Source organism: Lepisosteus platostomus, chromosome 17 (genome assembly GCF_059453375.1).
Source record: "Lepisosteus platostomus isolate fLepPlt1 chromosome 17, fLepPlt1.hap1, whole genome shotgun sequence".
Classification (NCBI taxonomy): Eukaryota; Metazoa; Chordata; class Actinopteri; order Semionotiformes; family Lepisosteidae; genus Lepisosteus; species Lepisosteus platostomus.
The window spans coordinates 17,753,481-18,041,838 of NC_142627.1; the positions used below are offsets into that span (position 1 = coordinate 17,753,481).

At 39.1% G+C, this 288,358-nt stretch overlaps 2 protein-coding genes and 1 long non-coding RNA gene across 6 annotated transcripts in view; 1 reads left to right on the plus strand and 2 right to left on the minus strand.

Moving 5' to 3' along the window:
• Positions 1-7,624: 7,624 nt before the first annotated feature.
• Positions 7,625-137,828, minus strand: LOC148646280 (protein kinase C epsilon type). Its single transcript, XM_088610212.1, has 15 exons — positions 136,697-137,828; positions 97,273-97,336; positions 61,567-61,732; positions 56,870-56,904; positions 56,467-56,555; positions 55,673-55,802; positions 54,929-55,071; positions 52,623-52,719; positions 52,085-52,293; positions 51,315-51,488; positions 30,357-30,511; positions 19,079-19,217; positions 18,558-18,746; positions 16,496-16,642; positions 7,625-13,278 (listed from the first exon to the last, which is right to left on the minus strand). Exons 1-15 carry the CDS (start codon positions 137,042-137,044, stop codon positions 13,132-13,134), a joined length of 2,232 nt encoding a protein of 743 aa, XP_088466338.1. The 5' UTR covers positions 137,045-137,828; the 3' UTR covers positions 7,625-13,131.
• srbd1 (S1 RNA binding domain 1) lies at positions 136,418-222,623 on the plus strand. Of its 4 annotated transcripts, none has more exons than XM_088610211.1 (21): positions 136,418-136,436; positions 142,290-142,363; positions 143,756-143,975; positions 145,210-145,542; positions 146,100-146,266; positions 146,428-146,545; positions 147,339-147,477; positions 148,424-148,520; positions 149,187-149,346; positions 153,381-153,484; positions 156,775-156,882; positions 157,780-157,937; positions 158,775-158,865; positions 159,198-159,305; positions 177,183-177,274; positions 186,098-186,180; positions 207,819-207,925; positions 209,127-209,303; positions 210,692-210,844; positions 219,146-219,330; positions 220,963-222,623. In XM_088610211.1, the coding sequence occupies exons 2-21, from the start codon at positions 142,290-142,292 to the stop codon at positions 221,253-221,255; spliced, it is 2,967 nt and encodes a 988-aa protein (XP_088466337.1). In that variant the 5' UTR covers positions 136,418-136,436; the 3' UTR covers positions 221,256-222,623. The 4 variants fall into 4 exon arrangements, with proteins under 4 accessions (XP_088466337.1, XP_088466336.1, XP_088466333.1 ...); XM_088610210.1 differs by lacking the exon at positions 136,418-136,436 and adding an exon at positions 136,572-136,591; XM_088610207.1 differs by lacking the exon at positions 136,418-136,436 and adding an exon at positions 137,934-138,079.
• A 64,160-nt stretch (positions 222,624-286,783) lies between these two features.
• LOC148646282 (uncharacterized) overlaps positions 286,784-288,358 on the minus strand; it is a 5,948-nt gene continuing 4,373 nt past the window's right edge. The window contains exon 3 of the long non-coding RNA XR_015927951.1: positions 286,784-287,748. This is a non-coding gene — a long non-coding RNA (uncharacterized LOC148646282). The remainder of the gene's footprint in view (positions 287,749-288,358) is intronic.

The following is a 288,358-nucleotide window of genomic DNA, read 5'->3' on the forward strand; positions in this document are numbered from 1 at the left end:
GGTATATACAGTACAGTATACATTATATACAGATTTTTTTTTATTGTGGTTGAGAGCATTTTTTACCAAAAAAAAAATAAAAACATGATTATTTCAATACAGGTACAGTATATAAATCATTGTACAGTGTGAAACAGTGAAGGCTCTTAACGATACCATTTTGAGAATTTGTCATACGTCTGCAATCATAATGTTTATCTATTTTTCATAGATTTAAATTATTTACCTACTGAACAAAAACATGCAAACATTTCAAATAATTGCTCAAATTAAATCAAATTTAAAAAGAGCAGTTTCCAGGCGGAAAGTGAGTGGTAAAGGTTTGAATCTTAACATCTTGGGACATATCATTTAGCTTTCGTCATCATTCATTATCATTATCGCATATTTATCAACTATCCAAAGATTTGTCCTAGGTCTTCTGAGAATTAACTTTGACTGCTCATAAACTCTTTAAAAACAACACCAAGCTAGTTATTGCTTTAATGGCAAAGTTTAGATTCTAATAAATTCAGTGGAATAATTAAGATACTTTATGCTAAAATTCAATGTTTAGTATTCTAATGTATTTCAACTACTTTACAAACATTGAGATATTTTTAAACCATAGTTGTGCTTTTGGATCTGAGTTCACCTAATTACGAACAACATTTACCTTCTGGGATTTTGTATTAAACTACATTCAATTACTATTTAATTATTCTAAAAATAATTTCTGCTTAATGTATATAATTTTTTCAAACACTAGTTACTTTTCACTACTTACAGTATATTTGAAATTATATTTACCCCAGTAAGATAATACTATATTTAATGTGATTAAATAACAATAAAATAATTTCGGCATTGGCCATTTTAGTTTAAAACCCACTATAAACAAAAACATTATGTGTTACACTCAATATGCCCATGGTTAGAAAAATGTTGATTATTGTACAGTAAAATAAGGGTAAAGGTTTTCACAATCATTTTTGACAACAGCAGATGTTAGATGTAATGATTCACTTAAGCACATTGCGTATTTTAACATTTTTGAAACTACGAATGATTTGGTTTCCAGGAATACGGTATACTGTACAAAACAGGGAAAACATATGTCTACTTCTGTTTGAAGGTTTGAAATGTTTTACTTATGCAGGCTTTAAAAACTTAAATCACATATGGAAAATACTGTTACAATTCCTCAGGAAGAACGCGTAAAATAAAACTCCCTTGTATTTTAGGAAATGAGCTGTAGCCAAACATTTGACAATACAGTAAGTTTACAAGCTTTTCATATAATACTGTATCATTATCATTGAAGATCAAATCAGCGTTAGGTCACTGAATTTAATTGCATTTATTGACTAGTGAAGGCATTACAGTTATACAAACTCAATTACGATTTCTATCCACAGACTTGGGAGTTTTATTTAAACCATCAGTTATGTTATTTCTGATCAACTGATTAACAACATCATTTTGAAAGACGTCAACATTACGTACACATTACTGTATGTACTGTACATTGCAGCTAACACAAATGGGTACGATATTTGGAATATGTTTATGTCACTGCCAGGGAGTCGCAAAACTGTTCATGACTAATGTAGGAACATCCATAGAAGATTCATTGTTTTTATATAAATCAGGCTAAATTTGTATAGTTGTCGTGTGGGGAGTTCTTAGCTGATAAAAAGGGCGAGAGAAGCTGTACCCTTCTATTCATACGATTAAATGATTCGCAGTAAAAGCCAAAAAAACGGTAATAAGGCTTAATGAAAGCTGAAAATGTGCACATGAACAACACAGATTGCCTTGACATATAGTAAAAACAGGGGTTTGAAAAATAAACTGTAAAAGTACATCATAAACGCATAACCTCTGTCATTTTATAAGTAAAGGAATAGGAGGCCGTGGTCACAGTATACTGTAGCCATCACATACTGTATGCTAGTTAAGCAAACTTTGCACAGGCCAGTCTGTTGCGCTTTCATTTTATCTGCAACAGTAGCTGTAGCTTGTAGTGCTCAGCTAATTGACAACAGTGCTGCTCTTTGGCTGCTTACTGCTTTTATCTAAAGCAGATGAAACAATTAATGTATGCCAAATAGATTTTCCTGGAAGCCTTGAATTTTATGCTCTCTGCGTGACGCCAAGTAAGTTGCGAATCTGGATGACACTCGTTAAATGTGCAACGTTACAGTAAATAGTCAATTTTGGCATTTGTTTTCACTCTGAAAGCACCGAGCTGTTAAGAAACCCGTCAGTCAACAGACCGAATGACTGAACTGGAATGCAACGTTAAAAAAAAACTTAATATGAGTTTCACAAAATGGGACTCATCGTAAAATAAAAACCTTTTACAGGAAACATTAGACAACAGTTTTGTTGTAAGATATCCCAAATGGGTAAAACAGTTACCTTTATGACATATTTATTATAAAAATAACGCTGTATTAATCCACAATTGGTCAAATAACTTTTAATATCGCACTTGTTAACGCCCGGTAACAGATTAATGGCCACTTTCTGCTGTGCTACGGAAACATTTTGTTTTTGTAACAATGGACTAATTAGCCCAATGACATACAGACAACCTTACCTTTCTTTCAGAGTGTTCATATTTCTTACCGCTTTCCTGTAACTGACAGGTTATGACCCTGCATGGAGTGAAAGACTGTAGGACACGAGGAGTCTCCTCCAGAAGGACTTCCATGTAATAGAAGGAGAAAATGCTGAAGCCAAGTTTAAATTATGTGAAATATAATAAAAATGTAATTAATCATAACAATACCTTAACATACAGTACATTAAGATACAGTAAATGATCACTGTCTAAGTCCTAGCTAGTATTACAGTACTGTATATTATCAACAAATTATTTAATTATGTAATTCTAATTTTTGTAATAAAATATAATGGACAATAATGCACTCTAAGGCATCATTTGTAGGCTTCATTCAGGATCAGGGATAGTCAATAAATCTGTACCTATAGTATCTTATGAATATGCAAGCTGAACATTCCCATAGTGTTACAGCGTGAACAGAAATTTGATAAGAATAAATGATTAAGCTAAGCTATTTAAAATTAAATTTAATTTCAAATCCGTCCTTTTCCACCTTAAAAAATGTGACATACTGGGTGCGAGGATGAGTTTTAGCTAATGTTATCCCCTCCAAAATCTTTCACAGCACACGTTTTCTTGGTTGTTTTTAGAGAAATACAGAGTTGCAATAGATCATGTACCAGTGATCTAGCTAGTCTAATGTATGTCCTATATTACAATTTCTATGTGAATATGAATGTATAGAATGTATATGTTCCACTGCATACTCTAATAATGGAGCATTTGAAAGAGCAGCTGATTTTAAATGGGAAACTTACAGAGCATGTATGGTTCATTTACATTACTCTAGCAAAATTCCTGATGATTCGTGGGACAAGAGGACACACACATTCCAAAATATATTTCTGGTGTAAACTCTTTTTTCTGGAACGTGTCCACTTTTTCTTTCACAGGCCAAGGTCGTACTGACCGAGTAAACAAGTGGGTGCATCCCAGTATATTTTGAAGTGCAGTGAAAATGCTACGGGTATCTACAACATGTCACTCCACAGCAGCTATGTCCCAGCACTGGCAGAATGGGTTGGGGTTGGAGCACATACAGTATAAGACTGCCACACATGCAATTACAAACCAGTTATGAAGCACACCATTTCAAGTGGTATTATATTAGTTTCATGTATAAGTTTCATTTATAATCAACAATTATAAATGAAACAAGATGATACTACCTTGAATATGAATTAAGGTTACTGTTTCTTCTCCAATACTGAATGTACCTCAGTCCTCTTAAAATATACTTTAAAAATGGGAAAACAAATGTACTGGTCAGTTATGTCGTTCCTGTTCATCTTAATTAGTTTGTATTAACCATTCATTACAAAATTGGACTGATTATTTATACAATTGTTTCAGACGTTGAAGTAGTTCATTTTTAGACAGAGGATTAAAAATCCTTTTTTGATTAAAAATCATTTCTGCCTTTTTAGAGAATTTAACTGGAATGTCAAATTTTACCCAAGACCACACTTACAACCATTTTTTTATAAAACTATATGACAAATATTTTAAAGTACTGAAGAGAGATTTATTTACAGGCTAAAGGTGTAAATCGGTTTAAATCTTGATTGCACAGACAACTATTAATTTCTTTGCAGGCTTGAGATAATCCATCTAGGTTTGTGTGAAGGACTAATGTCATCTGCGACAATTCCTACATCAGAGACATCAGGTAAATCAGAAGGCATTCTTGTTGGTTCAGAGTATGCATTAAAAACCTGGTGTTGTTTCTCTGAGCAAGTAATGCAAATATGTTTGCTGTTCTTTCATTTATAATTAACCTCAGCACTGTTCACTGGTACTGTATATATCTGAATTTGTCCTTGGCAGAATTGGCAGAAAAGAGAGGGGTAAGATTTACAGAAGAAGTAAGTATGATTCTAAATTTGGGGCTAGGTTTAGAGTCATTATTTTTGTTAGTTTTAGGTTTAAGGTGGGAAAAAGAGTTTGGATTAAGAAAAAGAACAGAGTCTGTGTTGGGGTTAAAGATGTGCTTAGTTTGGGGTAAGGGATAAAGATAGGATTTAGGGGTCAGATTTTAGAAATAGGATTGCTTTTGGAGAGTCATCATCCCTCTTTTGTGGATCATTTTGTCTGCAAGGACCCCTGTGTGAAAGTGAAAATCTCGAATGAGCACAAACTTTGGATTATTTGGATTTTTCCCTCTATCCAGCAGTACTATTTCTCAGCTTTGAACAGCTAATTTCATTAAAATTAAAATATAGGTCAGTATGTTCTTTCAAGATGTAAAGTCTTTTCAAGGTCATTTAGAACATGATCATTTTTCAGTGTATCTCAGATGTAATATCATAGCTTTAAATATACTGTAAGTGAAGTGAATATAACTGAAGTGAGAGGCATACAGTAAGTAATATTTGTATTAAATAAGTGTAAAATCCCTGTGGTGTTACCAGTGTGGAGTTTATGTTTTCCTGGTGTTTGTGTGGGTTAGCTCTCCCAGTCCAAAGATATACTGGGTAAGTTAATTGCCTTCTGGAAAATTGGCCCTGGTGTGAGTTTGTGTGCGTTTGTATCAGTGTGTGCCCTGTGATGGACTAATGACCATCCAGGCTGTGTTCTGCCTTGTTCCCATTGCTTGCCAGGATAGGCTTTGGCTCCCCTGCTAACCTGTATTAGATAAAGTGGTTAAAAATGGATGGGCATGTAAAAAAAAGGGATAATTGAACTGATATTACCTGCTTAATTGTTTTCCGCAATGGTATAATAAGCTTGCTGTTACTGTTCCTTAGCATATACTGTAGCTCTGTAGCAACAAGTGAACAAAACAAAAGCAATGTGAAAAAAAGTCATTCATGATTTTGATCATTCCGTGGCAACACCTTCAGTAGTCAGTGTGCTGTTAGGCAATAGCAAAGCAGTAATGTCCATGGGCCTCTTGGGGAAGAGGATGGGACTGCAGCCTACTGTAGGCTCCACTGGGGTTATAGTACAGTAGATGTCATTACTATACAGGACCCCTATCCCATTATACAGGTCTATTGGGAACTCAGACTGTAAGTATACTCTATAAAGCTTGGTGGTTACTTGTAAGTGTAATTTCTCTTCCTCTGTCTACTGTGTTTGTATTCTGATGTCCACAGAAGTATTACTCTGTGAAGGTTGTTGCTCAATTTTTTTTCCCTGAATAAAAGAATGCATGAATAGCAATCACAGTATGTATACTGTATATAGTATTTAATTTGCAAAGAAAGCATAGGCAGTAACAAAAACATCAGTGAAATTAAAAAATACAACAGAAAAAAAATTAAAAAAGGATAAAAAACAACTGAGCTGAGCAAAGGAATAGAAGACAGCCTGAGATTTATAATCATATTGTTTTATGTCTTGTAGTTCGCCTTTGCTTTGCATTCAGGTTCGACTGTTTCCCTGTATAACGCTACTCTGCAGGACACTGCTATTGTGTTCAGAGGAAGCCCCCCTGCAACCCCCACACAGGGCTCAGTCTGGCTGCTCCTGAAGATAGGAGTGGAAGAATGCGAATTGATATAGCAGACAGGATGCAATCAGGAAGGCCTGAGCACAGCCCTTGCCAACACTACACTAAAGACGAAGACAAAGTGCAACAGCCCTGTTCTTACCTGTCTCTTCACTTAGATCTTGATCTGTGGAGTTCTCATATTTATTTTTTTGAGTGTTTTGTTTTCTGTGTAGTACTACTAACTTGGATCAGAAGAAAACCTCTGGAAAAAAACAGATTCTAGCTATTTACAGTACGTAATGTGAGGTAAAGCCTCGCATGCTTTAGAATGGCGTTGGCAGAGCAGAGCAATACCGCTACAGAACCTGGCCTTTAGCCCCTTATCTTCTCAGCTTGTAGTCTGAACTGCAGTTTTCTTGGCAAATCTGCTTGCTTCAGAAGAGACAGCCCTTCTTGTATACAGTTTAAGTTTCTTGTCCTGGCTTACTACTGTGATGCGACTTTTGAAACTCCTCTAGCTAATATCTCATGGATGCTGCTCGTCTTTTCTGGGCTGTGGATGATAGAATCACTTTACAGTGTCATCAGGACCGCTCTTTGTTGCTCAGACATCTCAAAACTTATTCATGCTGCACTTGCCTATCCGATGACCCCCCTGTTTATACATTGGCTAGATGAAGCCCAAGAAGAACTTGTAAGAGTGCACCAGTAAGCAGGGGTGTTGAGTGCTGGAGAGGGGGGGAGAGTCAAGGGCAAGATGAAGGTTCATGGAAGAAGAGAGGACTAAGGGGATCATGGAAAATAGAGATAGAGGGGGCACAGGAAGAGGATGAAAAGAAAGGATGAAGAAGAGCAAGTTAAAGGTTTATTCCATGCTGAAAAAAGAAGAAAGGAAACACAACGTTTCAGCCGGGGAGCTTTTCGGGTGCGAGGAGGTCAGATTTTGATCATGATAGAGAGGCAGTTAAAAAGGACAGACTTGACAGGGCCAAGCACAGCAGCCTCTGGGAGGAAGGTCAAAGTCTGGCACTGATTTCTGCACAAAATAATTAACTGATTATATCAAAATTAGAGTTCTGTAAACGTTAACTATTAAGAGTCCCACAATGCTTTACTTACTTATCTAGCTACCCCTCATTTTCGGGGGGGGGGGGGGGGGGGGTGGAGGGGGTAGGGGCTGATTGTCTTCTACGAACCCAAAGGTGACACATAGAGTAAGACCAATGACCTCTGACCTGACCTCTCTGGCAGGTTGACTGGTGAAAAAGATGTACAGCTGTGTTCCTACTAAGCTTTTGGTGAGTCAGGATTTTGCAGCCCATGTGCAATTCAGAAGATTAAAGTTCTTCTGATAATATACAGTACACAAGCACTGCATTGTTTAGCTTCAGGTTACGGTTAAGGCCGCAGTGCAAGGTAGAGTGTAGCATTTAACCAGTAGTCTGGATTACAGTAGTCTCTAAGGGCAGGCTCCACACAAAGAGCACCAGAGCCTTCTCTTGTGCAGCTCCGTGATTGGGAGACTCTGCGATTGTGGAAATCTTTAAGTTTGGAAGGACACTATTATAACAACTTAATACTTTCGACATCATAGTATTTAATAGGTTCCAAAACAAACAATACACATTCACATCCTTTTGAATACAGTACATTTGGCACACAGTAAAATGCTTACAATGAAATAACACTAATGGATGGTTAGAAATTCAAAATACATCCATAAGGAAACATACTTCTGTACATACAAAGCTTCACAATACAGAAAATAAAATCAAAATTATATATATGTATACATTTAATATTCAGCCAGACACATTTTTGCACTTAATTTAAAGAGGTAATTTTTCAGCCTTTATTTACTCAGTTTTACGCCTCAATGACTCAACGACAGAGCATAATGTGTTTCCTATATAGAGTATTTTCCTTTTACAAATTTTAAAAATAAAATAGAAGCATAAAGATAACCAAGATACAATTTGGCATGACACATCATAATCGCTATGGAGGAAGGACGTTGTCATGTTGAAGAAGGCTGGAGTGTAACAATATGTTCATACAGTATATTACAAAACACACTGAAGACCTAATATGAAGCAACACAGACCAACTAAAGAAACTGTAAACCAAAACGAGCAAAACTGACAAACAAAACAATCAGAAGAGACTGGAACTGAAAGTTAGAAAAAAAAGAACAACTGTCCTCCTAAAAGCATATTTTGTGCTCTCCCATATAGAAATGACTGCACCGTCACTATGAAACAAGCATCAGTTGAGTCATTTTAATTATGAAGCCTGTTTTAATTTCTCCTTTTTTAATTCCTATACATTATGCACATACAGTATTCTACGCATAATGTCAAGAAATCAAAACGGAGCTTAAAAGTCTCGGTAATTTACACTTAATCAGTTTTTTGTTCAAGAAAACACATATACATTAATGCATGCAGGTGGAATGTATGGTCTCATGGTATGTATAGACTCACAATTTCCTACTGTTATCCAACAGGCCTCTTTTCTTTGATGGAAAGAGCTCACATTCACATGAACAAATCATGAATGTTTCGAAAGGTCACTTCAATATTGATCCTAGATTTAGACAGGCTGTCAAGAGCTCCTTCTGCAGAATTTTTAACCAGTTTTTTTAATGGTATCAGCTTTGTGAAATTATCTTTTAACATGACAATACACTTTGTTTAAATTCACAGATTGTTTCTTATCCTAGATATTTAAATTAACACATAGTTTTCCTTTCAGAGGTTTACTAAGGTCAATATACTGGTTAATGCTTCCCTACCACTGCAGTTTACAACATTGTGTTGATAGTGAGATGTACAGTACTTTGAATTCATGTAATTATAAATACCTCTAATAAAACCAAAAAATAATAATAATAATAAAAATAAAATAAAACCAAATTTTTTACCGAGCGACACAGAGTGCTTATTTTTTGTTGGGGTTCTCCTTTAATTACATTTAGATATGCCTTGATATAAAGAAATTACTTTGTCATGAAGTGGAAAAGCCAGAGTTAGAATTCATTAAACAATGACATAAGAAGTGGATGCTACATTTAGCTTTGGAAAAATTAAAACAGAAAATTTACTTTTGTGAACTTTCAGTTTCATAGGATTCACACCTAATCTGTCTATATGCAGCAGACAAAAAATATGAAATCTAAAATAATGGAAACCTATGATAATGATACGATGGAAGCTTACCTATAGAGTACATTTGAAATTCATTATTATCTGAAATCCCAATGACTACAAATTACATTGATGGTATATAGATTTTGAGGTTTACTGTCACATCATGTATGTAGATCCATGTATAAATCATCTATTAATTTTCCACACACCCTTAAGAAAATAAATCCATACAGTGTTAAATTTGTCTGAACTACAGCTACTATGCACTCTGAAGAAAAAAACATTTTGGATCACTTTCAATTATTACTGATCATCCCTTTACAGGACTGACATACTGTACTGTAGCATTTCAATTACTGCATTTGAACATTTACAGTATACAGGATAAAGCAAGCAAAAAAAAAAGTTGCCTGTTCTTCAACGAGGTAAAATTTCTGTTTCCTTCGTTTGTATTCTGTGCTGTTATCTCACTAAATCATATGTGTACCATGATCACTGTTTTCATTGTCTTTCTTAACATAAAAAATATCAAAATAACCCTATTTATATTCTGCTTTCTTTCATCTACTAAAATATCTCCATACTGTGTGCTTGTAGTATTAGATTTCTGTTTTTTGCTTTTTCTTAAAAGTTCACGTTTGAAGGACTCGGCAAGCAATGTACTGTAGAAATATGTTAGGGAAAAGTTTTTCACATTAAGAGCGAAATACAAAGGAGGGTTCCCTGGGAAATTACAGGGGTTAACCAATACCAAAACACGTGCCTTGTCTACACGCTGAGTAGCAGACTAATATTGTAGGACAGGAATTCTGTTATCTTACATAAATATTACCAACCACGTTATCAGGCCAAGTTCCCTGTTGTATCCGTTGTATTTGTAAAACCGATGACAGATTGATGATTCATTTTTATACAGTTTTTTTTAGTAAACTGAATGTGCAGCAGTGTATTTGTACTACGATAATTATTCATGTGAAGAGAACTCATTATGCAGTGTTAGCATGGAAAGAAGCTGGCGGACTTTCAAGCCTACAGTATCTAGTAGGTCCTTGGAGACAATGGGGAGTAAACAATCTCTGGCCTGTACCCCAGGCCATTCTGGATCCGTACAGTTTAAATACAGCCCTAGAATTCTGAGACTGCACTGTAGTGAGCGTATTGACGTGGTAAAAAAAAATAAAGTTGAGCTTATTATTTTAAATACATAATTCAAGACCTCTGTGCAAAGCACAAAACCACTTCTGCATTGGGAGCCCTTGACAGCCATAGATAGAAAGGAAGGATTGCACTGTTTCACACGCCTGGATCAGCTTATAGTCTTGTCTGGAGTGGTCTTGGGTTGAGCTGTAATCACCACACTTGTTTTCACAAGTACTGGTCAGTGGCAGCTTTCTCAGAGCTCTGCAACTACCACACCATCGCTGACGCACAAAAGATTTACACCAGAGGGCCTGCCAAGCTTTAGGTGATACGCATCGGAAAAACAAATCATGACAAAAAATAAAACAAGAACAAGAGAAGAAAAAAAAAATCTGACCAAAGAAGCAAATAAAAAAAAACTCAAAAATACACATACAGAGTATTGCACATGGACGTTATCTTTTTTTTTCCTCATAGACTAATACATTATATAATAGGCCTGACCATGCAGCACTTGATACCTCTATGTTCAAAGAACTTCACAGGCTTTGCAGCAAAGATTATATACAAAGTATCACCTGTACATAGGTGGCTCATTCTGCCACCCACAAGAGTGAGTCTTGCTGAGCAGCCTGAAATCTCTGGGTAGATTTTCGAGAACTGCTCAATAAGACAATCCAGTAAAATCATTTTAAAAAACAAACAGAAAAAACAGACAATGAAATAAACCAACTTCAAGGGGCAGTTGTCCACACAAGCACACACTCCCACACCCATCGCACACTTGCACACAAACAAACCATACAAGGAATATTTAGAAATTAACTACAATAACACTGTTAGTGTATCTACAGTTGGTAACAATTATTTTAATCAGTAACATTGTCCACAAACGTTACCCCAATACACAAAAGGCAAATCATTGTACTTTGCTATAATTGTCAGTTTTGCAAAAATTTTGATCTTCACACAACTCCTTCTGATTTCAATACTATCAAACTTTGATAGCTATGTTTACTTTTAGATCCACAGGAATGCAATTTTTAATTCTCAGTCAAATAACTATGACTGTCAATTTTGTTAGGGTGGTGCATTCCAAAAATGCAATAAATTCTTGTCTCTGATTTCTGGACAATGCAAAACTTTGCATTAAAGGATTTAAATAATAATTTACAAAACTAATAGTAATCTCAAGTGAAAGAGACCAGTAGTACTACCTCACGAATTTTACGTCTGTCAGAAAATAGGACACCAGCAATGCTCAAGTCAGAGAGAAGTGAACCAGAGAAGTTTCTCAGTGCAATACCGCAGAAGAATATTTAAATGTTAAAAGAAACAGCAGAGGCAAGGGAAATTAATTGCATTGCTGCTCATCACTAAATTTAGCCAGGTGCAGTTTCTATAGGATGCTTCTCTGTAGGATCAAGTGATGCAAATGGAGAAATACAGAAAAAATGGATTATTATTGTTTTTTGCTTCAATAATCTGGTTTTAAGGACATTCAGACACCCTTGTATTATTTTAAATACCCAAATAATGTCTTCTAAAACCCTCCCTTGCCTGGAGGCCTGAAGCCCTACTCAGCTAAGCTCAAGGGTGTTCAACTTTCACTTTCCATCACTAAAAAAGAGCCTACCCCCTTTTTGTTAGTTTTCATGCTTAAGGATATGTACCAAAGACAACATTCTAGACAGTTTGGTGTCATGTCTGTAAAAATCTTGAGGGTTTAAAAATGCCATTCTCATTCGATAGTTTGCATTGAGATTGTTATATATAAAAAAATAGACATAAAACACTCTTTCTTCTGAATAGCGAAAGAATACTGGCCCCATGACAAGATTTTATTTAAAGGGCAGCGTAAGCAATAGACGCTTTCATATAATTTGTGTACTGACAAAATTCTGCAGCAGGACGACGTCTGACAACAGACACCATTGGTAGTGTGCTAAACTGGTGATGGGTGCCTTCATGGTGTTGCCCAATGGGCATACATCTTCCTGTGAGAAACCTGGAAGAGCAGCTATAGGTGATAGAAACTGCCCAAACGTCTCCGTTACCTGCAGTCTACCCTTCCAAACCTACCCATCTACCTACTGAAAACTGCAATTCATGCTCACATTTTCCCCGATTCATATTTTAAAAAGGTATGCATTTTGTATTCTTTAAAATTATTTTAAAATATATTTACAGTGCCCCCGCCTCCCCTCCAAACTCCCAGCACCAACCCATATAAGGTGTAAGAAAAGAGCTGCTGATTACACAGCGGATGCTACAGATGACAACCTGCTAGGCTGGACAGATCAGCCTTGTGGGGAAATTGGGAGATGGGATGTCTGTGTAGCACAGCTGCCACCAGGGAGGACAAACAGTGCCAACCATGGGCCAGCAATGTTGCCTGGGTAGAGCTGCTTATTTAAAACAAGCCAGAGGGAGCAGGTAGCAGAGTACCACAGGTCAGGACGCTGGCTGGTTATCACACTCCTTGCTTTCAAGGAGGGACTGCTTCTGTGGTCATTTCTCTGCGACGGCCAGTTACGTCTGCCCAAAACTGAGCACGAAAAACAAAGAAACGAAGAAGAAGGTAAGATAAAGTGAAAATGAAAAAAAAAACAATGGAGTACTTCATTGTGGAGTATTGACAACCCCTTAATTAGCCCACTGAGCTGGGAGTGCAGCAGAGTGGGGTGACGGTCAGAGCAGAGACTAATACTTGACTGGTCGATCTTCGGGGCGTCCTCCTGGGGGCGCTCTGCGCTGGAATGGCGGGGCAGTTTGGGGATGGAGGGCGGGGCTGTTTAAGACAGGGGATCTTCCCCGAAGTACGAGAAGCCCTTGAACTCCTCCTGGTTGATCTGTTTAATGATGGCGTCCTCCACTGGCGTGAGAACGGGCTCTTCGCGCGTAAAGTCCTGGTCAAAATTGTTCACATCCCTTTTGGTTTTCTGCACAAAAAAAGCACAAAGAGACAGTAAAACATTTGTTCAATTGTTTTCTCTTACATTATTCTTCTCCACAACTTGACAAAATGGTGAAAAGTAACATGTACGTACAGTAGGGAAAAGTTGTTAAATCTTGGCCAATTTATCAGTTAAATAATTAAAATTGAGTACAAACATTTGCATGAATTCTTAGCATGGCAGGAAAACAACAGAACTCTCCCTTGAAGCTTCTGTGTTTCAAACTAGGAAGAGTAACCAAACAATACACATATTCCACATTCCTCACCTGAAACACACGATCTCATAATGGACACTGGTGTGAAAAGTTAAGCTTTTTTTCCAGGTCTTTTCTTCATATAGACATAAGTGCATCAATATTAAAGTGAATACATCCAAATCCAGTGGAGTTGTTCATTTTTTTACAATACTTCTGTGCATAATTTTCTGTCAGGAGCCCAAAGTCAAGCTGACACGCGTTTGAACAAGCGTCAAGGCTCAATGTAATGTGGCAGAGGTCGGCGGCGGTGCTGATGTACTGTATCGCCTCTGTTATGGGAAGAGAGGGAGGCAGAGCAATCCCACAGTCATTCACCCCGCGAGTGACAGCAGCAGAACACAATGCAGACCCCCAGCAGCTGGGGTGAAGACAGTCAGATTGTGACTCTCAACTCTAAGGACCACCCTAGCACAGGGGGGCAGGGAGCCAAAAACTAATGCCCACTTTCTGTATGCTGGGCACATTTAAATCCTTCCACTGCGGTATCCAAAACTTATCAGGAGGGTACAGACTACAACTAAGTAGAAAAACCTAGTTTAGCTCAAGATGTGCTTTTTAAAAATTGCTTTGCAACATTTTTTAATTGCATGCTAAGGTGAGAAGAAGCCATTGCTAAAAATTCAAACCTTCAAAATGTGATTTCTTTGTAGGTTCTGTTTTTAGGTTTCCTTTTGGGAGGCTCTGAGCTTCAAAGGTGGAGCTAATTAAAAAATGTTCTGTATTGGAAATGTGGCTTGAGCCAAACTCTTGCTCAATACTGTTTCTATTAGTGCTGATTTACCACAGCACTCTTTGTCCTGGACATTACCAAGTACTCCAAATACAATTATGTTTATTGTACAGTGCGGTCAATGCCATTTGTAATTGCTCTCCTGGATCTCTGTGTGTGCAGAGCTCCACTGTTATCTTTCCTATTTTGGTAATTAATATTCCTTTGAGCCACAGCCTGGCCCATCCTGGCAGATATACTGTAGCTCTTCCACCACTGCCGTTCATCTACACAAGCCCTGACTGAATATATTAATACGCAGTTATTTAAAACTAAAACACCTTTCTGTATAAACAAATATCAGTTATACTATTACCAATGCCCCCTTGGTAAAGGGGTATTGGACCGCATATGTAAGAAGACATCCCCCTTGAACCCAGGCTGAAACTGCCTCTATTTTTATAGCATTTTCTAATTACGTCTTCCATTTCAGGTTTGCAGAGGAGCTGGAGCCTATTCCAGCAGGCAAAGGGTGGAAGGCAGGATATACCCTGGATGGGAAGCCAGTCTATCACAGGGCACACACACTCATGCCAGGCCCAGTTTTCCCAGAAGCCAATTAACCTACCAGTATCTCTTTTGGAGCACCCGGAGGAAATGTGAACACAGGGTGAAAATACAAACTCCATGCAGACAGCACCCCAGGTCCAGAATTGAACCCGGTGCCCCAGCGCTGCGAGGCAGCAATGTGGACCACTGAATTAGTGGTTAACGTTAACGGATTAGTGCTGATTTCTTCAGCATTCTTTTCTCTGGAACACAGCCTTGGTTCTGAGGAACTGCTGTACTGCCAAAAAATGTTTTAAAAAGTACAGGGCACCTGTGGCTTTCCATAGATAGAGTTCTGGCCATCCGAGGGTTTCCAAGACATGTCAACACAGTGCAGAGAGAAGGGCAAATTTCTTTCCAAATTTAACGGAAAGTGTTGTATTCTGTTGATGTGGAGGTCTTGGCACATGAGCCTTGAACAGTTTTGTTTTGAACATGTTTGGTTCAGTACATTTAGCGTAACAAATTTACTGTGACTCACACATTTAAGTAAAAACAACATGTCTGGGTTGAAAGAGAGTAAATTTCCGTTTCTTCAGCTGATGAAGAAGCACTGCAATATGTAGCCAATATACTGTATATGTTGTCATTTTTGCATTATTCTTCTTTCCTTCTTTATGTACATACCTTACACTATCGTGATCACCTACTGACATTATAGTGGTAATGGTTTAAGATAAATCTGTATTTTGTAGTGCAAAAAGCAGCTTCTTAGCTTTATGGATGTGTAGAAAAGAACAAATTATATTACTGTTTAGAAAACACCTGGCAATAACAATTAGATTTGTTAGGATAATGTAATGGATTAGCCATTAAAACAACAGTTCAGACTGACTGCTCATCTACTGTAGTTTACATGTAGTTGACTCGTTGTGATTATATTTATTCGGATTTATATTCTGATCAATGTGAATTAAATATTTCTAAATGAAGAGCTTGATTTCTTCACACCCAAACTAAGATGTACTAATAATAGTCACACCTGTTATAATAGTAGAAAATACATAGGCTTTGAGCAGACTGTTAATATATTGAAACTCTTGATTGTATCTAAGACATCCAATGACCAACTAGCTAATATTTTAAGTATATTTCAGTCTTAACATACTGGATATAATTTTCTATATGAAAAATATATTAATACTACTAGTTCAAAATGACTAGTTTACCCATACAGTGAACCCCCTGTGAAACCTACAGGACTTCTGAATTTTCATTTACTGCACCGGAACAGCTTAAGACTTTGTGGATGAATACAAGGAAACAATCATGAACATGAAAGAGGAAATACTAAAATATTCAGTAGTTTAAGAACCGTTCATGATTTTTCATAACTTACCACTAAAAGGTCACTGAGAACACTCATTAATTCTGTAGCAGAAGCAGAAGGGTTAAGACCAGTTACTGATTTTTAAAGAATTACATAATGATTATTTGTTTTAGTTTGACGATGGCTTGTTTCACTTACACTAGTCTTCACAGGTGTGCCACCCTTCAGGACCGGACATGTTAACGAGCCTAAGAGCCTTACGGCTCTATTATGTTTTGCTTAGCACGGAATAAGAGCTCCTATTTAGCAAGGTGCTTTACCAGAGGCCCCGAAGGTGGAGCTGTACAGTACTTACAATTCGAGGTTTGAAAGGGGGCTTGATTTTCCTTTGTTCCAGCATGACCCAGTCGATTTCCTTAAAGAACGGGTGTTGCTTGATGGCTTCTTCACCACCCTGGGAGGCCACACATCCGAGGCGTTTACTGGGGCTCTTCGTCATGAACTGCAAAGCAGCACAGAGACAGAGTCCTGAGGTGAAACGATGTATGAGGCATATGAAAGAGGTGCAGGTGTGTGGTGTTGAAAAATTAACATACTGCAGAACTTCTCCTTACTGTTTTTAATTAAAACATTGCATGGCTGAGACAGAAGCCCACAACGCTGCCATTGTGTCACGAATTTCTGTTCTTCATAGGCTATACTGAGGTGCAGCAAGCTTTTATGGCTTTATTGCACAAAAGCTGTTTGGTAAACGTGGGCAAATGAAGTTACTATACAGTAGCTGGCTGCCTTGTCAACATGAACTTAAAAGCAAATATTAAACTTCATTTCTTCAATTGCAGTATATTCTGAATTACACCACCATTTACACAATTCTTTATAAATAAATGCAAAAAAAGATTTCCTTTTTCTACACAGAAATGGATGTTAAACAGTAACTGTATACAGCACCTTGCCTTCTGGCCCCCATAAGTCTTGTTTCCTATGTGTTACTTTTGTGTTCAAACTGATCTGACTGAGGGCCATTCTAGTTTCTGCTTTTCGGGGGACAGTGAATCTGTTTTGAGTTCTAACACTGTGCACAGCGAGCTGTGGATAAAACCCAGTCACAGGGTATTGCCTGGACAGCCCAGCCCAGCTCACAGAGGAGGACAGTACATGCCAGAAGCTGCCCAGGGCACACACGGCACTGTTCTCTTGTCCTCAGGTCACCTTGTTGCTCCGCAGCTCAAGTTTCAAGAAGCACAATGTGAGGAAACCAGTGGGTCCAGTCTGTACTCCCACGTTAACAGACTGAAAATAACCCTCTCCGACGCCTGTTGTTCTCCAGTCTTTCCTGTTCTTAAGCCTCTGGGCTAGTCCTGCAGGTCTGTATCTGTATCCAGGGGGGACAGCCCTGACTCCTCCTGTCCACCATGTGGCTGCACTTCATTCCTGTATGGCTCTAAGGGAGATGCACTATGGCCGCCCCCCCCCCCCTCAATTCCAGTCACTGGGGAATGAGTTCACATGCTGAGACTTGCGAGGTGTACTGGTGTACGGGTCACACAGGCCAACAACATGAAGCACTTAGTTATACTACAGACAAATTCAGTTAATAAACAATAAATATGGCCAAGCATTTGAAGTTGCATAAGATACACAATGTCCTTTCTTTTTTATAAACCGGATGCTAAGCTGGAGCAGGGATCTAAAAGAATTTTTCAAAGGCGGCCTGCGAGACTCTGACAACACAGTGACAGCTCGTCGTATTTCCCAAGACAAATGTCCGCTGTTACCCACAAGGATATGTGGAGGAAGGACCATTCAAAGTTAACTGAGGACGAGTTATGGAAAAAAAGGGCAAGAACTTAAAAAAAACAACACAACAAACGCATATAAGCAGGGCAGAGGGCACGTGCAAACACAGGCTCTCTGGACTTCACAAAGCAGCTAGGGAAGAAGAAACAGAAGGCCTGCAGAAGTGCACTGGTACAGGCTCATGATGTCTCTCTCAATGTCACAGCATAAAGCTTATGCAATCCCAAGCACCAGAGAACACAAACATTATGTTCTTTTCCCACAAGAAGTGTAATTTATCCCAGGCCCCCTCTTGCTATAACCGGTGGCACTGTGAACTCTCCCTGAACTCCCAATGCTGACTGCACTTAGCTAATCAGATCGCGATTATTAAGAACAAAGGTGGGGGGGTAGCAGGAGAGAGCAGTGGGGTGGAGGTGCAGAAAGGATGGAGGGGAGCAGAAGAGGAAATAAGGGCGAAATATGGCTAGAGAAGAGTGGAAAAGGGAGAGGGAGCCTAGGATGAAGTAGAAAGGGAGAATAAGGGAGGAGGAAATGAAGAGAGGAGAGAGAGGTGCAGGAGGTGTGCTGAGAGCTGAAAAACGCCGTCCGGGGAAGAGGCAGGAAAGTGCGCTGACCGCTTTGAGAATGCTGACAGCCTCCTTGCTCAGCCACACGGGGTACAGCACGTCGTCGTGCAGGATGGACTCAAACAGGTCGTCCTCGTTGTCGGCCTCGAAGGGGGGCTGTCCTGCCATCATCTCGTACATGAGCACCCCCAGAGCCCACCAGTCCACCGAGGGGCCGTACTCCAGCTCTTGCAAGATCTGGAACAGAGCAGAGGCAGGGATTTGAGGTCAGGGTACTAGTTATGCCGTAGAAACACTAGCTATCCAGCAGCACATTCAAACATGATGAGGGTTTACCGACTAAAGACAAAACCATGGTAAACTGTAAGAAAGCACAGCAAATGTAAGGTAAATGTATTGGCAATATGCAGCAAGATTACCGTGCAACTTCACTTCTGTAAATGAAAAGAACAAAGAGTGGTATTTTCACCAGTAAATCTTCTTTCACTCCACTTCTGAAATGAAGTCAATAAATGAAAAAAATAAGACCAGATACTCTTCAGTTAAGCCTGTGTTCTCCAGCTCAGTACCTCAGGGGCTATGTAGTCAGGGGTACCACAGAACGTCGTGGTTGTCACTCCATTAAGAATCCCCTCCTTACACATCCCAAAGTCAGCCAGCTTGCAGTGTCCCTCTGCATCCAAGAGGATGTTGTCCAGTTTCAAATCTCTGCCAGAAAAAAGGAAAAAGAATGACAAATTCCATTTATTTTGATGAGGCTCACCCACAGGGCCTATCTTTAAAACTAGACTCAAGTAATATTTTTAGAATTTAACTTTCTGATTTTTACAGATAGATTACAGTAGTATTACGTATTTTATCTTTTGATAGATGTACAACTTTTTTGCAGTTTATTCTTTGCTCTTTATTTTTGCCATCGGTTTTTCTCTCATTTTCAACCATTTGTTAACTGTTTATTTGAAGTTTGTGTGCCGTGAAAGTTGCTATACAATTAAAGTTAGTATTGTAGCATTAGCTAGTGAGACCATAGAGGACCTCTGTGCCGCAGTAAGAAAAGAAAAAAAACAAAGGCTGTACAAGCCATTACCTTTAATTTTTAACATCTGAAATATACTGTATAACTCTACTACTAGTCACCGTTATTTATTTAAATTTTGATTTTACTACAGACCACACAGCGGACTTCTTATTTAAAAAATAAACATTCAATCAGCATAATTGCCCATAATGTTTTTCTTTCCCACTTTAAAGAAACCCATCGCTTTTGTTGAATTTTGCAACCATTTCCCCAGGCAGTGGAGGGGAACGCCAACAGCAAGTTTGTACAGCGTCAAAGTGACAATTAAACTCTATCACCTTGTCGAGCAGGCACTGTCAGTGTGTCTACAAGCCCCGCAACTGTGAACTGCCATGTGCCAAACTGTATTGTTCTGCTGCACAGATTAACTGTTTCTGGGTTGTCTTGTGTGCTTCACCAGCTCTCAAAGGAAGACGGCCCAGCAATCTGAGCTGATATGCATGCTAAGACATTCTTAGCATTCAGCAAAGCTTCAGCCACAGTTCTGTGCTTTGCAGAAGTTCAGTAGTGGAAAGACCCATTATTTCCCAGAGGGTAGGGTATCACAGTAATAAAGGATCACTATTTACAGTGAGACCTGCCTTCCACTTCTGTAAACATTTGATTTTCATATTCTGTTTCATATTCTACTATGTCCCAACTATCCATTAATTTTCAGAGAGCAACTTAATCCCATTAAGAGTCATGGTATTGCAGAGCCCATCCCAGACGCTTGAGTGCGCAAGGTGGGATTACTTTCTGGTTGGGACACTCGTAAAACGGCACATATTTAGAGACACCAATTAACCCCACTGGCTTGTGTCTGAGAGGTGGTTCAGAACCAAGGGAGAACTGCAAATTCTACACTTTGACTCGAGTCTAAAACTGCCCCATGATCCAAACGCTGCAGCCATTCCACTGTGCCACAAATGTGTACAGTATACTAATGCTGAAATTACTATTTTCATCTTGCACTGCACCTGTAAAACAGTCAATCAAAACAGCCAGCTTCTTAAAGCCATCTATGAAGACTGCAGTATGAATTAAAATTGACCACTATGAAATTTATAGAATTTCTCTATTGAAACAAACTTCTTGTTCCATTCTTGTTTCTTGGAGGGGAGGAATATTATTAATACCTCAAGTTTCTTAGCTCCAGAAATCTTTCTTTGGCGTCACTGCTAGAAGGTGTTACTGCCTCTAAACCTACTGTACCACATCGTTACACAAGAGTCCAAAGACAAAATATGTAAACTCTTTCCTTTGTCAGTTCTAGCTCTGATTGCTTTTTATCAAAATGAAAACCAAATGCTCTACAGGGAGCAGCTGCTGGAAGATTTTATGAATGAGGAGAAGGAAGGGCATCAATAACTATCAACACTGTAATGTGACAGGCACTATTAAAACACGATTCGAAACAACATGCTCACGGGAGGACAAATTAAGATACCACATCAATGACTGATGCTGACCTATTGAAACAGGAACTGACACAACCGCTCTTTGCAAATAATGTTTGCAATTCCTTTGAAACTAAGGATATCCTAGTAATTTCTCACTTTGGCCCACAAGTATAAAAGAATGCAAGACAAACCCATAAAAGTATTCTGCACCTTTTTCTTGTACTATATTTAGATGCTATAGATTATTCAGCTTTTATTCAATCTGATGAGTAAATGGTTAACAAATGCTCATGTTCAGTGATGGCCTGGAGACCCATTCAGATTGTGGGATATTTTAGTGGTGGAATGTGAGTGAAGTATCTTACTCAACAGTACAGCAGCCTGCATCCTAAGCCTTGGAAATGTTTTCTGCACCCTAAATAACACTCTCTTTGCGATAAAAAGTTCAAAACTCAACCAAAATGTCTGACACTGCAGGACCTACATGTGAACTTAGCATGGAAGCCAAAAAGAAAAATGGAAGCAAAACATGGAAATTTGCTCTTCATACAAGAAGATTTATGTTTGAAGTACTCAGTCTCATAGCTATGATTTCTCAAAGAACATTTAGGTGAAGAAAGTAAAAAAATCCCTGATTACATACAGTATGACAGACAAAAAATAAAGTTTATAGCTTGTATATTTAAACATTTTATTTATTTTATTGCTTGGAATCTAAATGCAGTTCCACTGATTCTTTTCTGAAAACAACATTTTACACTGGTTTTCATTTGGCAAAGTTTGTTTCAGCATGCTGGAAAAGAATAGAATCAACAAAAACAACAATAAATTCCTACTGTAACAAACAAAACTCCTACATGGTATGTGACTTAAGTAACTGGCTTCCCCAAAATATGCATTTCAAACAGTGCCACTTGAATTGCCAAGATTAAATTCAGAGTTATTCCACACTTGAATTCCCCAGCTCAACCCGCATTAATAAAATACAAAATCAGCCAGAATCTGCAAACCACACAGGTCAAGGAAGGGTTATGAACTGTGTCACCGAGGTAGCCTGCGGCTGATTCCTTCTCAGTAGGCAACTTACACCTGCTGACCCAGCTGTGACCTGTCTTTCAGACTGACACATTCCTAGCATCAGGGCATGGAACTCCTGGTACTCAAATCTAACCTGAACTCCTCTTAGTCTGATAACGCTGTCAAACTAGTATTTAAAACACTATCAACAAAGTTTCATTCCAAATAATGAATCCCAACATTTGAAACAAGAACGGCATACAAATAAAAGTAATCTGATGTTGAGAGGTATTCAGTGGCAGAAGTGAAAGCCAAGAAGAGAGACTGTTCCCTCACCTCTTGATCTTTTTTTATCGAAACCATATGTAAACCCCATTTGAAGATAAGGCGCTCTGATGAAAGATGTCAGAGGGTGGTATGAAACCAGTCAGGTTGAGGTTTGATGGTTGATTGCCTGAAAAATGTCAACACCACTTTCCAGAAGCCATTCATTCAGAGGTGTGTTGATGTACAGTACGATCATTCAAGTTTCTGGGGGGGCTGGGGGGGGTCTGTTCTGTTTTCAAGGAAATCCAGAGAAGGACACAGCTTCTGTAAAATTTTACTAAATATACACATTCCCCTGAATAGGTATTTCTGTCCCTACACTTGGCAATTTAAAAAAAAAATCACATCAGGAGGCTGCTCTGTTTCTGAAGATGAACTGTTCATATAGCTATTATAACATCCAACCAGTCATCCATTTTCGAACTGCTTCCTCCAATAGGGTTGCTGGGGAGCTGGAGCCTATTCCAGCAAGCAACGGGCACTAGGCAAGACGCAAACTTGGAGAGGACGCCAGTCCATCGTGGGGCACACAAAGACACAGACATGCACACACTCACACAAGAGCCGTTTTTCCTAGAAGCCAATTAACCTGCCAGTATGTGTTTTAGGACAAATCCCAGATTTTACTTTGTTTTTTTCTCAGCAGCACATGTAAATGTGGATTTTATAAAGGGCATCATAAATACCAAAACAGTTCTTTGTGCAAGAAAATTAGTGTATTAATTCACTTTATTTGAAAAGCCTTCTGGCTCATTGTTATGGAGCTGTTTTCACATAAAATGTTTTAATTTGTTTTTGTTTTAAATTCTATGGACAATCTGACGATCCACCTCAAGTGACATTTCCTTTGCAGTACTTGTAATTTCATAGTTGGGGAACTCCTGTGGTTGATTGATCATGGTGAGGTTAAGAGTGATAGGAAAGATGTGTGAAGCTATTGTGTTTTCCTCAGGGAGTTGTCTTTTATTCAGCCCCTAGTCAAACCCAAGGGCAGATGAAGATTTCTCTTATTCTTTCTAAAGAATTGTGATACACAAGTCAGGTATCTTCTTCACCCTTTCGAATAATAGGCAATGTTGGTTACATTTTCCTCTGTCCATTCACTCACTTAATTCCATACCTTCTCCTGATGGCCACAAATCTACTGTAATCTCTCGATGTGGAGCTGAAAGGTTTTTACAATTTCTTCCTTGCTCCAATTTTTGTTATTCTGAAATTAAGGTTTCTGTTGACTGAAATTTCAGTTTCTTTGCCAGACAGATCCTGCTAATGGAATGAAAAAAATGAAAAAGGAACACTGACATGAGATACCTGAAGATACTCTTAATTTGTGATGCGTTGGAACAATATTTTAAAATTTTGACAAAACAGAATACATCGCATGTTTGTACAAAATAAGCGTACTTTTTTCTGTTGCAATGTTACAAGTGTAGTATGTACACTGCTATGCAGAAGTCTTAGATATTTAGCAATGTTCTATTCTACTCTAATTTTAGCCATTCTCATATATATTAACCTTTTAATCCTGAGGGAACCGTATTTTGCAGTACAGGGAATTGACTTTTAGCTTAATGAACATGCAGAGAGGAACAAAGTACATTAATGATGAGGTACAGGTGACATGGGTCAATTAGATATAAATTTTAAACTCATTGGATTTAGTACTACAACACTTCATATTTGTTGCCCATATTTAGTTAAATTTGAATTTTGTTGAGATCCATTTTTTATTCTAAATAATGCAATTTAAACACTGCTGAATGTATTAATAATGATAATGATGTTGTCATATTAGTGGAGGCTTAAGCAAACTGTTGGTGCTCATACAGTAGCAAACCTACAGTGTGACTCTTGATTGTGTCTGAAATATGTATGACTGCTGTCTTTTGCACAGCAGTGTAAAGCGTTCTTTGGGAAAAACATATACTGTACTGAATTTTGCAATGTAAAGAATGTGAGTTGCTTTCCTGCATATCTTTCTTTTAGAGAATCCCAGGCAGTGTTAAAAAGTAGTGTGGCTTAAAAACACACACCAGAGAAAAGGCCACACTAATCAGCCGTGATTGAAAGCATTTCCTGTGTTTCATATCAATCTGGAGTTATTTTTCCATTACGTATCCAGTGTAGTCCTCTCTGGATAGGGAGTTGCTTTGCAGAAACAAACTCTGTCAGAGGCAGTCTGCTGAGGTGCCCCATGCACTGCACACCTCACCTGCATCCATATGGCACTCTCCCATCAATTTATAGGGAATACAAAGCCTTATGAAATCTGTTCGATTAGGTTATGCCCTAATATAAGATTCCCTTCATATTCGTAATTCATTTCTTGTTGCTGAAAAGCAGAGGCAAAATGGATTTTATTAGCCAAAGGCAACTTTCAAAAAAGCAAACTTAAAATTCCTTTGATGAATCTGTCGCTACAGTCCATTGTGTCTGCCACAACACTTCAGCTAATTTTTTCTCCAAGTTGCAGCATACAGAACTAATTAAAGGTTTCATCAGCTCTCCCATTACTCAGTCTGATGAGTGGGGATAATTCCTGGACACTGTAACTATGTTTCAGTCGCCTGCAGAAAGGACCAACTTGAAAATGGGGAGTTTCTCCAACTTAAACCCAAGAGCTTAAATCACATCCATACAGTCTTTGTCACACAACATGTCAACAAAAAGGGCATGTTGGAAGCAGAACATTACCAACATACAAAATCCTATCATCTCTATACGAGCAGGCTGAGAGAGCATTAATGGAATCCATGTTCAACAGTGCATCCGCATGAGCATGATAGGTTGAATCTCACGAACAATAAGAAAATATGACATTCAGACGAGGTCGTGTCTAAGGAGTTAAGTTATGCTATCAGGTACTACTTGGTGTGAGCTTTGTCTTCTCATCAAGTGATTTTGCTCTGATGCTTATATTCACACTATAAGAGCAATCGCCCACCCTTTCAAAACACTGGAGTAAAGCTTCAACCAAAACAAAAAAGAATCAAAACAATAACATTTGCTTGTTTTAGTTTGCCATTCCTAATGAAGAATTCACATTTCAGGATCCATACTGCTATGGAAACTTCTCTGTTTTGGTTTAAGGTCCAACAACTTGAGTTTTGAAATATACTTTACATAAGGTTTCATTTGCAAGAGGTTCCCCTGTGATAAAGTGCAGGTTTATCTTTGGATAAAGTGAACCTTATCACATTAAAAACCTTTTACAAAAGAGGTCCATAGCTGAGAGTCTTATATCTATATTCATGAACTGTAAACAGAAATATAAAATAAATGTATCTAAATTTCTGTATGTTTTCAAATGAAAATGTAAAAGACAGCTTATAAAAGGTGATCATGGTGATCAACTCTCTTTTTCAGAAAAGTAAAACAGCAATTTTTAGTGTATTTGCTCATGCGTGAGAAGCAATGCTGAATTACACAGATTTTATTTTTGGGAATGAATTCACACCAAATACATGATATTTTCTGACTGACCTTTCAGTTCGCTCATTTAGAGATCTTCATCAGAAAACATGCTCAGATTATTAATTTGCTTAGCAGATGTCCTTTGCCATCTGTAAATGTCTTCTGTTACAAATATGTGATTAATATCGGTGTGGTGCGGTGGCTCTGTGGCTAAGCATCTGCGCATGTGGCTGGAAGGTTGCCAGTTTGTATCCCACGGCCGGCAGAGGAATCCTACTCCGTTGGGTCCCTGAGCAAGGTCCTTAACCCCATCTGCTCCAGGGGCGATGTATAAATGGCTGACCCTGCGCTCTGACCCCAGGCTTCTCTCCCTGTCTGCGTGTCTCATGGAGAGCAAGTTGGAGTATGCGAAAAGACAAATTCCTAATACAAGAAATTGTATATGGCCAATAAAGTGATCTGGAATAACATGCCACCATAAGAGAGAGCCTCTCATGCCAAGTCTAGTGGAACCATTACAGAGCAATGAAAAGATGCTTCCTCTTCTTATTCAGCCATGCCTAAAGATATTTATTTCTATAACTTAATTCTAAACAGGACAAGAGATCAGTTCAGGGCCAATACCTCTGAAACCAGGATTGGATGAATCTCGGAGGCCTAAGGGATTCCTGGAAAACAATCTTTGTGGAACATTCACAGCTGGCACTAGCTTCATTCTGCAGACAGTTACCTTTTGAATTCACAGTACCTTTTAATTGTTTGCCCTCGCATAGGGGTTGAAAGCTAATCTACACCATGACAAGCTTAAACACGCTCTCAGAACCGGATCGGATTGCCACTTTTTAAAAAAAAACCATACGAGGTGGGGGCTGAACATGGTGTTCTAAAAGCTGTTTTTGAAACTGGTATTTTGATTACAGGGTCACATAAAGGTAAGTTCATGAAGAGAAGATTGTCTCTATTACTTTTCAGCAGGCGTATACTGCATGTGCATATTAATACCGCCCTTGATTTTCTCCAAGGGAGATTAGTTGTCCACTATGACTAACTGAACCTTTAGCCATATTCCCAGTTTTCTCTTTCTCTCTCGTTTTTCCCTAGAATTGTCAGCAAAAGCAAAAATAATCATTTTAACGCGGAGAATCAACTCAGATTCCTAGTGTAGTAACTGACTTTGTAATTCTGCTAGAACATTATTCCTCATGTGAAACAATTTACTCTTTATCGGCAGCATTGATTACACAGGTTGTATTTGCCTGGTTTCACCTGGATATTCTCCCAAGCAAACAGCAAGACAATCTGGGGAAATCCATACTTGCAAAGTACAGAACAACACAGCAAGCCATAACCTTTTGAACGTTCAATAGCTCTTCCTGTGGAACGGTGCCTCACACAGCTCACAGCACCCTCTGCAAGGTCACAGTGCTATGCGAGTGTATGGTCAAGACCCAGCTGGTCCGCTGACCCCTCAGCTATAACAGTCACCACCTCTTTTGGAGAAGTATCATTCAGGCCACTGATATCTTGAGAATGGCCGATGAAAAAAATTCAGTAAGTCTTATACTGTTCATAGACTTCCAGGTACAAAAAAAAAATCTCCATAAAGAAAAATACAGCATATCAGAGTGAACAACCCTAAAAAAACTGAGTTTGACACTTTCCAACAGTGCTTCCTTGCCAGAATGATAAAGTATATATCGGGTATTGGTTACAACTATTGGTGTTTTTAATGCCTCTCCACACACACGGGCAGACTTCCAGTGCTGATGTTATTCAGTCTGCTCCGTGTCGTTCCATCACACTTGTAACACGCTAGGGTCTTCTCAATCTGCTCCTCAGTCTCCTTGTCCCCCTCCCTCCTTCAGGGAGAGACACTGTGCTGGGGAAACTGCCTGTTCCTCTTGTTTCAGGGTTCTCTTCAGTAGGAGTTCCAAGAATTTGCTTGGATCATGTAACGTGCTCTATCCCGTGTTTTTCCAGGTTCAGGCAGTCTCATAAGCAATTGTTTAAGGTTTTCTCAAAGGCTTTAGGTGGGGATAAAATAAACAAAGTACAAACAGCAGACATATCCGTCTGAGCGCAAAGGTTTTTTTTTGGGGGGTATTAATGAAAACACAATGATGGCAGGAGTTACTCTTAGTGGCCTATTTTCCGCAACATTTTTGCATCTTTCATATATATTTAACAACAGTGATCTTTGTCCAGACTTCAGTTTTTAGCGGGGAAAAAACAATTCTGTGCCAGAAAGTGTGAGAAATATAACACATACAGTATACAGAATGTTCAAATACAAATGACTCCAAGATAACCAGTTTATAAAATAGCATTTAAGAAACTACACACAAGAAAAGCTTTCATAGAAATATAAAAAATAGCCAATATTTTTTATTATATTCCCATTGGACTTTAGAAATGGCTGTTTTGTCTTTACATCGCAAGTCACAGCAAATATCTCCAATGAGAATGTGCAGGCAGACAGATTCCTCTGACCCACTCACTCGCTAAACCACTACCATTCTGGCATTTTACAAGCCCCGTGGCAACAAGTAGGCGAGTCAATGCTGATCACATCCATCAATGATGTCATTGTGAGACTGCACGCACCTGGGAAATCAGAGAGGTACCTCTGTTTTGCTGGGAGCCCCGGCTGGCTAAACCCAACCATAAACCTGGTTGCACCTAGCCAAGTCTGGGCTTCTCCACAAAGAATCCCCAGTCACAGTCAGCTATTGACATGGCCCTCAAAACCCAAAACATATGGATCTCAGTCTGTACTTGAAGTAAGCACTTTTACTTACAGGTAGTTCGAGGTGAGTCACTTGGGAGATTCTGAATATTTCGGCATACCAGAAGAAAGAGGAAGTCTATAATACTCCAACTTTCCTTCCCAGAAAATCAACAGGCTTGTTTCGATCTTTTTATTTATCTGCACAGGTGACTCAGAGGTAGAACATTAGCCTTTACAGCTGTTTCCACCCTCTATATCTGGGTCTAATTCGACATACAGTATAGTGTATGTAGTTAGACTGATGATGTTCATAGGTCTTTTGGGATCATCATTTTAATTCCTCAGAGGATTCTTGTTTACCAGAACACATGCTTAGTCTTCACAATTGCAAGTTAAATTAATAATGAAAAAAAATCTTAATTTTCTATCGAGGTATGTTATGTAAGGATTAAATGTTTCTTTTAATATGAGGATTGTAACTCTATGGAAACCATCACTTAGCCACAAAGAACATTTTTATGAGTATATGAGCTAATGTAATATGTCAATAAAAATATCTTATTTATATTAAGATATTGACCTTTCAGATTGATGGCTTGTAAGGATTATCTGTCGTTGATTATCAAATTAAACCTACCTAAAGCACATTGCTACTGTATCTAACTCAAAAAACAATGTACAACTGCATACTGAATGAAAAGTAACTAGAATTTGTGGTTCCTATGACAGTAAATACATTTTGAAGAGATTATCTTCTCAATAACACAAATTGTTTATATTTCAACTTTTTAATACATGGATTATACAACCTCTTTATGTACATCCTGCATTTCATGAGAACTTTAATACGCTGAGCAGGACTGTTTGGAATCACGACCTTCAGGGGATCAACAGCTAGTTTAAGTTTTAGGATTTATACAATGAAAGGAGATAAACAGAATGTGCTCACAGAACTGGGCTGTTGGATATGAAAATACTGTAAATTGTCAAACATACACATACAAACTTCTGCTGAGTGCATTCTAGGTTAGTTATGCAAACGCCAGAGAGTCTGTGTACCATCTCCCATGATGCAAAAGTTTCACAAACAGTGCCACTGAACTTCTAGGTCATATAGCATAAATACTAAACCTTTCCTCTCTTTTTATATTAAATTAGTTAGATACCTAAAAAATGAATCATAAATTGTACATGGTATAAAGGATTTAATTCAGGTGCTCCTGACTTTCAGACAAACTGTGGGATTTAACTGGATGCTAATAATGTTTAGATATTAATTCAGTGTCGCAACGTGTGTCTTAAAGTTCCAGCTTGTCTCCAGTGCAACTGAGAGTAGAGAAGATTGCATTTATTTTGGGTTTCAGTCAGATGGGCCTTCTTCAAGGGACCATGATTTAACGTCCATCAGCAAATAAGCTACTTCCTGTGAAGAGGCCAGCGAGGAAAGTGTGGACACACCAGGGCCCAGCTGGGTTTGCAAAGGAACCAGATACCTACTGTAAATGTAGACTTACACGAGGAGAGAAGGGGAAGGGTTGCCAAGCATTCTGGGTCACAGTACTACAAGAAGGAAGTGGAGGAAGGAGCTGAAGGATGCCATTAATCTGGGAGGAGATGAACACTAGGCAGCAAGCAGTCTGTGTCGAGGGAAACTGTATCCATTCAGTCCTCTCAAATTGGCACCCAGTACTGGCTACCTCCCCAAGGATCATTCATATGCAAACACCGTGCAAGACAGTCAGCCAAACTGAAACCAAAAAAACCCAAATGCCAGGAAAGCCCTGTGCAAGCAAACTGCAAAAAAAAGTCAACGTTACCCAAGGCCCCTGTTGCTAAGAGACAAAGAAGAGTTCCTGAGAGAGGTCTGGGTAGCCTCATCAGCTCCCGGACTGATGCCGTACCTGTAGATGACACCGTGCTGGTGGAGGAACATCAGCGCCGAGGTGACCTCAGCAGCGTAGAACCGGGAACGAGCCTCGTCAAACTTGCGAGAGCGCTGGATCTGGAACATCAGGTCCCCGCCGTTCACGTACTCCATGACAAAGAAGAGGCGGTCCTGCGACAGGGAGACAGGCAGGGACAGACGGAGCACGTCAGCGAGCACCTCTTTCTCACTCCGACCCTGTGGAGCTCTCTGGAGCGCAACGCACCTCAAAAGGACTCAGCCGAAACAGCTTCTTGCTTCATTTTGTCTCGTTTCAGCTGATTAAGTATAATACTTAGGTGCACAAATAAATTTCAGTAGTTCTTACTGCACCCTGCCTGGTGCCTCTTACAGTTTGGGTGGCTATTATCATTGTACTCTAACCTTCGTTTTGTGAATTTTTGTATTTTTTTGTTTTTTGTTCCGTTTTACAGTAACTCATATATTATATTACATTTTTTGACAGCAAGTAAAAAATAATAAATCATTGGATATCAAAGAAAAAAACATGGCTTTTACTAAAATAAATTACAATTCGGTCAGTCTTCATAGCATCTTTTGTTACAGCTACACAGTAATATATCAGTATACTCTAAAAACAAAGACAGACAACTCTTTTTTGGTATTAGTGAGGTTTGTCGAGAGCAAAAATCAAGTATCAGTATAAAGTATATAAAGTATAAGTTTTAGATTTCCAGGAGTTTAATGTATAAAACAAGCATTTTTACTTCTCTTAATAGTAATAGACACAGAGTTAAGAAATACAGGTTTACCAATGATTTGTAACTCTTAACAAACCAATAATTTGTAACATCTCAACTCTTTTCTTTTTTTCTTTTTACTTTTTTCATTTTAAATAACAATTCAACAAAACCTAATCTAAAAACAAAGAAAAAAAACTCTGGAAACAAATACATTTCACTAGGAAAAGGAAGGACGATCAAAATGTTTTCATATGGTAAGTTTTAATTGATAAGCGTTTAATGGTGTGTTTTAAGAGTGTGGTGACATCACAATCCCTAGAAAACAAGCTTCCATTTGACCCGTAGGAGTAAACATATACAGTAGAACTCATTGCAGGATATGCATTGGGCAATGCAGGGTGTGGGGGCTGTCTGACTTCTGGTTGAGTAAGGAAAGTTGTCACTGTTACAGTAAAGCTTTCATCATCCAGACTAATGAGGATCAAGCACTTCTAATTACAGCATTAACTTACAGTACATTTACAAATGAATCACTGCTGTACAATGGTTTGCTGGTGAAAACATCTTTCCTTAAAAAAATCCTATAAAGAACTATGGAATGCAACAGCAATAATGGATTCTAACTGCTGGCAGATAATGACAAAATAGGAGATTTAGCAAACGCTGCAGAACATGGGAAGGAAATTCCAAAACGTTTAATCTAAATTTGAGACTCGGCAAACACCTGTCAGACGGATATTTGTTTACATGTGCAGCTTGTTACATATAGTATTCTGTAGGTAACAACAACATACAGTGTACAGTGCCTCTTATTTTTAATTTTTGATTTATTGATATCCAGTTGAAACAGGTAGAAAATTAAAAACATTTTGATTTTGAAAAAAAAAGTCTTGTTGAGACACCGTCCTCAGCAATGATGATCTTCTGTGGGTTACTTCCTTTTTACCACCTTGTAGATTTATCTTTGTTGGATTTTAGTTAAAGGGATAATCAAAGGTGTAAATAACTCATGTTTTATGGAGTTGTTCATGACAAGTATGAATTTTCAGTTCAGTTTCATTGGGTCAGTGATCTAAGGGCACTGTAAGATTGCAAACAGTGAGATTAAGACATCATTCATGAACAAGAGAGCATACCATACACTATTAAAAGCTCATTTAGAATATTGCATTCACATTATAAAAATCTTATCGCTTCTTTCTAGTAAAGAACACAATGAGTAGATTATTAAAGGAACTGATTCAGAATTTTTAAAATCACTGACAAAGTCAACCCAATGAACTTCTTCAGAGTCAGAAGTGAAATGTGAAAAAATATATGATAAAGCATTTAAAACTTTTGAAACAAACAAAGGGCTGTAGGAGTCTGGAACACCACCATGCTGTTAAAGACCACGGTCATGTTAAAGCTGATAACCCCAGTATCTTCAAAGATATTCAGATTAGTTGGCTACTGATGACCAAATAAGCTAAACAGGCCACATGCCACTTCTCATTTGTGAATTGTCTTATGTTTCTAACTATTGAATCTGACAGGAAAATAATAAAAGTATATTATACTATCTGCTCTCATAGTGTAACTTATAAACAAAAGGGAGCTAGAATGGAGATATAATTTGTTGAATGCCCCAGTATGTAATTCAATGCATAGGAAACTGAAAAATCCTGAAAAGCCTACCAAGGTCACTTAGATGACTCCTTTTTAAGATCCTTAATTTTCAGAATCCAGCAGATTTGATCTGGATTAAACCTATAACCTTAAAAGGAGAATAAAGCAACTTAAACATCCACCTAAGGTATTGTGATGTTAGTCCTAACTACCACTGGCCATTTCTAAATGATCCGTAAGTACAGTATGTCTATCCTGGTGGAAGCCTTCTGCACACTTTAGGAGCTAGACACTGACCTTATGTCAAAAAAGTTTTGGAAGTCATTGTTTAGTTCACTGATTAATGTGTGTTCATGAGCTTGGAAACAGCATGAAAAGCCTTTCAGGCTTTCCAGGCTTTTGGTGGAAGTCCATGTTCAAGCACAGCTTCATTCATCTCGCCAGGTTTCCAAACTGCTGGAAAACAAAGAAGTTACCTCCCTTTATCTAAAGAGGGCAAGAGGAAGCCTGCTGGCAGACACTCAGTCCCCATCCAAAGAAGGGGTGCAACCCAATACAAACAGGCCTATGCTGGATATGAATTGGCAGGTTATCTGAGGGAAATTAATTTTTCTAAGGTGCAAAAAAAGAAAGATTTAATCTAATATGGCAGCAAAATGTAAAAAAAAAACTGACAAGAAAGATTACATGCTTATTCGGTGTTCTGCAGTTTTTAAAATGTTAGCTATGCAGTTTTTTTCCTCTATACATTTAATATGCATTCATTCAATTTGCTAAACGTTTATTCCACAGGCACTTGACAAAAGATGGAAAATAAACAATGCAAACCACAAACTACAAACAACAGCACGCCAATGTAAGGGAAGTTTGCTGTGCTTGGAAATAATTATTTAATAGGAATAGCTAATTAATTTGCTTCCCCTGAGGCTAATTAACATGCTTTTCAATACTGACTTTTTGGGAAAGAGAGGAAACAAGCGCAGATAACCTTAAACTAAGACGATGCCTATCGCTGCTGACACAGTTGAACATTTGGGTACATTTGTTTTTGTACAAGGAATGCAGCTTACATAAGTGTCCAAGAGTCTACCTCAACTTGTACTTTTTTTTTTCTGAAACCAAATTTAAACAGGATGCTTAAATAGTTTGTTTAAAAGTGCACAGAATTACAGGCAGTCCCACCCAATCAAAAGTGAATAAACATTTCCTGCTTCTAATTAGAAATGTCCAGATACTGTGCTCTGGGCCCAGCCTGCTAAAATGACTGAAGAAAGGCTCAGATTTGGAGATAGCACACCAAGGCTTGACACGTTCTGCTTCTTCTACTAATTCCAGCTTAAGGAACTGGCAGTTTAGACCTAGTTAAAGCCTTTCCGTTAAAATTGCTCTGACATCGTTCTTTTCTTATGGAAATGTACTGGTAAATAGTAAATAGAAATTTATTATTCTGTTTTTACACTCAGTCAAAAGGAAGCCCTACAGGTAACATTTGTTTTAAATCCAGAGTTTAAATTAACTCACTTAACACACTGAAAAATAATGAGCCAGCATGTGTACCAGAGAAAAACTTAATAACTGCCAGTGTTCAACGGTAAGATAGCCTACATTTCTCAACTGCGTGATTCCCATCCTATTTTTACTTCATACTATGGACTAAGAGCTCCAAATGACACTGTACTGTATGTACTGTACCTCACCTAAAGTAATTGCTGTTCTTTACTGCAAATGTCCTACACACAGTTCTCTGCCTTGAAAAAAAAATCTCTTTGTGAAGTTGATAACAGCAGGAAATAATTATAATTTGAGCACAGATTGTATTGTGTGTGGGACTGGAAGACAGTCAAGAATGTGTATCGTTAAATCCTAGAAGAACTCATTGGCCTTTCCCTGTACCACACAGAGGGCTCTCAATCTCTCCTGCCCTGTAATCTGGAAATGCCCTCTTCTCAGGCCAATCTCACAATAATGTATAGTCACCCTATAACTACGTGTTCACTGAGGCACTTTCAGACAGGAAAGGATTTTTTTACAATGTTTTCCAAGTATTTTTGTTTCTTGCCCACCCAATGTGGAGTCGCAAATGGTCTGGTTTTGTGTCTCGGCTCACGACTACAAACCTACAGCCACAAACGGGGAAAATGAGGAGGAGTGGCAGATTCCCCTTAGTCTCACATTTTACCATGACTCTTCGCGCACCACAATCTTGAATCAGGGCTTCATCACTGACTGAAGGAGAGGCATGTTCCTTGCCCTCCACATCTCATGCCTGGGCATTCACAGGGCTCAGAGATCCTTGACTGACTAATGCCAATCTTACCCTCCCTACCTCTACAAATGGCTGAGTGTTGCCTCTTGGGCAGTTTCTGTCACAGTAACGTCGTGAAATGAACTAGGCCCAAAACCGAGCCTTTAAAACTTAAGTAGGCAGGGCAGGATTTCACAAGTGCCTTTAAATGGAAAGACATTCATGTGTTAATTCAGCATTTAATGCCCATGTACAATAAATGTTTAATACTGATCAGCTGTCTTTTTAGTTTTGCTGAGCAATGCCATTCCATCTGTATTCTAAGCTCATCTTCCCATTAAGGGTTGCAGGAGAGCCAGAGCCTATCCCAACAGATGCAGGGCAGGGTACACCCTGGATGGGATGCCAGTGCATCATTGCTACTGAATTTTAAAATGATGTTTTTAAGCAACACGTGGGAAAAGTGTCCAATTTAAGTGTTAAAAACTCCTTCCTAACTTCTGCTGAACAGCCAGCAATATTGCCATCTACAGGCCATGTTGCCATGGAAACGTCATAGCTACACCAATCTATAGTCTACTTATAAAATACTTTCTCTTAAATTCAGTTTACACAAACTCATTTGACAGTATTTGAGAGACATGTTGAATCGTAAGTGCTCACATAAAAAAAACAAAGGTCTTCCCTTTAAACTCATTCCAAGTGTTGAAACTGGCAAAGGTGATCATATATAGAAAGAACTAAGGTGTATTTCACACTAAATAGAAACAATAAAGAATTCTGCTTCTGCAATGTCAACATATCCAGTCATATCCAATATGTTTAATAATTTTGTAAATCTTTAAGACAGTTTATAAAAGGCAGTAACAGGAAAGCTAAAATACTCAAACTTTTTTTTATTTTTTTCTCTTCTCAAAGAACGACAAATTGGGAAAACAGTAGTAATTGGGATACAAAACTGGAAACAAAGCAGCAACTAAACTGTGTCTGTACCTAACTGGCATTTAACATAAATAACAAATGTCCGTATTGCAGATATCAACCTTGTAATATACTCCCATCAACACTGAATTAAGTGAAATGAGAAATAGAATAGCTATAAAATGAGTCAATTCTAAGGATGTCCTGGGTTTACGAGATGTTACAGAAATATGAAAATCCAAGGACCCACAATTGAGCCACAATATCTTGGATTTAATTTCAGTTTGATTTCATGCCCTTTCTACATGGAGTTTGCTAGTTCAACCTGCGTTTGTGTGAATTTTCATGGGGTACGCCGATATCATCTTCTAATGACTTACTAGTTAGGTTTATCAGGGCCTAAATTGATTCTGTGTGTGAGTGTCCTCCAATAAACTAGTGTCCCACCCAGCTTACAGCCACACTCTCCTATCCCAGCCACGTACACTTTCCAAACAGGCTCCAGATAGCACAATAAACAGATAGCAGTTTAAAATTTGCATTAGTACAACAAGTATATCACGCACTCACTTATGTGATACAGTATGACTCTGAGCATGAATCACACAGAGGTGGAGCTGAACAAGCTTGCATTTCACCCCAAAACTCTCACCAGAAGATTTTTCTGCATTACAGTATTCATCAACAAAATTAAACTTCTTGCAAAAAAGAAAATTCTAAGCAACTTTGATGAAGTAGCCAAGTCTCAGAATAACAAAAAAGTCACAAGAATTAAATTAAGCCTTGATTCTGAGTCAAACTGACAGCTTAACAGCAGAGTGACGGTATATAGTGTACTGTAATTCACGTATGATCAGCAATACGCAGGTTTGCAAAACAACATTTCATCTTGGAGATCTGAATTTCACTTGTTTGACTGAACAACGGCCTTCTCTGATGTCCTTCTCTAATGCCCCCAGAGAAAAGTTTATGCGGCTTTTTTATGGAAATCTTTTTTTCAATATCACATTCATTTAATCTTACACTAGGTGTAAAATCTGCCTTGAACCAATCAAGACAAAAATCCTTTTTTGTTCAGACATTTTAAACGTCTGAATACTGTATGTTCAATGCCAATACGTGATTTGGTCTTTGCCAACATTCAAATTTAGTTTTTAAATGACAGAAGATGAAATATGTCATAAGGACAGTGTTGCTGTTTGATTTCTACAAGTGGATCCTCAGATGTATCCTGCCGCAAAAACTCCATACTTAGAAAGGAAACAAGGCAATAGGGCCGATTCTTTGGAGGTGTAGATGCTCCGTATCGCTCTTTGTGGTTGTACAAGACAAGACAGGCAGCTGTAGGAAACGTTTGTTTAGTCTCCAAAAAGGCAGCCCACGCTTATATAACAGATTATGTAAGTGACACAAATAGCCAGGCAGACACCCTAGGTATGATTGACCTTGAAGAGGGGTACCCCAAGACTTGCGCACTGAAAATATAGCTGAGCCCTGCTGCACAATCACAATATGCTCAACATTCATTTGGAAACACAAGGCAAGTTAGCAGCCAAAAGAAAATACTGATGTAAAGACATTGGCAGGAGGTGAGAGGGAATTAAGGCCATCCTGTTACACAGGATAAATCAATTCATTCATCAGCTGCAGAGTCCTGCATTTCACTAAATAAACGGCATGATTTATGACATGACTTTAAAGAACTGATTGCGCTTTCTTACTTTACAGCTAATATAATGAAAACAACCCTGTTTGTCTCTGTAAATGCTAAGGTTTGTTGGCTTCACCGCCACATGTTATTTTGTTATTTTGTTTAAACATCACTTACCAGAGTATCCTACCAATGGCTGCAGGGTTACAGTCAAACACCTGTTACCCAAGTGTAAATTGATTTCTTTTCATTTTGGTTGACATTAGATGCAAATATCGTGCTGGCAGCCGCCATTCTGCTGTTTCTTCTACTTTTTTAGAATTGATTCCACCCAAAGTGCTGAAATCTGGGAAAGCTGTGAAGATCAGAGGAGTGATAGAAAGTGCGGGGATGGGGGGGGCCTGGTTCAAACACTTTCATGCAGGAACATGAGTGGTGATTACAAGGAAACAGAAACTCTCTGACACAATATGATTTCAACAGCAGCACAGCCAGGTGGCACAAACACACACTCACAGAGGGGACAGAAATAGCCACGCACGAGCGCATGTGGTGAAACAATCAGAGAATCGTGAGCGAGAGAAAAATACAAATCTTTTGAAAATGCAGAGGTGGGGTTGGAGGAGTGGGGGTGGACTTCCAGGATACAGATATGCTTTCAGAACTTGGTATCTTAAGTCACACTTGCATCCGTTAAGAGTACTGCATCTAAAGATAGTGGGATATACGGCACACGGTCTATACACATTGCACAAACAACACACTACAAAAAGGCAACAATTTAAAGTAATGTACCATACTGAAGTGTGTTTCCAAGGGCATCACGCTAACCTCGAGTTTATGTCTGCTGATAAGGATACCATTAATTTGTGTAGGGCACCAGATGCTTTAAAGGCATTCCTAGGTCATGTCTGACCATGACCGCACCATGGACACTGACCCACGGCAAATAGCTGAAAAGTTATCTGAGGGCTTTACAGTGTGCTTCTATGAGCAACCATAACACAACACAACTCTCTGTTCTGACTACCAGTCCAGGGAACATCCAAATCCAGCCATCTGAGCGACTCTGTTGTGTCCCCTGTGTCATCATTACAATCTACTCCAGAGCTCTTACTGTTTTTAATTGCAGTTTTTAAAGGCAATAACAAAACAGTTAAAACCCATCAGTTAACTGAACTCAAAGGTACCAAAAGGCCTCTTGCTGAAGACAGCTTCATTATATACCCCTGATGGAAAAAACATAACAATAAAAACCCCATGATTTTGAAAACCACTACAGTAATAAAAGTCTATTAAGAGTCTATTAGAAAGGTTGACTATAAAAGGCAAGTATTTCAGGTTGCCATGGTTTCCTGGCCCTTTGACGTCATATTTTAGTGTTGACAACACCTTATTGGATACTCCCATTTTGTTGCTATGGAGTAACTGCTGGCTCCTAGTTAGTATTTACATATGAACAGAGCCAATAGCCCACATTCATCAAGTGCTCAAAAATGAATTGCATCAACAGTGGCATGCACAATAGATTGACCCCTAAAACAAAATCCACTTTCACGTTGTTTCTTATTTTCATTTCTAATTTCTGAAGTCAATACAATCATTAATTTATACAAATGCAGACCCAATTGGTAATCCTGACATTGGGAAACTGCTTGTGAAGCAACACAACACCTTCCAGAGCATTTGGATGTGAGATTTCAGGCATATTTCACAAAATCTGTATACTGCCAAAGTTAGCTTTCTCAGGTGGTGTGAATGCAGCCGTACATTTTCATTTATCAGACCTGATGACCCCCACAGTAACATTTGTCAGCTAACAGGAAATGGAAACTTAGACCTTTTAAGGCCTCATCCTTTGTCAAAAAGATTAGTTTTGAACAGCACTGGCTTATTGTCTATTTCATGAATGATAGTTGTAAAGGTTTGTGTCAAGTCAAATGGATCCTTGCAACTAAAGAGTTGTATTGACCTTTCTGTGCATACGACAAAACAAAATGACAGGTTAGCTACAGTAGCTTCTCCTACTTTAAACACAAACAGAAACTAAAAATATAAATCGTGCAAAACAAAAAACACATCAGACATGGCTCGTTTTGAAACAAGAAAATGAACACTTAGCGGAAATTGACTAAGCAGGAAGACAGAACATGCAGCACCTCCTGATCAAACCTAATTTCTTGAACTGCAAGAGGTGAGATCTCTCTGCACAAACTCTTTCACTTTACAAATTGCTTATTTGTGCTTCAGATTTGACCTTCTGGGTTTCTCAAAGAGTAACAGAGGTTATTGTTTACAACAGAAATGTCTGAGTGAAAATTGCAGAAGAACTGAAAAGAAAGGTGACAGAAGAAAAGGATTATTACCACCGTGGGCAGCAGCAGTAGACACGGTAACTGAAGCAGAGCTGTGTTTCAGAAAAGAGTGGTGTTAAGTTCTAAGGAGGAGGATGCTTGCAAGGGAGTAGCAATACATAACAGACTGAGAAGCTCTGAAGTGCCTGAGGGAGGATTAATGAGGGATTACCATTGACCCCCTCATGTACAGATTAGGTGTACACAGGTAGCTGGGTATAGCCATCGATCTCTGTCTGCTTTCTTATACCGTAGATCGAGGTTTCCAGGGCTACAAGATGAAAGATGAACCTGAAAGCCTATTTTCTTCGCTTACTTTGCTGGGAGCAACAGACAATAGGACAGCAGAGATCCCAAAGGACCCGGGTGAAGCTACACAGGGGTCCACTGAAATTACCCAGCTACACTGCCACTAAACACCACCACTGGCTCTGCATCTTCAAACAGATCAGTACACACGGCAGGTCTGGAAACCCAACCTCTCTGCCAGCAGGAACCACTATTCATAATGTCTCATGGGCTTCAAAGTGTTTTAATCTTGCATACACAGCCTTATGTACTGTGAATCCTTTTGATGTATAAAACAGATAGAATATACAAACTCACCTGGAATATTAATCCCAAAGCCAAACATTGTACAGTATATAGAAACCCCTGCAAACCCTCCATGGATCCAGAGGCCTCTACAAAACATATTTTTAAAGAGGACTTGACTTTTGTTGACTTTTGCGTCTTTAAAAGAAAGATATCGCATTGTACAATGGCACCAACTCAATGCTGTGGACCAGAAAGAAATCAAACAGCTACTGTACCTGCTGTGTTTTTACTGTGAGAAAGACAGAAAAAGAGAGAGGGGAAAGCATAGTTCTCCATCAGTTGACACGATTAAACAGTTTGTCCCTTCTTGCAACAGAAGACCCTTAGGACAGCTATTTCCAAACACACTGAGTGCTCAGTGGAATATTCCCACGTTCTCGTGCGCTGGGGTCAGCCAGTGATAACAGTGCTGTGAGCCTGATGCACCATGAGGGGCTCCCCAGCTCAGATCAGCGTGCAGTTGAATAGGGGAGATGTGGGCGGACTGCTCACACACTCTCCACCACAGACTGCAGCCCCCTTTTACCTACTGCAAACCGTAGTGTGAGCAAGAACATCAAATAAAAGCATATCCCTACATTATGCTCATACACGGCACATAAAAAGCAAACTGCCTTATTCAATAACTGTATGCAGAAAAAAGCACATTGGAGCAATGAAGTTTATTGCTCATAAAAATGGGACCATGGGGAACACATTACCATGGACAGCAACAGTACACATCTGAGAGCAATAACCTAACCAGTATCGTCAAGAAGATACATACAAGCTGGTCTAAACACAGATGGGCCACACTGATCTGATATGGCCCTCTGGCATGCACAATGCTATCCTTTTTATGTGAGTCCCACATTTCGCAGCTCTGTTGTTTGAACAGTTTTATGAATTGACCAAGTCATTAAAAGCACCATGTACAGCACATATATTTAAATGTACAGACAAACACAAATAAAATAATAAAAAAAAAGATCAGCCCTGTTCAGTCTTCGTTCACATTTTTCACACCAGCTACTCAAAACATATTTTCCTTAGATGGTCCACTCTGGATTACTGAAGGAATTAATTTGCATATTAAGGCTTAAATGATTCTGTGATGTGCTGTACTTCACTTATCACTCCACAACTTGTGAGGGGTTTCCTAAAAGCAAAAATCATTATTTTAGGTAAGGAGAAGGTGTTCTTGTCCAGATATGGGCAAAACATTAAACATAAAAGGATAACACTGCAATGAAGAAATTTGATCAAGTACAGCCTTACAAATTCAAGGCCTGTGTATCAAAGTTTCCCCCAGAATTAATTATATGGTTCTCTTCAGGTCTGTATATTTGTTTTTGTGAATATCACAACTCTAGAATGGGTAAAAATGAAACACACTATGACAATCAATACTCCTAAAAATGCACAAAAATACATTATTGTATTTCTGGGAAATGCTGGGAGAGTTAAGATATATAATGAGTTAAATGTTGCTCCTGCCATGCTAGTCTAGTCTGCCGGTATGAGGACAGCATGAAATAGTTTCCCCTGCAAATGTGACATTACAAGGACAACGCCAAAGCGGTGTAAGACACCGAGATGCCTGAGAGGCTTGCTCCATGACCATGATCTCAGGGCTCCACCCAGTAGACTACCATCCTGGCAGGCAGTGACTCCCCCGGTCTGGCTGTACTCTCACACCACAGGCCCCAGAAAGGTCAGCTGGACCCTAGCGCACTGCCCTGCCAACAAAAACACTGCCACCGCCCGCACAACAAAGTGCGACAACAATAAGATATTCTCCTACCTCCTAGCGTCCAGGAAGTGAAAGAAAAACATGTTTCAAGCAGCAGAGAGATGAAATGAAGCCCTTTAAGTCTGTTTGTTTTTTACTGCCCCCCTTTGCAGAAAGGGCAGGGGGGGGGGGGCAGAAATTCTGTTCAGTTTCCCGCTCACGTGCTGAAGAGCTCCTATGGGCCAGCTGTACAGGGACAGTTGACAAGAATCCCTCCTGTCAAAGACACTGCAAGCTCCAGCAGAATCCAGGAACAGAGTACAGTCTCCCTGCCTGCTCACAGAGGTGCCTCTCCGGTCCAGTATAGTTCTCCCAACTTTCTACTTTCTACATCATGATAATGTCTCTTTATAGACTAATGAGGCTAATGGCCCCTATGGCGCAGGTGCTGACACGCTTAGGAAGCCGTTAACCAGGGGCCTAACATAAGGAAAACGCCTTGCATTCCTCTATGCAAATGTTCTACATCTCCTCTTAAACATATAGCCCTCAGAACATTAAGATTAAACAACCGGTTTGGCTTCAAAACTAACTCCCCACCCCAGCCCGAGTTGAGTGACTGAGGAATAACAAACTCTGGTGACCCCTGCGGAAAAAAAAAAGGGTGGCTGAACACTCAGTTGACATTGCAGCCCCGTAGCGAGGCAGGTGCTGTGATGCTCTTGCACTCTGATCGCAGCACTGTTTCCAGGCAACATGGTGATGCAGAGTTCCGCACACCAGCCCGTCCAGTGCGAGAGGGACGTGAGGCACGTGGACTCTGGAGTCCAGCCCGCAAAGGACACTGACCATGGAGAACAGGCCGCTGCCCGACACGTCCCGTTCTTGACAGCGTTTTTGAACAGCACAAGTTTAACCTAGGAGAATATTAATACAAATCAAGATGTGGGTGGACAGTTGCAAATTAACAGCCAACAAGCAAACAATTCCTCCTGCTACAATCCTGGGTCAAAAAGAAAAGAAGAATTGAGACATACTGTATACTAGGGGCAAGCTCACAAGTGAATCGCTATCAGTCCGCCCCCGATCAGTAATCGTCGTGGCAATCTGGAGTCTATCCCAGAAGCACAAGGCTGAAGGGACTCCACACAGACAGATGCCCAAGGCTGCAATCGAACCCAGGACCCTGGCAGCTGTGAGGCGGTGACGCTAATTGCCACACCTCTGTGGCCCCCCCGAGAATCAATGTCAAAATAGACACTTACTGTGGCAGTGGCAGTTATCATAAACTAGAGGAAAGGAAAAAAATGATATCCTCGAGAAGTGCAGAAATTAGGCAAAAACAGGTGTATTTATTTATGAGCTTCTGTATGTTTGTAAAATGTTCTGGTTGGGCTGAGCTGCACAGTAACACACAATGTTGGAAAACTATTTTTTCGAGCCCTGCTTGTCTTTCTCTCCTCACAAAAGGCCCTTTGCCATCTGTTGAGGGTCTCCTAAGATCTGTGCTATATAACTCCAGTTAAGGACAGCCTCTTCCCTCCTCTTCTTCACGCACTGGAGAAACGAGTTTGTGAACCATGCTCTGTGTTTGTGATAATCCCCTTCCACTCAACCAGCCTGAGATATTTTGTTCTTGTTGTATAAGCATGCCTATAAGAAGTCCAAACAAGTCCTGAAACAGTTGTATAACATTATTTACATTTCTGGGATGTAATTAGAGTGATAAGGCTATGGCAACGATCCTAAGAGTGATTAAGGCCACATCATTGTGATGAAACTTCGGTTCATTAAAAGGGCAGGCTTTAGAAAGGTTTGCTTTCCATACACCATTTAACACCCCTGACATCAACCCCCTTGCAGTTTAGCTTTCATTTTCAAACTAATGCTTCAATTTGGGGAGCAAGATGTAATTTTAATGGTTGACAGACCTCAGGGTAGTACATGGTGCTACTCGTAAAGTAAGCAAGCCTGGATACAGAAATAAAATCTAACATCTTGTTTTAAATTAGGCATTCAAGGGACTTCAAATGGAGCAAGTGAACTGCAGGGATCATTGTGAGTTCAGTGTTTCTGTCTCTGTGTGCAGAAGCTGGATCTTCATTATTAGTTAAATAAGCTACTCTTTTTATTGCCTCTGTTCACTAAAAAGTTACAAACCTGTTAAATTGGTAGAGTCCTTCAGATAGTAGAAATTAAGATACTGTAGATTGATCAGATCATCAAGGTCTTTTCATAATGGCTTTTATATTCTCCTTAATGAAAAAAAAAACAAATTACTTGTAATTTCTTAAGATCTACTTTATTACAGTATGTTGTTATATTACGGTTTCACTGGCCAGTATCACCTTCTGAAGAGAAGCCAGATAATTCTAAACTGCTTCACACCTCATGTTTATAGCGGTGTATGCTACAGTATGTTCCACAACCTGAATAACTTGCTCTCAATTTGTCCGTAACCTGAGAGCACTAATCCTCATAAGGAGCAGTACTAAAAAATGTATGTCAACAGTGTGCCTGAAAGAGAATTTCTTCTCCTCTGGGAATTGTTCGAAGATTTATATTTTGCAAAGGTACAAAACAAATCATAAAAAGCTGTCTCTATTTGATGAGCACATGCCTCCTATTTGTTCCCCTTCAACTGAAGCAGTCCATAAAAAAAATGGACCACTCCGATAAAAAACACACCAACCCTCAGTAAGCAGACTCACAGTTACAGTTCACAGGTGTCATCTCTTTGCATCAATCTATAATGATCAAATTATAAATAATGGGTATGCACTTGACTATCAGAAACACCCAGTAGGGGTTCTCTGTCTGATTCAGATATGAATTAAACAATGAATATGTCATGCACAGAAACTGGAAAACAAACTACACATGATATATGCATTTGCCCGGGTAAAAATCAAAGACTGGCATGGATTCTGTGCAAATGCCACATTTCTTCTATAAGACACATAAAAGAATGCATCATCTTTTTAATTAAAGACACCCTTGCTCCCACTCACTTAGAATAGAACCTTCTTATATTTGGACTATATTACTCAATTCTGTGGCTGCGAGATTAGTCATGCAAAAATCAGGGCAAGCACTTTAGGTTTATGTTGTCTGAATCTGATTACCTTGGATCTTAAAAAAATTGCTCGATGAGGCTCTCGGATCAATAACCTACCACAGATTCAATGTGCAGGTGTGAACTTTCTTACATTCTTTGAAAAGCTCTGGTTTGGTGCTCTGAAACTGCCTATAGTATTTAAACGAGTGCTGTTAGTTATTGTTACAAAACTGCTTCTATACAAAGTTAAAAGAAAACAAGGCTTTGTCCACTATAGTATGGATGTGGGTAATCTTCTTGTCACATTGACAAATGTTTACCGATAGTGTTTTTACTATATGACACCCTCTGCTGCAGGAGGTGACCTGTGTGTTGAAAGTGCAGTGCTGGAATGTTCATTACTCTGGGCCTTCAGTGTCTGACACATGCCTCAAGGCATTTAATATCTGTTAGTGACAGTCCTGCATTGTAATTAGAGAATAGCCTGAAGTACAATTGAAGCGGTTGACTTTTCCGCCATTGTTCCACCAACAATCGCTGCAAGACTGCAGCCCTTTGCTGCAGAAAGAAGAACCAGGAAGCTGCTCAGTAATCTAGCTCAGGACTGACAAGTTTCTCTATTTTTAGAAGTTAAGTGACAATTATCATTCATACCGTAACATGTGGGTGACAGAAGGCAAGCAAACGCGATATGGAGGACTAGGCTGTGAAGTTGTGAGGCTTTATCTAAAGCATCAGACCAGTTTGTGTTTTCTTTTCTCTCTTGTCAAATGGTTTGGATTTATCATTGTGACTTATTTTCCAAAGGGTTACCTTAATCCTAAGAACCTGTGATCTTCTTTGAAATGTTTTCTAAGAACGTGCAATCTTCTCGGAAAACTTTCATCATTGTATGATATTTTTTAATGACAATTTTATTTTGTCTGGATTTATCACATTATTAGCAACATCGTGCTAATTTCCCCTTCTTTAGCCTCAGTGCAGTTAATTGTTTTTGTACAGCCCACTGAGGAGCTAGAATGACCATTAGGAAGAAGAGCAGAAAATTATTTTATACAAGTGAAACACCCAATTTATTTGTTATTCATATTTTTTTTCACCGACAACAGCTTAACCCACAATTATGATAAAGGATCACATACTTAAGTTCGTTGATTCAAAATATTTACTTGATCAGAAAATACACACCAGAGTCATCTTGTTGGCAAGGATTCAGGGCTTGCATAATTGGTATAACCTCTAAGGTTCATTTGCCTTTGTTCTATTTTTTTCCTTTAAATAAGCCTTCCATTTATACACACCAAATGATAAAAATCTAGCATACTTTTCTCTCAACTCTTTCTTATTTAGGTTTTTTTTCCCACTGGAAATTCTCAAAGAGAACTGTACACCAACATTACAGATGCCCACCCACCCGATCCCTCTCCCTCTCTCTCTGCCTTCCAGGACAAAATGTTCTGAGCGCTATTTAGGAAAATAAATAAATAAATAAATGGGGGGAAAAAAAGCGTAACACAACACTGTTACGATTGGTTTCAAGCCGGCGCAGTAAAATAAACAAGAACAGCTCTTTGCTCAGATCTCTCTCCACCAACACAGCTCCCCTGCACACTGGCACGACAGTTCCGGACCTCAAAGTCATCATTCACGGGACAGTGTGGCACCAAAATATTTTTATATCTTTCAGTTTCAGTGCCAGATCCTTTCCTGCTTGTCAACATCACCTCCGCCTAACGACAATAATTTTGTGCGCACACTGTAGAACAGCCTATCAATCATGACAATCATTCACAATCTACAGGGTCTGGTGTCCGGTGTTACTGAGGACTGGCTTATTTTTTAGGTGTTGTTTGCCAATCGGCTTTAACATTTTCAAACCTTTAGGATTTCCAGAAAAAACACAAATGTGCTTAGTTGTACTGTACATTCCTATCAATAACGCAAACTAAAGACTGAAGTGACTAATATAAATGAGGTGTGAGAAGCCTCTCAGATTGCATAACACAAATCTCCGGTTTCCATTAGGCCTGCTCCTTGACAAGCGCTGGGGAGATGACTGAGTGGCATTGAGGTGGAGGCGCAGTTCTGCGTCACCTGTTCTCCTCCGCTGCCACCTTTCTGCACTCCTTCACGGCAGGATGGCAATAAATGGAGCTCTGCACGCCTCGCACAGCCGCAAGCCTTTAAAGACAGCTTGACGGCTGCCGCGCTGTCCTTTGTTTTCAGGCTCAGCACAGAGCACGATCACACAAAACTACAGGGGTGTTTCTCAGCCTTTGAACAGACCAGTTATGAAACATGTAGCTCTCAACTGGTGTCAACTGATAACACACTTTGGGACTTTTTCCACTAAGCTTTCATCCTTCCAATGTGGAGATAATTTCTTCTGTGCCCAAGGACGGATTTTGTTAAGTGTGGCAGGGTACCCCCGGGGATAGACTGCAATGACCATGGGGCTGCCACTAGAGGCCGCCCTGCAGACGATACGTGTGAAAAGAGATCTTAACTGGGGTATATAATACTTCTGTTGACACTGACTGTTTAATTGAAATGTGAGGATTTTCATACTTGTATTTCTATTACCCGAAACCTGTTTTGTTAATTAAGCAAAAAGGCTAATAAAAAGCCTGAACATTTTGTTTACTTCAGTGCTGAATTGCTGTCTTCAAGAGAGCTTATTTTGTCATCCCACCGAATACCCATATACAAATGAGGAAGCTGCTGGTTGGAGAATAGGTCTTCTCACTACCCTACTATAATAGTGACAGGAGCCACTAGGCAGGGTGGGTATGAGTTGGCTTTCACAGCAAAATCACGACTCCTGGGACTGTGCAGTGATATCAGTGAGAAACATGGTTGCTCCACCAATCAGTGTGTACTTTCCTGCCCAGTGCCAAACGATGTACGTCTGAGACAGGTGGGCTAATTGGAGAAACATGTACACAGACCCCATTCAACCTGTTTTAGTACTAGACTTGAGTTTCAAATCGGCACCTCCCAGATACCTGACAATTCAAACTAAAAGGTAAGTACATCCTGATTATAATATGACCCGTTATGGTGTGGTACTGATTGTAACACAGAAAGGTCACAACTCCCTTGTCACACACAATGCAATTCAACTTGAATGTTCCAGAACAGCAGCACGAAGCAAGGCAGACACCTGAAACTGAAAATCTCTCACTTTTAAAATGAAATGTGATACTGTGAACAGAGTGAGAAAAAAGGTGAAACTTGAGCAGCATTTTCCAGAGGCACATCTTTCACACTCCACATTGCAAACTAAGATTTTTAACCAAAAGAGCTTATGTTAATGTGCTTATTTTAAAAACATGCTCATCATCTTTTAAGGCTAATGCAGCTACGATGCATCAAAAGTAACCGATTAAATATTTTTAGTAACTCTCTCTCCTTGCTAACAAAGCCACACACCGTATTTGCCAGTGTTGGTAAACGATGAGATTTAAGGCAGATTTAATTGAAATAGGAAGAAACATGCATTCGTCATCAGTTATCATTTTAAAAGGCGAGGCTCTTCGGCTTCCAGTCGAACTGCGACATCAGTCAGCGGGGGACAAGCTGAGAGTAATGGAAACTCAAAGGAAATGAAAGCAAACCCTTGTTTCATTGTTTTACATTTCTACATGTAAATGCATTTAACTTGAAACTTTCCTAGAAGTGCAAACAAACTGCCAGCATTACACAACAAGAACCAAACATTCTGAGAAGAGCGTACAAACCACCTTGGATTTTCTACGATAAAAATGGAGGATTTAATTGAAAGAGTAGAACTGGTGACTCTTTAAGATGCTAGAATGATCTGGATTCTGTGTACTGTAGACACATATATTCTAGTAATTGGACTTGTGGGTATTAAAATCAATTGCAAGCCCCAGTTAGCGTGCTTCTTACAGGCAGCACTGTTTCCTAGTACATCAGCTGGAGGAGAAGTGTCAGTCATCAGGGTCTCAGTGCAAGTAATGATACTGAAAATGTGGCCCCCTAGGACTCATTTCAGATCCCCAAAAAATGATTCAATTTTGACCACCTCCCCGATGGTAAACTGTGTAGCTGAACAAGAACATCTTGACTACACTGGTGAGAGCTGCCAGCACAGCAGTCTCTTCAGTTCTGAGGGTCATAATAAGCTGGGACTTTTTCTTAAATTTAGAATCACCAATTATTGTTGTGACACCAAGCAATGGGTAGAGTAATGAAGTTTAGGCTGTCTCCTCTGACCTGCTCAGCTTTGAGACACTCGTCTTTCAAAGGTCACAGATGTCACAGGAGGTTTAGTGCCACTCGGAGGAGATGAGTCCCTCACCAACAACAAGATGGATGACACAGGGATTACTGTGTCCAACTTAACCCATCCTCCCCTCAGCGACCCTCCGCCAACTGTGATGTAGACTGCAGTCAGCGAGTGACATGATCTGGGTTTGAAACTGGCTCTGGCAAGTGCCACTATCACTTGAGCCACTCGGGTACAACCTACAAAGTTTAACTGGTAGTTTGTTTCTCCCTCATTTTTCTCTGAAATCTGTTTTTTTCTCCTGTTTGAAAAACGTTAATCATACAACTCTTACTGTATGAGATCGATTAGCCTGATGCACCTGTGAGGGATCACTGCCACCATATTTCAGGTTCATACAGTGGCGACACCACCCAGAATAAACACACAGGGCAAAGCAATGGCTGGAAAACAAGAACTGAATTCAACATCATTAAACAAGCCTCATAAGCTTTAGAACTCTTTACTTTCCAATCTTAAAAATCTCTACTCTCTCAAAAATTATTCTGTCCTTGAAACACATTTATCCACTGAAATCATACTATTAAAGTACTGGCATAGCAACCATATCTATCAGGCCGACAAGCTGAATAAAAAGCCAAAGAAACAGCGAAAAAGCACCACTCTCACAAGTCTTTATTGCCACCTACTGGCAATTACTCATCCTTTTAAACTACTTCTTTCAGTGTTGTCTGAACAACAAAAACTAGGAGGTTTGTTTTTTTAAGGATTTAAAATTTCTAAGTGATTATTATTTTGCAGTGAAACTTGCTGCTACCTACAGTATCACAGGATCACCTACAGTATCACTCTGCAAAGACATGCAAATGTGCACATACCCCTGTATCATTTAGAATACCTACTGTATGACCTTGACTGCTGTACTATAATCTCATGTATGTACAGTGCAAAAAAGAAAGCACAGCAAAGGTATTCTTAGGTGTCTGGTAAGATATTATATTATTCAGCTTTTTGAGCTATTGCTGAGAGCGTGTTTATTTGTACAGGTAACAAATGACAAAACATTTCTCATTAAGAAAATGGTTGAGGCAGCATCTAAGCATCTTCTGCCACACAGTACAGTGAACAGTCTTCTAGCTCAGTCTATTGCTGATGATCAGTTTCTTCAACCATTTCAGTTTGTGTACCATAGACAGGCAATACAAATCAAATTAAACTGAATACTACAGTAGTTGTTTCAATTTTTTTTTGCTATGCAAATTATGCCATGTTTGTATTTTCAAAACCTTTGAAATGTAAAAGTGGTCAATGCAAAATTGTGTGTTAATGGCACTGTGCAACACCGAAGCAACTTCCCTTTGCCAGTCTGCATCATTTGGAAAATAAAGCATCCGTCTTAACGAATGAAGGCATGTGAGCAGACGGACTGAGTTTTTTGCTTCAAAATTATACTCTCTGCTGAGTGTGGAGGATTCAGATGAATTAGAAACTAAAAATAAAAAAGCACGTCTTAACTCAAATATATCTCCTGAATAATGTTAAGGAATCTGACTCACTTTGCTCTTTCTTAAAACCTCTCAAGGCCCCGAGAGCTACATGGAAGTAGAAACTGAACAAGCTAGACAGGCCGAATGCCATCTGCTGTTGTTAACGTTCTGTGTATTCTTATGTGACAGGCAGGACACAATGTGTGGAACTCCCATCTGCCAGGGACACAGACATCAAGGTGCAGCAAGAGCTGTCTCCGCACAGGGACAAGAGGTTAATGATCTCTGACAGGTTCTATCCGGGAGTGTCAGAAAGTGCTGCTCCTGCTTCCACGACGCATGCGTACCTTTGTCTGGAAGCAGCAGAAAAGCTGGGTCAGGTAAGGGTGTCTCCTCGCCAGGGCCAGGATCCTCTTTTCCGTCAGCGTGCAGTCGACATCATCGTCCTGAAGGATGACGTCTTTCTTCAGCACTTTCACAGCGTACACTTCGTCTGTACCTTTCAGCTCTGCCAGCATCACCTGGAGGAAGGCAGCATGCAGTGTCAGCACAGCCCCTCTGAGCTGCTCGGGACACCTGGGGCACAACTCTCACCTCTGCACAGCACCGTCAATCCAGCACCACTGAGCACCTCCATACAGCTAAAGGGAACACCGAATTATGACTATTTTCCTAGACAAGTTAGTGAGATCATGTATTTTACTCATCATACGCAGGGAAACTACCATTAACCATTGCTAATTCATTTAATCATTTCTACAATGGTTAAATTAACACAGCTTCTTTATTACTGCAAATACTTCTAGTATAGGAACAAGCAGGCATAAATCCTTGCAGAGAAGTAGGAAGAAAGATAGCCCAGCTCTCTGACTCTTGAGCCTTATTCAGGTGTCATTTTTCACATTTTTCTTTCTCTCACTTTTCAGGCTGGAAGTGACCTCATACCTCTGCTTCTAATAATGTACCATGTTTCTGATGCCTTTATCCAAGGAGATTTATACTCCAAATAATGACAGAACTCTTGAGGTTCGGAGCAAAACAATACAGTGTGTGGAGTGGGAAGACAAAAATTCCACAACAGCGGGTTACACACGTGTACAGATAAAGCTGGCGATACCTTGCCGAAGCTGCCCTTGCCCAGGACCTTAATGAAGATAAAGTCTTCCAGGCTCATCCTCTTGCTCTGGAGGGTCTTGACCTCTCCGTTCTCTCGGCCATCACACCCTCGGCCCTGGCTGTCTCCTGATGCCGAGGACGAGCTCTTGTGCTCCTCACCGCGGTGATCGAACGAGAGCGCTTTCCGGATGTTTTCAAGTTCTTTGATTTCTGAAAATAAAGAAAGAAAATGGACAGGTGATTGAAGGACAAAGCTAAAAGACCATCATATAGAAAAATCCTGCTATACCTGTTATATAATGTACTACACTCACAAATCAGCTCAACATTCTCAAACAGCTATCATCAGCTAAACAGGTTATTTTTTCCTGTTCGTTTTTGATATTAGCTTAGTGGAATAAACAAAAATAGCATAAATGTTCCTCATTTCTACAGACATGAAACACACAAGACTTTTTTTTATATTCATACAAAGTTTCATAGTAATTCTCCTGCACTGATCGGACAGACGGCGGTGTGCTTGTCCTGGTATGACGCACCCTGGTCGCAGGGGGAGGTGGGTGCAGATTTGGAGCGGTCCTCTTCTGTCTGAGGAGTTCCTGGGATGGACTGCTGCGAGTCGACTGCTGGATTCAACTGGAAGAACAAGAAACCTTATTCTCTCGTGCAACAGTAGACCTAACGGAGCAGGAAGCACATGTTGTTCAAGTAGCCCATGTTAAGTCTGCCCTACTCAGGCCATAAGGGGGCAATTGGCCTCCTCTCATTTGGAACCTCTCTATTCTTCCTTGAAGCAGCCTGATCTGTCTCTTATTTATTCTACTGTGGATGCCAGGAAAAGCACCATCGAAAAAGGTTCATCCAGTTAACAAAACTGTAATGCTACAGACTATTGCACTAAAGGACTCATTTTGAAAGTGTTCTCCAGTAGTCTGGAACATTGTGATTTTGCTGTTTGTGCATTCGGCTCAGGCTTCCTGGCCCCCTTGGTAAGTCAAATAGCCTTGCCATCAAATCCACTTGACACACATGAGACAGTTTTACATATTACTAAATCTCCTGCCACATGTAAGCCATGGGTGAGCTGAAGGCCTGCTGCACGTTCAAGTAATGCCTGCAAAGTGCTTGGAGTGTGGCTGCATTAAGTGTGAAGGAGCAACGCTTTAGGCTTCCAGTCCCCCCAATGTTGTATAAGAACTGGCGCATTAATTGCAGGGTATCAGGAATTAGTGAAAAACATTCTAAATGATCGGCTGCCTGAGTTGGATCAATTCAAATGAAAGTGTTTATTCACTAAAGACTTATTTTCTAATGTTTTCATGAGTGTTTTCATACTTAGTGCAACTGAGTCAAATTTGAAAGCAAATGATCCTTGTCAATAAAGCTCACGATTTATGAGGGGGATAACGGGTAACCAGCAGCACTGACTGTGCTCCGTGTATAACAGACTTTCTCATGGTGTCGCAGTGTGATGAGCTTGGGGCACAGGGCAGCGCAATGGCTGTGGGCTCCACTCTGGATTTATTTATCCTCCTAGTGACGCACAGTAATTGTCCTCGTTTTTATTTGGAATGAGGCTTACAGAGAGGAAGAGAGCGTGGGGCACCTGTCCAATCTCTCTTACTGAGAAAAGCCAGGCAACCAGACATGTCAGAGTGACTATTCCACTGATGTGAAACTGATCCTGTCCTGTTTTCCAATCTAAAAAGGAGATAACACAACCTCACTCCGATTATATAACTGAATTTTCATAACCGCTCGTGCTTTAATCAGAAGTAGCACTGGGATGGCTCTTTTCTCCTCATGATACATTATGTGCTTTTTTTTCTTGTAAATATCTTCTGCTGTAAAGGCCCATTTTACTCGTTGTTTTCTTCTTTCAAGTTTCATCGTGAGGGTTTCCAGCAGTGCCAGTCTTTCACAGCTCTGTCTCCCTGCTCTGAAGCGTGGCTCAGCATGACAGAGGACACGTACGGCGCCAGATGCAGCCCACTCTGCTCCTGAAGAGCCACCGTGTAGCAGGACTAACAGGTCACCTTGAAACCATCAATTTGTAAAGACCTGGAACACAGGCGCTTTGATCAATCCAGTAATCTCATTGGTTCAAGTCAGGCATTGTCTCTTTGAGACCTTCCGAGTGTTTTAATTTCACATTTCTAAGCTACTGAATTAAACAAATCATCTGCTTAAGTGGTCAAATCAAAATTGTTTCAGGCCACCTCACAAAACAAACATAAAACCTGCTTGACGCTGGGCCTCCAGCACAGAGGATTGGCAGCCCCCACCCTGCAGCAGTACTTCTGAGGTACACTGATCTACTGAGCCCCATTCCCCCAGCGTCACCTTGCACACCCGGAGTACTGAAGGTATTCAGATGCCTTGCTAAGGCTCTTCTAACATTAGGCAGAATGCTTTTGTGCACTGGGCCAACAAAGACCCATCATGAACTGACAGGATCATAGGTGGATATGTGGATAACAAACCTCTGACCAACGGCATAATGCTACTTTCCAATGTTGGGTCCACAATGGCATGATGGGAAAAATCATGCCTTTCATGATCTTCGATCAACATTTAGAAAACAATAGCGGGCTACCAAACACTAGATTTACAGTACAGTAAATAAAAAAACACAATGGCAGTCACGCAACTTTCAAAAATACTGAAAACCGGACTTGGGTCTGTAAAATACTAACATATCCTTCTGAAACGAGCATGAATTTTTCACAGATAAGATCTTGTGCAACAAGATCAGGCTGGTATTGATCCCAGTTTGGGATTCGCCTGTGTCTCTAAAAGCAGCACGTCAGACTTCAGCAGGACTTGACCTGGCCAGGTGACTTGCCTTTTTCCTTCTCTGGCCCCTGTTCGTGATCTTGTCTGGAGTGACTCCCAGGTCTGACAGCACCTTTGCAATTCCTCTAGCATCCACGCCGCAGTTTGGGGCCACATTTGTTTCACAGCGTCTATGTACATTCATCTTGCAAACTGCGAAGGAAAACAAATCGTTACTGTAAAAGAGGTGAAAACCATACTGCAATTTTATCCAATATGGGTGCCACCACGGTGAGACCAGGCTGACCCAGACTTCGCAAACCTTGCCAAACGTCAAAACGAATTTGAAACAGTAACAAATCAAGCATTTGTTGAAAAGACACAGCACCGAGGAAGAAAGAAGGCAAGCAAGAAAGAAGAAGCAAAATGGAGAAGGAAAAAAAAAACTGTTTTATTCTATTACACCAAACTGCCCATAATACCAGGCAGAAAATCCCAGCAGCAAAAAAGTCATACACACAAAAGCAAAGCCACTACTGCCATCTTGTGGCAAAAGAGTTGAGAAGGAAATGCCAGCTCCAGAGGCACTACATTTATGGTAATTTGTAAAGAAGTTTAACCAATATGCATTACACAAAGATTACAATACCGATATCCTGGCCAACTTTCAGAATGTATCATTTTCTAATACAGCTATGTAGGCCGGGTTCTACTGCACGATTTAATAGTCCTTTTTGGGTGATGATCAGAGCACTATAAAACAGTTCCAATGCTCTATCTAGAATGTTGAGAAAGTAGTGGAATATTGGCTCACCTTTACACTGAAGCCCTTGTCTTAGCAGACCCCAGAGCAGTGATCCGCAGTGGTCGCAGAATGTGGGGACTTTGTAGTTGTGAATGCTGAACTTGTGTGGCATGTTGACACTAAAGCGCTGAGACCCCACCTGCAAATAATCACAGATAATGAAGGTTTGGATACAGTATATGCCTATGTAAATACCATATATACATAAACACAGATAATGATTCAGCCTATTCCAACAACTATCGTGATAACTGTACACAGAAATGCAAAGCATCTATTGTTCTTGATCGACGAAGGCCTGGAGTTCACTGCCTCACCACAGTTTGTGTACACTTTTGCATAATGTTATAATTTTTTTGTGTTCAGACAGCACCCAAAATCTGCAACACTGCTTTCAGGGGAAAAAAAAAGCCATTAAAAATATATTTTTATTCTATCCTTTGTCAAACATCTCAAATTCTCCAGTTTCAGTCCAGAGGCAACTATGGCATTCCACTGAGTGTCACTTTCATGCACAGAATTACTGTACCTGCTCAAGCAGAGATAGTAAAAAACAAGTCAGACCTTTTTTGATAGCTTCTTTGCTTCAGATTAAAACAAAAGGTATTTATTACAATAAAAAGGATATAAACAAGAGTCACTAACTCTTATTACAATGATTTACATATTATGATGCCTAGCCTTACTAAATTCAGCTCTTGTACTCTTGGAAGTGTCTTCTGTGGCAATCTGAAATTCTAGGTGTTGGAGGTCTACTTTCTAACACACATTTCCCACAGTGCTGGAGAGAAGAGCTCCTTTACCTCATCTGGCGTAGCTTCCTGCTTCTTCAGGCCAGCACACTTAGTTATTATAAGCTCATGACATCGTTTATGGACTACACAGGTACACACTGGAGAAGAGACGAGACTCTGGTTAATGCACTGCACACACTTTGACGGAAACAGAGAAATAAAAATAAATGCTCATAACATTTCTACAAAGGCTCATGTTAACCTCTGTGGGTCTTCTTATGTTTTTTTTTAAGATCAGCTAGTTAAAAATAAACAAGTGGAGATATATGTTACGCAGATATGACATATTCATAAATAAAAATGTAATAAAACACTTAGAGAAATTATTTGAATGACAGTGGGATGTGTTTCTTATCTCTAATTTAAGGCAAAGTGTACAGCCATAGATTATAGGAGACCAGGTGTTACTCACCTTGACACTGGTAACCTTGTTTCCCTATTACTCCCCTGTGGAAAGACAAACAAGGCATATCAGAGAAACTGCCAGCAGTGTGGTGTAACAGCTGAAATTCTAAGCTGGTCTAGTTGACATTGGACAAGGACTGAAGGACCCAATTCTTCAGAAATTCACTACTGAATATGGGATTTTTTGCTGTCCTATAAATTTAGGTGAAACGGGCAAAGGGATTCCATTCTATTTGGAATTAGAAAACAGTTTTGCAAGAATGTCTAACACTTTAAAAAATCTTAATGCATTTGAAGACACAAGCTCACACAAAAGAATGCGGCTAGTTCTGAAAACTAGAAAAGGTATCTGACTACACTGTACACTGTTTTTACATTAAGAAAGTATAATCTAGTTGTACTTCTTCCTATAAGCAGAATTTCTTCAAATAAATGCCACCAAATGCGATTTAAGGGTATCTCGGTTTTCACCCAGCCTCACCAAATAGATGTTTTGCCTTCTGCTGGACCTGCAATCGAAAGGCACTTTGACTGCAACCTGACAGTGACTTGGGAGGGCTCTACACAGTGGGCTAGCAGGGTGGAAGAGAGAGCAGGGTTCTTGACTTCTGATCAGCAGGTCATGGGCTCAGATCCTGAATGGGATGCTGCTTTAGGGTCCTTGAACAAGCTACTTCAAGCAGATTGGTCCAATAAAACATGCAGCTGTCTTCACACGAGCCCACAAGAAGTCTGTCACCCACAGGACATTCCCAAAACACACGCAGGTATGTACCAGCTACTCCCCAGATGCAACTGTGGTGGTACATATACTTCAGTGGCAAGTTTAAAATGGGTCAACTGGTGTCCTAGATTCTTAGAGGAAGAGAAAGTCGGGATCCCAGTCCGAATGCCACCATCCAGCTCGACTCACTCTATCCCAGCAGAAAGGCAATTGTGAAGGTTTTTGCTTTCAGATCAGGGACGAATGTCACAGAGCAGAGACTAAATCCTTTATTGGAGTCTGGGATGTCAAATCTTTATTTGTAGTGCAATAGTTCACACATTTTGGTACGGTAGTTCTGATGGTCAGGCACGCTTTCCTGAGAAATGTGAAATGACAAAAGAGCCCAGCAGAGGGAGCCAAAAGGCAGATTTACAGAACAAAACGGTCTTGGAAATCAAGGATTTTTAGATAACATGGAATCATACTTTTATCTTTAAAAAGTCTGGCATAATTATCTCCAAGTACCGCTTGCTTATAATTTGGTGTTAATTAAAAGGGATTTTTTTGCAAGACAAAAATGGAAGAGCTGAACATCTATCCGTCCAATATTATCCAAGTAATATTGTTTTACGTGACATGCCATATTAAGTTATTGTTGCACAAAATTCCCAATTATAAAAAAAAAGATTCCCTCTTTCTGAAAACTTCCATCATAAATGATCACTTTATTTGAGCTTCAAAAACTAGAGAAATAGTTTATAAGTGAAATCACTTAGAGGCCTAATGCCATGACTGGCTCTATAGCAGCTTTCTTATGGCCATTAAAGGAATAAAGGTTTTCATCAATACTGGATATTAGGTTATTACTCTCTCCTCCACTCCAATGAAGGACATTGATTTCTTATCAATGTTTTGTATATAACAGCTTTCCCAATGCACCACAGAGCCGATCATTTCCCAGCAAGCACCACACTCTGAAAGGGCCAAGGGCTGCAAATACTGTATCTCTCAGCCACCACAACCAAATACAGCAACAGAAGAAAACACAGAAGCAGAAAACTAGAGGTAGAAGTACAAGAGAAAGATGGAGTGGAATAACAAAGAGGAGAAAATACTTTAAAAATGCAGTTTCCCATTAGCATGTTCCCGTGAGGGCTACTGCCAGTTATCAATAGATCCTGTGAAGGCTAAATGGTGTAAAGATCAGCCTGTGGAAAAACCATGTTGGAAAATCTGTTTTGCCATTAGCCTCGTGAGTGGAAGTTACAGCAGTCACATTCACAAGGACGATGGGCGAGACTATCTGACTCCCTTCTCTGACAGCACACAAAAAAGCTATTTGCTGTATTTTATTTATTGGGAATTCAGCTTTGGTGAATCAAGTTACAAATCCTGCTGCATCTCCTTGTTCATCAACTGCGATAAGAAGGAAAATGCACGATCTGGGGAATTTGTTCATTTGTACGAACTGATATTGAAACCATGGCTAATAATTAATGAAGTGACAATCCTGTAAAGTAGACTGCTTCCTTAAGTTTACCTTTCTTTGATGTTCGTCTGATGTCCATAGTGGTCAAAGCCAATTTAGCCTGGGCCAGTAAAACTCGTCTTTATTCGATGCCTAGCCTAAACACGAAAAAATGCACCACTGCAGCCCAAAAAGGATTTTCAGCTTAAGCAACCCATCTGAAACCCCTGAGCTCTGGGAGTTCTGCCACTGGCTTGATGACGTGAGGGTTGCGCGTGTCCCTTTCAGGAGTTTTGGTAGCAATGGAGAAAAGCAGCTTAAAACGCCTCTGTGAGCGAGGCTGCTGCCAGCATCTCTCTCGGTGCCCCAGTTCAGCTGTAAACATGTGGTCAAAAGCTGCAGCAGTGTCATCAGAGCAGAAGCAGCTAAGAAGCAGTGTATCGAATCATTTTAACAGACTTTAAATAAACAGCTATTGTTGCTGTGTCATTTCCAACCTCAAGCTTTTCCCAATATAGCCACAACAAACACAAAGGAGAGCCATCCGTAGCTAAACTACACCCCCCTTGCACTCCGCCCCTACCTCCCCACCTTCCTCCAGAATTTCCTTTAATGCTCTCCACAGAGAGGTCAGACCAGGACAGCTCTCCCACTCCCTTGCCTCAAACAGGTCTTTCACAACGATAACACACCCGCAAACACTTTGGCACTCCAGGAGCTAGATAACATCTTGACTTTATTGGGTTCTAGCAGAACAAAATTAGTTCTTAGAAACTGCACTGCACTGTTACAATTGCTGCCAATGTATGGAGACAGTTTGAGATAAAAATGAACTGCCCATCATACATCTGTTGATCCTTTTTGGGATTACAGGTCGGTTTTTACAGCAAATTTAATTCAGGAGATGTAACAGGGAGGTAATTTCCACAGATTTGTGGATTAAAAGTGCCAGCAATTGTCATTAACAAGATTACAATTACTGAACGTTTTCCTTTTAATTATGAGCAAGTGTTAGCAACACTTCTGACCAATCAAAGGGGCAACAAATACAGTAGTATGGTTGGACTCATAGTAAGACCCCACGATTAGTTTTGCCTGCAGTTAAGATACATCCTTCCAGGGAATCGTCAATTACTTCATTAAAATGACTATGTTTACAGCAATGGAGCAGGGATTTCAGCATGTCAATATCCACAATGATTTATCTTTGGCAAGCTACCCTTAAATATGCTGTGTACACTTTAGTCTTCAGTTCCTTTTTTTTCTGGAAGCACCTGCAAGACTAGTTATACATGGCCACCTGCTGGAAACGTTTATCTCTAGTGACTATATCCTGTTCACATTGCCCCCTCATAACACTCCTAGCAACCTACAGTACATCAATAGTCTAGCAACCACCTGGCAACATGACCTTCTAGAGTAGTAAGCAATTCTGTTCCTGGCAATATCCAATCGGTGCACTGATACATTTCCCATGACTATTACAGCTCTAGTGAATAACTGGTTACTTCAAAAAAGTTTAATTTTCAGGCCCAGCTAACTTATACTGTATGTACCGACATACCTAACATAATTATAAAGACTTTATAACACAAACAGAAAAAAATAGTTGCTATTCCTCCAGTGCAGCATTTTTTATATTTTCATGTGACATAATTCTTGAAATGTAACATTTCTCAGGTTAATGTTAATTTGTATCAAATGTGAGCTGTCAGTCTGTTGTGTAGTTTAACTGGTGAAAGATCTCACATATGATTTAAAAAGCTAAATGGTGCAAACTTAGGAAGAGATAAAGCAAGATAAGAATAAGAGACATTAAGTTGATATTTACATTACATGTTGCTTAGGAAGACAAACTTAATACTCAATTGTGAATTAGGAAATGGGAAGACATTTCCTCACTGTAGCAAACAGGTTAGGACACCGTACTCACATGCTTTAATTTACTAAACCAGGACAGACAAATGTGAGGGAAAAATACATAGTTTGTGCTGGTGTTTTATGAAAACAGTACAGCAGAATGTGACTGTTCCCTTGACATGCTCACAACAGAATGGGGCAGTAGGGGTTAGAGCTCTAGACTCCTGACTGGAAGGTCAGAGGTTCAAATTCCAGGCGAGATACTGCTGTTGAGTGAGGTGCTTCACCTGGACTGTTCCAGTAAAATACTCAGCACTACTGTATAGAGGGGTGCAAATGTAAATCGCTTTGGATGAAAGCACAAGCCAAATAACTATATATAGATACTTGACATCACTGCAGCAGATATCTCGCTATTTCAAGGAACAAACAGGGGTTTGTTTCTGACTAAAGGGACTCTACTATGATTTTACAGGCTGTCTGTTGTGTACGAAGTATGTCTGGCCAGGCAAATAACTAGGCACTGTCTTTCGGGCTGCTTTAGAGTGGAACTGAACTGGTTTGGGGGTGAGGACGGTGCCCTGAGCCGAGACCAGTGCGTGCTTCTGCTACGTCCGGCGAGGCTGGCAGCGGTGTGGGGGAGCATGTGGGCCGAACACAGCGCACTCACCAGATGAAGTCTCTGCAGTGAGAGCAGTACGTGGGCTGTCTCAGGTAGGTGGCCATGAACTTGTGCCCGTTGACCTGGTGGACCCGCCGCCGCACCGCGCCCTGCCGCTTCCTGGGCCGCATGCGCTCCCGGAACACGCGCTCCTCATTCTCACTGGACACCGAGGCTGCCGAGACAGACGCACACAGACACGTGTTAGCCCTCCATCTGGAGAACAGGCCCCCCCCCTCACTGGCGAGGCCTCTGAAAGTGAGCAGGACGACAGGGTGGAAACACTCCCGTGCGGTAGGGCTACATCCGGTACAGAAGAACAGTCTGATTTTGACTAGAACTTTAAAAGTAATATTTCTATTCTTATTATTAAGGACATAATTTGTCTTCAGAGACTTAACAGCACACTGATCCAGAGAATTCAGATTCAGTTCTGAGGCTGATATATTCAGGTGAAATATCTTCTAGAGTATCTGCCCACTTGCATTGTATAAAATGTATACTGTATGTATTCGCACATATTTCTTATACTGTAGCTAATCTGTTAATAGTAATACGCTCCACTAAGCCCTGAAATACTAAATTATGTAATGAATTATATAAGGAACCAGCAAATACAATGCCTTAGATCACACTGGCTCAGTCATGAGATTGTTTAATACCGGCCGGTCTTTCGGGTGGCCAGACAGTGCACAATAATGTGCATTTACAGTACAAGTAGGTCATGTCCCTACGCTATGGAGACAGAGTGCAGACTTCTACTGGGAATTAGGTCGCAGCACCAGGAGTAAAACACCACAGGACTGCCATGACAACCTCAGAACACGGTTTCCAAATGAAATGACATAAAGCAAAGGGCCGTCACGCTCGTCTGATCGCTGAGGCCTTTTGAAATGTGGAAGGAGATACAGTATATGCCTTCACCCACAGGACAGTGTTTCTCTCTTTTCAGCTGCCACAGAGCCAGTGACCATTCCCTGCTCACTGTAGTTTTCTGATATTGTATAAGATTACACAAAAGGCAGATTGGGATATGAAGATCCCTATGATCTGGGAAGTTATGGAAAAATCTAGAAACACAATACAGAAAAGTGTGGACACAAAAACTCCATTAACATTTGGTTAATTTCAGCTCGTTTTGGAAAGTTACCTGGAATATATTTAGAAGAAAAAGCGAGAAAATATCACACTGAAGCAAAAGGTTTTGAAATTTGTGCTACAGTAAACAGGGACAGCATGATATTTGTAGGCCTGGTTAGTACTGCTTCGAGTCCTGGGTTCGATTCTGTGCTGAGTTGGTTTGCTCTGTGGGGTTTGTCTATTCTGCCTGTGACTGCATGGGTTTTGTTTCAGGTGCCTCCGGTTTTCTTCTATATCTCAAAGATGTGCTGGAAGGCTATTTGATGAAAGATGAGATGCCCCAAAGAAAAGAGTTACTTGATTATTTTGAGCAATTACCTGCTTTCATGAAACAAACCTTAGAATAAATGATTTACTTAAAGATGAGAGGATCAACATAGTCCTTTTTAACAGGCCTTCCCAGAAGCATACTCTAACTCTCACTCCAGTGAGGAATACTGAATTTACTGAATTATTCATACAGATCAGATTTTGTCTCCTAAAATGTACTGTGATTATGCGCTCAAGTCTGCACAAAGCATTTTCAAAAAGGCTTCCAAGATGCAGAGAACTTGAACAGACTGTCTCCTGCTGAAATACCTTCCAACCCGGGCCAGAAGGTGGCGCTAATCCTGTGCAAGTGTTCTCCATAAAGCAAAGCACAGAGATGCTGCAGAGGAGCAAGTGAACTGAGTTTTTATATATCCTTCCAACCTCAAGCTAGCTGTTGGAGCGACTGAACAGGATTTCTAGAAGATAATACTTTGAAACAAATGTATTTATTGGGTTAAATTGGTGTTTTAAGTTTTGACAAGTCCTTTGGAACGTCCTGTTTACTCGTAATTATTTTGTTTGTTTTTAATGCAGCATTCCTTTGAACCAAAAAAAGAAATGTCCATTCATAGAAAAACAACACTTCAGCAGTTTTTCAACTAAACAAGACATTCAGTGACTTATAAAAGCGCATTGCTGCCATCAAGGAAAAAAATATTCCATGTGTATCTTGTAATTATGAGAACATTATCTCGTTATGACGAGACAACATGTTGTCTCGTTATTATGAGATACTGTAGTACATGATTGCATAATTACATTACAAACGATCTATCACATAATAATGAGGTAATTTACTATGTCGCAGTAACTCGATAAAGGACTATCTTGTAATAACAAAAATATACAATCTCATAATAAAGAGAGTTTTCACATAATTACAAGATACACATGAAACATTTTTTTTCTTGATAGCAGCAATTCTCTTCCGTAGTAACTCCCTCTTACGCAGTATTACTAGTGAAACGATGACACTGAACAAGACATAGTCTAGTCCGCTCTCTGATGTCTAGTAGCTACAGCCACCTGGCTACAGATGGTCCACCTGCTAAGAACTGGTACTGCAGTCTAAGATAACTGCATACATGTATCTGGCTTTAACTAGTCATAAGGCTGCTGTGTAGCTGGCATGTGCAATTACTAGATTCTATTTTTAATCACTTCTGGAACGAGGAAACTTTAAATCCACCTACTCTCTGTCCCCCTTTTAATTCCAGCAATATACAGTATAGTAAGGGGATCAATAGATTGACTTGGAACAGCTGTAACAAAAAGGGCATATTGGAAAACCGTCAGGACCATTACACATGTCAAATGTCATGGAAAAGGAAGGTCACAGCTCTTGTGGCATAAAGGGCAGAAGTCACAGAGGAACACCTGCTACCACCTTATATTGTCTCTGTGGAAACTGAAGATCACACTAGAACCATGTCACACATACTGTACCACCTCAGAGCCTGGATGGGATACTTCACAAGAACTTCAGGTGTAGAGCAAATAACTCATTTTCATAATTGCTATATAATAACGTGTGCAGTATATATTGTATAATAACCATCTCATACTTAATCAGCAGGGTTTATAGAACTCTATAAGTGCTTACTTACTGTGATTCCTTTGACTGAATACTTTTTAGTTTTTTCCTTTAGATGAGAAAGGTAACACCAGCAAGTTATTGTTCACCACTTATTGCTTTATCCTAATGGAAGGCAGGCACACACAATGGACTCTCTCTGAAATGGATGTGTGATCCTCTAGCTGCATTTCAAACCTTGTCTTGAATAGAAGAATGCCTCTAAAAGGTGGCCAGGAACACATGGTCGCAAAACCTAGAGGTGACAGATCGTACAGTATGTTTCTCAAGCATTACTGCAAACGACTTGAGCAAAAATGTCTTGGACTGCATTGAATTGAATCCTCACATCTCACATCCTCAGCTTCTCTACTAAGCACAGACTCACCAGGCGTCTGGAGATCTATAGCCCTAGTGGTTTTACACAGCTCAATCCTTTGTCATTGGGGTTACTATTATCAACATGTAAAGAATAAAGTCTTTATGCTTTTAAAGGCCTTTGCCTTTTCCTATTACACTGCAAAAAAGTAACTGAACTACATTGTGGAAAAATAGCTTGAGAGGGATCCTTCACCTTTGGCCTCTGGAATGATTTGCACAATCCCAGGCGGCTGGCGTGAGTACTGTAGCTCTCCACGACAGAGCCACCGCTGCCTGGAGATCTCGGACAGCATGCTGCTCCTGACCTGTGCTGCGAGCACTCTGTAGTGGTGTGGAAGAGCAGAGCGCTGGGCAGAAGCCGTTGCCTGTCCCTGATGCCCCCAGAAACCTCTCCCCCCAGTACAGTTCAAAGACAGTTGTACACACCTCCCTCCCCTGCTGCGCACAGGCCTTTAATCAGACCTGATTCTCTTCCAGCAATAACTGACAAATTTCCGAGGGATGTCCTGTGCTGTTTTGCCAATGGAAAAGCCTCCTCCTCTGTCGCTATCATTTGCAAGAGACACTCTAGGGAAAGACCGTTTCCTAATTAATCAAGAACATTCTCCCTGGTGTCTTTTGTCTCAGACAGGATTATACTGGGCTGGGTTTAATTTGAATATCTCTGTCATTCCCTGATTTCAGCTGGTAAAGAGCGAGCCACGAGCTTTCAATGTGAGATCCCGTTGATTCATCAACACAAGCTTCCTTCCCTGTGATCTTACTGTACGCTCACCCACCAGTGATCACAGCTTTGCTCTGTTATAAAGGAAACTTCTAACCATTTTTCAACTTGTTTGCCTTGAGCTGGAGATATCTAAGCCTATTCAGTCATACAATGGAAATTTAATACAGCAATGACAAGATTATATGATGTTACTGATATCAATAATATTATAGTTATTAACACAGCTGCTAAAGCTACTAAAACTATTATTATTACAATGGATATTATTACTATTATTATAACTAAAGTACTAGAGAAAACTGAGTGAGGATTAATTACTAACTGTTTTTGCCTGATGCTTTTATCCAAAACATCTCACTGTTTATAAAACATTGCACCCGTTTATAAAACATTGTTTAACTGGGGCAGTTTCTTGCTTTAATATCTTGCTCAAGGTAACAGCAACAGTATCTCACCTGGGATTTGAAACCACAATCTTCCCACACTACCTAACTAGCATGTACTGTACCAATGGCATTGGAGATTTTCACTGCAACATCATTGGAAACTAAATCTCTACAGCAAACTTCAGAATCAAAAAGCGACACAGACTTCAAAAGAGCTCACATATTGTATATATAAACATAAATAAAATCAAGACATTTTATATCAAACTTCTTTTATTCATAAAATAAAGGCGATATCAGCCAAGATCTACTGTACTTGTCCAATACCTTATGGTAAAACCTACCCTTGGTAAGGGTTATTTATATGTCTTTGCCTATGTTTCATGAATAAAATAGTTATTTTCAACAGGATATTACAACTGTGAAAATCAGACTGATACAATGTGTTATTGTATACAATTCTATTCCCAAAAGAACACATAAAACGTTTTGGAAGTCACACTCAGAGTTCTTTACCATCGTGACATTCCGATTCTGTTCTGTCTAGTGTCCAGGTGCCCCCTAGACATAGTAACACCCTGGGGTCTCAGGGGTGATAGAAACTTTTAAGCTAAACACTCACATCTAGAGCACCACCATGCCTTTAGAAGATCTACGCACCCGAAATGTCTTTCCAAAGTCTTTGTATAGGAAAGTACCACATAAAACTGATAAAAAAGACAGGAAGAAAAAGCACAAAGAGCGTCAGAATAAAACAAAAAAGAATCAGCATTTTTAAGAATTTACTGAAATCTGAGGTTCCAGAATAAGTCTTAAATAAGGCAGACTAACAGAGCTGAGATGTCAGCAGTCTAACTTGATGTGTTAAAGTTCATGTTCACAATGTACAGTAGCTCTGCAAGTGCACCATGGTAGAAGTCCAAACTGCCCTGCATTTCATTAACATTAACAGGAGTTAATCTATGTGAAAAGCAGGAACTTTCAAAGAAGAGCTCTCTTGAAATAAATCAGCATAAAAACCTCATGCACTTAAATGTATGTAACACACATACAAAGTGCACTGACTAAAAGAGCCATTAACTGAGAGATTTTTGCTTAGGTAGTAAGTTAATTTCCTCACTATGTAGTTAACTTAGTAACTCCTAGTTATCCTTTATTTACCAGATATTAATGTCCTTTTCTGTTTCTTTTGTGGACTTTACACTTATTTCAAAATCTCTCAAACTTGAGCTGTTACAAATTACATTTCTTCATCACAGCAACAGCTGGAGTAAGCACTTTATTTCGTGAACCACTGTGAAGTCTCTTTTTGCCACCAGGTGGAAGCCAAGTCAACTGGATTCCTGGCATGTTTACAACCCATCCTTCCCTGGGAGAGCACATGACTGGGGATCTGCCTATCCTCATACTGATGAAATTGTAGTGACTGTATTTAATTTGATTTGATTAAACATGACCTCTGGGGTAATCAAGCTCATGTCTTTCCTTTCAAATTTTCAGCCGATGCCTTCAAATGAGAAATTGCGGCCTGTTGCAAACACTGGCAATATTCAGCGTACAGTTAAGGTTTGCAACTGATCATTTTTTCTGCCAACAGAGAGACATTTTAAACAACAAAGGAAGAGCCTGGCTGACCAGGATTTTAAGCGGACTCTCCAAGCTGTAAAAAGACGCCAAGGGTCTTGGATTTCCATAGTGTGCAGTTTGTCTTCACGGGCCATTAGAATTTACCAGTACAGTGCTGGAGAGAAACTAGCACAAGTAAGAACAGTACAATGGAAGTGTAAAGACTTTCATGGAAATCTAGATGTCTAGGAACAACTCAACAGAGGGTAAACAGTTCACTGGAAACTACTGCATATGCAGAGAGATAAGTGTGATAAAAGAGAATTGTGATTACAGAGCACAAATATACAGTGTGTAGACACATGCTGTCTCTGTTCCTGTTAAGGACATGGGAGTTACTCACATGGTCATGACTGGAAAATTAAATTACGTAACACACACTCTCCACGTTTTCTCAGAATATCATACTGTAGTAGGTGAGTCATGAAAACGCGGGTCACTATAACCTTTACATAAAGCTTTTACAAGTGAGCGCAGAAAGAATGCTATAAAGTGTTCAACAACCTTATCATATAACATTTGCCCGCTGTTTTCACACTGATCTAACACAGAGGAAAACACACTTGCATTTTTCACAGGTTGCAACTCCCGAGTCCAGAGACTCAATCCTTCAGTCCTACATCACAGCAAACTGTATATTAGTACCCATGCAGTACCTGCAGCAACAAGCTGTGTGAGCTGTGTGTAACTGACATTTATACTACAGTTAGGCCTATACAGTTAGTCACAAAAGATCCAAAGTCCTGGCAATGTCTATGGTATTTGCATATGCCTATAGTTCCTCTTCATCAGCACTGGAGAGTCGCAATGCAGCAAAGCAGTCTGTGAGGTGTGGGGAGAGATTACCTCTCTGCAGGTCCCTGGTTTTAAAAAAGGCCATGCTGGCAAACAACACATCAGGAGTTCAGAGCTGCCTGACTTTGATTGCAACAATAGCGTCAATCCCACGCAGAAAACCTAACTGATACAATTGTTCAGGGTCATTCCACTGGAGGAGATGGAGGTTAATGAAATCTTCATGAGGAGGCCAGGAAGGGAGAGTGCTTCACTTTGCTTACTGACTTTCTGGTACAGTATAAAAAGCAAAGAACATAACGGTCTCTCTCTTGACAGTCTGGCAAAGCCAAGCTGAAGCCCCCACAGGGGTTGGGGGGAGGTCACGCCCAGTGAAACCCATGTCGAATAAATAAGCAGCTGCAGAAAAAACATGGCCACATCCGAAAGGTACCATTCATTGCACTCAGATTGATTAATTGATCAGTTGAGCAATCAATTAAAAACACGCTATGTCAGCCATGCTGCTGAACCAGAGCACTCTACATTCAGGTGTTGCTTCATGGATGTACAAATGTCCTTATTCTTACCCCTGAGTGCTACGTCATTACAATCTCCTGGCAACGAACTGTGGCTGCCTAGCAACAGCCGTAACCATACCTTTGAAGGAGGCTAATTTACACCAGTCAATGAAAATCTGCTCCTGCAGCTGGGATCGTGTAACATCACAGAGCCAGCAGTCTGTGATGCCATCGGTCCCTTTTTGTTTATCAACAGAACAGTCAGTGTGCATTCATTCACTGGAGAGCAATGGTTTAGCAACACCAAAAGTAGTAGTTCGTCAGTGCCAATTAGATCCATTAAAAAGCCAAATATTTTTTAGAGGTTTGAATTATCTATGTCCTGATCAAGTTATTAGAATACTACATAACACACAATCAACAAAGTTTAGACAAGCAAAAAACTTTGTACCTGTTTAATGTATACTTAACACAAGCAGAACACCTATTGTGATTTCTGATTGAAGCAATCCGTGCTATTTTGTCATCAAAACAGCAGGCTTCTTTCTTGACAAAAGTGACTCAAATCTCTCTACACTATTAGATTTTTTCCTGACACTGTAATTTTGTTCTGATATAATTCACACTGGGTGCTGTTATTAAGCCTAGATTAAGCCCTTAAATAGGAATACAGCAAATTCATTATTTAATCAATCGAAACTGTTTAAGCATTTTAAAAAAGCAAGAGCTGATGGGACAAAATAAAACGATGCATGTGAAAAATAAGAACTCCATCTGTGTAAGACAACATAAGAAACAGCTGATATTCCGTCAGGACTGAAGATTTTAAACTCTCACAGTCATTACAAGGTGCTGCACAAGCTGAAACAATCTCTCTGATGCTGTGAAGGGAGATGAAGGAGACAATAAAGAGTATGGAGGACACAAATACCTGCTGCACAGGAAATAAGGACATACAGTACAGGAAGCTGAGGGTTTAGGGTCATACTGTGGCAAGAAAAATGTGATTCCTTCAAGGCAGATAAACAACCAGAATTGTTTGACCAAGAAGGGAAAAACAAAGCTTTGTAGGGTCCAAAACCCCAAAATGACATCCCTTTAAATGTACAGGGCAGGAGGAGGTCAAGCTGAAGGCTCGGCTGAGTTAGGGGGAATCTCAGGGAACACGGCTGGAAATACAAACCAGATGCTGTGTGTTTTCCTGTGGCCGACCCGTGTCTGCGCAGTGTTAGAGGAGATGGGGGAGCCAGGCTGCTGGAGGGATGGCTGCACTCTTAATTGTCGCCAAATACAGTTTTTGCGCGGGCTTTGTTTTTCACAGGAAAAAAGTCCGAGACTGAATCAAAACCAACAGCAAATGTTTGGTAAATTCCCCAGAGGTCTTACATTTGCTTTCCAACTCTCTTTTGTTTTCCCAGTCTGAAATGAGCCATGTCTCTTCAGCTGCCCCTGCGCTGTGGCAGAGAGGGCTTCACTCCTTGCAAGCAGTGGATGGTTACGGCGCTGTTGGTGCCCACACAGGTCCTGCAGCCTGCAGCCTGCTCCGCTCCTGCGCTCATGCTGAGAGTGCAGGTCCTGCCCTCTTATCACATCTCTGCAGGGTTCACTGGACCAACAAGATTTTTCTTCACACTCTTGATTTCATTAGTTCCCCGCATTAAGAGCAGTTTTGCTTCACCTGTCTTAGTCACTACAGGTACTATTGGAAACCATCCTGGGTACATTTCAATATTTTGGCTTACTCTGTTTTAGAGTTGGTGGTGGAGCACAAGTTACAGGTAGTGTTATATGATGAGATTCACAGATGCAACACAGGTACCCAAGCTGAGAAAAGCAGTACCCCATCTCCCTGAGTAGTGTTCCGTAAAGCTTTTTGGAGAAACCTGAAACCTGATCTGCTTGGGAAAGTTTTTGAAAAAGCCCCTAAACTGAAGGCAATCATACAAATCTACATCCAGCAAAAAGCTACAACCTCACTCATACTCTGATTTTTGCAGAACCCATGGGGCAAAATAAAACAATATGCATGAAATGCATATGAAACATAAGAGCTCCATCTGTGTAAAACAACATTTTAAAACCTAATATTCAATCAGGAACTAGTTATTCTTACTCTGATGGTCATTATACGAAGGCTGCCAGCTCTGCATAAGCTGTAACAATCTCTCGGATGCTGTGACAGGACTGTGACAAGACCTGCTTAGGCTTCATTAAATAAACCATCTTGATCGTTTTTAATGCCCCTGTTACACTGAAGTGCCCTATGAAAGATCCAATCCAAGGTGGAAAGCTAAAGCTAATATAAAAATATGAAGCGCGTGAAATGAAATTAGTCTACCACCACCTGTTTTATCAGCCTTGGTCTATTGATTTATTATTTCCACCATCATCCGGTTGAAAGCACATTTCAATATTTAACCCCATGTTCACATACAATACATTTACTATCATTAGATTCAATTAAATTGCAGTGTTTAGTGTTTCCTGTGGTCTATTTGTTGTCCCATAGCTACCCCCTCCTCCTCCACCAGCTCCGTCAAGCCAGGGCAATTTACCATAGGGCCCAAAGCCCGTATAAACTGTCCCCTTAGAAAGAGTAAGTGCCTATGAATGCTCTACTCATTACCCTGAAACGAAGAAAAGCAATCAACTATGTATCGTTCTTACTGACAACAAAGGTATCCCAAGTCTTTACCAAATTCACACAGAGGTATTTTAAACAGTCTCACCACCAGAAATAGGCATCAATGCAGAAAGCCTGCTGTTATAATCAACATTACTGACAGATCAAGGTAACAAAGGAACCAGTAACACACAGAGAAGCAACAAGGTGCAAGATTTGTTTTGAAAGAGGTACGCCTGAGGTCTTGTAGCAGGAGGTACTACATATTGCTCTGTCTCAATGCGTGGACCTTCCTTAGGGCAGTCTGGGATTTAGACAGAAGCTAGGACCATCTGAAGCCTGTTCAAGGCCACCTCTGGTCAGAATTAATTAGCTGTTCTGTCTTGTCCATTTGCTTGTATCTCCTCAGACCTGGACCAGGACCACCAAAAAAGTGGCAAAAACTCGGGACAACAATTAAACTAAACCACCTCCACCACTGAAGATAACATCACTCCCGCCTCCGTGACATAACACTTGAATAAACTAGTGAATTATTCAGCTTTACATTCAGTACCACCCTGGTCACTATGTTAGTCTTTCCACTGCTGAGAGCAAATGAGAATCAGTTTTAATTTTCTGCCAATGCGCAAGTGATAGGTGGCACTTGAAAACCCAGTGATGATCCAGGAGCTGACAATAATATCAGGCGCTTTGAAACAGCAGACTTGTGCTGAAAGTTCAATAGGAAAGTGAGGCTGAACTGGGCCGTATCGATGGCACGGCTCGCTGGGAGAGAGCTGGTGAGAGATGCTCAGCTGCTCCAGGTGCAGCCAGGAAGCCTTGTTAGCGGCGGCATGAATGGCACTTCAGAGGCGTATCGGGCGCAATCATCAAGCACCATCCGCGGCTTTTCATACCACTTTCACTTGAAGGCCGTCAGGCAGGACCGGTACAAAAGCAATTGTAATTAAAACGATATTATTTTGCAGTCCAGTGTTTCCAAACGCAACTTGTGAGCAATGCTCAAATCAGATAATAGAATACTCTGACGTGCAAACTGACTCCCTGCTCAAGCGCTGAACTCTGCTGGGTCCAGTACGAACAGCAGCAATGAGGGTGAAGGGGGCAGTGGTTCTGCAACCTTTGAGATCACCCCCTCTGGCACTGCGTACGCCCCTGTTTCCCCAAGACCTGAGTCACAAAAATACCAGAGAGAAGAATCTAAAGAGGCATCAGGAGGGTGTAATGAGAAAAAAAAATACTTCTGAAATTTATTTAAAGTTTACACAGAGTGTTGGATATGTTACGAAAAATTAGGTATTATGTTATGGTTAATTTAGTACAATTTTCACAGCCTGCATAAGGTTAATGGCAAATAAGCAGTCTAGTTACTCCACTGAATATTTGAGAGCAATATTTTAAATTATAAGTGCATATGCTTAACTGTAAACCATTCCTAATTCATAAGGCACAACAAGAAGCAGGTCAAATCCAAAATGTAATGCAATTCTCTTCCTGCTGCTGGCTCAAAAAAAGCCTAAATGTAACTTTTTTACCACCCCTAATTAAGAGCAGTAATTAGGTAATTTAGTAATTCAGCTGTCAGTGATAATAAGCAGTTTTCGTAGTTATCATAATACTGGAATTTCCTTATTTTGATATTTAGTCATTAATTTTTTTAATAATTCATTTTATTGTTAGCAGTTTCCTTAACAGTTTTTAAGAAAACCCTTTTAAAAATGCGAGTTTTGCAAAACTCAGATTGTTAGTTTTCTTAATATATTAGTGGATGTCTTGAAGAAATATTATAAAATAAACTGAGAGAAAAAGAAATGGGCATTTTAAACAGGTCCAAATTTAGAATGTATTTAATATTTAATTTTTATAACCGTCATGTCCACATTGGAGATATTTAGCCCTGTGTGAACTAGACTTTAACACAAATGTGCAAAACAGAATAAATAGTTAAAGCTCAAAACACCACAGACTTTCCCAGCAAAATGCAAACTTTAAAAGACTCTTTTAGCATGTAGGGACAGTGATAGCACTTTTTGTTGCTGAATTTGGCATTGCTATTAAGCTATTGTTTGTTGTGGAATAACTGTAACTGTGCAGAACAGAAACATTTTTCTTTTTCACCCTAGAATACATTACACAGCCCACAGTTTGATATATTGTGGTATAGGGAATGTTGCACTCATTGTTTTCTTAGGATACTTGTATATTTGATAACTTACTAAAATACCAGATTGAAATTCTTGAACAATCATTATCATATACAGTATATATATATGACATAATGTAGAAATATCACATCCAAAGAATATCAAGCCTTATTTATTCCATGGAACAGTTGAAGGCTGATGCACTATCAACTGAAAGACTCCTGATGGTCACAACACAAAGTATCACCAAATAAAGATAAAAATGCACTTGAAAAGATCAAATAAGCCAGGCTAAAAACAGCAGCGTGGCTTGGAAAGCAGAATTAATTCCATTGTTTGGCCAGTACTGCACCCATGTTTCAGTTCGGTAGCTGACATTTCAGAATCTGCCTTTACCAATGTATTCTGGGATTTTCTGATATCCTAAACCAGAGACAATATTAAAAGGTCTGGTTATTCAGACAGTCAATATCAGTAATCAATGGCTATTCAGTGGGACAGAAAATTGCTTTATGTACTGTAGTACTTAAGGTCATGCACATAACTTAGAGCACAGAGAACAAAGACACAGCATCCCTACAGTATGGAGAAGAGAAAATCCATACCAATTTAATTAATCTGTCACTGTTTACACACAGCTGTCTGAATGGTTAAAGTTTAACCAGTTTTAACAGGTTATACTGTAATCTGACTTCACCTCCATTTCCTGCAGGATAAGGTCCAAAGACTAAAAGCAGAAACAAAAACCTGTCTAGATGAGAGCAGACGGCAGTGGAGAAACAATATCAAAACAAAAGATGTGAGTCTGGGCATTGAGAGACAACCAGAATTTTCTCCTCGAGAGTTGTAACTTACAGACTGCCTGGGTGGAGTGGGCGGTTTTATTATTTTATTTTTTTCTTGTTCATGCCAGCCTGCTTTTATGTACATTCATTGAGATGGTGGAGCCCTTTGGCATCCAACAAAAGTCTGTGTGAAAGGAAAAAAAATAACTTCTGAGGGATTTTCCATCTTGAAGAAAAGCAACTGTAGTGTCCATCTCCCAACTGGTGAGCTGAGAAGATTTATTCAGTATCTTCAGTGGCTGTGTGCTCCAGGGAACCACCACACCTGCCTCTATTCCCTTCCAGTACAGCATAGCCACCTACCTGGTCATTAGTGCAAGTGGTACTGACACCAACAGTTGTCTGGTCCATGCTGTCTGACATCTGAGATGCATAATCTGAGCTCAAGTAAAAGACTGTTAACTTCACTTTGACAAATTAAAAGACTTCAAGGAAAATAAAAGGACTGCCCTTGTGCAAAGGATTGCTCTAAGATGTGAAGCATGCCAAAAACTAAACTGACAAGTAATTCTTTCCAAGGGCTTTCCTAAACACTGTTTTTGACCACATAACTAGGGGCATCAGCAGGCTTTAATACTGTTTTTAATTAAGCCAGTTTTGCCGACAGTAATTTACCTTAAAGCCTCTGAACTAATTCAGATTGTTCAGGCATGCCCTTGGGTAGGATAAAACTGTATAGCAGCAGAACGAAAGACAGCCTTAGAGCGTTTTTTATTCCTTACTGCTCAAAGTAAACAGCATGCAGCATGGGTTATCTAACTAGCCATCTGCTAGAATGTTAACACTGCCAGGAGGCAGCATGGGAGGCTGCGTTCTCCCCAGAGAGAGAGTGGGTTCACAGCTGTGAGCCGCCCGCTCTTGCCAACCTGTAATAACACCAGACACAGCTCTGAAAGTGCTGACCCGCTCTTCCGCTGCTGGGATGACTGAAGAGATCTATGAAATGCAAACTCTTGGAAGATTCCGCTTTCGTGGTCCCAAACTCTCATTCTCTGCCCTGATCACTGATCATTATTCTCTGCTTGGGTTTATTATTATTCCCTGAGCTTGTGTTTGGATGATTGACACTAGTTTTCCCCCAAACTGTAGCACCCAGTTGTCTCAGCATCATTGGGACGGGGTTGGAACTAGTTTGGGGTCCCTCAGCTCCCCCTGCAAGTTCCCCGCCACTTGCAGGCTTGCAGTGACATCAGCAACCACCCCACCAGTCTCCACTGAAGCTCCTGTAAGTTGCTACAGAGCTGAACTGCTCAACCGGTAAGTGGATCAGCATTCATGCCCATGTGGATACAGGAGTCACTGCACTGAGCCGAAATGAAGAGACACAACGGACAATACTAAATCGGATGGGCATATATATCCAAGCCTCTATTTACAACTGGTTTCTTAATTTTCAAGATAACAAGGTGTGCGTTTCCTCACTTGTGTTTCACAGTTATGAAGGCAGACCCTTCAAAACCAAATGGAAGATGCCAGTCTCATAGTGAGAAATACCATCCTCATATTGAGAACTCTCTATAGCCTCTCACAACACAGTACCACAGTGCATCTACATTCTTAAGAGGTTTTACACAAATTATTTATTTTGTCTATTTACAGTATCTTAACTAACATACCAATGCAAATAGGATAATCACAGTGTTCTTTGTAGACTCAGTGCTCCATTTTGATAGAAATAAGTAATACTGGGTGATTTTGCTAGACCCCAGGAACAAATTAGAAGATTTTACAAATGGGGACATTTTACAGATTTTGACTAAAAGAAATTTTGTTTTCTGTTAACGAAGGTTTACCTTACAAAGAGTCTGCTGAACAAATTTTTAAATTGAGGGATGTGTGCTATACAAAATAATTGGTGATTATCTATTTAAATTTAAAAGAGAAACAAAAATATCTTGAAGATGTGTTGCCAGCATAGCAAATTTTAGCATAGTAAATTTTAGACTGGAATGCCCCCTGAGGAACTTCTAGTGCCTGAAGCACAGTGTCTGTGTAGTTAAGGAGAGGGCAGCTTTCCTACTCATTAGTTACATTCGTTTTTGGTTCTGTTGTTCATTCTTCAATTTATTTTAATTAAGTTTTCTCAATAGAGGACATATGGATCTGAAAATTAAATTCCTTTCATCCATGGGTGTTTCCAAAACCCACGAAAACGCTTTGCCCCCCCTCAAACAAAACCTAAACATCGAAGGTGACACACAAAGTTAAATAAATGACACCCTACGGAAATCTTCACACATGAACAAAAGAAAGAACGTGAGAAAACCTCTGCAAAACTGAATGTTCAGAGCAGGTGGCCTTGCTAAACCTTAACCTGACCTTCCTAAAAGAAGGTAAGGATGGTTTTGTTGTGTTAATCCGACGCTGGTAGCATTCACTTCGCAGGAAGTTCAAAGAAAGGAAGACAATTCATTTCTTGAAAGCCCTGCTAGTGATGCCCCTGTTCGTGCCACCCCACACACTGTACGTGGCTACCTCCGCGGGCCTTCACTGCCCCTCCCTCTCTCGCGCCTGTCCGCTGGGCAGAGAAACAGGAGCTTTTCCACTCAATCCCACGGCAGACTGTGAGGTCATCAGTTTGTTTCCATAGCTACAGGCAGCAGCATGTAAAATAACACCGCAATAAGATTTCTGAGAAAATTAAGTTATTGCCAGTTAATGTGTGCACTGTGAATTCAGGGAAGGCACTGGGTTAGCGCGAGCCGGGAGAGCAGATGGTGCAGAGTTCTGCCTTGTACATGGGAAAGGCTAAAAATACCGCTTTACTCAAACACCGCCTCTCCTTAGCATGTATACATGAATACATTTGCATAAAGAGTCAGAAACTACAGTGGTTCGTTTCAATCTGATGACTTGCAGAACAAGACAGAACTTGTGAATACGGATTGGTGCTGGGGTTGAAATGCAGGCTAAAGAAGAAACTGTTTTTGCAGGAAAAGAAAACAGCTGACAGAGCATAACCGATTATATTTTTTTCAAATGCATTATCTATACATGTGGTCTACCTCTAGACCTAAATGAGCTTCCCTTCTGACTGATGAAAGGAAATGCACTTTAGGCTTCAGAATGCAAAGTCCTCATAAATATCTAATGGTTTAGCTGCATTCTGTGTTCAAAGGTCCTTTGTGTTCCTAATACAAAAAGAGAACTTGGGCTGCTTTGTAGTTTCTTAGTAATTTCTGACTAGAAATCTTAAGCAGGCTTGCAAGCTAACAGCTTTGAGGTCTGCCGGTGACAAACTGTACAGCCCTGACATAATCTACTGGCTTACCTGCTATTTTCAGCCCCTGACCAGGGCAAGTTTAAATCACTAAACCCTAAGTCCACAGCCCACACACTCACATGACTGGAGAAACCTGTAAAATGCCTGGTCACCCACCTGCAGCATCGTATTCCTTTTACTAGCTCCTGCACACCTTTAGAAGGTGTCCATTACCAAATTAGTTTTCACACCAGATGGCAGTAGAAAAATTAAGCAACCCCAGCTGTATTGTAGATTTGCCAATGTCAATTAAATACCCCATAAAAGGAGGCTGGCGATGTGAAAAATGTGATCAGCCTTGATCCTCTTGCCTTGGGTAAAACTGCTTAAATGGTCACTTGCTTAAACTTTGCAATCACAGCTGCAAATCCCAAGTGTTAATATATCTGTTTTATTTGGTACAGTATTGAAAACTTTTTAGTGCTTAGCAATCTTACCAATGAAATGTTTTTAATACTTCTCTGTCATTTTTTCCTTTATTTGGGGTTAATTATAGTCACAGAATATATGTTATCTTAAATATTTCAGGTATTTGGATGAATAAAATAATGTGGTAGAGATCATTTTAAAATATTCAGGGATTGGGCAGTTTTACCAGCCAGTATCCAACTGATCAGTCCTGTCCAGGTCTTCAACAATCTCTGCAGACCAAATAAAAAGCTCACAAAAATAAATCAAATATATTAAAAAACAACTTAGTATCACAATGTTTCGAGATCAACATTAGATGACCTTCTGTGCCATGTTAGAGATCCTCTTAAACAGGGTCACTTAAAATCTGAACGTCTTTCAGACTGTGATAACCTCATGCCTAAGCTTCAGAATCTGCTAAAACCCCCCATTTCTTTACATGAGAACAGAGAGATCTCATAGCAGCACATTAGTCAGGAGGCCAAAGGGTATCTGCAGAGTGTTATCTGGCCGTTATCTAACCCTGGGACCCTGTGCAGCAGAAAGTGAGAAGCAGATGATGCTCACCCTGGGAAGGCAAGAATGCAAGAAGAAGAAAAAAAACCCTAATGACTTTGCTGCTGTATGAAAGCAAGCTTCACACACTGCTGACATCATGGCACCAGCTCCAGCTTTCCAGGCCCCAGGCTACAGAGACATGCTGCTTTTGACCGGCTTTATTAATCCGCAACATGCTGGCAGATGTATTGGACCCAGTTGACATCCATTACCTTGCATGGCTACTTGCACTGCCATCTGCAGCTGCAGGGCCTGGAAAACAACTTGCACCGATTTGCTCTCTGCTAGAACTGGTGCAAATTTCACATTACAAGGGCGCATTAAAAGATTAAATCAACTGCAAGAAATCAGTGCCCGTTGGATGGTGTAACAGCACGCACAATAAATCAACACATGCAGAAATACATTTGCAGCTGTGCCCTGATTATTTCAGGACACCGACTCCAACATCGATAGAATGTTTGCATGCAAGTCTCAACCATTCCCACTGGGGGAAATGTAAAAGCACACGCTGCAGATCTGAGGTCACTGTACTAAATGGAAATATCAAGCAATCCCAACCTGTAAAGGTTTTTTAAGCAAATGTCAAAGCCAGGTGGTGACCATGAAGACACTGTAAGTAGCAGTGATAAGCAAGTGCCAGTACAGTATATCACCAATTTAAAACATACAAGGAGGCAAAGTGTAGACTTGCTATACCTTTGAAAGGACCAAAAAGCATGAATACATCCATCCATTCTCTATCTGCTTTATCCAATACAAGGTTACAGGGGAGCCAGAGACTATCCTGACAAGCAATGGGTGCAAGGCAGGGTACACACTGATGGGAAGCCAGTCTATCGCAGGGCAGACAGACACAGACACACACTCATGACAGGGCCAATTTATCCAGAAGGCAGTTAATCTACCAGTATGTCACTGGACTGTAGGGAGGAAACCCACGCAAATATGGAGACAGCAAACAGACTCCATGAGGACAGAACCCCAGGAATTCAACTCAGGGCCCCAGAGCTAGACAGCAATGCTCAACACTGCACCACTGTGCCACACCAGCACTAACACATACTGTACTTTTTTCTTTGAATAAGTCAGAAGATAAAGAATTTGTGAATCATCGTTTTTTGAACATTTTCAAAAATATGCCTCTATAAAACAAATTCACTGGTGTGTTTATTTGAGGAAACAGAAAAAGTAGAGAGGAATCTAAAAAGGACTGTCAGAGTAACTACATTTGTAAAGATTTATTCTAGTAAAATATTATAGAAATGATTAGGGTGTCCAAGTACAATAAAAACTTACTGAAGCTCAGGGAATCCAGGTAAATGTGTGGTAATGGATGAGAAAGACATGGTGGATATGCAACATTACCGCCATGACCGTGAAAAACATTTACCCTGTGTATCCACAGACACTAGGTGGTGACACTACTCCTGCGGCACTGAGCACTAACGGTAAGTGACTTCAGCACACTTTTGTATTGCCTCCATCAGAAAAAACAATTCCATAAATGACTACTACCTCCGATATCCCTGAATATTAAATACTGAATTGAACAAGGTTAAAAGGGCCGTGGAAGAGGAAGAGGAGAAACCATTTGCCATGTCCCTTAGAGAGGCAGACAACCTTGCTAAGCAACTGAACGTGCTGTGGTGGGCTGCGGTTGGAGGCTAGCCTGGAAGCATGGGTGTCAGCTAAGACGGAGAGCAGCGGTGTTCCCCTCCTGCCCACTGGTGCACTTGACTGAAGGACCCCGGAGGAGGCAGGACGTCTGACCACCTCGCCGGCCGCCGCTCTGATAGAGTCGGAGAAAACCAGGGTGGTGCGGACAGCTCACTCCTCTTCCCAGAACTCAAGTATTCCCTACTGCTCCCTATGTACTACTCCCTTTCTAGGGAAAAAAACCCCAATACATTCCTAATTCTGTAACATCAAAAAGAAACAATCACCAAAGTGCCTTAAGCGAAGGTTCTGGAAAATGTACATGGTACTTTACAGCCTTGTTGTGAGGTTTTTTTTGGAAAAAAAGAAGGGTACACTTAGTGAGTAAGGCCCTGATACTTGAACTGGCGCCCACTTACAGGCTCAGAGCATAGTGTCATTGTATGGCAGCAGTACATGAGCAAACAGAAAGGAACTTATCTATAGACTTCCATTTAAAGTCATTACTTAAATGGCTATATGCCAGAGACAGACCTTTCATCTGATGACTGAAATAAATGGAATGACTTCACTGATCAATGCTGAGAGGACAGAAGCTTGTACACACTTTGTCTTTTGAGAAATTCGGTCAACATCCCAAAGGCCCCAAATTAGTTCCCATTTATTGCAGTATTAGACTCTTTGTAATTCACTATATAACATGACTTCAGTAATGAATTATTTTACTACTTTCCCTAAAATTATGTTAATTTTATGGTGGGCAAGAAAAAATTGATTAAATGTTAATTTACAACAGGAAAGAGTACTTCACCAAAAGAGGGAAAAAGTAAAGACTTTTTCAAAAGGAATTTGTGTAATGTATACTGCCTTCAACATGTACTGTTGCACTCTTCAGCGTCCAGAAAGCTCGTAGAACCATCATCTCAACTGGAATGGATAAGGAACTGTTGCTCTGGATAGACAGTGACCTATGACAAAGTGGTCAGGCTTATTTCCCACACTGACTGCCTTTCTCCTCTCCCCTCTGCCTCATGCTCACTCTCGGCCTTACATTGTCATTCTCCAGTCCCAAAAATTGTGCCTGCTGAGGCAGAGGCACACAATTCCTGTAGTATTTAACAGCATCAGCAAACCGGCTCTCGATATTAAAACATTAAATCAAGAAGCACCTACTGGCATTCAACTAAAAGGGAAACTGTTTTATAAAATATTTGTGCACAAGGAACAGGTGAAACTCAGATACTTTAAAGTGTGTGCACCAAATCCAGAAACTCTGAGCAAGGCTTGGTTAATTAGACTTTCCAAGTGGTTTTGCCAGTGAAGCTGCACACTGAGACCACAGATTGGGCCCTACAGTACAGGCGTTTCTGGTTCAGATAAGTCAAGTATAATTAGCTGTGAATGGGACTGCTAAGTGGTGGTGAGGTCCTGTCCCGCTGGGGCAGACTGGGTTGAGTTGACATGAGTTGGCTTGGCGCTGGAGTACTGTACTGTAGCTTGGCATCTGTGATCTAGCTGTTGCCAGTTAGAGAATTGTCACTCTTTTAATCAATGTTATAACTTATGCAAAGCACTGTATATCTGTGAAATGACAACAGTGAAGAAATATGAGCAGATTTATTTTTTCTCCTAATTCTGGAGAAGAACTTGTAGAGTTGAGCCACATGAATTATTTGAAATTAAAGGACAGATACTTTATATATAAATGATATCTGCATAAAACTACTGCTGTTGCACAACACTGTGACAATAAATGGTTTTAGTTACCTTCCCTTATAGAAGGCAAACATGTTTTTATGTGAGGAGCACCAGAGTAAAAGTCAAAATCGCCACAGATTCAAGTGAACTTTGTTTGATTTGTTAAAAGAAAGAGGAAATTTTACAGAAGGGAGTCTGGAGCACTGGAAGCAGTTGCCAAAGCAACATGACTGCCTCAGGATATTCTCCATCACTCTGGCAAGAACGGGAGTGTGTCCTTGATTACAAGATGGGCTTGGAGCAGGTCCAGTGGAGCTGCTCTATTAATCGTGGAGTGGAGCTGCTCTGCAGTATCGGAGCAGGCTGGAGGAAGAAGGTTTGGAGTTGGTGTTCTATTCTTGCATCTCCAGCCAGAGGGCGGATGAAAATAGCTCTATGCACAAATACAGTGCTGACTGTTTCTTCCACGGCCTATTTTAGGATACAGACCAGAGATTGATCACCCTTGATTACCAGGACAGTGTGCTAATTTACTCTGGACTGGAGGACCTGTGGTGTTGTACATCATACAGCCAGATCACTGTCCTCACCTGAGGATAACTGGCTAAATGAAGAACCTAAGCTGTGAGCAAAGAAATACTGATGAACTCCCAAGACTGCATTTATTTATCAGAAAAAAACAATACATCTTCTGTAACTCTGAATTACTATTTTACTTGCCTTTTATCTTGAGTCACAGGTGCTGGCCGTAGTGGGAATGTCATTCCATTTCATTGGACATCATTAGAGATCAGTACAAGGGCAGGAAAAAGAACTGCAAATTTTTGCCTGGAGAGATTGTGTACATAGTTTGCCGTATACTTATAAATGGTCCTGCCTATATATATGTTTTCCATTAAGATAAAACTGGAAACAACCTTCTCAGAGAGTTGGGCACTGAAAGGCTGCCTACCTTTTTGAGCCCTCCCATTGTCCCAGTAGTGTCAAACCTGTCAGTACGGAAGTTGACAGAATCACGAGATCACAGTCTGCTCTTCGTGAAAGGTTGTGAAGCTGACGAGCAGCTAACTTCCCCTTCGTTACTTTATTTTAAACTGAAATCACACCTCGACGCAACAAGGGTAGCTCACAAGCTGTTATTGCATTTGCAAGTGATGATTAGCGGCCTTTTGCAAACTATTTCTGCTCTTCTAGGATAGTAAGAAACACAAAACTTCCCGCAAAAATCTCAATCAGATTAAGCAAAAATGGATTTGCTCACAGAAGGAAAAATTAGCCAGATTCACACCATGAATTTCTGTGGAGACTCAGTACAGGAAGGATGAAAAAGAACTTAGCTCTACACAATAACCTTATCAAATTTTGTTTAAAGCTAAAGAGAACTTAAGGTACAGAAATCTTTTCTAGACAGTTGTTAATGCAGATTATGTTAAGGGATAATGTTGTTTATTCAAACAAATTTTGAATAAATGTGAACCTCTGGCTTCATAGTCAAAGTATTATTAGACACAAAGAAGGGGGAGCCTGGTCTTTTTCATCCCCTACTTGTTTTTTAACCTTTATTACTCACATTCAGGCATGGGAAAGCATCTGTATTCACAACTAATTAACAGTGCAGTCTCTTTTGATCACTGAGGTCTAGGGTCAGAAAGATACACAGAAGAGAATGGAGACAGGGTCCAACAGGCACATGAATATTTCTTCTTTTTTCATGTATTCAGCAAATAACCTGTGCTTGCCCACACTGTCTGCATGATATGAATGTAATTGATGTTCGTGAAGTGCATGGTCCTTTGAATTCCTTTTCCTTTTCAGATCACTTCATTACGTCGCTCATTGCACCCACTTGCACCAGCCATATCAGCTGCCCAGCTGGCACTGACAAGACATCAAAGCAGTGCCCATTCACAGACAGCAGCGGCGCGTGTTCCCTCCACATTCACATTCTAATGACTGCATCTCATTGCTTTTTTGAACAGCATATCTTTTGCTTGTCTGATTGAGCAGTATATATATATACTGTATATACTGAGAAGTATGTAAATCCCCAACAAAGGTCTTTCGGATCCAGTAGCATTTGTTATGTTTTAAGGCCTCTCGGGACATTTTATTATTTTACCTTCTTAGTTTAGGTTTTGCAGTACCTGGATGGATATTTTTCTGGTGCTTGAGAAAAGCCCAAGCAAGGAACTTAATTACTGTTCTCTTAAAGTAGCATTTCAAAAATGGAACCAAATTAACTGGTTGCAAGAGTGTACATGTTTCTTAAACATTATCCACAATAAAAGGCAATAGGGCCTTTTAAGAAAGTTTGAAAGAAGACAAAGCCTGTTATCAAACAGACTAATACAGGTTCAGTTCTTATGAACCAAAACTAAAAATAAACAGCTATTTTAATTTTGCTTCATACTGTATACACTAGAAAACAGCACAAAGACCTTGTCATCACTGTCATACATAATATGTACAGGAGCAGGTAAAGATTTATTTCATGCTGAAAGAAAAAAAAGAAACACAACGTTTCATACTGTATGTCGAGCCATCTTCAAGTGTGTGTTGCAGGAGGATAGCACCTTACAGTGTGAATAAAGACCATTGTGAAACAATACTCTTGGGAGTGGGTATTCTCATGCAGTTATGCAGACATGTGTCTGCACAGAACTTTTGACACCAGAGGTTTTAAACAGGTGCTCAGAATGGCAGACATGTACTAGTACTTGTCCATGTATATCAGATGACCTAATCCAATAGACATACACATGTATGGACATTTGCAAGTTGAACCTGTAAGTTCTACTGTTTACTGTCCAAAGGCATTCAATGCAGGACAAATAGTTCTCATGATTTCTGGAAGAGAATAACTGAAACTACAAACCAAATCCTTGTCAAAGCTAATCACTGACGCCATTACTAACTTTATTTAAAGTTTCAGCACAGGAACTTGTCCTACAGCTACGGTATGACATTTTTACCATCCTTACACTGGAGCCTTATGTAAGAGACGTAACGGATGTACACGTCACGAGTGCGAGGTGAGTTAATGTCACACAGCTGGCTGAGCAGCATGGCAGTAGTGTTGGGATTGGTCAGGCAGTGCTTTGACTCCAGGAGTAACAGAGATTACAGTCACCTCCTGGGTGCCTGCAGGCTTGCACTGGCCTCAGGGAAGGGTGTACAACTCCTCTAATAAGTGCTGAACCTCCTGTAGGTTCCTGTAAGGGTTTTAAAGTCTAATGAGAAAATGTTTTAAGGGAATCTGGATCGGAGGACCTAGTCTCCACTTCCTGATTCTCCCTGTGTGGGCTCAGTGATTGTTGCTGTGAGCCTTCTTTAGGCATTTGCCAATAAAATGATAAACTTTTTGACAGCACTGGAAGCCTGGTAAATACTACACTATACTAGTGTGGAAAGCTGAACTAACTAGCTCCATTACAACAATCTTGTACAGTTTCAGTCAGCCATTAGCACAGGGAATAGCTTTAGTGGCTTTAGTGCTTCAGCAAATATTCAGTCATGACCTCTCCATACAGTAGCCTTATTTCAGCTGGAAAAAGGGGCATTTTTCTTGCTTTGTTCTTCTTTCAGTTCCCCAGTGTTTTGGAGAAAAAGACAAATTTTGACCATATTAAAGTAAAAAAGAAAACAAATTTCCTGTATTTTCTTGGATGATGTCCTGCATTAGATAACCAGTAGAAAGAGCTCTAATGTAAAGGGCAGAGCAGGACTCTCAGCAGAAGCCATTCACTGACACTACACAGCACTCCGAGCTGTGGGAATGCAGAGCTGAACTGTTTACAGGAACAGGGAGCACCCCTTTGTTAGTGTCTGAGAGTGGAAGCTTGTCTACCGTGTGCATATGAGCATTTTTATCTACATCACGCAGTGTGACACAGCAGATGGCTCTCCTATACTAGGTGTTGTTGCCAAGGAGTAAAAAGGATGAAAGGGCAATCAATAAAATATACCCTTAAAAGAAAATTACTGCTGAAGCTACACCTACTGTAATATAAGCAGCACAGCACACCAAGATATGTTTATGGAAGGAATGATCATTCTAGGTCTGCAGAAGACAGGATTTCTTTTCATAAACAAGAGTCCTTGTGCTGCACTGCTGACACAGTTCATGGTGAACTTAATATAGAACTTACAATGACCTTATTTATCATCTCCTGCAACTTCACTACACAATTGCAATTAGGTCTCCTGCTTTTCTATAACACATGCTTGCTAAAATAAAGCGCACAGTTTGCTCCCTTGTACAGTACTGTTAGCGACGCACATCTGGATGAATTGCACTGGTTTTGTTTTTGCAGCTACAGTATCTGCCTGGCAGGCTGGCTAAACAAAATTCTGCATTTGTATTTAATGTTTTCTTCCTTGCTCTTTGAACTGTAGAATGGATCTACTTCTGCAGCACTTTTTAAGCCTCTCTAAATGTGCATCTGATATGCTACAACAATGTGGGACATTGTGTGCAAACAATAACACACAGGCACGCAATAATTGACCGTTTGTTGTAGCACAGAGACAACACAAATTAAATCTTGTGAGGCAAAGCTCAAAGGTCCGGACAATACACAGCAGGCGGTAATAGCACTGTAATCCCTCATTGCTGAGACAGCTAAGCTGAAGACGGAAATCTCCCCTTTTTTTCATTTCCCTTCAAAAACTTACTACTTCTTGCTCTGGTTTGTTAATTACCCTATCGTTAAATGGGTGCTTTAACATCGATTTGTGAGCAGTCAAGTGCTGGAGGTAGTCCAAGCATCATCTGTAATACAGACCAGTAAACACTGAGAAGAATACACTTTTGAGGTGGATCACTTTCATGCTCTCATCTTCAGTGTGTGACTGCTTAGTCCAGCTGCTGTTCCTTTTTAAAGTGCAGTGGTGATACGAGGGTCTCTGGATTTCTTAGAACAACACATTTGGAATTGCTGATGAATGCTGCACAAGAACATCTTCAGAAGCTAGAGTTCCTTCCGTAAAAAAAAAGAAAAAAAATTTTGACGTAAAATCTCACATAACCAGGGTCCTAAGATCATAGATAAAGTTGACTGAAAAGTAATTTTTGTTCAGCACATTTGTCTCACACTTGCAAATTCATTCTTAGACTGACAATAACGCCAAGATAAACATTAGCACCTTTAATGGAGTTTTCTCACTCCCAACCCCCACCAAGTCAAGAAAGTAATCTTTTTCATAATCCCCAAATGCATGTACAGTACCTTATTCTGTTTATCTGGTACTGAAAAGGCTCAATTATTGATCTCCAGGCTCTGTATAGACACTCATATTAACCTTTATATTGAGACATCTGTAGCATTTCATTACACAGCAACTACTGCTCTTTTATATACAGTAGTTATATGAGGTAAATAAAAAAAGCTATATGCTCATACAGATGAAAAAATAGTCCTATCTGTTCTTCTGAAGACAACTAACACTGCAGAGGATCTCTGCCAGTGTTCTATTGGCTGGTTCATGGACTACAAATCTTGCTGTGCATGAACCCACACTGAAAATAATCAAAACCCCTTCATCCTGAAGAATACAGAAAACACCCTTTCATTAATTAAAAATTAAGATGATTTTTATCTTTTGAAATATATTGAGACTAAGTGGGTCACCCACAGTACCTGATGGTCAAATAAGTCAGTGAGAATTCAATTCAGCATGTACAGTACAGGGCATCTGCCTGTCACTGCAACAGACTCCAAATCAATCTTTAACTGGCAGAGTTTTTCTAACAATAGTCTATTTCGGCCAGCATCATGACAAAAGGCCTTTAACCCTCCCTTCCTGTTTAACTACTGCGAGACTCAAGGTCTTCACAGCACAGTGAGAAAAAGCCTGCACTAGTAGGCCCAACGTACTGTAGGGAAGTCCGCATGTTATTTATAGAGACCTGGGGACAATACACTGTGCCACTCAGTGACAAAACAGATAGCACTCGTCTCCAGGGATTGAAAAAACGACCGCAGTAGATAGGCGCAGCAATTTCCTACACTACACAACGACATCACTTCAACCACACACCCAGGTATTACATTCAGATTTTGAAGCTGAATTGTGTTTTTTTAATGTTTCTTATTTTTCCCCTGAGTTAAGGAAGGACCCAAGACCTCCACCTCAGCAATGAACGCCAAGTCAGGTCTGTTCACTTAGGAGTTCATTTTACTGTTAGTCATGCTTCAGTATTTTTACAGATGAAATATGTGATTCACTAACATGTGGAAAAAAACAGTATACTTATGTATATATACAGTGCAGTATTTACAGTATGAACACAACATTACTGTTGTTCATTTAAATAATAATTTATACTTGTATATATACAATGTTTTTTTATTTACTGTTATAAAACTGTTTTACTTTAAAAGGCATTTAAATATGAAATAAAAGAGGTGAGGGATCAAAGGCTTGGAAACAATTTGCACTCTTTTTTCCACTTAATAAACAAATGGTTCATACTGTATATCTCCCTGATGTGTGCCACTAGGCGTCCTGGTCTGTAAGTAACACTAATGTGCTTTAGCACTGCAATGTATTTCCTGCACATAAACAAAGTTAATACTTGCACACATGGGCTTTGTGCTTTGGCATGGGCTGATGGAAAATCAACTAAAAACAACTGTTTGGATCAACTGGAGTACAGTGCAGTAGACAGGATCTGAACAGCAGTTTCATTAAGAAAAAAAGGGAAAAAAACACTTAAATAAATTAAAGCATCTTGTTGCTGTTCCGATTTAGAAATACTCATTGAATTAATTGAGCATAAAGGATTATTTTAAGATGGCAAAATATACAAAATAAAGCTAAAAATTCACATGATTTACAAATCCCAAGTACCACTTCAAACATACCATACAAACATACTGTACAGTATGTGTAATGTAATCATGAAAGGGCTGCACAGTGACACAGTTGGTTAGCATTGCTGCCTGGGGGCCTTGGGTATGTCCAAACCGGTAGGTTAAATAGTTGCAGAAAAACTTATACCTAGTGTGAGTGTGTGCATGTTTGCATCTGTTTCAGCTCTGTGATAGACTGGTGTCCTGTCCTGGGTTTTCCTCCCCTATCAGAAAATTGCTTATTCCTTGTCAGGGATACAACACCCCCGAATTGGCCCCCGAAGCACAGGATGCAAGGTAAGACTATAACCCCGGATAGGAAGAAGCCCCATCATAGGGTATACACACACACAGGACAAATGTACTGTAGATAGCGATTACCCTAGCCAGTAAGACTTTGGGAGGTGGGAGGTAACCACCCAGAGAGACACAGGGAGACACAGAGAGAACTTGCAAATGCACATAAAAGGTGTCCATGCACAATCAAACGCAGGGCCCAAGAGCATGCTGCCATGCCACCTTGCCACCTGCACACACCAGAGCCATTTGCAAATCATTTCGAAGCAGACCGTCCACTAACAAAACTCCTGATTGTCCCTTGAACTGCCTGGGTGTCATCTTGGGTGGAGCAGTGGCGCTGAGGCTAAGGATCTGTGCCTATGGCTGGCAGGTTGCCGGTTCAAATCCCATGTCCGGCAGATGTATCCTACTCTGTTGGGCCCCTGAGCAAGGCCCTTAATCCCAACTGCTCCAGGGGTGCTGTATAAATGGCTGACCCTGTGCTCTCACCCCAAGCTTCTCTCTCCCTGTCTGCATGCCTGTTTGTCTCATGTAGAGAAAGCTGGGGTATGTGAAAAGACAAATTCCTAATACAAGCAATTGTGTATGGCCAATACTATCTTATCTCTTATCTTGTTCTCAGTCTAGGTCTAGGATTAGACACCCCACCCAAATGCATCTGGACAATTACAAAATTACCAATCTGTAATAAGATTTTCATTAAGATTCAGTTACTTTCAGATGGTCTAGTGGTTAATATTGTACATGCCCTAGCCTAGTGTACAAAATTCCAATTTATTTTTTCCAGGGAATTGTAAAATACATTTACGTGAAGGAGGTGCTAAAGGTACAGCCCTCTTTCCCTCCTCCCCCCAGACTGAGTCTATCCAAGGTCTACAGCAATTTGCTTTAATGATTTAGAAGCTCAATTATCATACCATGTGTTCAACAGAGGCTGTAAACTTAGAAGATCTACTTTCCTAATCCATTTATGTCCACTCTGGCTTTCCATTACATTGGGTTGAGAGCCAATTTATGATTGTGCCTACTGTAGACACAGTCTGCTTTTAGTAAAAATCTCAGGGATGAATAGCCATTTGCTATAACTTTATCCATCACACAAGAGCCTGAATTCAATTTGCATGCTTTTATGGTGCTGTATATCTAGTATTCTCTTCTGATTGAAATAACTTGCAGCTGGGCATGATTCTACCAAAACAATATGTTCAATACATATGCAATGTAAGGAATAACATTATCAATGTTCTTGGAAGTTTTAGAAGTACTGTCATTAGGACGTATTCTCAACTCCAGATTTTAAGTGTGTCCTTTTGAACACTAGGATGAGGGAGAAGACGGCTGATTGTTCAGCTCCATATGCCTGCAGCCAACTATGAGCTCATTAAACCTCCATTTGACTGAAAATTTAAAACTAAATTAATGCCCAACCCAGACCTGAATTAAACTGGATAAGCCTATACTGCATCTTTAAGGAAAATCAATTCCAAATCATGCCTCTTTAAAGATCAACATAATATTAATACAAACTCTTAGAAATTCGATTCAGTAGCAGTCTACAGGAATGTCATTTAAATAATGCGAGTTTTTACTCCAGTGAAAAGAAGCTTCAACTGCATTTACTGAAAATACGTAAAGAGTTACATAAGCATACATAAACCGTCTTTTAAAACAAGAACCATCATAAAAGACAAAACCGAGAGGCCATTATAAAATGAAAATAATGATGCCACTGCAGAAGATACAAATATCGTCTTGAACAGTAGAAAATAACCTTTTACTGTTTCTTGTTAACAGCTCCCCCGCCACCCTGAACTGGATGAAGTGGTTGAAAAATGGATGGATGGATGGTTCTTGTTATTGTGCATCTTGACAGATTGGAAGTGTGCAAGCAGTGAGGCTGTGCCCTTTGGAATGTCCCCTGTGTGACACAGGCAGAGCTCTCTGCCTTGTGAGGGAGCCTGTAATGATTAGTGTCTCAATTCACAACTGAGGTTTCACCACAGACTCTGCACTCAGTACGCACCATTTACAAACCAAAACAGATAATCCATATGATTAGGGTTATTAATTCAGTGACGGGTGTGCTCAGCTCCCTGCTGCCCAGCCCTTTGGAGTAACGATGGCTTTGCCTGCTGAACCATTCCTCTGCCTGATCTGCCTGCAGGCAAAGAGCCTCTCCAGAACGAGCAAGACCAAATGGTTTTCGCAATGCTGCTTTTCATCACCAGGCCCTAATGTATTGCAAAATCTCACTCAAGCTCAAATTTGAAGGACAATGCCTCTAGCTTAATTAAAATAAACAAAATGCAAGGTCCCACTTAAAGTTTAGGAAAACACCTAACTCAGTACACTGTAGGTGTTTAATGTGTTGAAACAGGTTAGCATACTCCCAGAACATTTTTGATCCCCAGATGAATTTGCCTGGGAGCCCAACAGACATATTTTATGTTATCACAAGGTATGATGATAGGACAGGTCACTGGACCTCTCGGTGCGTGGCACTTTCATTCGGTACATTGTGAGAGACAGAGTCAAGTTGCAGCGTGAAAGCATGCAGCCTGAAGCAAAAGGCTTGGCAGTTTATTCCTTGCAGACAGAGAAGGGCTTTCCAGTAGGCTCCTGTTTCAGAACAGAAAAAGAGCTGTAACAATCAGCAACCCCTTCCTTTGTTTCCGTGCTGTACATCACCTCACCTAGGGCAGACTGAACTGTGGCGGAAGGACAGCAGCCTATCCACTGCAGGCCTGCAGACATGAATTAGGATTCATAGCTGATGGAAAGTCAACTGCCACCAACTAAAGGGAAACGTACCATTTGGTTGTATTTTATCAGTGCAGAGACTTTAGGAGTATATAGACTAATTAGGTCTCTACTTTTTTCTCTCTTTGGTTGGATCATCCTCCTCTGACAGTTATTAATCCTTCTGCCAAAAAAATGGCAATATCTTTCTGATATTACCAATTGTGATAGAGTAAATTGCTAAATCCACTAGTGTTGTATGTCATCCAATTCTATTTCAATCACCAGGCCTTCTGCTACTATACCACTACTGTAGGATAGGGCAGTGTTTTGGAGAGAACTATTTCTGATACAGTATTTGTACCTCTGAGATTCACAGTTATTAGCACTATGGCAGGCCTGGGGATTAACAAAACAAAATTGCAACTCTAACAGTTTAGGCACTGCTCCTGTTATTGGAATTTTTAATAAACACCTGTTACATTAAAAGTACAAGGTCAATGCATCAAAATTCAACCTTTTTTACAAACCAGATGAGAGATGATACCTTCTTTAAGTATAACGGGATGTATTTCCCTACTTGTTACAGCATTAGCTTAGTTTTATTCTGAGACAAAGCAGCTAATAAAACACTTAGAGAAATGCCACATGGGTTACAGTTTAAATTAAGGCTGTTGAGCTAAGTTACTGTAATATACAGTATGTGTATCACTTGTCGATAAAGGAAAACCAAAATAAATATTATTAAAGATTACTTCTTAGAATTGGTGCAATTCTGAAAAGAAATACAGTGAAGAGGGGATCCCTTATTTCATATCTTATGTGATATACAATACTATATAGACAATGTACTGTATATATACAAACTCACTCCTAATTCTGTTTTTGACACACACACAAATCAACAGTCCTTTAAAGGAGATAATCCTGCTATGAAATATGAGACTTAGTTGATGACATGCAAAACTGTTGATGTGCTTTATGTAGTCTGCATGTTCAAAAGAGAATTGCAAATCCTCATATCAAAGATGCCATTAAAGGCATACCTTTCTATGTGCAAAGTATGAGATGTCATTAAAGATATATTTAAAGTTTGAAGGCAGGGTCTTTAATAGCACTCAGAGAGACTTTCAGATATTTGCATCAAACAGAAACACCACATTAGATCTATTTTTGAGCCCAACCTGTAGGCATTAATTGTCACCTCCTGTGCAAGTGATTGCAAACCAATATTCTGTAATTATGGACACTGGTGGGATGTAAAAAAAGAGCCAGTGTGAACAATCGAAAATCGGACGTTTTATAGCGATTAGGATTTATTTAAAGCACAAAGAGAAAAGCCTGGGTTTTAATGTTTCAGCATTCAGCATGTTCAATCTTTGAGCTCTTTTCCCTGTGCCCACCGTATAAAAGGGCTTCAGCATGCGTTTGCGTGGTTTGTCACAGAAGAGTGAAAACACCCAGTTTTTGCCTGAGCATCAGCTTGTTGAAAAACATTATAAGCTATGACCAACATCCTATTTTTTCACATTTTATTTTTCAATTTAAGCATTATTTAAAATCATTAAAAACTGAATGTTTTCTAGTTAAAGCTCACAAAAGAAATTTGGAAATCTATGAAGCTTTTATAAATAGATCACTTTGAAGCAATAATATTTAGAGTAGGCAGTAGTCTGCAAAAGTTCCCTAAAGAGTGCACTGAACCCTGGTCCCTGTGCCTTCTGTTGGGGTCCCTGGGCTGGGGGTTTAACACACACTGCAGAGCTGGAGGCCTTGGCACAGCTACCCAGTTTTAGCCCCGCATGGCACTTCACTTCAGTCCTGAAACACAGTCGCCGTGCCAAAAGACAGCACGAGATAAGTCATGCTGCCCTTTCAAATTTCAAAGGAAACACTGTAGCTCAGCGGAGGGATGACACTTGTTTGGATACAGAGTCCTAAACAGCAAGTTGGTCTCGTGGTTCAAGGGAGATGACTGGTATCTTCAACCCACAAATTCACCTGAAGTTCACAAGATGATAAGAAGAAAAAAACTGGCAAATGACATTCTGATCTAACTGAGACAAACCCTTAAGTGAAAGGGTTCAACTGTATGCAACATCTATGCATGTTTTGCACAGGCAATTTTATTTGCATTTGCAAAACCAAGAAAAAGCTAAGTTAAATGCCCTTGGCTGGAAACCATCTCAGAATCATAGATGAGGTTTGTTTAGTAGCAAACCTGCACTTCTGAACAGTGTGCAGAAGAAGTGTCACTGTCAGTGGAGGGTCAAGGGCTTTTTGAGTTTGCATTTTATTTTTTTCATTAAAAAGAGGATGAGCCAGAATGAATGAAATACTGCGTGACACTGACAGATCTTCCATATACTGAATGTACTTGGATGGGCGAGGATACACACAAGACCTGATGCTGCAGGTAAGCGTTTCCCAAAAACTTCCAATCAAAAGTATTTTATGGCAGCTTTGATCTGTAGGCACTCCTGGTCACAGGAGCAGATTGTAAACAAGACACCTTGTCAAACCTGTACTACTCACGATTGCGTCAGAAATCAGCAACAGCTGGGGGTCCTTTTTCTTACAGGTTTTCCTCCTGCATTTTACAGAATCCTCTGAGGTTCTGCCTAAGGAAATGGTAACTGTTCGTTTCCTGCTCTACCCAACATTACATTACAAAAATTGACGATCCGCACTATAAATCTCCCATCTACCTTTTCTCTTTTCACATCTACCGTAGAAATGAAGGAGAGGACACCGTTCAGGGGATTCAGTGCGTACAGCGGAAGGAATTGTTCCCAGTAAAAAGGGAAGCTTTGGTGAAAGCTTCATTTAACTAGAAGAAATAAACACCACTAGGGCGAAGCTACCAGCTCAGGCACTGAAGAGTACGGCTCGAAGTAAGCAGGTAAGCAAAGGGTGTCTGAAATTCATGATTATATCTGAGCAACAGGGCAAATTATTAGAAGCCCCCACCACATAACATATTAGCACTCTGCAACCTGCAAGATCATTTCGAACAGGACGTGACATGAATATTCCTCAAGGGATTTGCCACCCAGTCCCATTCCATTCTTTCAGCAGGATGTGGTAATCGTGTGTAGGTTTCAGCTTTGCATTCCACTGGTTTTCATTCAGACTGAGATCAGGGGATCATTCTGGCCTGGGGAAGGATATGGAAGTCTGTCTCGTGCCCCTCAAGTGTGTCACAGCATTGCCTGTCACTGAGTGTCTTTTGCTGAAAGTGGAAGACCCTAATGCTTTGGACAGTGAGTATGTACTGTAACTCCAACAAGTAAGAAAAGCTATTTAAATGGAATACATACATTTTTATAAGGCATAGCTTACACTGCATGTGCTATTATATAGAAAAGAGGGGATGCTATTCTGCAATACGGAATGAGTTGGAGATAGAACAGGTAGAAGGCACCTGAGTTTCACACACCCAGCATTGTAAATGACAGGAGCTCCAGGAAGCAGCTTCTGAACTATAGCCAGTTAAGGAACTTGTGGTGCTGAAAGTAGGGCACCATGACCCACATTAAGTGTGTGTGAAATCAGGTCTGGTAGCAAAAGTCCTTGGTAATGAAATTCATTGGCTTGAGCCCTGAATAGCCCAACCAAGAAAAGAACTCCATGACTTTCAAGTGAATTATATAAACTATATGGAGGGCAGAAGCTTACTGACCCAGAATCCTCACACCTTGGTCAGCAGCATGGTTTCTGTTTTTTTTACAACGTGGGTATGTTATATCTTAACCTTATTTTTTGGGGGCACTTTATGACTTTGCTTTTTCTTTTTAAAAATTCTGTCTCCAAAATCCAAACCAGTTTAGTAAGTTCTGAATCTTAAGTTTAAAGAAAAGTAAAAAAAGCATTTCCAGGGCTATCTGATATTTCTCTGGAAAATGAGAGGAACTGAAATCACCTTTTATCTCATCACTTGAGTATGTGCTCACAGCTATGAGAAAGGTTAAGATGTGGTAATGGGATAGACCCAGCATTCCCAGGCTTGAATTTGTCTGAATGTACAGTATATGGGTGTTCACTCTGGTTCACAGACTAAGGGCCTGCTCTAACAACAATAGAATTTCACAGCACACTAACCCCCAACCCTCCGACCAAGTTGACACAATGCCCAGAGTGCAGAAAACAAACATAAAAACCCTCCTGAGACTCTGGCTTAGAATCAGTTAATTCCCTAGGACACTGAAGGCCCAGGATCTGGCACAACATACAGTACGAACCTCTATTAATCCCTTTTGAAACACTGATGAGCTGAAATTCAATCCAAATGTGTGATAATTTTGTAAAATATATAGTAATGCCATGCAAACTCAGGTTAAATCAATCAGACTCTAATCAGAATACAAAACCAGTCTGGAGCTAATCTATGGTGAATTTATACATAATTGATAAAAAAAACTGCTGCCACAATAACTGAAAGCCATTTTATAACACATTGACAATGTGAAGTGAGCCCAGATGTCCTCTGCATGGTTTGACAAGTGTGGGTTTCATACCATACATTTTCTCACGATTTCACACATCACAGGATCAAATTAAACATTAGAAAAATCTATTAAACAGGCAAAATGACATATAAGCAGTCACTGTCAATGGGGTTTTCATCAGGAAACTAAAACCATGGAAATGCAGTATGACCAAGCAGAGAGATCTACCAACACATAAGGCACGTTTATGCTGCCAGTTCTGTTCAGGATCAAATGAGTAAGTAACATTTAATCTTGCTCACAACTGGCAGTGTAAATGTGACTGTATCAGATCACAAGGTCCTCTGTACTTCATCTTGGTAGTCTGAATGTTTGCAGCATCAACAACCAACGTGCACTGTTTAGTGGAGTGGTCTATAAAACTTTTAGGTTTACTGCTATTACTCACGGGATAAATTAACTTAAATTAACCTTAATTTCATAACATTAAAATTGTTTACTGTGCAAAAGTACACCCATTTCTGCAAGTATTTTACAGTGGCATGACCTTAGAATGTAATCATGCGAGACTCTGCACTGAACAACTGTACATGCAACCCTCCGGGTGAAAAAATGTTGTTCTGGCTGAAGTAGCACAAAAATGTGAGAAGATCCTGAACATTGGATCCTGATCAGAAATGGCAACACCTATTACAATGTTCTCACTGCTCCAAACTGAGCACCGTTCTTACCTTCACTGGAGGATCCTGAAAGATCAATGATGACATACACTTTTCCTTCTGGCTCCAGGTCTATCTGCAATTTCAAAAAAGGAAAGAAGAGACATTTAAAAAGTCAGCATTACTAGGTCCTTAACTCTAAAAACTAGGGTGACGTGCATTTCAGACTCAGAACAGGCATGTCTTTACGCAGAGGGTTGTGGAAGTATTGAATATGCTACTCAGACATGTCGTTCAAGCGGATCCTCCATCTTCTTTCAAGACGAGGCTGGATGAGATCCATTGGCTCAATTAGCTAAAGACAAGCCAAATGAGACAGATGGGCTTCTCTCGTTTGTGACCATTTTTACGTTCTTAAAATGCTTAGAGAGCCAGTGAATGAAGGCTTCTGTTGGTTTCTCAGAATAACCATGCAAGATTCCCACACATTCCAGGCCTCATCCCTGAGTGTCACATGAAAACTATTGTGTAAGAGGGGAAATAGTAATGCTTTAAAGATTGTAAAGATGGGGATAAAAGCTTGGCCACTTGGTTTAAGATTGCCTGGACTGTCAGAATTGAAGGACAACGTGTTTTGCAAATTGGAAAGTGCTACTGCACGGTTTTCTGTTATATTGACTTCAGTCACACAAAAGGGTAAAGTTAAAAAAGGTTTTTAACCTACTTGGGGTGAAAGAAAGTTAGATAATTAATCCTGAATGATCTATTAAAATTGGATCTAAGATATTGAGGATGAAAATTCTAAGAAATAAAATGGATTAATAATGTTTGCTGAGCACAGCAGTGATTTATCTCTAAAAACAATTGTTGGAAAGATTAATAATTCCAGAACACTGTTTGGATTTGGCAGCATTACTCACATTTAAACAGAGGCCATTAACAGAGCTACTTCAACAAGAACAAAGTCTTATATCTGCATGGTATAACAGTTACATGGCATGTCATGGTTCTTGTCTGTTAATGTGCCAGGTATTTGTTGAGCAGGAAAGACCACCCCCATAGTTTCAGAGGTATAACTCAGCAACTCAGCAGGCTGTAAAAATCACCGTTCAGAGACCTTTATTAATTTAGCAAGTTCATTTCTTCACTTAAGGTCAAACGGACAGTTAAGGTACAAGATAGCTGCAAGACAGTGACAGTTGTGTTTCAAATGATCCCCAACTTCACCTCCTCAAGACACCAAAACAAAATTGCATTTAGAAAATGAAGGATTTTAGGAAGACCCATAAACCTTCTGGACTGTGGCTCTCCAGTTCCAGGGGCAGTCCTCTCTTTGCAGAGGATCACAGGATAAATCGAACAAGCCTTTAGAATGGCAGAAGCGACTTTGGAATGGCAAATGTAGAAAAGAAGGACAGCCTTAATCCCGTGGGCGAGAGATTTTGTTTTAGCCACATTCATGCCCGTGGAGCTACAGACAGCGAGCTGAAGTGTTTGCGTCTTTATTGAAGAGAGCCTGCTGTTCAGAGCCTCTGCCATTTCATTACACAGCAGCCTCCCGCAGCTTTATCTTATTCACACCCTGTGCTAAACTGTGCCACAGCTCACAGGCTCTGCGCTGGTACCAAGCACGCAAGGGCAGTTGGTCTTATGCTTCTTAGGCTTTGCACCTTCTGCATCCACCTGTACCATCAGCTAACAATGATAATTACCAAGCAGAAAGGCTACACGTCATACTGGAAAGAGAGAAAGGGGATCACATGCTGTTCTTTGAGCTCTTTAGTGCATAACCTTGCATTATCTATCAAAAGCTCAATCCATTCATTCAATACAGTCACATTCAGTGCTTAGATTGAATTACCAATTTTTAAATGTCTATGAGCTTGCAGATGCACTAGCTGATGTAGGTTTTTATTGGATTACCACACATGGCAAGGTATTTTGTCCCTACGTTTCTTTACAATAACAAGAATAAAAATGTTTCTTCAAAATCTTACTGTTTTCTCCTACTATATCCTGAGAGAGAATTTAAAACTGATTTGAATCTGATACCCGGGATGAGATCCTTGGATCAATTAGCTGGGCCAAATGCCTCACTCTCGATTGTAACCCTTCTTACTTATGTAACGGTTCACAACAGCCCACAGCTTCAAGCCTCCAAGAGGATTATCCCTCTTATGATATTCCCATCTCAGTGTTTAACATTGATAAGAGGGAAAGATTTAGAAACTTATTTATTATTCAGCATGTTTAAAATACTGTAAACCTGATTTTCTACAATGTATTTCATTGAAAATAATCTCAAGGTGAATGATTTTAAGTGTATGCACGATGACGTAATCTTACATACTGTTCACATGTTGACAGTTTACAGCCCAAAGATTTAATATAGGATCCATACAGAATATATAAACAAACACAGCAAAGAACCAATAAAAATAATCAGCAATTAGCAGTCCTATCTGAAGAAACCCCATGAAACATTTAATAGGAACTGCCATGTTGCTTATCACACTTTCCCTTTCTGGAATTAAAAATATATCTATCTCATCACTGTAACTACATATTGTGGGTGCAGAACAGAAATCATGACACTGTGGGAAGGCAGTGGGACTCATCTGTTTTATTACACTAAACAGATGAAAAGAGAATAGAGCTCACATATTCAGTATCTGTAACAAGAGAAACAGAAGCTTGTCTTCCACCTTCCAATGGGTGACCTGAAGCTTTGGACATGGTCTAGTTTATCCATCCTCGATCAGTAAGCTGCTCATCATACTGAGGGTTTTGCTCTCAAAATTATTGAAACACATGCAAGGAGGTAATGAGTGCAAATGAGTAAAAAATGGGACAGAATCTGTCACAGGGCAAAAGAGAAAAGGACAACCAAAAACAGGTCATCAAATCAAAGACAACAAGTCTTGGAGAGGTGGGAGAAAACAAAGCTCCCAGAGAAAACGCATGCAAGCAGAGTAAGACGTGCACATCTCTTAAAAGCAGAAGGGCAAGGCTGGAAATGAAACCATTATGTTGGAGCTGTGGGCAGCGATGTTAACTGCTTAGCTCATCCTCTCAGAAACCAGCTCAAATATGAAACTGGGAAATATACTGTACAGAGCCCGGTTATATTTAAATGAAAGGTCTCCAAAAATATGGAAATTATCTGTATTTTCTGACAACACTTCCTGCCAACACTGGACACGTCTGCCTTCTGCAGAAGCATTTGCATGACCACAAGGCACAGCTCCCTGATGCGTCTGTTCTATTTTGCACTTGGTGTTCAGCCGCATGTACATTGCCTCGGCGGCTAGCCTGCTCATTTTAATTTGGCAGGGCCCCGGGCAATGACATCCTCCTCTGTTGCCAGGCAGACGTCAGGCCAAGTGTTGGCAGCTCCATCACCTGTTCACCTGCAGATCTCTGGTCTGGGCATGGCCCCTCCATGGCTATAACCTGCAGGAAAGGGATGACAGCATGCAGAGAACAGATGAGGAAGCCCAGGAAAATGCCTGCTGGGATGTCGGCATGGGTGTTACAGGAGTGGGCAGGGGGACATTCTCTATGGCTGTGTATAAGAGAAGCTGGCATGAGCAGGGAGAAGTGGGGGCAGGCTGGCAAGGGAAAGAGAGGCAGATGCCACAAGCCCACACCTCACCAATCAGCCGCAGGCGAGACAGTGCCAGAGAGAATCCCTAAGATACACCTGTCATCAGACACAAGTGGGCGGATGGATTCTAAAACTGGCTGAGGAACATAATGAGAAATCAGCAACGCTGAATTTATAGTTATCTAAACCCAGCCATGTAATTTTCCATACTTTAAAGACTACCAAGAGATAACTGTAGCAGAGATTTTCATGTCACTTAAATATTTCGTTGCGATTGTTTGTTGCAATCTCACAAATACAACAGAAAAGGGAGATTTGTGACCTCCTTTGCTTCAACCCATACTTCGTCATGCCAAAGTAACTTCTTCAGCAAATGCAGCTGCTGAAAATATATCCTCCAGTTCACCAAGAATTGACTCAGGAAAGTAAATCTGTGGTTCGCAAGGGTAAGGGGATAGTTTTATCAACATCCTTCAAATATTTGTAGAATCTTCTTTTCAGTAAGGCAACAGTTAACTTACTCCAAACTATATAAAGTGATTGGTGAGGGGGGATTTAAGCCTGATTATTTATCAGTGTAGCTCCAGCAGACAAAGCCATTTGCCTTCAACATAGATCTCTGACGACCCGCACGCACACCCATATTGACATGTAGTCAAGTATAAAGTTGGTTCCGCAATTTAACTGCCATTTTTAGAGGGTCCAACACGAGTCTAACACCAGCTGTCACTGTCTCACAGCACAGCAGTCCCCAAGGAGTAACTGTGCTTTTTACAGCTCACACACACAGCATGGCATGCCCAGAGCCACAGCACCCCAAACACAGACTCAGGCACTTCTGAAGACATCTTTAACCTAAGGTGATGAAATGCTGACATCATTCACTGCACAGGCCTCAAAACTTGTCAGTCTCTCTCAACAAAGGAAAGACAACAGGCGGACTTTGGGGATGATGTTTCCCTGAATTAAAGACTGACAGTGGGAAACAGAGGTACAGTATTTTAAACATTACGATCTTTAACTGTGAAGCGCAGAACAAAGGCTCAACAAGTCATTTTCTAATCTGTCTAAATTAAAAGGCAAATAAAAATTAAATAAAAACAAGAATATGTAATTAAAAAAAACTGTTCAATTCCTTGAAACAGGTGGTTACAGCAAATTACCATCAATTCCTAACTTCAATGCAACCTGCAAATTCAGTGGAATTTCAGAAATATCCAATATCGGTACTGTACACATAAAGAAAATATATTTTTTTCAAAATTTGGCATGACTTATAGAAAACAGACACCACTTAGAATAATGACTAAAAGATTCTATTTTTCACTTTGATCATCAAAGTGTCCTCTCCCACAGTGTTGAAACACTTGATGACTGCCTCTTGAGATGAAATTTCATCTTCACCACCCCCATGCACAATGAATTGAATATGTTAATACATGTCCTGGACTCTGGAATGCTTTCCATTTAAGTGCATTTATGCAACTACTGTACTGAAATTTGCAAATAACAAAGAACAGAGACCAATGTGAAAGTACAACATCCCAACAGGTTTGTGCTTAGTTATTACGCAAAGAGGAAGATAGATAACTAATTTAGGATTTGCATTGTTCAGGAAAAATAACTATCAATCAATACTCTAGTAGTAGTTTGTTACCACTCAGGGGGTGACAAACCCGGTTTCTGGAAAACCATAACCCAGCAGATCTAAGTTGCTTTTATTGATTGACGGTTAAATCTGAGCCAGTACATCACAAATTACACAAAATAAAATACAAAAAGACACAATACAATTAAAAGCACAGTATTTTATAACCATAGCATTTGCACAAAGCAGAGAGCTGAACATTTCCAAGGACTTATAACAGAAAAGATGGAGAATGTTTAAAAGGAGATCTAATGCAATGAGTGAGATTAAAGAAATTCATAATCAAAACAATCAAAAAGAATCGTGTTTTAAAAGACATGTTGCAGCTTATGCCACAACCTTACCACTATAATATTTTCCTTATGTGATTAATGTACTGTAATTCTGACATACGATATAGCTTCATGTGTCATCATGCCACCCAACACTCGATCCTTTGGGATGAAAAGAACCCGATAATTGCAAGGATTTATAATCATTAATGCTATAGATGTTTTTACCCAAACTAACAGAGATGAGAGGGTCAGCTTTGCCTTAACAACTGTGGCAACATATTCGCTTACAATATTGGACAACCTTGGTTCTACAGTTCATCTTCTCTAAAGAGCACAGGATAAGAAAGCACAGTAAGATGTGAACAGTGATCGATGCCAGAGCTGGGATACGAACCAGCAAACTCCTGCTAAGGTCCCCTTTACCTTAATCATTTTACCACCTCGTCCAGCGTACCTGTCGTTCTACAGCTTAATAAAGGAAATGGCTGAATCTGCAGTCTGGCCTGTTGCTGTACAATAATGTGCTGCATGCGTCTGATCACAGATTACTAGATTAAAGGCCACAGTTCCGCTTCACAACACTGAGGCAGGAAGGTCTACTGACCCTTGAAAACAAGGTGATGATGTCACCGGGAATGGCGACAGAGAGGAGATGTGTTTTTAACCCACCACGCGGCACCCCCTCCTCCCCACCTCCCCTTTCCTGTGATGTCATGAGGTTCCATTCATGAACTGCCTTCAGGGCCACTCTGAGAGTCTCACAGGTGCAGCAGCCAACTAAATTTAGCAGGGGAAGGAAATGGGATGTGTGTGTACACACGCATTTATGTGTACGAGTGCATTTTTTATTTGAAACGCAGCTTGCATAATATGTGAGCTTTCCTCAGGAATGTGCACTGTGGGAATCAAGAGGTCTGAAACCTTGGTATCTTCCAATTCCATAATATCCATTAATTCACTGGGTGTTCCCTTTACCATCCACATCACAGTAGTGGTGACTAGCATCTTGCATACTGTAGATTATTGTTCGAAGCAGTAAAGTTGGAGGAACAATCACCAAATAAAGTAAACCTTCAGAAATCAGTATACTAGTTTGCTAGCATTTCTTATTTATTCTCAAGAAATAAATTAAAAATACCACCACCAGCACTGCCATTTGTACTGCACTGCAGATAGTAGCTGTGTTAGAGAAAACAGTTCCAAAGGTTTGCACCTGAAGAAAACTAAGTCTGGGTATTTATTCTGTTGGCATCTGACAACTTCCAGATCCCTTTCTATTAGTGAAGAAATGTCTTTTGGCTCCACTTGTTGACAACCTCCAGTCAACTAGTCTGCAGCATGGTTACAGTACAGCCTGTTTGTCAAGCATAAGCTCTTTCTCCACTTAACCCAGATTTATACAGGCTCTGATATATTTGCTTAGATTAAATGTGTTTCTTGGAATTACTTGCTGTTCCCTTTTTTATCACACACAAAAGAACCAGATACCCCTTTTCAAAAATGTCAGAAGACTACTTTTATAACGACTCTTTGTAGAATTCCTAAAACCGCACATTTCACAGTTAAAAGCCTAGCAAGCCGGGCAGAATAGTAGGAGTGATTAAGGTTTAAGAACAATAAACCTCCATTGTATTTAGAGGCTGGGTTGCAACTAGAATTTACTCTATAAATGTAATGCACAGAGTACAATGACCAAAGAAAGCTTCTTTAATAAACACAAAAGAAAAAGAACGTATTTTCAAAAGTGAATCCACATAGCAAAGTAAAGACCCTCTCCTCCTGCATACAAGGTAAGGCAAAATAGACACTGTGCTACTTAAAAGTGCAGAATCCTAAACAGGGAAGAAGTCATCACAGGCTGCAGAGACTCTTCACACAGCCACTGAAGTTACACCAGGGTGGCGAAGACTGAAGAGACTACTGTAGAAAGGTTTCACCCACAAAGTACTGCCAACATTTGCAGACCTTCCATTTTAGTGTAGGATGAAAATAATCTGTCATCTGATTCTGCCCAGACCCCTGGAAGCAAGTAGGATTATTAACATTGCGCAGAATGTAGGTTATAAGCGCTTTGTGGTACATTCTAGCAAACAAGCTATAAATATGTCCAGTGTGACCCAATTAAAAGTGAACCATGAAATGTGGAGTGAAGGTGTTGTATAAATATTTGGGATTACATTTACCAAATAGTATGCTGTACCTTTGACCTCAAACTGTAATCAGCTGGTCTTTAGAGTCCAAATGGTAGGACAATCTGAAACCACCTATACTCAGAAGCTTGGTTTGTTATGCATTACAAAGGGATTTATTTAAAGACCACTGGGGATTATTTCAAATGAACAAAGGGCAGTAAATAAGTACCAAGTTCATTTATGTAATGTACTTTCGACAAAATGACTTTGATTAACCTATTGCACTCTGGATCTAGAAGAGTACCAGAAGTTTTTCGTAGCCATCAATGTTAAAATCTGTCAGTCAGATGGTGAAGTACCATATCCATTAGGCAGAATGGGGTTCATAGAGTGACTAAAGCTTCTTTGCTTATGGTGTAATGAGATGGGGGAGTCCAATCCCTTTCCTTATGGAAATTATTTCTTTCAGCCTAAGTACTCTTCTTGGTAAGGTCAGAGGAAATAGGAGCGCATGACCAAAACCCATACAATCATATGGGGATGATATGCAAACTCCACACAGACAGGCACTCAAGACTAAAATAAAATCCAGAACCCTGGAGCTGAGTAATTAAGGTGTTCTAATTCTGCAAGCACCACCACCAGCATACTCAAGCCAAAGAATGAGAGCTGTCGGAAGTCGGAGAGATGTTGTAAGATAGAGTATCTTGCAACAGGACGAGCTGAGACCTGTTATGCTTATCACTTCACATACTGTAGTTCCACAAGATCATGGGAGCTTTTTTCCTGCTGGAAGCACATAGCCTCATAGATGAGCTGTATGCAAACTGAAGTACTTTTAAAGAAGAATCAGATCTGGGCTGACTAGTGAGGGGACAGTCCCCATTCTTGCCTGTGGGTTAGTTATGTTGATATACTAAATGTGTCACTCAGGTTACAATGTAAATTTCTCCAATATCACATGTTAAGTTCTCTCTCTTTTCTTTCTTCTGAAATTCAGAGAACCAAAGACAGAACTTACTTGCAGAAGTATTTATCTATTTTGAATCTATGTAAAACTGCAAATGTAAACTTAACGGTAATGATCTGTGTGAGCACACAAAACAGCAAGTGCTGGATATTATCAACAGTCACTCTTTTTTCTTTGAACAACTGTTAAAAGACAAATCACACCTTTGGATACAGAGCAGTACTGTGTAAATCAATTATTTTAAGTATTTTGTGGGTCTGTTTAGCATAATATAAAAATTTGCTAGCTGTTGCATAGAAACATAATATGGAATAATTAAAGAAAACAAGTTATGAGCTCAGAGTTATGAGCCGTCAGCAGATTCATGGAAATGAAATCATTCGGGTACTAGGAGATTAATCTGATCATCTGAAATGCCAAATCCCTCTTGACAAGACTAGGTGAGGGCATTAATATGAGTTAAAGGCCATCACTGAACATGAAGAGGTGGAAACACCCTTCAGTTTGATGCAAAAATAAAAAAGACTAAGACGCTATCAAGACATATTCTTCAAACGTTAAAAAATGAAACAGCTCATTCACTGGTGACTAGACTCCCATCCATTAGTCACTTTCACTATTACAGCACAGCCATGCTGTGTTACGTCATTTGTGTTCCCAGCAGAAACTAAACCACGTGGCCCCAATTCCACACTTACTGAGGAAGAAAGCAAGACTGCAGAGGCTGTACCACCAAATAAGGCCACCACCTGTTAGTTCATCCCTGGAATGAGCAGAAAAAAACTGTGTGTAAAGGATCTACGGACACTTTTGAGAGACACTGGACCTGGGATATTATCTCCAAAACATCTGGCAGCATAATCCCTTAACAACATGTTTATTCCAATCATACATGCAGAAACTGAGACATGTACAAGGATATTACTGCACAGCTGGCTCACTGCCCCCATTGTGTTTTATCTTTGTTGATAACGATAATCTGGAGCATGTTTTAGAAACCTTTATTTGAAAGAGCATTATTGCAGGTTATTTCTGGAATGCAAGGTATTTCAAAATTCCTCTCCGAACTTAGACCATCTTAAGAAAGTATGAATAGGCAAAGAGAAATCTCAGTTTTTCTTGAGTGGGGTTAAGGGAAAGCTCTTTGTCTAGAAATGTGTTGCAGTGAGATTTGCAACTGCAGAGGAAGAATGGCAAGGAAAAACCCCTCTGGACAGAACTTCAGTAGTGTGTTGATTAGTTCCTTCTAAACAGTTTTCAGGAACTTTTAATTTCCAATTAAACTGCAAATTGTGCTGTGCGATACAAACTATGCACAGAGACAGATTTGCTTCAAATTCTAACTGAAAGGTTGAAAAGTAATAAGCTTCATGTTTTCCAGGATAGGAGAATTACAAAACAAAAAGTGTGTTTTGCTAATCTAACGGAACACTTTGCTACCACGAGAAATGCAAATAAGGACATTTGCTTAACAAAACATCTGTGGTTGTAGAGTGTCTGGTGGCCAGGCAGCCCACAGAGTTCAATAGCTGCGGCAGCTACAGTATCTCGCAGCTCTGACTCCAAGTTGCATGCCGGAGCCGTCTCCTCTAGGCGGACAGATCCCAGCGAGTTAGAGAATGGCGTCAAAACAGTCTTCACTGCTCCACCCCTAAGCATGGGAATTCCCTGTCTCTGGGAAATTCAGGAATGCGATTCTAATCTGTCCTTTCAGCTCAGACCAATAAGAGAGAAAAAAGCTGTTTTTTCAGCCTGGTCTTTGCTTAAGGGTATACTATTCACATGCATCTCTTCTGTTGAGTTTGAAGGTTTGTAGCGCCTTTAGGGTAAGAAATGCAAGTCTGACATTCCACTGTTTTGAGTTCATATCAGTTTTTCTGTGGGATAACCAAAGAGTTTTGAATCCAGTTTGTTTTACAAAGTGTTGATTTTACACATTGTTGGCCTTGGGGGTGAAAAGACCACTACTACATATTATGTACAGTACAATACATATACACCTGTATACACACTGTTTCGAAAGAAACAATCACTGTAAGACTTTGGATGCTTTTAACTACACCTATAATTAAAGTAGAACTATTTGACTTAACATACAACCCTAAAAACAGTCTTTAGTTAAACACACAGAGACATGGTGTAAGGGCCCTTTTCTATATTGTACCCACAGCTTTCTACATTGATTTTGTTCCAAAACCTTGGTACAGTGCGACTCGACAGCTCACATATGACGCCAACAGATGACATTCAGAGACACGGGGTAGCTGTCATGAGCAGGGCTGCGTACCTCACCTCCACACTGCACAACATTCCCAGCACTGTGGGAGTGTCAATGTGAAGACAGGGAGCCGCAGTAAATGTACGAATCCCAATATGCCTGTCCTTGCCTGAACTAAAGGCTAAATTTTGGAGTTGAGAAATCTTCTCAACAAGCGCATAACCTACACGATATGCTGCTATCAGTGAAGAATTAGCAATAAGTAGACAGGCAACAATATTTCACAAGGAGTTTCCTTACCCTGCTTCTTACTACAGTATGTGCTTTGAAATCTGCATTTTTTTCCTGCTCTTCATGACCTCACTGTACTCAATTACTTAGAAACACGACAAGCACTGAAGCCAATGACTAATATAGAAAGCAAAAGTAAATGTGCAGTGTCTCATCCTAGGAAAAAACAAAACACAGGGTTGTTCCCAACAGAGTAGGATATGGTCTGTTGTAGCCTACTCGGTGCACCTACTCCTAAGTCTTTGCCACCCTCTGTTACCACAGCGATCTGTTTCGTCTGACAGGTTGGCTGACCCAGTAATCTCTGTGGCGAAAAGAAAGTGACCACCAGCCTCAACCTGAAGCTCCGCTATGTCTCAGTTACGACCACCAGAGCCCTGCCTGGCCAAAATAAAACCGCATTAGAGCCCCCCCCCCCCCCAAGAACAGAATGAGGGCTTTTTAAAAGACTTTATTTTTTCACATTTGGGCGTTTACTGAGGCTCCCATGCCCCTTTGGTAGTTTAATAGTATAAAAACGTAAAACAAAACAAGCCTCCTACACAATGAAACGACTGGGTAATTTAAAAGGTTTCATCCCTGCAGGCTCTGAGGGTTATCTAGGATTCCACAGAAAACAATGGCAGACTGTGGAACACTTAAAAAAATAAGAGCTTTGCTGAATGGGTCACCACAATTCCACCAAAACACACAATATAAAACTGTTCTATTAATGCCAATCCCTCTCGAGTCAGTTGCAGAAAAAGATTTTTATTATTAAGCCTTTATTATGGCCTTTACTGGAGTCTACCACAGTTGTAAAAGCCATTATAAGAGCTTACTAGAGCTAGTGAGCTTTTTGACTATACCTACATCAATCAGAAAACAAAATATTGCAGTGATATCACATGTTGAGTGGATTTCATTTTGGTGAGTTTTGTGCACTGCTGGTCTAGAGACTAAAACTATTTTATTTCTTAATCTGCAAATTGAACTGGATTTGACCCTGGGTCTGTCATAACAAGAAATATGAGAAGAATTCTTTAAAGCTGAGGAAAGTGTAAAAATGATCCTGAAATACATCATTATTATCACAAGGTGATAGGCTCTGAGTTTCGTAAATAAAAACAATTATAATGTAGTGTAATTAGTGCTCATACACTGCACTTGTAGCACAGTGCGAGATGTCTGCGAGATTTACGAAGCTAGAATACTAAATAAAGCAATGACAATGAAAAATATTACAGGGACAATTGAACTGTTCAAACCCCCTACAGACAGTAATACTGACGAATGCAGTGCCATCGTCCCCAGTAGGCCTCAGCTTTAATCTTGAGCACAAAGAGCAGACAAGAGTGCCAAGCTGTTTTTATTAAGAACAGTTGATGCATAATGGAGTCCTTTCATGAGGAAAAAGCAAAGAGTTTTTTTCTGAGTAAATGAATAGTCTGTTCTGTAAATATACCCAGAACTTCATTATTATGAATGTGGTGAAGCTACAAACCTCAAGGACTGGCACGCTTATCACCTGGAAGGACCTGCTCCTTCAAACGAGAAAGCTAAATTAGGGCTCTCGGACTCATGTCTCAAGTTATTTTTTTAAGAGGGGAAACTTCTATTATGACAAAAGCATGAAAATGTCAACATATCGCTCGAGTTGATTGGTTTAGCCCAATAAGATTAGACGCATTTCACTGCATTAGACATCCTGTGCCAGGTCCCTCAACAGAGGGAGTCCAGGCGGTCAGCTACGATGACAAGCATGGATGCTGGCCAGCACCCTGTACTGTTACTGCTGCGAAATATTACTATTCCTTAAAACTACTTAGCACTTTTCACTCCAAAGGATCCCAAATCGATTTATACCACCCCTAAAGTGTAGCCCTCACCTGTACCAGCAGCTACCCACCACAGCAGATCAGGGCAGAGGCTAGAAATCGCTTCACTTAAATTAAGGGAGAACTTTGGAAAGGCCAGACAATGGAAACCCAAAGTGGAATATAGCCAGGATACCACTGTTAATTACCCTACCCATGTGAACAGTGAACGTGGGATCTTTAATGACCAAGCAGTCAGGACCTCAATTTAATATTTCATGCAAATTCAGCAATGGAGGAACAGGACAAGATTAATTCCACACTGAAATGTAGAAAGACAAGGCACGGTGTTTTTGCTGTTAAACCTTCTTCAGGTGTTGACAAGCTAAAACATTGGCTCTTCTTCCTAAAACACTGTTTCTTTTTTTATGGGCTGCTGAGCCAGGACAAAATACAGTACCTTGCAAATATTTCAGAATGTTTGACCAATTTTAAAGTGTAGCATAAAAATACCGCCATAAAAAGCAGAAATGTATATAAATAAATGTTGAAGTTCTCTCTTTTAAAACATACTTCATTATATTCATTTCAAAAGGCATAGATATTTGGGCCAAAGCAGAGAGGAAATAATCATGGGATAATCTGTACCAAGGCACCAGATTTGCTTATGCAATACACAGCAGCAGCAAAAGAATTACTGTATGAGTGCAGGTTATATCCTACTGCCTGTACTGAACTCAAGACCTTGGAGTCTAACTAGGCTTTATTGCTATAAAGTCTATATAAAGAGGTATGCAGAGTAAAAGAGGGATGCAATGTGGCACTTAATCAGTAAGGTGTTGGTCAAGATTCACTCCATGATTTTGGATTGAACTAGCCTTTCCTGTTCCAAAAACTATTCCTAAAGAGCCAGCCAAGTGAAACCACAAACCACAAACTTAACAAATTAACCTGTTTGGTGTGAAGAGACCAAGAAAATAAACTCAATTATCTTGGAAAACAACATCACGCAGAGAGCATAATTTCCTTTGTAAAATATTTTTTAAGTAATTCAAAAAACAAAAACAGACGAAAGACATATTGTGTTCCTGATCTACATTAAATAAATATGCCAAAACTAACAACATTAAATGGGAGCCTGTTTCTACTGAATTGAAACTTAAAAATTACGCTTTGTAATACAGTACTGTGGCACTAAGGAAAAGAATATCTAACACAAAGCAGGGTGAAACCTGCTTTGGAACTTTCTGGGGTTTAACAGTATACTGAGCTTCATTATCAAAATACAGGTAATTAATTACTCTTGGACACAGTAACTGTTTAATTTGAGAAAAGGAATTAAAAGGCTCATAACTAATATGCCAGGAAAAGCCTATGCTAAGACCTTACAAGAGCTGGATAATTTAAACTGGAGTACATTGACACTTCAGATAAACTGCAGGGGAAAATAAAGCATCAGTCAGGCTTGCATTAAAACAGTCAATAAATCTTTTACCCCTGGCAAATAATACAGGAAGGCAAGAATTGCCTCCGACTTCTCATATCGACCATTGCTTTACATCATCAACCACCGCTCAAGTACAAAGTCACAAGCACAAAAACAAGGGCTGCTCACACAAACACTGCCCGAACAGTTAACGGTGAACAGTGAAACATATCAGGTACTGGGAATCTTAGTGTGAAGTGAATAGAAAGAGCTGGATGTTCTCTTTTGAAACTGGTGTCTTTCTTCTTTACGCTGCAATTAAAGAGTTTTTTTTCTAGTATGTGTTTGATGGTTTAGGGACTAAGAAACAGAGTCAAATATGCTTTATATCAATTGTCTGCTTATGACTCAGCAACTATCGCCTTCAACTATTGGGAGAAAATTCTAGCAAGACAAGACAATTGTCAAGTGCAGAGACTTTGAGTAATATGTAATATTTATGTGTTTCAATAAGAAGTTGTAAACAGGACAGATGTGCATAATTGTAAATATAAATCACTCAAGTTGAAAAACTAACACCTACAAAACTGCATGCAATACTTAACAAGTGTGGATTGGAAAGACAGGTGAATGTCTGTCAATTACCGACAGAGAGAGGTGTTTGCAGCTCTGCAGGTGCAAGCGTAATGCACCCTCGCACCTGGAGAAACGTTAAGGCTTGTACAGTCAAGGTAAAAATTTAGTTCAGTTTCTTAATTAAGCGTTCAGGTTTTTGGTTAAATTAGATCTTGCTGACCGCAATTAAATAAAACCTATTGCAACGGTAAATCAAGTAAGTTTGTTACACAGTAGGTTCATGGTGGGGACCCTACACTTTGTCTGCCATGGAGAAACTCAAAGAGCAAAAAAGAATTTCACGGTGTTAAAACCCTTGCCTCATAAAAACTGCATAAAAAGCCTCGTTACTGGAAAGATATTATGTATGCTCAACAAAGAACTGTGGAATATTTATCACCTCCACAAGATTTTAATTCTCAGCCCACACCTTTCGCACCACATGTGTGTGGTACAAAACTTGTCTTCCTTAAATGACAAGAGCATTTTAAATCACAGACAGCAAGTCCGATTATCCCACTCACTGCAAATAAGGCATTCAGAATGTTCAAAAGCTCCTTAACCAACAATGCAGAAGAGGAAGGGACGTGCCTATACAATCTACCCACAAGAGAGCTGCACAAAATGAGAAGGTGGATTTTTTTTTTTTAAAAAAAGCTCAAACAATCCACACTGAATCCCATGCAAACACGTCAGCCTTGAAATAATGTAGGTTTAAGAAGGCGGAGCTCAAGTGCTTTGTGGGAAAATCAAGAAAGCCAGGTAACGCAGAAATGCGTCTGAAAGGTTCAGCTCTGAAAAAGGTCAGATTCAAGACGATACCCTTTTCAAGTGTTCATGTTCCACTAATACTAGTAATAAAAGTTAGAAATGGAAGTGGAGCAATATCAGCTGCCAATAACAGCTGCAGATGTTAAGAGGGGAAAATAGTGATCTAAAACGCTATAAGAAAGGGTTGAAGTAAGCATGCGAAATCAGTAAAAATGGGTATCTTTCCTTGCTTTGATAAGATATCCCCAGAAACAGAATGCAAATTGTCAAAGTACAGGGATCTAAAGTGGGGGTTTCTTTTGGAAAACACTGATGTCACCGGACGATCAGGCAGTCATCTTCATAAGCTACTCAAAAAGGCTAGCCCAGCTTTCTTTCCGAGATTCGCCCTCATCCCTGTTAGGAATTAAGTTAATGGAATGCACAGAATGAGAGATTCTCAAGTACGACTTCCTCCCCTTCATTTGGAAACTTGTCTCAACTCATCAGAAGGCCTCCCACGGCCATCTGTCATCTGCAGCGCCTCTGTCTGAGCAGACAGCCCGTGTCTGTGAGTCACGGCTGCTCGCGGAGTCCGCTGTGCTGAAGCCTGTTCTCATCACTGCAGCTTGCAGGAGTGAGCAGGCACCCTGGGAAGGATAAGGTCGCATCACCCAGGTCTTTGGCGGAGTCCCGGCATGTGAAAGTGAAGCAAACAGGACGTGTCATGACCACAGCGCAAGGCCCGAGGCTTTTAAACATCACCCGTCGGATCAGTCTGCCATGCAAACAGCTCTGTTGAGCTCTGTCGTGTGATCACAAAGAGCTGAAGGTCTTTGACAACCAGCAGCACCCAGGAAACTCTGTCATGTTAGTTAGCTCTTTGCAATGTTTATTTTAGATGTAGTGTGTGCTATCTCCTATTTGAGTGTGAATCGGTCATGGGCTTCTGTCTGCACTCTCCTCAAGACACGAGGGTGTTTCAGGGACTCCTGTCAGCTGCATGAGAAACAGACAGGACAACCGGATCTTACGAGTTAGCACACAATGCAACAAGGTAAAACTGACAAAGACCTAAATACAGACAAAAACATACAATATGTCAATATGTCATCTACAACTTCTGCTAAATTGAGAAAAAAGATGCAGGTTAGGTTTCAATGCCTTAATGCACTTAGCCTTTGCTTTCAGATGTGCACGTCTAAAAAAAAACCCATGGCACTCTGAGGTTTGAGGATAACTTGTTTGTGCACTGGGGCCGTTTATACAAGCATAAGACTGTTTAGGCCAAACTGGGACTCTGGGACGCTTGGTTAAGAATGGAAAGGACTGGCACCTGCGCGAGCTGTCGCTGTAGAAAGAACCCAGACCACAGCACTGGAGAAACACTAAGGAAACAGCCAGGCCTGTCATTAGCAATGGCAGCAGCAGGCTCAACATTTGGATTCAATTCATTGCTGGCTCGCGTTTAGTGCTATCGTTTTTTTATCTTGCATTGGACAAGGCTGCTCCCAAAGTGGGGCTTTGTCAGTGGTACCAGGCACGTGGTAACAATTCGTGGCAGAATTACACAGTCTAATTATTGTGCTGTTGTTCAGCAAATATTTTAGCCTCGTTATGCCATTAATTTCTGACGCTTAACTCTCACATTAGACTTAATTACTGACCACGCTAGACAGCAACCACAGATAGCTCCCACTGTGTTTAACAATTTCATCAGAGCCGGCAGATTTATGTTAATTTAAAATATTCCCTGTGATATACCCAAAAGGAGCGCGTCGTTCCTTTGAGATTTTGGGAACTCAGTAGTCCTAATTTCAACGCCGCAGTATTGGACAGGGCTCTGGGCTTGTAGCTACAAGGCTACAAGTTCAAATCTCAGGTGACACACTGCTGTTGAACCCTAGAAATAAGTACTTGGCTCAAATTGCTCCAGTAAAATTCCCAGCTGTATAACTGGGAACAAATGTAAGTTGCTTTGGATAAATAGTAATGGTAAATAGTAACTTGATAATATACAATAGCTTATTCTGTTTCTTACGGGGGTTGAAGCTTTGCAAAGACCATACTGTCACAAATCCTGCTGCTCTTTATATTCACAAATGGACATAAGGCACTAGTTGATTGCAAATGTATTTTTTAGGTAAGAAAAAGAAGAATACTAGGCAACCTTAATTCCTTATGAATTCCTTTTCAAATTCCCTGCTTGTGTTCTCTCCAGGATAGAGTTGTGTCTGGCAGAAAGTTCTTAAAGAGTGCCAGCTCATCTCGGGAGTACAAAAAAACAAACATTGGGCAGCCAACCCTCTCCCGCCCTGCCTCTGTCCAGAGGGAAAACAGCACTCTCTGATCCACTGACCCAGAGGACCCAGACAGCAATCAGGCGCAGGGCAACCAGTCCTGAAATTGCACTGGTTTCCCTGTGTGGAGTTGGAACCCCTAGCGAAGAAGGCAGATCCACAAGAGGCCACTCTGAGCAATGGTGTAATCATCAAAGTGGATGCAACAATTTTCTCATCACTGAAACATGAAAAGATTCCTGCAAATTCTGTACTCCTTTCTGAAGCTTGATGGAAAAGCAGGTCCTTCAGTCAAGACAGGATTATATGCAAACATGTGGCTGTGAATACATGTAGAACCTGGCCTGCGATAAAATAAATGTTCTGCATTCCTACTGTAAGTGTACATAATGGCAAATAGTAAATATAAAACCAGTAAACCATAATAATAATTAATTAATTAGCATCTTACTTTCTAATGTATCAATCCACTGCTTAAATCTCCTATATAAAGCACTCCAGCCACATTTACAGTGATAAATCAATGCCAGCAACACAAAAGATTTCCCGGATCAGCCCCTCCCACTTCTAGTTCTGAACTGAAAATGAATCAGAGTATAACGCTGAAAATGATTACAGATAAATAACAAACAGGAATTCTAAACACTCTTCATGTGTAGTATACGGGCAACTGAGGTTTCCCACTCTGCAAAAGCACCTTGGGTTTGCACAACCTGGCCTCCCTCAAATTCTCCCTTAATTAAATCGGTGAAGCAAAGTCTCACTTTTCCCCCAGTGTGATGTGCAGAGGGGCACTGGTGCAAAATGGCTGCCACACATCACCTAGTTTTAGAGCTGCTCTTCAGTGGTGGATGAAGTGGGTCACCTCCTTTTTGCAAAGCACTTTCTGATCCTTTGGAATGAAAAACACCACATAATACATGTTTGTTTTTTTTGTTTTTATAAACTAAAACATAGCAAGTGATAGGAATTAATACAGGAAAACAAACATCACACAGAACACTTTTCCGAGTCACAAATACCAGGACATGCCTTCCTACTGTGTATTTATATCTCAAGAAACATAAGCCCAAGCCATTATTTCGTTATCTAGGGATAAAGAATGACCTGGAGAATGTCCATGCACAGCTTTCAGACAGGCACACAAAGACAGATAGACAGAGATAGATAGACACTTACACAGAGGTATTTCTTTTCTTAGATGTGTAATGAGATAGTGTTCCGTAAAAAGAATAAAAAAATGACTTCCAAAGCTGCCATTATTGCATTCCAGGGAAATTCAATTACAGCTCACTCTGTTTTGTTTCAATGTTTTTAAGAGCAGTTTAAGGGCAGGGTGATGCAATTGTTGAACAAGTCTAAAAACAGGTTAACTAGCTTAAGAGCTTGGTATTAAAAAAATAATACTTCAGACATCGAAGCCTAATTAATACCATTACGACACAGAGAGTTGGTAAAAAAAAACTTAATCTAAAAGCAAACTGTGCTTTTGCCACAAAATGCTTAATTTTTCTCATACTGATAATTATTTCTCAATGAAGCTGGGCATGTCAAATTGAATACACCATGTTCATGAGAGGAGAGGAGCATTACAAATTAATAACAACTGACATTTCAAGAGGCCTTTCTGGCTGTGGATCACATGAGCCAGACACAAACTGGAGTCATATGCTCTCAGTGACAAATGCCTCTCATCTTCAGTTTGTTAGTGAGCAGTTCCCCTTGGAAATGCACATTTTGTAGCTTAGTCACTCGCTCCATCCCTTCCTGCCGTCTGGTCACATTTACCTCAACAGGGGCTCCAAAACAGGCAGTACACTACAGCAGAAAACACCCTCAGGACTGTCATTTACCTGCTCCTTGTCCATTTTCAACACAATTTGCACTGGTGGTGCAACGATTGTAGCACATCTCTGCTTAGATTCTGAAATAAAAGCCAAAAAATGTGTGCTGGAGTGTTTGTGAAGCACATGGCAGCAAAATCTTTAACAGCCCCATTAATCTAAAGATGCAGACGGGCTTGATCCAAAGCAAAGAGAATTTATGCTTTGGCTTCCAACAGCCTGTCTTGGTTATCGGTGACACGAGCCACTGTCCAGCTGATGTGTTGTTAAAGAGAAAAGTAAAAAGAGCAGTGTGTCACACTGCACAGCTGAGCAATGCCCCTGCTATATGCCTATGCCTCTGTTCCACCTTCAAAATCAAAAGCAAAAGGCACTGACGGATTGACTGACTGCTCTTGCGTGTTAAGTTATTCACACACTTTCGAACATACTGCTGCCTCTAATGCCTCCCCAATGGCCTTCCCTGCACCATCTCGCCTCTGCTGTAGTGCATTTGACAATGACAAATTACAAGCCCCCGGCATCCAAAAGCTAATAGCATTTCCTCTTGTCATCCAACGGCCACGGACAGGAGCAGCATTCTGACGGCTTCACTCACTGCTGCAGTTTTGTGACCATATTAAAACAGAAGGAGCAAATGTGGGTCAGGTGTCTCAGCAAATAAATACACCGTCTGCATACTGTGCCATAGTGACCTCTTCACTTTGTGAATGGTGTTTTATTCAATACACTTTCTACTTGTTCGAAACTCACCGACATTGAGATCACAGATAGGCAACCATTCCACGGTGACATTTTTGCTTTCCCTGGTGGCATGTACAGTAGTTCACTGCATGTCACCTGTTAAAATGGCTGGAATGCACAGGGAGCATCACTGTTGATGCTATATCCAATTATTGTTTTCAAACCATAAGGCTTCACTAAATCAGTCCGGCACAGGTTCCTCTTAATAATCAATGTATTGAAGCTTACTGAATGTCAATTGTGGAAGTTATTATTTTTTAAAATGCAAAACACCAGTGGAAGAACAGAAACACTGCTAGTCATGAGAAAAAATTCTGTGACAATAAGGAAGGAGTTTGGAGAAACATCCACTCACCATTCACTAATGATTTGACAGCTCAGAATCAACTGCTGAGTGGATATGATTTGTGAATCAATTATTTACACAGTGCAGGCATCCTTCCAGTCCATGATGCACATGTTAGAAAGACTTCATTTTTCCCCAATAAGCTGCTGAAGCTTAACAATATCTTTGTCTTTAAACCAGTTTTAAAGATATTTGAAGGCACAATTTTTAACACCTATCTTTAAATGTTTCATGTCTCATAATAGCTCCAAGCCCAGAGTTTTGTATTTTTTTTTAGGTTTGAAACCCCAGAAGAACTGGAAATCTCTGGCTGGTTTGAACAACACTGCAGAAATTCTCATTAAGATTGTCCTTACTAGTATATACAGTACACCCCTAGCAAAACAATAACTGCTGGCTGGCCATGAAGTTTTACTCTGAAATGTGAGATTTTTCTATACCACTTAAAAAAGCCCGGTGTCGTCATGCTAGACACTGTAGAACAAATTGTAGAGCAAATCCAGGTCACTGCTTGACCTTTTAACCTTCTTGCTTAATGCAGACGTTTCAAGAAATAGACTACACATTTTTATATCATAAAAGAGAGAAGCAGATAAGCGCCTTTCTGCCTTTCTATGACTGAGCCCATCTCCATACAAACAGGGCTACAGATCTGAAGCATGTTGGACCCTGATTGCATTGTGACACTTTATCAACTGTGTTTTCATAAAGCTTTGCATTTTTTCATTTTTGGATTTTCTTTGCAGAGATTGCACAATAAAGATGCTGTTTCTGTTATCTTTACACCTGCATGTTTGTGTAGACATTCTAGGAAATCTCATTCTAAAAAGAAAAGCTCGGTAATATTTTTTTCCTTTCAAATTTACATTATAATCATTGAACACATATACACACAAATTACTTTTGATATATTGAAAGCGTTACTAATTTCCTGACACCACTTGCAGACAATGAGGGACAGAAATTCCCTAGAGCCTAAATAAACAAAGTATTTAAGAAAGAGGCACACCCAAACTTCTAGAACTCACAATTGCTACCCATGAAGCGAGTGTAAAACAGAGAGTAAGAAAGTGAATGCAGCAATTTACTGCAATATATAATGAACTCCAAAAAACAAGGAGAAAACAGCTCATCAAAAAGCACCTCCTCATTATCTGTTTCGGGAGCTAATGGGTGCTTCATTTCTCAAGAATGATACTACAGGTGTAATTCTATACAAAGCTTTAGAACGCTAATGCATATTTAATTTGTGCCGAGCTCTCCTGAATACCTGATGAGCAGGATATTTTATAACAGATATATAAGTCTGCCCCATTATAACACCACAATGCACTGATGCATTATTAAAACTGCTGCGGTAATGTGTTAATGCATCAGAGAGAGAGGCAGGGCTGTATGGAGCCTGCCTCCTAACAGGAGAAGGGGAAAGAGGAGTGGGGAGATACTGGTGGTGGTAGGGGGAGGTTGGGTCTGTCTTTTTCCCTGGGAAATAAACAAAGTGTTGAGAAGTGAAAACAGGAAGCAAAGCCCACCGTGTGACTGCCACTTTACTGAAACACACTGCTTGTATTTTTAGATACAAATGCAGCTTGCATCCTCCTGGCCTCTGAGATTTCACTGTCCTCTGACTGATGCACCATACCATACTGATAATTCGAATTCCTTGCATCTATATAGCATCCCACAGCTTGATCACTCTAGAAAAAATACTGTTACAACAGGATACCAAAGCACAGATCTAGAACAGCACAGGGAGAAAGCTTGCATTTTTCTTTTTACAGAGGTACAGTTTAAAACTTCCATGAGTGGATTCTTTACCATAAAAGTGAGCTTCATTTCAGTACAAACTCCAGGGTGTCCTCGTATGCTAAAAAACATTACTGATTTCTTTTAAATTATGGTTACAACCAATTTGCATTTTGTTGTTTAGTTATACAGATTAAACTATACCCCTTGGGAAAGTATTTTAAAAGTTACTCTTTGAAAGGAAACACCTGCTGAAGTACACACCAAACATGTTGTAATGTACAGTACATGGACCCATTTTATCTAAAGGTAACCAACATTTATTATATTGCTTATTTATTTCTGTGGCACTAGGCTTAATTTTCTGGACCAGAAGTGCTATCTGTATGGAGTTTGTATGTTCTTCCCATGTTCACATGGGTTTCCTCGGAGAGCTCCGGTTTTCTCCCACTGTCCAAAGACATACTGGTAGTTTACTTGACTTCTGGGAAAACTGACCCAGGTGTGCGTACGTGCGTAGGTATGCGTACGTGCGTGTTTTTGTCTGTGTGTTTGCCCTGCGATGGACTGGCGTCCCGTCCAGGGTGTATCTTGCCTTGTGCCTGTTGCTTGCTGAACAGTCTCAAGCTCCCCCATGACCCTGTATCGGATAAAGCAGTTAGAATATGGATGGATATATAATCGACTAACATCAGATGCCCAAATGCTTATATATGTTCATAGATTGCTACAAGTTAGTGCAAGAAAAGCTGTACCCATCACCATATCATCTGATCAAACAATAAACACAAGTGATCTGCTGACTTCCAAGAGAGCTATATAGTACATTGACAGGGGCATCATAGTTCCTGCAGTATGTGCTCCCAACAGAGAAAAATTATTAATTACTAATGTGGGACACAATCGGCGACAGGAGGTGCCATATGTGAAAGGCTTCGAGGAACAGCCAGCTCTCAGATGTCTGCTTTTTTGTTCACTTTCCCTACTAACATACGTCAGTGGCTCTGGGTGGCTATTGTTCACCAAGCCTTTGATACTGAAGAAAGTGATACTACGAGCTGAACCCTATACTGCTGGCCCATTTCTCTAGTTAGCACTGAGTACGAGCCAGCAGCCAGAAGCTTAAAAGTACAGAGGAAACAGACTGATCCTAATGATTGTCGCATCGCTTAAATGAAATCAAAGCCCTACGAAAAAAGTGCTGTATACGCTCTCGGACACTCTTTGATGAACCTCTGTCCAGTGAACTGGCACATGTCTGGAAAATAAAATAACAAAACCCAACCCTCGCATCACTGAAATTAAAGTGGAACCTAAGGGCAAATGTAGTCTCAAGCTACAAACTGAAATCCTTCTCACAATGGCTTCAAGAAACATTCTGGTCTTCAAACAACAGAACTGCATGAACATCAAGACGAGGAGTCTACATTCACATTACCTTTTGTAGAGCGCTTGTTTGCAGACTGTAGAAAAATTTAAATCCATACTCCTCAAAGTGCTATAATACAGAGTGCATAAAAAACAAAAGTACCAATGACTGTATGGAACAAACTGAACTCATGCTAACATTGTTTAGAAGGCACTCTACTGATGTACAGTATCACACATTGATCTGAAGGTACAGTCATAGATGTGTGTAGAAGTGTGAGCACACTTCAAGCAGGCGATAGGCAGACAGGCCTGGTGAGGGCGAGATTTCTGCAAGCTAGATCGGTCATGCTGAAGTCCAACAGCAGGTACAGGAGCCCTGTCAGTTTCCCTCTCCCACCGAGTGTGAAGAGCTGCTAACAGACTGTCAGGAGCTCTATCATCTATGTCGCATGTATGTGCCTTCATTCCCAGCCTGCTGAGACAGCTTTGTTAGTTTCCACATTAGAAAATACCTTTTTGCTAGGTTCCGTACAAGAAAAGAAAAAATAATGTATATAATATTAGTTTATATCTTACCATTTTCATTTTATCCAATTTGGAAATATGTTATTTGCCCTGCTCTCTAAGCGTCAGCTGAAAATGAATGCAGTATAAAAATAAAAATAAAAATTATGAAACATCTTCCACAACACAAAAGACATTAAAATCATTAAGAACTCATGCTTCAAATGTAAAGTGATACTTAAAAAAAAACTGGTGCACAATTTTTCTATTTACTTTGGTACTATTTTCAACTACCTACAGTATGTGCCCAAAGTTACACCCAGGAATAACCTACAACACGACAGTCATGCAAACTACCACTATCTGCAGTTTTGTTGCTCCTGCACTACAAAGTGCTATAGAGCTATAGATGCTCTGTAAGCTGCAGGGCCCATCAACAATAGGAAAGAACATGCAGCCCTGGCTACTGACAAGCTAGAACTTCCCATTGCACACACCCACCCTCACACCCACCCACACACAGGATAAAAGGCCAGGGCACATCTGTGCAGGCCAGACTCCTAGCCAAACCTTTTTTTTTCTCTTGTTTAATAAAGACAGACAAAGCTTCGCATCGCATGAAACAAGTGGCGGCCACACTGCATTTTCTTCACACGCGGAAAGCCTTCAGGTTTGCCTGCTTGTATTCTGCTCACATGAAACATCAAAGCGTTTACAACAAGGAGCTGCTTTTAGCGCACCAAGACACTTAAATTCTTTATGCACTACAAGGGCGCTAAGTTATAAAAAGAAAAACAAAAGCTGGCAGCCTGCAGTTGAAACAAAATGACACCATTTACAGTGATTTTTCTAGATGAGGATGACAGAAATTGTTTCAATCTATTCTAAAAAACTTCACACATTCAATTGCCCTCCTTGTGAATCTGTTACTACTTTTCCCTGTGAAACTTTATCTGTGTAAATGTGGAGTATTGAATTAATAACCTTCATACACTGGATAACTGCTCACCAAGTAGGTGTATCAGTGACATGCTTAGGTCCTGATTGATTGATTCTAGGAAATTCGACAGCTCTTGGTAAATATGAACTTTGTCTGTTACAGCTAGTTTTTAACCAAGGGTCAGGGGACACTAGGGGCTCATCAGGGACTGTCCAGAAGCAAGAGATGGATTCCTTGAAAAGGGCTCCTCCAGTCAGAAAAGGCTGAAAGATCCACTTGTCTTAACGTGAATCCCTTAATCTGTAACTGTTTGGCCACAGATCACCTGTAGCATTCATTTTGCACAATCTCATATGACATTCAGGCCCCTGCTCCTTAAAAGGAAAACAACTACGAACTTGATCAAATTCAGCAAGTCATGCATTTAACACAACAGTAAATTGCTACCTTTTGTTCTGTGAACATGTACTTTCACTTTCCACACATCTCAGATGGACAATGGGAATAAATCCCATCTCCTGGAGACTGAGAATGCTTAAAATGTCCCCAAAAGCAAAGGATCCCAAACTTGTCTTTTGCAAGAAGCCACATTCAAAAGTGCCCCCCCCCCAGTTCAAAAGGAGATTGAAAAGGCTGTAATGAATGATTATTAAACAGAAGACTATGATGCACCAGCTTTGACAACAGCGGCTTTCAGCTTTGAGAATTTCTCAAAGTCTGGCTGAGACTTTAATTCAAGGTTCACAGACAACAAGGGCACATAAATTCAGTAAAGAACCACTACAATCCTATTGTATTAAGACATTTTTTGGCATTACAATAATAACAAACATTTTAAGAAACATGAAGCAGACCAATCAAACATTTAAATAAAACAAGACATTTTCTTTAAAGAAAATAAACCATTGGGAGATTTAGATTTAGGAGGATGTTTTCAAACTTACTGAAGAACCTGCCACAATGCCTCTGAGCCAGAGGCCCAGTTTGGCAACCCTGACACCATGTACAGTACTGTCAAGACTATTATTAGTATGTTGAGTATTTGCTCCCTCCTACCTGTTCTCCTCCCTGGTATCTCTGTAGTGAAAAAGACCCCTGAAGCATTAGAAGGCTGTCTGCCACCACCTCAAGGCCCAGAAGTTTAGACAACCTTGAGATTCTCTGGTTCTACCCTGTATTTGTTATAATTGTCATTGTGTGTGTGTGTTTTTTCCCTATTGTACACTTATTACTTTGAATTCTTTGTTAATTACATTCCACTCTACAGAAAGTATGCAATGTTTTATGTAAAATTTTTACAGTCAGTAATTATACAACTAAACTATTTATTATAGTAGACGTACTAGCATTAGTACACGTTAGTCCATCCTCTCCATTTTGAAAGTTCAAACAATACATATGTTATTTTAGATAGCAGATTCAGTATTTGTATATACAGCATAGGAACAGAATGAAGGGAGAAATCTGTATACTGAAAAAAAAGCACTGCAGTACTAAGCTAACTGACAAACAGCTCCATAGACCAGCAGCAAACCTCTCTCACACAAAAGAGGCCTGTAATCATTTGACTCATGGGCCCTACATAGCTCCACCGGGGTAGGCTCCCCAGCCCCCTCCATCAGCTGCTCCGGGCACTGGTCTTCCTAGCCTCCCGCTGGAGACTCCCAGCACCTCTGCCAACTGTTTTTCAGGGAGCAGGGCTCTCTGTCTGTGATGTCAGCCTGCCAACCTCACCGTTCTCGGTGCCAGAGTTGGGGATGCAAAACAAGCCTGTCAGCATGTGTAAAGCAAAATGCCCATCTGATCTTGCTTTGATCCTGGGCTTTAACCTAAAAGCTGAACACTCCGTCATTAGGCACCAAACAAGGATCAACGCACTGAGTCATCTCAAAACAAAAACTGAACAGGACCTTAAAATAATTTTGCATTTATTAATAACCATTTTCTGTTCAATAATAGATAAGCAAATTACCTAAAAAGCTCTCCTTGTGCAGGTTCTCCAGATGGTTTTCAATCTAACAAGCATCAGAGAACTTTTTCTAAGAAGATTTTGATAGGAAGCACTGCATCCACCTTTCTACTTGGAAACACATTACATTTTATAGGAGGTATACTGTTCAGTCCTACTATTTCACTTTCAACTTCCATCATTTAAAATATGAATTCCCTCTATTTTTTCACATTTCATATTTTTTTCATTTTAGGTGTGTGTGTTCCTGGCACAGTCTCTTAAATAGTTAACAGCTGCCCATTAAGCAAAAGGAAACGGGCTCATGTTGGCCAACTTTCTGTTCAGTTTTAAACCTTAGGCCTCCGTTACATTGTTGGCAGGCCCAGCGAAAAGGCCGCACTCAAATATTTTCAGGATTAACAGATCAAAAAAAGTACTGTAAGTGCTTCAGTGTCAACAGGTGATGAGACTCAAAAAAGTTCCCTTTTGAACAGTCACGGAAGTGTTGATAAATCTAACAACGTGATTAAGCTGCAAAACAGAGATCCTGTGCTATCCTAACTGGGAGAGGTTATTGGTTAATGCCTCACTGTCCTTTTAGTTGTTTTGTTACAGAAACATAACCAGCAGAGGAGACAGCTGATATTCCCGGTTTCTGTACAATAACAATGTTAACAACAACAAAAATATTTTAGTATCTTGACCCAGAAATGGCAATTCTTCACACCCATTTATAAAATACAGAGTCATCGCACTTAGATCTGCAGCTTAATGAGTCACAAGCAGATCACAACAGAAACAGTTCATAGTCGTCTTAGACTTAGTCGTCAGTGCTAAGAGAACTGTGGGGAGGTAGACAAAACTATTCCAGGCCGCGTGCTCAACCTGCTCTGTAGGCAGATGATTTTGATAATCAGGGAAAACAGGCTACTGTGAGAATTTTTAAACCCCTGCCACTTTCTTCTTTCTGTTTTTGAGAAATATCTTACAGTTACCAAGATTAGAAAAGCATACACTTCTTTTTTTCCAAGGGAGAGCAGTTGTAGTGAACATCAACAGTATAGTACTGTGAGTGTTTTGACTACTCCACTCCAGCTGGTTTAACAAAGCATATACTGTAATCCGACAGATTTCAGCACCTTCCCTTCATGAACAAAAAGACAGCATTGAGGGTTAGGACACATTCCATAATTAGGATCCTTCAGCTTCTTTAAATACTGCTTCAAGGCATATGAACATTTTGTTGAAGATCATGATATCCACCCAAGCCTTTCTGTTATGTATGATAAATACAAATAGCTCACAGATTAAATTAAAAACTGAAGCAGAAGACACCACTACAAAGATTTTGAACATGAACGTCCTGAAAGCATGTGATAAATCCATTGGAACCATTGGCTCTTGGAACTGCAGCAATGTGATGAGGTCAATCGACAAGTAACAGTCACTGCATGAATGCGAGCTGTGTGTCTCTGGATGTTTTGTACTTTTAAACGTTCAGATATAGTGTACAAACGTGCGGAAGATGAAAGCCAAAAGCCGCTCATCTCAGTACTCTTCACTGATTGATTTGTTGGGGCATCTACTGCTCCACTGAAAACTGTCTACTGTGCAGTAACAAATCTCAAAGCAGTTTCATCTATTCAAAAAAGGGACAGAGGGGTGAGTTTGTTTCTAAGTGTTGCAAACGTACGTTAAGGTAAAGGATCATGAACAAAATCTTAGTTATTGTAATTATTTAAGCATTCCAGTTCTTTTTCATGTGTCTTGGGCTTGTGCTCTGACCATGATCCCCTCTCTTTAGTTTCCATGCTTTTGAACATCTCCACTTGGCTGCCAATTTTTGAAAATACCTGAACTGAACCTGAACCCTTTGGTTTTTCAGTGCTGGGCGAACTGACTGGAACCAAGCACATGAAAGACCAATCAAACATGTAGAAGTGCGGAGAACATTTAAACTTATGCATGGAAACGGTGCAAGGTAATCCAAATAGATCTGAAAAGAAAGGTTAGCCCTTTCAAGTACAGAAAAAGCATATTAAAGTGCACAAGATATGAAAAGAATTCTATTTCATTTATTTTAAGGAGATTACTACTAATAATATTACATCTTCCTAACATTTTCAGTACTGCAGTATATGTCATAAATCAAGTACCCAGTATTACATTCACATCATATAAACTCCAACTCTCTCCTTAGGGGCATGAAGAAAGTCTGCCAATTTAATGATTTGCATCTCAATTCAGAGAGAAACAGTTTCATTCTACTGAGCATGCTTTAAGCAGACTTTGACAGCACAAATCATTGGAGTGATAACACTTCCACAAAGAGTGCTTCACCTTTTGCCCCTTTTTGCAGAATTTCAATTAATGTGAAGGGCAATTTGGGCAGGACAAATAATACCTACTACAAAGGCTCTAAATCAGTGGATGACTTCTCCAGAGCTCGCTTCTCTGAGCAATCCGGAAAAGGGCCACAAGACAGGAAGATGAGTACAACAGGATACTAATTCAGGTGTACAAAACTGTCAGAATGATAAAGCCTCACATCTCTAATTAATACAACATTATGTTTACACTTTTGGCGGGCATAACAGTCTCCAGTCACCAATAAAGTACAGTCAGGAACACATTTAAGACAATTTCCATTTACTTAATTTCCAACTTTACTTAATTTGATTTGGAAAAACTGTAAAACAGTGTTAAAAAGGTTTACAATGAGAGAGTCAGCAGCACAAAAAAACAGCGTAGTTTCACAGTATTACCAAATTTAAAAGATCAGCAATGACAGCATGACAAAAAACACGCCAGGTGGTTTGCTCAGGGGTTAACATGAATCTGGCTGGAAGCAAACAAGAATCGTGAGGGTCAGATCTTGGACTTTTCCTGCTAGACTTGGGCACCATCAAAAAGGGACACTGCCTCCACTCTACATGGAGTGCAGCCCAGAGACAGTTATTACGCCAAACCTGGACGACACAGCAGAAATATTGAGGGATGTTAGACCTACTTCTGTAGAACGCATTTAGAGACACCAGCCGTACAAAAGAAGCCAACTGGATCTCCTCTGTCACCTCCTCAGTCTCGCCAGCTTTTCACTGAAAAAGACCTACAGCGAGACTTCCAGAGAAACCTGCTTGCCTCAGTCTGCTGCAAAACCTGCAGAAAGACTGCTTCCATGGGAACTTTTTGGCAATTCAGCTGCAACCTGAGAACAAAATGGATCAGACTGAATTACTCTTGGGGAATTTCTTCCCACTCCAGGAGTAGCTAATTTGCCTCCAGCGACCTGAAGAAACAGTTCTTTTTCACAGAATGAAATGTCCTCTCTAACTAGACAACCAGCTCCTTCTATCTCTGTTGCACATTGGACTTCATCTTCTAGCTTCTTATAACTAGTGATACAGTAAGGTGTAACATATGAGTTCTGAAATAAAAAATGAGATAATGAACACTGAAACCTGTCAGTGTAAAACCCACTATTATGTTCATCTCAGATCGCCTGACATTAAGCACAAGTTATCATAAGATACAATTAGTGCATTTTAATCACTTATGAATGTCCAAGACACCAGCTTTAATAATGCAAACAACACTGTACTTTTTAAAGCTCTCCAAGTAAAAGACTGGTGACTAATCAGATAGAAAAGTTTCTTCTAATATCTGCTAACCATCACCACAGAAGGCAACCAAGGGTCAACTGGCCCGTCTTTCACTTTGCTGTCACAAAACATGAAAAGGAAGAAAAAAAAAATATTCGCAGTCAACCTCTGAAAACTTACCAAAGTGTTACTGTGATGATCTTAATGGCTTTGCGGTTAGTGCTTTAGCGACTCGTTACAGTATCTGAAATGATCGGGTGGTTAAACATTGTTTTCAGCTTCCACCCACACTTTCCTGACCACTGCACTGGGCTGGCAGCAGAGAGGTGGTCCTTCCAGTGATGGTCCTGCACGGGAGAGTTCTCTCACTGCGTCACCGAGACCAGACCAGCCCCCATTCATGGCTTCAGAGTGACCCACTCTGCACACACAAACAACACCTGGACAGATTGAAGTACTCAGTGCAAAGGCTGCAGATCGCAAAGGCTACACTCAGAATGCTCGCCAGCACACATGTGTTTTGAGCTTTTGGAAAGCCTGGTTATGTTTATGTGCTGATTCAGCAATAATTTGGTCTGTCCTACTTCGAAGAGAGATTGCAAGGGAGATACACATCACCAGCTGTGTTTTTGAGACTTTACTCTTCTGCAACAATGCCTGCACGTGCCTATGAGAAAATGTAACACAGTGACAAGTCCACCTGCAGAGCCAGTGGTCATTTTACACATCACCAAATTCCTAGATAAGATCACTTTATTGGCCATATACAATTTCTTGCATTAGGAATTTGTCTTTTCACATACCCCAGCTTGCTCTCCATGAGACACACAGGCATACAGACAGGGAGAGAGAAGCATGGGGTCGGGGCGCAGGGTCAACCATTTATACGGCACCCCTGGAGCAGTTGGGGTTAAGGGCCTTGCTCAGGGGCCCAACGGAGCAGGATTCCTTTGCTGGCCGCAGGATTTGAACTGGCAACCTTCCAGGCACAGGCGCAGATGCTGAGCCACAGAGCCACCGCTTTGCCAGGGCCAGCAACCTTTTCAGTGAGTCAGAAGTGGCACTGGTTATTTATCAATTTGCTCTGCTCAAAAGACACATAATATATAAATGATATTTTTTCCTTGTGTAATTCTTTTGAAGCTCAAATTAACCTCTGTATAATTTGTTTCTCAATTGTATTACTTTTCAACATTTTTGTGCCACTCCTAACCATACCTCTGGGTCTGTGGGGAGTGCAGTAGTTTTCTCTACTCTAGGCCACTCACTGCATTCAGGGAAAATGTTTGGTATGATACTGAAGCTGCTACAGAGAATCTCATGTGGCTCAACATGTACTGTAAAGGGACTCATTCAGAGTGCAAGTTGAGACCTGTAGTCCAGTCAATGAGGTTCAGAACGTGGGATAGGTCAATCGCCGCATGAGGCCAAGAAGTGCAGCCAGTATTGAGCAGGCTTGAATTAGCCAGAGTGTCATCAGCACAACAGCACCAGGCATCTGTGAGTTTTCTGTGCTGACAGTGAGAGACATATCACTCCTCCAACAGGTGATCACGCTCCATTACAGAACTGTGGATTAAGACATTAAAAGACTCTGACAAGTGGAAAGGCTGGATATACAGTATGCATACAGTACAATGTCCTTATTCCCCTAGTGCAGTAGAAGTAAGCTGAGGCAATTGGCAACTGGTGATCCCAAACAGGGAGCGTGATCAATTAAAAAATAAAGTGGTGTTCTACATTGAGGTGTGGGGGAATGGGGAAAAAAGGCAAACACAACACATCCCAAAAGAACAAGACATACTGAAAGCCAACAAGCATGTTTTCAAATGTAATCAAAAGCTGGACTCTTGAGAAAAACACTGAAACACCTTGAATGGGCCAAACAAGCTTCTGGTCAGAGCCATCTACTCCATGAAAGAGCATCCCTATCAGAGTAGCTCTGACTGCAATCAATCCTCAGCTCCCTTCCCAGCAGTACACAGCGCCCAAGGACAGATATGGGGACGCCAGGAGCTGTGTTGATAGCTTGCCCTCATACTGCATGCCAATAAAACAGTTCAGGCTGGCAGCAAGCTGTCTGAGAAACTCTCTCATGAATGCACATAAATGGAATTGCTCCTGCGCAAGCACTTCTGTCATCAAAACCCTGCCTTCAGTGTTTATCGCCTAAGACCCTAAGGAATACTCTTGTGCTTCAGTGAAGTCAGGCTATTAGCAAAATATGCCTTCAATAAAGGAGAGTGGGGAGTAAAAGGACTTTAAGAGCAAGCAAAATCCTGCTTGGCTTCACGCGCATACTTAGGTTTTTAGAAATAGTGTTTTTTTCAATACTACATGTTACAACAAATTATGGATTTTCAAAAGTCATGAGAACTGGATGAGAACCCAAGTACTTAAATTTGCACACACAAAAGAATTTTCATACAGCAGCAATCCTGATCTCTGATGACCTGCTCATTGAGCACTATTGCTTGGGGAATGCCAGAGGATTCTCCATTCTTTAAGAGCAGATGGAATGACAGCGGAAAATTAGAGCCCTCTCTTAATAAAATGATCAGCTTTCACACAGGGATAATAAACGAGTGTCAGCACCATGCATCAATAAGCACCAGACACAAACACGGCAGTATCTGCTCGTTTGGCCTTGTGCATTTGAATGGGCCTGATGTAGATGCTCATGATATTTATAAGCAGAAATAATATGGAGGCAATGCAGAATAAACAGTTAACTCCTCTGTTTCAGACTGGGGAGCTTAATTAAACGTGACAGGGCAATGCAGAGGCTGACAAACTTACAGGTACAATTCAAACAGCAGAAGAGTGCAGGATGTTACAGCCCACAGATGTGGGCAAGAGCTTACTCTCTGGAAGACCACCTTGGCTGTTCTTATAGCAAAATAATGTACTCCTCCACACTCTGCAGCTACTTTGGTTTAATTGCCTGCGCATTTCATACAGTCTGTTGCTTCCAGTTTCTGTTTTCATTAAAAACAAACAAATAAGGGCAATGTCTTGTATTATAGAACTGCATTGCGCATAAGTACAATGGAAAGGTATTTTTGGGCAGGGTAAACAATCTAACTAAACCAAATGGATTCCCATGTAAAAATCAATATTTAAAAAGCAAATAGGCATTTTTCCTTTTAATTGCAAATCGGATGTAGCATTTTGTCTCTTACAACAATTTCCATCAATTAAATTCCACTCCCAGAATCTCCAGGGCAGTGAACTCCGGGGCAGTGCCACTCAGGTTTGAAATGGAATTTCAGATCCACACTGCTGTCGAGCACACACACAGATCTGCTTTTAAAGGGTGAGCTGTACTTGAAATTGGAAGTGCTTTTTTTCAAAGGATGTTTTTGGATTAATGTAGATTATATGTAGATCCTTGCACAGCATTTTTTTAAACCAGAAGGAGCAAAACAAAAAAATAATTCCTAAGAATGAAAAATAAGGTTGTGTCTTCTATTGTATCTCCACTCTGGCAATGCAAAGCATATCTTAATAGTGAACAACCTTTAAGAGCTAACTGATAGTAATTTAGAGTCAAAGCATCCATTCCTTTTCTTCCGTATGAGCTTCCTTGAGAGCGTGTAGAGACAGCACCAGTGAGTCATACCACACAAAGAAACAGTTCTCATGGGCTGGGCTACCGTACATTACACAACTCCTAACGATCAAAGAGATACAGTGATTGACAAAGGATGGTAGCATAAAGCCTGGACCTCAGCAATCACCCCTAACCACAGCAGGAAAAGTTGGTCTCCTGTTGGCTGAGTGTCAATTCCACAGTAAATGAGAAACTGAAAAATACTTATCCTGCAAGGGAAAATCAGGCCACTGTTTTTGAAAGCATCAGGCTATATCTCTACTTTAAGGATTCAAACCTGAAGAATTATTACTTACCCTAATTGCTTGCAAAACTGTCTTTCATGTTGTTGTTTTGTTTATCCACTCTTATATAACTTTGTATTAACCTGCTATGAAAGTGACATTCACAAGGAAAACTACAAAAAATAAAAAGCACCACCAACCAGCTGTTTAAAACGGCAATCTGTCAGTCCCCTGTACAATTAAGCAGCAAATGACTCTAGGCTATTTTTCCATAGCCAATAAAGCATCTGACATTTTAACTGTCTTACGTTAGTCATCAACAGGAGTGGCAGAAAGCTGCCGAGTGATTAAAGCTACTAGACTATGGAAAACATATGAAGATATAATCTCAGAGTACCAGCCTTTGCAATTCGGGCAACATTAAGTATTTCAAGGGAGTTTCTACTTTGAATGTGAGGGAGAAGTATCCTACAGAGCACACAGATTTCAGAAAGGAAGAGGTGAACATTGAAAGTCTTTTCCAAGTTTTATTTCTCTGCCGGGTTACCTGTTTTCAGAGTGGGTGTGCAGACAGGGAGGTAGCAGGCCTGGTGCAGATCCTGTCTTAAGGCTGGCCTACTTTTAGAGTAGGTTAATGACTAGTCAGAGGCTAATTCAGTAAAGCACAGGGAGACGCCAGGTGATACCTCAAGACAGACAGCAGTGCAATCAAAGAATGTCCACAGCATGTGTTTCTATCTCCTCTCTTTGTGTTAGAAATTAAGAGCAAAAATGAAATTGTAGTCAGCAGCCTTTTTGATACAAAATTTAATTCAAGTTCTATGAAAAAACACAACAACTATTGTAGAAAAAACATTAAAGCTTTACAAATATTAAAAAGTCAAATTTCTTATTTTTTCTTTTTTTTTTAATGTGCAGAAGCTTCAGTTCAGATAGCATCTGTCTTCAGGTTGTACTGCTGAAGATATGTTTTTGCAAGAATGGATCTGACTTTGCTGCCAAAACCGACAACTATTCCCAGGAAAGACAAAGCAGCAAAATGTCAACTAAGTTTGCCAATGGAAGTTCATACAGGAAAAAAAAGGGAAAGAAAGAATTCATTCTGGGCAGGCCAGAGACATGGTCCCAAGGCAACAGGCTAACACTTCAGTAACTGAATTAATTAGGTAAGATAGTGGAAATTGATAAGGGTTCAATCGCTGATGAAAATGAACTCAGATTAATACCACAAACAACAGCTAATGGCATTCTAAAATAAGACAAAATAGCAGAGATCAAGTGGATGGCATTAATTATTGAAAAAACTATTGCTGCAGAAAGAAAGGAATTGCATTTCATTCCAAAAATCAGTAATGTGGGTGTTACTTATACAGTTCAGATTCTCAATGCTGTTTCATAAATTGTTTTCTATGTTGTGTCATACACAGTAATAATGTTTACACTTCCAAGCAAATAATCTCATTAAGAAGGACTGTTACTCCTTCTAAAATTAAATCTTAAGTGCTGTACTTTACATTGCTCCATGGATTAAAAAATAAATAATTACCACCATAACTGATATTATCTATAACTGCCAGGAAGCAATTCTATAAATAACCTGTTCCATGTTCCTTACATCATCTAATTGATCAGGCTCATCCAAGTTACAGCAATTCCACGATATAAAGAAAGACAAATAAATGACAATCGCTGTCAGAGCAGCACTACAATTTCCAATAACCCTGAGTAATAAGAATCAGAAAAGGCCACTGCTGAATCACTTCACCATTACATAATGTCCATTTAAGGCTCCTTGGCAGCTGTGGCAGGAGTGTCTGCACTTAACGTTAGTGAAGCCACTCTGTACTGCACGGTTTTCTCTGAAGGAGCACAGCCTGACCATCCGGGCCCGAACTCCGCAAACCGACCCATCCCCTGGGGCGGTGGGGCTAAATTCTACTGCACGGTAATTCAGAATTAAGATCAGATTTTAATACAGCATTGGTATCTACACAAACGTGTTTCAAAACGTGGACATCTGACGGATAAAAACAACCAAGGAGAGGATGATGTGAGACCCCTGTGGACAGGGTATACTGGAACGCCGAACTCTCGCTTGCTTTGGTTGCAGTGACAGACAGGCGCCCCCCTGCCACTAGGAGTCGGAAAAGGTCTCCTTCTTCCGTGATTCCACCTGATGGGCCTGCTGTCAGCCTGCACAAGAGTGAGGTGTAATTAATCTGCATATGTCTCCTCTGCAAAAAAATGGAAATATGAATACTGCAGACACATGCCTAACAAACATATGAGGCCACTTTCAAAGCGATTTGCTCCAGCCCAATGCTTTATCCACATTTTTCGACCCTATACGACAGCTGGAAACCTTCCGAAACTACCTAAGCAAAAAGCAAAAGCTCGGTTTTATGAGGCAGCAAGGTGACATGGCTAATGTTGCTGCCTCGCAGTGCTTGAGTCCTTGGCTCAATTCTAGACTAAGGCAGCTTGTGTGTAGACTGCATATATTCTACCCTGGAGTTCTCTTCCAGGTGGACTATTTTCCTCCTACCTTCCAAAGACAAGCTGGCATGGTTAACTGGCATGTCTGAACTGGCTCCATGGGCGCACCCTGCAATGGTCATGTGGGGACTGTGTTAGACAAGGCAGATAGGCCCACTGATTCTCCACGTTGTGGCTTGGCACAGCGCGAGCGTGATAGCCTATCACGGGCTTCATACAAGATTCTGATTTTTATCATCTCGACACATTTTTCAGAACTAAAAAATTAAAACAAAAGTAATCCAAGCAAATTGAGAGTCAAGCTTTAGTTTTACAGCTCGGTAATAAATTCAGTCACCTTTCCTCTTGCATGGCAAGCAAGTGTTTATCACTGTCCCTCATTTCTAAAACTATCAAAACTAGTTTTTCCTGTCATCTTCAACCCAACACACATTGGGAACATGTTTCTGCACCTATTGTGACTACATAAGGCATTATCTGCAGTTGTCCAATAAACACTAGCAACCGTGACCTTGTTTCATAGATGCACCAGATAAGATTGTATTCCATACTGTATATTCAGATTGCTTTTGTTTCAATGCTTTCACTCAGACTGACACTTTTAACATAGTATCTTCCGCTGTGCTCATTTAAACAACAATCATTCCATTAGGATGGTGTAATGCACTCAGCCTGTCTGTAAGGCATAACGTTACGCTGTAACTATTTGTACCTTGGCTCAGGTCAGAGACCACACTATATGATTTATGGAATAGGCCCTAAATTTAATATGATGTCACCATTCCAATCAGAAGCTTTAAAATCAAACTTATCTGCATTAGTTGGGCATGAGCTTTTACATTACTTTGGGCAGTACTCAAGTGTTGTGAGCTAACACACAACCCTAAACAAGGCAGCACTCCCATTCTTCATTGTGTGCATTAGTTCAGTAGGCACTTTACTCAACCTATATTTTACTAATTGGTACTGTATGTCCATCCTATGTACAAAAGCAGATTCATATTTCATTTTTTCTCCGTATCATTATCAGTGTGTAAACATGCGTATAAAAGCGTGGTTTAGAGGCTGCTGCAGTAAATAACGTACTGTACTCCAAGGCCATCACATCTTATCTTGAAACGAACATTTCTGATACAGATTGGACACACTGATAACAAACGTTTAGTCGAAATGTTTAGTTCAGTGGAAATCTATCAAATCAAAACAATTATCCTCTTTGGATTAACTGTGATTTGGGGAGCAAATGCTAGAATGAATGAAATATTGAAAGGGATCTAAAACTTTTTTTTTTTTAGTATTCACCAGAACGACATGAATTCATCATCAGTCTTGCGGGGTGTTTGTGTACTTGGGAAACTTTGGGTTCTCCAGATCACGGTTGTATTAAGGTTCGGATGTGTTTCGGGACGTGTATGAGAGGCTACCCCAGCTGTGTACTGTACTGTATATCCATTTGGGTCTTTTCTATTGCCAAGGTCGTTACCCATTACGCAACTGTGAAAAGGGCCATTAGTTTGAAGGGGGCGGTCTGACAGTCAATTTGGCAGTTTTACGATCAGCATCAATACTTGGGTCTCTTGCTGTGAGATCAGAAGTATAATACCGCATGACTGCGTGGTGTCTGTTCTTACATAAGACGCCACAATTGCTGTGCGCTCAGACCAGTACGGTGATGTTCAAATTACATACTTCGGAGGACAGAATATTTATAATAAGCCTTCCAGCCAGTCGGGTGCAACGAAATTAGTGGCAAATATGTCGTTTAAAGAGAATAACAACGTTTCCAGGAAAGTGCCCTGAAAGACAAAATACTTTTGTGGATGAAAGGTGGGGCGCATTCCTGACAGTCAACTATTATTCTCAAACTGAGTGTTATGAGCAAATATAAAGTTAACAAAGACGAGCACGTCTTACAGTTGGTGGTGCCATGGCCATACACAGCAGGTTGATCACACGATTTACAGAACTACCCTGAGTTTCAGGTAGGAATTGAAGAGAAAAATACATGTAAATACAATGGTGTACGCTAAACAGTGAAGGAAGAATGTATCTCCAATCAAAAGCACTGAAACTTCGATAAAACATACCCAGTCCTCGAAGTGCCGGCTGCCGTTTTGCAGCAGGTCCTCAAACTGGATAATGCAGTTAGCCACAAAATCATCGTATCCAATAGGTGCATCGTGAAAGACGGCCAACTCGATTTTCCTGCCGTCTCGGACCTCGGTGACGAACTCGTCATTCCAGGCTGGGCTGTTGGTCTTCTGCTTGGTGGACGTCTGTCCCACTCGCGAATCGTCCACGTTCAAGGCTATATAGGTATCCAGAAGGAATGTCTGGGTCCTCGGTCCGACAGCGTGCCTCAGTGACCATGGAGTAGGCTTAAGGTCCAGAGCCTCACAGATCTTAATCTTCAATAACCCATTAAAAACCACCATGATGATGATGGTTTCACTATTCGATTGGAATTGGTTAGTTATTTTAAAGGATGCGTAATTCTTGCCAATTCAATGGGTGATAAATAATTAAATATATTTTAGTATCAGTTGCCTTCGCTGGAGAAGAAACAAATGAATGCAGTTTTTTTCCCTTTTGCTCGTGCGACACCCAGTGAATATGTATGAATCTTGCCTTGCATATAACGGAAAAACAGCAGTCCCGTTTCACTCTATCACACATACAAATCGGATGCAAAGCAGTGCTCCCAAAAACGGTCCTGTCGGGTCCTGTGTAAATTGTCTTGTTTTTTTCAACCGTTTTGGTTTCGCGTTGAAAACAAACATTTGGTAGCTGGGGGAAAAAAAGGGATTTCCTTCCTTCAGAACAGCGTGCTTTTGCTGTGGATCCTCCTGTGTTAAACACACAAACACAACAGAAAAAGAAATACTACCATGGAGCAAAACACCCAATCTCTTCTTTCACAGCCCTTGAGAAAAATAAACCAAAGCAGGAGCTCTTCAGCATCGCTTGGGGTCTAAAGTATTCGTTTTCCTCTTATCAGAGGGAGAGGAAAGGGATCCAGTTTGCTCACGGCACATTGGGACGTCTTTCTTGACCTCTGGCTGTGGATACCCTTTAAAAATTCATAGTAGCAGCCCCTGGTTTGTGGTTTTTCGGGTCTGTGTGCTTCTGCAGCTCTCAGGCTGCTCTCTTGCTGTTGCTGCTGTCGGTTTCCTGCAACCCACAGTACCTCCTTTTTTTTTCTATAACGCTAATGCAGGAAATGCGCAAAACACGTCAGTTTCTCAGAGCCGCGCCGAGCCTCTTCTGTACCAGATGGGGGAGTGCAGGCAAGCTGGAGCACAAGGGGACTGTCAAGCAGTCTGCGCTTCGCGACGGGGTCGGGATGGGATCCGGGATGTGAACGCGATTGAACAGGCTTTCATCCCCCACGAGCGGGGGAGTGGCGAGGCTGCGTTGCGTTGTGGAGCAGTGAGCGCTGAAAGCTTAACGCGTCTCACTCTGTCGGGATGGTGAGACGGCCGTGGGCTCTTGTAAACTCGAGAGGAATCGGGCACCTCTCTTGCTCCAAAATGCAATTGCGGATTTGTTGTTTGTTTTTGTTTTTTTTTGCGGTTACGGCACCAACAGCTACACAGACACGCTGCAAAACAACCCTTAAAGATTGCTAGCATCATTGTTAAAAGTAATATGCTATTGCAATCCACTTTTTGCGCTAGTGAAGTTTCCGGGCAAGAATAAGCATAGCTTCCTGTTCTTTTTTACAGAAATAACTGCTTAGAAAAAAAATAGAGATACGACGCCCAGTAAAGACACACGAGAAATATATTTTTTTAAAATTTCTTTTAATGACCTTTTCTTTGTAAACCCCCTTTCGGACATAACTGTGATGAAGAATACAGAATATACCGTACATTTTGAAAGAAATAAATCCAATCTGAATATTACGAGCAATTTAACTTGCGTATTATTAAATTGAACGAATCAGGAGTCCTTTCAAGTGCTCGGTTTGTTGTGTTTATTTATGATAGAATCCAGTTAGATTTTTTTTAAATAGTGTGTTTTACTATTGCAAAACTATTGGTTTACAGGTGGTACCTTAATACTGGATCATTTTTCGGGAGCGATAATCTTGCTCCTTAGCTGACATAACTCTTTTTCTAATGAATTAATATAATGAATCAAATTAAAAGAGGCAATGTATACGTTTCACATCTTTTTGCGTAAGAAATCCAAAATGTATCACCGTTTCCAGTACAGTATTTATTCTGGGGATCTAAATTGAGTTCTGGCGCCATCCTGTGTAGGTAGTCTGTCTTGTTAAAGAATAACTTGCGGTGTTCACAGACGGAGCAAGTGGAAATTTTCCCTTCGCGTAGTACCTGGTTGCATCAATAATATTTTATTTTCTTGTGCAAATGTTACCATGTATGTTCCTGCGTTTATTCTATAAAAGCAATATTTGTTTTAATAACAAACAGCAAATAGGTGTAATATGTGGTTATGTTCTATATATTTATTTAAGTTGTGTTTTTAAAACTTGTTTTACCCTGCGCGTAGTACCTGGGTGCATCAATCATATTTTATTTTCTTGTCCAAAAGTTACCATGTATGTTCTTGCGTTTATTCTATAAAAGCAATATTTGTTTTAAGAACAAACAGCAAATAGGTGTAACGTGGTTATGTTCTACATATTTAAGTTGTGTTTTTAAAACTTGTTTTACCAAAATATTTGTACTTTTTAGATTAATCTGTTATGGTGAATTATTTTATATTATTTCATTTCTGTGATGGCACCGTTATTTCTTACGGCCCACAGCTTCTTTTCCGTTATGAAAACATTTTAATCACCTTACCATCTCATCACTCATCATTTTCTGACGCCTCTACCTTCTGTGCTAATACCTGTACAGTATTTGTACAAAACATACATTAAATCCACGACCTAATATTACCATGTAATTCACATCTTTCAAGTTTTTAATGTCCATTAAATTGTTGTATTTAGATATTAAATACTGGAGCATTTGTAATGCCACCAAAATCTAACGTATTCTGTTTCACTTTCATTATTGATTTACAGTATAATATGATTAAATAAGTAGGTTTTAGCGGCAGGAGAAGTGAGTTTGAATCAAATCTTGTTTGATTAGACTAGTCTACGTATAGTTGGAAATCACTGTAAGTCTGCTAAAGCATCCGTTCAGAAGCGTAAAAAGTTTAACTAAGCTTAGTACAGCGCCCCTTTCATGTTAAAAAAACAATACATGCATGGATGGGAGATGATGTGAAAACTAAATTGCCAATCTAATCGTTTCTAATTGAAATTCAAGTTGCTGCTGTCATAATCATGGATTACCAAAATCAACGATCCTTTTCTTCGCAGCCGAAACGGATTGATTTGCCCCAAGTGTCCTGATCCAAATGATTTTTAAACACTCTTTTACAGTTTTACAGTTTCATTTTATACACCGTTTCTTTGTCACTCTTTGTGATGTTTCTTTTTCATGACTTTTTCTGCGGCAAAGGAAACTGCTTCTGGCCCTTTAAACGGAGAAGGGTCTCCCTTGGAGCGAACCATTCGAAAAACTGAGTTTCGGTTGATCTCTTTGGGAAAATCGTTTTTCTTCCGTCAACGGTGTCCGGAATTGTTCGTTAAAATGTGTCAAAATGCTTAAATACATTTAAAAAATACAAAGACAAATGTTTCACGGCACAGAGACATCGTGGTAAGATAGGTGAAGTTTAAGCTGAATACAGTTGGAAGAAACCCTTTCCTCTGTTTGCGGAAGGGGATGGCTGTCTGGCTCGGGTTTGAATGGTTTTCCGCGTGTAGATCGCTCTGTGTACTCTACCTAAACGGCGCATTGCTGGATTACAGTAAAAGTGAGTAAAATAGTATGCCCCTGGTATGGTTTTAATTAAGTTAACAGCCTGTTTATTCCACAAATGCCGATTATTTTGCACTGGAAAAGAAATCTGTCATGTCTATTAACTTTCCCCCCTCCCGTGAACGCCTTGAATTCGGACGCTGGATGTGCTCCGCTGCATTATCAACCCGCTGTCAGAAAACGTTTGGACGCTGTTGTGTTGCACGTTATAAATCTCAAGACTGGCGGGGTTAAGCGTACCGTTATTATTCCAGTACACAGCCCCGTATGCCACGTAGCCGGCTGGATTTATGTTTGCCCCTGACTTGAGGATGCTTATTTTGTTTATTTGAATGGGTAACCTCGCGTTCTTTCTTTAAACCCTCGGGGGCTATTACGCAGAGAGCTTTGAAGTGGTAAAAGCTGATCGGTCAATGAGTGCTTCATTGCAGCCTTCATGGTCTCAACGACTAGTGAAATGCACGTAGACGTGCTTTAAAACAAAGCCCGTAATGTAAACGACTAGAAGATAGCACAAACATTGCAGTCACTGCTGGGAGGATATTCGTCACAGCAGCATTGTACTGTAGAGTAGTAGTTATGACTCCGAACCTGGGTTCAGACCCAGTAAAGGGCACTGTAGTTGCATCTTTGAGAAAAGTATTTTGCCCAGATTGCTCCATTTAAAGGCCCTGTCTTAAAAAACGTTTAGTCCCGTTTTACGGGTCATTGTAAAATAGGCTTTGGTTTCAGTTCATTTATATGGCTAAATGCAAGTTTCTTTGCTACGCATGTTTATGGTAACCAGATGTTTAATGTATTGCTTATGCATCGATATTTGTTACAGCTCTTTAAATCTCTGTGTTCAAAGAATTGCGTATATAACTGCTCCAGGAATAAGGGGGCTTTACTACTTAAGCCATTTGTTACAATGCAGTTCAGATTGAAAGATCATGGCCATCAGGGGTAGTGGGGAGCTATCGGTTTGGAGATATCTCTGATCCTCACAGCTCTGACATGTTCCCTGTAACCGTCTGTCTTCTTCCCCTCTCGCCAATATAAATGTCTGGGCACTTTCTAAATGAGATGCAGTATAAAAAGTTGCTGGAAATACATGATGTCCTTTGGCGTGACACAACACCGTCCGAAGTAGCGTTGGCTGTGTGTTGTATTGGACATACAGTACTGTGTATTTACAGGTGATGCAGCGGGTCCGCTTGCTCTGGGCGGTTAAGAGAGCTGTGAACAAGAATGCTGAGCAGCGTAGGTGGCAATATGAGATGATGGAGCGATCAGGGAAGAGGGTGCAAGGGATATCTTTTAAAATGGGGAAGTTGTCACTGGTGGTCCTTGGAATTGAAAGGGTGTTAGAATGATAAGGAAACACCAACAGCATACAGTTGTGAGTCTGGGAATTCCTGTTGGCATAACCTTGTTCAGTGAAACCAAATTATGCCAAAACTCCACTTTGATGCTTTGGATGATAGTTGAAACCTTTACATTGTGGTTACGTTGTCATTTCTGTTAGCAACACAGTTTTCCAGTTTATGTGGTCTAGCCTACAGTCATGGCTCTGTGGGTGCCATGCTAGCAAGATAAGGCAATATAATTTGTGAAATGTTGCAAGGGGATCTGAACTTAAGTTGTCACTCGCTTGAGTCCTGCCTACCTTTTCATTTGAATCCCAGTCACTTCTTTGGTGCGCAGACTGATATGGAACAAATTCTTTTTGCATTTCATATGTACTAAACAGAATCATGAACACTCTAATCTGAATGATCCTCCTTAAATGAACTATGTACTGTATGAAAGTCTACTAAAAAAATAATTGATCTGTGCTTCTGGTTTACAGATGATGAGAAGAACTCGAGTGCAGGTTTGCAAAAAGCAAGGAGAAGATGATTTGGATGTGGGGGCTGATAACCTGTGAGTAAATATCATTGTTTTACAATGTGATTTTTCTAGCATTGAACTAGTTTATATCGATCTTAAGTCTCATCATAGTTTCAGGCTGGCGACGACATGCATGTGGTATGTGTGGATTAGTGAGTTTGAATTCAGTGTTGCAAAGCTTCTGCCATAAATTTCTGACTCACACAGTAAGTGCGTATACCTCCTAAAAAAGCATCTGAACAATTGAGATAATATCATACTCTCTAATACCTAGAAATACACTCTGCTTCCAGAACTGTTTGAGCTCCAGGCTAAGCTCCTTAAGTTTAATTTTTGTCATCATATCAGTGGTTAAAATGTTTTTATATAATAATAAAAAAATAGTATAACAAGAATAAATAATAACTACAATAATAGTATTTTGTAAGAGCAATTTTTTATTAACTGTAAACTTTATTTTGATTTTATCAACGTTATAAATACATTTATGCAAATGTTTCTTATTTACTGTTGTCTTTTTTAGTGCAGGCATTATACTAGGAAAAAAAACTGTAATATACTGGTAGCATTAATACCTATGCCTGGATTTTCATTTTTGTCATTATTTGGAAAAGAGCAGAAATGATTCTTCCACTCAACGGTGCGACTTTTCCCTGATACAGTAGTTCTTCTATCGTGCATTCTGCGGTCATCTGAAAACCATTTCATAACCTGAAGCAGCAATGTAGTTCTCATTTCAGCTCTCCACATGGCATTCTTGCATTCCTCTTGCAAGATGAATTAAAACAATACCTCATCACCCAGGGTATTTATTCTTCTCTTTTTTATTTTTAGCTCAAATTGTTAGCTCGGCCATCCTGCACTATAATTTTTGGTCTATAACAATCCACGAGGTCGTGACTTTATTTTTATCGTCCATCCAGTAAGCCTGGCAGGGGTCATGCAATCCTCGACCTTCTTGCAGATGCCAGGGCTTGCTTACACAAGCGCACGGGCACAGTTTTGGTGATACCAGTTAACCTAGCCAACATGTCTCTGGAATGCGGGAGAAAAAACTATGCCAATATAGGAGAACATGCAGACTCCGCACAGACAGTGTCCCAGCCAAGAACTGAACCCAGGACTCAACATCCAAAATTGTATTTATCCATTATAAAGACTATGCAAAACGTCTGAATAGCTATGCAGATGTACATTTTAATACATATCAAATATATTTAAAATACATTAACAGAAAAAGGCGACCAAATTATGTGAGATAGAAGTTCAGATCAATCAGCTGTGATCAGAATGAAACACCAGCAGCAGCCTTGTGCGGTGTAAGAACATCGCAATATATTATCCCCACTCAGCTAGTTTAAAACGGGTCTTTATCAGCTTAAAATCCAGTGATAGTCTGCTGTCTCTTTTATATTCTTACTGTAGCTCTTCGGAACCTGAAGAAGAGAGTGAAGAAGAAGAAGATGAATGGCAACCGCAGAGCAAGGCGAAAGAAAAGAAAGCGAAGCCTGCCGTGAAAAAGGCTTCCAAACCACGGGTGCCTAAACAGAAACCCCCCAGGAAGACAGCCGAGAAAAAGCAAAGAGCTCCAAGGACAAAAAAGCAGAATTTAGCCCTGGCTGAGGAGGTGAAAGTGAAAGAAGAGGTGGGAGAAAAAATCTGGAGTGAAATGAAAATGTATCAAGACACAATAAAAACTCTTACTAGAATGCAGATAAAAGACATTAAACAAAAGATGGGCTGAGCTACAGATGATGGGTTAATTTTGCTTTGTGGGTGTTCAGTGGCTCGCCATCTAGTCCGCCCTTTGAAGTGAACGAAATAGCTATGGAGTTTGAAAATGGTTCCTTCAGGAAACTGTAAAGAATCAGCAATAATTAGTGGTACTCCATAGCAAGTAGAATTAAAAGTTGTCATTTTTAAAAGTTTGTCAGGATTCACCTTTCTAAAGTGTCACAGAATTAGCCTCTGCTGCTGGTGTGAGTCTCAGTTGTTCGAGGTGTCTGATTTTAGCCAGAGGTATAATTGAGCTGCCTTCAAAGCTCTGGTAGTTTTGGGGGAGGAAAGGTGGCTGATGATGTCAGGGCATAGTGAACCAGCAATGATCATAATTCAGAAACATGTGCTCCTGAATAATTTAATAGAATGTGTAGTATTCTTTTTAAATGGTGGCTAAAAGTAAAAAACATTAAATTGTCCACTAGACGCCTGTTGGTTGCTGAGTAGTGTGGCGCCCTTTCTATATGTAGAGTTAGTCCTCTTACTTGCAGCTGCAACTCACAACTGGCAGCCCACTGAAGCTCAGCAGGTGTGAGCCTGGTCAGTACCTGGATGGGAGACCTGCTGGGAAAAACTAAGGCTGGTGCTGGAAGAGGTGTTAGTGGGGCCAGTAGGGGGCGCTCACCCCACAGTCTGTGTGGGTCCTAATGTCCCAGTATAGTGACGGGGTCACTATACTATAAAAAGGCATTGTCCTTTGGACTTCGTAAAACTGAGGTCCCAACTAAAAATCCCAGGGTGTTTCTCAAAAAGAGTAGGGGTGTTACCCTGTCGTCCTGGCCAAATTTCCCATTGGCCTTTACCAATCATGGCCTCCTAATAATCTCCATCTATGAATTGGCTTCATCACTCTGTTCTCCCCACTGAGAGCTGATGTGTGGGAAGTGTTCTGGTGCACTATGGCTGCCGTTGCATCATCCAGGTGGGGCTGCACATTGGTGGTGGTGGAAGGGAGTGTCCAGAAAAACGCTATATTCTTTAGAATTCTTACAGAATCCTGTAGCCTGATCACAGTTATCTAAACATCTGCTTACCCTGCAAAGCAGAGTTCTGCCCCTTTCGTCTGCAGCTGAGTTATGAATTCTCCTCCATTATTACAGAGGCTGTCATTCCCTGCGGCGGATGGGCTCTGCAATGACACCAAGCAGCTGGGGAGCACTGGGGACAGAGAGGATAAGACTACAGCAGGACAGGGGACGGAGCAGCAGGGAGAGCCAGTGCCCCCTTTGGGATATCCCTCAGAGGAGCCCTCCTCGAGTCACCACCTGCCCAGGATGAAGAAGGAGGAGCCGCCAGAGGAGGATTACACTTTCAACGAGCCCGCCGTGAAGAAGATCAAAACCAGCGACTGTCCTCAGGGAAAACCTGTAAAACATCCCGTTCAGAGAAAAGGCCAAGTGGAGGATCTGCAGATGAATTGGGATATAGTGAAGGTATGTTTATGATCTGATAAAGTTGTTTGCACTGTCCTGTAAAAGAATACACAGATTGCTAACACTCTGGTTATAGTTTTTCCATTGTCTAGATATCTATTATCTATTCTCCATTATGGGAAATAATGGTTTGAAATGAAAGGAGGTTATTTAATCCATCTACATCTGTTTGGAATGATTTGACTCAAGAGTCATCCAGGTGATTCTTGAAAGCAGACATGGTATCTGCTTCTACAACTTGATTGGGTAACATGTTCTATTTACAACCCCTTGCATAAAGAAGTGCTTCCTGATCTCAGTTTTAAATGCACATCCACTTTATGTTTATGTTTTAAGCAAAGGGGTACTTATTTTTTTAATCACATAGATTCAGTACCTTTTGTCTGTGTCCTGAAATATTCCATCTCTTAAAATGGAAGGCTTATTGCTAGAGTAATAGTTTTTCCATAAAACCTATGATTGAGGCAGTAAGGCTATGATTATGGCATTGTGAACTTGCAGCTGGCCCTTGAAAGAGACTGTTTGTTGAGATGCTGTGTTGTGCTTGCGGTGTACAGGTTCTCTCGGAGATGACTGTGGTGGAAGAATGGGTGTGTGCCAATATTGTGTCTCTCTTCAATGAAGAGAACACCATCCCCTTCATTGTCCGCTACAGGAAGGAGATGATCAACCACATGGATGCGGACGCAGTCAGAGATGTTCAGCTGGTTTTGGAGGAGCTGCGGTAAGCTATGACAGTCATGAGTTTCTTGAGGGTCTGGGCTGGGAATTATTTTGGGTAATTAAGAGAAACGTGCAGAACTGCAGGTGTTCTTTTGACAAAAATGTCCTAAATTAAAAAAAGAAATCTGACTAAAATCTTTCATTTTGCTTTTTTCTTTTAAGACACGTTGCAAAGAAAGCTCACTCTATCACACAGGCTCTGAAGAAGGAGGGAGTTCTAAGCAGCAGTCTGGAAGAAGTTGTGAGAAACTGTAAAACCACAGATGAGCTAGATCATGTGGTGAGTGAAGTGGCTCTGTTAAATGATCAACAGTCTTCATAAACCCTGACCATTCTGCAATCATAATGATCAATGCAGATTGCTGCACTAGAGGAAGAATATCCTTTTGCCAGATGAAAATAATATCCACACCTGTCCAAAAGTAAGATTTAGAATTTGGCATACTGTGAATCAAGGGGGTTGTTTTTGAGTCACTGTTCACAGTGTCTGTCTAGACAGGCATTTCCAGGTTAGCCTGATGACCAAAAAACTTCTGCCTTCCACAGTAGTCAGATTTGGCATGAAGCAGAATTTCCTAAAACAAAGAGAATTGCTCAAGGGGGTTATGAGCAATGATCAGTTTTAGTATGGCAGTAGGCCTATGTGCTGTCCACATCCAGCTTTCTCTTGCAAAAGTTACCGGTTCATTTTGCCATCTTATAGAATTAAAATATATCATATATGGGCTGTTGATAAGTGAACAAATCACTTTAGAAATTAAAATGTAAGCTTTTAATAGGTGTACATCATGCGTAGAATTGGGCAGTTTTTGAAAAGAAATATTTCTAAAAATTAGAATGCTATGGCACATAATGATTTAGCCATATCCGACTGTGTGGCTTCACCTATGGCATATCCAATATGAAGAGGCTCTATAGTTTGCAAGCTGTGGTATGCATTGTGGACACCACATAGACACATGCTGCTGTTTCACCGGTCAGCTGTTTCCAGGCTGTCTTCTGGTGAAAGTCTGTACACCTCTTTCCGCAGCTTGCATGGAGACTATCCCTTGTTATGTTTGTCGTTTAATTAGTATGCGCCTTACAAGAAAGGCAGTAAGCTGTCGAAGGCTCGGCGAGCAAGGGAGCTGGGCCTTGAGCCTGCAGTCATGACCCTCCTGCAAAACCCCCAAGCTCTGGATCTGCACAGCTGGGTCAAACCGCAGACTGAAGGTACTGCTCTGCATGCTTCTTCCTCATGGCAGCCTCAGTCTGAGCCCGTGCTTCAGACAGTGACCACAGTTTCCAAGCTGTCTTTTCCTTCTGAGAAAATAACACGAAAGTGTCACATAAATATTTCACAATTCTAGTTTTGGAGACCAAAGCATTTTAAGTTGATCCTGTTGTTAAAACTGTTCCTACCTTAAGAGGAGCTTCATTATTTGATGAACAGTTGCACACAAAACCACTTCTTATCTCAGACTGTTTCAGGTCATTTCACAATAATGTTTATATCATATACCATAAAAATACATTATAAATGATTGCTAAATCTATAAAAGATAAATCTATAGATAAATTGCTAAATTTGAAATTGAATTATTTCCAAACATTTATTATCTAAACTGTAGAGGGCAGTAGTGCACCTTAAATAACATTATGTACTTTTCATAATCTCTATGACAGGAACACGTTGTTTTTCTAGCAACAAAAAGCACACATCGTATTGAGAACTTTTTTGTATTAGGAAATAAAACAGTCATTAGTTATGGGAGGGAACAAGATTGTGTGAAGTTTATCCTGTTTTATAAATCCTGAATTAATCATGCTATTACATGAATATTCTTTAATACTCATGTTTGTTTCCATTACTCATATGAGGTAAGTGGTCTGTGCTACAGAGTTTTTGGCTCAGTAATAGTGGGATATTTATTATTGAACATTGTTATGGGTTATTTATTGTCATGCTTTATTTGAACCACAAATATAGTGAGAACGTGGGAAGCAGCTATGGAGCTAAACTGCTAAACTGTTGCTAATAGCTGGCAGTTAAGAAGCAGTTTACAACCAAACTGGAGAGAAACATCAGTGCTGTGCAAAGCATATTAGGGTTAACTCTTCTTCTTCCTTTCTGGTGGAGCACCCGGCATGTCCCAAGTATTCCTCTTTTGTTCTCCAGGTCTTTCCACATTAGCAGAAGTGGAGACAGGAGTGCAGCAGATCCTGGCAGATATGGTAGCGAAGGACAAGCAGACGCTGGAGTTCGTGCGGGGAGTGTACGTGTCCCGTTCCTCTGGGCCTCTCCGGCGTGGGGCTGGGCCACAGCGAGCTCAAGGAGGCCGCCACGTTCTGATGTTCAGGGACAATTAGCATGGTCTTTCAGGGGCCTGCAGTCCCGTAGGGTTTGTAGTGATGATAAGTGAGGGAAAATGGTTCTTCTGACCATTAAAGCAAAGACATCAATTGAGTAATCGAAAGGCAGGTTGGGATGAAATCAGTAGGAGGTGGCAGCATGCTGTGGAACTTGGCTGATCACCTCCACACAGTGATGAAAAACAGTGAGAAGGTGTTGGACCCCTTAACCCGTTCACTAATTGCTCAGTGTAAAAAATGGATGTCATTAAAATTAACTGTAGCCCGTGTCTGTGTAGTAGGATATAACCTTTACACTATATTGGCACCAAAAAAATAATAAAGCCTGAACCCAGTGGACTGAAACCCCACTCTCTTCGTATCAATCTGTACGTACAGTAAGAAATTAATATTTCTTTCCATTGCCTTTGTTGTAGGTGTTGCGTTACCAGCACTTTCCATTGCATATCCTTTTTTATGCAGCTAATGGTACAGTAACAGAATCCTGAAGACTACACAGTTCAATGTTAATTGCTTTTGCTTGGGTTAATTTGTGAAATTGTAAAAAGCTTCTTGGCTTTCCCTTGCAGATGTGATCAGAGCGCCATAACCATTCATTCGACTGTTTCGAAAGCGGCGCTGAAGGAGAAAGAGCAGAAGGACGCGACAGCGGGCAAGCCGAAAGACATCGACAAGTTCCAGCTGTACTGTGACTTCACAGCTAACGTCAAACGGGTTCAGCACCACCAGGTGAGCATGCCCCATGCTATTGATGGGAAAGGGCATTATATGAATATATGCTGTGTGCAGTAATAGTGTAGTGAGAAAAAAAGGGTTGGGATGCAGAATTCAGGGTGAATGTGTTCCTTATCCAAATATTTATATTCATACTATACTTATATTATAATCTCTGTTGAATCTTTTTATGTATGCATATATGTAAATATTATCTATTTGTGCACATACTGTAGCTACTGTAAGGATCGGAATAAATGCTAAACCATGGGTTTTAGAATTCCAGAGCTGCAAAATGCTGAATATTACAGCCTCTTAACACTTGTCCAGAATTGGTGTGGCAGATGAGGTTGAGAGTAAATGCTATAATCCGCTGTGTTTCTGTGAACTTTACAGAGGCTCCCCCATGTCAGGCTTAGTTAAATCTGCACCATCCACAGGGCCAAGAACTGTGCCATTGCTGGTACCTGTGCGTCTGTTTATAACAGCTTTATTACTCACAGTGGTGCTCATCCGCATGTCACAGTGGGTATGTCAGCACCAGGATAGTGCTGGAGACCATTAATCACAAGCATGTCCTGCAGTCATTGTAAGCCATTGTGTTTAACATATGTGACATGTCCGAATTAGCTAGTGATTGAATTAAGGGCTGTGATTGACACAGACTGCTCTGCAGTGACAGTGCTCATGGCCTGGAACATGCTGGAGCTTCAGACAACAAGCTGTGACACAGCTCCACAGATTCCTCACCGACTTAAGCATTTTATGTAAAATGGCTAATTCCATTATGCAGATCATCTCTTAGTTTTCATTTGCAGTGATTACAAGTGACTTAAACAAGTAAACATTGATTTCAGATATGTTTGTCAATGACAAATTGGTGTTTGTATGCATGCATATGTACAAGTACAAATTAATGTGATGTGTCTATATATTATTGCCTATCACACATTGTTCATCATAACCTTTAAAAAATATCTACCTACAAAGTTTTGATCAGTCTCTTTCACCTACAGTATGTGAACACACTTTAATATTTGTTTTTCTGCCCTTCAGTCTGGTCAGTTCCACCAGCATATTTGTACTGTAAGTGGCAGGAAGATTTAATTGTAAATGGTGATGGAGGGAGTGGGCAGCTCAAGGGGAAACCTGAACCTAATTAAAACTTTAATATTACTTATTAACATTTTAATACAAAACAATCATACAGACACTGCAAAAACCATAATGTGAAGAGCCAACGTTTGTAATCATCTTGCCGTAGCGGGTTACTGTATACAGTATCTTCAAGAAGTGTTCTTGTGGTTGAAGTAACATCCTGCATTAACAGAGGGACCATTATTCAATCAGCACACTGAGCGATGGGTATGATGCCCTACTTGCACACATGACAAACTGAGACTGACACCTGTGCATGTTATTCAGACTCAGGAAGTGCATTCTGTGATTGCGAGGCAGCACATGTTCCCCATTGTGTCTTGCTTGTGAAGAGCAATGAGTTCTGACAGACTGGGTTTGGAGGATCCAGCTGCTTTGATTGTTTGTTTACCTCTTTAAATTGTCTCCCGGTGAAATGTTTTCCTGATTCCTGGTTCTGATTTCTTACAGATGGCAGATGTTACATTATTTTATTTTATTATTATTAATTATTCTTTAACCTAGAAAAAATGTTTGTAGGAAATGTAACTTATAGTGTTTATTTTTCAAATACATTAAAAGCTGCTAGTTACTATGCAAAGGGGAATAAAAGGCTTTTGCATCTCTGTGTACTGAGTGCTCATTCAGCTGGACTGTTCAACTCTGGAAGCAAAACCTTTCACTCGGCACTGTCAGCCTGCTTGTTTTGGAGTGCAAAGAGTTGGATTTATTATTATTGCACTGCTTAGTTATGATGTGTTGTCAAAAGGGATTTTCATTTGATTTTTTTCTGGAAGATTTTGGCGATGTCAAGTTAATGATGGCTTGGAAATCGAGTTCAGGATTATTTATTTGTTTTTTTAGTTAATTTGCTAATGGAGAAGTGGATAAAGAAGTTGTTCTTTCTTTCTGGAGTAAAGCAATGTGTTGACCTTTACGTTGGAAAAAGTTACTCTCTTGTGAGCATTTCTCACAGGATCTCGGTGACTGAGTCTTGGCAGCGCTTAATAGTGTTTCGAAACACTGGTAACTTTATTAAAAAAAACAAAATGGTTCACTTTTAATGTAACTGACATTTCATCAGCTTTTTTTTTTGCTTTTCTGTGTGTATTAAGTATACTGTATATATTAAGTTAAATACCCACCATCAGAATTATCATCAAATACATTTTACGCCTAAACGCAAAGGAACAAAAGATTCCTTAAAAATCTAATCTGCTGCTAATGATTTTTTGGCATTCATGTCTATGTATGATCAGTGAAAGCAGTGCATTCAAGCACATGACATTACAGACATACATTCTTTTAATATCTTAAAAAAGGAAAAGCAGTAATTTTGTATTCAATGTGTTGATGCTTTCCACAAAGATCAAAAGATAGTTGCTTCTTTAAAATAGTAAATATGTGTTTGTGTTTGTCTTACAGTATTTACAGTTTTGTTCTCTTCTGCTTACTATAGTGCATATGCAAATTTAAATTCGTTATTTTTATTTGAAACAGAAAACAAAACTTACCTACCTATCTCCACAGACCTTTTTAAGTTTGTATCATTAATAGCTGCTTATCAGAGTCATTTACAGGACAGCCTCTGAATTAATTTATTTTCATCGTCAATAATATTAGTATGTATACAATTTCAAATATTTGACAAAATGTAAAGGGGCTATGCACAATTTAAAATGAAAAATTTGCTGAAAGCTAAACAAATCCTTGAATTCTAGTGTAGCGGCGAAATCCACTGCAATTGCCAAACAGATTTTGCGTATTTTGCAAATTAACCATGAAACAGTCACTGTAAAATTTAAGTTGCATAGCTTGCCAGTCAGAATAAATGAAAATTGTTTTGGCTTGCTCTCCGAATATTGAGAAGTGAAGTACTAACTATTGTTGTTGATTCTTGTCAGTGTTGTCACATTATGGTCTTTAGCTAGCTGCAAAAGGAAACAGAGGGGCTGAGAATGAAAATTGTAGCACCTGCGCTGGTTATACAGTGCAGAACATTTGTTTTTTTGGCAAAGAGACACTTTTCCTTTTGCGCTCCAAATTCATCAATATGAAAAGCAGGCGGAAGATAAGTTCAGGACAGTAGTTTTAGGGTTTTGTTTCTTTAGGTTGGTTGAGGTGTCTGCCGAGCTTTGAATGAATGCTTTTCTTGTCTGTTTCTGGTTTTCTCTGGCAGAGGTACCTCAATCTTTATGACCCATGCTTCTGTCTTTGAGGTTAGTCTTGTAATCTCGGACCAGCTGTACTGGTAGAGTGTTGTTCGTATCACGCACTGGAAAGAAAGCTGTCTTTTGTCTCCCAGTATTATGGGAACCAGGACAGCAAAATAATCCTGCTAGGCTGCCAAAGCAAACTAGCCTTTTCTTACTCCAACCTTCCTTAAAAACTCAGCAATGATGCCTTTTTAATGAAACCACAGGTAAAGTAATCCGGCCACTCATTTGATTTGATTACATTGATAAAATATTAATGCTCGTTGTGAAATGTCCAGTGCTAAAAGTATGGTTAATAAGCCTATAGAAAGGATAAAAAATGGAAGTTTAAAGTTAAATATTTTTCTCCAATTATGACAACCTAAGTTCTAAATGTAGAGATACAGAAAATTGTCAGCATTAATCTTAGCAAACTAAATTGAATTTAACCTAATGAATTAAACATTATTTGTTGGGTTGTGTGGGGGAGCTTGCCATTTTAGATTTAGCACATGGATTGATGTTTTTCTTCTAAAGGTTTCTTCAGAAAAGGTCAGAAACTTAAAACTATTTGCTTAACAGAACGTCACTTTCCTTAAATACTGCGTAATTTCGTACAGGACATCAAGCATGTGGTTACATGAGAGTAGACTTGAGAAGTTCATCTTTTGGGGATTTTGTGTGTCATCTGTCTGTGCCGTTTATGTTTGCACTCAGATTCTGGCCATTAACCGAGGGGAGAATCTGAAGATCCTGACAGTGAAGGTCAACATTCCTGACAGGGTGAAGAGTGAATTCTGCAGGTGGTGTGTCAACGTCAGGTCTGTATAGCATCCCCTTTCCTGTCATTGTGTTGAGGCAGGCTGTGAGTGAAGGCAGTCTCTGCTCACAGCGCTCAGCTGATTATCAGACTGTTTGCCCGTGTACAGCCCTTGCATTCTCACCCTATAGTTAATGAATGCCAGTTCAATAATCAAATCCTTTTTTAAAAAACTGGCTTATTTTCTTATCAATAATTAAAACTTGTATTGATAATAAAACTGCAGAACAAATCTGTGGACTGAGATAAGATATGGTTGCTTCTACTATACTCTGCTTCTTCTGTTTGTAAACAATAACATTTTCACTGGGAAAACTATAGTAACTTCATTTATTTCATCTTCTTAAGTCCAAGGGTCATACAATGACAGTTTTTCCCTCATGTGTCCCGATACATTTTCACTCCTTTCTAAAGCTTGGCTCTTGTGCAGGGTTGTCAGCCTGACATTTTATAAAATAAACTTCTATTTACAGTCTGCTGTAACCTGGAAACCACACCTAGATCAACATACATCCTTTGCAGAAAACAAATTCTGAACATTACCAACATGCATTCTTATTGACTTTGTAGTTTTTTTCATTTTTAGGCATAAAATGTATGCATACACCCACATTTGTTATTTTTATACATTTTTTGGTGGATAAACAAATATAAAAACATTATGGAACAAGAACTGTTAAACTGTAAAGAAATACAGTATCTGTTGAAAACATCAGTCCTCTAATTTTCTGTGCATAAGTGCATTATGTGTGCATAAGTAGTTATTTGTACTGATTTTGCTGTAAATACTGATTTTGCTATAGTTCACTTTTTACTTATTTTTAGGTCATTTTTTCAGAGGTGTTCAAATTTGCCATTTGAGCCTGTCTGGAAGATATATGGAACGGTATTGTCAAATGGTATCTGCTTTGAACACTAAGTTAAAGCATTAAAGTAATGTTTTTATTTTTATAATTGTAAAACATTAAAAAGTTTCATCTGTTAACATATACAGTAGCTTTTAAACTGCCATCAGATTATGCAGTGGTTATGAATGAAAATAGTGTACCTTATGTACTTCATGGAAAACAGTAGTCATTTATTGCCGTGGAAGGTCCAGGGAAAAACTACAGAATTTTGGTGATGCTGAAGAGTTTATGTGAATTTATGTAAATTATTAATGGCCAATGATTTAGAAAACACCATTCCATTTAGTTAAATAACCTTTCGAGATTTGTTTCAATGTTCATCCTAGCAGTTTACTAATAATGTAGTGTTCTGATATCTGAATGATAGAAAAAAACAGATATTACATGATAAGTGAAGCATGCTAATTAATATTTAGTTTGAATAAATCTACTTTTCTTGTTATTGTTGCCATGTGGTTAATTCCGGACACCCGACAGAGCTTGTGAAATTGAAGTGGGACTATAGAAATCACAATATGTAAAATAAGTTTTCTTAACACACAGGTACAGCATATTTGTGTATAAGTACTAAACATCATTAAAAATACAACAAATGCTGTTGGTTCTAATATTCATTTCTTTCATTTTTCATGGTTCTCAGTACATAAAATCTAAGTATTTTAGGTTATAGCAGTTGTTCTAATGTATAAAATGATCTGCTGTATAAAGAATCAGTTAATGTATTTAGAAAGATTTTATGATCACAATATAATAAACCGCTAAATCTAAGAAATATTTTAGATTCGCTTTTTCAGCGTGTCTTCTCAACTGTTAAAATTATTCTCCATAAGTCAGCAGACTTGCGCTGAAGACAGGAATTCTGTTTAGTGTTATCTGTCAAATCAAGTTATAAAAACATGCGTATATACATTTATTTTAATTCCTAAAGTAATATTTCACTTATTAATATGACAATATGTCATATTTTGGAAATCGCCTAAGTTTCTACTGCTCAAAATGTAATTTCTTTCTTGAGCTGTTTAAATAAATATGAAAAAGGGAATGTCGCAATAGACTTAACAGATAAAATCAAGTGACCTGACTGTGAAATTTGGATATCTGTTAACAACATTATATTTAAAAGGCCATTTGATTTTTTTTCTCCCTTATGTTTATGTTAAATGCAGTATTCTTATAATGTCTGAAAGTATTCAATTACTTAAAACAAAAAGCTGCATAAAATTGTTTTAATCAGGGATTTTTGCTTTGATTTAGTAGATTACAGATCCTACATATTGCAGAAAAAATAAAACCAGCCTCACATCACAGAGTTCCCCAAACTTCGTTTAATGGGTCTTCCAAAATATAACCAGAAAAGAGCTTTGCCGAGGCGAAAACGAAATGACACACTCGGCAGACTAAACCAGTTATCTGGGCTGACGAAATTACATAATGCATTTCGCGATCCCCAAAGCTGCTAAAAAATAAATTTAACTTTGCTTGCACGTTTTATCTCCTTGAAATAATTTTACCAGGAATAAAACATGCAGCTGCAGTTTTAGATAGTAATAATAGAATCAAATTCATTTTGTCTATTTACAGCTCATGGTAGTAAATTCATAGAAAAAAAACCTCTCAAAATTTAGTTGCAGTTTATATTGATTAATGATAACAGCAATGAAGCTCTTTAAGCTGAGCTGTCCAGTGTCTCACAGGTGAATGGACCATAGCTTACAGGAAAGGGCACGCAAAATTCGTTTCGAAGGGCATCAAAGTTCAGAATCAGAGTAATGTGTTGCTAAAATACAATTACCAAAACCATCTTCCCTGTTGTAGTACTCCCTATTTTTTATGTTAATATAAACTTTTGTTCCAGTAATTGATTAAACATGCAGATGTCTAAATTGCTCTTATAGAATGTACTGTATACCAAATGTAAGTCACTTGACACCTTAGAGGTCACCTGTGAAGGAGTCTTTGCCAGGGATATGTCTCTTTGTGGCTGTTTATTTTTTTGTTTTTAAAGAGTCAATTTGTGTGGTTTATTTTCTATCAAGGACCTTGTCATCAAAATGGTTTTATTAACACTACAAATCACGACATTGTCCATGACAAAAAAATGAAAAAGTTATTTTCAAAAAGTGAGTATATTCAGATTAATAGTAAAATATGCCTGAAATATTTTGAATTAAATATTGGGAAAATAGCTGTTATTCAAGTGGCTTATTCTTTTATTCTATTTTAGCAGTATTCAGTTATTCAGTGGAGGCTGAATATTTAAAGTTCATTTATTTGATTCTAAGCATTTTTTTACAATTTGAAGCAATTATTTTTCAGTACTACTCTCTTCTGACATCAATGTAATTTACATTTTTTTACGATTTGTTTCTCTTATGGGCTGAAGGTGGAGACCCAGTGGTTATGCGAGAGAGGAACACATGAAAATATTAAGAGATGCTGTAGAAGATTCCTACAAAAGACTCATTCTGCCTCTGTTGTGTAGAGGCTATAGGTCAGTTCTTGTTTGTTTCTTTCTTTCTCAAGGTTGAATGACTCAAAGTCAATTTCTTTTGCATTTTTTCATAGAAGAATGGGCTTTTATTATTCTTATTTTAAAAGTCTAATTCACTGAGCTGCTCTGCTGTCAAAAATGTTTTATTCTTTATTATAAACATTTATGGCAAAAACATGAAGATGAACTTCACTCTTTGTATGATTTCTGAAAACATTCCATTAAAAATATTAATTTAATTACATTACTTTTAACACTTCAAGTAATGTACAGATGATAAATCATTCAGTAATCCTTAAGTGACAACTAACTTCAGTTATCATTGAAGCATTTTGAACGTAACTTTCTTTGCTGACCAGCTTAGTAGAATTTGATTCCTGGGTCTAGCAGAGTGTTGTGTTTGGCATCTGTACCACTTCTCTCTACAAAGCATGTGCAGTCAGTTGGTTCGGGTAGGTACGTCTCTCAGGAGCAGGTATTGACACTTGTCCAGTGCCAGCAGCAAGAATAAGCACCTGTGACATTCAGTGTGGAATATTTATATAAAACAGAATACAGAGACAAGCGCAGTAAGTGCATACTGGGTGTTAATTAAAACTGCTCCTTGGCTTCACCTGTGCAAAACCACATTGGTATTAGACACAGTATCAAACTGCCCCTCAACTATGATTTGACAAGTCACAGCAGCAGTGAAAACTGATCAGATTTTGTCTCTTTTGTTCTGTATTTTTCCCTATCTGGCTGTGTCCTTTACCAAATGCTTCGTGGAGGTTTTTGTAATGACAAATATAGCCAACAAAAGAGGATTCACCTGCCAATGAATTTTGTTTCACGCTCTCTCGCCCTCTCAACCCCCTTCTATGTTTCCTTTCTCGCTCAATTTTCCCTCCCTCCAAGGTCCAGTCTGACTGTGAGCGCAGAGAAGGAATCCATCGCGATGTTTGTGAGGAACCTCCGTCAGAGGCTCTTGGTGTGCCCTGTGCGGGGAAGAGTCATCTTGGGCGTGGATCCTGGCTTCAGACATGGCTGCAAGTTGGCTGTCCTGTCACCAACAAGTACGCATGCTCTCGTTACCTGACACTCGTACATCGGGAGATCTCTGGTGGGCTGAAGGCCAGTGGAGTTCACCTCTTCTGTGTGTAGCTGCCGGCTTGGTGTAATGAAAATCTTCTGAGCTGCATGGTCTGTGGGGATGTGCTTGATCTCAGCGGCTCTCCAGCTGGACTAGAGAAGTGACTACGCACTAGTTTGAGGTGGGAACAGTAGAGGCACCTTTTCTACATCCTTAAAAGCTCAGTCATTAAAGCAGTGTAGTCATTCTTGTCAATGTCATTTGTCGCATTATTTTAGACTGATTATCAGAATAGGTTTAGGCAATCGTAGGTTTTCAAATCATAAATGATTCTTTATGTAAAGTAATTTATAGTGCTCCTGTTTTATAAGTGGAAGAATTAGTTTGGACTTATCTAAGGAAAAGTGTGTCCCAAAGTACGTTCTCAAGATCAGTGATGAAGTTGGCGGATGTGAAAAAGTAATACACCCCAGTGTGATCCTCTCGTGTCGAGCTTCAGAGCCTGTCCCCTGTGCTGGACGGCACAGAGGCGCCAGACTGCAGTAGGGTTCTCTTCACTGCCCAGACGGCTGTCAGCCAGTGTGCTGTTCCCTTGGAGCAATGTCAGACGCAACTGGGTTGTTTTCAGGATGCGAGAAGCTGCCACCAGGTTTACAGACAATGAACCACGTGCCTCCTGATAAGTTCGTGGTCTGCGTTTGTTGTCAGTTTTTGTCCTTTCAGACAAGCCACATGGGCAGCATCACTGCCACTACTGAGAAAATATTATAAAAATGTCAATTTTTCCCCACTGATTTTGAATTTATTTTGCCTTTTTTAGGCCAGATACTTCAGACAGATGTAGTGTATTTACACAGTGGAGGAGGATTTCGTGAAGCCGAGAAATTAAAACAACTGATGATAAAGCACAAGTAAAGAATTTTTGTGTCTCTTTTTCAAATGTATTAAAATTGTTCTAACAATAAGCTAAATAATAAATCCTTAAAGTAAGGTTCTTGTAAGTTAGATGGACTTTTAAAGCAACTGCATTTGTGATTTGGTTACATTTACACATTCACCACTTCCTTCCATGCATACAAACCTTCACAATGGTCAGTCACATACTGTAGTATTGGTACATCTGCATTTGTCTTAAATTCCATAGTCAATAGTCTTTGAATTGGCAGACTTCAAGGTCTATAACGTAAGACATCACACCATTTTATCATTTTAATTGGTATTTTCTGTCTTTTCCCAACTTCAGCTGTTACACTGTTGTTATTGGGAATGGCACTGCCTGCAGAGAAACGGAAGCATTCTTCGCTGATCTCATCTCAAAGAGGTTCTTTGAGCCCTTGGATGTCCATTACTGGTGAGACCTGTTGTTCTGTTCCTAGGAGCTTCTAGGAACATTATTCCTCTTCACCTCAATGAAAAACTCTATCACACGCTGCCAGCAACGGGAGGAAATGGGTTGCACCTGAGGCTGCTTTGTTGACACATTGTACTGGATTATCCAACATTGTTATTATTCCAGATCTAGGATCTTTAGCATTCCTTAGAAATGCCTGTGGTTACCAGCTGGACAGGACATCTTTGTTAATAGGGCCACCAGCGTAGACTCTACTGTATGTCCACCCCTTCAGTTCTTCCAGTAGGAGGCAGAGCAGTCAGGGAGCAGGAAGATGCAGTGTGGACTCAGTGATATGCCTTTCTGCATGTTGAAGAGCTGGACACAATGGGTTCAATAAAACTGAAGTCTGCTCCAGGCTCTTCTTGACAAAACAAATCACCAAACATTTCTCCTTCACCAAGAAATAAACATCTGGTTAGGTGGTTGATTGCGATGAGTTCATTTGGTGGTGTGCAACTGTTGCTGGCACCAATTGTGCAATGGGTGATACACAAAGTCCAGAGCGATTTAAACATTATCAAGAGACCTTTATTAATAAGATCTGTGGCTTTCAGGAAGGTAAGAAAACAGAATGCAGGAAGAATGGCGAAAGGAAATGGCAGCCATCAGGAATGTGTAATTCTTGTGGGTTTTAAATGCCATCTGGACCTTGTTTGACAGTCTCTAATTAAAAACAAATATTTCTTACTGTTCCTATAACCAATACAGCTTTATAAGCTTAAATCCAACTTAAATAACTGCAGGACTTTTATAGTTTCTCTTGTGGACCTGTGTTTATTGACTTAGGGTTAAGACTGGAGCAGAGCCCAGAAAAAGTCAAAAGTGGCCATAAGGTTTTCTGTTACAGATCGCCTTCATTGCCAGGGCCAGTAGAGATTCAGGTTGTTTTTGTTAGCTTTAGTGTATGCCATGCCAAGGATGCAGTAATTTTTAACTGGAGCAGATGTTCAATTTGAACAAGTGTATTGTTTTAATTGAATAGCCGAAATTAATCACGGGTTATGAAAGAATAGAATTTCTCCCGTCTTGAACATTTTCAGTAAGGTCTGAATTGAGAAGCCAGACACCAAGGTCATACCGCAGACCCCCTCTGCGACATCGAGAGAGAAGTGTCATTGTGGGCTTTGTTGTTTTGGAAGGGAGATCAAGGAATGCAGGACATAATTTAAATTACTCACATAATTGTTTAATGCAAAGCTATGTTCGGCAACAGGTCAATTTCCAGACATCAGTCTTTAACTTTGACTACTAAACCATCTCTTTTTTTGCTTAAGTAACATATAGAAATGTGAAGCTTTTCTGAAGTGGTCTCAAATGGCCTTCCCATATTTCTGCAAACTCTGCTTTTGAACTTTCCTGTGTGTCATCTTTCTCCTTTGTCCAGAACAGCTCAAAGGCGATAACGGTGGAGGGAATTTTCATTGTCCCAGATGTTCTTTGAATAACTAATTAGGATAGCTCTAAGTGCAGTTCTTTTTAACACGCAGGCTTTGTTGGATATTTATAACATGTAAGTGGAAAAAATAGCAACAAGAACTAAAAATATGACAATTTAGATCAGTCTTTACAGTTGCACAGGCTCTGGGAGATCGATGTGGGTTTGCCCCAATGACAACCAATGCTTTAATTTTTGGAATGTGTCCACAGCAGTTTGGAAACGGCTCCTAAATACAGTATGTGACAAAAGAACATCCCTGAAGGATGTGCTGTCTTTCACAGTCAAGCCGATGCTGCTGTTTCTGAAATGTGTCTGTTTAAAGGGTCACAGTTTAACATTTTGACGAACAGAATAATCTCAGATCCAATAGTCAGAGTAAAAAGTCTTTACTTGTGGATATAGCATTTCTTTTCAAAGATAATTAAATTTACACATTTTTGGAAAACATAAAATACTTTGCCAAGAATGTGCAAAGAAAAGTTGAGGAAGTGCAAAAATGTGCACATACAGTATGACTTTGGTCCTGCTCTCTGTTCTAACTTGTATTATGAAGCACTGTTTCCCATAAGGCTATGGTCCTAGGTGTGCTATTCTTTCATGCAATTTCAAAACCTTTTTAGTTGAAGATTGTTAACATTGCTAATTATCAGGAACCTTTATAGTATCAGTGCCGCAGCCTGAAACAGAAGAATTAAGCTAAGAACAGAAGTGTTCTGAATTTCCACCAGTTCCTTTAAAGAAATCTGTGTAACAGCGCAACAGGAAAGAGAAGGGGTAACCAGCTTCCCAGCAGTTTAGATTTTTTCATGATAAATGTTGACTTTATGTAACATGGAAAATTCTTTTTGTCTGAGGTTTTTTGTGTCCTCCCCCTCATGTACTTTTTTAGTGCTGAAGAAGCAGCTTCTCATCTGGTTTCTTGTTATTTCTTAATCGCAGGCACGGCTCTTTAATTTTTTTAATCTGAAAAAAAAAGTAAGGATTCCGAAAGCCTAAATGAAAGCACAGCTGATGCGTGCCGGCTTGAATTCATGTCCGAATGCGATTGTGAATTCTGTAACGCCCCTTCTTCTTGTCTCCTCATCTTCTCCTTCTGCCAGTGTTTTGGTGTTTTGAGGGGTCCTGGGATTCAGTAGGAGTTAAAAAATGAATAGCTGAAAAAGAAAAAAAGACGTCTGTGTATTGTGTACCCTCTGTGGTGGAAAGGGGGACCATCAGTGATTTGCGATGTTAAGTTGCACTAGTTAATTAAACCACAAGACTCATTTGGACCGTCTGTTATCTGTCTTCTTGCTGCTGAGCTTGAGAAATGCCTCTTTCCTGGCCTCTCTGATGTCACCCCCCAGCTCTGTTCTGACTTCTCTTCTGCTCGGCTGCACACTTGGCATGACAGGGGGCACAGGCGGGCTAGCGTTATTCTAATGAGCCCCCAGGACAGCCCCTTTCGGAAGTGGCAGGTCCTGTTTCGGAAGGAGAGTTCAGAGGAGCTCAGTTATGATTTATGGGGGAGGAGGAGGGGGGCAGCTTGCCTGTTGAGTGAGTGTTATTGATGCAGCACCACAATAGCATTAATCCCTGTTTTCATCAGGTACCTGCTTGATGTAATTCTAGATTTTGGCCTTTTCATTTTCCTTCTGTGCTTTTCCTTCCTTTTTTTATTATTAATGTGCCGTGAAAGAGGTACACGAAAGATGGGCAAGATCAAAGCCCCTTTTAAAGGTAAGTGGTTAATGTGAAATCCCCCTGGTATTAAAGACTGCCTGTCAGACCCTGTCAGCTAGTTCTCCAGTCTCTCTCTGAACAATACAGGTTGCTGTGCCCATGAAAAGTTGTCAGGCAGGTGTTCCTACTGCTCTGTGGTTTTTCAGAGATCAAATTAAAGAAGTGCATGCAATGTCCTACTTCACCCAGTTTGAGTTTTTCATTATGTCTTTCAAGCACGGGTAATTTCTTTTACATTATACTGCTCTGTGAATTGCTTTATATACAGTGGTAAATTGCTGTCCATCCCTAAATGTTTGCAAAGTGTTATCTATGATAATGAGTTTACATAACTGAAAATTGGTATCTTGAAAGAATACAGTACCAATATATTTGAAAAGATAACCACTTGCTGGTCTATACTTTTTTTAATCATCTCACAAGCATTGGATTTTCTAAATGAAAATAAAAGTTTCATTTACTACAATTTAATCAGTAGTAAATGGATATCTTTCAGAATTGTATTATTATACTAGAATTTTGGCAGTAGCAGTTCATAAACCATATGAAAACTAGTAGAATCATGCAGCAATTTCCTGAACAAAGACAACTGCAGTAAGGCTGTGAAAGTATTTAATCAGCGAAAGGCAGACACTAATTTTTCACTCTGTTTTTTTAATCATTCCACCTTATTTTCATGATGTTTTTTTTTTCATTTTTGTTTTATAGAAATCAAATTTCATTATAAATTTGAACTGAATGTGTGGCTTTCATTGTGCCGGTGTTAATCCGGGGCTGATAAAGTTTTTTTTTTTTGAAAGGAAAGAATTGGAACGCTATTTCTAAATGCCCTAATCTCTTCTGCTGTAGCGGTTTATCAGGAGGTAGTAACTGCGTGACGGTGATTATTGAGGTGCGATGAGATTGAGATATCTGCCGAGCAGTTTCCTTTCATTTTAAAGAGTCGTGTCGGCTGTCGGGGGGGAAGAAACCCTGTTCTGTTTCTGAGTAGTCAGGGCCTTTCTCCTGTGATTCTGTCCTGTGATGAGAAAAAGACTGTAATTAATGAAGCTTGTGGGAACCTTGACCCTTCAAGTGCAGACGTCCGATTCTCAATAATATAGTAAAAGAGCAGTGGCCAGGTTTTTATTACTGCTCATAATGAACAGAATGACAGTGGTTAGGTTAAAATGTAGATTCCTATTTATTTTTTTAACTGTATTGATTTATTATAGGCTGCTGTGGTGTTTGACACCAAAGCAGATCACACCAGTGATGACAGAAAACCAGGATTTCAGTTTTCCATCAGGAGCTTAAGAAGGGATTTTGCTTTTATTTATTTTTTTAAGTAAAGCATCTTTGCTTTCACTTTGTTATTCAGAGGAAGACTTCATTTAAATACTTTCTAATTACGTAAACGGACATGACTTCTACAGCACGATCAGTGTGGAATCAGAGGGGAAAGGCTGAAATAGTCTACACTGCAGTTCTCGTGGCACTTTTTTTGGTGTTTTTGCCCCTGAACTTCATTGCAAACAAGACCTTGGCCTCAATGAGTCTGATTAAATATGTGAGAGGAATAATTACAATTTGCTGGAGGACGTGATTCCACAATCCTGCTGTTTATTGATGTTGCATTTAATTAATAATTTATTTAAATTGCCAGGTTTCATTATCATTGTGGACAAATAAATTATTGTTTTCAAGGAGCCCTGGTTAATTGTTTTTTGAAGCTACAGAGTAGTAATTAGTTGAAAGAGGGCAAGGCGTAACTGCAGACATTCAGTGTGAGCTTTCTCATTGTGTGTAAACACAGGCTGTAATTTTAAATTTTCTGCTTAAACATGAATTCCTCCATTTCTTATCATTCATTCCTGTTTTCTTATGATCTTGAAATATTTATCTAAATTCAACCAAAATGGAAATGAACTAATTCATGTACTCAGATATACTGTTGTCCTTCTTTTTGAAATAATTATGTGTGCTTGAGGCTTCTACAAATGCATGCTAGTTCCGAGTTTTCTGTTTCAAGAAATAACATTAAAATAACATTGTTTTTTTCAACTGGTTTTATATTTACTTGAATTGGAATGTGGTCAATTTATATTCTTCAGTCAAAATTATTTTTATTTTTACTAGCAATTCCCAGCTCTAGTTTGGATTGTACAACTAATATTTCTTTTTTAAAATAAATTTGACTTACTCATACAGATTGTGCAATTGCTAACATAGCAAAGACAGCAGCACAGACAGCAGTGTACACTTGGATAGGAGAGTGACCTTCATTTCACTAAAACTTGCGCTACTTCAGACTTTTCTTGTTCAAATGCCTTTCTTGTGCTTATGTTTGCTGAAATGGTGCCTATCGTTCTTTGCAGATAACCAAAAACGAAATAAAATAGCTCTTGGGAGTTTGCATTCAATAAAATTATTTCAGGGACATCCTGTAAAAGGGGCAATTAACTTGACAGTAAGCCAACCCTACTGACAGAACTGACTTATAAAGGTCATGCTTTCTCTCCTGTACGTGCATCCCCACAGTAAAATAACAGCAATTTGGTTTGGAGCATTTGATATATTTGGAAACAGTTTGTGTGGAAGGAAAGATAAATTGTTGCAATTTCGACATTCCACATAAACATTGAATTAGAGTGCAGTTTTGTTTCAGGAGACAAGCGAACCATTAAATGTTGATTCTACTGTATACAATGGAAAGTGTGTTATTGAAAGAAGGATAATTTAGTTAGGAATGTTCCATCATTAAATGGTGTTTATTTAAAAAAATTGTATTTCATGGATGCATGTTATACACCAAGGATGTAAGGCCACATTTACCTTGTGGATGTGTTGTGTAGAACATTGAATGGCATGAGTTCACAGGTGGATGTGTTTATTGCCAGAACTTGTGGATAACAGGGAGAACCTTATAGCCACATTCCTCAGCTTTCATTGCAAAAAACTACTTGTATGGAGAGAGAAACTAAAATTGTGGTGTAACAGTGTTTAATAAATGTGAAATTTACAAAATCTCACTCACCGTTCATTGTGAGCTGAAATTATGTGCTATTAGCTGAGCTACACCATGGATTTCAAGTAAAAACTTAAGAATCCACCCCTGTCTCTGTCAGATCACATACAGTATCTGTACAGAGACAGGGGTACTGTAAATTGTACTAATTTGTACTGTATACCACATATGGCCACATATATGGCAAAACATTTGCCAAGCATGACATAAAATTGTCAAATATCAATTTGTTTATCTTTTGGTTGACATGAAGTTAGACTGGTTTGAATTAGAAAATTTGTAAATGTGTGTTCTATTCTGCTTTTTGACAGATTATGTTAGTAGTTTGATATTGTGCAGAACAATAAGCACTGTCACTGTATATATTTTTGCTTCTGGGATCTGTGTTGTTTTTTTAATGACATGTAACACGGTACATAGCAAGTAGAATAACAATTCCTGTCTGTGTTTTCCTACAGGTACAGTATATATCAGTAATTATTTTGGTTTGAATTCAACGTGTGTTGCATTGCTTAGTGAATCAGTAGAGTCATGGTTTTCTTCTGTCCATCTGTTTTTCATTCACTTATCTCTGTCAAAAATTATTGTTTTCAGGTGCATGTGAAGTAATTGATTTGCATGCTTCATGCAACACAGTACATTGCAGGTCTATAGTAGGATGGCCAAACGTTTTTAAAAATCACAGCACATGAAACGTTTGTGGTTGAAATGCATGGTGCAGAAACACAAGCTTGTGTGTGATGTCTTTCTAAGAACTTTTTCAGCACTGTATGAGAGCTACGTATACAACTCATTAACCTTATTGTTGTTGTTCCTACTGAACAGTGGCAAGGAGAACACAGAGAGAGTGATGCTGGTACATGTATGATTAAAGATTATGTGATCAAATCCAACATTAAAAAGGACAAAGCAGTCAGTGACAGTTTAAAAAGGCAGCCAGCAAGTTCCTGGCTTCTAAAAGGTTGAGAAACACTTCCTTATTTCCTCCCCTCATGATGTAGATGGTTTTGACTACATGACAGACTTAGCTGGACAGAAGAGATTTTTGCAAAGTAGTTTATACTTGGATTCATTTAGCTGTCAAACCTCATTGGTTTTTATGCATGAAACTTGAGTCCCACACAAAATTAGGTGCATTCTTGTGTGGTCAGAATGGGCTAAACCCAGTTGTTGTGTGTTCGGCTTTCAGCTCATTATCATAAATGTGCGTTTTTTGCATTTTGTTGTAAGTGAGTTGCCATCAGTGTTACTTCATGAGCCTGTGAACTGATGCCGCACAAGTACATTATTTTTCTTTGGGCATTTGTCATGATATCGTGTCCAGAACACTGAACCGTCACACTTGGCATTTTTGTTATCTGTCGGTTATGTTATAAAAAATGAACAGGCTTACTAATAACACTACAGTACTTTTTCACAAGGTGCTTTCATCCAGACTGGCCAGTCAACACTTATCAGTTGCAGGGTCACACAGTTGAAATGTTGTGATACAGGAGGGTTTCGACTAGCTGAGATCTGTATTTTTTATGGCTAAGCTTGCAGTGCAATCACAATGCGTTTACTGGAGACTTCAAGATATGCTGAAAATAGCCGCAGTCCCTAAATGTTTATGTTGTTCGCTGTCCACACCGTCCAAACCACGCAAGCACAATAAATTGGAATGATGTATTTTGCTTTGTGTGTCTTGGCGCACTTTTTCAAGGTCTTTGCAACATTGTTGTGAAAAAAAAACAAGCCATTAATATAAAAAACATACAAGTAAAAGCCACAATGGAATTGTCCTATTACTACCATTACTTTGTCTGAGGCTTTAATATGAAGAGACTTATACTTGTACACTTTCTATACAGCTGGGTATTATACAGGAACAATTCAGGTGAAGCACTTTGCTCAAGGGTGCGACAGCAATGTCCCACTGACTTGAACTCACAACCTTCCTAACCACTAGGGTCCTGGACTCTTGTCATTCCTCTTTCCTTTTTTATTGTTTCACTTGGGTTTCTCAGAACGTGTTAAAGCCGACAGCTCAGCTATGTTATGGCTGTGGCCTTCTGTTTGTGCTGAAATCTGCACCTTCATTTCTCGAGGCTATGGTAAAACTGCACCTGATGTCTTAACCTGACAGCGAATTAAATCTCCTTCTCAATGGCACGTGCATCTGTCGTAATAATTGTGATATGCTGGAGCCCTCACTTTCCAGGAAGCACAGATGAATGGGGACAAACCATTTCTTTTAGTTCTTGTAGGTACAGTATTTGAAGAACATGGAGAACCAACAACATGCTAGAGTACTTGTGCCAGGGGTTTTAACATTTTGTTTTGATGCTGGGCTTTGCAAACAGGTAATGAGGCCTTAGAAGAGCATTGAAAGAACTTGGAATATGAAAGTATGTGGGTGGTGTGCCCCCGGCTTGAGAGAGGGGCCAGAGGAGGAAAAGAGAAGTCAGGGAGGGCAATTAAGGCCATAAGTATATTTGAAAGGCAGATAAATGCAGTTGAAAGGGAGAAGGGTAATTAGTAAGCTACCCAGAGATAAGCCTGTAGCTACCACTGTGGTGAAGGTTACTTGACTGAGTCATGAAAGCCTTAAGTCTTGATAAAGGTACAAGAATCTATAATTCATTAGCCCTGTCCCCTGTAGAAACTGCTGAAGTAGAAGTCTTCCCATCATAAATGACAATTCGGTCACAGTAACTAAATGAATTAGACCTTGCCTTAATGCTCGCCTTTCTGTGTGCTCTGAAAGTGTATAAAATGATGCTGGCATTTAAACATGGTCCAGAGTTTCTTCGAACCCCAGAAATACCAGGAATTATCCGGATGAAATGTGTGGTTCTGATCAGGCTGTCAAGGCATATACAGTATACAAAGCCACCTTGATCTGAACTGACCAGAGATCTGGGCTATAGTTGTGTAGAAAAATGCAGGTCATTTCTTTGTCTTGTGTATGCACTGCCAGTGTTCTTGAGTTTAGCCCCACTGGTAGAGGATGTTTCTTTTTGACCACTTCCTAATATTAACTGTTTTTTGTTTAATTTCCTGTCATACAGTGAGCACACAGAAAGGCGAGCATTAAGGCAAGGTCTAATTCATTTAGTTACTGTGACCGAATTGTCATTTATGTTCTTGGCATGTTCTGTATATGGAATGTTGCTCTCATCAATATTTGTGACTTATGTTTTACATTTTTATGTTATAAAGTAAGCATTTCGAGAGGAGACTTTAAAGTTTTGCATCCTTATTCAAGCCACTTATTTAAAGTTTTAAGAATATTTTCCTTTACAATTTCAGAAAAAAATGTGTTTTGATTTAAGTATACCATCCATCACATATTGAATCAACAGGAGTATAATAATATTTTCCCCGTTTTCAAGACTTTCTTTTTGTTTCTTGTGATTTTGGATTGCAAGAAAAAGAAATCGCACAAAATATATCAGACCCTCAGTACTAATGCTAAGTAGATGAAAGAAAAACTCTTGGATGTCAAAAGAGGGGGGGGGGGAAACTTGAGTGGACCCCCCAAAATAAAATTAATTCCCGAAATATATTTTACAACAAAGGAGCCTTTAAGCGAGGCTGTTTTTCATTTAAACAAAACAGGCTAATGATGTTGTGCGAAGTTGGAGGCAGGCCAGTCTGTCTTTTTTTCTGCTTGCTGTCTCCCTGCCTTGTCTCTTGGCGTCTCGGCGTGGCTTGTTTTCCTTCTGGGTCCTGACGGGAGGCTGTGACAGTCGCGCGGTCCCGCGCGGCCACACACAGGTAGCTGTCAGAGCCAGGCAGTGGAAGTGCCACCTCAGTCCGCTGCACTCGCTGGTGACTTGGAATGTTCTTTTCTCCCGGGGCCATCTGCACAGTACCAGCTTTTGTTCCAATAACAACGTCTGGCACCAGATTGATGTAACAGGCTGTGAGGTTTGCTCTTTTCAGATATGCACTTTCATGGCAGCTAGAGTGTGGCTTTGACATGGCCACACGCTGATTTTGGCTTTCCTGCCTTCTAGCTGCACGTGTGAAGTTAAGGCTCTCTGACACCTGCCATTTGGACCCTTTTCTTGCTGAAAAATGTCATAATTTTCAGACAAGATGAAGACAGATATCTGATCGTTCTTTCCCTCATGAGGGTCCTAAGGTCGCAGTTTACAGCTGAGTGAGTAATGGGCTGCCCTGGCGGAGGAGCTTTGCAATCTGTTACATTAGCGCGGGACGAAGATAAGGACAACTTAACAAGGTTCAACAGGTCTGTATTCCGCGTGATGCTGCTGAAAAGCAGATTAGTTCACAGCTGACCTGTAGAGGCACATCTGCGTTGTTGGGCAGGCATGGAAAATCTTACAGAAGTGATGGCTAATACAGTAATTTGCTAAGTTCCCAGGAAGTCAAAGAGATTGAAATCAGACTGTTCAGAAGAAGCAGCATTTTTTTTTTGTTGTAAGCAGGCGCCTTCGCTTAATCTCAATATTAAAGCAATCAAAAGGGTTTTTTTTTTTGCCAGAGCAATTGTAGACTAGCAGGTTCTTTCTTACTTATCACTGTTTCCAGGATTGATAATTTTAATTAAGTAAAGCCTGACAACGAGTGCCTCTGCCTCCTCTTAATTAAAAGCCATTGAAAAATGTTCTTTTCATAGGATTGTGTTTGCATTTATTGCGGCTCGAAGATAGGTTTAAAATGTTGCTTCATGCCTTCTCAAATAGGCTGCGTTTCTTATCTGATACAGGAAACATGTAAGCTAGCGAAGAGCAAGGAAGGCTAACTTCAAAAAACAATAACGCGTCATTAATCTGAATGGTTACTGTCAAGATAACTATGTAATTAGGTCCAATCCTGATGTACAGTATATTCGCTGCATCAGTTATTAATAGGATTAAGATTTTTGCAGAGAGCCACGTGAAGATAACAGCAGTGCATTAGGTGTGAAGATTTCAGCACCTTGTTAATCCAACCTGTAAAATGCATAACATGCGGGCTGTATTATTATTTGCTGCTAAAAAATCTGTTCGTAATTTGACTACTGAGTCTAATGTCACTATTAAAGACAAGTAGCTTGTCGAGAGTAAAAATGTACAAAATAAATTATCTGATCTTAATTTACAGTCTATGTGATAAGGGATTTTTTTCTGTAGCTATATCAAGCCTGATTAAGCCAATACAGTAGTGTAACACTCGATAAAGGTCAATATTTGTACAGTGTGCATTTTCGTCCTGTTTAAAAGAATGGTGTTAATAGCCCCCCAGTTGTTTGCCCTGTGTAGATACCGTTTCATAGACTGTAAGGTCTGGCAGGCAGTCTGATCACAGACAGCATCGTATTTACTCCTAGTTTTATGTTACCTGTTCATAGCTTTGATTAACAGTACTGGGTGATCTAAAGGCACTGGCCTTCTAAAACTGTGCCATTGTGGTGCTAACAAAAGAGCGAGAACTTGTTTTCCGGGCAAAAACAGGACTGTAATGTGGATGAGCAGAGGGAAAAGCGATTGTTCCGGTTACCATGCTCCCTTTTTTTTTTTTGCATCCGAGTTTGTATCGCGTTACACAGCAAGAGTCTCATGAATAACAGAATAGGAATGTTTCAAGGAGGGGGTGGTGGTATTAGTGTTTGTGGCCCAGCTTTGCGATGTAAAGTGACCTCTTTGGAACTTCTCCCAAAACGAATACGGCATCAACAGCTCACATCCCGGCCGTCCTGGCAGCAAAGCCACTGGAAGTGCCTGATTGACTGTGACATTCCTGTGGGTGTTTCAGGGGGGGAACGGACTGGGATTGACGAGGCCTCGCAGTGTCCTGGTGATCCCTGTTAAAACCAATACCCAGCGAAAGTCAGATATTGCCGATTTGAGGTCTGTCTTCTTCGAGTCAACTGCAATTGCTTGGCAGTATTTAAATTCTGCTGAGGTGCAGGGGTCTATAAAGGGCATTTGGACAGGCAGTGCTGTTGGAGGTCATTCAGCTCGCCTAACTTCTCCTCCTTTTGAGTCTGGGACTCAAGCAGTAGGGTGAAATTTGAGATGGTCGTTGGGAATTGACAGGAACAATTGAATTGTAATCATGGGGTTAAGGCACAAAAAGCACAGCCAAAAGGAAGCAATGACAATTATGGTGTCTAAGCGATCAACCATACAGTCACCAGGATGCAAATGGTCATGATAGATATCTTGACACAGAAAGATTCTCAGTAATGTAGATCAGAGCTATGAGGGAAAAAAAAAAACTTTTTTTTGCTGTTGTCTATATCTAAAATGTTTTTAGGGTTTTTAGTAAACCTTTCTTATATATATATTTGCAAAAATATTGTACTGTAGATTTAATAAGTTGCTAATAAATATTAATTAAAATATTGTTCTATCGACAGATTTGACTGTGAGTGTCATCACATTGCACAAAGGGCAAAAGTACTAAAGTGTATAGATTTGTTACTGCTGTTATCCATAGCCTGTGTGTCAGCCTTACCCTGTATAAAAAAAAGGATTAGGTTACTTTTTACTTAGTTACATGTTCAGTTACCTAAAATTCTATAAATTCTGATTGCAAGTTGTCTTTATTGAAGGGGTCAGTACAAAAATAATACTCCTCCTCATCCTCATCACTAGCATTTTTCAATCCACTGCTAGATTAGGATCATCCTGAAATTCTTCTACTGCCTTATCCTCTTACAGTTTGCTCCTTTGAAATTTATTAACTAGCCTACATCTTTTCACCTTCCACTGTGGGGTTATTTTTTTTTTTCTACTTTTCATCATAATCATTGTAAGCATTTCCATTACAGTAAGAATGCTAAATCCATTGAAATGATGATACAAGTTTGCATTCACTGAGTTGGCCAGTTATATTTGGATCCTCCATTATTTGTGTACATGAAGTATTCCTGTCTTTGCTCTAAACCATCTGTTTCGTTTTATCTCTCTCCTTGTTATTCTGAGCATTCATCATTCTGTGCTGCCTGGGGTTGTTCCTGATACAGTTTTGAATCCAGGGATCAGGCTTTGTGGGCATATGTTAATACAGGCAGCACACATTGGTCAAAGTCTTTACTTTTAAGTAAAAAGGGGGGTTTCCCTTTTGGTGTCAAACATCGTTTTAGAAGCACCCCAGTTCAGTTTGTGCCCTTTTTTTCCCATTTTGAACAGCTGGTTTTCAGTTATCTTTCAGTCAATACCCTGACATAAATAATCTTATGATTTTATAGTATCATGTTTGAAAATGATAGGTGTTTTATGAATTCACTGAAGTGTATTCAGGCCAGAGAAAAGGCAGTCCACAGGGTTTCTCACTCCATCCAGCTGTTTGTATCAATTCAGCTTTGACCATAGGGTTTCTGCCCTGGAGTCAAGGCATATGTGATAATTAAAATTGACACAATATGGAGCTATGTTCCAGTTATTCCTGCCCTTCTCCCCCCATGGTATGAGGATCTCTCACCAAACAACATTCTTCCTTCTTCTCATTAAATAACCCTATAGGACATCATCTTAGAAAATGTAGTACATCTGCCCTATAAAGATAAATGTATTGTTGTAATTTTTACATGAATAAATCAGCATTTATTGCAGCATCTAGCAGAAGAGCATTTGAATGGTGTTTGTTGTGTCACAAGAAACAGAAATTTGACTTTAAAGTCGGCTGTAATTTTCATATGAAGTGATCTGGTCAAGAAACGGTTAAAAAAATGCATTTGACAACAGCGTGTGCGGATGTCGTTGCTCAGTGTGACTTTGGCCTGCATGCTGAATGTGAAGCTGTTCACAGCAACGCATCGACACCACCGTGCTTTTTCCTGCAGATTGCTTGCTGCCATATGTTCTTGTCTTAGCTGGGTGGAGAAAGAGTGTGTGCAGGTTGGGAGCCTTTGGCTTATAGAAGCAAAATGGGAGACGTCACCAAGTTCTCTGCTGACCTCGTCCCTTGCCAAAGACAAGGATGTCAGCTTGGTGGTCCCTTTCTGCTCACAGAGGGAACAAGATCTCCAAATCGGCCCAGGGCAAGGGAGCAGGGACACGCACCCAGCAGGCACTTTGTCGTTTTTGAAGTTTTAAGATGTCGTGCGCGTTTTTGGCAGCTCAGTGCCTTTGTCAGGGTCATTCCCCAACCACAAGAGGCATGATCTTATGTTCTCCAGCAAGCCTGAATCGCCTGGTGCCTGTGTTCTCCTTGCTGACTGTTAATTTGTTAGAATATCATATTAATCACCCAGCTTGCTGCTGTCTCATTTGACTAGCTGAAGGTCATGTGCCAAACTTCATTAATTGTCTTTCGTCTCAAGGCTTCCTCAGCTTGGCGTGCAGACCATCAAATACATTAAGCCTAGGAAGAGAGGAATAAGGCACTTGTCAATCAAGGAAGGAAAAACAATATTTAAAAATGAAATCCTTGTGAGAATACTTGTTTCTGTTGTACATTTCTGAGGACATATATCCCTAGTTAACAGGGTTATAGGGGATCGGTTGTTCATATGATGAATCTTCCTTCCAAAGTTGTGTAATCGGGTTGTGTAGTGACACAGAGCGATGACTGTGGAGCTGTCACAACTGAGGAAGGTGTTAATGCCTGCCTTTCACCTCAAAGTTCCAACTGGAAGTGAAAATGAGAAGAGAGATGCCCTGGGTAATTTATCTTGTACATTCACAAAGCAAATCAGGAATGCATTGTGTTTGCTTTTCAGATTTTATGTTCCCATGATCTATTTGTGAACTTTGATTAAAGTGAAGGTTAAATAGAAAATCGCTTTTCTTTTGAAATGGAAAAAAAGGAATACATTGAGACAGGCTCTTTAAGTTGAGAAGGACACGAAACAAAACATACGTGAGATGCAAGAGAAACAAAAGTTACCCCAGAAGCTAGTAAATCACAATTTCTGTGTGCGTCGTCAGGCTGGTCATAGAAAATGAAAATGTATTAATCTGCAAAGAGAAAAAAAAGGTTTCTTTCTTTTCTTCTGGCCTCTACCCTAGTTAACCAATCACGGTCTGCATTCTTAGCATTCTACTGCAATTCAATTGGCCATTTAAACCTGCATTTGCACAAAACCTACAAAACACAGGGAATTCAATTGATGCAAGAGTGAAAGACGGGCTTTAGTCCACCAAAATATTTTAAAATACATATCTTGCATAGCTGTATTCCTTTTATTTTTATTTTTTAATTATATGCATGTGCATATTCTTACAGGGATTACAGTGTATTCAAGGTTAAACTTGTTTCTCTGTGCAAAAAATCTCAAATAGCTCTATGATTGTTTTTTGTTTTTGAGCAATGGTAAGAGAATTACCCTAGGTGGCAGTATTGCAACATTGATAGTGGACATGCAGCATTTTTTCCACTTAATGCTCAGCCCCAACACTAGGTGTAGGTCTCAGCAGTTTTGTAGCTGTACTCTTTATAATGCAGTACTTCAAAGCTCCATTGGGAAGGTCAATTGTAGCTTTTTTTCTGTAAGAGACAAATGGTAGCCGTTAAGCATGATGCCAGGAGTGTCTTGCAGCTCAATAAATTAGTGTTTCTGGAAAAACAAATAACAAATGCACAGATTGAGCCCTTCATGTGACGTTGCTGGATTTATTCTCATTTAGATGAAAGAGGGTCATATTGTACAATCTGGTGAAAGTATTTGAAATATTAGAAGTAGGTTTGTATTGCCTTTGTAGACTCGATTAAGTCACAGGGAACTTGTACTGTATATAGATTTTAACAAATATTTGATCCCTTTCGTGTGTTACAATGACTCTAATACAGGCCAGCCCCAGATAACTGATGTTTCAAGTGTCACCTTATTTGCATCAATTTGCATAGATGGATTCCTGGAATCATAATAGTATTTTATTACCAGTGTATGGATTTTCTTCTATGTCAATAGGATTTGTATAACAACCACCAAGTGATAAAATGTTCCTGTCAAAGGTTGTTAGAACCCAAAATGGATCAAAGTTCTTAATTAAAATTAAAGAAGTTGTGCTGGATTCTGTTTGCCTGCAATAGGGTCTTCTTATGTATTAGAAACAAAACAGTATGACACCTGTTCAAGAACTGAACCTGCTTAGGATAGGTGGGGAGTAGGAATGTTAGGGTTCAGCAAAACCACTGTAGGGAAGAATAGACTCTGTAAATATTTAAGCTATCTTTCACCACTGAATGAGCTGGCCAATGATGAGAAGTTTAGTGCTCTAATAGGCCAAAATAAACTGTGTTTCAAATGACACACTTTCATAGTTATTTCCAGTAAATAAAAGATCCATTCATTATTAATAAACATTAATTTATTTTTAATAAGTGTGTAACTGTTGCCTTGGATTATATGCAGTTTACCTAATGCACTGTAACTCATCACCTTAATGTTTAAATTGGAACCACACTGCAGTGCTTAAGGTACTTAATGATCTAAGAATAGAGTTTCAGCAATGCATGGAAATAAATGCATAATAATACTGTGTTCCTTGATCATTTAGTAGAGTTAATAAAATGACTTCATTTAGCACTTACAGTAGCATGTGCATATCACTTACAGAAGAAAAACCAAGAGTTTATTTTGACTGTTAGCATTGATTGCCTCCTGTTTATGATAATAAAGAACCTGCCCGAAAGAATGGCTTTCTGCAAATAGAAGTGGGAAGTAGTGCATGCATGTCCATTGCTTTTGTCTCTGCTAGTCACTCTGTGTTATAAGGCCTGACAACATTTAGTGTGCAGAATCACAGTTCATGTTGAATAAAGTTAATTCCGTTGTGAGAATCTCTTCACTTCTAAGAATTGTTTCTTTGACAGACCAGTATTATGAAATGTATATTACATATAAATTCTGGTTGCTGTGCCAGCTGGAAAAATCAAGATAGCATTTGTACTTCGCACTTCTTTATTTTGGATGTGGATTTCTGTTTTCTGCAAATGGGAACAGTGGTCTGCCATTATATTTTGTTTATCCTGAAATTCATAATTCCCATGAAAAAGTTATCCCCCCCCTCCCCCCCGAGTTCTTCAATATTGCCATGAATAAATAACACAGAGCTTTCTGTGCAACTAATAGAAGACCTGCACTCAAAACAGATATGTGTTCTTATTACAGGGGAGCTCTGCTGCTCTGGTATGAATAGTCTTTTTGACGAAGGGGAAATCAGAAAGCATGAAAGAGGAAACAAGATGTTAACCTGTTCCAATAGCTTCTTATTATCCACTTGTGAAATGTGCAGTGTGTAATCTTACAAAAAGTGCTGGCCTGTTGTTGGATTCTCGGAGAGGACAAAAGAAGGCACTGATTCCTCTGGTGCAAATTGTGCCAATTAAAATGAAGGGGAAATTAAAAACAGAAAATAGTTCAAGTATGTTGTGTGTGTGTCTTAAATGGCTGATTATTGCATTACCTTAACATAACAAGCAACTCTGCTTTTTGGCAATTTAAAATGAGTGTTTTCCTGTTATTAGGCAGGAACACAAAAAAGCTCTATAAGCTTCAAATGTGATTTACTTTTTTAAAGAAAATGTAGTTTGCAGCAATTCATTTTAAATTAGTGTCCCTCAAAGACGTGTTTGCAGTTTATACTGTACATCCTTGCAATTCTTTCAGATGATTTTGTTTTCATAATGGGTTTAGGTCTTACTTTTCTTTTATTGCTGCATGAGTACAGATGCACTTACTGAGCTGCCATTGCCCTGCCTCAACCCTGGTCTCTGTTGTTCACAGCATTACCAATGAAGCTGGAGCCTCCATCTACAGTGTCAGCCAGGAGGCTGTTAAGGAAATGCCCAATCTGGACCCCAATCTGAGGAGTGCAGGTATGACTGTGAGTGCAGACACCTGATGTACAGTATCAATTCTGGGGCTTTCTTAGAAGAGAGTTATCTCACATGACTAAAATGAGTTTGTTTCTCTTGGGTTTACAAAAAACAAACAAATTACAAGAGACTTTAAATTTGTGAGTCAGGGGACTGGAAAAAAAAAGAACAGCTCAGTTGCCACTGCCCGTTTGTCCATCTTGCTTTGTTAGGGAATATTTGGCAGTTTGTGTTATGTCTGCATGCCTGAAAAGGACAGGTCTCGGGTTGCATTGTGGATATCCATTAGTGCAGTGACAACAGTGTCTGCTTCCCGCTGAGCTGACCCTTGCTGTGCTTGGAGAGATCGCTGCTGTGATGTGTTTCAAGGAATCAGTTATGAGGTTTTGAGTGTGTGTTGTCACACTGCCTGCAGATAATCCTCACTGTGCCTGGTGTCCTGTCGATGTGAAGGTGTTTGACAGCTTTGGAGGGGGTGGCCTTGTGCAGGAGAAGGGTGGCTGGCTCACCATACACATCACCAGCAGCTCCAGACTTCTTCTCAGCCATAGGCACTGCGGGCCACACCCCTTCCCAGGCCACCTCTCTCTCATCCCTGCTGGTGATGTCAGACATCTTAACACACAGGAAGTAAAAGACTTCTGAAACTAATGTCCTGATGTTTTAGTGCTCATGAACGCCTGAAAGCTGAACCTTCTGAAAAGCGATGCATACGAAGTAAGGTTTTACAGTGCCATATCAAACAGAGGGATTTATTTGTTACCCACTGCTGTATGTTTGCTGTGATGCCTTTCTTGAAATCTTGAAGCCAGTGGAGATACAGAGCTCTGGTGTCATCTTAAGGTATTGATGACCTCCAGACTGAGTATAGCTAGTATATTGAGTATTCCTTCAGCAATAGAAAGTGAAATGCTTTGTTGTTGATCTGACTTGTGTTGAGAAAACGACAGCACTTTAGCTGTGCCTTTGTGTTTCCCCAGTCGTGAGACTCATGGACCTCGCGATTAGAACAGAATCTCTACTGTTTGAATAGACTGAAAAGATCTGCTGCAAATATTAAGAGATTTTTCTATTTTGTAAATAGAATAGATGAGAATCGGGGAAATTTAACGTGGTAATATATTAATGAATAATCTTTTCGAGTTTTATGTTGTAGAACAAATCACGTTTTCATGCGAGGTTAAACTTTTTTTCTGAGGGTAAAGAAGGTGGATTCCTGCAAGAGCTTCCTTGATTACTTCTCGCCAGCTAAATAAAAAAGCAGTCCTTCCAGTCAATACAAAAGTCCCCAAGTAAAGTTCATTTGGTTTCCTCTTCTTTTTTAAATAACCTGCTCCCCTGTCTTGGAGACAGCTCTGATATGACAAATGAGACATGACGGAAGCCCTTTATGGATGTATTGATTGTCAACATTGGGTGGGCAACAGATTAGTGAATGACAGACAGCTGTTTGTGACAGGCAGCCAAAACGGTAACCTCTACAGAAGGAGTTGCTGGGAAAGAAAGGTCACACAGAACTGCTCTACCAGCTTTGTCAAGTCCCATCTGGCTGCTGTTATCCTTCAGGGCTTAGCTGACTGAAATGGCAGTTCACTACTTTATTACTGCGCAGAAACCTGGACCCAACATGCCGTCTCCCATGGATCTCAGACGCTTTCAGAAGTGGGAGCTCATCTTGCCATCAGAGTTGTACCCTGCAGGGCCCGTGTCCTTTGGAATTCCAGTGGGGCAGAACACCTGTCATTATGTTCTGATAAGAAGAAAGAGATGTACTGTACCTTTTTATTTTGTTCATCTTCCGGTCTTTTATAAAAGCAGACACCAACCTTCTGATGGTACCTTTAGGTGGCCTCCAGCATCAGCCCTGGCTTGAAAATCTGGACAGAGCTTCCTAGATGTTGAATGTTTGGTTTGAAAAGAGCACTGTTTCCTTTTAGCATACTTAAAAAGGTCAATGACTTTCCTCACCTGCTCGCACAAACACACTTTTTGGTATTTTGTTGCTCTTTGGTTTGCAAGAAGTGTCCCTAAAATATGAGTTTTTGCGAAAGTTTACGTTGCCTGTTATTTTTTTAGGAACAAGTAATGGTTTATTTCCATGCTGAAAAGAGAAGAAAAGAAACAATGTTTTGGCTGTGGAGACTTCTTCGGGTGTTATTTTTTTAGCTATCTGTGCAGGCTACTGCTGCTGTATCCTGACCTGCTCGTGGGAGACCGAGAACCTGTGTGCTCACTGCACTCCTCCAGTACACCCATCTGTCAGAGCCATTTCCCATTTCTCACCCTGCAAGCCTCATACTGCCTCACGTCTCTCTCTTGACAACACTGCAGCTGCCCAATTCGGCTCAGCAGATGCTTTTTAACAGCAATTTAAGGATCTCCTTCTCACCAACACAATTCTTCTCAACACCAGTGACACTTTGAGAAATGTGCACTGCTTTTGGGAAATCTTGGTCAGATTTAAGTAATAAAAATTCCCTAAGCTTGAACCAACAAGCTTCAACCATAGGATTCAACCTGAGATCCCAGCACCTTTACTGGTTGACCCCCTTATAGACCAAATTCTTTAAAGATCGGAACCTAGTTTAATATTGCGAAACAATTTGATCATGAGTTGTGTCAGTTCAAGTAAAGCTTCAAAGGAGTTTGGAAATATGGAGAAAATCATTTTTTTCAAAAGCTTTTGCAACTGAAGTGCTTTGAAATCTGTGCCAGGATGTTATTCTTGAAGAGACCATGTATGATCTCATACTGATTGTAGAGTGTGACTGGAAAGTCACACTAGAAAATACTCCAATATAACTTTCATTGCAACTTCCTTCTAGAATGAGAAAAATATGGTAGTGATAAATATTTAGTTTTGTTTTTCACCATGTTTTACATGGAATTTTTTGGAGTTGTATTGTTCTGTGATTGAACAAGGGGAAAAGTATATTTTCTGAAAAGTACATACCATAATAACTTTAGGTCCATCCATCAATCCTACATGAGAAAGCCATATTAGGAGGATTTTTTCTTTCTGCAATTAAGCAGAGATTCCTGGTTTTATGTCTTTCACAAATCTTTTTTAACCCAACCTCATTTTTGACATTTTTGGTGACTCTAATCACAGAAATAAGAGCTTGGGGAAGGAGTTAATATATTTTGTTGTGGAGACAGGAAGCTTTATAAGTTTGCGAAGTACCTATATTTCTTCCTTTTTATGTACAGTACACGTATCTTCCATTAATAGTGTTCCTTGTGTGGAATTCTTATTGAGTTATAAGTGTTAGTCTGACAGAAACCTCAATTCACCAACACCACTTTTTATTAAACCTGTGTAGCTTTATAGTTCCAAAGCAATATGCACTGGAGAAGCCCAGTGCTGTGGAAATTCCCACTTCAACCTGGCTGATATAAGTAAACACATTCCAGGTGACAGGAAGGTTTCCAAGTGAGAAACTGAAACAACGCTTGGCCTTTTCCTTCACAATAAGGACTTCTGTTATCCTGTGCTCTTGAAATAACATGCATTCTTGAAACTGTAGTCATGATACATGAGGATTCAAACTGGTGACACGCATATAAGGCTTTGGAGGCTCAGTCTTAAGACAAATGGGGCTACTGTGCTCAAGGCAGTATCTTCTGCCAAGGAGTTGAATTAGAGGTCAAAAGTATAGAGGTTCCTTGGCACTCAGGAAATCAGAACTGTTGGTCATCTAAGATAATTCCAAGATGAAACCTCTTTGAACATCTTTCTATTAAAATAGAAGTGTTTGCCAATTTTGTACAAGAGAGAATTATGGCTTTGAATGATTACTTATTAATGGATTACCACTTGTATGGCTAAAAGAAAGTAGTTTGACTGCATTTGTTTATCATTTCACAAATCTTCAGTGCTATTATATGTTTGTTGTATTCAAATTATTAATGTATTGTTGTTTGTGCAGGTAGCTCTCTGCGAAAGGCACTGCGTAGAATATTGATAAGCTGATTATTGTTCCTCATAGCAATTAAAATGACCACGATTCTGTGATAATCCAGTAAGCAAAACAAAATACCTAAAATATTACTGAGTCTGTCAGTGTGACATTAAAGCAAAGAAAATATTTCTGAATAATGAGTCCCAAATCGTAGTGTCTTTGGTATATCTTACTTTACTTTTTCTGTCACAAAAACATGAAAATATTATTCGTACTATTTGCCAGGCTCTTATGCTCTTATCCATGGCAAAGTGCAATATACCTGGACTTTCAGTGTAAATTGTATGTACAGTATAAGTAACAATCTGGCAGGTACAGTAAGTTAATAAAACAACCATAAGTCTACCACAAGATGAAAGAGCAATGCAAGTGCCTCACAAACAATTGCAATTCAGAAGGCAGTGGGCAGCTCATTCCACCACTGAGGGTTGAGGGTGGACAATGAACAAGCTCTGGAAATTGTTCTACAGACGGGGGGGGGGGCAGAAAGTATGTGAAGAGAGTCTAGAGAGACTCAAGATCACAAAACTAATACATCAAGTCAAGGAGGATATTACAGTACTTACATTTTGTGTATTATATATACTGTATTAGATAGCATTTTGAACTACTACGCCACCATCATCCAGGTGGATACTGCACATTGCTGGTGGTGGAGGGGAGTTCCAGTTATCTGTAAAGCGCTTTGAGTGGAGTGTCCAGAAAAGCGCTATATAAGTGTAAGTTGTTGTTGTTGTTATTACTTCACTGAAAATAACATTCTTGGAAGTTTTGAGTTTTACTGATACTGACCCCTAGTGGCAGAAGAGTAGCACTTAATGTTTTTGTTCTTGACCCATACAGTACGTTATTTTTTTATCAACCACAATTAATCACTAAGTTGTCAATCTGTAGACAGTCCTGCAGTTAGTCATTCTGTAAAGAGGTGGTTTGTAGACTGATTTTTAAAAAAATGATTTCTTATCCTGCTAGCATGCACTGTATTGAACCATCAGTCACTGACTGATAATCTCCTTTTGCAGAAGGCAGCTCAACGTAACATTCCAGAAGATAAAGAAGCTTTTTTTTTTTACTCAGCACATTCATATACAGTTCTGTGCTGATTTTACAACTGTTTCCAAGCTTATCAATCTTTTTAATACAAAGAAATTGGCAATATCCACCTCTATTTAGGGGATTTAACAGATTGCATTTCCCATTGTGAAACAAAGTATTTTCTTCTTCCAATTGTTTAAAATTTGGCAAAGAAGGGTGTTTCGCCAGAGTTTTTCTTTTTAGTCATTTCGGAATGAGAGGAGGTCATCTGGCCCATCTTGATCATTTGGTTGCTAATAGCTTATTGATCCAAGGATACCGTCCTACTGTTTCTTGAGAGCTTCAGCACCATGACTGAGCAACTTGTTCCTGATTCCCAGTGGCCACATAACTTTAAAAATAAAAGCAGATTTAGAAGTTTGTGAAACATTTGTGTAGTCTTAACGTCAGATTATCAAATGGAGAAATTGTAAAAAAATATACATATTTTTGTTTCCAGTCGGTGATAGGAGAAAAAAACGTATTTAAATGTTTTAAGAATTTCATAATTTGCTTTGTTTCTAACTCTGCATTAAAGCCTTAAATTGGAGGGCTAGTGAAATCACATGTTTCATCACCTCTTTCGCAGGTTTGTACAGTATATCACCTGTTTAGCAGCAAGTGTTGGGGGGGATGGGGAGTCACGTGGGACAGTCTGGAGTTATTTATGAACTCCTGTTTCTAGGATTATGTATTTCCCCTTTTTTGTTTCCTTTTGTAGTTGGGAGTGTCCCAAAATTTAATCCGAGCGTGCTGGTCTCAGGTGGTGGCTCTCGCTGTTGGGTAAAGGGACAAAATCCCAGCTATGCTTTTCCAGTGAAAGAGAGAGACTGTTGTGATTAAATAGGGTAAGGCACATGTTTCTAGACTCTTCCGCAGATGGCTGAATTATGACCTGCGAAGAATTCCAGTTACTTTATTAAATGCTTTTGCTGAGCATACTGCATTTCATCCGTTCAGATGAATAAAGGGGCGTGTGTGCAACTTGGGTAAATTTTTAAAATCTCATTCAGTTGGATATTTTCCAACTGCAAACATGTTTCTGAGCCGTTTTAGCACATTATTCTCACTTCAACAGAAATGGTTTAGCTTTCTTTGGGTTACTCTGCTAGTGACTTGAAGTGTTTGCAGTTGGGATAGAGTATGTTCAGTAAATGATACTACAAACGTTGTTGGAGCTCTGTCAAACAAGATCTGACTCTGTGAAAAGTTAACAACCTTTTTGATCAAATGTGTATTTAAGCCTCTTCTTTTAAATTTGAAGACTAAATAAATGACCGGGCACATGGGATGCAGGAACAGCCACATGGTAGCAAGGAACAAGCCACCACATGCAGAGGGGATTTTTGTCAGGGATTCTCTGGGAAATGAGAGGGTGCAATAATATTTAGACAGGGATGATATTTCATCCGACAGGGAATACAGAAGCTGGGAGGGTTCGAGGCAGTGTGTAAGCAGTCACTTGTTGCATTTTGCAGAAATAAACAAGCAGCGTTGAATGTCCCTGAGGGTTATGTTGGAGAGTAGGCTTGCAGGAAATACTAACCTCCAGTTTGTTCATTACCATTCTGGTATCACGTGTTTAGTCATTGACAGCTTCATAATCTCCTAGTGGATTTGGATAGAATACATCAGGTTGATTGAACTAGACAGAAACAGAATCACCCCGTCTGCCCTTAGTCTCTTATCAGAATTTCTAGTTTTTTTACCCCTTTATGCCTTGTCTTGTCCTGTCCCTGAAATGTAAAGAGTTCGGCATCCATCATGATTCAATCTAAAATGTTTTCTCTGAGTAGCAGCTCTCAGAAAAATAAGCATACTTTGATTGTTTGCCTTTGTGAAGCTGGGCTGTGTGGCCTTCTGTTCCGGTGATCTTCATAGAAGACACTGTAGTGTTGATTGTGTGCCTTTGTAGAACAGTTCTCCGGGTTACAGTATGTTACTATTAAACCAAATGCCTCCATTCAAATTATGACAAATTTGCGCATCCATCTTTGAAAAATTAGATGCTTATCTTTGGCGTATTGTCTTATCCACAATAATGTTTCTTTTTTTCCATGAGAAGAGTGGTGTCATTGTTTTGGCATTTTCACTTGGCACACTTTTAATGTAGGAATAATTCTAAGGTGCAATTATAAAATACGCAAAAGCTGATGATTCATTAGTTATAAATATAAACTTTCTGCCTCTGTCTAAGAAGTCAGAGTCTAAGGGGGAACAACATGTATCATCTTGAAGTAAAATGTGAAGATTAGTCACTGGAAAAAATTCATTAACATGTTTTTCAAGAAATAACCTGGAAGAAGCAGGTCAGAAGTTTAAATATAATGTGTGTATATATTGTCTGACTATGGATAGACATTGACAACTTCATCATAAACCAGTGCACCCGAAATGTAATGTGGTTTCAATTGAAGATCAATTATTGTAATCACATGAACTTTTTTTTATTTTCTGCCTTTTTACCAGGAAACATCTGCTGCCCTTAGATTTGAACCATTGATAATGCAATTGCAAAAATGAAGCTTATAAATACATAGAGGTACTGTATAGCACTGATGAAATTCTCTTCTTGTTGATGATCAGTGGCAGATTTAATTGAATTAAGATTTCATTAAGTACTGTTGAAGAAAATTAATTGCATTTTCCTTCCCAGTGCATGGGCCTGCTTTGGAAGTGTCTGTGCTTATGACTGGATTGGGCATTTTAAAATCTATTTGGGCATCAGCAGGGAAAAAGAAATTACCTGAGCCGTGTCATAACTCATCAAGAAAGGGTGTTCAGATGAGGTGAATTGGGGGGAAGGCTATGTATGAAAAAATCCCAGCTTTGCAGAGCTTTCTGCAGACACTGCAGTATTGACTAATTGAGGGCATATTAAATAATCAGACAAATGAAAAAGTAATTTGCATATCTTTAACAGTGTAATCAAGACTTACTTTATTAGAACAGTTATTAAACTCCTCTGTGGAGACAAGCTTGCGTCTTGTTCAGCAGCCTACGGGTTCAAGCTTTGGTCCTGAACATAAGAGTACGTTCTATCAGAGAGCCCCCTACTGAAATGTGGTTTGATGAAGTAACACTGTAAACAGTTTTTGTTTCATTTGAACATAGCTTCCAATTTTTCTGCTTAAGTTTTTGTTAACATTTATATGTAATTACATCCTGCACTTATGCAGTGATTTAAAAATAAATAAATTTAAGTATTCACCTGAAAAAGTCTGCACAGCTGAAAGTGTTGTTTTTTTGTATTTAGGTATAAAAGTAACCACTATTTGTTCCTTTGTAGCTCACATACAGTACATACAATACAGTTGCTGGCTCTATCAACTAGAAATTCGCACTTTAAGACTTATATTAATGTAACAATTAGTATAATTTTTACACATTGTGTTTATTAAAAAAAGTTTTCAGTTGATTTTTTTCTTTGCTAACCTGAAGAATAGTATTTTTGACAGCCTGCACCAATGTGGTAACGTTTTAGATTTCATTCAAAGCTCAAAAACCAACTTGCTTTTGTGAATTTTGAGTATTTATTCTTAATTGCTCCCCTTCTTCAGGTGTAAAAATCTCTCCCTTCCTGGTGTGAAATCTGCAAGATCTGAGATGTTAAATAAGTGCAGCAAGTGAGCACTGTTAATGCCACATTTGTCATGCAATTAACTTCCTGTCCCACCTGTTATGGCCTGTGTTTTTATTTCTCTAACCAACCAGAGAGCAGCCCCACAAAGTAAATACCTTTCTGCGGTCAAGTCTGTGACCACATTGTTTTCTCATTGTCTTGCAGTATCCATTGGAAGACGTGTTCAAGACCCATTAGCTGAGCTGGTGAAAATTGACCCTAAGCACATAGGAATTGGAACATACCAGGTAACAGCATGCATGCCAATTCAGTTTGTGCTGTCTTCCGCTTAACAGCAACATGTGCTTGAATGTATTGTGTGCTAATTCAATGGTTTCTCGTCTTTAAAGGCCTGGCCTTTTTAGCCTTGTTAGAAAATGTTTGGGCATTGCTCAAGGCCAGTAAATATTTAGAAAGGCTATTTTTTCCGTTGTCAAGATATTTTACATCAAGTAATCCTGACTGTTCAAAACAGCCACAGCCATTTTTGGAACATGTTCCACAGGTATCTCTTCTCGGTGTGTGTGTTTTTTTCTGTTGCTGTCTCTACGGCAGCCAATGCTAGTATAGGTTCTTAAACCTGTGATATAACCTCCAGGTCTTTCGTCACAACCTGTGTTGTCCCTTTTACTGCTCCCTGTCTGACTCCTGCACAGACACTTGCTGGCTCCAATCATCTTAAACTAACAGTTAAAAAAAATCAGCATTGTGAAGAAGAAGTATTGTCTTCAACTAGAAATAATAACGTCCATGAGTTTTGATGTCATTGTAAAACATTTATCTACATATATTGGAGCAACATTTATCAGCCTGTACAGTATGTATGTGCAGACCTTTTTCATATAATTGGCTTTCCTCAGATGCAAGTTACAACACAGCCTGGGATTTGACCAAGTGAGGAATATGCTTGGATACAACGGGAAAAAAATAAAAAAAATTACCGAGTTATGCCACTTCACAACAGAAAGCTGAGCCTGTAGAGCAACGAGAGTGGAATCAGTTTTGTTATTTGGCCTTTTCAACCAGCACTCCCTTTTAAGAGTGGATAGGAATGTTTTTTAAATGATATTTCCTTTATCCCCTGGAGGTGTTGTAGGAGCTCATAGGAAGTGTGTATGACCTGTTGTATCCCAGAGCAGCAAGCTGAGCTGAGTGTGAGAGAGCACTGTGGTACAGTAGAGCCCAGGAGAAGACAGGCCATGCCCTGACCTTCCCAGGCTGTGTCTCAGGTGGGGGCTCCATCCCTGCCATCAGCTGGCCTGTGAGGCACTTAAAAAGTTTGAAGGGAACTAGTCTTCTTTTTCTGGCGGGGGGGTTATTAGGGGGGCAGTCATTGCAAGTGCTATGTGTCATCCATAAATCCATACACAGAGGCTTCAACAGCAGGCCAAGTAAGAAAGCCCAAGCAGTTCAGTGGGAATTTCCATACAGTCACTTAACCTTTAAAGGGCAGCTCACTAAAAGAAACTCTTCCAACCCTGCTTATGAAACGCTAGCATTGACTCGTTTGTTGGCTGTGCTTCTTCTTTTGTTCCTTTATTTGTTTCTTTGCAAACGCCAACCTTTTCCTTTCGCACAGCAGAGCTGCAGTGTCGGGGCTTCAGTTGATCTCTCCTGCCAGTCAGGGGCCTTTCTGCCTCAGCTGTGGTGGTGATGTTGATCTCTTGAGGTCCCTCGCTGCAGCTCACACTCCCAGCACACTTATAAAAAGATCTTTCAACACATCGCTTAATTACAGGCTCCAAACGTCCATGTGGATTGCAGATCTGTGTGTGTTGATTGTTCCCACTCACTGCTAGTCTCAGACTCATCCACAGCCTTATTAGATAAGGCAGATAGCAGCGTCCCGAACCACACTGAAGAAACCCTCTGTCTGAACCGTGAACAGAAGCTGCTTTACAAGTTACAGTCATACAGTGTCCTGTAGGTATACTGATACATCTCATGTTTCTCTGTCAGGAATAAAGTGCCATGTTGATCAGAAAAAATAATGTTTAGATGTGGGTTTCATGGAATGGTTCAGGAAAGCTCTAATTTTTGTGAGTAAGTAAGTTGCAGGAAAAAACTGCAACAGCATTATAGCTCCAGAATAACTTCAAGAATACTTTATATCTAATACATTTATGTAAGAAAACTATGAAAAAGAAATTGAAAACGCTGGGCTTGAAGAAATGGAAAATGCACTTAAAAGATCTCTAATAAGAACTGAGTTTAGAATATTGTATACATTTTTGTCGCCACTTTACAAAAATGTAAATTGCTGTTCTGCAGTCAGTGCCAAGGCCCAGAGAAATGTCCACCATTGACAGGCTAAAAGAACTGAATCTTTTTCATCAAGAATAAACAAGTCAATGAGGGAACCTGAATCAAGTGTTCAAGATCTGCAAAGCTTTTGATAATCAACCCAATGGACTTCAGAATCAACAGTGAAACACCAAGCAGGTGGCAACTATGGATATGTGTATTTAAAATTGATTGGAAGTGTTTCTTCACTCAAAGCTAAGCTTTCCAGCCATGTTGTTGTAGCTTCTTTTAGGTAATGGTTAGATAAATAGCTTGAATCAATTAGCTACTAAAAAACATAAAGTTGGGCCAAATGCCACCCTCTCTTTTATAAATGTTCTTATTTCATCACTTCTATCTCTTTCTTGTGGATTTTTTAAAATCCTTCCTGATCTGCAGTTCAGCTGGTTGCCCAAACTTCTCTGACCTTTAATTCCTAATGTTTTACATATTCTTTGTCTTTTCCCTTTGTTTAATATTGAATCAGATTTCCAATACAGAATACAAGTTACTGAAATCAATTGCTATATTATAAGGAGGTTAAACACATCACTAATCCAGTGTTATGTTGTTTGTTTTTTCAACTGTACAGTATATAATAAGTAATTAATTTTCCTTGGAACAATTAATTAAATTACTATTCCCAGTAGCATCATTTATTGACATAGGACTTGGGGTAGTTTAATATTTTTCAACAGATTGCTGGCTTCAACTTTGGAAGACCTTCAGTCAAAATAAATGTAGATTATAGGATTGAATCCCTTTTATTGCTTTTACATGAGATGTTAAAAAAGGGGAAAAAATATTTTTATTCAATAACATACTGTTGTGATTGAGAATGCCTTGACAATTAACTAACAAACAAAAATATTTCAGTACCTTTTACTATGAGGAACTAAGAGCACAAAAAGGAGTATTAGCATTGAATGCTGTTAGAATTAAATAAGGAATTGAAGCTCTTGCTTTTCTGATCATAATGGGTGAATCAGAGAGTTAGTTGTGATTCAGATATGATGTAAGTTGGGCAGGATCGCATTTCCTTCTTTTAATTTATTGACTCTTTTAAACCTAACAGGCATTTTTTTTTCTGCTTTGTGGAAAAGCCTGCAATTTTCTGAATTTCCATGAAATGATCAGAAGTATTTCATGTTCTTAGTTTCAGAATAACAGAAATGAAAAGTTTATTTTCTATAATAGTTCATGAATGTTCAGTAACAACTAATAATTTTCAGTCATTATTGCAAGCAGGCTACACTCTGATCTGTGATTAAAAATATGTGGATCCTGGTCATGAAATGACCACAGCTCATATAATGGATGTGCTCCATTATAGATTTACAAAGAATTCTTCACTTAAGATCACAAACTGGAGATTTAACTGTCAGATATTCCTTACTGATTCATTTTTCTGAATACACATTTGCCATTTGTAAAACAAAAATAAGCATACAGTGGACTGACAGAATAAAATTAATACCTTTATCCATTAATCATTTGTTTGAGCTATTGGTGTAAGTGTGAAGAGACTTGCTCAATATTTCATAAGTGTTTGAGTGAGGATAAGATTGTGTTTCACAGTATCCCAGGATATTCATGGAATAATTCTTTCCAGGGAGATTAACGGGACAATAAAGTGGACATGCTATTAACATGCATTTTGTCCATTGTGAGATTTCCAGTATGTATATCTGTATGCTGCAAAATTGTCATTCTTTTAAGAAAAGTTTGTTTGAGGCTTACCAACTGAGTTTCCTATGTTTAACAGTTTGTGCTAACTTACTTTCCATTGTATTGTAAAACACAGAATGTAGTGAAAGAGTTCTGAGCTTTATAAAATATGACAACAGAGGTCGTTCTTACTGTTGCCTTATTCTCATATACACGACATTTGAAATAGTTATAATACATGTCTAATTTGTAAGATATAAGTTTGGAATTGCAATTTTTTTCTATCACATCAACGTGATGCTGAATAGCCAGATGTGTTTTTCATGTCTGGGCTCCCAGCTACAGTACAATCCCTGCATCTGTCTATGGGGGTGAATGAGGAAGTGTAGGCAGACTCCTCTGACCTGCCCACCTTCGGGTCCCTTGTCTTTGGACACCTCACAGACATCGCAGCCCTGTATGGTGGCTCAGTGCAGGTTGGCGAAGAGGTCAGTCCCTCCCCAACGGCAAACAGGAGGTCGCAGGGATTTTTTGTGCTGCCACTTGGTTACAGCTGGCTACAGGCATGACTCAACCTCGAACCTGTGACACCATAGAACACAGTCTGTGCTTAGGTTAGCACTTTATCGACTGATCCAGCTGGGAGCTCCCTCACCCTCCTCCCCTTAGAACACTTCAAGCACCTTAATTTGCTATATTCATCTTTTGTACCATCACTGTAAAACACTCGTCAAATTTCAAGTCCTAGAATTAACAATATGCAGACGGGAGCTGCATAGTGACCATCAATGACCAAAGGACTGGTTTGCCATTCACACAAAGGTGAAAGCAGTGTCCACCATGGTCAGTGTTTCACTCAGTGTGTCACTAAGGCACATTGAGTCAATTTAAAAGGAAACAAAGAAAATCCGAAACCTCCAAAAGAAAGACCTTGTATCTGTGGTGTATTTGAGGCCTTCCTCTCTTGTGTATCTGTGGCTCAGTGAATACCAGTCCCCACAGTTCAGAGGCTATTTTTTCAAGTCATCTAACTCAAACCAGATGTTTTCTCCTAGACCCAGAAGTGAGCTTCTGCCAAGCTTCTCTTCAGAGGTCAGAGTTCTGGGCTCTGGGCCCTGCTAGAATTCTTTCACAAATTGCTGTTCGGTGAGGTTTTAATCCTAATGGAAAGAATAATGTGCTTGTAAAATCTACAGTTATTAGAGTCTCAGTATTCGTATTATGGACTTCAAATGGCCATGAGTTCCTTTCCCATAAACAGGGAATGCGGATGAATACATTAGGTAATGGGTTTGGACATTGAGACCTTGTGTACAAGAACCCAATAGCAGTGGTTAACTCTTTCAGCTTTAACATTGTTTCTTACAATGGTGAGCCCTGTGTCAGGCTGCTGCCCTTATTTCCCGTGACATTAGATGTGTGGGATCCCTTTATTGCAAAAACAAAAGAGAAAAAATGCGGCTCACTCCGTTACTTTCTGTTCGACGTGCAAATGAATCCGTTCATCCTGCCGCATTCATTCTAGAAGATTCATTCTCTAGCCTTCATCATTTGGAGTGAGTTGAAGCGAATCAGCTATGATTACTTTGAAAACATGACCACGCCTAACAGGCCTGATGAAACCCCCTTCTGTTGCACTGATGCTTTGGAGGTACAGTATTTATTTGCTTTAACAAGAGAAACCCTCCTGTTTATTTGCTTTCTTAACATTCTGCCCGAAGGTCGGAATCAAGTTATGTCAGAAATTTTACATTTTTACGTTCCCTGCAGCATGTATTTCAGTCATAATGTCCATGTTAAGCTCTTGTTTGGTAATAAAGAAACACAACATCTGTAAGCCAGGGCATTTTGAAAAGCAATGTATGGCTGTACATGCAATTTACCAATACAATTAGTGAAGTCGCTTTTACTATTGTCGGTCATTCACTTTGCCTCTATCATACGGAGCAGAAAGTGTCCTCTCTCATTCTTAATCTGATATGCACAGTCTCTGGGTTCAGGGTGTTCACTGAGCTGTCAAGTCACTGCTTTCAGGAGTGTTTCTTCTCACAGTTGTTTTGAGAATCAAAGTGAAATTAATGGCTGAAACCCAAAAGGCATTTACAGCATTAACTAAAAATGTTTTGTTCTTGATGGGTTATAGATTTTGGGAAGAATGTACAATAATTTGTACATGAACTAGGTCCATTAGTGGAGCTTTGTTTGTGCTGTATATTAAATATCTTAAAACATTAGTACACTTACTATATATGAAGACATTTTCCAAATGTAATATTTGGTTATAATAATTTTAGGACATTAAGCACTTGATAGTAGCAAACAATAACAGCAATGCCACTATTAGGAAGACAACTGGACAGTTTGAGAGTGAGCTGTTCTGTGTTACTACACATTGATTGGCCAAGATAAGTAAAAAATAGCATTCTGTGGCCAGTGCAATATGCTGTGCTCAACATATCTTATAATTCATACAGCAGTGTAGGCTGATACATTTCAGCCTATAATTATAAGAAAAGGTTAAATAAATAAAGAAAACTTTATTTTAGCTTTCTGCAATAAATATTGGTAAATAATGTTTTTTTATGATAGGTGGTTCATCCTAGTATAGAGATAATTGATGTACCTTGATTTGTTTCAGTTATTGCATTATGGTTAGTTATGTTATAAACAAATGATTGCACATTATGTATTTTTTCATTTTTCTGTTCAACCTGCTTAATAATGACTCCCAGTTTAGTGCTAATTAATATGGCATAACTTTTGCTGTTCTTACTACTATGAACAATCCAGTTTGGACAAACATTTACAAAGTTTGATTAACGCTTTTTTCCTTCTTTACTAACGACATTCTTCACAACCTCATGTATTGCCTAATGTTTCAAATTTCTTTTTTTTGTAATTTTTATCTCAATTGTCCATTATTCAAGTGATTGTTCTAAACTGATATGTTCTAAAAAGTTTTAGTTTTGAAATTTTCACTTTGGGTGAAGACATCATGAAATTAAGTTCTGTAAAATTATTGATGTGAATTAAAATTGCCTTTGTTAAGAATACATTTATTTTCAACTCCTCACGGAACTCTGCAGTAGTGTAAAAGTAAACAAGATAATATTCTCTGTGCTCTGGGTATTTAGTTTAAAGTTCGTTTCATAGTTACATGTGGGTAACCCAAGTTCTAATGCATATTAATTAAGGAAGTGGTTCTTTAGTCAGCGACTGAGGACTCTCTGTTCTTATCTCCCTCTTTTCCCCATATGATTTTCATTCAGCCATATTCTAGGTGCTGGGCTTAATCCTATCAGACTGTGGTTTACAGTCCAGTGGATGTTGTTAAGGAGTAAAAGCCTCTTTAGAAGATAGGAATTAGGTAGGAGAAAAACCGGCCACTTGAGATCTTATTTAAGCAGCAGTTAGCAAAATACGAGGGATTCCTGGACTGATTTATCCAGCTGCAAGTAGAATAAGTGATACTCCAGGGATATTATTTACCCAGCTCCAGTGAAAACACAGCAGGATATTAAAGATCCCAAACTCTTAAAGCTTGCCATGATTATTGCTTATAAACATAATATATTTCCTTCTTATTTCAGAATGCTGCACTAGGCTGGCAGATTAGGTGTTCGTCTGTGAATCATAAAATAAAAAATTTCCAGTGAACACAGGTATTTGGTGTTCTTTTTTCTTATCGCACTGTTGTCCTGTGTTTTTTCCTATTTTAATGGTTTAGAAGTTAAGTATATTTTCAATGCTAAAACACAGTCTCTACCTATATGTGCATGGGTATTTTGAATATTGGAGTGCATACTGTACGTACTGTGGCTGTTCCAAATATAAAACACTCAGTTTATTTGCTTCTTCTTTTAAAACACATGTGCCTGCTTGCAACAATAACTCAAAAGAGACATCTTGTGGTTATGAGGAATTAAGTGCTTCCCCTGAGAGCTTTTAGTTTTATTGTTATAAATTTTGCACAGTGCTTATTCAGAAATAGGAACATGTATAAGAACCAATCAGCAGGTATTCCTGCTTGTTGGCATTGTTGTCTGCATCTTTCTACATGCTAATATTTTTATTAACATACATGTTAGGATATTCTGAATAGTGGGTTTACATGAATTAGTATTCCAACTGTAGTCCAAGTACACAGGCTGGATTCTGTGTCATGTACAGTATTTGAGATATTGCCATCTAGAATATTGTCAGAGGTACTCGGAACTCTCTTTTTACATGGCATTGAACACCTGTTCAGAATATATGTGGTTTTCCGAGTACAGCTGAAATCTCACTTGCAGGCTTGTAAGTAGTCTTAGTCTTCCAGGTCACAGGAATATATTTTCTCCTGTTCATAAAACAGAACCTGCCTTAGTCTTGCTGTCACTGACAATAAATATAACTGTATTCATCATAAAAAAAGATTTCAGTGCTTCAGGTTGCTGTAACTGTTATTATAAAGCTAGTCCATGCTCTGACAGTTCCTTCTAGACAGTTTCTGTGTAGCATAAGTGTTTGAAGCAAACATTAAAAGTGACAGTACATTTGGGAGGATAATAGAGTAAAGGTTCAGTGTTCTCTGTGGTTCCTTCCTGGATTGCATTATAGTCATTTTGTGTCCTGTCAATTTTAGTATGAAAAATTCCTTACATCACTTAATTTATTTCAATTGAGAAACCAAGTTAATTCTACAGCTAAGTGGTTCTCGTCAGGCAAGATGTCTGCTATGGACCCCCTGTGCTTGTCTCCAGAACATCCCAGCTGAATCAACCTCTACACCCTACCAAGGATGGAACTTTGCAGTCACTCTCTTCCAGAACCCCATCATTAGGTCACCTGAAAGAGAAGCAGAAAAAAATGCCACTTTTCTGACAGCATAACTCAGTACAAGGAAGTTTAGACTGAGAAGTCTTTCTTCTGAAACATTTTTTTATAACGCCTCATAGTGTTACGTAATTAATAGACACAGCACAGCAGGTTAGTGTCATTCAAAAAATGAACCTTTTGAAATAGTCTCACTGTGTCACAACTGTTTAAACAGTTGTCTAAGCAAGTCTGTCAAAACAGACTAAAAAGACTAAAACTTAACATTTTTAGAAAGTATATAAATTATCATATGTCTGCAGTTTTCTTTTTTCTTTTTTTTTTGTCGCTTATTTTCTTCGCAATGCTGAATCTTCGGTACAGATGCCCTTGTCCAGATGAAAGAGCGCAATCTGTTGGCCAAGAAGGTGGATACTTCAATGGTATTTTCTGTATTTTCAGGCTCAGACTTGCTTAATTTTTGCAGACTGAAAAAAAGATGGCTTGGAGGCGTTACAAGAATGGAATAGAATTAGCAAGTAGGAGGAAGGCGCTGGGCTTAACATGATTAAAACCGACAAGCACTTGAAGCCCCCTTTAAACACCTTGTGGAGATACAGGACTCCTTTTTTCTTATCATATATCAATATGGCAAGATTGTTTTTTCTTTCCATTAATTTACAGACTTTATTTTCCTTATATTTCTTATCCTGTATTCTGTAGACACTGAAAGCTTCATGTGATTAGTCATACTTGCCTTGGTTTTACCCTACTACACTTTTATGCTTTGGTGTGCAATACTTCTGTGTTTTTCATTGCATTAATAATAGGGCTGGAGGTAGATTTACAATACAAGATTAGTAAAAAAGCAAAGAAGGCAGGAAGTAAATGATGTGCTATGATGACACTGAAATGATCTCTTTATGAATGTTAATGACACCATTAAAGGACAATAGATGTGCACCTTTCATTGCTGTTATAGCACTACATCTGAGGGACAGTAAATCTACTGTACTGCCTCATCTGGTGTGCTTCTGGGGGCTGTGCAGCAGGGCAATTAACACGTCAGAGCACTGTGCACATTCCTGTTTTTAATTGGACTAGGAAAAAGAAGTGCTCATGATATAGGTTAATGCCCATTTTATCCCAAGAATTCCATGATTTGTGGTGTGGATGTGGTAATAAAGGTTAACTGTACACCTAGATCTAAAACTTCAAGCTAAATAAATGCCCATTTTCCTTCCCCATAGTTAATGATGGTTTTGATATTTAATATTCATAGTTTGGTGATGTTTGAAAATACAGGGTATGAAGAATCTTGAAACTCTATCCTTGCATTTGGATAATTAACCATAAATCACCATATCACTTGGTTAGATCTTTGTTTTTAGAGATCATTGGCCTAGACGCCAGTGAATTTTTATATTTAGGCTACATACAGAATGAAACAGCTCAGTTCAGACTATAGTTTCATTTTTCTTGAAGCTGACAGATGTTAGCGAGAAATACTAATACTCTCTTGGTTTGGTATGAAGCGAGTATAACCTCAGTGCTGAGACCCTTTTTAATGAACAGATTTGATTTATTTTGATTTTTATTTAATAGGTTTACAGTAGAGTGGTGAGCAGCCCGGTAGTGCAGTGGTTAACAACGCTGTCTCGCATATCCGGGGCCCTGGGTTCAATTCCTGGGGTGCTGTCTTTGTGGAGTTTGTATCTTCCATGCTGGACTGGCATCTCATCTAGGGTGTATCCTGCCTTGCCCTTGCACCCATTGACATTGCCAGGGAAGGCTCTGTATTGAATAAAGCAGTTAGAAAATGGATGGACAGTATAGTGTGAATTAACAGTTATTCTCTTTTTTATTATTTCTAGACATTATAGAACCCCAGGAGTTTTGTTATGAACAACTACAGCAAACCACAAGGACACATATTTTTGGTAGAAAAATTATGATATTTTATAATTTTTTAGACTTAAATAGTTGATGATAATTTTCTCATACTTGACTGAGTGCTGTATTATTTGTTTTTTAATCCTGTAGATCTAAAACTCCTGAGGGCTGTATGTGAATTACAGTACACAGTAGTAAAATGAGTGTTTCACCAAACCGAAAACTCCGAGCACTGATTTGCATTACTGGGGCTGGTGTACCGAGGAAATTCCAGTACATGACCTGATGAGTTCCGAATGCATTCCGGCAAGTGATCATTAGAAAATGAGCGGAATGCCTGCCCAGACCCATTAAAATGTACGAGATCGAGCAAGGGCCTCCCCCGACATAAACAGTGAGCCGTCAATTCACTGCAAAGCTGCAAACACATTCCTAGCTCTATTTATCTTAATAATCATAGCCACATTGATAGAAATCCAAGGGGAAAATCGGTGCGTTTGAGTAACAAAAGAAGACCTCGTGAGGCTACTCCTAATGGTTTATGGTTTACACTCACTCCAGCCTCGCCCAGAAAAGACTGCAGTGTCTATTTTTCTTTCAGCTCAGTTGTTTTTTTTCCATGTAAAAGACTTTTAGATTTTCCTGTGGATGGGAGCATTAAGTGGCTAAGAGTTTCATTCAGCATCTGACGGTTTAACGATTAAATTTATTCGCAGTTTTTCCAAGTCTTTCCAGTTACAGTATGTGGTTTATGATGTGATATCCTATAGTTGCTTCAAGCTACAGTAGGCGTACGGCTCTCTATTGAGTGGTACACACCAGCATACAGCTTGTTGAAAAGCAAAGCTAGTTCTGGTTTTGCGATAACAGGAACAAATTCCACTTTGATAGTTCAATCAGTGATGCTCCGTGTGTTCATGTGTGTTTACTGTAGACAGACTAAGGAGGACAGGCTTAAACTGTATGATCCAGACCGTCACTAGTGAATAGTGTTACCGTTATGACTTGGTATCATTCAACACTCCCGCAAATGGTTCTTTCAAGACATTATTTCCAATTTTCTCTTGTGTTTTGGGGCTTTAAAGTTTGCAAAACAGCAGTGTAAAGTTACAGAGAGTGTAAAGGGATCCCATTCAAACATCTTTTGTGTTTCCACTTTCACTGAAATGTTTTTCAAGCCTGCAGCTGGTTATTTCTGCAGGAGTTCCCTCTCACAGCCCAGCCCTGATTGACATCTTGAAATGGCAGCTTTTCATAAAAAGCTGTTAACTTGCAGAGTTTGGTTATGGAGCGGAGACAGACAGACTTTGTTCTGCTGCTGGGGCCATTCCAAATCAAACAGGACCCTGCACCTGAATTTAATAGTAGTACTCAATACAGAAGGGGATAGCATATTCCTGCACTGCCTGGTCTGCTGTGTTTACAGACTTAGCTAGGGTAAAATTTTCTCTGAGATCTTTCCTTTGGTTGTGATTACTTTAATTGGTTTTTGGTGTTTTGTCTTTCTCCTGCCATTCCCAATTAACATGCCATGGTTCAGCAGTCAGTCTCACTTACAGTGTCTGGCACAGGGCATTTTGGGGCAAACTTAAAATGTCAGGTGCTGGTAGATATGCTCCTTATTAAGTTTGCAGCGCAATTAAAAAGAGGAGACTTCATTTCCGTATGTTTGGAAAAACAAAAAGCACCAGAGAAGATTTCGTTTTTGTCATTCAGTTTTATTGGTGAAGCATTTCAGATAGCAATAAACCTTTCAAGCCCTGGATCCTGTTCTTACTTTAGAGGTGTTTCCGAAACGTTAAGATCGCCACCATATTCTTCTTTTCCTCTAAAAGATGCTTCTCTGAGCACTCACTTCTCACCACACAGCAGGTCATGTGGAGAAGTGAGAAATTACTTCCACTTGAATTAAGGGGGAACATCAGGATGCCTAATTGTGCTAGATCAGCGTGCAATTTTTCCAGGACAATAGGTTTAGTAACCCTGCTCTGAATGAACATTGCCATGAAATGGTCTGGCACTAAAAAAACAATTGACGAGGCTTCACCATTAAATGGGGATGTAATTTATTCATAAATACATGTATACATCCAGAATTGGACAACAGGTTTGTTTGGCGATGTTAGAATAGAATATTTTGTGGTCTCTTGTTTGATATTCATATACAGTAAAATATGAAGTTGGAGCTGAATGTTATCATAGTATTTTCAGCTTTGATTGCTTTCGTTTTCATGCTTTCATTATTTTATTATTTTTTATTCCACTGTATGCAGTTGTTTGTGATTTCTTGCAGACTCTGTGGGTTCAACTTATTTTGATTTCTGGATGTCTGTCCTACAGTATATAGGCTTGTGGAACTCAAGGTTCTTCTGATAATATGGAAGACATGGACATTCACAATGGTTTCCATCTCAGCTGATAATTCAGCTGGCATTTCTGTCCATCTTGCTTAAATGTTGGTCTTGTATGGAGTTCTTTTGTTTGGCCGCTTTCCTTTTTCAACATTTCCAGCGAAGTGTCGTGCATCTGACTCCTCATGGCATGAGGCTTCTTTGTCGTCTCCGGTGTTACACTTCTCAAAGCAATTATACATGACTTTTGAAACTGAACTTAAAAGAACTGAGACAGACTTGTTTCCTTTAGAAAACAAACTATTGGTCCTGACTTATAACTGTAAAGCAGTAATTTTGATTTCTTAAAGTAATGTAATAGTATTGTATCATGATATATCCTACAATTAGTATTATCATTGGAAAATTAAATAGCATTTATCAAAACAAGTCAAAGTGCACAAAACTGCATATATGTATCATATGCATGAAATATTATTTTCTTATGAACTGTCATTTCTCTACTTGAGACTTTATAGACAGAAAAGTACACAATCAATTATTTTCTAATGATCAAGCTATAAATATTTTCTAATTTCTTTAAACTATTAGGGAGAGGCTTAGGGCCTGATCAGTGTGTTCTTCTTTTTTTCTTGTTTTCCTTTAATCATCTTAAAGATTGTCCACACTATGAAAGATACATGAAGTAGGCTGGGTTTACGTGATGAATTAGCACACCCCAGTAAATTACCAAACTGCCTCAAGTGAAGTGACAGAACCGTGCAAGTTTTAAAAATAGTCCACACTTGATTGATGGAGAGTTAATGAACACGCATTCCTGCACTGAATTTGAACTTGCCCAAAGGGGACAGATTTAAGGTGTCCTCCTTATCATCTTACTTCACAACAGAGAGAAGCTTCACTTGATACTCTGAATGTGTTCTAAATGCGTGTACTAGTGAAGTTTTAAAATAAGCCATGGGGAAACAACATTTTTTGTTTAAAAAATGCTCCATTCAGTTATTGTATTGCACTACATACTGTAAGTATATTTAGTTCTTTTAAAATGCATTAAGCAATGGTTTGGGTTTTTTTTTAAGAAAAGGACTACTGGAAATGGTATGCAGAAAATACAAAAATGTTTTTAAGTGTTTTTCATTAACTTTGATGGAAGCAGCAAAGACAAATATCTTGTTCACTTGACAGATTTTTGACAAGCTTCACTTTACTGTGACATGGTTTCCATGAATAGCTTTTAGATTGTTTTTCTCCGTGTCAGCAGTGTGACACTGGTGTATTGGTGTGTTTTCACATCCACCACTGGGGGCAGTGTAAGGTTTTGTTTAAAATGTCTTCATTCAAAAAGCTTCACTGGGCCTGTTTCATTTGGCAATTTCTCTGTATGTTATCATATTTAAGACTCCTGTGAATTAGCATAAGAATAGACCAAAGTACTTGACACAGGGCCTTCTGATAGTCTGATACAGAGCTCCAGTTTGCCAAACATGACAGTTGAATCAATTAAAGGTAATATTAATGTTGCTCAAAAAGTTTGACATTGTATTTGCAGACTCAGAATTTCTGATCATAGGGTGGCTTTGTGTTCTAATTCAAGTAAAACTGTGTAATTCCGTCACATTGTTTTCAGTAACTGCTTATCCAGTACAGGGTCAAGGTGAATTTTTACAGAAGCCATTTAACCTACCGGTATGTCTTTAGACTGTGGGAGGAAACCGGAGCTTCTAGATGAAATCCATGCAAATCTGGAGAGAACATACAAACTCCACACAAATTGTACCCCAGGATTTGAACCCAGCGCTACAACAACGTGAAGCAACACTGCTAACCACTCTGCCACTTTAAAATGTTCTAATATGTTTATGCAATCGTAAACCTATGAAAATGTTTTTTCTTCTCTAAATATGTTTTACAGGTTCACCATGTAAAAAAGTTTGTTAAAAGCTACAGTCGATCACTATTGTTTTTAAATTATCGTCTTGGTGTGAACAAATGGACCCAGAATGACTGCAGACAAACTGATCTGTTTGTTTTATGCACACTAACACAATCAAAGAAAGACAGGTTTGGGAATAATAAACTACAAGAAATTATAATTAATGTTAATGAAAAGAAATTCTATTAGTATTTTTTAAGAAAACTAAACTTTAGCATTGTTTTTTAAATGAAAGTATAAGTATACAATACGTACAGTGCTATTACTGTCCCCTGCTACAATAAAACTGCCATCACTACTGTGAATAAAAAAGACCTAACTGTAAGGAAGTTGCAAGCACAAAGTGTGTACTTGTTCCTCTTTGGTGTCAGTAACACAATGGACATTTGCCGATATCCTGGCTTTGGAATTAGACAAACAGCCATGCCTGTTGCACAAAGTGTTCTGTTATTTCAAACGCTTCCTGTGCCTCTGTCAGTCTTCATTCTGTCATGGGTCACTCAGCACATGCTAACCCTGATGACTTCTCCTGGCTGTCACCTGTCAATCAAACCTACGATTGGCTGTCCTTGGGTGAGCAGGGAGAAGGGCTGTCTTTATGGAGCCTCTCAGCACCATGGCTGAGAACCTTACCACTGTCACCTTAATGTGCCCTCCAGCATGGGGTGAAGATTGAAGCAGATAAAAGGGAAAATTAACCCCAGGCAAAACCTGCAATTAGTGGCACTACAATAATTGGGAAAGAAAGAGATCAGCACTTTGTGTGAAGCTACCAAAAAAAAAAACGAGGTCCAGTGGAGCCCTGTGCGATAATGGACGTTTCGTTATGGGCTGCCTAGCCTCCATGAAACTGTCAGTGTGCTTTACTTTTTTCTTGTTAATCTTATTTATGTTCACTCCGTTTTTCGACTGCATTTCTAGATATATTGCAGATTGTCTGTACCATGTCACAGTGTAATGCACCTGTCCTCTTCTCTGTTGAGTCTGCTGGCTCAGTAGGATTCATAACTGAAAGTGAATCAGTTCAGTTGATCTTGGATGCCTGACCAGGATGCCCAGACCTCAAGTTCACTCTTACTGGAGTGCTAATTGTTAATTTACCAAGGGTGGCCCTGTCATAATTCTAACTTTCCAGCTCTCAAGCTCTGACACAGTATCAGGCTTTTCTGTCCAGTTGTCATTTTTTTTTTGCTTCTGTGTCTCTGCCATTACTTTCAGAATTATTTCATATTCTTATTACTACATTTAAATTAGAAATATATTCTATCCATCCCTTTTCTTACCACTTCTTCAAATTTGAATTCAGGGTTGCAGGGGAGCAGGTGTCTATCCCAAGGTGGAATGCAGGCTGCCCGGGGCTCCAGTCCATCGCAGGGCAGACAGACATACACACACTCATTCCAGGGACACCAGAAGCCAATTAATGTAACAGTATGTTTTTGGACTGTGGTAGGAAACTAGAGCACCCAGAGAAAGCACACACACATGGGAAGCACATACTGTACAGACTCCATGCATATACACCTCTGTTCTGGAATTGAACCAGGGGTCCCAGCACTGCGAGGCACCAGTGCTAACCACTGCATGGCCGTGCTGCCTGCAAATATCTTGATCTTTCAAAAAACAAAACATCATTTCTCATGACAGCATGATTCAGAACTCACTATCCTGATACAGTAAAGGTCTTTAGATGTGAATAGAATAGAAGTCCCTGATTTTTTTCCTTGTTGATTTACTATACTGTGTCTGATTTTTTCCATTAAGCATGATGAAGGCAGTTACAATAACTTTGCAGAGCAGGATGTTAAGAAAACATTTTGTCCAATTGCTGCTTTTTTTCTTCATTCTAAGGTGGAGAAAATTGCTATATACAAAATTATTCTGGAAATGCCAAGGAAAGAGAATAGTTGTAGATTTGTTTTCCAATTCTGTGTCTGTACAGTGGTGTCAGCCAGCTCTTCTCTCACCGAAAACTGGAAAAATGTGTTTGAGCTCCTTTGAAGCTCCTTTGTTATTACTGACACTGCGAGGGCAATGTGCTAACAGATTGTTATTAGTTTACAAGAACTATTTGTTCAGGGTCGATCATATTACAGTGTAAGCACAGGGAGTAATTTCCAAACCAAAACCCTCACAAAACAGGGACTTCTTTAGCCTTATGATCTCCCCTGAACACCTGGCCACTTGTGTTGCAAACATGTCCTCTCCTGAGATGATGTGTCTGTTCATCCCTGGCCAGCTACTGTCAATCGATCTATTCGTATTCATTATACAGAATATCTTCTACGCATAGTTTTCACTATGAAGCACTGTGTCTTGTACAGTATGTGTTAGACAATGAAATCTTTATTTCATTAATGTTTAGTGAAATCCTTGGAAGAATGGTTGTGCCACCTTCTGTCTATATGGACACATTCAAGAAAATTCAGTTTCTACTCAATTTATTGGGTTGGTTTTTCATGGCATTAAGATTAGTGCTTTCATACGGTAAACCTTTTTGATATCTGTATGTATCACAGATTGCTTTAGTGTAGGGGAGGGTTGATTTGCCTCATTCTCATGCCCAAGAGCCCCAGAATACCAGTGAGGCTGGGTGTAGCAGACAGATCCCACTGGGCACTTTCGGTTACATACTTGGGTGTATAGTACTGTATGTTGATATTGAGTAGATACAGTACAGTATAGTGCATTTTACCCACTTTTCAAAGCCACAATTTTGAGGTTTTCACTGTGATTCTTGGCACTGATGATCATGAGCACAGTAAGCCATTTGGGTTGATAGGTGCAGTGCATGTCTTCATCAGGCAGAGTGTCATTATGGCTTACTGTGCCCAGTGTTGGTCTTCTTAATTTTAATTCTCAGAATTGGAGCACTATACACTTTTACTTCAATTATTGTGCCCTGGAGAGCACCCAAATTAGGCAGTTTAGATTATAATACAGCAGCACATGTCAGATAACTATCTGCATGGATATTTTCAGGCTGTTAGGTTATACTCAGCAAGACTTTTAGGGTTTGGGGATGAAATTGGATCTCTTGTCTAAATGCACAAGATGCAGATCAATTTAAATTATTTGGAAATACATGGTTTGCGGCAAACCTGCATAGAAGGAAACACTTCTGCAAGCCCGAAATAAAGCATGCATGTTTTTGCAGTACAACAGAATAAGCTTAACTTGCTTTGATACCTCAGATCCTAACATTATATTCACTCAACACATGCTGCAATGTAAGCTTGGAGTGAGTGTACACTTCATGTCAGTAAATACAGAAACAAAATACTGCAGCCCATGGATGTAGGTCGGTTTGTTTGTGTAGTGATGACTGATAATGCTACCCTTGAAACCTGCTTGGGGCAGTTCCTCAGTACTTTATTATTTAGGTTAAACAAATCAAGGGATCTTAATGAGAAAAGAAAAATAATAAGAAGAAGCAATTCAAGGATAAGTTTGTATCGCAACAGAGAAACCACACTGTAAAATCCCCAGAGATCTTCAAACAGACAGCATTAAAGTGATGTCCCTTTTATCAGACTTCACAGGAAGATGCCTGTGCTCTAATAAAGTTGTAATTGAAAGGGATTTTCCACAATCAAGGAAAGGTTTAGAAGTTCAACTTTTAAACCTGGCGTTTCACCTGTAGCTATAATTCTTACCACAAGAGCAAGTTTAATTTGTTCCAGAGGTCAAAGAAAAGCCATTTAAACTGAAGTACAGTAGGTAACATAGGAATTCTAACTTAACCTACAGTATATCACTATCATGAAAGTATTTTTACTGCTTTATTTGAAGTGAGGTACTGTATATATCATATCCTTAATGGTCATGTTTGTCCTTTTATTATATTTAAAAAGAAACCCTGTATTATGTAAGGTTTTCATTGTAAAAAAGGTGGAAAGTTAACATGTTCATACTTTCGCTAGCAAACTAAAGTAAAATAAATGAACTACAGAATCATATGTTGCTGCTATGTGAAAATTGAATTTGACTTTATTCTGCACAGCCCTGTTATACAACAAAAACCTTTGTTTTTCCTAAATAAACTAATATGGCCACAGCTGATTCAAAACATCAGTCAACTGTTCAATCAAAATATTCAGATAAAGTTTAGAATAGGCATATGGATTTTCCAGGCTGACTTTAAGGCATTATTATAGTTTTATGCTCTTCTGAATAACCCTTCTTGTTCGGATGAGGTTGTTAGCCAATTTGTCTCTGGGATTTATATTTATCTAGCAGGGTGGCCTATAGTCCAAGCTCCTTGTTCCTTCCCTCCCTCTTATAAACAACCATTGGCACAGACTTGAGCATCGGAGGCATCCTGCAGAAAAAAGGATTTTTGAATTAGTCATATTAAATACCCTTCCAGTGATGGCAGAATGACTAACAGATGAAATTGCAGGTTGGCTGCAGCGAACAGATCAGATGGCAAGTTTTGTTTGTGTGTGGTTTGTGATTGAAGTTGCGGGGCAAACCAATCAAAGAGCCAGTGCCCTGAGCACTGTAAGAAGAACATTAAGGGAAGTCCTACTGCGCTGCCTTCTGAAATACATTTTTAATGAACTACCTTTAGCAATCAGATGGATGCGGGAACAAGTGTGATCTGGGGGCTGCAAACAAATTTGGGGCAGCATGCCTCCCTTTTTCCTGGTTTTATCACAGGGATGGCTCTAGGTGTTGCTTCTGTAGAGCAGCACACAATTTCCACTTCACAAGAAATTAAGTCGGCTTTTGTGAATGGAACGCCCGCTTCCTTAAATCATAAATCATGGAAAGAAGCGGATAGTGAGGGGATTTGCACACTTAAAGTGTGTTTGTACTTAAATCCAGGGTGGTTTAAATCACTGTTACAGTATTTCCATGTTGGTTGACTGGTAACAGCCAGTTGTGTTGGAAGTGGGATCAGAAAAAGGCCACCAGCCCCTCTGAGAATGATCTCATCTCTCGCTTCCTGTCCCCTCTCTTGCCCCTCTGTCTTCTCGGCGGCGTTCACGAAACCGATCCCCCTCGCTCGGCTCAGCCGTGTTACTGTAGGCTTCTCTGGCCTCCTCTGGTAACATGTTCCATATGGTTATTGGCCTTTGTGTGAAACAGTCGAAGACTAGTCAGAATTCCCTGTTTGCTCCTAATTTTGTAATTTTTGGATTTTATCCTGTAGTTTTTTTGTGAACCCTTCAAAAGTGTGAAAAGTTCGTCTGGATTAGCTTTATCAATTCCCCTTCTATAATTTAAAACCTCTGTGAGGTGACTTTGAAGTGTTCTTTTTCCTTTCCAATGAAAATAACCTTGACTTTCCTAACCTTTCCTCATGCTAGGAACACTGCAGAGACCCTGTATCATGTAGGCAGCCTTTCTCCTGATCATTGTCAAGGATCTTTAACATGTTGGAATTGTATATTAGTGATATAGCCCGGCCTCAGACCTGCCCCCCCAGACTCCTTATTCACCATCTTGTATTCTGATTAAACTCCACATCCTCAATTCATATCTGCGATGTGCCACATAACCCCATGGCTCAAGTCCTGAACATTAACACTAGAAGAATGTAAGTGTTTATGTTTAGTCTCATTTGTCTCTTGGCAGACAGTTGTACTATAGTCTTGTATGGCTCCGAAGACAGCCTCCTGACAAAGGTTGCGTGAGCCATTTTTATATTCTTTAGTTTATTAGTCCTGTTTTTTAACAGGTAATCACTCCAAGGTGTATAAATGTAAAAACATCCTGGGGTCCCTGGTTTGCGTTCCTGGCAGTGCTAAGGATTTCAAGACACACCACACATCTCACTTTGAGTGTTAACAATGGCGATGATCTGAACTACAAATGCATTTTTGGCAAGTGACAGTGGAGCTCACTGGTCCTGGGCCATTTACAGCCCCTCCCTGGAGCCCTATAAAGGCAGTGGTTTGCTCTGGTACTGAATGTTTCCACTCAGTAGATCCTGTTGACAATACATATTCAGAAAGAGCAGGAAATACCTGGCATTGTGGTGGGACTTTAATCTAGCAGGAGACGTTGTGTCACACTACTAGAATATTAAAGTACTATTTAAACTAAATTAATTTCGAAGTTAAGTGGTTTTGGGCGCCATTATGTTATATTGTGATAGTAGGAAGTGGCTATGTGCCACAATGGTTTTGTGATTGTGGTTCATTTCTAGGAGCATTTATTTTTAAGTTTACCTAATGTCAGGGAAATAATGTCGCTTTCTCTAGATATGTTATTGATATGTTAATTTCTTGCTTCCTACTCCAGTGGCAATGACAGCCTCCTTTGTAAGGTCAGCTAACAATCAGTACAGTAAAATGTGTGCTTTATGTTACAACTGCCTGACAGCCACAACTGCCACAGCCTTTGTCCTCAGTGCCTACTGACTGAGTCTGTGTATACAAGCTGATGTTACAGTCCAAATAGTTTAATCCAGCCACTATGCTTCTACCCAGACTGCCATCTAGTGTATCTTCAGCACATGAGCAGTTTGTGTGCTGTCAACATGAATAAAGGTGCCTGTGATCATGAATATGTTTTTAAAGTTGATGTAACAATATGCAAGTGTTTTCACTGTATAATAATACTGATAATGCCTTACATCTGTGTACAGTGTGTTTCATCCCAAATCTTTCATCCCTAACTTCATCCACCAAACAGATGCAGTTTATTTGATTAAATTAGTGTCATTTTCATTTTGAACCGGTTGTAGAGTTTAGGATCTCCAGTAGAAAAATGAATGGATTTTGTTTAAAAATCCATGGTGACTAAGTTAGAATGTTTTCTTTACTGTACACCCCAGAGCCCTCCAGTTGGACAGAGGAACTTGGCGGTCATACCTTTACGACAGAAATACATGAAACAGAAGTGTTTTGAAATCCGTGCTCTTCTGTTTTCCAAAACTGCAGCCTGGGACCGTAAGGAGATGTGTACAGCCTGCTGACGTGCTTTTCACCCTGTTGTTTCCTCCATTGTTCAGCATGATGTGTCGCAGACCTTGCTGAAAGCGGCGCTGGACAGTGTGGTGCAGGAGTGTGTGAGCTTTGTGGGCGTGGATATTAACATCTGCTCCGAAACCCTGATGAGGTAGGCGGAATACTTTCCAGGAGCAGTCATGGCATGGCAGCTGATCACAAACCCGCTGTGTTTAGTCTGCCACGCAGCTCAAGCTCAGCTCGGACGAAAGCGTCCTGTCTTTTACTGACAGCTACGCAAGGGTGACACGTCCAGACTGCGTCTCGCCCTCGTGTTGTTCGTCTCTGGTCAGCGGCTTCCCCAAGGATGTGGCGTGGCCTGCTGCAAGAGCTTCGGAACAATGACCTGTGTTTGGCTGCCCTGTAAAATGGCCTAAACCAATAACGCAAAATGTTGTTTAAGGTGCCGATGCGCAGCGCTGCGTTAACAATCTTGTATTTTTACTGCGCTTGGCCACTCTGAACCTTTTTATTTTTCTGTATTTGAAGCCCTACTGTAGTTGCAGGCTGTTTGCAGTCATGTGATTTGTTCACCTTAAAATTAAACATTTTTCCTTGCTTATGCTGTTTATATTATCTTATATGATTCTTTCATACCCTTTCTGAAGAAATATAATTAAAATGTATTTAAACATATCCTTTAGTCCTTGGGACTATTGTTCTCGCATATTGTTCTTGGCATTAAATTGGGGAAAAACAAATGATTCATAAATTACAGTTTATGAAAATATTAAGTGCACATTTCTCACCTCTTTAAAGTGTTCTTTGTCCAACAAGCCTGCCTTAATATCTGTTTTTTTTCACATCTGTCATTGTTTTTTGTTTATTCTAAAGATGATATAGACACCTACGATATAATTCCAATTATTTACAGTATGTTAAAATTAGACACATTTTGAGGAATCAAAAAAGACTTTAAATTATTCTGAAAAGCAGTATGAAATGAATAATTTGACCAGCTTTAAGAGATGAGGATGAAAAAAACTGAGATGGTGACAAGAACATCTAAAAAAAAATCCAGAAGAAAAAGTTCATTCTTGTCGGTGATACAAGTGTTTAAGTCTTATAGTCTCTTATAGCCACTGACTATGCTGATCACAATTAAAGCAATGTTGAGTAGTGCTGTAATAGGAGCACATTATTCAAATTATGCACAACAAACGAATAGCTGAAGTGATAATATGCATTTATGATGTCAACTGTTTGCATTTCATGCAAGATTGCAACCTGTGCCGACAGGGCTAGCATAGTCTCTCATTAAAGTGCGCCATGCGTGACATTATTATGCAGTAGCTCGTTTCCTCTCCTGATAGACATGTTGCAGGGCTCAACGCTGGCAGAGCAAAGAGCATCGCGGAGTGGAGGGAGAAGAATGGACCCTTTATAAACAGGGAGCAGCTGAAACAAGTCAAAGGCCTGGGTCCAAAGACCTTTCAGCAGTGTGCTGGCTTCATCAGGATAAACCCAGAAAATCTAAAGAACGTTCACAGGTACTGTAATTGTGAATTCGCCTTGTGATTGTGGTGATTGTATCCCTCTCGATAGGAAAGAACAAAGCCTGACTGTTTTTCAAATTCGTCTTTTTACAAAGTATGGTAGCCGTAAATCCTAAGCTGATGAAAAAATAAGTGAGTAGACAAGTGGTTTTCTTTGTTACTGTAAACCTACTTTTTTCTTGCGAGAAAATGTTTCTGGATTGTAAAGTGAATGTTTTATATTACTGATGTTTGTCTGTTCTTGGCGTTCCTGGTGTTCCATGTACTTAGCCCTGGACTAAGGGTCGTGAGGGCACTGCTTCTTCACCTTTGTGTCCTTTCCTCAGTGAGTCTTGGACTCACTGCTGTCTGAACATGGAATCTGACTTAATGATAATAGAGCATCACTGCATCAAATCTGTTAATTAACTGCCGGGGGTAGAAGCTGACAAAGACAATGTGAAAGGACTAATAAGAAGGGACACTAAAGGTGTGCATCTTTTTACGAACAGCTAAAGTCCCTGCTGTATAACCTTTGTGATTGCTTTTCTTTAATTGGATATTGTGTATTTACCTGTGTATTGACCTAGCATTAAGATGTTATGCCCCCACATAAGGCCAACATATAGAACCCATTTGTTGTTGTATTTTTATGATATCAGCCCTTGTTAGATTGCTTCTTGCTTGCACCAGGTGTGAGCTGAGGGAATAGTGAAGGGGTCTCAGAATTGTCTTTAATGCTTTGGAGGTTTAGAATGGGAGCAAAAGTGATTAGGAATACAGTAGAGGCCATTTAATGAGGTGTAAGTGGTGCTGTTAGAGTAAATAGGTGAAAATCACAGGAGAAACCTACAGAGAGCTAACCCCAGAAGGACGGCTGCAGAAACAAATAGCTAAACAATCTATCTCTTATTTAGAACCAGTAAACACAAACAAATTAGAGTCATTTTGATGTAATTTATTCTATAGTGGAGACTGGGCAAACATATTATGGTTCTGCAGTCCAATGAAGATCTGTGACAGAAGTAATCACCTTGGGTGTCCCTACTAAGGATGATCTCTCTCCTAGCTGGTGGGCAAATATCACAGTTGCTCAGTGAAAATGCAGAAATCACAATGAAAAGCCAGACTCATATTGTGCCTTGACTCTACAGAAGTCAGTAGCCTTTGCAAGGCAATAATTCAGTGCTGTGATTCTCTTCATATACTGTAGCTTAAATGTGTGTGCATGCGTCTCTAATACCAAGCACTAGTGCTACTTGATACCACCCCCTACGCACGTACTGTAGCCTGCTCTTGTTTTTGCATCGCCAAACACCTTTGGAAGTTCAAGTATCGGCCACAAGTGTACAGACCTTCTACCTCTTTAATTTGTCTAATTTGTGGTGGTTCCCTGACCGCAGTGATCAGGCCGGTGGTGCAATAGAGGGCCAGCAGGCAACCACAGCAGGCAAAACAGTGAAAAAGAAGAGCAAAGGACCAGGAAGCAGCAGTCCTCTGCCCAACCCCCTGGACCAGACCTGTATCCACCCTGAGTCCTACGACGTCACTCAAAGGTGAGCACCCACACCACCGATCTCTGCCCACCTCCCTCACACTCACCCGCATGGCTGCACCACCTGGTGCTCTTACTTCATTCCTTACTGAATAACTCGGGAAACCATTGAGTTGAAAGCTCTTTTTTTATTAGAGAAATGATTCTTCTGGGGATAGTTATCCAGAACAAGTATGAGCACAGGAAAGTGAAAAGGGAAAGACTAGATAGAGCAGGTCCTGTTTCCATTTTTAATGCCTGAGAGAAAAATGATCCTAAAACTCTGGATGGAGACTTTCAGGTGCTACAACATTTCTTTTTTTTACCCAGGAATAAAGCTCTTTGTGCACTAAGACAAAGGATAAAGAGCTAAAGCATCATATGTTTTAATTGCTAGGCGACTTAACTAAAGAAGACTTTAAGCACCAAATATTTGTGTCCGCCTTCAAAATAATAGTTTTATTTTAACATGCATGGAAAATAGAAAAATATGAATCAGGCCTGATATCACGTTAGTTCATTTATTTGATAAACTACTGTATTTTGTATAAATCAGAGAAAGTTTTATTATTTTCTCTTCTGCATGGACATTTATGTTGCCGAACTAAATGTTCAGGGATGTGCTTGGTTTGTGACTGTACTAGATTTCTGTAGCAATACTGTGTAGCCTTGGAGCTAAGCCCTAAAGCTTGTTGGAACCACTCTTCTAGTCTGCATGTGTAACCAACAAAAGTATATTTTGACAGTTTCAGCTGACATTCATGTTGAAGTTTGCACTCAAATGAACAAGGTCTTGATTTAGACTGAACTCCAGCAGATAGGATTCTGTAAGTGTCAGAGAGCACTGCTGATGCTACATCTGAAACCTGAACGCCTTTGGCTTCTAGTTCAAGGTAAACAATGTGTGCAGGCTACTTACAGCACTACACAGCTTGCATTAATCAGACAGGAAAATTGAAATGTGCGCTTTGGTTAGTAGCTGCACATTTAATTTGGCAAAATGCTTGTCCTTCTATCCCCCCTACTTAGATTAAACTTGTTTTTACTTTAAGACCTTCAGCTACCCTCTTTCCTAAAGTATTATTTCAGTTATTCAGTCTACAATTTCTCTTGGACCAGTTAAGAACTTTGCTGATTATATTCGCTGTTCTCTTCAGACTCTGGTCCTGCTGGCAGTAGAAGAAAGCAGGTTTCTATCAGGGGAACCTTTGTCTTGAGAATCCATGAGGAATTTGTTTATGTAAAGCGTATTTTGATATACACTGGAGATGGGAGGATGAATATCATTGAATATAGGTGGTTGACTGGAGACATTCTGTCATGAGCACTGTGCAATACTTAAACATTTCCATACAGATGTGGCCATATTTAATAAGAAATGAAAATAAGTTCAGTGTTGGTGGTGGGAAGAAAAGTGAAAATTTTTAAAAGAATAAGTCTTCTGTTTTAGAATTAAATGTACATCTATGAATATACTACATCAAAGCATCTCTCAAGTGTGATACTGTCACTTGAATAACTCATCTTGAAATCAGTGAAGTGCTGTAACTGAGCTGCTTGCTCTGTAATCTTTACCATCTCTCAAACAGTGAAAGACTCCTCATACAATAGCTAAACAAGCCTGCAAATGGTACAATACACTGAACTGCACACAAAGAGGATTCTCCACATTGAAGATCTCCACAAATTTCAACAGCACTTGCAGTTCTTTAGGAAATTAATAATCTGTTCTCTTCCTGAATCATGCCTTGTTTGGTGGGGTTTGTTTCTCAAGACAGCACACTGAATAAATATTGTCTCAGGCGTGTGATACATATTTTGGTGTGTGTGTTTGCATAGTGGGCACAGAGCGTGATGGGTGTCATGCTTCAAATTTTGTACACTTAGGGCAGGGGACTAATTAGTCTTGTATTTTTATAAGTAGCGTCATTGTGTTGCGTAACCCCAATAGCAGCTGACCAGCCGGTTTCAGACTCAGCAATCTCTTTCATCATTCTCACACTGAAACCCGATATTGGGAGCTCTCCACTGAAGAGGGACTGTAACACAAAACCCAGGATACCATATTTACCTCACCAAGGAGCCGGGAAATCCAGCCTTTCAGGCTGAATCCCCCTTCAGAGAGTACTTGTCTGCTGGGCCCAAACATTTCCTCCTCGTTTCTACAGCAGACCGACATTCTCCACTAATTACTACACACGTAGCTGATTTCTACACAGAAAGCGATTACTGGCTGTCAGGGGTTATTTGGTGTTAATAAGGACCACTTATGATACTGAGTGGTGGAATTATCTCACAGTAGTATCAGGCAGCCTGTCATTTCTGAAAAGTAGATTTTTTTTGCATCCTTTCTTATGTCTTTTTATTTGTTATTGCTACTGTGCATCTTTTGAAAGGTATATGTTTAATAGACTGCTTTGATCCGAGTTTTACTAGTTTTGTATATATTTTGAATTTTATATATAAGAAGCTTATAAATGCGGCCACCTACAGTGAATTTTTTGTAGACTATCTGGAGACTGCGATATATCGCCAAGAGTCTGGATTTAATGCCCAAGAGATAGACATTTTTGGTATTCTTAACAAACTGTGGGTCCACAATTTGTAATGTGAGTTAGACAGATTTAACAGGTTCCAGAACTGAGCTGTACAGAGGGATTGGATGGGGCCTCTCATTCAGAGAAAGGCTGAAATTAATGATCCAAACTGAGACATTTGAAGGATTGCTTTATAATGATGATGACAAGCTTGAAGGATTCCCAACAATCTGTAACCTATTTCTACAGCATGTACATACAAAACATAGGCCCCTCCCCTGCCTTGTAATGCCACAGTTAGCTGGGTGGAATACAAAAGAAATAAATGCAGCTGGCAATCTGAGCCATGTTATTGGAAATGTATTCTGCACATTTGTCTAAATTAAATAGACAATTGTGCAAGCTATAGTATGTATTTTTTTATTCATTCTCCAAGAGTCCATGAAAGAAGACATCTCTTCTGAGAAGAGCAGAGTCAGAATCCTCTTCTAATATTTTTATTTGTGTTCATCTTTTTATTCTATTTTATTTCCTTGCAATTCAGCGCTCACAGGAGAAAGTGCAGGAGGAGGTCATTTCTCACTGATATCACTGGTGCTTTGAGCAACCACCTTTATGGATTTAGCCACATCCATTGACTGGTCCAGAGCAACAGCAGTTTGGTCCTGATCAGTCCTCTTGTTACCAGTCAAGGCTCATATCAGGACAGATCTGGACAATAGGATTCACCCTGCGCTTTGACTGAGCATCTTTAGTAACTGAGCCACTCAGAAACTCAAAAATAATTGATATACAGTTAGTACCAAACCATTTTCATAATAAAATGATTACAATTGAATCAATTCTAAAGCAATAAAACAACCCAGATAATTGGAACATTGTATGAAAATATGAAAACAATACTTAAAAATAAAACATTGGATATTTTGAGGGGGGTCATGTACTGGGTGGAAAATATAATTCCAAATAATCCATTACCAGAAGCATTGTGCATCTTATATTTGTGTGGATGGGTAGTATTCTTAAATCAATTACACATTTTAGCCAGCAAAGCACATGCTAATGCTCAATTGTTTTGTTTTTGAGAGTGATTGTGTTGCATTATCATTAATTTCCATGGTGCCCTGTAGTGGGCTGTAATGGAGTATCGTGTTGCATTAATGTAATGAACCTGATACCCTGAGTTAAACTGTGTTGCTGGGAATGATTATATAAACACAGTGCAGAGATGCCCTCTGCATTGCAATCAGAAACAAGGGCAAAATGCTGTATTGTAGGTTGAGTAAGTTTTAGGTTTTTATATTATGTTCAAGAAAAGCCTCTTTAGGGTGTTTAATGTGGTATATTTCACTCTAGCAGATAGTTTCCTTTGACTTTAATATGCTGCTTATTTTTGCTCTTAGTGTCAATGTCACAGGTATCATCTCAGCTGTAAGTTTCAGGATGCACTGACTGAAATAGCTACATTGTAGATTTTTATTTTCCAGAAGATGTCAGTACATTTCAGCATCTTGTTCCATGTGTGAAAGCAACCAAATAACACATTGAATTGTCTTGTTTGGCCTGAAAGCCTTACAGTATGTTGTGTTTCTTACAACCCCCCAACATTTCAAAACTATGCACATGCTGCATATTGCAGCAAGGCAACATTATTGAAAACATCCATTAGTCGTTAGTGTGTGTCCTTCAGTCTGTGTCCTTGCCAGGAAAACAAAACTCTTTCACCTTTGGATTTTATTGCAATTGTGCTAACCAGTCGCAACTTCCACACACTCATTCTTCATTAGTGCCTTCCCAATATAGTAGTGTGTCTGCTAAAAGTGAGCTTCCTGTCAGGTATTCAGAAGGGAAATGCAAAGGTTGGACAATGCTGTGATTTTAATAAGGATTTGCAGGAAGCACTTTGGCCATTATACAGTAGGTGAACATCTTATGCATTGGTGAGTTAAGATGTCTGGAAATAATTTTTAGGCCCAGCTGAGATATGCTGCAGACATGGTTACCTCTAGTTTTAAGGCCAATGCATAATGGGGTTTTTTTTGTTTTCGTTTATAAAGTAAGTTCTGAAAAATATTTCAGTGAATGATACTTTAAACCAAAACAATACAGAGTGAAGGAATATGAGGAAATCGAGCTCTTTACTGAAAATGCAGTGGAGGAAATTTGAAATCAATTCAAAGATATTTCTGCTTCGGAAAGGTGTGTATATGCTTGGTTTCATTTAGTTTTTTGTGAAAATTAAAAGTATTCAGTAGCTTAAATGTGCTGTTAGTGAATGCTTTTCTATCTTGGATTTGATATTTTTGCTAAATTGAGGTTCCAAAAAACGAAATGCATTAAGACTTGAACTTCATCACGGCGCTTAAAAATAGTGAAAATCGATACAGTGCATCACCACTGACCTGAACTCTGCACGGCTGCCTATTGATTCCTTTGTTCACTAAGTGCCCTCCATCGCCTCACTTGTTTAAGTGAAAATGATACATTTGATATGTAACCAATATTTATTAGTAAAAAATAACCTAAAGGAATACAGAAATGTGCTTGAGAGGTCAAAAGTACTGTATTGAAAACAAGCAATTTGCTATATAAAGTTCCGCTTTCCAGAAGTGTCTCATAATGTATTTTTCTTGAATTTCTGACATTGCGCGGCATAACGACAAGTGTTCCCCAAGGAAAAAGATGATTCTGGAGATAGCTGTGCATTGGCTGCTTAGCATTTGGGTGTCTTCATGCTGACAACTTGATGTTTAAAAGCCAATGGAGAATATGGTGCACTACTACTAAAAGAGGCTACCGGCAGGTGCCAGTTTCAAATGCTAAAAATTAAAGCATGCAGCAATGGAAAAACTATTCCCATTACTTTCTTGTCCCAAAATTTTCAGTTCTTTAGTTTCGAGTGGGGAAACTTAGCAAAAACCTTTGAGCTAATAATCCTACCCTGCCGTAGAAGAACAACTTCAGTTTCCCAGTTGTTTATGTCCAAAGCAGATTTAGATTTAGTACTTTTCTGAACGAACCTCTGAAACCTTGCAGGGCATTTGTGTGAAGAATCACTCTTTATTGCATTGTCTCCTAGATTAAAATGAAGGCAGCTCCAAACAGAACTGGCTCCTGACAGCATGCCGCCCAGTACACACAATTAACAGTGTTCTGCGAAAACATATCCAGTTGGAGCTTTCAGTTTGTACACAGCTAGTTGTGCTTCTCTTCCGCGGCGGTGCCAGTACTGTGCTTTTCCAGGGTACTTGAGTCAGAGCATGTTGGAGTGAGCTCTGATAGGACCCCATTCGGGGCCGCTGCTGTTTCAGTAAAGGCCTGTGTTGTTCAGGACCGTAAGCCAGGAAGCGCTCTGTTCGCTGGGATTGCCAGATTCCATTTGCCGTGTCAGTCACAGAGCGGACAGCTGCTGCGTGTCGCTGGCGTCACTGTGCCATGGGCACTGGCGATCCATCATCGCTGCTGCTCAGCAGGCCCCCGGTCAACATTCCTCTCCGCTGCTGCAGGCCTGCTGGCACTTTAAACCTTGCTCGTCCAGATGGCAGGATGCTTAGCAAGCACTCCTCCTCAGGTGAGCACATTACTTTGTTCAGTTACTGAGCTATACATACAGTGCAGTCATTGCCAAGTGCTTGTGGGTTTTACATAAGATGTATATATCTATTGGCAATGGAGGCCTTTGTTAGAAGGAGAAAATGATATCTTCTCCCCAGAAAAGAAATACATGTTTAAGGGTAATTTCATTTCAGTTCAATATTAGGTCTAATTTTTCATACATTTCATACAAAATAAATACACTGTCACTGGTATCATAGCAAAGTATGCACTGTCAGGTCAGTTACAGGACCTACCTGCTACCTGCTCTGGCAGGATTCACATTTCTGAAAAGGTCTCCCCCATAACAGGACACAGCTGAGCTCTGAGTGGCAAAGTACGGAGATCTAAGGTTTGGTGTGTAATTTCTCTTAACACTCACACCACTGCATGCTCCCTCCAGCTCAGCACTGCTCACACCTGCTCATAACCCACTAGAGCATGCTATTAAAAACCCATTCATTAGAACTGCAGTTGTGTTATGCTTGCACTCTCCTGATCTCCAGCTCTAGTGATGATTATGGTGTCCTTGGGGAGTCCTGCTGATTGAGATCGTGGTGTGCTCTCCTAACCTAGTGTGTTTGCCTGATTGTAACTGATAACTTGAGTTATTAAGGGAGAGAGAACCCCGAAATTAAAGAACCTATTGTAAGAAGCTGCAAATATATACTGTACATAAGGAATATATTGTATGCATCTGTGTGTACAGTATTTGTGACAGCTAAAAATATATTTATACATGATATGGCATAATATTTTGGGAGTGTGGAACAATACTGCTCAGCTGTGTAGTCGAAGATTATACCTCAGCTTTTTTACTGCTGCATGAGTTCCTCAGATAAATTAGTTTCTAAAAACCAAAGTGTATATGGACCATACAGTCCTCTTAAAACTTTATGTTCATATGATATTTGTGAGGTTACCTTTTTCATAAATCCCAGTGATCTTACTCTACAAATGTTGAGTTAACATCATTGTGATTATAATAATTCATTCAAAGTTTTTATTACAATTAATTTGAACAGCTCAGCATAATAAGGACAAGTGTAGTGTTTTTCATCAATTCCAAAAACATTAAGAGTAGTGAAATACTATCTTCCATTAGAAAACACATACAGTATAAATGAGAATACGGTATGCCTGCATATTTTGTAAATGCTTCCAATCAGCCTTTGTTATTTAAGCATGCAAACATATTTACAAAAGGATTTGTACTCCCTGATTTCTGAATGACATCCTTCTGTTAGCAGAACACGTGCTGACAGTACCAGCAGGCAGGACATTTGTCTGAAATACCTTTGAGGGTTCAGCTGTCAATAGGGTAAATAAGTGTGGCTTTATCTATGTTAAAAGCAGGCTATCAATGGTCACTTAGTATTATCTAGGTACACAAAGCCTTTGTCCTCTGCAATAAAGGCAGGTATCATGATACTAAGAAAAGAAAACAGAAAGCTGCACACACACAGCCATCTCCATGTGCGTAATAAACTCTGAAGCGAATGTAGCTTCAATATACTTCAGAGGGGAAACCATTAACCTGCTTTAATGAAAAAGCCATATGCAACAGATGCAGAACAGACAGTGTGGTGTTGCATCTGCCAGTTCTAATGTGCACCTTGTCTCTTTTGGTTTCACCCAAAACATTTTTTTTATCCTTTTTAGAATTTTATGATTTTTTGAGATAAGGATAATAAATCTTAAACCTGCAGGGCAGACCTTTTGCAATGATAAAAAGGATAATGCTAATCTATATGTCATCCCCCTGTGGAACAAGTGTATGGATGTGTGAAAAAGGAAATCATTGACTGTTGTAACACATGTAGTGATGTCTTCTGCATGTTTATGTGGTTACCCCTGAAGATGCCTAAATTGCTGTTGGCAAAGACATCTTCGTACAGCCGTAACAGCACTGAATGTTCTACAGTGCATATCTGCAAAGATAAGATTATACGTTAAAGACATAAAAAGGAGAAAATAAAAATGAGTATTTGTTTTATGCAATGTAAACAGCATTGTGTGAAAATCATGAATGAAAACACTTCCACACATATTTGCCTGAGCCATACAGTATCTCCTTTTAAGATTTTGTATAGAGGGTCTCCAGTTTAAAGATACTGGTATGCCCAAGTTAAAGTATGCCTGCTGATCTATGTTTTGCATAATCCTAAGAGTTCTTTACTGTGTTCTGACAGGTTCCTGCAGATGATTGGTGGGCACATAGAGGAGATTGGTCAGGTAGCGATGCGCCAGAGGATTGAGGGTAGTGTTCAGAGGGATGGACTGGAGATTCTGGCACAGAAACTGAACACCACAGTGGGCACATTACAGATCATCATTGATGGACTCACACAGCCTCAGGGCTTTGACATCAGACAGGGTAAGATGCCCTTGTTTCATGCATGCGGTCTATACTATCAATGTCCTTCAGCAGCACTTGCCTCCTCTGAGCTGTTGAGGGGATGTGGTGTTCTCTTTTTCAGACAGAGCTTTTCATTTCAGGAACATTTGTGAAGCTTTATCTGCATGTGAATCACTGACACTTGGTTAAACAGTATTTCCAAAGAATGGAAATAAGAAGGGTTTAATTTATGGAAATGAATTATTTTATATAAAGGCTTAGCAACAGATGATAAATCAGTCCATCTTTTTAAAATAATTGTTCAGTCATAATGTAATATTATTGATGAATTCCCATTATATGAGCTCTTTATAACTATAATGAAATAAAGCCAGTCTCACTGTTATGCTCGAATTATAACAGGCAGTGATGGCAAGAAGTTTCCCACTTCTTCCTCAACTAAGAGAAAGTTGAAAATGTCTGATTTTCTTTACCTAATTAAGATAGCTACCTTTTGAAAACTGCAGGTTCACATTATGAAAATTGAGATGGAGGATCCTGTTTTCCCCAGTTGCAAACATTTAGATGACAACTATTCAGCATGTGCTCTCTAAACTGTAATTCCTCTCAGGCAAACAATGGTCACAAAAAAAATAGTGACTACCCATGCAGAAAAACAGGACAATCTGGTATGCAATGTGGTAAAGCTATATAGATCATCCACAATGGAGGTTTGCCAATAGGTTCATCAGAGGGATGTGTTCAGCTTGTTGGATTCTTGAAAAAAGTAATCCTTGTTTGGTTCCCAAAATGTGACACGGTCGGATGGCTATGTAGAAAGAGCACATATACTGTCGAAATCACTCTTCTGGAGGTTGCAACAAGCCTCAGGTGTTGTTCAGACTTCCCTTGTACACAAACAGCACCTTTCAAAAGAAAAGCCTTGATACTCTTTGAAAGAAAAGGTTAAAGACTTCAGTTCTGTTATTCTCTCTTTCCACTTTTAATATAATGTCAGAATTCCTGACTGTCAAGCGGCATTGAAACACTTCAGCACTGTGCAATGTCCTAGCACTTAATACACTATTTTATGTTTTCTGTAGTTTTATTGTTTTTTATGCTATTGGTATATGCACTCTTTGCATTTTGACCAGATGTGATTATAAGTCGTTTTGGTTAACAACAGATGAAAAATATATACAGTGTATGTAGCAAACAAAAATGTGTTCTGTATTGCATCACTTACCTAACAGTTTTAATATCCTTTTCAGCTGACGTGCAAGGGATACTATCTTGATTTTAAAGAAGGTTGTGTGTATTACATTTCATGTTACAAATCATTTTAGCTTCCTTGTGAGGTTTTGTTGTGAACTGACAGATCTAATGACAAATCCATTTTTCTGATTGAAATGCAATAAACGAAGCTCTAGTATGGGCACAGAGACAGGTCTTAGCTGAGCCTAAAGGGCCAATATTCCCCTCTTTTAATAAGCACAGGGAGATTTTGATTTAACTTCAGATCCTTCATGTTTTATGGTGCCCCAAAGCCATCTGTGAAAACCTTTATGTGTGAAACAGTTCTCAGAAGTGTAACCTGTGTCCTTTTCACCCATAGACAGTATTTTATATACTGTAAATAAAGCAATTCCTTTTTCATTACTTTTGTTGCAGACTTCGAGGAACCTGACTTCAAGCGTGGTATTGTTTCCATGAGCGATTTGAAAACTGGGACTGTGCTCACTGGGAAGGTGGAGAACACAACACTCTTTGGCGCATTTGTTGACATAGGGGTGGGAAGGTCTGGCCTGATCCACAAGAAGTACATCACTGAGAACAAGCTGCCTGCTGACAAGCGGCGCCGCAGCCTGGCTCTGGGCCCAGGCGAGAGGGTGGAAGTTCGTGTGCTCAATGTGGACATCCAGAGGGGCCGTATCGGACTAGACCTTATCCGTGTTTTGAGATAGGCCTTGGGTTCTTCTATTATTGTGTTTTTGCAAATATGCAGGCTTTAGTCAGTTGAGAGGGAGAATAATTGTTGGTTGGCTGGCCATGATTGCACAACTGCAGATTGAAGAGGGGACAGTGTTTTTGGACTTGTTGACTTAGAAGAGATTAGAATCCCATACATTTGAGTTGGAATGTCCACCGAAACTGTTTTGGGGAGCCAGGAATTTGTTATGTTGCTCCGTTTCTTTCTCATTTTATTATTTTAAAAAAGTGCTGCATTTCTTCTTTTTCAATAAAAATGACAGTTGTCATTTCATTTTGAGTCATCATGGTTTATGTTAGAAGATATCCTTCCATCTGGAAATACAAAAAACATATGATGTTTTATTTGAAAAGAAAACGCAGAACAAATTTCATACTTCATGTATTTAAATGAGAAAATACAAAAATGGTAACACCTATGTTATCAGTGTCTTCCTTTATTACAGCTTACAGCACCTGGTATTCCATCCCAGACAGTATTCCATCCAGGCCTGGTTAATACATGGAAGGGAGACTACCTTGGAAGACCGAGTGCTGTAAGCTTTTTAAAATCATTCTTCCACGTCAGAAATATCAACAGACTACATCCTGTTTTGTCACTAACTTGCTGAAAAGCTGGTCAACCCTCTCGTCTTCTCTCGAATTGATTACTGTAACTGTAATAATCCCCATCTCTGAATTGGCTTCATCACTCAGTTCTTCTCCCCACTGAGAGCTGATGTGTGGTGACCGCACTGGCACACTATGGTGGGGCTACATATTGGTGGTGGTGGAGGGGAGTCCCCATGCTATATAAGTGTAAGGAATTATTATTATTATTGTTATTTTAACTTACTGGTGTATATCTAAATCCACACTGAACATGTCCAGAATTCAGCAGCCAAACCTGACCAGGTCTTGTGCATTGGCTTCCTATCAGGTTTCGTGTCGACTTCAAAATCCTAATGCTGTAACTGTAAGGCTCTATATGGCTTGGCACCTTAGTTCCAGTCTGACCGTCTTGTCTCCCTGCCTCACTACCTTTGTTAATCTAGATACAGGCTCCTGTCTGTTCCCCAAGCCCATCTAGATACTATGGGTGACATGCCCTTCACCTGCTATGCCCCAAAAGTCTGTACGTCTGTCCCTTAGGACTAAAACATTCTTAAGAAGGACTTTTATGTACATCAGAATTAACTGATTCTGTTTGCCCCTTTGCTTTCCTATTGTATACCAAATCCATATTGTAATTGTATAATTCTGCTGTCTCATCTCATTGTGTGCTTTTTTACTGTAAAGCACTTTGAGAAGCCACTTTTTAAGGTGCTATATAAAGTAAAAGTTTATTATGTTTTTAACTACTACTCTTCCTCAGTGTCAGTGCTAAACTACATTGGCAAGAAAGAATGACTGAATACGTTTAGCAAACCAACCATAAAACAAGACGTTACTGCAGCAGAATGCATCCCAACATTAAAACTGCAGGACTTTTGGAACTGGAAAAGGAGAATAAAAAAGTAAATAACAGACATTCCCAAGTTGTCAAGATGTCTTGGGGCAGTAATATAATAGATGGCTCATCCCAGTAGGACTTTGCTGAGGTTATTTAGCGCGCTGCGCACAAGCACAAAGACAAAATTACCTAGAGTGCTGTAACTAAATTGCTGCCCAGTGGAAAAGGCAGGAGTGATTTCCATACCTGGTGTATATTGCTTTGTCTAACAAGCTGCCCCAGCTGAATTTTGAATTGTGGTGTCCCAGCAGACTTCCCCAGCTGCAAAGCTTGATTGACGGACTCTATGGGCAGATGCAGATGCCAGACTGCAATAACGTGGGGGCCTAGGGAAAACAGAAAGGCAATTATTGGAGGATAGTAATGCACTAATCAGGCAATTTCAAAATTAATCCCATATTCCCCTACTGTATTATGTCTTCTGTTTATATTTATTTAGTGAACCACTGCTAAAATAAAAAAAAATTCTTGCCTCCAGCTCATCCACAGCTCTCCGAGGGTGTTAATTTGTTGGGGGAGAAAACTGAATGTAGAGGGGAATTTTTTAGTCCTAAAAAATGAAGTTTTTTTAAAAGACAAAAAGGTAAGATGTGGAATAAACAGACCACCCTGCGATGGAGTGTTTTTTTAATTTGTTTGCTTTCTGTGTTTTTAACTCTTAACTAATGTTAATTTATTATTTCACTGTATATCCAACAAGAACAATCACTGGAGGAAACGTATCTGACTTTACTGTAGTTATACAGGAGCTGTACTTCAGATAAACTCCTTTGTACCTTTATTGCTTCATACACACAACTAAATAAATGTTGCTTTCTTTTCATTAGCTTTTTCCTGTCCCTCTGCTCTGTTGTTATTTGGAACTGTCCCATGCGTGTATCTCATGAATAAATGGTACCTGCTACAAACCTGGCAAGCCTTGGCACAAACTCCTGCCTATCTGATGCGATCGAAATGGTAAGACATCACAAAAGTCATTTAACACAGTCAGCTTTAGACCGACTCACCTTCGGACAATGCCATCAAAACCAGACTGAATGTAGCTGACTGTAAAGAGGATACGTTTTGGCGATCGCCAAACGAAATAAAAAAATCACTCGGCTTCAATCTGAAAATGTAATCGGTCTCTCTGCTGCGTTTTCACAAAGATGCTAAACCTTTTTCTATCCAGATCTTTATCATTATAAATGCAATTACCTTTAGATGTGTAGAAAGTGGTAGGTAGCGTTTGCCCGCCACAAATCAAGGCATTTGCTTTTGTTTTATTTCTCTGAGTAAAGCTGTGAATTATAGTATTGGACAGTATATGGCTTTTTCTGCTGTTGCTCATTATAAAATTATTTGGCAGCCAAATATCTTGCTTTTCAAGGGTTAAACTGAAGACAGTTAACATTGGACCTATATTAGGTTATTTATGTATAAGTTATTTATAATGAAGTATACAACTTCGTTATAAAGCAGCCTTATAATGTCAACACCTTAAAATCTGACAGTGTTCTCTATCTGTGTATTCGATACCTTAATATTTTTCTGGCTGTGCTTGAGCTATCTTCTATATCCCCACACTTCCACCTACCCCTCCAATTGTTCTACCTGCTTACCTGACTGAACTCTGTTCAATTCGATCTTCATGATAACCAATTGCAACATCTTCCTGTCACAAATACTGTCAGGAATTAGATGTGTACAGTAGTTCTCCCTAGGAATTGAATTATCTTAACTTTCAACACCATCTTTATTCTATCAGAATACCTGGTTCTTTTAAATCGGTCCCACTCTTGAGCAAATGTGTATTTTAAGCAGCTGACTCACTTAAAAAGAAGTGCCCCTCCCACCAAATTCATGCTGAATTTTTTCCTGATTGCATAGTTTTTTTCGTTACCTAAATTAGTGAAAGCCATATTGAGACATAATTTAAACAAATGTGCTGGCTGTGCAATGTCTTTGGTGCTGACTTGTAGACTGCTGGAGGGGAGCATAATAAATGAGTGGCTTGCATGCCCACACGGCACACGTTTCCATGTTAGACGATGTGATTGATTTTCAGAAACATTTGTTTCTGTAGTAAGTATGCCAGATTTGTTTTGGTAAGAGAAAAATACACATCTGTATGTATATACATAAGAAATACAACTGTTTTATTTACAGTCTGAATACTTGGGAATATTTGCTTCCTGGTTGACAGAAGAAAACGCTGGATTTGCTTGCCAATATAGTAGAATGCTGGTCTTTGTTAGGATGGAAAAGAAGAGCACTGTTTAAATCAAACCTTATAGGTTTTTGAGAGAGAAAATAGATTTAAAAAAAACTGATAAGATAAAAAAAAACATGGATGAAAAGCTGTCACTGTCGTGTAGCTGAGGAGTTATCTGAAGATTTTATATCTGACACCTACTCACTTTTATACTCACATCACAGCAAGTTCAATACAGTGTTGACAAATTCAACAGTATAACCTAATGTACTGAATGAATTCACTGAATTGTTTTTAATCATGCTAAGTATTTTTGTTTCTCACATTCTGTATATGTGACACCAAGGAGTATTTCCTTGTACAGACTTTTTAAAACAACTGTATTTTTGCATCCTTGTTTCAGTGGACATGATTACAAATGGTGAGCTATGCTTTTATACCAAGGATGTATGATTTTGCTGCATTAGCAGTTTTAAACAAAAGCTGTGCACAAGCTTTGCTCACTTCAACATGGCACATTCAACCACAACATCAACAAGGTTGTCAGTCCATCAGAATTGCAAGTAAATGTGTATGTGGAAAAGAATGTTTGCCAATCTTTGTTTAACGAGTTCTGTCCAGGACGGTAGAGTGAGCAGAACAGAGGGAGGGTGAACTGTGGAGGAGACAGGCATATGTGTAGCTGAAGACAAGCAAGAAAAAAAAAGACATGCACAGAAAACTTGGTGGGAGCACAAATTAGAAAGGGGACGGGTGCAGATTATGAAGATGCTCTACACCTCAGCAATGAACAGCTTCTGACCCACAGAAACACCACAGCAGAGTCACTTGTAGCTGCGTACCCAGGCAACGTGATCCCTGAGTAACAGGCCCGTCCGCTGGCTTTAGTTCAGTGTAAAATGAATCATGTGTTTAACAGCTTGAGTGCACACTCCAGGAGATCACTCTGCCCCAGACATGAGCACAAACCCACCTCCCAGCAGTACTTGCACCATGTCCCACGTCCGTCACATCCACAGTTATTATTCACGAACAATTTCTCTCATTCATTTTCCATCACTAGGGCCTGCTGTTCTTAAAGTCTCGTAGGTGAAAGCACTTGGCAGAAAAAGATCCCAACCTTAGCTGTCTTAAACAGGCAGATCGAAAGCACAGCAAAGTGGGATTGCATGAGGATTTGGAGTGTATCAGTGTAAGCAGATCTCTCTGGTAAGAGGTCCCATTAGTACGACACTGAAGATCTTGACTGGAAGTGGAGGCCATTTTGTATAAGGCGAGTTCTCTGGCTCAGTCAGTTTGTCGGATGTGGTGAACATTGTTCATCAAAACACTTCAGAAGGCCTCCTCCCATACAATGAATATTGCAGCACATAAAGGTACTTTGCCAGGCAGGAGTTGCTGCAGGGCTTTACCTTAATAGTCTGAACAAGTGTCAAGAGCTTTTTTAGTGCATTTTAACTTTAAATTAGTTGTCAATTTTGGTTGGCACCAATTTCAAAAAGCCACTTTAATAGGAGAATGAAAAATAAACCCCAACTTTTACAAGTGGCTGCCAAATTTCTGCAAAGATAAATAGACCCAGAGGAGCAGTAATCACTGTTTATCATTTTGTCAGGCCCGGTGACTTGAAAAGTAATAGCTCGTCCTTGTTTGGTGTCAGAAAAGAGCAATATAACTTGAACTTGTCAGGTGCGCTTCACACGGTTTTAATTTACATGTTGTGGCAGTGGTTATGGTTAGTAGGAACCGCGTTCGTGTAAAAAGGAGAGAGGAGATCCTTCTATATGGTTTGTGCTGTTTGATGGATAAGAGGATAATAAACGATGGGAGGTTAGAATTTTAAAAAGCCAGTTATCTGTCTGATGATGTGCTGTGAAAATTAACAGCTCTTGAATGATCTGACTAAGTGGTAGATATTAAAATAAAGTTGAAACAAGACTGTGTTGTGTCAAGGGAGCCTGAGGGAAAGTAAGGAGAATGAAACAGTGATTTCACGGATGTCCTTAGAGACAGGGCATTTGTTCTTTAGTAGGGAGAAAAAAAGCACTCTACAGATAATTAAAAAACTGATCTAAGATGTATGTTTCTGCTTGTTTAATGTCCATGAGCAGAGACAAGTAAAAGAGTTGAAGCAGAAAAGACCAGTTTTAGCCCTGAAGGCTCAAGACAGCAGCCCCAGTGCACTGCACAGTAATGGCCATGTAAGACCATCTAAAAATGCAGAAATTCTGTATCTAATATACCCCCCCCCCCCCCATGCACACACACACCATACCCACACAAATCTCCCCTATTCTCTTTTCCTCGTCTCTCTCTTCCCCCTACCCAGAGAGAATTTAGCTTGACAACACGCATATTTTAACTCCTCTCTGTAATGGAAGCAGTTTGGAATTGCCCCAGGGCAGGTAAGTAGGGTTTTCCACTGGAGAGCATCTTATTAACACAGCTTATAAAAATACAGATACACAAATTAAAAAATATTGACTGTACTCCATAAGCTGCTGATTACAGAGACATCAGGGAGAAGATTTACCTAACCGGCAGGATGATCTGAAATTCATTAACATCCATATAGGAGCGGTGCGTGGAGCATTTGTGTAACTTTATTATCATAACTGCATTTCTACCCTCTCTTTCCCTCTCCCCCTCTCCCTCTTGCTTGGGCCCTTGCCTCATTGGAGATAAGTGGATAATGGATTTAACCTGATTATGTGGAAAAAGTTATGGAGCTTACTGCCATCAGTGTGCCTTCACTGACAAAATATTTCTGCATTGTATATCTGATATAGGAGGTAACCTGCAAACGTAGAAAACAATAAAACAACAGATTATTATCTAGTTACATTAAGTGTTGAGCACAATTGGATCTTCCGTGCCTTGAGTACTAGAAATATTTACACAAAATAGGTCTGTGTCCTGTTTCTTTGAGATTTATTTTATATCAAAACGCTTTAGAAACTTGCTATATTTTCACCCATAATTACCAGTTAAGCAATTATTGAGCATGATGTATCTGTTGGATGCTCATTTCATTCACAGCTGGGATTTGATTCGCCATCTTTGCCCCCATAAACGCACTGCACCAAAAGCTGTCATATCATCCAGCAGCTTTCCAACACTTTTTAAGCTTGTGTTCATCACTGTAGCCAACGCAAACCAAATGGGTCTGCTACATTCTGAAATGTTGTGATATGCATTTATGATGGAGTTCATGCACCCTTTTTGCTGTCCTAGTTACTTTATGGGGATAAAATACCAACACATTTGGGATGTGAGACAGAAATGAACTTGTGATGTTTTCATGCACACATGAAAAGAATGCAGGTTTGCTAGTTGTTCTAATGTGGTTTAGGGATGTTGCATGCAGCAATCTTGCACCAATCTGGTAGGACTTACTGACAGGAAGCAGATTTAATCTTGTCAAACAACCCAGCCCCAACATTTTATTGAAAGAATATAAACTCTGACAACAATCATCAGATTATTAAGATCTTCTGGTATGTGATGAAAGAGCCTCTTCAATGATAACATCACCTGGCCATACAGTAGGGGTAGCAGGTGGACATGAGAAACTATGAAAGCTTAGCTGACAACTACGTAATGGGACCACACTGGTGACAGTAGCATACATACACTATACCATTAATGTCAATTTCCAGTGTTTGCCTCTGAAAGTAATCTCACCCTGCAGCTCAGTTTTTAATGCATTATTAAAGATTCTTCTTACATCTTTATCTCCATGTTCACCATTTTCTTATTGTAAAGTGGATGTATGGTATATTTAATTGATCTTCTGTGTACTTTTAAAATGCTTTTTAAGGTCTTCTACATGTTTACTATGTTAGCCACTGACTTATTTTAGACCTCATAATTGAACTTTTAAACTAATGGTTACAATGACACCACTTTCACCTTAAACCACCCAAGTCTTCAAACAAACAAGTTGACATATAAAAAAAATAATAGCAGTGCTTTGAAAACATAGGGAGTGTGCCAGAGCCCTGGCTATCTGAATGACCAGAGGAACAGAATTGTTGTCCCACCTGGAGGGGAGACACATTGATGTTTACCCCAGCTCTGGTGGTCTTGGAGCCCTGCGCTCAAGTCCTTCCAATATTTTTGTTCCCCTATCGCATCTGTTTTTTACACCTCAGGCCTCTTCCTGTCTCTGAGACACTCAGTAATATCTGAGATACCGGCGTCTAATTGTGAGTGACAGCTCGCGAGTCCTGGGAGGATTGTGTTTGCTTTTTTCTTTCCAGGCATTCCGATAGCGAGGGTTATTAAAAGACCTCTACAGAGGAGCTTTAACTACTTTAACAGCATAATCAGATATTCGTACACTTCCAGCTTGTTCAATAATACAAATGCCCCACTGTGCACATTCTCGGAAAAACACATTTCTTTCAACTTTAACCCACTCCTGTCCTGCCTGCTCAACTCTCCTCTGCGTCCAGGGCAGGCCTTTTAAAGAGACAGCACTGTCCAGCAAATACCTCCCCTTGCTTTTTGTGTAAGAAGGAGCTGTTTCCTCTGGGAAACAGAGGGGATTCTATAAGCTTTCCAGCATGTCTTACACTGACAAATGTGATAAGGACGACTTTCCCAAGGTATTAAGGATCTTGTGAAACAGACTGACACTTCATAAATCTCTTCCGTAAGTTGGACCAGAGAAACAGTCATCTTAATGATAAATACTGGGTTAAACTGTGTTGGTAGTGGTATTGTCTTACTGTATGCCTCCAAATTCCTAGGTTTGATTATGGACTCGAATCATGCTTTTGTAGTGGCACTGTATTTTCTTGTGTTTTTAGCCAAGTAACTGGTTTCCTCCCAAGTTGCAAGCAAGCTAACATTACTTGACTATCCAAACATGTCTCTTTCTCTCTCTGAAGGAGATGGGCACCTCATGGTCATGTGTCACCTCACACTCTTACAACATGATATAAAGTAAGAATAAGTAGTATACAGTAGTGTTACATTTTTAAGATGCAGCTGAGGCTTACAGAAAAGTTCAGATTTTACCTGAAAATTTGAATTTTTATTTAGTTTTAACTAAGTAATTTTATAAAATTATATTACAACCTTGCATTTTACTTTCTATGCCGGTCACTTAAGGTAAATATTATTAATTATAGTGACTGTTATTAATTATAGTGATTTTTTATTTTTTAGAACTGAACTCCAAGCATTTTATATAAGCCTATAACTAGCCTCAGGTGAGAGGCAGCAAGTTGCAACATATCCTTCAGCTGACATGAAAAATTGGAGGAGACTGTCTGAATAATTAACAGCAATTTAGGCAACTGCAAATCTAAACAATAAAATTTAATAATACCAAATTAACATCCACTCAGTATGGCATTTTCTAATGGATATACTGTTATAATCATATCCCATAGTGTCCCTGCTAAACTTGTATGTAGCACCTGGAGGCCTTGGAGACAGGCAATGTGTTTTGCTTCTTAATAGTATATGAAAGATGAATTGCAAATACATACCACAAGATCTTTATTCCCAGATGTGGAGTATGTATAGAAGAAGCTATGTACTGTACAGTTCTATTACTAGTGAAGTCTGCTCCAAATGTTCGTTTCATTTTCCTAATCCTCTCTGAGTGGGTAATGAGACCAATTTCATCAAATGTTTGCCAGTATGGGCTTTGCATTTTACACTGTTTTTTGTGACACTTGAAATTCTATTTTTAAGGCATAAAATAGATCTGTCCAAAGGAACCGTTTTTTAAAAATATATATTTTTAATGTTTTTTAAAATGTTTTAAAGATGTTTTTTTTAATTATTTCAATTTCAGCTGCAAAACAATATATTCTTTGCCTGTTGTTTTTGGACAGAATATTGATAAGCGACATGTCAATGAGTGTTGCAGAATTAAAAGTCATAGGGAACTCTATATGGCATATATAAAATATTAAGCCTGGTCACGCCATTAAGCGCTGGCGTTGCCCACCCTGAACCGGAGGCACAGTGGCACTTCTCCGGCATTCTGTGTGTTTCTGGGTGGTACTCTCGGAGTGCAGAGCTCTGCTGATTCTCAGGAACTGGCAACTGTCTTGTCAGAACTCTCAGTCTGGCGGTCCTGGCCTGGTATCAGGGTGACTCACTGAGGTTTGTTAATTGTGTGGAAATCACCTCCTTGGCATGGAAAGGATTCCCCTCTTAAACACTGCTAATCAAAGCTCTCTTCCTTTTTTTGAAAGCGCTTAATAACTACTGTGTTTATAATTAAAGAACTACTACATACAGAAATGCACGCACACACACTGTATGGATCTTGTTCCTGTAAAGCTTGAGTCTGGATTTTCCCACATTGAACCGCAAGGGAAGATAGTGTAGAAAATAAAGCAGAATGAATGAAGGGTAGTGTCATTAATATTTTGGTATTTAGCTTTGGCAAAAACATGTATTTGGAGAAACCAAAACCAAACACTTCTTCCAGGCCAAAAAAATCATGAGTTCCTTCACTCATTTGCCATAATCTGGGCGTAGCCAGAATTGCAGCTGGTTTTATGAAGATGCTTAACCATTGTTCACTTCCCCTGGAGGGGGCCTTTGCTTTAACCAGGTGCGTGGAGACCAAGAAGAAACAAAGCTGTAAGTGAATTTATGATGTTGGTTGAGATTATTCCATTATTAAGATAAAACCAATAAAATACAATGTCCACAACTTAGAATGCTCAAACACGGGCTCTGATTTAAGTAAGGTCTGTCAGTGCAGAACTAGCATATTTGTATGCACACTCTATAAAGCTTCTGCCACAAACATGCCTTCTTTTTCAGTGTGGGGAGTAACTGTGGCAGACCAGGGCAATTTACAAGGATGGTGGTGATGACAACAGTGCTCCAAGAGCTATGCCAGTGACATGAGCTATGCCAGTGCACAGAAACGCCCCAAGTGCACTGACTCATGACTGGCTAAGAGTGAGGTACTGATGGCATAAGGGCTGCCCTCCCAGGTCTTCCCCGTTGTCACAACAGCTCAGTCACTGCCTCGCTGAGCTCCCATGAAGTGTTTACATCCCATATTGATGTGTTACAGCCCCTAGCTAGCCCTAGGATGGTATTCAAGTGTGCAGTTGCTGACTGAGCAGGGGAAGGTAAGGGGTGGGGTGAGGGGGGTCAATTTCTTTCATGTTTCAGTAGTGAAAGAGGAAGGAAGAAGGCAGTCAATTTAACTGGAATACCACAGAGCCTTCAGCTAAGAGCCGACAAATGCATAGTAAGTGTTTTTCCTCAGAGAAGCAGTTAATTTTTGCTCAGGAAGGGGGAAAGATTTGCCTGTCAACAAGTGCAAACAATAATAGATATTATGGTCAACAACTGTGACCTGCAGTCCATGAGTCATGTACTGGCAGCCACAGCTGTCTTTCAGTTGTTATTTTTAATTGAAATCTTACAGACAATTTTCATTTAATAGGCTATCCTCTTGTTTTAACTTAAAGAAAGGCTCATGTTGTATGAAACCTAGTAGTTGTCTTGTCCTGTTAGTTATTTAAATGCATTTAGATGAATGATATTGAACAGCTCTTTCTGTTGAATAAGAATAAAGTTGGATCCACTCCTACGTATAAAGTACTATGGGAGCCTTTGTCTTAGTTTGCTGGTTTTCATTTTAGTGTTTTAGCATTTTAACTGGACCCTCAGTTTCTTAATTAAATCCTTAATATTGCCATTAACCAGAACTTTAATTGTTTTCTTCATTTCCTTAGACCAAGCAGAAAAATCCTTTTTAATATGAAAAAGTTTGGGTTTTTCTTTGTATTTGTACTGAAATAAAAGTAAAACAAAAAATATAAATGATTTTTATTGTTCTTTAATTACACCCATAAAGTTGAGGGCGTTGATACTCACATTGTAGAACAAATGCAATAAACTTAAAACTTAGTCCAAATAAGAAATAATATGTTTTGAATATTTAGTAGGCAGTGATATGTTTAGATATACATATTTACATTTATTTTATATAAACATTACATTAGTTGAATAATTTAATGTATTTAAATGATATCCATTGCAGACCTCAGGCCTTGCTACATGGATATGTCTCTTCTCTTTAGTGGACAATCTTGGACATTCATCCTGAGGCTCTGTCCCATGTGCTGTGGAGACCATGAGCAGCAGGCCTGTTACACTGCTTTTTGACAGCACTTTCAGATTATTATATCTGTTACTCCTCTTCCACGTTTTATGCTGACTTTTTCCTTCAGCCTTGCTTTCAGTGTCTTCCCTGCCTATCTCGGGACATTGCACTGTAGTACAGTATATTATTGGTGTCTCAGGCCCGGTACATTTTGATCTGTAAGAATCCATGTCATGTACACTGCAATGCCATTGAAGGCCTTTGTTTCTACTTGTGATACAGAATATTCTAAGCTTCCAAGTTTGATGTTGGATTGAGTAACTTGCAATGACCTCAGATACTTTTGTGTTAATGTACTGTACGGAATATTGAAATGGACTCTAGTGTATGTCAGAGTCTTTGGTTTTCTTATGATTCTTGTTTCACAACAATTTCACATTTTATTTTACATTGAAAACCCCCAAGAACAACAGGCAAAATATCCACATAAAACAAAACGAAAACATATGGACAACACCCTGCTGTGGTTGTCATCATTTTACTCTGGCTCTCCTGCTTCTTCACATGAGCTTCCTGACTTTGCTTCAGCCTCCACATCATTCGCCATCCTATGTCTGAATTGTCATCTGTTACCATGCTAAACAATCACTTCTAAAAAACCTATATGACATTTTTGGCACATAGGAAGAGAAAGGTACACACATCAAAAATGTAAAAATGAAATGTCCCTGGGTTACCTACAATGTCTACATGAGAGAACAGAAAGGAATATGTGATAGAATAACTGTACCCGTACCTACATGTTGGCATCAATCAGAAATACATTGCCCACTACAAATGGCAAAAGTCAATGTCTGGGTCTCAGGAGTTAAATCCTTAACTGAACTCGTAACTTTTTTAATTATTTGAATTTAGATCGATTGAATTGGAATTTTATGAAAATATCAAGAAGTCAGCTGGAACTAAAAACCAGCAGACATTGGTATCATGATGAACAGGATGGACTGGGGAGCCTTATTAATCTTTAAACAGAACTACTCTAATTAAAGGAAAGCAGAACAAAAACTATAACACAGCAGAAGAAGAAATTCAGATGGACAAAACACTACTATCTATGACACTGTTATCCACTTACGGTCAGGCTTGGAGGGTGGTGTTGATTTCAGATTGCCATTCCACTCTGGATTCTTAATGACTTTACTACAGTATATCTGAATCAATTGTTCAGTTGATTGCTCTATATTTCCACTGTTTCTAGTCTTTTTTCATCAAGGATTATAAATTACTTATAAAACAAGGTGACCTATAACCTTCCAGGACCAGAAGTGAACAGCTCAAGTCTAAACAACAGCTCAATTCGTCAGCTAAGTTGACCTTTTCCTCTTGGATAATTAGGCTACAAACAGGGATATTGGTGAAAATATTACACCACAGACCCAAAAACTGTGCTGTTCTACTGTCTATATACTGTATATCTGTGAAGCTGCAGCTTAAAACAGTCTAGTCAGATTTTTGTAGTTTGAGAAGTCCGACTATATCCACGGATATAGAACTCACATTGTTCATAACTGTCAAAAAGGTATAATTACATACAGAAATATATAGATTGAAAGAAAATAAATATATAATTAAGTTGTCCAAAGGAACAGGGAAATATATTCTAAAGCTTTCGGCTGCCATTTGTTCAGTTTTGTAAAAGAAGCCAAGCTTTTTTGCTGTGTGATTATTTAAAATTCCACAAGTCATAGGCCAAACAAAACACTGTAACATATCATAACTTTTAGAGTATGACATGCTCAAATACTGTAAAGCATTAATCTGGCTCCCACTAAAGTTTTTCAAATAACATGCTATTTAAAGAACTCAATACGAAGGGTGCTTGGTTAAAAATGCCAGGGGGTGCTGGAAGAAAGGCTGCGGACACCGATCATCTTACAAACGTTTACTTTGTACAAAGCGCAATTCGCACAATTTATATTTAGACTAACAAAACGCCGAGCCTTTTCTTTTCAAGTGATATATTTTATGTGGTACTGGGATGGATATATAGGTAACACGCACTGATGAGAGACTGAGGCTCTGTCCTCTGGCACAACCTTCAGGATCAAACAAACTGCTGCTGAAAGAGCAGCACTGTCTTTGAGAAGCACTATGTTTTTTTTGCTCCTTGTAATCATCTTAGCCCAGTGGCTCCTAATAATGTTTTCACTGTGCATGTCACTTTTATGTTTGCCTCTTTTCCAGGGGAGCACTGCCAGCACAGAATTTTGAAACAATATCAAACTCAAAAAATCTTATTTCACAGCTACACTTTTAGCATGTTCATAGCTGCAATACAACTCCCTAATGCAGAAATCAGAGACAGATCCTAAGAGACAAGTTTTACTTCTTATTGAATTACATGTAACGTATAAAGAGTTTGTTAGTCTTTATTACCTCACAGCAATATTCTATAAGCTTTCTAGTTGTCAATTATAAGGCATATATTAAACATGTCTCAAACTATAATAAGTTGTTTTCCAGCAATAAAGAATTAAGACTTGCCTTATAGTGTACACTTTAGATAAGGCGTGATCAACTTCATATAAAATGGTGATAACAAACTGTGATCGGTTTATAAAAATATTTTTTATAAAGTATTTCATTTTAGTACTGTCTATTAAAGTGTTTCACTGGTGCCATGTTTCAGTCTTGCATAACTGAAATGTTGTGCCATTGGACTTGAATAATAATACATCATGTTATATTTAGTTCGTATTTATATTTTTCACATACTGTAATTTCACAATAAGGAATACCTGTAGGAAACAAAAATCCAAATGAGTTACTCAATTAATGGAGTGATATTAAATGATAATAGGCTTTGAAAGTGATAATTTGTTGTGAAACGAGATCTTGTCTCTCACAGTTTTCCCCCTTAAGCACCCTTCAGTGTCGTCCTTGTCTCTCTCCTCGTTTTCCCCGGGCTAGCTCGAACTGTGGAGCAGATGAGAAAATCCTGCCGCAGAGTTCATTTCTGCCAAATTAGATGCAGTAATTCATCTCTCACCAAAATCAGTACCAGGGGCCAAATTGTCTGCAAAGCCCCAGTGATTTATGCCGGGTTTGCTTGAGACTCCGGTAGTTTGTGTTCTAGAGTTCACGTCACAATTTGTTTTTAATTGAAGAACTTTTAGAAGGTCCCCCTCTGATAATCTTTATAAAGCCTGAGATTTTTCAAAGCCTTGACACTTCAGCTAACAGCTGGTTCTTACATCATAGCCACCACATTAAGGAAATCGTTCCCTGTTAGTAGTGCCTTGTTGGTCAGTATAAATCGGTTGCTGAGACAAATTTGAGACCATTATATTAATTTGCCTGCATTACCTGTGGGCTTTCTATATCTGTGAAGTAATCTCACATCTGCAATGTATGATCTAAGACTCCAAATTACACTTCAGTTCAAATATGGTACTGTATACCTACTAGAGCTTGATTGAGGTTATTTTTAAAGCAAGATGATTACTTCTCATTCAGGTATTTATTGGTTGCTGCTGAAATTATGCCGCTTTTCTGTAACTAGTCATGCAGGTTACTGTTGTACAGTTTTAAGATTCAGATTTGTTTACTAACGTTTTTGACTGCAGACATCTCTCCAAGGTGACTCAAAAGGTTACAAAAAGTGAAACGGACTTAACTTTATAAACCGTACAGTATATAAGAAAATGCTCGTTTTAAATCAAGAATTAAACCACACAAAAAAAATACAAAATGTGCAGCAGAAAATACTTTGCAATCAGTACAGTATGTGCAATGAAAAGTAGCAGCAGCAGTTCAGAGGAGTTGTATGAAAGGGGGAAGGGGGTGGAAGATGTGGAGGTAAGTGAGGTAGCTGGGGAGTGAGAGGACTCAAGATCTTCTGGAGGTCAGAGACTTTGGGCAAAACCATCTGGCAAGAGAGAGAGGAATATGGGGGAGGCAGGGGAGGACTGAGGAGAGAGGAAAAGGTGGAGAAGAGTCTATAGGGGTTGTTGGAGAGATCACTTGATGATAGAATGGGAGCAAGAGCGTTTGGCAGGAGTGAGGACAAAATGGGAAGGAGGGGAGAGAACAGTAATTTCCCGGAACATAAAGGAGTCTGGACATTTTCCCTTCCTCTTAGCGGAAACACAGCCTTCACGAGACTGAGGAGGAGTGAAGAAAGCGGGTGGGGAGGTGAGAGGACTGAAAGAGACGAACATTAAGGAACCAAAAGAAAAGCAAATGTAGTTAACATAGTCAGGCAAAGTGGAGAGAAAGAATTGATTGGAGGAGTCAGGAAAAGAACTCGCAAAATGAAGGCAGAGGGAGAGAGTTTGGAGTTGGGAGGTTATGATGGAGGGAGACAGGGGAATTCTGTACCAGGGACAAGGAAATGAAGTGATGAGAAAAGGAGAGGGAATGACGAATGAGAGAGGGAAGGAGGAATAAGAGCAGTCCAATTGTCTTTTTTTTATGTTTCCTAATGATATGAGGCCTAGTTGAATTCATGTGAACTCTTTTTAGAATACATTTAATGACATCTCCTTTTGGGACGTTATAATACCAAATAATGAATACAAAACTATATACTTTAAATATATAAATAACAGACACAAATTGAGAATATGGACAAAAACCCAGCTCAGTGATATTCAAGCTAACATAAAATACTATTCAGTCTTATTTGTTGCCAAGTTATTTTGAGTAATTTTATTCAGTGAAAATATTGATTAATTTTTCTTAGATAAATAATAACAAATTGCTGTGAGCAGAAATTAGATCTATTTAATACAAACATATACAAAATTAAAATATATGCTGCACAGCCCAGGGGGAAAATATATACTGGGAATCACTGTATTTAACTTATGTTTACACTCGTTCTTTGAGAATTTGAGAATTTCCTTCACACAAATTTCTTTTAAACTCACTCTGTGTTTTTCCGTTTCTGTGAGAGACAGAAATGTGCGTCAGTGTGCAAGACCTTCACACAGTATTTTTCTACCAGTTTGTATTATTCCTCACCGCAATGTACAATAAGCACCACAACCGTCACAAGTCTACTAATATTTTATCCACACCACCTGCTTTTCTAGATGTTTTGCACTTGCTGCACTGTATAGTGCACGGGACAGGCTGTGGTACAGCGAGGAAGAGCTGTCAGCTGAGAAGGAGAGATAGTAAAGGAGGCTGAGACACAGTGAGTCCTCTTTACTCGTATCTGTTCTACACACAAATAGGTAATAACCTGAGTAGTCCATATTATAAAGAAAAGAATGCATGCAATAAAATGTCACTCTCCAAATTACTAATAATTCAAGACTTGAAATCATTTTTGTTGTATTATGTTTCTCCTAGAATGGAAGCATATGGCCACACAGGGTTAACACTCACTGTGTCTGCTGCCTGAATTATAGTTCAGAGCTCTGCTTGACACAAATGGCTTTGTATGAGATCTGGGTTACTTGCTGGAATTTCCTGTATTTCACCTAATCCTGCTACAGAGCAGTCCAACAGATACAACATTTAAACTGCTGGCAAGGAGCTGCAGTTTTATTCTGGATGGACTGTGATCCTAATTGAAACAGTATCCATGAAGGTGAAAAACAAATATAATATTAGCAAAGACATTTAATTTTACTTTGCTTATGCTTAGATGAGACTTAATTCAAACAATGGGTTTAAAACTAATTCCAGTGCACATCTTTGGTACTATGTGCTACTAATTCTATAATTGATTTAATTGTCACCAAATGAAACAAGTTGCATGCTTTCTGTATGAAACTAATGCAGTAGAACAGATTCAAAAGTTATGCATGCAATGTAGAATTAGCAGTCTCTTTAAAGGGTTCTGCTTTTAAATGTTGTGAAATGGCTAGAGCTATCTGATATATGTCTTTCAAGGGCCATAACCTTTCTGGGTTATGGTGTCTATTTCAAGCATATAGTCACTAGGAATTATACCAATTAATATTAATTAGAGGCTGTAACATAACAGGTTTCTCATTCAAATTATTTCATTATATAAAGTTAAATGTAAGCAGCCATGGAGAGATGTTTCACTGCTTTTAGATAAATACAGAAATACAGAGTTTCCATATAAAATGTTGCAAGTGGAATTCAGGTATTGAGATATGCAGGTACTGTATATGCACTGTGCTAGCATTCGTTAATGGAGAAGTGTTCATATATCAATGCCTGGTGTTCATCTCTCCAGGAGGTTTTCAAGATCTTCAGGAATCGCAAATTTATGTTTAAGAAGCTAGAATTTAGACAACAAGCTCCACCTACAAACAATAGTAATGGTGTCTTTGATAGAATGACAGACTGCTGATATGCAAAAATAAAGACCAACAGGTGTGTGCTGGTCAGAAACTGTGACAGAAGAAGAAGTGTTACTGTGTATTGGGGTACTAATATTCAGGCCAGGCATTCAGCTGCAACAGAGGACAAGAATTTTCTTCCACAGCTTGCAGCACGAGAGAAAATATATATTTTTTTTTATTTCCTGAAAAAAAATGTGTCCACTCTTATTCCCTTTCCCATTACTCTCATTGCCCAGTTTTTTAACTGGGCCAAATTTAAAGAAAATATACAGTTGTTCTGAGTTAAAATTTCAACGGAATCTGGTCTGTATTTCTGCACCACAGTTTCTAACCTCATATCGTAACCTTAAAGAGGTCGACAAATTGAATTACAGAGTATGTTATAACTAAATAAATCTTAAAGTACCAGTCATAGCAGCACTTATATGTGGCATTGTGTACATTGCAAAAGCCTCACAGCAAATGTTAAAATCTGGAGCTGGCATTGTAGTAGCGAGCCAAAATACAGTAACTTTATTTCAGTTTTATTTCAGTTAGTTTTTGCATATTAATCTTTTAATTTGTCTGCTTATATTTGAAAGAACAACATAGATTATAGTCCATGTACCTCTATTACTATCAAAATAACAACGTACAGTATAGAAGAGCATACTAAAACACTGATTTGTCATTTATTACTTTTTATGTATTTAACCATCTAACACAGTGAGCACAATATTACTAAACAGATCACTTTCTCCCATAGGGGGCACCATACATTATGAACCTTCACTCCTGTAGCGGTTAGGAGCACTTTGGAAAACGTTTAATGATAACATTGGCTCTCATTACTTTTTAAATTAACTTAAAGTACTCATGATTTTGAAAGATTATGCTTCTTGGCAATTTCTATACCAGTGCTGAGTTACAAAAGATTCCTGGGAAATGAAGAATCATTCATTGGAGTTGTAACCAGAGGACCTGGACTTCATGACAGATTTTGGAATAAACTATTTTTTCAAACTTTCTCAAAGATGATGTCATCAAAATGTTTTCTACCCATATGATTTAAGCTCCATTTCAAATAGATTTCTAGCTTCTTACACAGAAGTCAAACTTTAAAGTTTCAGTTGGACCCAAACCTTGTAACCAAGCCTATCCAAGTGAAACAGGTTCCTGGGAATATGTTGCTATTGACAGCAGTGGTAGGTTTCTTGTTTATCAAAGATGAACACCATCTTTGGTGCAGTTCTCAAATGGTTTCCTCTGTTCAAACAACCTGTGTTTCTGAAGCGCTGCAGCTTTGGAAAAACCATAGAGCGAGTCTAATATACACAATATAAAAAAGTTGATCAAATCTTACACATTGTCATCTGTCTTCTGCACTGCTGAGCTGAGATGTAACCTCTCACCAAGGCCTTCAATCACATCAAACTACCAAAACCCAATAATCTACCCACACTGTTGCTCAGGTGCACCCGGCAAAAATGCACCTGATACTGAAAGAGCAAGGCGGCAGTGTGAAGCTGGAAAGAGACAGTGACAATGGAACTCAATGTGAGTCACACTGTTCATCCTTAATGTAGCATATTATTCGGTTAGTTTGTTGAAGTTCTGATTTGTCTGATCTTTATTGCTGCATTTAAACAAAGGAACATCTTCCCACAGACGAAAGGGAAAAACGTTCATGTCCTTTAACTTTTTCTGTTAAACACTTCACAGAAAAAAAGAAAGATAATAATTTCACACGTTATTCATATTATTTTCCTTACAAGATAACTTCAAAATCCCAAAGACAGATGATGTGCACCGGTATGTGTTATTAGCAAAGAGAAAGTGAAATAGATGGAATGACTTTTTCCTGCCTTTGGCAAGCCAAGAACTGTGTGTAATTACCAGATGAGTGATCATATTATCCCAGTCCTGCTGAAGTACTACAGTATATCACTGTATGTTTCCATACAGCGGTACAATAGAACACAACCCTTTCTGTTTGTATACAGCATGGATCACATTTAAACTTCAAGTGCACCTTGAATATATCAAATTTTATATTGTTGCATCTTCTCCTTTTTACTTATGAATAGGACTGTAGTACTTTCCACAGACCTGAACAGAAATGAGACAGTAATGGAATCGTGTTCTGCCCTTAGGAATGTATGGTATACTGGCCGTAATTCTAATTCAAACTGCTGATTCTAGCAATAACTACAATAAATAACAGAAAATGAGTACTGCGCTCATCACTCCTTGCTCAAAACACTGCAAACAATGCCATGTAAATGGATATACCTTACACGATAAATTTGGCCAGTTTTTTTATGAGTGAACCTATAAAATTCAAGAGAAATGATTTATAAACTGTTCCTTTTTAGTGGTGCAAATCCATCTGAAATAACAATGGAGTCATAGTTCTGACTGTTTTATAGCACATTGTCATCAAGACTAATTTGAACCACAGGGTGTCATAACAGATATCTACAGTTTTCATCTTCGGAATCCACACAGAGAGACTTCTTAAACCTGGCATGAGGGACTGAATAAATTCTGTGTTGAAAAGAAATAATATAGGCCACAATGTGAGATGGTGAATAGTGCTCAGGGGGGCTACAATTGTCTCGCTCAAGTGTTCTGCTAAAAGAATCAGCCATCTGACTGCTCATTAGTTAGCTGTAAGTAATGAGAAATAGCTAGGGGCTGCTGCCTGCGCATACTGTATCGACATACTAAACATTTGCACAGTGGACGGCGTCTAACTGTGTCACCCTGTATTGAACAGCCCCACACATTCCACGCCACAGTAAAGTTAACACATGTGAAAATAATCATCTTAATTGCTGCCGTAGATGTACCATGAAATCGTTTCACAAAGAGAAATCTGACAATCTGACAATCTGACAGTGTCCTCAGTAATAGTGTTTACCTTGTGAAAAAAGTGGGATGTACCCAGAATTAAACATTTTCAGTCTTGATGGGGGCATCACAATCAACATGCAGTGTGTCTTTATACAGTATGTGCATTTTTTATCTTATACATGCATCACCAGTCACAATCATCATTGCTATTAGGGACCATGGAATTACAGTGATGTAAAAGTCTTCATTGATTTTATCTATTTAAGTTCCTTGGCCAGCTACATTACTGGCACATAATAAAAATGTTCTAAAAGCACTTATGAGAACTGTCATATGACATGACCATACCAATGTCTTCATTCGGCTTCCCTAACAGTGTTTTAATGAGCACTGACTTGCAAACAAAACATTGTAAATTTTTGAAAAGGTGAGTATGTATTTTTTTCATACTCAGACTGTTTCAAACTGTATTAGCTGAAAAACGTGACTTTCTTATCAACTCTGGTGTCTACAAATGGGTACGAGGTGAAAAAAGAAACTGTAAGAGTAAATATATCCTTTGAGGCAATCGAATTTGGAAAGGCCTGGGCTGTGGTAGGTTTATGGAAAACTACTTAAAACTAGCAGACTTGAAATTCCTGCCAGAATATGTACTGCGTCCAAAAGGAATTAATATCAGTATTAGAAAAAGTCAGTCCTGCCATGTGCAATTTAGGACAGAACTGATATAAATCAATCCCAGAACATCAATTTCCGCCCTGTCAGGAGAAGAAACTTGGAATGGCGAACACTCAGCCACTGAAACATCAGTTGGCCACTTAACTTCTGAGCCTTAGGATGGTGTTTAATAAACTAGATATCCTTTATGTTTTAAATTTTGTACTTGACTGTTTCAGTCATTGCATTTCCATTTTACTCCATAACAAAGATGCCCCTGAAACTTCAAAGCCAACTTTCTATCCAGTTCTGTCATCAGTGATATCATACAAGTGTTGCAAGTGATGGCATGTAAGTTGATCTCTTTATGCCATCTTAGCTTCTCAGATAGCTGCTATCTGAAAAACAGGAAAAGAATACCTTTTCAGAATCACTGTGCACATTAGCCCAGTGTCTTAGGTGTCCCTTACTTTTAACAAACAGACACTAATACAGGTGTTGCTAGTCTTGAATTAGTTAAACAAAGGAGATGAGGTGAAACAGCAGGGAGGGGGATAGCAGGCTTAGGGTTGGTGCTTCAATAAAGCTAATAATATTTTAATTGTTTCTATTTGTAATTTAGAATGATCCATCTGGACAGCTCTGTCTCAGGCTCCTGGCCAGCTTCTCTTTTATTAAATATATTCTCAGCACCAGTCGCCTGGGGGTGCCTTCCTGTCTGTATTATTAATATGACATAGGCCTGAGATTTCCAGTATCATATTTTCGGTTACTTTTCTCAGATCCTGTGCAACTGAACATAATCCTTCAGCAGGAAAAAGCATTTAAAAGTTATGGCATCAGCCCTCCCATTCAGAGACGTTTCGCTAAATTAAGGAATGTATGATGTCATGACCTACAGCGCACAACCTATTAGTGTCAGCAGGGTGAGAGTGAAGGGCAGATTTTGGTGCTGTCAGTTGTCCCTCCTCTGCCCATTACTGCTATAATGATCCCTTTGTAGACACTGTCAGAGGTGTCAGAGTGTAACTTTAGCTCCTGGGCTGGTGGGTAGGCAAGTCTCACAGCACTGTCTCTGTCTGAGGCCTTGTCTGTCTGTCTGTCCTCTTCTGTCTTGTACAAGACTGCTTCAGTGAGTTCAGATTGCAAACAGAATATGTAAAAAAATCATGATGATTTAAATGAAGTTTAAAAATAAAGCTTCGGCATTGCTAAACCCCAGGGTATCTACTGTATCAGTCAGAGTTCATTTCCTCAGCCTTTGAGCCTCTTCAGTATTTTAGTTTTTATTTGTAAAGATATATAAAATTATATTTTATTTATATATTTATTGATGACACTGCAAAAAGAATGACTAGAAAGGTAAGAAGAGAAGGAAGAAGAAGTTCAACCCTTATTGCTTTTAAGAAAATGTTGCCATTCTTTGCTACATATGTTGCCATTCTTTGCTATACAGTACAGTGCATAGATATAGGAGCAATGCGAACCTTTTTCTGCATATGCACCCTGCATTGTTTTCAAAGAGGGAGATGGTCTCTTCTTAAATACCCATATATAAGGGTGACAGAATTTCTTTTGCAAGGGGATATAGTGCTTTCACAATCAAGAACCATAAAAAAGCACAACACATTGGAATGCAAACAAAGCAAATACATTCCCTTAGGTAACTTTTCTGTTATGTGCATGTTTTTTTTCCCAAGTATTGGTGTGAATCTTAAAAAAATCACAAAATTGTGGGCTGCTCTGTGTGTTGGTCCAGCACTGGAGGTTGAAGCAAGAGTGAACAAGTGCAGACTGCTCTGGTGCCAGAAGAGTGGAGAGGAAATTGAAGAAGCTGTGCCCTGTGATCACCTGGGGCCTCCCTGGGTTTCTCAGAGCACTGCTCTGTCACTCAGTGTTTCCCAGGCCCTCCAGGTGAAAACAGGCCTGCAAGGCGTCCTCTTGCAGGCCGAAACCTGAAACTTCCTACTGCACAGGAGCAGGGTCGTTTTGTCAGTGTCTTGTCAGAATGGAATGGAAACATCGCTGTTTACAAAATTAACAAATGGTCTTTGAGTTAAATGGTAAGCCATTAACAGGCTGCTCTCTGTGTTTAACAAACGACCACCAGTTAGTCAGGAGTGGGACAGGTGGTTTAGTGGTTTAGTCTTATTCTTATTTGTGTCTGCTCTGGTACAGTACATCCTGGTGATCACCTCATTCGAAAGAGTGGTTTGTAGGGGGGAAATTATGATTGGTACTGTAATGCATACGGCTGACATTACAGGTTGGGCTGACCTGAGGCGGGAGTGGTGAGGGCGCATACCCACATGAACCCGAAAGCGCTACAGTATTTTACAATTGAATAGTGCTGGATACTGTATCTTGAGATTTTTAAAAAGTTAGACTTGCAAAGCAACACAATACCAGAATGCTCAATGCTCATTGTTATTTCATGCTGGCGAAAACCCAGATTTTGGTTTGAGCTGTATGCCTCACATTGAAAGCTGACTTTTCTTTCTTTTGCTGGGGTACTGTTAACACATTCGAAATCAAACGCATACTTTTGGACCCTTTGTATCTCACAAATGTTTTTGAAATGCCTTTTGAAATAAGTATTTCAACAGAGCAGTTAGCTCTGAATCATTATTTCAAGTTCTAGAAGTAACTAGATAGTCACAAAGGCTGCTCTGTGTGGAGGAAAGCGAATCATTGTAACTTATGAGAGGGCTTACAGTACATAAAAGTTAGACATAAACCATGCAGTATTCCCCTGATAGTTGCACTGTTAGCTGTATTTGTTTCTTACTCTCCATTACCAAATAAACACAGTTCACTGGGAATGAAAGATGTGTTTATTTTTTAAGAGATATAATCCTGCTCCATTATTTTCCACTGGTTTCCCAGTTACTGTATCTGGAGCCCAGGATACAAAAGCAACCACAGTTTGTAAGACTTTTATGGGAGAAAGGAGATCTGAGGTCTGAGATGGTACTCAAACGTTCATTCAATTGTTAAAGGATTTTGAACATTTGTCTTCATCAGGCCTTGTCCGCTGAAGTGGATTGTCCAAACGAACATTTGCTTGCCCACTGCAGATTTCCTGAGGTGTGGGGGAAAGCTGTATACAATTTAATGTCTGTGACAAGAAATAAACATCAAACAGGGCTTTCAAAATTAACAAGGATACTGAATAGTTTTGTGTTAAATTCATAATTCACAAGTGTAATGGTGTTTTGTTTGCAGCTGTAAAACCCTTGCTAATGAATTAACATAAAATAATTCACTTAATTTGCATTGTAGTCATGCTACCTGGATTTGATGCTTAATGTGTGAGAAAGTTGTACTTCACCTTCGGGGGCAATGTAATGCACTTTTCTTTGATTTAAAAGAAGTTCCAATACCAGGAATGTTCGTACAGCCATGGCTCTGTAGCATTTATTTCTAAAAACAACTTGACATGCGCTCATTCAGATAGCTTTTCTTTGTTTGCAGTGTCTTAGAGATTAAATGTAGAGCTTTTCTGGTGTGCCTTTGGAACAGTGTGTCGGATTGTTCCCCAATGCGACTGTAGTTTTGTTTTATTTTTGATTTCTTTAATCAGGGGCCTGTACGGATTGCACATGCACGTCAATCTGACAGCGACTAGACTGCGAGCCTGTCTCCTCTGTGATCCCTGCATGCCTCTGTCCGCCTCCTAGTATCCTGCATGGCTCTCAGGCATTCCTCATTTCCCCAAGAGGGAGCCATTAACAACCTACATACTTCCACTGTGCCGCTCCTCGGGCCTGGCCTGAAACCATCAGGGTCCACTCACTCAACACGTCTCCAAAGGAGCTTCTACCCACCCGGCACCTGAGGGAACTGGAAAAACAACTTCAGCCTTTGATAGCCAAAGAGCCAGTGACTGAACCGTTTATTCGTGCACGGTATTCAAATCAAGCTACTCTTAGAGAAGAAACCTCTGAGACTGCCTGTACAGCTTCAAGGGTCTGCAGCTACATAATATGTGTCTGCAATACTGCAGGCAGGAGAAGGCTTGGGGGATATATATTTAAGTCTAAATGGGACAAGCTTAACAGCACACCTTCATGTTAATAGCTGCACTGCCTAATCGCTACATTGTGCAATAGGTGATATTATAAATGTCAAATGAAATACTTTTACCTGACCTGGAGAGTGTATACACAATAGTACTGCTGGCAACCCTGGGAAATCACTGCAGGTATGTGTCAACAGACAGGAGCGCCACAGGCCAAAGAATTTGAGCTTAGTGATGGGAGAAGACACATTATAATTAGAAATACGACTTTTACCTGTAAGAGATTTGTGAGTGTTTAGACAAGACTGTTCCATGTTAGTGGGAAAAAAAGTGTTTAAACTAGAATATTGGATGTTGTAAATCCATCGTCTTGTCCTTCTTCACACCAACACACAAGAGTGAACAGCAGATGCTTTTAACACATTTGCATTGCACAAGCACGTTCAGGGATAAGTGTGTCTAGAGATTGGTAAAAGCACTATGGGGGTAGAGCACTATATGGGAGGGCGGCACACATGGATTCCAAAGCTTCACCTTCACACAATATCAACTAGCCTCAGCAGCTGTCCTAATTAATGAGTTGAGAAAACCCTCTGTAAATCCAAATTGCTGGGTTATGGAGATCACTAGGGCTGTCAGGGAAATTCAGATTTTGTGTGCTCCAAGATCATGCTGTCATTAACGTTGAAAGGAATAAAACAAAATGCATGCAAATTAATTAAATTATGACTACTCTGATATTCTCCATGCTGTTAAATGTGATTTGGCATAAGGCACCACAATATGGAGCGGTGATGTATAATAGTGCTCTGCCGGTGAATTCCCACTCCCATTTGTCTGCTTTTGCTGAGAGTTTTCCTGTTTTACTTTGCTCTCTCCCTACATCATGGTATCATTCTTGCATCCCACATATCATCATCACCCAATACTTCGGAAAGCTCAGTTGTCCTATTTTGTTCTCCCTTGACAATTAAAATGTGTTGAGGCATGACTCTCCTGGCAGTGCTTCTCAATAGCTTCAATGAACTTTCCTTGACACCTGTGCTAGCACGTAATGTCTGAGGTGCCTGCGCTCTCCCGTCATTTAACTCTCTCCTGTTCAGACTCGGCAAAAACTCACCTGAATCAAAATGAGCCAGAGTAATGATAGGAGCATGGGGAAAAGGGGAAATTTACTAAAGCACCGTTAAAGCAGACCTCACCTGAAAAGCTGTGCTGTAATGGTACCTGTGTAAGAAACCCCAAAAATAGGTTTTTAAATTTTACTTTTCAAAGTGCTTGTAGTATGTTAATCCTAAGGTTTACTGACCTTGAGATACAATTATAAATGTATTAAAAAAACAGCATTGGACGTTTATTAAAAAGAATTTCATTTACGTGTAGCACTCTATGCTATTAAATGAATGTTGCTATTAAAGCCTTTTAAAAAATCAACTTCAATGTGACTTAATTACTACCTCGGGAGTATCACATAAAAGTGCTTCATTCCTTCAAAGCAACAATCTTTCAAGATCTGAAAAACAGAGTCTAAAGAAACACATCTTATGCTATAAACATTTCCAGAGGCAAAGACACAAAATAATGATCAGATAATTCAGTGTAGAAAATTATTAGTGGAATGCTAATATAATTATTCAATTTTAGAGTTTGATACATTGTATACAATCCTGTTTTTTCTTATTTTTGGGAGATATTCTGGAATTCGTCTTAATTTTCAGAAGTCAGAGGAAGGCTGCCAAATGTCACAAGGCTCTGTATACTGAATACCTGCAATTGCTTTCCACAGCTCAGCATAATGAAAGCAACCTAATTTCATATTAAAGCTGAGAATGAAACAGTCAAGAAGTAGAAAACAATGACAACTGATTCTTCAGAATCACAACTGTAACAAGATAGCATAGTCAGTCACATAGTCATGACGTCTGCATTCAGAATGCAAATCTGCCAGCTGAAAGGCACCGATGACTGACATTGTTAGCTATACTGTGTCATAGAAGAGGTACAGCTCAGGCCAGTTGAGATGCAGACACACAGCATGGAATAAATAAACCATCCCTTCAAGCCTGACCTCTTATAATCTTGGGCTCAGTTCAGTATCTGGTCTCTTTTTCTCAGGTTACCAAATCCTGGAACAAGCCTTCCATATGAAGAAACACAATTTTACTCACAAACTTTAGCACCCAACAGTTAAAGAATGGAAATTACTTTTGTCATGTGCCCCTGAGGCCCTGCTTAATTCTCTTACCACAAAGCATAATTTCTTTTTTTTTTCCTTTTTGTCAACCCTGTAGAACAAAAACAACATGATTATCACATTACATGTACCTCTGACGTTTAACATTGATTTGGTATTAAGAACCACTTCAGGTTTTAGAGTTCTGGGCTTAACATTTTTGAGTATTGGGCAGATTAAGCAGGTCAATGAGGCACCACTGCAAGAGAGGCTGTAATAGTCACTTCTTTGCTTCTTATGGTCCCTTTTGAAAGACTGCCCCAGGGCCATGCCAGGTTTAAAACCAGTCTGTGACAGTTTCACTCAGTTTCCAGACTTGTCAGGCCATTTGACAGGCTGACAGTTCTCATGAAAAACGTAAACAAGTGGTTTAGAGTGTCAGGAAAGGAATGTCTAAAATGCTTTTTAATAATATTGCTGCTTTCCCTAGCAGATCACTAAGCGATGATTGGATTATTGAGGTGGCAAGTCTCAGCCGAGTCAAGAGTATGGAGAACTGTTTTGGAAGGGTACCAGAGGCACAGCCTGAGCACCTCACACCTGCACCGTTGTTGCTGTGTCAGAAGTGAGGAGAGCAATCGGAGACACACAGTAGAGCACAGCATTTCAGAAGGAGGGCAAGTAGATACAGATGTCTAGCAAAACACAAAAAGCTAATAGCTAATTGGATTGGGTTTGGTTTACTGAAAGTAATAATGTTTTTTATGTAACAGATATACTGTGAACATTAAAAAAATTAAGTGCTGACACTGAATAAAAGATTACAGATCTGTGGATAAATGAATGAAAGGTAATTATTTATACAGACACATAAAGAAGCTTTGAAGTGCTAAACTGTGCCTCCCTTCTAATGTAGATATCTGTGCCTTAACTAGGCCATTTTAAAATCTGTGCTTCAGTTGTTTGGCATAACGCTCAGCCACAGGTTTACATTCTGAGATTTATATGTCACGAAAAATCAACAGCTTGGGAACTTCTGCCTTGAAAATTCAGCTCAACCCAACACCCAAGCTGCCAAGCTCACAATATCCAAATCAAACATAAATTGCATTTGTTGAACTGCATGACCAAATCAGATTCTTTAGTTCAAGGCCAAAAATGAAAAACTTTGTATAACACATTTTTGAGAGGAAACATTTGTTTTGGATGTGTGTGAAATAGTTTTATTCAAGAAACTGAATCAAACATACTGTACCAGTAAGATTTTACACTCATTCTGAAAACATCATTGCCTCGGTATTGGAGCTTATTGTACATGCTGCCTTTGTCTTCATGTACCAGCCCAGTCTTTGGGGCTCTTATGTGTCTAGCATCAAGTGTGCAGTGCAGCAATACAACACATCCTCATCAGCCTTATATAATTAGCACACATGTCCCCCAGGATGGGTGCTGTCTGGATCAAATACTCTGGCAGAAGCAGACCCACTCCCCTGCCCAGCTTCAGAATGGGAAAACATGTTTCTCTCAATGGGATATGGGAACAGTACTGTGAATAAAGAATTAATAAAACAAAAACATCAAATATGGGTGTTATTTTTAATGCAGGACTTCAGGCAGAGGCACAGCCATGGATGTTTTCTCCAGAGTTTCTTTTTAAAACCTCCCAGCCAAGTTCTGTCTACCACAAACATTCAAGCTTTTTTTTTAGAATTTGCTTGGAATTTCCTTCCGGTGGCTCACTGAAGGTTTGGGTTTTCAGGTTAAGATCTTAACAGCCCCGCTCATGTGAGTGTTGGCAAGAAGTCGCCCATATTCACAGAGGAGGAAAGGGCAGAAAGGAAACCAAAGTGGACATCTACTCAGCGCAGTCCACACCAGAGTTCCCACTGAAAATCTACCAACCCACCGGCAATACCTCAGGTCAGAGGAAGTAAGAATGTTGCTCTAGAAGATGTTATGGCTTGGAAGTCTGTTTTTATTCCTAACATTGGTTAGCAAAAAGGTTAGCATTTTTTAAACATCCCACAAAATTCAACATCCTAAGCCAGATGGTAATTAAAACCAATATAACACCAGTTCCTTTGGTTAATGAACTACATGCCAATTGATATGGTAAATGCAAATGAACATAATCCCATCTGAAGTGAGACTTAGGAGGGACAGTAATTAATTAACTGTGGGTACTAACTGTAGGTGGTCCACACAGTGCCTTCATTTCCAGTGATGCAATCAATTAATTAGTCAAGCAATTTTAAATATTGACTGAAAACATTTTTTTCCTCTGATGGGACAGTTCTTCTTGGTTCTATGAGTTCTCTGAGAGTTCTGCCTGCTTTTGTGGATGCTCTTGTTTCTATTATACAACCCTCTCTGGACCCTTTGTTTCTGTGTAAGATATTTACGCTTGAATTCAAAATATATACACTCTCCACCTCAATATGTATCTCAAAATTAGTTTCAATGGCTTCACTTTTGATTTGGCTCATAATATAATCTGGACGTTTTCTTGCACCTGGGTTGTGCCATGAGTCTACTCACACTCCTCCTCAAATATTTCTTCAAACAAATGCAAAGCTTCTAAATATAGCAATGAGATGTCTAGTTTTGGAAAAATAAGGAGACCTCCTCTCATCAAGAGAAACGTTAAACCATAGACCTATCAGAGGTTTCCTCCAATTAGTGCTATTTTCCTACTTCATACAAAGACCCTTTAGCAGTGGTCAGTTATACTAACACGTCCCAATAGTACTTTTAGAAGTAGCAATTTTGATAGGACAAACTGTTATTAACAGCTTAGTTGTATGTAACGTTTGTGAATTTTATAGGAATTCTGTCTTGTGTTAAATAGGACTTCAGTCATAAGTTTTCTGCCTGCCTTGTTCCTAAGACTATAGTTGGCTACACGTAGGTTTTTATAGGCTCTGAAACAAAAATCACAATAAACACAGTAAAATCAAAATGTTTTCAGGCTGAATAACTCATTTAAAATGCACATGACAATAATAAAAACAATAAAAAGGGCTTCTTATGGGTTGTTTAGCATTGGAGACAATATCAAGACTGTGAATTTTAAGAAAGGTGAAGAAAGATGTTATCCCCTCTGGCAGATTAACTGAAAAGTGTCATGTGTATTACCCCAGCAGACCAGAGCTGCAGCCAAGAGGCTTCTGGGTAGGTATAGTATCTACTTTTTCACATGGCCACTTTATTAATGGAACAGGAGAGATGTGGTTGATAAGGATTCACCAGTTTAGGAGTGTTCTTCCCGTTAGAGAAGTCCTTGCCAGCCCATTAATATTTCATCATGAAGCAGTTTCCATACTTTGGCACAACATGGTGCAATATGTTTATCTTGTTGATCCTGGCAACAAGCTGTAAGATGAGCCTGGTCATTACGTTAATTTGGGGAGACGGAATGCTCTGTGAAAATTAGCATTCACATGTTTCTTCAGGACATTCTGTTTACTAACAAATGTCTCACCTCCTCAGCTCACAGGAAATGCTCAATGAAAGCAGAGGGGTGGGTAGAAAAGAGACTTGCTAGTCCCAGTACGGTCATATATGTTCATAAAAGTATACAAATTTAGCTTTGTAAAATTTACAGAAACATTTAGTACTATACAAATTGTATGCAAATTGGTAGATTATTATATACTACAAAATACTGTGACATTCTAAGACAGCAGGAGATGAGACAAAACCATAGACATGCAGTCTAATTAATTATGATGTGACGGGCAGCACTCTAAAAGGTACCAGGGAACATGTGAAAACAAGTATGAACAAAGTGAAATAAACAATAAATAATTTATACATGGTAAAGTTAAAAAATCTGATGTGCATTTTTGATCCAGTGACATAAACTCAATTGGCCTACAGCTACAAATAAGAAAATTGTACATCAAAGATAACACAGATCACAGATCAACTGTAACCTGTATAAGTGTATGCAACATACAAAATATTCCTTGTAATATTCAGAATAATGTTTTTTTCCATACTAACCTATCTGGCTATCCTCATTTTTGGTCTATGACACCATGCAACATGTCCTGTGAGTCTGAAACTTTGTAATGCATTTATGTTGATAACATTACCTTTCCAAATTCCCGAAGTTGCATATTTAATCATTCTAAATATTAAATCCAAATTGAAACTGTTTTAAATGTACAGAACTGACAGCATAATACTCTGAAAAGATGGGAATTATTTTGTTTTCTCTTTCAAAAGCAACCACCAACGGTTCAAAGACAGGACAGTAGATGAATTTATTACACGTCATTAAATTGTTAGCTGAGATAATTGTGTCATTAGCTTTGTTGGAAAAATGCTTAATGGAGCTCATTGAAATGTAAATGAGCATTTTTTTCCTGAATGTCTATCAAGGAGGATTGATCTTTACTTTGATAGGTTATCTTTATCTCACAATAAAATCATTTTAATAAGAAGAAAGTCAGTCTGAGAATACTGCCTTGAGGACATGACAGCTCAATGGAGAACAAAAGTTGCATTACATTAGTAACAGGATATGCCTGGAGCTCCCACTAGAAATCTGTACCTGCTCATCTCTCAGGGCAAGTGTCTCTTTTCCCATACATACCAGATCAGCACGATAAGAGCAGTACCTACTCTCTGTTTACAGGAAGCCATGGCTAAGAGAAATAATAATAATAACAAGATGAAGGAGAGAAGAAGAGTATTAGAAGTAGTGTTATTCATACAGGCCATAACATTAGGCAGCAAAAAATGTCCAAAAAGAGAAAAACCATTAGACGTTGTTAGTTCCCCAAATGGGAAAAATCATATTGTCTGTGTTTAGATGTTCCAGCAAGATTCAGTCCATATAAAATCTCTAGACTCACTTTCCCGATTTATTTTTCTCCATAAAATGAACATTCACTAATATTAACACTATTATTATTATGACGAATAGTGCGTTTCAGGGGCACTGCCTAGTGTGTAGGATTACTTTGTTTCCATGTGTAATTCTACAGTACACCTGAAGTAAGAGGCATTTACTGAGAATTTGTCTGTGGAAATTTTAGACATTGTTAAAATAATACATTTTGGTGCAGTGATCTCAAAGCAACTACTGCATACTTACAGTATAAGGTGTTACTATCAGCAAGATAACATTGTGTGTTGCTGTTCTCTGTCCTCTGTTATCACTCAGGCTTTATTGATGCATCGTGTAAGGGAATAACGATACAGTTCTATTTTAATGCTTCTCTCTGTGGATATCAAAGTACTCCTCAGATTATCAGAACACAGTGCAATGTGAGGTAAAACACATCTGCATTAGCAGTTCTCATATTTCTGTAGGCAAGATCTCCATGGGCATGACTTCATACCATAAATGATGCATTGTGCATGAAAAATTAAAAAATGTGAAATATTTCTCTAATTTGCATAATGTTTTCACAGTTATAAACAATAACATTCTTTTGGCTCGTTTTGCTCAAAAGGTTATTGATTCCAATACTAACCTTTCTGGGTGATCCAAGTGATAACCTTCACAGCACAATTAAGTTGTTGGATCCAAAGCCCTTCATGCTCTGCATAAACACAAACATAACTGTAGACTGCTGTCAATTTAATGATATTGCTTTATTAGTTAGTATTTGTAGATGTGTTTAATTACTTTGTAGGTTTCATCCATGTTTTAGTAATTTTCTTGTTAATGAATACATTTCAAATTCTATATTTAGATTTATGGGCATATCCATAAGTAAAGATCAAGGAAAAGGCTATTTTCAGTTTTCCTTCTTTTATTTTCTCTTGGAGGTGAAAGATGTCATGTGAAAGTGTTTATATCATCATATGATCACAGACGGGGCACAGTATATTCATGTCTTGTAAAACCTGACATGTCTTTCAAAAGCTAAACAGCTATTTGGCTGTTAGTTCTTTAATGAGCATGAAGTTTGAGTGATGTATTTCCAATGACTAGGAGCCACCTGCAATGGATACAAGCATGGAAAACATCAGTACATCCAAGGCAATATTTACTCAACACATGAATGAATAAATCCATGAATGAATGATTTTTTTCAGGGATGCCAGAGGATAAAAAGACTCCTTTAGTGTGAAGTAATACTTTTTTTCTGACTGGACCCCCCTCAGTTACCCTAAAGAGCAGAGCAGCTGGAAGGCATATGCATAGTGTTTACTGCAGCAATTCTTACACTTTCAGACAGAAGGAAATCCTGTGCAGTATTGGAAAGTGCAGGCAGCCGTCAGCAGGGAATAGGCTGTCTGTGCGTCTCTGTGAAATAGAAGCTGTGTGGACTGCTGTCCCTGCAGTGGGCGCTTCCTGCTAAACCTTTTCTTGGCAGGCGAAAGGTGTTCGTGCAGAGGGCCGCTGGGCCTTACAGGATACTCTCTCTCTGGCCGCACGTCGATGAGGTTGGTGGTGCTCGGCGGAGAGAGCTCTGAAACCCATCTCTGCTGCCCTGGCAACAGGACAATGGTCAGACCCTCCCACGCATGGATTTGTCTTCTCTCTTTCCAAGGTTCTGAAGAGTTTTGGGTTGCATATGTTTTTTTATTTGTTCGTAACCTGATACAGTACTTTACAAAGAGAACAATGCATGAAGGCCAAATTCTGCAGAGATTTAACATGAGTGTCTGCAGCCTGTTTGTGGTCCAGAGATACCACAATAAAATTAATTTATGGCAATGAAATAGATTGCTTATGATTGTGAAGCACTGTTTCATGAAAGGAAATCCCTCTGGAAACAATGGGGGGAAAAAACTGCACATGCATTTTTACTGATTGATTTAACCAATTTTTTGTTTGATGTTTTGAAGTACTGTATTTCAGAACTGTTTGCGAAACTATAGAACTGACTTAAGATTAACTTCAATCACAGCTTCTATCAATTTTATCAGATGTGTTTTGCCAGCTCCTTACTAGGTTCTAGTGATAAGCAGATGTTACTTCTAGGGGAGAAGATAACTCGAAGTCAGGGAAGCTACAGAGGAAACACCAGACTAATGTTTTCCATGTACTGGAAATTAACTTTGTGTTTTTTTTAGATCTGAAAAGGAAAACATGAAGGATGAGAGTATCTGAAAAAGATTTCTCGAAAGGCAGCAGACAACGTGTACATCACATTAACATGACCAAAAACCACTTCCCCCCCTCTCCAATCAGTGCAAATTTCAGCAGCTGCTGTCAAACCAACTAAGAACATGAAGTTTTCTTGCTACGGTGTTCACTCAGTGGCTCTCTGTGATTATGCAATGCTGCAAATTGTTTAATTCCGTGCAAAAAATCTAATAAGCACATCCCCCATGTGAAGAGAAATCTAATAGAAACAGCCTTCCTTATTAAAATTTGAATTGAAACAGCTTTTGTTCTAAACTTCTAAGCATGCTGCTTGATAGAGAATTTCCCCTTGCTGCTTTGATTCACAGTTCTGTGAGAGGAGGCTCTGCTCAGTCCTCTACACAAACCTACAGTGGAAGAGATCGTCACACCACTCCTGGAGCCTGAAACCTCTTATTCATCAACAGCTCATCATCTGCACGGTGGTTGTTGCATTCTCTGTGGTGGTCTGCCTAGATCTCCAATCTAAAAGGGATTAAAAATGAAAATTAACAGCATCTTAAGTTTTATCCCTTCCCATGAGATTTATAATTGTTTTTTTTTAAATGCAGGGCTTTCCTTTCTGCGGCTTGAGTGTCTGGTAAGATAAAAACTAGGAAACACTTTGTACATATTATTAATCCATTGCACTGGCTCCAAGTCTCTTTTTTAATCAGTTTTAAAATTCTTTGCTTAAAAAATGTTATTCCTTTCTAAATCATTTTTTGTTCAGAGACTCTTGAATGGTCCCAAAGGTAAGATATCTTAGTGATCTGGTCCCTCTTTAAAGAGACTCCATACCGAAGACTATCAGTGAATGTGATAATCACATTCTGATTCAGACTTATTTGTTTCAGCTGGCAATTAATATTAGATTTTAATTATATTAAATTGTAAAGTGCCTTGTGGTCAAATATGACTAAATATGACTAAAGAACTATATACAATTGTATTGTATTGATGTAGGCTCTCATTGGGTACTTTTCTATAGACTTACCACTTTCCTTCACAATAATATCTGTCATTAGATATAATTCAAGAATCTTTTAGAACACTTCTTACTGTATATCAATTGTAATCAGAATTCAGGTTAAAAAATATCAACACATTAGGATGTTACCAATCATGTCCAAAGACATTCAGAAGCTGCTGAGCAGCATTCCAGGTTTCTTGCTCCGTGAAAACACTATGCTTTGTTACGTATCATTTTAGATATCTCCCATCCACATGCGTTTTTCTAATTTAACCACACAATGCACAAAACAATGTAAAGTCACAGTGCACAGGCTACACATAATGTGCTTTTCATTAATGCTTGAAAATGAGCACATTTTTATTACATTAAATTAGAGACTGTCATATTTAGACAAACTCTTTTATAAAATATTTTGCACAGGATAATGGTATCTCAAGCAAGGTTTTAATAAAGTGTCATAATCGGCAAATCTGACATAATTCAACAAGACCTATTCCAATACAGTATGTTCCTATATGACTTCAGCTTTTAAATGCACAAATGCTATGGATTTAATTAAGTTAAGAAACTTTAGACCCCTACAGTACGTGATGATTTCAGTCAAAATGTAACTGTCCACAATTCCTATGAAAATATGCTGTAAAATAAACTAATTATTTTTAACTGATTGTAAAGTCATGGTTAATATTTTTATTTGCTTTTCAGGAATACTGAATAATTTCAGGAGTCTGGAAATTGACTTGACTTAATCTTAAAATGCTACAAAGATGGACAAAGCTCACATTGCATCTAGGTTCCGAGGACTATTTCCGAAGAAAATAGTCAATCCCCACTAATACTCTAGAAACGTTCTAGTTGAGTAAATCAGCCTTTACTCTGATAATTATCTATACCTACAGTTTATGATCTAAAGAGCCAAGCAAGGATCCTTCAGATTTCTATCTGTCATACCTAAATATATATCAGTGACTCCCTGTCAGGAACCCCACACAGGCATGCAAGTGCTCCCGCATTTCCACGAGCTCTACTCTCCCTAAACACCCATGCACAAATTAACTCCTCACTAATTAAACCCTCACACGTCTCTTTTTCCTCGCTCACTATTGAGGTTTCTTCTCTGAGCTCAATTCTCGTACTTTCCCAGCCTTTTTCCCCTAACGATTACTACTCTCCCGGCATTCGACACTTCGCTCACGTCCTCGACTACGACTTCGCCTCCCGTTTTGGTACTCCGCCTCCTCTGAACCTTCCTGGCTTTTGACCTCCAAGCTTTCATCCAAGACCACGTCTTCGTCCCTCGATTTGGCACCGAACCACATTTACCAGTATAGCCACGCACAGGGTCCTACCTTCCGTTGCCTGGTGCTACGTGACACTCCCTTAAGCAGTGATTTCAGAAATCCTTCTGCAGAAATTTAAACATGTGAAAGCCCTGCCCCAAAGGTGAGCTCGGAGAATATGAAAAAACAATCACACAAACAGTAGACTCTGTATCAATATGGCCCAGTTTTCATACATTGCATGGTTGGGCTAAGAGCATTTGGGGATTCTGGGATCTCACTTCTTCAGGGGTTGGATTGCCAGGGAATTGTCTTAAAATAACTCACAATTTATTGAGGTAATAAGGATATACACTCAAATGGTTGGATCTTTAAGATTTTATTCATAAAAACCTGAACAAACCTGGAACATATCTCTTCCCCCAGTTGCCCTCTAGTTGTTCAGCTGAAGACTGTCTCCAAAAGTGAAATGGGTTTAATGATGCCCAACAGAACACACTGCAGTTCTTCCATCAGAACCAAGAAGGTTGTTTTGGGAGACAGACAAATCTGACAATCAAAGATGGAACTTTCTTATTATTATTATTCCTGTCTCCTCTGCAGTTGAAGGAAAGATCTGTCATTCCACCTCTATCCTCCTTGGCACTAAAAACTGAACAAATCATGAATATAGATTATTTTTCAAAATGTCACTACAAAGTGTACATTCTGTAAAACGAAAAGGAAAATAAAAAAGATCTGTGCAGCACATTATGCAGGCTGGAGTGTCAAGGCTGATGTCTCACTCTCTTATTTACACAGGAAATCCATGCCCTAATGAACTCTACTGGCACACACTTGTTTTAGAAAATTGACTTTGGTCTCTGAGGCCGATCTGCTTCAAAGAGTACATTGATCCCCGCCCCTAAAAAAAGAGATATCATGGGCTTCCTAATTTGTTGATACGGAAGTAATTCAGTATGGGTTTAAGAGTAATCAGGTCTACATAGGATGTTAGGAATAGCCAATATGGAGAGATGAGCAGGTTACCATCTTTTCTGGACAACAGATCAGAGCCTGTAGCCAGTGTGGGACTCGTACTGTATGTCACTGCTCCCCAGTCAAAGGAAGAGGAAATTCAAAATTCACCTGTCAATCGCCAAAGTCACGCCTGAGTCATTCATGCAAGCACACAAACACACAACCAGCCTTATCCAAGCTGTGCCCTCTCAGCAACCCCTCCTCCATTCAAATCCTTTCACTTGTTCATGGGGGCCAACATGTTTTTAGCTAGCGAACTCCTTCCTCTTGTTCTTCCATCCAGGTGACAAAACCATTAAAAATTCACATAGCTCTATGATACTCACAAGTTATTTTAATATTTTATAGATTATTTTATTTTAAAAACCAAAACCACATTAGGCTGCAGAAGACCAAAGATACATTGTAAAAATACGGATCTATTTGCAAGTGTTCTCCTGACGGAATATTTACTACACTGAGATCTGCATCTACAGTATTTGCTTAGCAGGATTAAAATAAATCAAAGAATAACATATATTACGTAATTTCCCTTAACATTCATGGCAACGGTCCAGAACAGGAAGACGCAGAGCCCAGGAGTTTTGTGTTTCCGTCTTTGTTATCATGAAAAATAATGTTGATGTCATAGTTTTGTTTTCCACTCTGCCCCTTTCATTCCCTCTTTGACAGAGACATTGCCTGGAGAGCCGAAAGGAGCCCCACGCCCTACAGTGCACTAACCCTCCGTAACACCCACCCTCTCTGCCCCGAGGGAGGGGAAAAGCCTGGTCACCATTAGCACCAGCCTGACCACCCAAGGTGGGGCTATGATGGAAGCCACCTCCATCTGCTCCTCGGGCTGCACATAGGGTTATCACTCTCCAAGGGAAGAGCCACGGGCATGGGAGAGGAGCCCTGTGAATACCGATGAGAGCTCAAGGGCTTGCTTTGTGGAACAGAGTTGTGTTACACAGGAAGGGCGAGTTTAGCAGTGAATTTAGACTGCTGTTATGCAAGTAGTGGAAATATTTTGCTGGAACAGAAACAAAACATGGGGTGAAGAAGAGTAATTCTGAACTGTGTGATGCTCTCCATCTTTCAGGTGACAGCTGAGATATGGTGGAGAGAACTATCAGTGTTTAGCAGTGTTGCTCAGCAAAATAAATATCAGATGCATAGCAAGGGCTCTTCAGGAAAGAGCACAAATGGTAGAGCTCAGCTGTCATTACAGGAGACAGTCTCATCTGTCTCACCTTGCCCTGCCTCCTAGGCCCGCCTGCAGTATTGATGTCACTGCTGGGGCAGTCTCTTGCACTGCTGACCTCTCTCCCCATCTGTGTGCGAGATGAGGGCCAAGACAATCTCATTGTTTCATGCTTGCAACCTGGAGCTGGCAGTGAAAGCAACTGGCTTCTGATGATAACACTTATTTCTCACTGTAGCAGTTCTGAAGAAATCATGCTGTCGGATCCTGCTTGCAGCCTTCTGCTAGGAGATGCTGAATTCCAGTATCTCAGCTTAGCCTGCTCTCTGTTTGTGACTGTGAATGGCCAGAAGCACAAAAACAAATATCTCGGCAACGAGATTCAGGATTTACTGAAGTATACAAAATACTGAAGGATTTAATAAATTCAAGTGAAACTTCTATGTACGGTATGGAAGGGTATGTGTTTCAATATGCACATACAGTACCTCTCGCAAAATGCTTCTGTCGATGAAATAAGGGGCAGAAACATTCAAAAATCGTATTTGTTACTATTGCTGAAAATAAGATCTAATATGACCTCTGAAGTCTTCACACAAAATAAAACATCACTGTAAACATGTTATGTAGAAAATGTAAATTTACAGTTATGACAGCTGAATTGTGGGCTGAGTTTGTTTACCAGAAACACGCGTTTTTTTCCTAATTACTAATAACTAAGAGACAGAGTTCTCTTATTGCCTGATTTGCACAGAAATAACAATTGTTGTCATGGAAAATGTGGTAAATCCAAACTAGAAAACAGTACAGAAAAGAATATACACTGGGTGTATATCTTCTGAAAACATACTAGAACATGTTTGTCAACACATGGAAAGGTTAGTGTCTGTTTAGAAAAAATGAAAAAAATGGTGAAAAGGAAGTAAGAAAGTAAACCTAAAACAACTGGTTTCTGACTCTGACAGTCCAGTCCAGTGCTGGTTGAAAGTCCTCTCTTTGGTTTCTCCAATCTCTGAGCTCTCCAATGAACTGTGATACTACCTCCCTTTCAGCTGGTAGCAGGGAATAGTGGATGATTCAGATGAGATTCAGATTAGCCACAACTAATAGTTTTACTGCATATTCAAATCCTTTCCAACCTTTGCCATTGCTGATATTTAAATAACATACTGTAAAAGACTCCTCCAGCCCCAGCTTACTCCAATCTCCAGCGTGTTTATTAAAAAGTAAGCTCTGGAAATGTTTTCTCATGAAATATGCAATTGTGCCCAAGTCCAGCAGAAATGTCAAAGTTCAGTTCAGTTATCTGAATGCTTAACTGAAAATTCATTTATTATAAATGTACATATATTATGTTACATATTAAAAGTATACAGAATGAAAAAATACAGATATGTTTAATTAGAATTTTCGACACAGAAAAATCTCTTTAATTTGTTTTTAAAATAACACTTATAAACACTATATGACAATAACAGTAAAATGTTTCTCCTTCCCTCCAGCTCTACAGCCACATGGAAGACGCTCCAGAAAGGAAGGGGTGCAGACTGAAATGCAGGAAGCATGTGACTGCTGGGGTGCTTGCATCACCCCACTCTGGCAGTCATTTTATAAACATGGTATCAGACAACCGTATTAATATTCCACTGAAAATAGCATGGGGGTATCCCTCTAGCTAGTTACAGAGAGTCCAATCACCTCAACGTTAACACCTAATAATTATCACGATTTTAAAGTTATTAGCACAGGGCCTGAGATCCAATTTCTCACCAGTCGGGGGCCCTACAGATGGCTTCTCCACAAACAAGTGTCGCATAAAAATATCTTTGGACCAGATCCGTCTTCCCATTTAGCTCATTGCAGGGCCATGTGACTGCCAGGCAGATCTGGTTACCCTGACTGACGCTAAGTGATTTAAGTCCTGCCTGTATTTATATCTGCAGCAGCAGCATCACTTCTAAAAGGTCAAAGCGCTAAGTAAACACATCATCTCACAATATTCAAGAGAAATTTAGCACACGCTGCTCAAAAGAAGTTAAGGTTTTGGTATGTAACATTTGGAAAAAGGGTGTAATTTTGTAACCAAAATTACACCCTTAGTAGCTTCAATCAATGGCTCATTCTGTGCTCAGAGTATCTTTATTACCAATACAGGAGTTGTCACCCGAAATGAAGGAGTTATGTTACGTTCCTTAATTTGAGCAATCACAAATCACTTTGTGGGGCGTTCAGTATGCCTGCCATGGCCCAACAATGGCAGTTTACAGATGAAGACCACTATTCGACTGTCACCTGACTTGAGCTAGGAATTCTGCAGACTGAAGTAGCTAATGAGTGTGGGGTCACACTAAGAATTTAAGCAAACTCCGTAGAGGACATCAAGATACTGGAAGTAATTTGAAGGTATTGGAAGTAATGGCAGGTCCAGCAGTGGACAGATGCACCACCTGAACTGATGATCAGAACCAGTCACAACTGAGGGAAGTGTGTGCCCATGCAGATGACCTGTAATACGCTCTACCAACTGACTTTGTTACTCATCTGGAAAAGAAGTTCACAGTACAACTAATTTCTCATTTTTGCAGTGATTGTGTGCTCACATCCATGGGCTTCGAATCTGTTTGATGCTGAAACCCAGTTCACCTTGCAATGAATTAATGGCTGACAACACTAAGAACGGTCAACACTGTGCTGATGATTGGAAAGAGGGGGCATGACAGTTTTTGCAAACATATCTACCCTGAGAAAAACTGAAGTTGTTGCGATCAATGGCAATACTACAAGCCACTACTAACTGGGCAATGTCACAAAGACAATTATTCTCCCCCTCATCCAAAGCTACTGACTCCATTTGCTATTTCCGAATGACAACACACCCACTCCCAGTGCTCACATGGGCATAACTTGTCTGCAGGACATTGGAGGTCCTCACATGGATTGAGCTGCACTCTCTTCCAGCTCGAACCCAACTGAGTCCCTCCAGCATCGATTGGTTAGACATCACACTACCTGCAGTCAGCAACCATGTCTCCTCTGAGAACCATGAGATCTGCTTGCACAAGAGTAAGAAGCTTCGCCTCAGGATGGGATTTGTAAACTTGTAAATAGTGCATGACATTGATGTCAGACTGGTGGAGACATTACCTTATTATTATTATTGTACCTTACTATTACCTTATTATTTTATTGTGATATTGGCATTATAGATTTTTTCCATCATTGGGCATTTGTTGGAACGTTGACAAAACTACAGTTGTGGCTTCATGTGTGTTATTGGAGGAAATAAGGTAATGACGTCGTACATTTGTGTCAATGGTAATTACACATGGAAATACAGTGCAAAACAGTTTAATATCCCTAACATTTTGTGAGTAATACCCTATATGCTGAGGAGTCATCACTGTTCACAAGAAAGCAACTAATTTCTAACATGATACTTCATCCTTTCTGTTATGTTTTATTGTAAAGTTTCATTAAATGAGTGAAATGAAAGGTACTGTAGATCTAAGAATGGAAGAACCGCTAAATGGTACACAGTCTATTGTTCATGCTGTGCAATTGCTTGTTTTCTTGTAAAGATAATATTAGTGATATGAAGAGAAAACAAAAAATTAAATGTCCTCTGCTGTTTGGGTTACCAAAGCATTTTACATTAAAACTTCTAGAATTGAAGCTACAAAAATAAATATACAAGCCAAAATGAACTTGGCTGTATCCTGTGCACTTTGCAGGTCATGTACTGAAATACATAAGAGAGGTTTAACTTTATTTAAATTATAACTCTTTATCTCTTCTCAGGAATCTTTTGTTCTATGAAAGTCCACACAGTATTTATTTTCTCCTGTCAATTTCCTGGTACGTTCAAATGTTAGTCATTAGTGAGGGGTACAGTACCTAAATAAATACCTATTCAGTTCAGGAAAAATAACAAATTGAACTTGTGAACAAAATATTTTATTTCTAAACAGAATCTAAACTGCAACCAATTGAGTGCTTCATGCAAAAATACACCCCTGCCTTTCTTTATTTATAATGAAGAACAAGAACTACAGCAATATGTGAGCAATCACCTACTTTCAAACTAATTGGTACAATTCATCTCCAAACAGCAGAGATTTATTGATGCTATTATGTATATTTTCTAACATAAATCATGTACAATTTTTTGCTTCACGATTCAGTAGTTCCACATTTTTCCCCCTATCATTCTTCAAATTGCTTTCATATTTGTCAGGTTAAAGACATCAACATGAACCAGGGGTGAGGGGCAGGGAGTGCCAGCTGTCAGACAAATGTAACATTATTTGAGTGCACTGTCAGCTGTGAGGATTCCTGCAGATTAACCCGCAGCACTAATGACCAACTGTGAGAAGTCCACCGAGTCTGTGCTCTAACCAGAACATGGTCACTGCAAAAACCATTAGAATCAGCCAAACTAAAAACTGCAGATTCTTAAAATTTGGAGTACAGTATTAATAGCTTATTTTCTCTTGTTTGCTTTGTTCGGGGTTTAGACATTACATTTCGTGTAAGGTTATGTAAAAAAAAACCAGAGGCTCATTAGTATGGCAATAGGATTCTAGAGCATAAGGAACATGGATCTAGAAAGAGCAAGTACTGTACATTTTTAGTGTTCTTTAAACAAACAGCAATGGTAATGCATACAAACAGCATGTAAAATGGCATATTTATCTTTTCAGGAGGCTTTTGATAAAGGATGTATTCTGAAATTGCAGGTGATAGGATGTCAAGATTCCACAGGACTGAGAACAGGTTAAGGGATACAAAACAGAGAGCACCAATGATGGGGAAATGGTACAATTGAGGTGATGTAATTAGTGGAGCATGACAGGGATCTGTATCAAGACCACTGTTCTTTGTAATTTATATCAATGATCTAGATTCTGGTATGGTTAGTAAATTAGTCATATTTGTAAATGTACTAAAATAGGAGGATTAGCAAACACTGGAGCAGATGCAAAGGAAATTCCAAAAGACTGAGCAAATAATTGGTAGGTGACATTTAAAGTAAACAAAGCATTGCACGTTCCCCCTGTGTTCATCTGGGTTTCCTCCCTCAGTCCAAAAACATACTAGTAGGCTAATTGGCTTCTGGGAAAGCTGGCCCTAGATGACAGCACATGCATGTCTGAGTCTGTGTATCTGCCCTGTGATGGACGTGCCCCTGATGGCGTCCCGCCCAGGGCGTACCCTGCCTTGCGCTCATTGCTTGCCAGGATAGGCTTCGGCTCCCCCATGGCCTTGCATTTGAAGAAAAGGTTAGGAAATGGATTTATAGATGGAAAATATGATAATATCATCACTGTTTTATTAGAATTTACCTGCAAGTAGTCAAAAGGCAATTCATCCACCTTTGCACCTGCACCTGTCTAGTCAATGAGACTGAGAATATGGACTCAAGATGATGGAGAGAATGATGGAGTTCAAGATGAGAACACTAGAAATGGGTCCTGGCACACTTCAAGAGGAGAATTTCAGTAGTAATGCCTTATGTCATCCCGAGAATCCTAATATCAATATCAGTTTCAGTTTTGTCACATAAAACAACCTTTTAGCATTAAATACTGAAATAATTACCTGTCAAGATTAACAAACTACAGACACATTAGTAAGTTTTCTCTTACTTTGCAATTTTGTACTTCACTACGGGGGTTTTATTCCAAAGATAGTCTGGTTTCACTTACCTTTTTGTAATTGTAAATTCTATGATTTCATATTTTGTTTCTTCCAGTTCCTGAAGACATTTTCTTTTTCCCCAAATTAAAAATGAGAAGAAAGACAAGCTCTTGGCAAAATGGGCAAATATTTTGCGCCGGCTAGAAGCACCACATTGGTGAGGAACATACAAGGTTTCACAGACTATGCTAGTCATCCGATTGTTTTAATCCAATTCACTCTGCTCTAATCATAACACTACCAGTTCTCCAGACTGTTATGGTTTTCCTGCCAGTATGGATCTTTATCTATACTGATTCAGTAACATGCAAATAAAGAAAAGTCCTTCATACTCATCACCTTGCAAATAACCAATATCTGAACACGTTTCCTCACCAACTTTCTGACAAAATGACACTGTTAATGGATTCTTGTGAAAGGGTATACAACATTAGCACTGATACTTAATCACAGGAGAAAGAGAAGGTTTTCTGAAAATAGAAAAGCCCTCACGTCTGCGTACACTTACTTCCTCATACGACATAGCTCTCAGTCAGTTTGAATGCTGTGATTTCTTTAGGTTGTGTATTTCTCCTCAGACTGGGGTGTTAGGTGGCACAGAGAAGGACATGTTCTGGCGAGCAGTGAGGTCATCAAGAATTACAGAGCAGGACGTCAGCCATGTCAGAGCTGAATCTCTCAGGACAGCAAGCAGCTAGCAGGTGAAGTAATCTGAAAACATGAGGGGTCAGGGCCTGTGATGCCTTGATCTTTTATGGAGCATTAGCTATGGCAGGGATACAACTTATACTGAATCTGCTCTTAAGGGGTTCATTTCACATTTTACAAAGAGAACTCAGAAATGCACTCAGACAGGCATAAAACCTATGTCGATATCTTCAGCTTTTACAAGATCTGCCCTCTCCTGGCAGGTTGATTTGTGCTCTTGACGGGCTTTGAAGATCTGAGAGCTTCAGTTAAACAGGCATAAAGAAGGTACATGTCTTCCTGAACGCTGTGCGACATTTATGTGCTTTGAGGATAAATGTACATGCTTTTGGCTGACCTGGGCCAGAGGTCAGAGTGCGAGTTATCATTTCCCTTAAATATCTTTAAAGCTGCGTATGACGACTTTGTTGAATTTCATTAACGGGTTAAGCAGCCCAGATATCTCTGTTGTGCTTTTTATTAGTGACCCAGCTTGAATTTCACGAGCTGTCATTTATAAGGCAAAGGGAAAAATGGAATCCCTTTACTGGTCATGTGTACTGAAATCCAGACTTCAAATAACTGTTCAGGTCTGCTTTATAGTTTTACAACTGGTTTTAGAAAAAAAATAACACACACAAATATATCATTTTTTTAAATCGTTCTTTGCCAAAAATGTAAAGTTAAAAAAGTCACAGGGGTTAACAAACATAACAGTAAGAAAAGTACGCTGTGAACTCCACTTGTCGCAGAGAGCACAATACCACTGCTCCAGCAAACTGTTTACTACTGCTCTTGCTCACAATGAATGAAAGAAACGGAACATCAGGAAAGACCAATATGGAATAATATCAACATTTTTAGCTTGCAGGGATTTGTTCAAAGTCAGAATCACCGAGAACCTTCGCGGTCTTAATTCACAAGAGATCCCATTCACCCTGTGTTGCACAAACCTTCACACAGTGACATCTGCAACTTTGAATGCAGTCTGTCTGCTGATCGTGTCTTTTGGTGCCAACATCTTCTCGCAGCCTGAGTGAAGCATACGGCTGGCGAAAACATCAATACGACACAGCTTTTTATTCTGTTTGATCAGTGCGACCAAATAGATGCTGTTGATTTTTTTATGGCCGCTTTCTTCTTTTCAAGCCTGCCTCACGTGACAACAGATGTCTGAAATAATGTCCTCTCACTAGAGATCAGCAACGCTAATTTAATGCTCTCTGTGAGCACATACTGTAGCGGCTTGTTGACAGAGGTCTATAGTCAATGAGCAACATGGATGAGTAACTGTACATATAACAGTCCCTTCATTAAGTCACTTGTTCTTTTAATTGAACTTAAATAAAGAGCAACTTAAGGACAGATGGTTCTAATAGTGAGTGTTCACCACACATGAAAGAAACATTATTTCATCTCCAGCCTCACTAACCCTGGGTGTTATCAACAGAATTTGTTGCAAACCTACCTAATGCATTTGAGGTGGCGGAGGTTTATTTTTCTTTCAATAAAATAAATGGTTTTGTAATTAAATTTCTGCACCAGCTTCACTTAATGGCCATCCTGACAAGTGCTAATGTATAGCGAGACAGCAAGTTTGAGACGAAACATGCCGTTTTCTCAATCTGCAAGCAATTTTGCAGCAAGAGCAATCAAAATCTTATGCCAGTGAAACATTTTCATTAATCTGCTAACTTAATGCACCCTGCTCACTCAGCAGCATCAAGACACATTTCTTTTTTTTAAAAAACAAAAAATTCATGAAGTGAGCCGTTGTTTGAAACCATTTTGTGGTCTCTGGCAGTAGGGCCTATGGAAATTCGCTGACTTTAAGCCATGAAATGTTGCAGCTGTCTCGAAAGGGCCTGGCTGACTCCATGCTCCAGACCTTGGCTCCCAGTCAAACACAAAATCTGCCTCCTTTTTTTTCCCCACTCACTTCAATTCACTCTCAGATGGATCCATTCCCTGAAAACTGAGAGCAGCTATTACCTATCCGAGACTTCATTTCCATTTGTTCAAAATATAGCCCACGCTGGCAGAAATCGAATAAAGTGAGTTGCTCCAGTGCCGTGTTTACAGAACTTCCTAGACGGCAAAGCCAAACAAAAAAGCATTTCACCCATTACCTTAATTAAAAAAGCACCAAAGAGTTTAGATTAAAGATTAATGTAAGAATACTGATGCATGAAATGATAAACACTGTGCACTCGTTTATTTCATCCATCATCCTTGTTTTTGTCTTTAAAACTCTGGCGCATGTACGATTGTGTGTGGAGGAAGCAGGCAGCCACTAGAGGGATTGACTAATGTAATACACAGAAGCTCGCACAGCCACAAATGCATTCTTCACTAATAACAGGTTGATTATCAACAAGACAGTCCTTTAACACTTTGTGGTGTTCTGTCTTCTGTCACTCTTGAAAGTAGGGATTATTTACATACAAAATTTCACACCTCCAAAACAGAAAAGCCAAAGGCTTTTTCTTTTAGCAATACGCACTCTTAATAAGCTTGCTCTTTAAATAAACTGTTTGGCTTCATTTTAATTAGAGCCGGTTGTCCCTAAAATAACAGCTGCCTTAACCATTCCTAGGCATGGCGCAGATCCCCCTTCCTCCTGTACAAATTAATGACGTTCCCATATTAACGACACAAAAATAAAGACAGATGTTTGCAGCTGGGAAGGTTCTCCATACACAGCAGAGATGAATATCTGTTTTAAAATTTTCAGTAAAAATATATGGAGCTTACAACTGCCACCTGTAGTTTGTCCTGGCTTTGCCACTGTTTTTGCCTCTAGTCTGCTGCCACTAATTTGACACTGTATAATGCAAGAGGCAGACCTGACGCAATCCAAGCGAACAAACTGAATGAATTCATCTGTGTTCTTCCTTATCCGTCTGTCACAAACAGGATTTGTTTTTAATAGTTTTAATAAGGATCTTTTGGATCTTGCCTTTACAAGAATTTGAGAAGAAAACATACATTATAAATGTGTCTAAGGCTCAACCTGGATTCCATTGTTTTAAACATTAGATAAATACCTTTCTGTAGTAAATCAATATGAATTGTTTAAATTAAAAAACTGTAAATCACTATGAATTTCACTTTATAGACATATGTAAAACGCTATAAACTACGTTTATACGTTTTACTATATTTCTGTTTTCTATGTCCAGCACTTTTATTTGACAATCTCACACTTTAAGCTTTCTATTTATTTGATCTGTTCTATTTATCTCTTAATTTTCACTAAATGGATACTAAATCAAGTTCAGAACCATAGTATACTAAAGATATTTTAAAACGTTTAAAAAAACAAAGCTAAATGAATGTTGCTTGCAGATTAAAGGTAATTTTTTTTTTACATATATACTAAAACATAATTTACTAATATATTGTACATCACAACATATTTTATATTTCCTTTTTTACAAAAACAACTCATTTCACAGAAACAAATACATCTTGGTCGTTAATGTATCTTGGCATGGCCTGTTATATTTATGCATGGATGTCTGCCCAATTTAAAATCATGCAACAGTTAATTAAAAGTACAAGAAGTGTTAATTTTGACAAAATTTACAAGGTTCCAATAAAATTTGAAAAAATATACCTCAAGAAAAAAACGGTTGATTCAAAACTAAGTTCATTTGTTTAACTGATTTGCCAGGAGAAAGAACCAAGAAGAAACTCATTAATTAATAAAAGAGTCACAGCATCCTGGCTGTTCATTAACCAGGCAACAAATAGATTTTACAGTTTTCCACACAGTAATTACTGTACGGATTAGGCTACAGTATCTTTGACTAACTGAATGTGGTCTGTCAGGGTTAATACCTCCTTAGCTTAAATATTGGGCTTTGTATTTCCCAGTTTATACTAAGCAGTGATGATGAGACAGTAGTTTGTTGCTTTTATGTTTTCATGGACCATCAGATGAGTGATCTCCGTCTGGAATACTTGAGGCAAAATGTTGATTGAAGTGTGGCATGAGATGCTTTACAAAATTATGGGTCTGATTTGCACTAATTATTAACCTTCTTGAAAGACTTCACTGTTCCTAACGGTAATTTTTTGTGACTCACATGACGACGTCCATAGCGTTGTAGTGAAAGCAAATGGAATCAATTTATACCCCAAAACACAAGCTGTTTTGTATGACATATTGAATGTTTGCAACATAAACTTTGTTTATACACATCGAAGGTCAGGAAAAGTTTAGATATGTTTTTTGTAAATACAGAAAACCTATTTTTTCTCCTTTTGATGGATGGGCTGCCTGCTATTTAAAGTATAATTTCATTTGTCATGCAAAATGAACTAAAAAACTCTTTGAAATAAGCACTTTTTCAGAATACATTTTCAATGAAAAGCTGTCACCCCAGACTCTAACTGATTTTTGTAAAGTTAAAAACAAACATTAAATATGATATTAATAGATGTAAATGAGGTTTCTTTGAATGAATTCAAAACCTGTTACTTACACACGTACGCACATGTAAAACCAAAATAAGAGCTTATTGCGGTTTTACATCTTGGAGAAAAGAAAACACAAAGGAATTTCAGTGCCCATAATAAAGCTAGAATTTCTGTGAAACCAAGAATGTCTCATATAAACAGAAAATTACCAAAGATAAAATAAAACTATACTGTAAACAGTAAAATAAGATATGTAAAAGGCTAAATGCAATGGATCTATTTTTCTGAGCTTTGAAGAAAAACTTCAGTGAGAAGATTCAAAGAGTTCTTTGAAGACAAATGAAATTCATTTTTCTTTGTTGTAGCCATTAAGGTGGACTTTAATCTATTGTGATTTATGTATACTGTATATATTATATTATATTAAATGGGTAGTTAGCAACAAAATTGGAGATAAAAATGGAGTGAAAATAAGAATATAAGATGAGAGGAGGCCATTCAGCCTATCTAACATGTTTATTAGTTAGTAGCTGATTGGTAAAAGGATCTCATCCAGTCATTTCTTGAAAGAAGCTAAGGTAGGTATCGGCTTCAACAACATTGCTGGGAAGCTTGTCCCATGCTCCCGCAGCCCTTTGATTAGAGAAGTCCCCACTGTTCATGGTTTTAAATGCCCTTCAAAGTACTTTGCGCTTGTGTCCCATGGCTCAGGTTTCACCGCTCAATTTGAAGAAATCTGTTGGGTTGACTTTGTCAAGGCCTTTGAGGATTCTGGATACTTTTATTGAATATTTGAATACCTGCGTTGGATAGAGCGTGAACTCACCTAGGGACATATGGAGGCGGTGTGGACTGAAAGTTAGGATCAGTTTACTCTTCAGCCAGTTTCATAGACACGTGACTCTACTTTCTAGTGCCACTGTGTAGTATTTTCGCACAAAACGGTTTATGAATGAGAAGAATGTATTCAGACCCCAGAGGTTCAATCTGGAGCTGAGCCCTGATCTAGGGAACAGTCTGTTCTGGAAGGATCTTTAAGTATGCGAGTGGCAATACAAGTGAACATGCCCAGAATGCTCAGTTCTTAATGAAATCCTATCTCAGTCACCCATGTGGTGTCAGATCATCAGTGTCAGAAGGTTTTAGTTTGAGTGCCTTTCTGGAAGACATGTCAGGAAGATACCTAGACAGAGGTATGTCATGTTTAAAGACCAATGCAGCCAGCATTGTGTTGATGCACTGGTGATATACTGCACTTTAGTCATTTTGTTATAATTGCAACAGTGTGTTCCATTTCATATCAAAACCCACCACCACCACCATTGTCACCAACTCTCCTGCAAAGTTCACTGACAGGATCCTCATATCAGTGCAACACTGATGAGGAAACTGCACTCTTTATTCTGTAGAGTACAATGGCTGAGCCGTCCTCCAATTTTCAAACTGTCCCACTGTGTGCATAGCATAGGCACTCACAGGGAGTGGCTATTGTGCACTTTATCTTAGTATGTTGGGCTGTTTCATGGCCACTTTGCTCCAGTTATACACAGTATTGCCACCCATGTGTACTGTACCTTGAGGAACATTGTTCACAGCAAACGAATGTACCCCTAGACCTGAACTATCAATGTCTAAACTACAACCCACCTGCATATGACTGCCTTTATCAGACCTTTTAAAAATACTGATGATCATTTACCATAGTATTTTTAAAAGACATACTTTTTTGGAGCCCTGCACCTATTTTCTATTCAACAACACAAGTGTTCGCTTTTTTCAGCTTGATCCTGTCCTTGCAGTGATAAAACAGAACGTTTCTACAGTTGCATACAGTATATGCAGTTTTATTTGGTTTCCAAGTCAATCATTTATTTTTCTCTTTGGAAAATATTGAAAGATGAATTTTGCATAAATATAACTGATTGCTTTAAATTAAAGTACAATTTTGTTATTAAACCAGTAACAGATGACTTACACATTTCCCTTGGATACCCTGCTATCCCTTTATTCTCAGCTCATCTGCAACTAGTAGGATACGTTTATTTTTGGCAAAGAAGTGCCATTTATTGTACCTGCTTGAAATACCATTGCAGCACCTCAAGAACCATAAAAAGCCAAGTTCAACAGCATTTTAATGTGCCTTCTTGAAAACTTCCATCTGCTTCAAAATCTGTGTGAAACCTGTGCTTGGCATTTAGTGAAAATGTGCCTGAGTATTTTCATCACATTGGCACTGGTTCAATGCGTGTAAAGATGCACTGGTTTCGTTATGTTTTAAGAGAAAGCCAGGAACTTAATTCAACATTCTGCTGGCAGGCCTTGCTCTTGATTACTGCTAGGTAACTTAACAAAGGCATGCCAGTAAACATGCTATTTCTCCAAAACAAAGGTCAGGATCTCATAATGAAGGGTTACGTAGAAATCCAACAAGTGACCCATGGTTAAGAGAGCTTGAGATAGAGCTCAATTAGAGATGCCGGGAGGGTCTGCTATGCTACACCCAGCCAGTAATCTAACATAACTCATATTGTCCAAAAATGTTGCAATGTTGCAATGAAAGAAAACATTTTAATTTTATTTCTGATTCTCTGCTCATTAACAACATTTGGCATTCCTTTAGTTAGGAAAATTATTATATTAAAAACAACAATTCTTCAGTTTTTTTTCTAGATTTTCTGTTACTCAGGAGACTTGTCTGGGAATGCACTGTTTGTCCTGTATCACCAATTTTACTCACTATCGTTTGCTCACAAACTTGTATTCTGGGGAATCAGGTTTGTAAAATATAAAGTTAGGCCTTATTTCCAATCTCATTGCTGTATAGGAGAAAATGGAGCAAGGGAAATAAAATATTCCACTGCACTATTTTTCCAACCTTGTGGTTTTAAAAGGATAAAAAGTGTTTCCAGTGTTAGTGCAGTTAAAGGATTTTTGTGCAGCTTGCTTCTTAATTGATCCTCCATTAAGGCTTTATAGACACTGTATCCTCCGTCTCTGTGCTTTTATTGGTCTGTTTAGAATCATTAAAAAAAATCAAAGTTCCCTATTAAATCCTTATCATACTCCAGTGTTTTGATGCTCAGACTTAACCTAGAGTGAAATTCAGAACTGGAGTTTGTATTTACTGCCAATGACAGGATTATAAAATTGCACAGGTTATGTGTTTTGCACATGCGCTTAATAGCAAATGAACATGCTCATTTTATCAACTGCACACATCTAATCAAAACAAAACTGGAATAATGTCACTTATTAACATTGGGCATTGTAGGGTAGAAATTCCATATTTGCTAACCTTATTTAACTGACAAATGTACAATTGTGTCCTGATGGCAAATGAAAATGAATAATAGTAGCTTTCACATCAACAGCTCATACGTAATGTTATTTACTGTCTAAATAGCATACAGATAGGGTTGCTGATTTTTCTTAGTAGCACTGGCCACTGGGAGACCAAAATACTGAACGCAGCACTTGTATTTTATAACTGAGCAAAATTCTCAGTGTTTGTTATTAATTTAAAATGACTAAAATGACATGATTAAGGATCATAGCCTCTCAAAAACACTGATTTAAATTCATGCATGGAAAGCAAAGTACTGTATATGACCACGGCTTAAGTAGTGAAGATTGCCTAGTAACTACTGGCATGATTAAAGGTCTGTGAAGGTGCCTATAGAATGAAATGCTCTGTTTAAACCATAAGCAAACTCGGAAACTGGCTTGTGATGGACAGGCCACATCATGGAATGCAGAGGGTCACCACACTGGTACAAAACGGTCGCATAATCCTTTTCAGACTGCAGTGGCCACAGTTCAAGAAGATGCTGTGCATCTTATTCTGTGAGTTTTGCGTGCTCAGAGACAGTTCAGAAGTAATAATGACAGCTGAAAGACCCCTCTTCTTTGTCCCAGAGGACACTACAGTTGGTGGAGACATAAGAGTGACACAGTGTTTTATTAACTGATAAATGCCCTGTTGTCCTTTTGCCCTTAACAGAAACCTATGCTGACTTTGTTCAGAACAACAAGAGGAGTGGTGTACAGTACTTGTAATACAAGGGCACCCTTATTGTAAATTCAGGGCAATCTCACTGATCAGTAAAATACTGACAAAGGGTTTGAGCCGATGATTTTTTCTGGGGAAACAGATTTTCCAGCGAAACAATATAATATCACACAATACTTGGATTGCAGATCAACGTGATATTGACAAATTTTTGATATGGCCATATTTTTCTCATGATGCCTAAAACTCACCAATGCAGATCAAGAAGACTTTACTTACCAAGTCTCAAGCCGGCTGTAAAAACCAGTGACTCATCAGGCTTATGCTTCACCACTGCCAATAGTGCTAACACGCTGGGAAGTCATACCTAATAGTAATCTTTGTAATGTTTTATTGTCAATGTGTTGCATTTCATACCAAACACTTCACAAAATTCTTTGAACTGTATTTTTTTTATGGAATTGTGATCTGTGTTTGAAATATTTGATTAATTCCATTAGCCCTGAGTGCTGTGTTTCTTTTGTGCATCATTGCGCATTACAAACCTGACCAGACATGATTACAAAACTTTTCACAACAATCCATGTGTGATCACTTATGATAAACACGTTTCATTAGAAAACACCTGAAGTCTGATACTTCAGCAGTGAGAGTCATCGATAGGAGTGTATAGTTAGTTTATTCTAATGTGGATTAGCATGAGCGTGCAACAGACTTTATTGCCAACAGCTGGTTACATGGTAGAACTCAAAGCCTGGGTTCTACTTGTGTTATTGACAGGTTATGGTTTGTTACTCCTGAACTTTTTCTAAGGTAATTCAATTTTTGAGAAATCAATAGTGCTTTTACAAGTATTTTCATTGACTACAGACATTTCAGGTGTTTTATGAAAAGGTACAAATGTGGTATAATAATAAAGTTCTTATTTTTTGCTTAATCTTTTGGAAAAGCAAGGTTTAATTGCTGCCTTCAAATCAGAATCTTTAAGCTAAGCAATGCAGTAGCAGCCAACTGAGTCCTGAAAAGAACCAGCCTAAAGATATTCTGGGATCAATTAACTACCTAGAACAAGACAGGCTTTGATGGACAGAATATCCTCTTTTCACTTATAACTTAGTTATGTCATTACATTTTGTGAAAGCAAACCATTCATTTCTAATAACAGTACTTTTGCAGGCTCCCTAAATTCTTTATTTTTTGTTCATCAGACCTCTACTCCAAGCACTGACTAATGACTCCTTTCATTAGCATTTATAAACAGTGTGTTATTGTTGATAACAATCTAGTGATCGAGCAATTGACCACTATATGTGTACGTACAAAAACTACAACTTAAATGTTTCATATTTGACTTAAAATTTTAATGGAACAAAGTGTTCTTCACATGGTTTTTAAAATCTCTCATAGTCATATTACGTTCAGCCTGTTCTTTATGGAGCACAGTTGAATATAGAGTATAAGTAATTTCCTTAATTTTATTTGAAACCCAAGTATTTTTTCATATATTATTATATTTGCTTGAGTATTGCTTGTTTGTGTGTTTCCGCTACACAGCACAGCCAGAGAAACACCCCCTTAAGTTAAGTTAGATAAGCATGTATGAGCAAAGAGGACTACAAGTGAGAGGCTAAAGAGTCATAAATCAGAGAATCCCTGCCCAAGTTTCCTGCTCTAATAAATGTCTCCTGTGTTCTCCTGTTCACAATCAATGCAATCAAACTTCGGCATTTGTGGCAGTTGGCATGCCAGGCCAGAAGACCACCAGCACGGAGCTAAACAACTGCAGCTGGGCCAAGACAGACAGGACGACAAGTGCACATCAGCACCCTGCTGCCCAGACTGGACTTGGCCTGGACAGCAGAGCTCCACAGCTGCCTGCTTTCAAAAGCTCATCGGAGCTCCAAACGCTGCTTCTGCCGATAGCAAATATAATTAAAATGGGTCTTCATAAAAATGTAGCGTCATGCAATATCTGCTGTTGAGGAAGAGTACATTTCTTCAATGGCTACAGGCAAATCAAGTATAAATAACAACTGTATAATTACATAGATTGGATTTTCTATTTTTCCTTTGCTATTGACTGGTATAACACTTTGTTCCATAAGAAAATGTGATTTAGATTTGGCCATGAATAACATAAATGCATTTGGATTATCTTAATCCATTATTCACAAAACTACTTTAATTTAAACTTGAATTGACCAGAAAGCAGCATGCAGATTATTTTGTAATTTAAGGTATAAATATTATTTTTTTCCTATCTATGAAAATGTTTGAATTTATAACTCTATTTCAACTATACATATACAGTATCTTTGTACATATACAGTATCTTACAAATTTTGCATTTTATGGTATGAATGTTTAATATCGTGCAGTTTTTATCATGTTTCTTTTAAATTCAGACAAAGCCATTTTATGTTAAATTCTGGTTTATAATTTATAAAGCAGGCCTGAATTAAAATACAAATGTAAAATATTATTGTCTTATTCCACAACTGTAAACACTGATTCAGTACAAAGTTCAGTGTATTTAGAGCAAGATACCTAAAATAAATATGTTTATATTGCACTAAGACACTAAAGTCTTTGTAGAACCAAATGAAAAAATTAGTCCCACTTAAATATATATATTTTTTTTTAATCAGAAAAAGTAGGAAAACAACAATTAAAACAGAACGATGTTTTAAAAAGCAGTAGTGCGTTTTGATGAGAAAGGAAGTATCTGTTTTCTTAGTGATTAAGACAATTTCTCTGTCATGGAATACTAGACCCCCGACCATTTAATCCACCAGATTATTACAGACAACATCAAGCAATTGTGTAAGGTTACAGTTTAAAACATCTGCATTTTTTAAATATTGAAAGCAAAACAAATGTTCACATATAATTAAGTAAAATTTTATATACTTTTTTGTCAGATTTCCTAGGGCAAAGCTTTATTTTGGAAGCCGGGTGCATTGCCTTGAGATACTAACGTTTAAAATAACACTAATTCTCCGATTAAGAGCATTTACCTTGATCTATATTTACTTTAATAATAACATTGACTAGAGAATGTTAACACAATGATTTGATAGCATAACACACACATGCATACAGACACACCTGTATTCAGACTGTATTCAGGCAAAACAGTCACTGAATAAAAGACATTAGAAATACGAATGAACCACTTTGGTGTACAATATGTCCTATAAACTAGCTGCTTTCCCCTGTAATTGAACTCTTAAGGTCAGAACATTTCAAATTTATGTCATGGTAAATAAAAATCTTCCACATAATGAAAATGTTATATGTATAGTGTACACATAGCAAACAAATCGACTTTTTGTAACACTTCTTTTAAGCTACTGTTTTCAATATCACTCAATCAGTTCATCTTCTGGTGCGTGCTTAAAAGGCAGTTGGAAAATTGCCATTTCTGATTAAAAAGTGCCCTTAGAGAAATACACACATACATATATATAAATAAGGTGAGATCTGGATAGTGTCATGATAGCCAATGAAAGATGTAAGTAATTACCAATTCTCAGAACACTGCTTTACCATAGTTAAATATATTACACGCCTTCTGCTCAAACAGAGACTGCTGGTCACTTACGCCTGTGAAAACTGAACGTTTAAAACACAAGACAGTATTTTGCAATCACAACCTGACTGCAATTAGCTGATCCCCATCATAAACACAAAAACGCGTGGAAGTCACAGACTGTTAATGACTTAATTTGCACCAGACGCTGTTTTCTTTTTCTGCTTTTTTCTAATCAGTTTAGGTCTTTCAGAGTTGGAAACTGTGCGGTCAAGAGCTATTTTGGAAATGTGTTAAAAAAGAAACAGATATCGCAACATGCAGAGAATCTGTTTCATATAAACAGGTATGAATTAATATATTGAAGATGTGATTGATATCTTAACTGATTCCTATCTCTATAGTTTCATTCCACAATACATAAAGCCATAAACCTAAATCTTATAAATGTTTCATAGTGACATACTGTAGGATTCTTGTATGGTTTCTATATTTTATTCTATTTCATTTCTTTGAAGGGTACACATATGTTACAGGTTAAAGCAGCACAGAAACTAAGAAAGATCCTCTTTTTTTGGGGGGAAGCAATAAACGTGCTGCATATTGGGTTTAACCAAAAGCTCAACCCAATGATTATAAACTGTTTTCACTAACAGTATGAAATTAAAAGGAGAGCTGCTGGAAATGTAGAATTGCACATGGATTGCATTTGACTCCTGAATTGTCATAGAATGTTTCCATTATTGCAAGAGCTTCTCTAGTCTCAAAATTCAATTGCATACCATAAATGTTTCTTGTGAGAAGATGGAAAGCATTTCCTGTACTGGCTGTGTGTCCATCTACCTGATACTCCCTGGGTAAGTCTGGATGATCCGTTTTGGTTTCTAATGTAGGAAGCAATTTGCTCCCTCGTGCAGGAGAATGCCTGCAATTGAAACAAACATATCTAACGCAAATGCAAATCCTCATTTGTAAGAAGGATTCAGTCATTTCCACTACCAGGTGAAAATATGAATTTAAGGCATCGGATTTGTTACTGGAAAACAAAATGAGAATGAAAAATTTGACGCAAAAACAGCAGATATGATGCCGCTGAGCTCAACGCAATCAATAAACTGCAATTAACTAATAAGAACCTAAGATTCTCTAACTACACAACATTAGTCATGATTTCATTTTTTTGCTCACTGTACGCCGAAGTGGTGAAAACAAATTTAGCCATGCTTGGAGGATTGACATGGCTCCCTTCTGTGCCAAGCTATCAGCTTTTAAGTTTGCGTTTTTAAGCACATATTTTGCTCATTTCAAACAGCCAGAGCAAAAAAAACCCTCATCCTGTCCCTGAAAATAAATGCATATAAATAAAATCAGGTCTGAAGCAGGATGATAGCTCTTAAATAACAAAGACATTAAATACATGGTGTCAAGGATAACCCCAGCCGTGCCAGGTATACTGTTTATCTGCATCAGCAGAGTGAGGTTAACTAGCATGGAGAGCAGAGGGACAAGGGCAATCAGAACAGCTGAAACTGGAGAGATTGGACTGAGACTGATGGAAGAAACAAGTCGGAATCCATCAAGATCACCAAGACTGAGGGCTGAAATGGCACTGAAACGGAAAGGGACTGCAGAAACGCACATCAAACACGAGCAAAATGTGGTTCAGCTTTGAGCAACCCACAGTCCACGGCTCCCCCATATTGTCATCATTAGGCGTTAGACAAAATAATATTCCAGGAATTGAAAAGCGAGTAAAAGGAAAAAAGATATGACTGCGTCCTGCTTTGACCAGCACGCTGACAAAAGACGTGTTAGTCACAACCATTATTATGAACAGAATCTCGGTTATTTTACTAATAAATTAAATATTGGCTTCCTTGGAGATCGTTTGCTCAAATATAAATGTCCATGCCGTGTTTCAAATAAAAGGACAAGCGGATCACATTCTACAAAGCATTCTTTTGTAAAAAAAGTATTCTACCATATAAATGTTACTTATATTCTGTATACTGTAAACTATAAACGTGGCCTTTATAACAAAACAAAACTATAACCTGAATAACAGAATAAAATCTAGAAGGTCCTATAAATACATATTCAACTAATAATAGTATCACAATAATATCTAACTTATTTCTTTTCACATGGTAAAAATCTCCAAACAGAGACTTATTTAATGTTACTGCAGCTGTTGATGAATAGTGACCTTTTTTCCTTCAAAAAGTATATACAGGAAAGAAAACAGGAGGACAACAGTGACAGAACAATAGATCATTAACATTAGTGTTTCCCAGGACCTCTCTAGTGTTTTCCTGTACCACTATCACAGGTAAGACATCTGACTACATGATGCACCTGAAATCCGTGGAATGTACTGCATGATAGTATGACTATGGAGGTAACAGATTTATTTTTATTGTGACATGAACTGATTTCTTTGAGAATAATTTTTTTTTTTTTCGGGGGCTGAAACGCTAAATGCTGAGATAATGTAGATGTCTTGGAAATTGCAAAGCTTTGGCACTACAACTAATTCTGTTTATCTTTTGATCAATACAAGCATTCAAACAGAGATGTACAGAAACAACCAAATAATTTTAAAAAGTTGTCGTAATGCTCTTTGTTCAGATAGTTGTTCACATGCTTTTTTCCAGTTGCAAATAATCCATTCTAGATTCTGATATAGGGAGATCAACCTGTCATTAATAATGTGTTGAAATTGTTTATGTATGCAACATTAAAAGACCATTAAAATTCAAGAATGTGATTTATAAACAATGTGATTAATCACTGCTAAATGCAACACTTTTATTACAAAATAAAATAATATTTTATCTCGAAAGCATATCTGACATTAAAAAGTATTATTTAAAATTCCAATCAAATTATCATTTTTAAACTTCATATTTGTTTAACTAATTTTACCCTGTAGCTATGTTCCCTGCTCATTTATTTACCATTAAAACCATGAAAATGTATATACATTTTTTATTTACAGCTGGTAAGCATTTTTGTAGCATACAGTATATCCCCTCAAGAAAAATACACTGCAAATAAAAAGCTACGAAGAAAAATCAATGCCATAGCTTTTCATGTTTAATAACCTGAAAATGTCGTATAACTAGTACATCAATGAAACGAAATAACATGTGATCAAATTATTTCGCGGCATTAATTAATTTCTTAACACAGACGGCTCTCTGTGCAGTGCTGTTGCATTTTCTACAGAAAGGAATTCCACTTTAAGGACTCCTTAATAAAAACAGTAATTACCACAAATTATTATGTGCTCAGTCCAATATTAATAAAATATTTCATTGAGAGTACGAAGCTTTTGTGTCATCCAATTAATGTGTCATTAATGTTGTGCACTTATACCATCAAAATCAAAATTGTATTTGAAATCTAAAAAATAAAATAATTACAATCCTGCACAATGTTAATATTTAACGCAAGTGAGTATGTTTGTTGCAATACCACAGCAGTCAAATATATTGGAAAATGCCCTATAGGATAACTATAGGAGAAGTGTTTAAAATGATGTAATAGAGAATATAAGAATAGTTCATGATTGTTGCTCAAAGTCTAAAGACCAGAACCAAACACATTTAGCTGCATGACATCTACAGTAGGTAAACAAAGTTAATGGAATCTGAGAATACATGGTTTATTCATTAGTCATAATAACAAGAAATAACTAAGCCCAGAGCTCAAACCTTGTAATCGGGGGATGCAGATCGGTTAAATACATTCTTCTTGTAAAAGGAGTTCTACTCTGGCACGGTTTTTATTTCTTAGAAATTCTTTATTTGAGAAAATAATTGGCTTTGAGGTTCAATTCCTGACTAGGTAGATCCAAAAAGAATTGTATCTGGCAAATAACATAGCTTTAATACAATATAATAAAAAGAAAATATTTTCTCGTGGATCATAAATGAAAAAACATGGATAATTTTGCAGTTTCCTTAAGAACATATTTGAGTAAGACAAACTTTCAGTGATCACCTGTAGAGATTTAAGCAATGGTCTAACTGAGAAAAATATTTTACTTTTTAACCACTATGTTATGAAATCTTCAGTTGTGATTCTTTTTATATGAATATTATTTGAATTAATTACAATAAGGCAGCAAAAGCATAACGCTTTGACATAGTTAAGGTTCTGCACTGACCTACATTAAAACCACTGTTGAAAAATCTGTAACTGTAACATATAAAAACTGTAAAATATTTTTTTTTCCAGTTAAGACTCAGGGGCTCCTGGTGTTTGAAAACGAATTCCAAAATTGTCAACAACGCCCAGTTAAATTTATAATGACATTCAACGATATTCATGTCTAATTAAAAATAAATATTTATCGTCTTAAAGCTGAAAGTGTTTCAATGGTTATGCCATCTGCTTCCTTTTTTGCTTAATTTTGCTAAACTGAAACCGAAACATGCTGCTAGGTTATACAAAACCCACACAGCAATTGCAATTGAAAAGCCAACTCGGTACAGAAAGTATAAGTCTAATTATAAATACAAACAGAAATATATAAAGTGTGCAATGATACAAAAACTTCTGTTTAGGCACCCTGGCTGCCTCTCATCTGAACTTAATTAAGTGTGTAGAATTACAGGGACTGGCCAGGGTATACCGCAGGCTGTAGCTCTGGCTCTTGCTAATCAAAAGGGCACATGTTGAATGCACACAACTTAGTTAAGGTTAATCCACTGAAGATGATCCCTCACTGGTCCTAATTAGGTGATAGATTGTTGAATAAGAATGTAGGAATGAAGGGGAAGTACCGTCCCGCCAGTAGAGCAGAAACTTCTAATTCAATTTAGGGCTGTGTTTTCACAGAAGCAAAGAGTTAAAGGAGTCGCTTGGAGAACGGACCACACTGTGGAGAGGACCGTTCCTTCACCAGCAGCCCTTACTGTAAAACGGTACAGACGGTAAGGCTTCTGTGTCCATTCATTATCTTTGCGATCGAGAAACCAAGGGTCATACCGCATCATTTTCAGGTCAGGGTAATGACTCTTCAACGACCCGCTGGCAGTGTTTTGAAAAAAACAAAATGTTATGTTTTAAGTCAAAATTTGTTGTTGTCTTTTGTTAGAAATTGCCCACACCTTTTCAACACTGACCATCAGTGATATGCTGATGACATTTCTACATCTGTGCCCATGCACAATCTCTATAGTGCAACAGATCTTTTATATGGGAAGAAAGCTGATCAGATCAATTCTTCATTCAGTATTTCAGCTTTTTTTCAGGTTGGCAACTTGAAGGACAATTACTACCGCACAGCTTCTTGGAGACATAGACGTAATTAATAAAATGTGAAATGAATGAAATACAAATAATGTGAGATGCTAAAACTGATTTTCTACGAGCCCATCTTCTACTTACTCTTTCAAAAACAGAAATAGTATAAAAAGATAACATGATTAAATTAAATAATAAATCAAATTAAACATGAGGAGTGTTTCAATAATAACAAGTATACAGGAGTATGCCCTGTGAATTCAGGACAAGCCTATTTCTTACAATGTCCTCTTAGGTACAGAGCCACACGACAAATACATATTACTTTCTGTAATATAATTATCCTTACATAGTAATAATGTTAAATTGATTAATACAGTGAGAACAAGAAGGTGTGCTTTATATTTCTAAAAGTAAACATTTCCATTTAATTTTGGTTTTTCACCAAATGAAAATAAAAACACAAATCAAATGAAATGCTCTGCATTCATCTTCTCAATTCCTTTTTGAAGTGCCTGTATGATTTAAACAGACATAAAATCCCAAATCAAAACTGAAAGATCTGGTGAATTCTATGGACCAATTGTGTGAATGTGGAAGCTGTTACGGTGATTCTGAACAGAACAATAGAATTCCATATAATTAAAGTCTGGAGAAAATGAACAGCATTCAGAATCTCTTCTGCCTGTCATGACCTGATACACTTTGTCTTCAGGGACTGAGTATATGAACTGTTAAATTTGCATAACAGTTGAGAGAATAACAATCTTGCATATTAATTAACCACTGCTATTGCCCGAAGGCCAGCAGTATTAATCTTACAAAAACAACCATAAAGAATAAATAACTCCACATTAGTATAAATAAGTCTTTTTGGGGACTTTCAGACATCCTTCATTTTGTTGATTATTGTTTGCAATGAAGTGCACTGGTTGTATAAAACTTGAATAATAAATCTAGCTTTCTAAATTCCTTCAATTTTTAATAAATGGAGATTCACAGCTTATGGCTAATACTAAAAGCAAATTCATGTAAAATATAAATCTCTCTGCACACCAATTAAATGATATGTTCCGGGGGGTTTTTGTGTCTCTTTTCAGACAAATAAAAAAAATACCCTGTCAAAGAATGTGCCCTGATTCTCAGCTTAGTGACACGTTTCTGCCTAGCTGGGGTATCTATTTCTGATTTATTAACATTTGATCCTCTAGTTTCCTGCCATTGATCAAACCTGACTAATACTCCGCTCAGCTGATGGGCTTTAAATGAAACCCGATAGCTCGACGCACAAGGAAGAAAAGCTCTACCAATTCTAGACTCGCTGGGCTTTTTTGTTCAGGATTCTTGTTTGTTTCTCTTCTCCCAAAGCACCTTAAATTCTCAGAGCACTGGGTCACTGTGACTTGGTTTCACTGCATTCCTAAAGAGAAAAATGTATATTGTTCTTGTTGCTGTTTCTGAATTTTGCAACATCATAGAATTTCAGAATATCACAGTTTTAATTCTTTGGTTAAACCTGCAATGATTTTACACTACAGGATTCCCGTCTCAAGGGAAAAAAAGACAATGTGATGAAGAAAGAAAATGAAATACCTTGGTGAGCGTCTTGAGTTGTTTTGAAAAAACAAGACTGCTGCGCATTCGTCCTGACAGACACACTTTCTAAGCAAAATCAGACTGGCAATGTTTATTTTCTGCCCCTTGCTGAATCTTTTCCTGGCCCCAATATTCTCTGTAAAGTAAAATGTCAGATTTATCACTGAAACAGATGTTTGTGCAGTGTCAGTCATATCCTGTGGACTGTATATACATTTACACCCCATCGCCATAACATGCCTTCACCCCACTACTGATGGTCTGTATGCCATTCAATCTACAGCTAAGCCCTGGTCAGGAAGGTCACAGGCTTCTCCACATCTGGATTTGATCACTTCATGCAAAGATAGGGTCCTTCCAGAAGCTTGTCTACCTTTGCTGCGTTTAAAAGGCCTGTGAATTATGCTGCATAAGCCATCTTTTGTACATGTCCTGGAACCACAGTTCCCTACTAGGCGTACATTTGAAGATAAAAACAGTGCGCACACTGTTTTAAGTAAAAGATGACAAATTTTATAGGCTCCTGGATTTTTACAAGGAACGTGAAAAAAAAATCAAGCTTGCACGTCCTATGTTTTCAGCGATTTATCGCTGAAAAAACAGAAAACCTTCTGGAAAGAAATGTGATGTTAAAAAAAAAATCAAGGCGTTTACCACTAAAAAATAAAACCTGGCATGTCTTGGAAAATCTACCAATACAGTTAAATTTCAAGATCCATGATTATCATATTTTAATTACATCATGCATTTCCCATGCTTATGTATCAACTATTATCATTAATATTATTTTAGTAGTAGTACTGTAAGTTTTTTTTTTATTTCTGTTACACGTCCAGCATAAACTAACACTAATATTATAGAAAAATTGTAACATGAACATAACTCAGATAACAGGGTGTCTGTCAAAACTGCAAGGAATTCTCTATGGAAAAAAAAAATTCAACCAAATAGGAAAATTCCAAAAACCTTTTTTTATTATTTATTTTTAATCAGATGTTATAATTTTGAACCATTTTATTTATGGAGAGTTTATTAGTGTAAAGGATTTATATGAACATCCAAGTACAGCACTGTTTATTTTTCAAACAGAGGTCAGAACTAAGCTAAATATTTTGTGGATTCAATTTACATCATTGAATGCATAATTCTGCCTGCCACAATTATACAGGCACAATAAATGTCAAAGTTTCAAGGAAGGTTAGAAGTTTAGAAGGTATTACAAGGTATAACATATTGCCCCTTTCCTTTTGCATTTTAAAATCCTGCAAAATCAAAGGAATTAACTACCAAAAGATACACTATAAAATGTCTGTGGCAAACACGTTATGAGAAGGACTATGCAGATATTGAAAATGTCCTCTGGTGAGCTGTCATGTCAAAATCATAATCTAAGTGGGCATCATTCATGACAGAAACATCACTTTGTATAATCTGTTAATTAAAGGACTTTTATAAACACTCCGAGTTTCACTTGCTTATAAAGAAAAACAAAGGCTAGGTAAAGAGAAACTGCTGTCTTTCCATAACATAAACATATTGTTATTTTTTGTGATAAGAGAAAATGGGAAAAGATTCTAAGGAAACAAAAAACGGCTAAGCGCAGTCACTGGAAGTGACACAAATCGGAAGACAGACAAAACTGGCGCTCGGAGCAAGGAAGTGGAGGAAGAGGAGAAGAACGGAGGGATGCCGCAAGCGTGTGAAGGGTAGGGAAAGAGACTTCCAGGAAGGCTTAGCGGGAAACTGCAGCGACCCAAGGAAAACAAATATGAAGCTATACTAAAGATGATGTTTATTGAATACATATCCTCCTGATACTGTGATACTGTATTTCTGCTGCAATTGCTGGCGTTTTTGTTCACCGTTGACCTCGCTGCCTCTTCCTCATGCTGAACTGTTGCTGACTACAGGGCCACAGTCTCTGAAATGACACATGAATCCTGTGTAGAAAGTGTAATCTGTATCTCCTCTTCTTCCTCTAATTTCACTGCTGAAAACAATTGCACTCATTCCTCATTTTTATCATTTTCAAGGATGCTGTTCAGAAATGTAAAAGATGGTGTGCAAAGGCTGAAGTGTCCAACTGTATGTAAAGCACCATTTAAGTCACAATTAAAAAGCCTGGGAGTTAATTTACTAGAAGAAGGCATCACTGTACAGCCCCACCACGCTGCGTCTAAGTTATTTAGAATAGCACAATCAATTGCTTATTGAGTAACAGTGACAGAACCAACACTACAGATAAAATCTTGGATCAACTTAGGAATTAAGCGAGCTTTCATTAATACAAATAGGAATTCCACCCCAAACTGCAAAGGGAAAAACATTCATGGTGTTAAAAAATCTAAAAAGAAGAGGAAAACATTGCACTGGGTAACAATGGTTTGTTACATTTTACACAGCATTGCAGTTTGGGCTGCACCCTCTTGCCTTGGTGTATAACTAATTCTGACGCAGGCTAGATTTCTTGTTTTTTTTCCTTCTTTCAGATGGGCCGCGCCAAGCAGCTGCGGCGGCAATCTATTTGTGTG

Bases quoted from the DNA above. Each gene is read 5' to 3' on its own strand.
- LOC148646280 (XM_088610212.1), bottom strand. From the start codon at position 137,044: ATGGTGGTTTTTAATGGGTTATTGAAGATTAAGATCTGTGAGGCTCTG. The intron at 19,218-30,356 runs GTACGGCATCAG...TTTTTCTGGCAG, and splicing joins CAGCACGGTGTCATCTACAG to AGATTTGAAACTGGACAACA. The intron at 13,279-16,495 runs GTAAGTACTGTA...TTTTTTGTGCAG, and splicing joins CCCCTTTCAAACCTCGAATT to AAAACCAAAAGGGATGTGAA.
- srbd1 (XM_088610207.1), top strand. The intron at 156,883-157,779 runs GTCAGTTCTTGT...CCTCCCTCCAAG, and splicing joins CTGTTGTGTAGAGGCTATAG to GTCCAGTCTGACTGTGAGCG. The intron at 186,181-207,818 runs GTAACAGCATGC...TCCATTGTTCAG, and splicing joins TAGGAATTGGAACATACCAG to CATGATGTGTCGCAGACCTT.